This window comes from Triturus cristatus, chromosome 1_1, assembly GCF_964204655.1.
Source record: "Triturus cristatus chromosome 1_1, aTriCri1.1, whole genome shotgun sequence".
Lineage (NCBI taxonomy): Eukaryota > Metazoa > Chordata > Amphibia > Caudata > Salamandridae > Triturus > Triturus cristatus.
In genome coordinates this window covers 1,061,453,635-1,061,741,992 of record NC_140579.1, presented here as the reverse complement: position 1 = coordinate 1,061,741,992, position 288,358 = coordinate 1,061,453,635, and positions in this window count along the sequence as shown.

Genomic DNA, 288,358 nt, shown 5'->3' with positions numbered 1-288,358 from the left:
ACAGACACTCTCTCACAGACTCTCTCTCACAGACAGACTCTCACAGTCTATCACAAACACTCTCTCACAGACACTCTCTCACAGACACTCTCTCACAGACTCTCACACAGATACTCGCTCACAGACACTCTCTCACAGACTCACTCTCACAGACACTCTCTCATAGACACTCTCTCACAGACACTCTCTCACACTCTCACAGACTCTCACAGACACTCTCTTACAGACTCTTGCTCACAGACTCTCTCACAGACACTCTCACAGACTCCCTCTCACAGACTTTCTCTCACAGACTCTCTCTCACAGACACTCTCTCACAGACACTCTCACAGACACATTCTCACAGACACTCTCACAGACACTCTCTCAAAGATTCTCACAGACTCTCTCACACAGACACTCTCTCACATACACTCTCACAGACACTCTCACAGACACTCTCACAGATACTCTCACAGACACTCTCACACAGACACTCTCACAGACACTCTCACAGACTGTCTCTCACAGACTCTCTCTCACAGACACTCTCTCACAGACTTACTCTCACAGACTCTCTCTCACAGACACTCTCATAGACACTCTTACAGACACTCTCTCACAGACTCTCTCTCACAGACAGACTCTCACAGTCTATCACAAACACTCTCTCACAGACACTCTCTCACAGACACTCTCTCACAGACTCACTCTCACAGACACTCTCTCACAGACACTCTCTCACAGACTCACTCTCACAGACTCATTCTCACAGACACTCACAGACACTTTCAGACACTCACAGACACTCTCTCACAGACACTCTCTCACAGACACTCTCTCAAAGACTCACAGACACTCTCTCACAGACACTCTCTCACAGACACTCTCACAGACTCACTCTCACATACTCTCTCACAGACACTCTCTCACAGACACTCTCTCACAGACTCACTCTCACAGACTCACTCTCACAGACACTCTCACAGACACTTTCAGACACTCACAGACACTCTCTCATAGACACTCTCTCACATACACTCTCTCACAGACTCTCTCTCACAGACTCTCTCTCACAGACACTCTCATAGACACTTTCAGACACTCACAGACACTCTCTCACAGACACTCTCTCACAGACACTCTCTCACAGACTCACACTCACAGACACTCTCTCACAGACACTCTCTCACAGACACTCTCACAGACTCACTCTCACATACTCTCTCACAGACACTCTCTCACAGACACTCTCTCACAGACTCACTCTCACAGACTCACTCTCACAGACACTCTCACAGACACTTTCAGACACTCACAGACACTCTCTCATAGACACTCTCTCACATACACTCTCTCACAGACTCTCTCTCACAGACTCTCTCTCACAGACACTCTCATAGACACTCTCACAGATACTCTCTCACTGACACTCTCTCACAGACACAGACAGACTCTCACAGACACTATCACAGACACTTTCATACACTCACAGACACTCACACACAGACACTCTCTCACAGACACTCTCTCACAGACTCACTCTCACAGACTCACTCTCACAGACACTCTCTCACAGACTTTCTCTCACAGACTCTCTCTCACAGACACTCTCATAGACACTCTTACAGACACTCTCCCACAGACTCTCTCTCACAGACAGACTCTCACAGTCTATCACAAACACTCTCTCACAGACACTCTCTCACAGACACTCTCTCACAGACTCTCACACAGATACTCGCTCACAGACACTCTCTCACAGACTCACTCTCACAGACACTCTCTCATAGACACTCTCTCACAGACACTCTCTCACACTCTCACAGACTCTCACAGACACTCTCTTACAGACTCTCGCTCACAGACTCTCTCACAGACACTTTCACAGACTCCCTCTCACAGACTTTCTCTCACAGACTCTCTCTCACAGACACTATCTCACAGACACTCTCACAGACACACTCTCATAGACACTCTCAGACACTCTCTCAAAGATTCTCACAGACTCTCTCACACAGACACTCTCTCACATACACTCTCACAGACACTCTCACAGAGACTCTCACAGACACTCTCACACAGACACTCTCACAGACACTCTCACAGACTGTCTCTCACAGACTCTCTCTCACAGATGCTCTCTCACAGACTCTCGCTCACAGACACTCTCATAGACTATCACTGACACTCTCTCACAGAAACTCTCTCACACTCTCTCACAGACATTCTCTCACAGACTCTCACAGCCACTCTCTCACAGACTCTTGCTCACAGACACTCTCTCACAGACACTCTCTCACAGACACTCTCTCACAGACACTCTCTCACAGACACTCTCTCACAGATTCACTCTCACATACTCTCTCACAGACACTCTCTCACAGACTCACTCTCACAGACTCACTCTCACAGACTCACTCTCACAGACACTCTCACAGACACTTTCATACACTCACAGACACTCTCTCACAGACACTCTCTCACAGACACTCTCTCACAGACTCACTCTCACAGACTCTCTCTCACAGACTCACTCTCACAGATACTCTCACACACTCTCTCACAGACACTCTCACAGACACTCTCTCACAGAAACTCTCTCACACTCTCTCACAGACATTCTCTCACAGACTCTCACAGCCACTCTCTCACAGACTCTTGCTCACAGACTCTCTCTCATAGACACTCTCACAGACTTTCTCCCACAGACTCTCTCTCACAGACTCTCTCTCACAGACTCTCTCTCACAGACACTCTCTCACAGACACTCTCACAGACACACTCTCACAGACACTCTCAAAGACACTTTCTCACAGACTCTCTCACAGACTCTCACAGATACTCTCTCACAGACACAGACACTCTCACAGACCCTCACAGACTCTCTTTCACAGACACTATCACAGACACTCTCACAGACTCTTTCTCACAGACTATCACAGACACTCTCTCACAGTCTCCCACACACTCTCACATACTCTCTCACAGACTCTCTCAGACTCTCTCTCACAGACTCTCTCTCACAGACTCTCTCACACAGACACTCTCACAGTCACTTTCACACACTCACAGAGACACTCTCACAGACACTGTCACAGACTGTCTCTCACAGACTCTCTCTCACAGACACTCTCTCACAGACTTTCTCTCACAGACTCTCTCTCACAGACACTCTCATAGACACTCTTACAGACACTCTCTCACAGACTCTCTCTCACAGACAGACTCTCACAGTCTATCACAAACACTCTCTCACAGACACTCTCTCACAGACACTCTCTCACAGACTCTCACACAGATACTCGCTCACAGACACTCTCTCACAGACTCACTCTCACAGACACTCTCTCATAGACACTCTCTCACAGACACTCTCTCACACTCTCACAGACTCTCACAGACACTCTCTTACAGACTCTCGCTCACAGACTCTCTCACAGACACTCTCACAGACTCCCTCTCACAGACTTTCTCTCACAGACTCTCTCTCACAGACACTCTCTCACAGACACTCTCACAGACACACTCTCACAGACACTCTCACAGACACTCTCTCAAAGATTCTCACAGACTCTCTCACACAGACACTCTCTCACATACACTCTCACAGACACTCTCACAGACACTCTCACAGATACTCTCACAGACACTCTCACACAGACACTCTCACAGACACTCTCACAGACTGTCTCTCACAGACTCTCTCTCATAGACACTCTCTCACAGACTTACTCTCACAGACTCTCTCTCACAGACAGTCTCATAGACACTCTTACAGACACTCTCTCACAGACTCTCTCTCACAGACAGACTCTCACAGTCTATCACAAACACTCTCTCACAGACACTCTCTCACAGACACTCTCTCACAGACTCACTCTCACAGACACTCTCTCACAGACACTCTCTCACAGACTCACTCTCACAGACTCACTCTCACAGACACTCTCACAGACACTTTCAGACACAGACACTCTCTCACAGACACTCTCTCACAGACACTCTCTCATAGACTCACACTCACAGACACTCTCTCACAGACACTCTCTCACAGACACTCTCACAGACTCACTCTCACATACTCTCTCACAGACACTCTCTCACAGACACTCTCTCACAGACTAACTCTCACAGACTCACTCTCACAGACACTCTCACAGACACTTTCAGACACTCACATACACTCTCTCATAGACACTCTCTCATATACACTCTCTCACAGACTCTCTCTCACAGACTCTCTCTCACAGACACTCTCATAGACACTCTCACAGATACTCTCTCACTGACACTCTCTCACAGACACAGACAGACTCTCACAGACACTATCACAGACACTTTCATACACTCAGAGACACTCACTCACAGACACACTCTCACAGACACTCTCTCACAGACTCACTTTCACAGACTCACTCTCACAGACACTCTCACACACTCTCTCACAGACACTCTCACAGACAGTCTCTCACAGAAACTCTCTCACACTCTCTCACAGACATTCTCTCACAGACTCTCACAGCCACTCTCTCACAGACTCTTGCTCACAGACACTCTCTCACAGACACTCTCTCACAGTCTCTCTCTCACAGACACTCTCTCACCGACCCTCCTTCACAGACACTCACAGACAGACTCTCACATACTCTCACAGACACTCTCACAGATACTCTCACAGACTCTCTCTCACATACTCTCTCTCACAGATGCTCTCTCACAGACTCTCGCTCACAGACACTCTCACAGACTATCACTGACACTCTCTCACAGAAACTCTCTCACACTCTCTCACAGACATTCTCTCACAGACTCTCACAGCCACTCTCTCACAGACTCTTGCTCACAGACACTCTCTCACAGACACTCTCTCACAGACACTCTCTCACAGATTCACTCTCACATACTCTCTCACAGACACTCTCTCACAGACTCACTCTCACAGACACTCTCACAGACTCACTCTCACAGACTCACTCTCACAGACACTCTCACAGACACTTTCATACACTCACAGACACTCTCTCACAGACACTCTCTCACAGACACTCTCTCACAGACTCACTCTCACAGACTCTCTCTCACAGACTCACTCTCACAGATACTCTCACACACTCTCTCACAGACACTCTCACAGACAGTCTCTCACAGAAACTCTCTCACACTCTCTCACAGACATTCTCTCACAGACTCTCACAGCCACTCTCTCACAGACTCTTACTCACAGACTCTCTCTCATAGACACTCTCACAGACTTTCTCCCACAGACTCTCTCTTACAGACTCTCTCTCACAGACTCTCTCTCACAGACACTCTCTCACAGACACTCTCACAGACACACTCTCACAGACACTCTCAAAGACACTTTCTCACAGACTCTCTCACAGACTCTCACAGATACTCTCTCACAGACACAGACACTCTCACAGATCCTCACAGACTCTCTTTCACAGACACTATCACAGACACTCTCACAGACTCTCTCTCACAGACTATCACAGACACTCTCTCACAGTCTCCCACACACTCTCACATACTCTCTCACAGACTCTCTCAGACTCTCTCTCACAGACTCTCTCACACAGACACTCTCACAGTCACTTTCACACACTCACAGAGACACTCTCACAGACACTGTCACAGACTGTCTCTCACAGACACTCTCTCACAGACTCTCACACAGACACTCTCTCACTGACACTCTCTCACAGACTCAGTCTCACAGACACTCTCTCATAGACACTCTCTCACAGACACTCTCTCACACTCTCACAGACTCTCACAGACACTCTCTTACAGACTCTCGCTCACAGACTCTCTCACAGACACTCTCACAGACTCTCTCTCACAGACTCTCTCTCACAGACTCTCTCTCACAGACACTCTCTCACAGGCACTCTCACAGACACACTCTCACAGACACTCTCACTGACACTCTCTCAAAGATTCTCACAGACTCTCTCACACAGACACTCTCTCACAAACACTCTCACAGACACTCTCACAGACACTCTCACAGATACTCTCACAGACACTCTCTCACAGACTCTCTCAGACACTCTCACAGGCACTCTCTCACTCTCACAGACACTCTCTCACAGACACTCTCACAGACACACTCTCACAGACACTCTCAAAGTCACTTTCTCACAGACTCTCTCACAGACTCTCACAGATACTCTCTCACAGACACAGACACTCTCACAGACACTCACAGACTCTCTTTCACAGACACTATCACAGACACTCTCACAAACTCTCTCTCACAGACTATCACAGACACTCTCTCACAGTCTCCCACACACTCTCACATACTCTCTCACAGACTCTCTCAGACTCTCTCTCACAGACTCTCTCTCACAGACTCTCTCACACAGACACTCTCACAGTCACTTTCACACACTCACAGAGACACTCTCACAGACACTGTCACAGACTGTCTCTCACAGACTCTCTCTCACAGACACTCTCTCACAGACTTTCTCTCACAGACTCTCTCTCACAGACACTCTCATAGACACTCTTACAGACACTCTCTCACAGACTCTCTCTCACAGACAGACTCTCACAGTCTATCACAAACACTCTCTCACAGACACTCTCTCACAGACACTCTCTCACAGACTCTCACACAGATACTCGCTCACAGACACTCTCTCACAGACTCACTCTCACAGACACTCTCTCATAGACACTCTCTCACAGACACTCTCTCACACTCTCACAGACTCTCACAGACACTCTCTTACAGACTCTCGCTCACAGACTCTCTCACAGACACTCTCACAGACTCCCTCTCACAGACTTTCTCTCACAGACTCTCTCTCACAGACACTCTCTCACAGACACTCTCACAGACACACTCTCACAGACACTCTCACAGACACTCTCTCAAAGATTCTCACAGACTCTCTCACACAGACACTCTCTCACATACACTCTCACAGACACTCTCACAGACACTCTCACAGATACTCTCACAGACACTCTCACACAGACACTCTCACAGACACTCTCACAGACTGTCTCTCACAGACTCTCTCTCATAGACACTCTCTCACAGACTTACTCTCACAGACTCTCTCTCACAGACAGTCTCATAGACACTCTTACAGACACTCTCTCACAGACTCTCTCTCACAGACAGACTCTCACAGTCTATCACAAACACTCTCTCACAGACACTCTCTCACAGACACTCTCTCACAGACTCACTCTCACAGACACTCTCTCACAGACACTCTCTCACAGACTCACTCTCACAGACTCACTCTCACAGACACTCTCACAGACACTTTCAGACACAGACACTCTCTCACAGACACTCTCTCACAGACACTATCTCATAGACTCACACTCACAGACACTCTCTCACAGACACTCTCTCACAGACACTCTCACAGACTCACTCTCACATACTCTCTCACAGACACTCTCTCACAGACACTCTCTCACAGACTAACTCTCACAGACTCACTCTCACAGACACTCTCACAGACACTTTCAGACACTCACATACACTCTCTCATAGACACTCTCTCATATACACTCTCTCACAGACTCTCTCTCACAGACTCTCTCTCACAGACACTCTCATAGACACTCTCACAGATACTCTCTCACTGACACTCTCTCACAGACACAGACAGACTCTCACAGACACTATCACAGACACTTTCATACACTCACAGACACTCACTCACAGACACTCTCTCACAGACACTCTCTCACAGACTCACTTTCACAGACTCACTCTCACAGACACTCTCACACACTCTCTCACAGACACTCTCACAGACAGTCTCTCACAGAAACTCTCTCACACTCTCTCACAGACATTCTCTCACAGACTCTCACAGCCACTCTCTCACAGACTCTTGCTCACAGACACTCTCTCACAGACACTCTCTCACAGTCTCTCTCTCACAGACACTCTCTCACCGACCCTCCTTCACAGACACTCACAGACAGACTCTCACATACTCTCACAGACACTCTCACAGATACTCTCACAGACTCTCTCTCACATACTCTCTCTCACAGATGCTCTCTCACAGACTCTTGCTCACAGACACTCTCACAGACTATCACTGACACTCTCTCACAGAAACTCTCTCACACTCTCTCACAGACATTCTCTCACAGACTCTCACAGCCACTCTCTCACAGACTCTTGCTCACAGACACTCTCTCACAGACACTCTCTCACAGACACTCTCTCACAGATTCACTCTCACATACTCTCTCACAGACACTCTCTCACAGACTCACTCTCACAGACACTCTCACAGACTCACTCTCACAGACTCACTCTCACAGACACTCTCACAGACACTTTCATACACTCACAGACACTCTCTCACAGACACTCTCTCACAGACACTCTCTCACAGACTCACTCTCACAGACTCTCTCTCACAGACTCACTCTCACAGATACTCTCACACACTCTCTCACAGACACTCTCACAGACAGTCTCTCACAGAAACTCTCTCACACTCTCTCACAGACATTCTCTCACAGACTCTCACAGCCACTCTCTCACAGACTCTTACTCACAGACTCTCTCTCATAGACACTCTCACAGACTTTCTCCCACAGACTCTCTCTTACAGACTCTCTCTCACAGACTCTCTCTCACAGACACTCTCTCACAGACACTCTCACAGACACACTCTCACAGACACTCTCAAAGACACTTTCTCACAGACTCTCTCACAGACTCTCACAGATACTCTCTCACAGACACAGACACTCTCACAGATCCTCACAGACTCTCTTTCACAGACACTATCACAGACACTCTCACAGACTCTCTCTCACAGACTATCACAGACACTCTCTCACAGTCTCCCACACACTCTCACATACTCTCTCACAGACTCTCTCAGACTCTCTCACAGACTCTCTCACACAGACACTCTCACAGTCACTTTCACACACTCACAGAGACACTCTCACAGACACTGTCACAGACTGTCTCTCACAGACTCTCTCTCACAGACACTCTCATAGACACTCTTACAGACACTCTCTCACAGACTCTCTCTCACAGTCTATAACAAACACTCTCTCACAGACACTCTCTCACAGACACTCTCTCACAGACTCTCACACAGATACTCGCTTACAGACACTCTCTCACAGACTCACTCTCACAGACACTCTCTCATAGACACTCTCACACAGACACTCTCTCACACTCTCACAGACTCTCACAGACACTCTCTTACAGACTCTCGCTCACAGACTCTCTTACAGACACTCTCACAGACTCCCTCTCACAGACTTTCTCTCACAGACTCTCTCTCACAGACACTCTCTCACAGACACTCTCACAGACACACTCTCACAGACACTCTCACAGACACTCTCTCAAAGATTCTCACAGACTCTCTCACACAGACACTCTCTCACATACACTCTCACAGACACTCTCACAGACACTCTCACAGATACTCTCACAGACACTCTCAAACAGACACTCTCACAGACACTCTCACAGACTGTCTCTCACAGACTCTCTCTCACAGACACTCTCTCATAGACTTACTCTCACAGACTCTCTCTCACAGACACTCTCATAGACACTCTTACAGACACTTTCTCACAGACTCTCTCTCACAGACAGACTCTCACAGTCTATCACAAACACTCTCTCACAGACACTCTCTCACAGACACTCTCTCACAGACTCACTCTCACAGACACTCTCTCACAGACACTCTCTCACAGACTCACTCTCACAGACTCATTCTCACAGACACGTTCAGACACTCACAGACACTCTCTCACAGACACTCTTTCACAGACACTCTCTCAAAGACTCACACTCACAGACACTCTCTCACAGACACTCTCTCACAGACACTCTCACAGACTCACTCTCACATACTCTCTCACAGACACTCTCTCACAGACACTCTCTCACAGACTCACTCTCACAGACTCACTCTCACAGACACTCTCACAGACACTTTCAGACACTCACAGACACTCTCTCATAGACACTCTCTCACATACACTCTCTCACAGACTCTCTCTCACAGACTCTCTCTCACAGACACTCTCATAGACACTCTCACAGATACACTCTCACAAACTCTCTCTCACAGACTATCACAGACACTCTCTCACAGTCTCCCACACACTCTCACATACTCTCTCACAGACTCTCTCAGACTCTCTCTCACAGACTCTCTCTCACAGACTCTCTCACACAGACACTCTCACAGTCACTTTCACACACTCACAGAGACACTCTCACAGACACTGTCAAAGACTGTCTCTCACAGACTCTCTCTCACAGACACTCTCTCACAGACTTTCTCTCACAGACTCTCTCTCACAGACACTCTCATAGACACTCTTACAGACACTCTCTCACAGACTCTCTCTCACAGACAGACTCTCACAGTCTATCACAAACACTCTCTCACAGACACTCTCTCACAGACACTCTCTCACAGACTCACTCTCACAGACACTCTCTCACAGACACTCTCTCACAGACTCACTCTCACAGACTCACTCTCACAGACACTCTCACAGACACTTTCAGACACTCACAGACACTCTCTCACAGACACTCTCTCACAGACACTCTCTCATAGACTCACACTCACAGACACTCTCTCACAGACACTCTCTCAGAGACACTCTCACAGACTCACTCTCACATACTCTCTCACAGACACTCTCTCACAGACACTCTCTCACAGACTAACTCTCACAGACTCACTCTCACAGACACTCTCACAGACACTTTCAGACACTCACATACACTCTCTCATAGACACTCTCTCACAGACTCTCTCTCACAGACTCTCTCTCACAGACACTCTCATAGACACTCTCACAGATACTCTCTCACAGACACTCTCTCACAGACACTCTCTCACAGACTCTCACACAGATACTCGCTCACAGACACTCTCTCACAGACTCACTCTCACAGACACTCTCTCATAGACACTCTCTCACAGACACTCTCTCACACTCTCACAGACTCTCACAGACACTCTCTTATAGACTCTCGCTCACAGACTCTCTCACAGACACTCTCACAGACTCCCTCTCACAGACTTTCTCTCACAGACTCTCTCTCACAGACACTCTCTCACAGACACTCTCACAGACACACTCTCACAGACACTCTCACAGACACTCTCTCAAAGATTCTCACAGACTCTCTCACACAGACACTCTCTCACATACACTCTCACAGACACTCTCACAGACACTCTCACAGATACTCTCACAGACACTCTCACACAGACACTCTCACAGACACTCTCACAGACTGTCTCTCATAGACTCTCTCTCATAGACACTCTCTCACAGACTTACTCTCACAGACTCTCTCTCACAGACACTCTCATAGACACTCTTACAGACACTCTCTCACAGACTCTCTCTCACAGACAGACTCTCACAGTCTATCACAAACACTCTCTCACAGACACTCTCTCACAGACACTCTCTCACAGACTCACTCTCACAGACACTCTCTCACAGACACTCTCTCACAGACTCACTCTCACAGACTCACTCTCACAGACACTCTCACAGACACTTTTAGACACTCACAGACACTCTCTCACAGACACTCTCTCACAGACACTCTCTCATAGACTCACACTCACAGACACTCTCTCACAGACACTCTCTCACAGACACTCTCACAGACTCACTCTCACATACTCTCTCACAGACACTCTCTCACAGACACTCTCTCACAGACTAACTCTCACAGACTCACTCTCACAGACACTCTCACAGACACTTTCATACACTCACAGACACTCACTCACAGACACTCTCTCACAGACACTCTCTCACAGACTCACTTTCACAGACTCACTCTCACAGACACTCTCACACACTCTCTCACAGACACTCTCACAGACAGTCTCTCACAGAAACTCTCTCACACTCTCTCACAGACATTCTCTCACAGACTCTCACAGCCACTCTCTCACAGACTCTTGCTCACAGACACTCTCTCACAGACACTCTCTCACAGTCTCTCTCTCACAGACACTCTCTCACCGACCCTCCTTCACAGACACTCACAGACAGACTCTCACATACTCTCACAGACACTCTCACAGATACTCTCACAGACTCTCTCTCACATACTCTCTCTCACAGATGCTCTCTCACAGACTCTCGCTCACAGACACTCTCACAGACTATCACTGACACTCTCTCACAGAAACTCTCTCACACTCTCTCACAGACATTCTCTCACAGACTCTCACAGCCACTCTCTCACAGACTCTTGCTCACAGACACTCTCTCACAGACACTCTCTCACAGACACTCTCTCACAGATTCACTCTCACATACTCTCTCACAGACACTCTCTCACAGACTCACTCTCACAGACACTCTCACAGACTCACTCTCACAGACTCACTCTCACAGACACTCTCACAGACACTTTCATACACTCACAGACACTCTCTCACAGACACTCTCTCACAGACACTCTCTCACAGACTCACTCTCACAGACTCTCTCTCACAGACTCACTCTCACAGATACTCTCTCACACTCTCTCACAGACACTCTCACAGACAGTCTCTCACAGAAACTCTCTCACATTCTCTCACAGACATTCTCTCACAGACTCTCACAGCCACTCTCTCACAGACTCTTACTCACAGACTCTCTCTCATAGACACTCTCACAGACTTTCTCCCACAGACTCTCTCTCACAGACTCTCTCTCACAGACTCTCTCTCACAGACACTCTCTCACAGACACTCTCACAGACACACTCTCACAGACACTCTCAAAGACACTTTCTCACAGACTCTCTCACAGACTCTCACAGATACTCTCTCACAGACACAGACACTCTCACAGATCCTCACAGACTCTCTTTCACAGACACTATCACAGACACTCTCACAGACTCTCTCTCACAGACTATCACAGACACTCTCTCACAGTCTCCCACACACTCTCACATACTCTCTCACAGACTCTCTCAGACTCTCTCTCACAGACTCTCTCACACAGACACTCTCACAGTCACTTTCACACACTCACAGAGACACTCTCACAGACACTGTCACAGACTGTCTCTCACAGACTCTCTCTCACAGACACTCTCTCACAGACTTTCTCTCACAGACTCTCTCTCACAGACACTCTCATAGACACTCTTACAGACACTCTCTCACAGACTCTCTCTCACAGACAGACTCTCACAGTCTATCACAAACACTCTCTCACAGACACTCTCTCACAGACACTCTCTCACAGACTCTCACACAGATACTCGCTCACAGACACTCTCTCACAGACTCACTCTCACAGACACTCTCTCACAGACACTCTCTTACAGACTCTCGCTCACAGACTCTCTTACAGACACTCTCACAGACTCCCTCTCACAGACTTTCTCTCACAGACTCTCTCTCACAGACACTCTCTCACAGACACTCTCACAGACACACTCTCACAGACACTCTCACAGACACTCTCTCAAAGATTCTCACAGACTCTCTCACACAGACACTCTCTCACATACACTCTCACAGACACTCTCACAGACACTCTCACAGATACTCTCACAGACACTCTCAAACAGACACTCTCACAGACACTCTCACAGACTGTCTCTCACAGACTCTCTCTCACAGACACTCTCTCATAGACTTACTCTCACAGACTCTCTCTCACAGACACTCTCATAGACACTCTTACAGACACTCTCTCACAGACTCTCTCTCACAGACAGACTCTCACAGTCTATCACAAACACTCTCTCACAGACACTCTCTCACAGACACTCTCTCACAGACTCACTCTCACAGACACTCTCTCACAGACACTCTCTCACAGACTCACTCTCACAGACTCATTCTCACAGACACTCTCACAGACACTTTCAGACACTCACAGACACTCTCTCACAGACACTCTCTCAAAGACTCACACTCACAGACACTCTCTCACAGACACTCTCTCACAGACACTCTCACAGACTCACTCTCACATACTCTCTCACAGACACTCTCTCACAGACACTCTCTCACAGACTCACTCTCACAGACTCACTCTCACAGACACTCTCACAGACACTTTCAGACACTCACAGACACTCTCTCATAGACACTCTCTCATATACACTCTCTCACAGACTCTCTCTCACAGACTCTCTCTCACAGACACTCTCATAGACACTCTCACAGATACACTCTCACAAACTCTCTCTCACAGACTATCACAGACACTCTCTCACAGTCTCCCACACACTCTCACATACTCTCTCACAGACTCTCTCAGACTCTCTCTCACAGACTCTCTCTCACAGACTCTCTCACACAGACACTCTCACAGTCACTTTCACACACTCACAGAGACACTCTCACAGACACTGTCACAGACTGTCTCTCACAGACTCTCTCTCACAGACACTCTCTCACAGACTTTCTCTCACAGACTCTCTCTCACAGACACTCTCATAGACACTCTTACAGACACTCTCTCACAGACTCTCTCTCACAGACAGACTCTCACAGTCTATCACAAACACTCTCTCACAGACACTCTCTCACAGACACTCTCTCACAGACTCTCACACAGACACTCTCTCACTGACACTCTCTCACAGACTCACTCTCACAGACACTCTCTCATAGACACTCTCTCACAGACACTCTCTCACACTCTCACAGACTCTCACAGACACTCTCTTACAGACTCTCGCTCACAGACTCTCTCACAGACACTCTCACAGACTCTCTCTCACAGACTCTCTCTCACAGACTCTCTCTCACAGACACTCTCTCACAGGCACTCTCACAGACACACTCTCACAGACACTCTCACTGACACTCTCTCAAAGATTCTCACAGACTCTCTCACACAGACACTCTCTCACAAACACTCTCACAGACACTCTCACAGACACTCTCACAGATACTCTCACAGACACTCTCTCACAGACTCTCACAGACACTCTCACAGACACTCTCTCACTCTCACAGACACTCTCTCACAGACACTCTCACAGACACACTCTCACAGACACTCTCAAAGTCACTTTCTCACAGACTCTCTCACAGACTCTCACAGATACTCTCTCACAGACACAGACACTCTCACAGACACTCACAGACTCTCTTTCACAGACACTATCACAGACACTCTCACAAACTCTCTCTCACAGACTATCACAGACACTCTCTCACAGTCTCCCACACACTCTCACATACTCTCTCACAGACTCTCTCTCACAGACTCTCTCTCACAGACTCTCTCACACAGACACTCTCACAGTCACTTTCACACACTCACAGAGACACTCTCACAGACACTGTCACAGACTGTCTCTCACAGACTCTCTCTCACAGACACTCTCTCACAGACTTTCTCTCCCAGACTCTCTCTCACAGACACTCTCATAGACACTCTTACAGACACTCTCTCACAGACTCTCTCTCACAGACAGACTCTCACAGTCTATCACAAACACTCTCTCACAGACACTCTCTCACAGACACTCTCTCACAGACTCTCACACAGATACTCGCTCACAGACACTCTCTCACAGACTCACTCTCACAGACACTCTCTCATAGACACTCTCTCACAGACACTCTCTCACACTCTCACAGACTCTCACAGACACTCTCTTATAGACTCTCGCTCACAGACTCTCTCACAGACACTCTCACAGACTCCCTCTCACAGACTTTCTCTCACAGACTCTCTCTCACAGACACTCTCTCACAGACACTCTCACAGACACACTCTCACAGACACTCTCACAGACACTCTCTCAAAGATTCTCACAGACTCTCTCACACAGACACTCTCTCACATACACTCTCACAGACACTCTCACAGACACTCTCACAGATACTCTCCCAGACACTCTCACACAGACACTCTCACAGACACTCTCACAGACTGTCTCTCATAGACTCTCTCTCATAGACACTCTCTCACAGACTTACTCTCACAGACTCTCTCTCACAGACACTCTCATAGACACTCTTACAGACACTCTCTCACAGACTCTCTCTCACAGACAGACTCTCACAGTCTATCACAAACACTCTCTCACAGACACTCTCTCACAGACACTCTCTCACAGACTCACTCTCACAGACACTCTCTCACAGACACTCTCTCACAGACTCACTCTCACAGACTCACTCTCACAGACACTCTCACAGACACTTTTAGACACTCACAGACACTCTCTCACAGACACTCTCTCACAGACACTCTCTCATAGACTCACACTCACAGACACTCTCTCACAGACACTCTCTCACAGACACTCTCACAGACTCACTCTCACATACTCTCTCACAGACACTCTCTCACAGACACTCTCTCACAGACTAACTCTCACAGACTCACTCTCACAGACACTCTCACAGACACTTTCAGACACTCACATACACTCTCTCATAGACACTCTCTCACATACACTCTCTCACAGACTCTCTCTCACAGACTCTCTCTCACAGACACTCTCATAGACACTCTCACAGATACTCTCTCACTGACACTCTCTCACAGACACAGACAGACTCTCACAGATACTATCACAGACACTTTCATACACTCACAGACACTTACTCACAGACACTCTCTCACAGACACTCTCTCACAGACTCACTCTCACAGACTCACTCTCACAGACACTCTCACACACTCTCTCACAGACACTCTCACAGACAGTCTCTCACAGAAACTCTCTCACACTCTCTCACAGACATTCTCTCACAGACTCTCACAGCCACTCTCTCACAGACTCTTGCTCACAGACACTCTCTCACAGACACTCTCTCACAGTCTCTCTCTCACAGACACTCTCTCACTGACCCTCCTTCACAGACACTCACAGACAGACTCTCACATACTCTCACAGACACTCTCACAGATACTCTCACAGACTCTCTCTCACATACTCTCTCTCACAGATGCTCTCTCACAGACTCTCACTCACAGACACTCTCACAGACTATCACTGACACTCTCTCACAGAAACTCTCTCACACTCTCTCATAGACATTCTCTCACAGACTCTCACAGCCACTCTCTCACAGACTCTTGCTCACAGACACTCTCTCACAGACACTCTTTCACAGACACTCTCTCACAGATTCACTCTCACATACTCTCTCACAGACACTCTCTCACAGACTCACTCTCACAGACTCACTCTCACAGACTCACTCTCACAGACTCACTCTCACAGACACTCTCACAGACACTTTCATACACTCACAGACACTCTCTCACAGACACTCTCTCACAGACATTCTCTCACAGACTCACTCTCACAGACTCTCTCTCACAGACTCACTCTCACAGATACTCTCACACACTCTCTCACAGACACTCTCACAGACAGTCTCTCACAGAAACTCTCTCACACTCTCTCACAGACATTCTCTCACAGACTCTCACAGCCACTCTCTCACAGACTCTTACTCACAGACTCTCTCTCATAGACACTCTCACAGACTTTCTCCCACAGACTCTCTCTCACAGACTCTCTCTCACAGACTCTCTCTCACAGACACTCTCTCACAGACACTCTCACAGACACACTCTCACAGACACTCTCAAAGACACTTTCTCACAGACTCTCTCACAGACTCTCACAGATACTCTCTCACAGACACAGACACTCTCACAGATCCTCACAGACTCTCTTTCACAGACACTATCACAGACACTCTCACAGACTCTCTCTCACAGACTATCACAGACACTCTCACAGTCTCCCACACACTCTCACATACTCTCTCACAGACTCTCTCAGACTCTCTCTCACAGACTCTCTCTCACAGACTCTCTCACACAGACACTCTCACAGTCACTTTCACACACTCACAGAGACACTCTCACAGACACTGTCACAGACTGTCTCTCACAGACTCTCTCTCACAGACACTCTCTCACAGACTTTCTCTCACAGACTCTCTCTCACAGACACTCTCATAGACACTCTTACAGACACTCTCTCACAGACTCTCTCTCACAGACAGACTCTCACAGTCTCTCACAAACACTCTCTCACATACACTCTCTCACAGACTCTCTCTCACAGACTCTCTCTCACAGACACTCTCATAGACACTCTCACAGATACTCTCTCACTGACACTCTCTCACAGACACAGACAGACTCTCACAGACACTATCACAGACACTTTCATACACTCACAGACACTCACTCACAGACACTCTCTCACAGACACTCTCTCACAGACTCACTCTCACAGACTCACTCTCACAGACACTCTCACACACTCTCTCACAGACACTCTCACAGACAGTCTCTCACAGAAACTCTCTCACACTCTCTCACAGACATTCTCTCACAGACTCTCACAGCCACTCTCTCACAGACTCTTGCTCACAGACACTCTCTCACAGACACTCTCTCACAGTCTCTCTCTCACAGACACTCTCTCACCGACCCTCCTTCACAGACACTCACAGACAGACTCTCACATACTCTCACAGACACTCTCACAGATACTCTCACAGACTCTCTCTCACATACTCTCTCTCACAGATGCTCTCTCACAGACTCTCACTCACAGACACTCTCACAGACTATCACTGACACTCTCTCACAGAAACTCTCTCACACTCTCTCATAGACATTCTCTCACAGACTCTCACAGCCACTCTCTCACAGACTCTTGCTCACAGACACTCTCTCACAGACACTCTTTCACAGACACTCTCTCACAGATTCACTCTCACATACTCTCTCACAGACACTCTCTCACAGACTCACTCTCACAGACTCACTCTCACAGACTCACTCTCACAGACTCACTCTCACAGACACTCTCACAGACACTTTCATACACTCACAGACACTCTCTCACAGACACTCTCTCACAGACACTCTCTCACAGACTCACTCTCACAGACTCTCTCTCACAGACTCACTCTCACAGATACTCTCACACACTCTCTCACAGACACTCTCACAGACAGTCTCTCACAGAAACTCTCTCACACTCTCTCACAGACATTCTCTCACAGACTCTCACAGCCACTCTCTCACAGACTCTTACTCACAGACTCTCTCTCATAGACACTCTCACAGACTTTCTCCCACAGACTCTCTCTCACAGACTCTCTCTCACAGACTCTCTCTCACAGACACTCTCTCACAGACACTCTCACAGACACACTCTCACAGACACTCTCAAAGACACTTTCTCACAGACTCTCTCACAGACTCTCACAGATACTCTCTCACAGACACAGACACTCTCACAGATCCTCACAGACTCTCTTTCACAGACACTATCACAGACACTCTCACAGACTCTCTCTCACAGACTATCACAGACACTCTCACAGTCTCCCACACACTCTCACATACTCTCTCACAGACTCTCTCAGACTCTCTCTCACAGACTCTCTCTCACAGACTCTCTCACACAGACACTCTCACAGTCACTTTCACACACTCACAGAGACACTCTCACAGACACTGTCACAGACTGTCTCTCACAGACTCTCTCTCACAGACACTCTCTCACAGACTTTCTCTCACAGACTCTCTCTCACAGACACTCTCATAGACACTCTCACAGACACTCTCTCACAGACTCTCTCTCACAGACAGACTCTCGCAGTCTATCACAAACACTCTCTCACAGACACTCTCTCACAGACTCTCATACAGATACTCGCTCACAGACACTCTCTCACAGACTCACTCTCACAGACACTCTCTCATAGACACTCTCTCACAGACACTCTCTCACACTCTCACAGACTCTCACAGACACTCTCTTACAGACTCTCGCTCACAGACTCTCTTACAGACACTCTCACAGACTCCCTCTCACAGACTTTCTCTCACAGACTCACTCTCACAGACACTCTCTCACAGACTCTCTCACAGACACACTCTCACAGACACTCTCACAGACACTCTCTCAAAGATTCTCACAGACTCTCTCACACAGACACTCTCTCACATACACTCTCACAGACACTCTCACAGACACTCTCACAGATACTCTCACAGACACTCTCAAACAGACACTCTCACAGACACTCTCACAGACTGTCTCTCACAGACTCTCTCTCACAGACACTCTCTCACAGACTTACTCTCACAGACTCTCTCTCACAGACACTCTCATAGACACTCTTACAGACACTCTCTCACAGACTCTCTCTCACAGACAGACTCTCACAGTCTATCACAAACACTCTCTCACAGACACTCTCTCACAGACACTCTCTCACAGACTCACTCTCACAGACACTCTCTCACAGACACTCTCTCACAGACTCACTCTCACAGACTCACTCTCACAGACACTCTCACAGACACTTTCAGACACTCACAGACACTCTCTCACAGACACTCTCTCACAGACACTCTCTCACAGACTCACACTCACAGACACTCTCTCACAGACACTCTCTCACAGACACTCTCACAGACTCACTCTCACATACTCTCTCACAGACACTCTCTCACAGACACTCTCTCACAGACTCACTCTCACAGACTCACTCTCACAGACACTCTCACAGACACTTTCAGACACTCACAGACACTCTCTCATAGACACTCTCTCACATACACTCTCTCACAGACTCTCTCTCACAGACTCTCTCTCACAGACACTCTCATAGACACTCTCACAGATACTCTCTCACTGACACTCTCTCACAGACACAGACAGACTCTCACAGACACTATCACAGACACTTTCATACACTCACAGACACTCACTCACAGACACTCTCTCACAGACACTCTCTCACAGACTCACTCTCACAGACTCACTCTCACAGACACTCTCTCACAGACTTTCTCTCACAGACTCTCTCTCACAGACACTCTCATAGACACTCTTACAGACACTCTCCCACAGACTCTCTCTCACAGACAGACTCTCACAGTCTATCACAAACACTCTCTCACAGACACTCTCTCACAGACACTCTCTCACAGACTCTCACACAGATACTCGCTCACAGACACTCTCTCACAGACTCACTCTCACAGACACTCTCTCATAGACACTCTCTCACAGACACTCTCTCACACTCTCACAGACTCTCACAGACACTCTCTTACAGACTCTCGCTCACAGACTCTCTCACAGACACTCTCACAGACTCCCTCTCACAGACTTTCTCTCACAGACTCTCTCTCACAGACACTCTCTCACAGACACTCTCACAGACACACTCTCATAGACACTCTCACAGACACTCTCTCAAAGATTCTCACAGACTCTCTCACACAGACACTCTCTCACATACACTCTCACAGACACTCTCACAGAGACTCTCACAGACACTCTCACACAGACACTCTCACAGACACTCTCACAGACTGTCTCTCACAGACTCTCTCTCACAGACACTCTCTCACAGACTTACTCTCACAGACTCTCTCTCACAGACACTCTCATAGACACTCTTACAGACACTCTCTCACAGACTCTCTCTCACAGACAGACTCTCACAGTCTATCACAAACACTCTCTCACAGACACTCTCTCACAGACACTCTCTCACAGACTCACTCTCACAGACACTCTCTCACAGACACTCTCTCAAAGACTCACTCTCACAGACTCACTCTCACAGACACTCTCACAGACACTTTCAGACACTCACAGACACTCTCTCACAGACACTCTCTCACAGACACTCTCTCACAGACTCTCTCTCACAGACAGACTCTCACAGTCTATCACAAACACTCTCTCACAGACACTCTCTCACAGACACTCTCTCACAGACTCTCACACAGACACTCTCTCACTGACACTCTCTCACAGACTCACTCTCACAGACACTCTCTCATAGACACTCTCTCACAGATACTCTCTCACACTCTCACAGACTCTCACAGACACTCTCTTACAGACTCTCGCTCACAGACTCTCTCACAGACACTCTCACAGACTCTCTCTCACAGACTCTCTCTCACAGACTCTCTCTCACAGACACTCTCTCACAGGCACTCTCACAGACACACTCTCACAGACACTCTCACTGACACTCTCTCAAAGATTCTCACAGACTCTCTCACACAGACACTCTCTCACAAACACTCTCACAGAAACTCTCACAGACACTCTCACAGATACTCTCACAGACACTCTCTCACAGACTCTCACAGACACTATCACAGACACTCTCTCACTCTCACAGACACTCTCTCACAGACACTCTCACACACTCTCTCACAGACACTCTCACAGACAGTCTCTCACAGAAACTCTCTCACACTCTCTCACAGACATTCTCTCACAGACTCTCACAGCCACTCTCTCACAGACTCTTGCTCACAGACACTCTCTCACAGACACTCTCTCACAGTCTCTCTCTCACAGACACTCTCTCACCGACCCTCCTTCACAGACACTCACAGACAGACTCTCACATACTCTCACAGACACTCTCACAGATACTCTCACAGACTCTCTCTCACATACTCTCTCTCACAGATGCTCTCTCACAGACTCTCACTCACAGACACTCTCACAGACTATCACTGACACTCTCTCACAGAAACTCTCTCACACTCTCTCATAGACATTCTCTCACAGACTCTCACAGCCACTCTCTCACAGACTCTTGCTCACAGACACTCTCTCACAGACACTCTTTCACAGACACTCTCTCACAGATTCACTCTCACATACTCTCTCACAGACACTCTCTCACAGACTCACTCTCACAGACTCACTCTCACAGACTCACTCTCACAGACACTCTCACAGACACTTTCATACACTCACAGACACTCTCTCACAGACACTCTCTCACAGACACTCTCTCACAGACTCACTCTCACAGACTCTCTCTCACAGACTCACTCTCACAGATACTCTCACACACTCTCTCACAGACACTCTCACAGACAGTCTCTCACAGAAACTCTCTCACACTCTCTCACAGACATTCTCTCACAGACTCTCACAGCCACTCTCTCACAGACTCTTACTCACAGACTTTCTCTCATAGACACTCTCACAGACTTTCTCCCACAGACTCTCTCTCACAGACTCTCTCTCACAGACTCTCTCTCACAGACACTCTCTCACAGACACTATCACAGACACACTCTCACAGACTCTCTCTCACAGACTATCACAGACACTCTCACAGTCTCCCACACACTCTCACATACTCTCACAGACTCTCTCAGACTCTCTCTCACAGACTCTCTCTCACAGACTCTCTCACACAGACACTCTCACAGTCACTTTCACACACTCACAGAGACACTCTCACAGACACTGTCACAGACTGTCTCTCACAGACTCTCTCTCACAGACACTCTCTCACAGACTTTCTCTCACAGACTCTCTCTCACAGACACTCTCATAGACACTCTTACAGACACTCTCTCACAGACTCTCTCTCACAGACAGACTCTCACAGTCTATCACAAACACTCTCTCACAGACACTCTCTCACAGACTCTCACACAGATACTCGCTCACAGACACTCTCTCACAGACTCACTCTCACAGACACTCTCTCATAGACACTCTCTCACAGACACTCTCTCACACTCTCACAGACTCTCACAGACACTCTCTTACAGACTCTCGCTCACAGACTCTCTTACAGACACTCTCACAGACTCCCTCTCACAGACTTTCTCTCACAGACTCACTCTCACAGACACTCTCTCACAGACACTCTCACAGACACACTCTCACAGACACGCTCACAGACACTCTCTCAAAGATTCTCACAGACTCTCTCACACAGACACTCTCTCACATACACTCTCACAGACACTCTCACAGACACTCTCACAGATACTCTCACAGACACTCTCAAACAGACACTCTCACAGACACTCTCACAGACTGTCTCTCACAGACTCTCTCTCACAGACACTCTCTCACAGACTTACTCTCACAGACTCTCTCTCACAGACACTCTCATAGACACTCTTACAGACACTCTCTCACAGACTCTCTCTCACAGACAGACTCTCACAGTCTATCACAAACACTCTCTCACAGACACTCTCTCACAGACACTCTCTCACAGACTCACTCTCACAGACACTCTCTCACAGACACTCTCTCACAGACTCACTCTCACAGACTCACTCTCACAGACACTCTCACAGACACTTTCAGACACTCACAGACACTCTCTCACAGACACTCTCTCACAGACACTCTCTCACAGACTCACACTAACAGACACTCTCTCACAGACACTCTCTCACAGACACTCTCACAGACTCACTCTCACATACTCTCTCACAGACACTCTCTCACAGACACTCTCTCACAGACTCACTCTCACAGACTCACTCTCACAGACACTCTCACAGACACTTTCAGACACTCACAGACACTCTCTCATAGACACTCTCTCACATACACTCTCTCACAGACTCTCTCTCACAGACTCTCTCTCACAGACACTCTCATAGACACTCTCACAGATACTCTCTCACTGACACTCTCTCACAGACACAGACAGACTCTCACAGACACTATCACAGACACTTTCATACACTCACAGACACTCTCTCACAGACACTCTCTCACAGACTCACTCTCACAGACTCACTCTCACAGACAATCTCTCACAGACTTTCTCTCACAGACTCTCTCTCACAGACACTCTCATAGACACTCTTACAGACACTCTCCCACAGACTCTCTCTCACAGACAGACTCTCACAGTCTATCACAAACACTCTCTCACAGACACTCTCTCACAGACACTCTCTCACAGACTCTCACACAGATACTCGCTCACAGACACTCTCTCACAGACTCACTCTCACAGACACTCTCTCATAGACACTCTCTCACAGACACTCTCTCACACTCTCACAGACTCTCACAGACACTCTCTTACGGACTCTCGCTCACAGACTCTCTCACAGACACTCTCACAGACTCCCTCTCACAGACTTTCTCTCACAGACTCTCTCTCACAGACACTCTCTCACAGACACTCTCACAGACACACTCTCATAGACACTCTCACAGACACTCTCTCAAAGATTCTCACAGACTCTCTCACACAGACACTCTCTCACATACACTCTCACAGACACTCTCACAGAGACTCTCACAGACACTCTCACACAGACACTCTCACAGACACTCTCACAGACTGTCTCTCACAGACTCTCTCTCACAGACACTCTCTCACAGACTTACTCTCACAGACTCTCTCTCACAGACACTCTCATAGACACTCTTACAGACACTCTCTCACAGACTCTCTCTCACAGACAGACTCTCACAGTCTATCACAAACACTCTCTCACAGGCACTCTCTCACAGACACTCTCTCACAGACTCACTCTCACAGACACTCTCTCACAGACACTCTCTCAAAGACTCACTCTCACAGACTCACTCTCACAGACACTCTCACAGACACTTTCAGACACTCACAGACACTCTCTCACAGACACTCTCTCACAGACACTCTCTCACAGACTCTCTCTCACAGACAGACTCTCACAGTCTATCACAAACACTCTCTCACAGACACTCTCTCACAGACACTCTCTCACAGACTCTCACACAGACACTCTCTCACTGACACTCTCTCACAGACTCACTCTCACAGACACTCTCTCATAGACACTCTCTCACAGACACTCTCTCACACTCTCACAGACTCTCACAGACACTCTCTTACAGACTCTCGCTCACAGACTCTCTCACAGACACTCTCACAGACTCTCTCTCACAGACTCTCTCTCACAGACTCTCTCTCACAGACACTCTCTCACAGGCACTCTCACAGACACACTCTCACAGACACTCTCACTGACACTCTCTCAAAGATTCTCACAGACTCTCTCACACAGACACTCTCTCACAAACACTCTCACAGACACTCTCACAGACACTCTCACAGATACTCTCACAGACACTCTCTCACAGACTCTCACAGACACTATCACAGACACTCTCTCACTCTCACAGACACTCTCTCACAGACTCTCTCACAGACTCTCACAGATACTCTCTCACAGACACAGACACTCTCACAGACACTCACAGACTCTCTTTCACAGACACTATCACAGACACTCTCACAAACTCTCTCTCTCAGACTATCACAGACACTCTCTCACAGTCTCCCACACACTCTCACATACTCTCTCACAGCCTCTCTCAGACTCTCTCTCACAGACTCTCTCTCACAGACTCTCTCACACAGACACTCTCACAGTCACTTTCACACACTCACAGAGACACTCTCACAGACACTGTCACAGACTGTCTCTCACGGACTCTCTCTCACAGACACTCTCTCACAGACTTTCTCTCACAGACTCTCTCTCACAGACACTCTCATAGACACTCTTACAGACACTCTCTCACAGACTCTCTCTCACAGACAGACTCTCACAGTCTATCACAAACACTCTCTCACAGACACTCACAGACACTCTCTCACAGACTCTCACACAGATACTCGCTCACAGACACTCTCTCACAGACTCACTCTCACAGACACTCTCTCATAGACACTCTCTCACAGACACTCTCTCACACTCTCACAGACTCTCACAGACACTCTCTTACAGACTCTCGCTCACAGACTCTCTCACAGACACTCTCACAGACTCCCTCTCACAGACTTTCTCTCACAGACTCTCTCTCACAGACACTCTCTCACAGACACTCTCACAGACACACTCTCACAGACACTCTCACAGACACTCTCTCAAAGATTCTCACAGACTCTCTCACACAGACACTCTCTCACATACACTCTCACAGACACTCTCACAGACACTCTCACAGATACTCTCACAGACACTCTCACACAGACACTCTCACAGACTGTCTCTCACAGATTGACTCTCTCTCATAGACACTCTCTCACAGACTTACTCTCACAGACTCTCTCTCACAGACACTCTCATAGACACTCTTACAGACACTCTCTCACAGACTCTCTCTCACAGACAGACTCTCACAGTCTATCACAACCACTCTCTCACAGACACTCTCTCACAGACACTCTCTCACAGACTCACTCTCACAGACACTCTCTCACAGACACTCTCTCACAGACTCACTCTCACAGACTCACTCTCACAGACACTCTCACAGACACTTTCAGACACTCACAGACACTCTCTCACAGACACTCTCTCACAGACACTCTCTCATAGACTCACACTCACAGACACTCTCTCACAGACACTCTCTCACAGACACTCTCACAGACTCACTCTCACATACTCTCTCACAGACACTCTCTCACAGACACTCTCTCACAGACTAACTCTCACAGACTCACTCTCACAGACACTCTCACAGACACTTTCAGACACTCACATACACTCTCTCATAGACACTCTCTCACATACACTCTCTCACAGACTCTCTCTCACAGACTCTCTCTCACAGACACTCTCATAGACACTCTCACAGATACTCTCTCACTGACACTCTCTCACAGACACAGACAGACTCTCACAGACACTATCACAGACACTTTCAGACACTCACAGACACTCACTCACAGACACTCTCTCACAGACACTCTCTCACAGACTCACTCTCACAGACTCACTCTCACAGACACTCTCACACACTCTCTCACAGACACTCTCACAGACAGTCTCTCACAGAAACTCTCTCACACTCTCTCACAGACATTCTCTCACAGACTCTCACAGCCACTCTCTCACAGACTCTTGCTCACAGACACTCTCTCACAGACACTCTCTCACAGTCTCTCTCTCACAGACACTCTCTCACCGACCCTCCTTCACAGACACTCACAGACAGACTCTCACATACTCTCACAGACACTCTCACAGATACTCTCACAGACTCTCTCTCACATACTCTCTCTCACAGATGCTCTCTCACAGACTCTCGCTCACAGACACTCTCACAGACTATCACTGACACTCTCTCACAGAAACTCTCTCACACTCTCTCACAGACATTCTCTCACAGACTCTCACAGCCACTCTCTCACAGACTCTTGCTCACAGACACTCTCTCACAGACACTCTCTCACAGACACTCTCTCACAGATTCACTCTCACATACTCTCTCACAGACACTCTCTCACAGACTCACTCTCACAGACTCACTCTCACAGACTCACTCTCACAGACTCACTCTCACAGACACTCTCACAGACACTTTCATACACTCACAGACTCTCTCTCACAGACACTCTCTCACAGACACTCTATCACAGACTCACTCTCACAGACTCTCTCTCACAGACTCACTCTCACAGATACTCTCACACACTCTCTCACAGACACTCTCACAGACAGTCTCTCACAGAAACTCTCTCACACTCTCTCATAGACATTCTCTCACAGACTCTCACAGCCACTCTCTCACAGACTCTTACTCACAGACTCTCTCTCATAGACACTCTCACAGACTTTCTCCCACAGACTCTCTCTCACAGACTCTCTCTCACAGACACTCTCTCACAGACACTCTCACAGACACATTCTCACAGACACTCTCAAAGACACTTTCTCACAGACTCTCACAGATACTCTCTCACAGACACAGACACTCTCACAGATCCTCACAGACTCTCTTTCACAGACACTATCACAGACACTCTCACAGACTCTCTCTCACAGACTATCACAGACACTCTCTCACAGTCTCCCACACACTCTCACATACTCTCTCACAGACTCTCTCAGACTCTCTCTCACAGACTCTCTCTCACAGACTCTCTCACACAGACACTCTCACAGTCACTTTCACACACTCACAGAGACACTCTCACAGACACTGTCACAGACTGTCTCTCACAGACTCTCTCTCACAGACACTCTCTCACAGACTTTCTCTCACAGACTCTCTCTCACAGACACTCTCATAGACACTCTTACAGACACTCTCTCACAGACTCTCTCTCACAGACAGACTCTCACAGTCTATCACAAACACTCTCTCACAGACACTCTCTCACAGACACTCTCTCACAGACTCTCACACAGATACTCGCTCACAGACACTCTCTCACAGACTCACTCTCACAGACACTCTCTCATAGACACTCTCTCACACACACTCTCTCACACTATCACAGACTCTCACAGACACTCTCTTACAGACTCTCGCTCACAGACTCTCTCATAGACACTCTCACAGACTCCCTCTCACAGACTTTCTCTCACAGACTCTCTCTCACAGACACTCTCTCACAGACACTCTCACAGACACACTCTCACAGACACTCTCACAGACACTCTCTTAAAGATTTTCACAGACTCTCTCACACAGACACTCTCTCACATACACTCTCACAGACACTCTCACAGACACTCTCACAGATACTCTCACAGACACTCTCAAACAGACACTCTCACAGACACTCTCACAGACTGTCTCTCACAGACTCTCTCTCACAGACACTCTCTCACAGACTTACTCTCACAGACTCTCTCTCACAGACACTCTCATAGACACTCTTACAGACACTCTCTCACAGACTCTCTCTCACAGACAGACTCTCACAGTCTATCACAAACACTCTCTCACAGACACTCTCTCACAGACACTCTCTCACAGACTCACTCTCACAGACACTCTCTCACAGACACTCTCTCACAGACTCACTCTCACAGACTCATTCTCACAGACACTCTCACAGACACTTTCAGACACTCACAGACACTCTCTCACAGACACTCTCTCACAGACACTCTCTCAAAGACTCACACTCACAGACACTCTCTCACAGACACTCTCTCACAGACACTCTCACAGACTCACTCTCACATACTCTCTCACAGACACTCTCTCACAGACACTCTCTCACAGACTCACTCTCACAGACTCACTCTCACAGACACTCTCACAGACACTTTCAGACACTCACAGACACTCTCTCATAGACACTCTCTCACATACACTCTCTCACAGACTCTCTCTCACAGACTCTCTCTCACAGACACTCTCATAGACACTCTCACAGATACACTCTCACAAACTCTCTCTCACAGACTATCACAGACACTCTCTCACAGTCTCCCACACACTCTCACATACTCTCTCACAGACTCTCTCAGACTCTCTCTTACAGACACTCTCTCACAGACTCTCTCTCACAGACAGACTCTCACAGTCTATCACAAACACTCTCTCACAGACACTCTCTCACAGACACTCTCTCACAGACTCACTCTCACAGACACTCTCTCATAGACACTCTCTCACAGACTCACTCTCACAGACTCACTCTCACAGACACTCTCACAGACACTTTCAGACACTCACAGACACTCTCTCACAGACACTCTCTCACAGACACTCTCTCACAGACTCACACTCACAGACACTCTCTCACAGACACTCTCTCACAGACACTCTCACAGACTCACTCTCACATACTCTCTCACAGACACTCTCTCACAGACACTCTCTCACAGACTCACTCTCACAGACTCACTCTCACAGACACTCTCACAGACACTTTCAGACACTCACAGACACTCTCTCATAGACACTCTCTCACATACACTCTCTCACAGACTCTCTCTCACAGACTCTCTCTCACAGACACTCTCATAGACACTCTCACAGATACTCTCTCACTGACACTCTCTCACAGACACAGACAGACTCTCACAGACACTATCACAGACACTTTCATACACTCACAGACACTCACTCACAGACACTCTCTCACAGACACTCTCTCACAGACTCACTCTCACAGACTCACTCTCACAGAAACTCTCTCACAGACTTTCTCTCACAGACTCTCTCTCACAGACACTCTCATAGACACTCTTACAGACACTCTCTCACAGACACTCTCTCACAGACTCTCACACAGATACTCGCTCACAGACACTCTCTCACAGACTCACTCTCACAGACACTCTCTCATAGACACTCTCTCACAGACACTCTCTCACACTCTCACAGACTCTCACAGACACTCTCTTACAGACTCTCGCTCACAGACTCTCTCACAGACACTCTCACAGACTCCCTCTCACAGACTTTCTCTCACAGACTCTCTCTCACAGACACTCTCTCACAGACACTCTCACAGACACACTCTCATAGACACTCTCACAGACACTCTCTCAAAGATTCTCACAGACTCTCTCACACAGACACTCTCTCACATACACTCTCACAGACACTCTCACAGAGACTCTCACAGACACTCTCACACAGACACTCTCACAGACACTCTCACAGACTGTCTCTCACAGACTCTCTCTCACAGACACTCTCTCACAGACTTACTCTCACAGACTCTCTCTCACAGACACTCTCATAGACACTCTTACAGACACTCTCTCACAGACTCTCTCTCACAGACAGACTCTCACAGTCTATCACAAACACTCTCTCACAGACACTCTCTCACAGACACTCTCTCACAGACTCACTCTCACAGACACTCTCTCACAGACACTCTCTCAAAGACTCACTCTCACAGACTCACTCTCACAGACACTCTCACAGACACTTTCAGACACTCACAGACACTCTCTCACAGACACTCTCTCACAGACACTCTCTCACAGACTCTCTCTCACAGACAGACTCTCACAGTCTATCACAAACACTCTCTCACAGACACTCTCTCACAGACACTCTCTCACAGACTCTCACACAGACACTCTCTCACTGACACTCTCTCACAGACTCACTCTCACAGACACTCTCTCATAGACACTCTCTCACAGACACTCTCTCACACTCTCACAGACTCTCACAGACACTCTCTTACAGACTCTCGCTCACAGACTCTCTCACAGACACTCTCACAGACTCTCTCTCACAGACTCTCTCTCACAGACACTCTCTCACAGGCACTCTCACAGACACACTCTCACAGACACTCTCACTGACACTCTCTCAAAGATTCTCACAGACTCTCTCACACAGACACTCTCTCACAAACACTCTCACAGACACTCTCACAGACACTCTCTCACAGACTCTCACAGACACTATCACAGACACTCTCTCACTCTCACAGACACTCTCTCACAGACACTCTCACACACTCTCTCACAGACACTCTCACAGACAGTCTCTCACAGAAACTCTCTCACACTCTCTCACAGACATTCTCTCACAGACTCTCACAGCCACTCTCTCACAGACTCTTGCTCACAGACACTCTCTCACAGACACTCTCTCACAGACTCACTCTCACAGACTCACTCTCACAGACACTCTCACAGACACTTTCAGACACTCACAGACACTCTCTCACAGACACTCTCTCACAGACACTCTCTCACAGACTCACACTCACAGACACTCTCTCACAGACACTCTCTCACAGACACTCTCACAGACTCACTCTCACATACTCTCTCACAGACACTCTCTCACAGACACTCTCTCACAGACTCACTCTCACAGACTCACTCTCACAGACACTCTCACAGACACTTTCAGACACTCACAGACACTCTCTCATAGACACTCTCTCACATACACTCTCTCACAGACTCTCTCTCACAGACTCTCTCTCACAGACACTCTCATAGACACTCTCACAGATACTCTCTCACTGACACTCTCTCACAGACACAGACAGACTCTCACAGACACTATCACAGACACTTTCATACACTCACAGACACTCACTCACAGACACTCTCTCACAGACACTCTCTCACAGACTTACTCTCACAGACTCTCTCTCACAGACACTCTCATAGACACTCTTACAGACACTCTCTCACAGACTCTCTCTCACAGACAGACTCTCACAGTCTATCACAACCACTCTCTCACAGACACTCTCTCACAGACACTCTCTCACAGACTCACTCTCACAGACACTCTCTCACAGACACTCTCTCACAGACTCACTCTCACAGACTCACTCTCACAGACACTCTCACAGACACTTTCAGACACTCACAGACACTCTCTCACAGACACTCTCTCACAGACACTCTCTCATAGACTCACACTCACAGACACTCTCTCACAGACACTCTCTCACAGACACTCTCACAGACTCACTCTCACATACTCTCTCACAGACACTCTCTCACAGACACTCTCTCACAGACTAACTCTCACAGACTCACTCTCACAGACACTCTCACAGACACTTTCAGACACTCACATACACTCTCTCATAGACACTCTCTCACATACACTCTCTCACAGACTCTCTCTCACAGACTCTCTCTCACAGACACTCTCATAGACACTCTCACAGATACTCTCTCACTGACACTCTCTCACAGACACAGACAGACTCTCACAGACACTATCACAGACACTTTCAGACACTCACAGACACTCACTCACAGACACTCTCTCACAGACACTCTCTCACAGACTCACTCTCACAGACTCACTCTCACAGACACTCTCACACACTCTCTCACAGACACTCTCACAGACAGTCTCTCACAGAAACTCTCTCACACTCTCTCACAGACATTCTCTCACAGACTCTCACAGCCACTCTCTCACAGACTCTTGCTCACAGACACTCTCTCACAGACACTCTCTCACAGTCTCTCTCTCACAGACACTCTCTCACCGACCCTCCTTCACAGACACTCACAGACAGACTCTCACATACTCTCACAGACACTCTCACAGATACTCTCACAGACTCTCTCTCACATACTCTCTCTCACAGATGCTCTCTCACAGACTCTCGCTCACAGACACTCTCACAGACTATCACTGACACTCTCTCACAGAAACTCTCTCACACTCTCTCACAGACATTCTCTCACAGACTCTCACAGCCACTCTCTCACAGACTCTTGCTCACAGACACTCTCTCACAGACACTCTCTCACAGACACTCTCTCACAGATTCACTCTCACATACTCTCTCACAGACACTCTCTCACAGACTCACTCTCACAGACTCACTCTCACAGACTCACTCTCACAGACTCACTCTCACAGACACTCTCACAGACACTTTCATACACTCACAGACTCTCTCTCACAGACACTCTCTCACAGACACTCTATCACAGACTCACTCTCACAGACTCTCTCTCACAGACTCACTCTCACAGATACTCTCACACACTCTCTCACAGACACTCTCACAGACAGTCTCTCACAGAAACTCTCTCACACTCTCTCATAGACATTCTCTCACAGACTCTCACAGCCACTCTCTCACAGACTCTTACTCACAGACTCTCTCTCATAGACACTCTCACAGACTTTCTCCCACAGACTCTCTCTCACAGACTCTCTCTCACAGACACTCTCTCACAGACACTCTCACAGACACATTCTCACAGACACTCTCAAAGACACTTTCTCACAGACTCTCACAGATACTCTCTCACAGACACAGACACTCTCACAGATCCTCACAGACTCTCTTTCACAGACACTATCACAGACACTCTCACAGACTCTCTCTCACAGACTATCACAGACACTCTCTCACAGTCTCCCACACACTCTCACATACTCTCTCACAGACTCTCTCAGACTCTCTCTCACAGACTCTCTCTCACAGACTCTCTCACACAGACACTCTCACAGTCACTTTCACACACTCACAGAGACACTCTCACAGACACTGTCACAGACTGTCTCTCACAGACTCTCTCTCACAGACACTCTCTCACAGACTTTCTCTCACAGACTCTCTCTCACAGACACTCTCATAGACACTCTTACAGACACTCTCTCACAGACTCTCTCTCACAGACAGACTCTCACAGTCTATCACAAACACTCTCTCACAGACACTCTCTCACAGACACTCTCTCACAGACTCTCACACAGATACTCGCTCACAGACACTCTCTCACAGACTCACTCTCACAGACACTCTCTCATAGACACTCTCTCACACACACTCTCTCACACTATCACAGACTCTCACAGACACTCTCTTACAGACTCTCGCTCACAGACTCTCTCATAGACACTCTCACAGACTCCCTCTCACAGACTTTCTCTCACAGACTCTCTCTCACAGACACTCTCTCACAGACACTCTCACAGACACACTCTCACAGACACTCTCACAGACACTCTCTTAAAGATTTTCACAGACTCTCTCACACAGACACTCTCTCACATACACTCTCACAGACACTCTCACAGACACTCTCACAGATACTCTCACAGACACTCTCAAACAGACACTCTCACAGACACTCTCACAGACTGTCTCTCACAGACTCTCTCTCACAGACACTCTCTCACAGACTTACTCTCACAGACTCTCTCTCACAGACACTCTCATAGACACTCTTACAGACACTCTCTCACAGACTCTCTCTCACAGACAGACTCTCACAGTCTATCACAAACACTCTCTCACAGACACTCTCTCACAGACACTCTCTCACAGACTCACTCTCACAGACACTCTCTCACAGACACTCTCTCACAGACTCACTCTCACAGACTCATTCTCACAGACACTCTCACAGACACTTTCAGACACTCACAGACACTCTCTCACAGACACTCTCTCACAGACACTCTCTCAAAGACTCACACTCACAGACACTCTCTCACAGACACTCTCTCACAGACACTCTCACAGACTCACTCTCACATACTCTCTCACAGACACTCTCTCACAGACACTCTCTCACAGACTCACTCTCACAGACTCACTCTCACAGACACTCTCACAGACACTTTCAGACACTCACAGACACTCTCTCATAGACACTCTCTCACATACACTCTCTCACAGACTCTCTCTCACAGACTCTCTCTCACAGACACTCTCATAGACACTCTCACAGATACACTCTCACAAACTCTCTCTCACAGACTATCACAGACACTCTCTCACAGTCTCCCACACACTCTCACATACTCTCTCACAGACTCTCTCAGACTCTCTCTTACAGACACTCTCTCACAGACTCTCTCTCACAGACAGACTCTCACAGTCTATCACAAACACTCTCTCACAGACACTCTCTCACAGACACTCTCTCACAGACTCACTCTCACAGACACTCTCTCATAGACACTCTCTCACAGACTCACTCTCACAGACTCACTCTCACAGACACTCTCACAGACACTTTCAGACACTCACAGACACTCTCTCACAGACACTCTCTCACAGACACTCTCTCACAGACTCACACTCACAGACACTCTCTCACAGACACTCTCTCACAGACACTCTCACAGACTCACTCTCACATACTCTCTCACAGACACTCTCTCACAGACACTCTCTCACAGACTCACTCTCACAGACTCACTCTCACAGACACTCTCACAGACACTTTCAGACACTCACAGACACTCTCTCATAGACACTCTCTCACATACACTCTCTCACAGACTCTCTCTCACAGACTCTCTCTCACAGACACTCTCATAGACACTCTCACAGATACTCTCTCACTGACACTCTCTCACAGACACAGACAGACTCTCACAGACACTATCACAGACACTTTCATACACTCACAGACACTCACTCACAGACACTCTCTCACAGACACTCTCTCACAGACTCACTCTCACAGACTCACTCTCACAGAAACTCTCTCACAGACTTTCTCTCACAGACTCTCTCTCACAGACACTCTCATAGACACTCTTACAGACACTCTCTCACAGACACTCTCTCACAGACTCTCACACAGATACTCGCTCACAGACACTCTCTCACAGACTCACTCTCACAGACACTCTCTCATAGACACTCTCTCACAGACACTCTCTCACACTCTCACAGACTCTCACAGACACTCTCTTACAGACTCTCGCTCACAGACTCTCTCACAGACACTCTCACAGACTCCCTCTCACAGACTTTCTCTCACAGACTCTCTCTCACAGACACTCTCTCACAGACACTCTCACAGACACACTCTCATAGACACTCTCACAGACACTCTCTCAAAGATTCTCACAGACTCTCTCACACAGACACTCTCTCACATACACTCTCACAGACACTCTCACAGAGACTCTCACAGACACTCTCACACAGACACTCTCACAGACACTCTCACAGACTGTCTCTCACAGACTCTCTCTCACAGACACTCTCTCACAGACTTACTCTCACAGACTCTCTCTCACAGACACTCTCATAGACACTCTTACAGACACTCTCTCACAGACTCTCTCTCACAGACAGACTCTCACAGTCTATCACAAACACTCTCTCACAGACACTCTCTCACAGACACTCTCTCACAGACTCACTCTCACAGACACTCTCTCACAGACACTCTCTCAAAGACTCACTCTCACAGACTCACTCTCACAGACACTCTCACAGACACTTTCAGACACTCACAGACACTCTCTCACAGACACTCTCTCACAGACACTCTCTCACAGACTCTCTCTCACAGACAGACTCTCACAGTCTATCACAAACACTCTCTCACAGACACTCTCTCACAGACACTCTCTCACAGACTCTCACACAGACACTCTCTCACTGACACTCTCTCACAGACTCACTCTCACAGACACTCTCTCATAGACACTCTCTCACAGACACTCTCTCACACTCTCACAGACTCTCACAGACACTCTCTTACAGACTCTCGCTCACAGACTCTCTCACAGACACTCTCACAGACTCTCTCTCACAGACTCTCTCTCACAGACACTCTCTCACAGGCACTCTCACAGACACACTCTCACAGACACTCTCACTGACACTCTCTCAAAGATTCTCACAGACTCTCTCACACAGACACTCTCTCACAAACACTCTCACAGACACTCTCACAGACACTCTCACAGATACTCTCACAGACACTCTCTCACAGACTCTCACAGACACTATCACAGACACTCTCTCACTCTCACAGACACTCTCTCACAGACACTCTCACACACTCTCTCACAGACACTCTCACAGACAGTCTCTCACAGAAACTCTCTCACACTCTCTCACAGACATTCTCTCACAGACTCTCACAGCCACTCTCTCACAGACTCTTGCTCACAGACACTCTCTCACAGACACTCTCTCACAGACTCACTCTCACAGACTCACTCTCACAGACACTCTCACAGACACTTTCAGACACTCACAGACACTCTCTCACAGACACTCTCTCACAGACACTCTCTCACAGACTCACACTCACAGACACTCTCTCACAGACACTCTCTCACAGACACTCTCACAGACTCACTCTCACATACTCTCTCACAGACACTCTCTCACAGACACTCTCTCACAGACTCACTCTCACAGACTCACTCTCACAGACACTCTCACAGACACTTTCAGACACTCACAGACACTCTCTCATAGACACTCTCTCACATACACTCTCTCACAGACTCTCTCTCACAGACTCTCTCTCACAGACACTCTCATAGACACTCTCACAGATACTCTCTCACTGACACTCTCTCACAGACACAGACAGACTCTCACAGACACTATCACAGACACTTTCATACACTCACAGACACTCACTCACAGACACTCTCTCACAGACACTCTCTCACAGACTCACTCTCACAGACTCACTCTCACAGAAACTCTCTCACAGACTTTCTCTCACAGACTCTCTCTCACAGACACTCTCATAGACACTCTTACAGACACTCTCTCACAGACACTCTCTCACAGACTCTCACACAGATACTCGCTCACAGACACTCTCTCACAGACTCACTCTCACAGACACTCTCTCATAGACACTCTCTCACAGACACTCTCTCACACTCTCACAGACTCTCACAGACACTCTCTTACAGACTCTCGCTCACAGACTCTCTCACAGACACTCTCACAGACTCCCTCTCACAGACTTTCTCTCACAGACTCTCTCTCACAGACACTCTCTCACAGACACTCTCACAGACACACTCTCATAGACACTCTCACAGACACTCTCTCAAAGATTCTCACAGACTCTCTCACACAGACACTCTCTCACATACACTCTCACAGACACTCTCACAGAGACTCTCACAGACACTCTCACACAGACACTCTCACAGACACTCTCACAGACTGTCTCTCACAGACTCTCTCTCACAGACACTCTCTCACAGACTTACTCTCACAGACTCTCTCTCACAGACACTCTCATAGACACTCTTACAGACACTCTCTCACAGACTCTCTCTCACAGACAGACTCTCACAGTCTATCACAAACACTCTCTCACAGACACTCTCTCACAGACACTCTCTCACAGACTCACTCTCACAGACACTCTCTCACAGACACTCTCTCAAAGACTCACTCTCACAGACTCACTCTCACAGACACTCTCACAGACACTTTCAGACACTCACAGACACTCTCTCACAGACACTCTCTCACAGACACTCTCTCACAGACTCTCTCTCACAGACAGACTCTCACAGTCTATCACAAACACTCTCTCACAGACACTCTCTCACAGACACTCTCTCACAGACTCTCACACAGACACTCTCTCACTGACACTCTCTCACAGACTCACTCTCACAGACACTCTCTCATAGACACTCTCTCACAGACACTCTCTCACACTCTCACAGACTCTCACAGACACTCTCTTACAGACTCTCGCTCACAGACTCTCTCACAGACACTCTCACAGACTCTCTCTCACAGACTCTCTCTCACAGACACTCTCTCACAGGCACTCTCACAGACACACTCTCACAGACACTCTCACTGACACTCTCTCAAAGATTCTCACAGACTCTCTCACACAGACACTCTCTCACAAACACTCTCACAGACACTCTCACAGACACTCTCACAGATACTCTCACAGACACTCTCTCACAGACTCTCACAGACACTATCACAGACACTCTCTCACTCTCACAGACACTCTCTCACAGACACTCTCACACACTCTCTCACAGACACTCTCACAGACAGTCTCTCACAGAAACTCTCTCACACTCTCTCACAGACATTCTCTCACAGACTCTCACAGCCACTCTCTCACAGACTCTTGCTCACAGACACTCTCTCACAGACACTCTCTCACAGTCTCTCTCTCACAGACACTCTCTCACCGACCCTCCTTCACAGACACTCACAGACAGACTCTCACATACTCTCACAGACACTCTCACAGATACTCTCACAGACTCTCTCTCACATACTCTCTCTCACAGATGCTCTCTCACAGACTCTCACTCACAGACACTCTCACAGACTATCACTGACACTCTCTCACAGAAACTCTCTCACACTCTCTCATAGACATTCTCTCACAGACTCTCACAGCCACTCTCTCACAGACTCTTGCTCACAGACACTCTCTCACAGACACTCTTTCACAGACACTCTCTCACAGATTCACTCTCACATACTCTCTCACAGACACTCTCTCACAGACTCACTCTCACAGACTCACTCTCACAGACTCACTCTCACAGACTCACTCTCACAGACACTCTCACAGACACTTTCATACACTCACAGACACTCTCTCACAGACACTCTCTCACAGACACTCTCTCACAGACTCACTCTCACAGACTCTCTCTCACAGACTCACTCTCACAGATACTCTCACACACGCTCACACAGACACTCTCACAGACAGTCTCTCACAGAAACTCTCTCACACTCTCTCACAGACATTCTCTCACAGACTCTCACAGCCACTCTCTCACAGACTCTTACTCACAGACTCTCTCTCATAGACACTCTCACAGACTTTCTCCCACAGACTCTCTCTCACAGACTCTCTCTCACAGACTCTCTCTCACAGACACTCTCTCACAGACACTCTCACAGACACACTCTCACAGACACTCTCAAAGACACTTTCTCACAGACTCTCTCACAGACTCTCACAGATACTCTCTCACAGACACAGACACTCTCACAGATCCTCACAGACTCTCTTTCACAGACACTATCACAGACACTCTCACAGACTCTCTCTCACAGACTATCACAGACACTCTCACAGTCTCCCACACACTCTCACATACTCTCTCACAGACTCTCTCAGACTCTCTCTCACAGACTCACTCTCACAGACACTCTCTCATAGACACTCTCTCACAGACACTCTCTCACACTCTCACAGACTCTCACAGACACTCTCTTACAGACTCTCGCTCACAGACTCTCTTACAGACACTCTCACAGACTCCCTCTCACAGACTTTCTCTCACAGACTCACTCTCACAGACACTCTCTCACAGGCACTCTCACAGACACACTCTCACAGACACGCTCACAGACACTCTCTCAAAGATTCTCACAGACTCTCTCACACAGACACTCTCTCACATACACTCTCACATACACTCTCACAGACACTCTCACAGACACTCTCACAGATACTCTCACAGACACTCTCAAACAGACACTCTCACAGACACTCTCACAGACTGTCTCTCACAGACTCTCTCTCACAGACACTCTCTCACAGACTTACTCTCACAGACTCTCTCTCACAGACACTCTCATAGACACTCTTACAGACACTCTCTCACAGACTCTCTCTCACAGACAGACTCTCACAGTCTATCACAAACACTCTCTCACAGACACTCTCTCACAGACACTCTCTCACAGACTCACTCTCACAGACACTCTCTCACAGACACTCTCTCACAGACTCACTCTCACAGACTCACTCTCACAGACACTCTCACAGACACTTTCAGACACTCACAGACACTCTCTCACAGACACTCTCTCACAGACACTCTCTCACAGACTCACACTCACAGACACTCTCTCACAGACACTCTCTCACAGACACTCTCACAGACTCACTCTCACATACTCTCTCACAGACACTCTCTCACAGACACTCTCTCACAGACTCACTCTCACAGACTCACTCTCACAGACACTCTCACAGACACTTTCAGACACTCACAGACACTCTCTCATAGACACTCTCTCACATACACTCTCTCACAGACTCTCTCTCACAGACTCTCTCTCACAGACACTCTCATAGACACTCTCACAGATACTCTCTCACTGACACTCTCTCACAGACACAGACAGACTCTCACAGACACTATCACAGACACTTTCATACACTCACAGACACTCTCTCACAGACACTCTCTCACAGACTCACTCTCACAGACTCACTCTCACAGACACTCTCTCACAGACTTTCTCTCACAGACTCTCTCTCACAGACACTCTCATAGACACTCTTACAGACACTCTCCCACAGACTCTCTCTCACAGACAGACTCTCACAGTCTATCACAAACACTCTCTCACAGACACTCTCTCACAGACACTCTCTCACAGACTCTCACACAGATACTCGCTCACAGACACTCTCTCACAGACTCACTCTCACAGACACTCTCTCATAGACACTCTCTCACAGACACTCTCTCACACTCTCACAGACTCTCACAGACACTCTCTTACAGACTCTCGCTCACAGACTCTCTCACAGACACTCTCACAGACTCCCTCTCACAGACTTTCTCTCACAGACTCTCTCTCACAGACACTCTCTCACAGACACTCTCACAGACACACTCTCATAGACACTCTCACAGACACTCTCTCAAAGATTCTCACAGACTCTCTCACACAGACACTCTCTCACATACACTCTCACAGACACTCTCACAGAGACTCTCACAGACACTCTCACACAGACACTCTCACAGACACTCTCACAGACTGTCTCTCACAGACTCTCTCTCACAGACACTCTCTCACAGACTTACTCTCACAGACTCTCTCTCACAGACACTCTCATAGACACTCTTACCGACACTCTCTCACAGACTCTCTCTCACAGACAGACTCTCACAGTCTATCACAAACACTCTCTCACAGACACTCTCTCACAGACACTCTCTCACAGACTCACTCTCACAGACACTCTCTCACAGACACTCTCTCAAAGACTCACTCTCACAGACTCACTCTCACAGACACTCTCACAGACACTTTCAGACACTCACAGACACTCTCTCACAGACACTCTCTCACAGACACTCTCTCACAGACTCTCTCTCACAGACAGACTCTCACAGTCTATCACAAACACTCTCTCACAGACACTCTCTCACAGACACTCTCTCACAGACTCTCACACAGACACTCTCTCACTGACACTCTCTCACAGACTCACTCTCACAGACACTCTCTCATAGACACTCTCTCACAGACACTCTCTCACACTCTCACAGACTCTCACAGACACTCTCTTACAGACTCTCGCTCACAGACTCTCTCACAGACACTCTCACAGACTCTCTCTCACAGACTCTCTCTCACAGACTCTCTCTCACAGACACTCTCTCACAGGCACTCTCACAGACACACTCTCACAGACACTCTCACTGACACTCTCTCAAAGATTCTCACAGACTCTCTCACACAGACACTCTCTCACAAACACTCTCACAGACACTCTCACAGACACTCTCACAGATACTCTCACAGACACTCTCTCACAGACTCTCACAGACACTATCACAGACACTCTCTCACTCTCACAGACACTCTCTCACAGACACTCTCACAGACACACTCTCACAGACACTCTCAAAGTCACTTTCTCACAGACTCTCTCACAGACTCTCACAGATACTCTCTCACAGACACAGACACTCTCACAGACACTCACAGACTCTCTTTCACAGACACTATCACAGACACTCTCACAAACTCTCTCTCTCAGACTATCACAGACACTCTCTCACAGTCTCCCACACACTCTCACATACTCTCTCACAGCCTCTCTCAGACTCTCTCTCACAGACTCTCTCTCACAGACTCTCTCACACAGACACTCTCACAGTCACTTTCACACACTCACAGAGACACTCTCACAGACACTGTCACAGACTGTCTCTCACGGACTCTCTCTCACAGACACTCTCTCACAGACTTTCTCTCACAGACTCTCTCTCACAGACACTCTCATAGACACTCTTACAGACACTCTCTCACAGACTCTCTCTCACAGACAGACTCTCACAGTCTATCACAAACACTCTCTCACAGACACTCTCTCACAGACACTCTCTCACAGACTCTCACACAGATACTCGCTCACAGACACTCTCTCACAGACTCACTCTCACAGACACTCTCTCATAGACACTCTCTCACAGACACTCTCTCACACTCTCACAGACTCTCACAGACACTCTCTTACAGACTCTCGCTCACAGACTCTCTCACAGACACTCTCACAGACTCCCTCTCACAGACTTTCTCTCACAGACTCTCTCTCACAGACACTCTCTCACAGACACTCTCACAGACACACTCTCACAGACACTCTCACAGACACTCTCTCAAAGATTCTCACAGACTCTCTCACACAGACACTCTCTCACATACACTCTCACAGACACTCTCACAGACACTCTCACAGATACTCTCACAGACACTCTCACACAGACACTCTCACAGACTGTCTCTCACAGACTGACTCTCTCTCATAGACACTCTCTCACAGACTTACTCTCACAGACTCTCTCTCACAGACACTCTCATAGACACTCTTACAGACACTCTCTCACAGACTCTCTCTCACAGACAGACTCTCACAGTCTATCACAACCACTCTCTCACAGACACTCTCTCACAGACTCACTCTCACAGACACTCTCTCACAGACACTCTCTCACAGACTCACTCTCACAGACTCACTCTCACAGACACTCTCACAGACACTTTCAGACACTCACAGACACTCTCTCACAGACACTCTCTCACAGACACTCTCTCATAGACTCACACTCACAGACACTCTCTCACAGACACTCTCTCACAGACACTCTCACAGACTCACTCTCACATACTCTCTCACAGACACTCTCTCACAGACACTCTCTCACAGACTAACTCTCACAGACTCACTCTCACAGACACTCTCACAGACACTTTCAGACACTCACATACACTCTCTCATAGACACTCTCTCACATACACTCTCTCACAGACTCTCTCTCACAGACTCTCTCTCACAGACACTCTCATAGACACTCTCACAGATACTCTCTCACTGACACTCTCTCACAGACACAGACAGACTCTCACAGACACTATCACAGACACTTTCAGACACTCGCAGACACTCACTCACAGACACTCTCTCACAGACACTCTCTCACAGACTCACTCTCACAGACTCACTCTCACAGACACTCTCACACACTCTCTCACAGACACTCTCACAGACAGTCTCTCACAGAAACTCTCTCACACTCTCTCACAGACATTCTCTCACAGACTCTCACAGCCACTCTCTCACAGACTCTTACTCACAGACACTCTCTCACAGACACTCTCTCACAGTCTCTCTCTCACAGACACTCTCTCACCGACCCTCCTTCACAGACACTCACAGACAGACTCTCACATACTCTCACAGACACTCTCACAGATACTCTCACAGACTCTCTCTCACATACTCTCTCTCACAGATGCTCTCTCACAGACTCTCGCTCACACTCTCACAGACTATCACTGACACTCTCTCACAGAAACTCTCTCACACTCTCTCACAGACATTCTCTCACAGACTCTCACAGCCACTCTCTCACAGACTCTTGCTCACAGACACTCTCTCACAGACACTCTCTCACAGACACTCTCTCACAGATTCACTCTCACATACTCTCTCACAGACACTCTCTCACAGACTCACTCTCACAGACTCACTCTCACAGACTCACTCTCACAGACTCACTCTCACAGACACTCTCACAGACACTTTCATACACTCACAGACACTCTCTCACAGACACTCTCTCACAGACACTCTATCACAGACTCACTCTCACAGACTCTCTCTCACAGACTCACTCTCACAGATACTCTCACACACTCTCTCACAGACACTCTCACAGACAGTCTCTCACAGAAACTCTCTCACACTCTCTCACAGACATTCTCTCACAGACTCTCACAGCCACTCTCTCACAGACTCTTACTCACAGACTCTCTCTCATAGACACTCTCACAGACTTTCTCCCACAGACTCTCTCTCACAGACTCTCTCTCACAGACACTCTCTCACAGACACTCTCACAGACACATTCTCACAGACACTCTCAAAGACACTTTCTCACAGACTCTCACAGATACTCTCTCACAGACACAGACACTCTCACAGATCCTCACAGACTCTCTTTCACAGACACTATCACAGACACACTCACAGACTCTCTCTCACAGACTATCACAGACACTCTCTCACAGTCTCCCACACACTCTCACATACTCTCTCACAGACTCTCTCAGACTCTCTCTCACAGACTCTCTCTCACAGACTCTCACACACAGACACTCTCACAGTCACTTTCACACACTCACAGAGACACTCTCACAGACACTGTCACAGACTGTCTCTCACAGACTCTCTCTCACAGACACTCTCTCACAGACTTTCTCTCACAGACTCTCTCTCACAGACACTCTCATAGACACTCTTACAGACACTCTCTCACAGACTCTCTCTCACAGACAGACTCTCACAGTCTATCACAAACACTCTCTCACAGACACTCTCTCACAGACACTCTCTCACAGACTCTCACACAGATACTCGCTCACAGACACTCTCTCACAGACTCACTCTCACAGACACTCTCTCATAGACACTCTCTCACACACACTCTCTCACACTATCACAGACTCTCACAGACACTCTCTTACAGACTCTCACTCACAGACTCTCTCATAGACACTCTCACAGACTCCCTCTCACAGACTTTCTCTCACAGACTCTCTCTCACAGACACTCTCTCACAGACACTCTCACAGACACACTCTCACAGACACTCTCACAGACACTCTCTTAAAGATTTTCACAGACTCTCTCACACAGACACTCTCTCACATACACTCTCACAGACACTCTCACAGACACTCTCACAGATACTCTCACAGACACTCTCAAACAGACACTCTCACAGACACTCTCACAGACTGTCTCTCACAGACTCTCTCTCACAGACACTCTCTCACAGACTTACTCTCACAGACTCTCTCTCACAGACACTCTCATAGACACTCTTACAGACACTCTCTCACAGACTCTCTCTCACAGACAGACTCTCACAGTCTATCACAAACACTCTCTCACAGACACTCTCTCACAGACACTCTCTCAGAGACTCACTCTCACAGACACTCTCTCACAGACACTCTCTCACAGACTCACTCTCACAGACTCATTCTCACAGACACTCTCACAGACACTTTCAGACACTCACAGACACTCTCTCACAGACACTCTCTCACAGACACTCTCTCAAAGACTCAAACTCACAGACACTCTCTCACAGACACTCTCTCACAGACACTCTCACAGACTCACTCTCACATACTCTCTCACAGACACTCTCTCACAGACACTCTCTCACAGACTCACTCTCACAGACTCACTCTCACAGACACTCTCACAGACACTTTCAGACACTCACAGACACTCTCTCATAGACACTCTCTCACATACACTCTCTCACAGACTCTCTCTCACAGACTCTCTCTCACAGACACTCTCATAGACACTCTCACAGATACACTCTCACAAACTCTCTCTCACAGACTATCACAGACACTCTCTCACAGTCTCCCACACACTCTCACATACTCTCTCACAGACTCTCTCAGACTCTCTCTTACAGACACTCTCTCACTGACTCTCTCTCACAGACAGACTCTCACAGTCTATCACAAACACTCTCTCACAGACACTCTCTCACAGACACTCTCTCACAGACTCACTCTCACAGACACTCTCTCACAGACACTCTCTCACAGACTCACTCTCACAGACTCACTCTCACAGACACTCTCACAGACACTTTCAGACACTCACAGACACTCTCTCACAGACACTCTCTCACAGACACTCTCTCACAGACTCACACTCACAGACACTCTCTCACAGACACTCTCTCACAGACACTCTCACAGACTCACTCTCACATACTCTCTCACAGACACTCTCTCACAGACACTCTCTCACAGACTCACTCTCACAGACTCACTCTCACAGACACTCTCACAGACACTTTCAGACACTCACAGACACTCTCTCATAGACACTCTCTCACATACACTCTCTCACAGACTCTCTCTCACAGACTCTCTCTCACAGACACTCTCATAGACACTCTCACAGATACTCTCTCACTGACACTCTCTCACAGACACAGACAGACTCTCACAGACACTATCACAGACACTTTCATACACTCACAGACACTCACTCACAGACACTCTCTCACAGACACTCTCTCACAGACTCACTCTCACAGACTCACTCTCACAGAAACTCTCTCACAGACTTTCTCTCACAGACTCTCTCTCACAGACACTCTCATAGACACTCTTACAGACACTCTCTCACAGACACTCTCTCACAGACTCTCACACAGATACTCGCTCACAGACACTCTCTCACAGACTCACTCTCACAGACACTCTCTCATAGACACTCTCTCACAGACACTCTCTCACACTCTCACAGACTCTCACAGACACTCTCTTACAGACTCTCGCTCACAGACTCTCTCACAGACACTCTCACAGACTCCCTCTCACAGACTTTCTCTCACAGACTCTCTCTCACAGACACTCTCTCACAGACACTCTCACAGACACACTCTCATAGACACTCTCACAGACACTCTCTCAAAGATTCTCACAGACTCTCTCATACAGACACTCTCTCATATACACTCTCACAGACACTCTCACAGAGACTCTCACAGACACTCTCACACAGACACTCTCACAGACACTCTCACAGACTGTCTCTCACAGACTCTCTCTCACAGACACTCTCTCACAGACTTACTCTCACAGACTCTCTCTCACAGACACTCTCATAGACACTCTTACAGACACTCTCTCACAGACTCTCTCTCACAGACAGACTCTCACAGTCTATCACAAACACTCTCTCACAGACACTCTCTCACAGACACTCTCTCACAGACTCACTCTCACAGACACTCTCTCACAGACACTCTCTCAAAGACTCACTCTCACAGACTCACTCTCACAGACACTCTCACAGACACTTTCAGACACTCACAGACACTCTCTCACAGACACTCTCTCACAGACACTCTCTCACAGACTCTCTCTCACAGACAGACTCTCACAGTCTATCACAAACACTCTCTCACAGACACTCTCTCACAGACACTCTCTCACAGACTCTCACACAGACACTCTCTCACTGACACTCTCTCACAGACTCACTCTCACAGACACTCTCTCATAGACACTCTCTCACAGACACTCTCTCACACTCTCACAGACTCTCACAGACACTCTCTTACAGACTCTCGCTCACAGACTCTCTCACAGACACTCTCACAGACTCTCTCTCACAGACTCTCTCTCACAGACACTCTCTCACAGGCACTCTCACAGACACACTCTCACAGACACTCTCACTGACACTCTCTCAAAGATTCTCACAGACTCTCTCACACAGACACTCTCTCACAAACACTCTCACAGACACTCTCACAGACACTCTCACAGATACTCTCACAGACACTCTCTCACAGACTCTCACAGACACTATCACAGACACTCTCTCACTCTCACAGACACTCTCTCACAGACACTCTCACACACTCTCTCACAGACACTCTCACAGTCTCTCACAGAAACTCTCTCACACTCTCTCACAGACATTCTCTCACAGACTCTCACAGCCACTCTCTCACAGACTCTTGCTCACAGACACTCTCTCACAGACACTCTCTCACAGTCTCTCTCTCACAGACACTCTCTCACCGACCCTCCTTCACAGACACTCACAGACAGACTCTCACATACTCTCACAGACACTCTCACAGATACTCTCACAGACTCTCTCTCACATACTCTCTCTCACAGATGCTCTCTCACAGACTCTCACTCACAGACACTCTCACAGACTATCACTGACACTCTCTCACAGAAACTCTCTCACACTCTCTCATAGACATTCTCTCACAGACTCTCACAGCCACTCTCTCACAGACTCTTGCTCACAGACACTCTCTCACAGACACTCTTTCACAGACACTCTCTCACAGATTCACTCTCACATACTCTCTCACAGACACTCTCTCACAGACTCACTCTCACAGACTCACTCTCACAGACTCACTCTCACAGACTCACTCTCACAGACACTCTCACAGACACTTTCATACACTCACAGACACTCTCTCACAGACACTCTCTCACAGACACTCTCTCACAGACTCACTCTCACAGACTCTCTCTCACAGACTCACTCTCACAGATACTCTCACACACGCTCACACAGACACTCTCACAGACAGTCTCTCACAGAAACTCTCTCACACTCTCTCACAGACATTCTCTCACAGACTCTCACAGCCACTCTCTCACAGACTCTTACTCACAGACTCTCTCTCATAGACACTCTCACAGACTTTCTCCCACAGACTCTCTCTCACAGACTCTCTCTCACAGACTCTCTCTCACAGACACTCTCTCACAGACACTCTCACAGACACACTCTCACAGACACTCTCAAAGACACTTTCTCACAGACTCTCTCACAGACTCTCACAGATACTCTCTCACAGACACAGACACTCTCACAGATCCTCACAGACTCTCTTTCACAGACACTATCACAGACACTCTCACAGACTCTCTTTCACAGACTATCACAGACACTCTCACAGTCTCCCACACACTCTCACATACTCTCTCACAGACTCTCTCAGACTCTCTCTCACAGACTCTCTCTCACAGACTCTCTCACACAGACACTCTCACAGTCACTTTCACACACTCACAGAGACACTCTCACAGACACTGTCACAGACTGTCTCTCACAGACTCTCTCTCACAGACACTCTCTCACAGACTTTCTCTCACAGACTCTCTCTCACAGACACTCTCATAGACACTCTTACAGACACTCTCTCACAGACTCTCTCTCACAGACAGACTCTCACAGTCTATCACAAACACTCTCTCACAGACACTCTCTCACAGACTCTCACACAGATACTCGCTCACAGACACTCTCTCACAGACTCACTCTCACAGACACTCTCTCATAGACACTCTCTCACAGACACTCTCTCACACTCTCACAGACTCTCACAGACACTCTCTTACAGACTCTCGCTCACAGACTCTCTTACAGACACTCTCACAGACTCCCTCTCACAGACTTTCTCTCACAGACTCACTCTCACAGACACTCTCCCACAGACACTCTCACAGACACACTCTCACAGACACTCTCACAGACACTCTCTCAAAGATTCTCACAGACTCTCTCACACAGACACTCTCTCACATACACTCTCACAGACACTCTCACAGACACTCTCACAGATACTCTCACAGACACTCTCAAACAGACACTCTCACAGACACTCTCACAGACTGTCTCTCACAGACTCTCTCTCACAGACACTCTCTCACAGACTTACTCTCACAGACTCTCTCTCACAGACACTCTCATAGACACTCTTACAGACACTCTCTCACAGACTCTCTCTCACAGACAGACTCTCACAGTCTATCACAAACACTCTCTCACAGACACTCTCTCACAGACACTCTCTCACAGACTCACTCTCACAGACACTCTCTCACAGACACTCTCTCACAGACTCACTCTCACAGACTCACTCTCACAGACACTCTCACAGACACTTTCAGACACTCACAGACACTCTCTCACAGACACTCTCTCACAGACACTCTCTCACAGACTCACACTCACAGACACTCTCTCACAGACACTCTCTCACAGACACTCTCACAGACTCACTCTCACATACTCTCTCACAGACACTCTCTCACAGACACTCTCTCACAGACTCACTCTCACAGACTCACTCTCACAGACACTCTCACAGACACTTTCAGACACTCACAGACACTCTCTCATAGACACTCTCTCACATACACTCTCTCACAGACTCTCTCTCACAGACTCTCTCTCACAGACACTCTCATAGACACTCTCACAGATACTCTCTCACTGACACTCTCTCACAGACACAGACAGACTCTCACAGACACTATCACAGACACTTTCATACACTCACAGACACTCACTCACAGACACTCTCTCACAGACACTCTCTCACAGACTCACTCTCACAGACTCACTCTCACAGACACTCTCTCACAGACTTTCTCCCACAGACTCTCTCTCACAGACACTCTCATAGACACTCTTACAGACACTCTCCCACAGACTCTCTCTCACAGACAGACTCTCACAGTCTATCACAAACACTCTCTCACAGACACTCTCTCACAGACACTCTCTCACAGACTCTCACACAGATACTCGCTCACAGACACTCTCTCACAGACTCACTCTCACAGACACTCTCTCATAGACACTCTCTCACAGACACTCTCTCACACTCTCACAGACTCTCACAGACACTCTCTTACAGACTCTCGCTCACAGACTCTCTCACAGACACTCTCACAGACTCCCTCTCACAGACTTTCTCTCACAGACTCTCTCTCACAGACACTCTCTCACAGACACTCTCACAGACACACTCTCATAGACACTCTCACAGACACTCTCTCAAAGATTCTCACAGACTCTCTCACACAGACACTCTCTCACATACACTCTCACAGACACTCTCACAGAGACTCTCACAGACACTCTCACACAGACACTCTCACAGACACTCTCACAGACTGTCTCTCACAGACTCTCTCTCACAGACACTCTCTCACAGACTTACTCTCACAGACTCTCTCTCACAGACACTCTCATAGACACTCTTACAGACACTCTCTCACAGACTCTCTCTCACAGACAGACTCTCACAGTCTATCACAAACACTCTCTCACAGACACTCTCTCACAGACACTCTCTCACAGACTCACTTTCACAGACACTCTCTCACAGACACTCTCTCAAAGACTCACTCTCACAGACACTCTCACAGACACTTTCAGACACTCACAGACACTCTCTCACAGACACTCTCTCACAGACACTCTCTCACAGACTCTCTCTCACAGACAGACTCTCACAGTCTATCACAAACACTCTCTCACAGACACTCTCTCACAGACACTCTCTCACAGACTCTCACACAGACACTCTCTCACTGACACTCTCTCACAGACTCACTCTCACAGACACTCTCTCATAGACACTCTCTCACAGACACTCTCTCACACTCTCACAGACTCTCACAGACACTCTCTTACAGACTCTCGCTCACAGACTCTCTCACAGACACTCTCACAGACTCTCTCTCACAGACTCTCTCTCACAGACTCTCTCTCACAGACACTCTCTCACAGGCACTCTCACAGACACACTCTCACAGACACTCTCACTGACACTCTCTCAAAGATTCTCACAAACTCTCTAACACAGACACTCTCTCACAAACACTCTCACAGACACTCTCACAGACACTCTCACAGATACTCTCACAGACACTCTCTCACAGACTCTCACAGACACTATCACAGACACTCTCTCACTCTCACAGACACTCTCTCACAGACACTCTCACAGACACACTCTCACAGACACTCTCAAAGTCACTTTCTCACAGACTCTCTCACAGACTCTCACAGATACTCTCTCACAGACACAGACACTCTCACAGAAAATCACAGACTCTCTTTCACAGACACTATCACAGACACTCTCACAAACTCTCTCTCTCAGACTATCACAGACACTCTCTCACAGTCTCCCACACACTCTCACATACTCTCTCACAGCCTCTCTCAGACTCTCTCTCACAGACTGTCTCTCACAGACTCTCTCACACAGACACTCTCACAGTCACTTTCACACACTCACAGAGACACTCTCACAGACACTGTCACAGACTGTCTCTCACGGACTCTCTCTCACAGACACTCTCTCACAGACTTTCTCTCACAGACTCTCTCTCACAGACACTCTCATAGACACTCTTACAGACACTCTCTCACAGACTCTCTCTCACAGACAGACTCTCACAGTCTATCACAAACACTCTCTCACAGACACTCTCTCACAGACACTCTCTCACAGACTCTCACACAGATACTCACTCACAGACACTCTCTCATAGACTCACTCTCACAGACACTCTCTCATAGACACTCTCTCACAGACACTCTCTCACACTCTCACAGACTCTCACAGACACTCTCTTACAGACTCTCGCTCACAGACTCTCTCACAGACACTCTCACAGACTCCCTCTCACAGACTTTCTCTCACAGACTCTCTCTCACAGACACTCTCTCACAGACACTCTCACAGACACACTCTCACAGACACTCTCACAGACACTCTCTCAAAGATTCTCACAGACTCTCTCACACAGACACTCTCTCACATACACTCTCACAGACACTCTCACAGACACTCTCACAGATACTCTCACAGACACTCTCACACAGACACTCTCACAGACTGTCTCTCACAGACTCTCTCTCATAGACACTCTCTCACAGACTTACTCTCACAGACTCTCTCTCACAGACACTCTCATAGACACTCTTACAGACACTCTCTCACAGACTCTCTCTCACAGACAGACTCTCACAGTCTATCACAACCACTCTCTCACAGACACTCTCTCACAGACACTCTCTCACAGACTCACTCTCACAGACACTCTCTCACAGACACTTTCAGACACTCACAGACACTCTCTCACAGACACTCTCTCACAGACACTCTCTCATAGACTCACACTCACAGACACTCTCTCACAGACACTCTCTCACAGACACTCTCACAGACTCACTCTCACATACTCTCTCACAGACACTCTCTCACAGACACTCTCTCACAGACTAACTCTCACAGACTCACTCTCACAGACACTCTCACAGACACTTTCAGACACTCACATACACTCTCTCATAGACACTCTCTCACATACACTCTCTCACAGACTCTCTCTCACAGACTCTCTCTCACAGACACTCTCATAGACACTCTCACAGATACTCTCTCACTGACACTCTCTCACAGACACAGACAGACTCTCACAGACACTATCACAGACACTTTCAGACACTCACAGACACTCACTCACAGACACTCTCTCACAGACACTCTCTCACAGACTCACTCTCACAGACTCACTCTCACAGACACTCTCACACACTCTCTCACAGACACTCTCACAGACAGTCTCTCACAGAAACTCTCTCACACTCTCTCACAGACATTCTCTCACAGACTCTCACAGCCACTCTCTCACAGACTCTTGCTCACAGACACTCTCTCACAGACACTCTCTCACAGTCTCTCTCTCACAGACACTCTCTCACCGACCCTCCTTCACAGACACTCACAGACTCTCTCTCACATACTCTCTCTCACAGATGCTCTCTCACAGACTCTCGCTCACAGACACTCTCACAGACTATCACTGACACTCTCTCACAGAAACTCTCTCACACTCTCTCACAGACATTCTCTCACAGACTCTCACAGCCACTCTCTCACAGACTCTTGCTCACAGACACTCTCTCACAGACACTCTCTCACAGACACTCTCTCACAGATTCACTCTCACATACTCTCTCACAGACACTCTCTCACAGACTCACTCTCACAGACTCACTCTCACAGACTCACTCTCACAGACTCACTCTCACAGACTCACTCTCACAGACACTCTCACAGACACTTTCATACACTCACAGACACTCTCTCACAGACACTCTCTCACAGACACTCTCTCACAGACTCACTCTCACAGACTCTCTCTCACAGACTCACTCTCACAGATACTCTCACACACTCTCTCACAGACACTCTCACAGACAGTCTCTCACAGAAACTCTCTCACACTCTCTCACAGACATTCTCTCACAGACTCTCACAGCCACTCTCTCACAGACTCTTACTCACAGACTCTCTCTCATAGACACTCTCACGGACTTTCTCCCACAGACTCTCTCTCACAGACTCTCTCTCACAGACACTCTCTCACAGACACTCTCACAGACACATTCTCACAGACACTCTCAAAGACACTTTCTCACAGACTCTCACAGATACTCTCTCACAGACACAGACACTCTCACAGATCCTCACAGACTCTCTTTCACAGACACTATCACAGACACTCTCACAGACTCTCTCTCACAGACTATCACAGACACTCTCTCACAGTCTCCCACACACTCTCACATACTCTCTCACAGACTCTCTCAGACTCTCTCTCACAGACTCTCTCTCACAGACTCTCTCACACAGACACTCTCACAGTCACTTTCACACACTCACAGAGACACTCTCACAGACACTGTCACAGACTGTCTCTCACAGACTCTCTCTCACAGACACTCTCTCACAGACTTTCTCTCACAGACTCTCTCTCACAGACACTCTCATAGACACTCTTACAGACACTCTCTCACAGACTCTCTCTCACAGACAGACTCTCACAGTCTATCACAAACACTCTCTCACAGACACTCTCTCACAGACACTCTCTCACAGACTCTCACACAGATACTCGCTCACAGACACTCTCTCACAGACTCACTCTCACAGACACTCTCTCATAGACACTCTCTCACACACACTCTCTCACACTATCACAGACTCTCCCAGACACTCTCTTACAGACTCTCGCTCACAGACTCTCTCACAGACACTCTCACAGACTCCCTCTCACAGACTTTCTCTCACAGACTCTCTCTCACAGACACTCTCTCACAGACACTCTCACAGACACACTCTCACAGACACTCTCACAGACACTCTCTTAAAGATTTTCACAGACTCTCTCACACAGACACTCTCTCACATACACTCTCACAGACACTCTCACAGACACTCTCACAGATACTCTCACAGACACTCTCACAGACTGTCTCTCACAGACTCTCTCTCACAGACACTCTCTCACAGACTTACTCTCACAGACTCTCTCTCACAGACACTCTCATAGACACTCTTACAGACACTCTCTCACAGACTCTCTCTCACAGACAGACTCTCACAGTCTATCACAAACACTCTCTCACAGACACTCTCTCACAGACACTCTCTCACAGACTCACTCTCACAGACACTCTCTCACAGACACTCTCTCACAGACACTCTCTCACAGACTCACTCTCACAGACTCATTCTCACAGACACTCTCACAGACACTTTCAGACACTCACAGACACTCTCTCACAGACACTCTCTCACAGACACTCTCTCAAAGACTCACACTCACAGACACTCTCTCACAGACACTCTCTCACAGACACTCTCACAGACTCACTCTCACATACTCTCTCACAGACACTCTCTCACAGACACTCTCTCACAGACTCACTCTCACAGACTCACTCTCACAGACACTCTCACAGACACTTTCAGACACTCACAGATACTCTCTCATAGACACTCTCACATACACTCTCTCACAGACTCTCTCTCACAGACTCTCTCTCACAGACACTCTCATAGACACTCTCACAGATACACTCTCACAAACTCTCTCTCACAGACACTCTCTCACAGACTCTCACACAGACACTCTCTCACTGACACTCTCTCACAGACTCACTCTCACAGACACTCTCTCATAGACACTCTCTCACAGACACTCTCTCACAGTCTCCCACACACTCTCACATACTCTCTCACAGACTCTCTCAGACTCTCTCTCACAGACTCTCTCTCACAGACTCTCTCACACAGACACTCTCACAGTCACTTTCACACACTCACAGAGACACTCTCACAGACACTGTCACAGACTGTCTCTCACAGACTCTCTCTCACAGACACTCTCTCAAAGACTTTCTCTCACAGACTCTCTCTCACAGACACTCTCATAGACACTCTTACAGACACTCTCTCACAGACTCTCTCTCACAGACAGACTCTCACAGTCTATCACAAACACTCTCTCACAGACACTCTCTCACAGACACTCTCTCACAGACTCTCACACAGACACTCTCTCACTGACACTCTCTCACAGACTCACTCTCACAGACACTCTCTCATAGACACTCTCTCACAGACACTCTCTCACACTCTCACAGACTCTCACAGACACTCTCTTACAGACTCGCTCACAGACTCTCTCACAGACACTCTCACAGACTCTCTCTCACAGACTCTCTCTCACAGACTCTCTCTCACAGACACTCTCTCACAGGCACTCTCACAGACACACTCTCACAGACACTCTCACTGACACTCTCTCAAAGATTCTCACAGACTCTCTCACACAGACACTCTCTCACAAACACTCTCACAGACACTCTCACAGACACTCTCACAGATACTCTCACAGACACTCTCTCACAGACTCTCACAGACACTCTCACAGACACTCTCTCACTCTCACAGACACTCTCTCACAGACACTCTCACAGACACACCATCACAGACACTCTCAAAGTCACTCTCACACAGACACTCTCACAGACACTCTCACAGACTGTCTCTCACAGACTCTCTCTCACAGACACTCTCTCACAGACTTACTCTCACAGACTCTCTCTCACAGACACTCTCATAGACACTCTTACAGACACTCTCTCACAGACTCTCTCTCACAGACAGACTCTCACAGTCTATCACAAACACTCTCTCACAGACACTCTCTCACAGACACTCTCTCACAGACTCACTCTCACAGACACTCTCTCACAGACACTCTCTCACAGACTCACTCTCACAGACTCACTCTCACAGACACTCTCACAGACACTTTCAGACACTCACAGACACTCTCTCACAGACACTCTCTCACAGACACTCTCTCACAGACTCACACTCACAGACACTCTCTCACAGACACTCTCTCACAGACACTCTCACAGACTCACTCTCACATACTCTCTCACAGACACTCTCTCACAGACACTCTCTCACAGACTCACTCTCACAGACTCACTCTCACAGACACTCTCACAGACACTCTCAGACACTCACAGACACTCTCTCATAGACACTCTCTCACATACACTCTCTCACAGACTCTCTCTCACAGACTCTCTCTCACAGACACTCTCATAGACACTCTCACAGATACTCTATCACTGACACTCTCTCACAGACACAGACAGACTCTCACAGACACTATCACAGACACTTTCATACACTCACAGACACTCACTCACAGACACTCTCTCACAGACACTCTCTCACAGACTCACTCTCACAGACTCACTCTCACAGACACTCTCTCACAGACTTTCTCTCACAGACTCTCTCTCACAGACACTCTCATAGACACTCTTACAGACACTCTCCCACAGACTCTCTCTCACAGACAGACTCTCACAGTCTATCACAAACACTCTCTCACAGACACTCTCTCACAGACACTCTCTCACAGACTCTCACACAGATACTCGCTCACATACACTCTCTCACAGACTCACTCTCACAGACACTCTCTCATAGACACTCTCTCACAGACACTCTCTCACACTCTCACAGACTCTCACAGACACTCTCTTACAGACTCTCGCTCACAGACTCTCTCACAGACACTCTCACAGACTCCCTCTCACAGACTTTCTCTCACAGACTCTCTCTCACAGACACTCTCTCACAGACACTCTCACAGACACACTCTCATAGACACTCTCACAGACACTCTCTCAAAGATTCTCACAGACTCTCTCACACAGACACTCTCTCACATACACTCTCACAGACACTCTCACAGAGACTCTCACAGACACTCTCACAAAGACACTCTCACAGACACTCTCACAGACTGTCTCTCACAGACTCTCTCTCACAGACACTCTCTCACAGACTGACTCTCACAGACTCTCTCTCACAGACACTCTCATAGACACTCTTACAGACACTCTCTCACAGACTCTCTCTCACGGACAGACTCTCACAGTCTATCACAAACACTCTCTCACAGACACTCTCTCACAGACACTCTCTCACAGACTCACTCTCACAGACACTCTCTCACAGACACTCTCTCAAAGACTCACTCTCACAGACTCACTCTCACAGACACTCTCACAGACACTTTCAGACACTCACAGACACTCTCTCACAGACACTCTCTCACAGACACTCTCACAGACTCTCTCTCACAGACAGACTCTCACAGTCTATCACAAACACTCTCTCACAGACACTCTCTCACAGACACTCTCTCACAGACTCTCACACAGACACTCTCTCACTGACACTCTCTCACAGACTCACTCTCACAGACACTCTCTCATAGACACTCTCTCACAGACACTCTCTCACACTCTCACAGACTCTCACAGACACTCTCTTACAGACTCTCGCTCACAGACTCTCTCACAGACACTCTCACAGACTCTCTCTCACAGACTCTCTCTCACAGACTCTCTCTCACAGACACTCTCTCACAGGCACTCTCACAGACACACTCTCACAGACACTCTCACTGACACTCTCTCAAAGATTCTCACAGACTCTCTCACACAGACACTCTCTCACAAACACTCTCATAGACACTCTCACAGACACTCTCACAGATACTCTCACAGACACTCTCTCACAGACTCTCACAGACACTCTCACAGACACTCTCTCACTCTCACAGACACTCTCTCACAGACACTCTCACAGACACACTCTCACAGACACTCTCAAAGTCACTTTCTCACAGACTCTCTCACAGACTCTCACAGATACTCTCTCACAGACACAGACACTCTCACAGACACTCACAGACTCTCTTTCACAGACACTATCACAGACACTCTCACAAACTCTCTCTCACAGACTATCACAGACACTCTCTCACAGTCTCCCACACACTCTCACATACTCTCGCACAGACTCTCTCAGACTCTCTCTCACAGACTCTCTCTCACAGACTCTCTCACACAGACACTCTCACAGTCACTTTCACACACTCACAGAGACACTCTCACAGACACTGTCACAGACTGTCTCTCACAGACTCTCTCTCACAGACACTCTCTCACAGACTTTCTCTCACAGACTCTCTCTCACAGACACTCTCATAGACACTCTTACAGACACTCTCTCACAGACTCTCTCTCACAGACAGACTCTCACAGTCTATCACAAACACTCTCTCACAGACACTCTCTCACAGACACTCTCTCACAGACTCTCACACAGATACTCGCTCACAGACACTCTCTCACAGACTCACTCTCATAGACACTCTCTCATAGACACTCTCTCACAGACACTCTCTCACACTCTCACAGACTCTCACAGACACTCTCTTACAGACTCTCGCTCACAGACTCTCTCACAGACACTCTCACAGACTCCCTCACACAGACTTTCTCTCACAGACTCTCTCTCACAGACACTCTCTCACAGACACTCTCACAGACACACTCTCACAGACACTCTCACAGACACTCTCTCAAAGATTCTCACAGACTCTCTCACACAGACACTCTCTCACATACACTCTCACTGACACTCTCACAGACACTCTCACAGATACTCTCACAGACACTCTCACACAGACACTCTCACAGACACTCTCACAGACTGTCTCTCACAGACTCTCTCTCATAGACACTCTCTCACAGACTTACTCTCACAGACTCTCTCTCACAGACACTCTCATAGACACTCTTACAGACACTCTCTCACAGACTCTCTCTCACAGACAGACTCTCACAGTCTATCACAAACACTCTCTCACAGACACTCTCTCACAGACACTCTCTCACAGACTCTCACACAGACACTCTCTCACTGACACTCTCTCACAGACTCACTCTCACAGACACTCTCTCATAGACACTCTCTCACAGACACTCTCTCACACTCTCACAGACTCTCACAGACACTCTCTTACAGACTCTCGCTCACAGACTCTCTCACAGACACTCTCACAGACTCTCTCTCACAGACTCTCTCTCACAGACTCTCTCTCACAGACACTCTCTCACAGGCACTCTCACAGACACACTCTCACAGACACTCTCACTGACACTCTCTCAAAGATTCTCACAGACTCTCTCACACAGACACTCTCTCACAAACACTCTCACAGACACTCTCACAGACACTCTCACAGATACTCTCACAGACACTCTCTCACAGACTCTCACAGACACTCTCACAGACACTCTCTCACTCTCATAGACACTCTCTCACAGACACTCTCACAGACACACCATCACAGACACTCTCAAAGTCACTCTCACACAGACACTCTCACAGACACTCTCACAGACTGTCTCTCACAGACTCTCTCTCACAGACACTCTCTCACAGACTTACTCTCACAGACTCTCTCTCACAGACACTCTCATAGACACTCTTACAGACACTCTCTCACAGACTCTCTCTCACAGACAGACTCTCACAGTCTATCACAAACACTCTCTCACAGACACTCTCTCACAGACACTCTCTCACAGACTCACTCTAACAGACACTCTCTCACAGACACTCTCTCACAGACTCACTCTCACAGACTCACTCTCACAGACACTCTCACAGACACTTTCAGACACTCACAGACACTCTCTCACAGACACTCTCTCACAGACACTCTCTCACAGACTCACACTCACAGACACTCTCTCACAGACACTCTCTCACAGACACTCTCACAGACTCACTCTCACATACTCTCTCACAGACACTCTCTCACAGACACTCTCTCACAGACTCACTCTCACAGACTCACTCTCACAGACACTCTCACAGACACTTTCAGACACTCACAGACACTCTCTCATAGACACTCTCTCACATACACTCTCTCACAGACTCTCTCTCACAGACTCTCTCTCACAGACACTCTCATAGACACTCTCACAGATACTCTCTCACTGACACTCTCTCACAGACACAGACAGACTCTCACAGACACTATCACAGACACTTTCATACACTCACAGACACTCACAGACACTCTCTCACAGACACTCTCTCACAGACTCACTCTCACAGACTCACTCTCACAGACACTCTCTCACAGACTTTCTCTCACAGACTCTCTCTCACAGACACTCTCATAGACACTCTTACAGACACTCTCCCACAGACTCTCTCTCACAGACAGACTCTCACAGTCTATCACAAACACTCTCTCACAGACACTCTCTCACAGACACTCTCTCACAGACTCTCACACAGATACTCGCTCACAGACACTCTCTCACAGACTCACTCTCACAGACACTCTCTCATAGACACTCTCTCACAGACACTCTCTCACACTCTCACAGACTCTCACAGACACTCTCTTACAGACTCTCGCTCACAGACTCTCTCACAGACACTCTCACAGACTCCCTCTCACAGACTTTCTCTCACAGACTCTCTCTCACAGACACTCTCTCACAGACACTCTCACAGACACACTCTCATAGACACTCTCACAGACACTCTCTCAAAGATTCTCACAGACTCTCTCACACAGACACTCTCTCACATACACTCTCACAGACACTCTCACAGAGACTCTCACAGACACTCTCACAAAGACACTCTCACAGACACTCTCACAGACTGTCTCTCACAGACTCTCTCTCACAGACACTCTCTCACAGACTTACTCTCACAGACTCTCTCACAGACACTCTCATAGACACTCTTACAGACACTCTCTCACAGACTCTCTCTCACGGACAGACTCTCACAGTCTATCACAAACACTCTCTCACAGACACTCTCTCACAGACACTCTCTCACAGACTCACTCTCACAGACACTCTCTCACAGACACTCTCTCAAAGACTCACTCTCACAGACTCACTCTCACAGACACTCTCACAGACACTTTCAGACACTCACAGACACTCTCTCACAGACACTCTCTCACAGACACTCTCTCACAGACTCTCTCTCACAGACAGACTCTCACAGTCTATCACAAACACTCTCTCACAGACTCTCACACAAACACTCTCTCACTGACACTCTCTCACAGACTCACTCTCACAGACACTCTCTCATAGACACTCTCTCACAGACACGCTCTCACACTCTCACAGACTCTCACAGACACTCTCTTACAGACTCTCGCTCACAGACTCTCTCACAGACACTCTCACAGACTCTCTCTCACAGACTCTCTCTCACAGACTCTCTCTCACAGACACTCTCTCACAGGCACTCTCACAGACACACTCTCACAGACACTCTCACTGACACTCTCTCAAAGATTCTCACAGACTCTCTCACACAGACACTCTCTCACAAACACTCTCACAGACACTCTCACAGACACTCTCACAGATACTCTCACAGACACTCTCTCACAGACTCTCACAGACACTATCACAGACACTCTCTCACTCTCACAGACACTCTCTCACAGACACTCTCACAGACACACTCTCACAGACACTCTCAAAGTCACTTTCTCACAGACTCTCTCACAGACTCTCACAGATACTCTCTCACAGACACAGACACTCTCACAGACACTCACAGACTCTCTTTCACAGACACTATCACAGACACTCTCACAAACTCTCTCTCACAGACTATCACAGACACTCTCTCACAGTCTCCCACACACTCTCACATACTCTCTCACAGACTCTCTCAGACTCTCTCTCACAGACTCTCTCTCACAGACTCTCTCACACAGACACTCTCACAGTCACTTTCACACACTCACAGAGACACTCTCACAGACACTGTCACAGACTTTCTCTCACAGACTCTCTCTCACAGACACTCTCTCACAGACTTTCTCTCACAGACTCTCTCTCACAGACACTCTCATAGACACTCTTACAGACACTCTCTCATAGACTCTCTCTCACAGACAGACTCTCATAGTCTATCACAAACACTCTCACAGACACTCTCTCACAGACACTCTCTCACAGACTCTCACACAGATACTCGCTCACAGACACTCTCTCACAGACTCACTCTCACAGACACTCTCTCATAGACACTCTCTCACAGACACTCTCTCACACTCTCACAGACTCTCACAGACACTCTCTTACAGACTCTCGCTCACAGACTCTCTCACAGACACTCTCATAGACTCCCTCTCACAGACTTTCTCTCACAGACTCTCTCTCACAGACTCTCTCTCACAGACACTCTCTCACAGACACTCTCACAGACACACTCTCACAGACATTCTCACAGACACTCTCTCAAAGATTCTCACAGACTCTCTCACACAGACACTCTCTCACATACACTCTCACAGACACTCTCACACACTCTCACAGATACTCTCACAGACACTCTCACACAGACACTCTCACAGACATTCTCACAGACTGTCTCTCACAGACTCTCTCTCATAGACACTCTCTCACAGACTTACTCTCACTGACTCTCTCTCACAGACACTCTCATAGACACTCTTACAGACACTCTCTCACAGACTCTCTCTCACAGACAGACTCTCACAGTCTATCACAACCACTCTCTCCCAGACACTCTCTCACAGACACTCTCTCACAGACTCACTCTCACAGACACTCTCTCACAGACACTCTCTCACAGACTCACTCTCACAGACTCACTCTCACAGACACTCTCACAGACACTTTCAGACACTCACAGACACTCTCTCACAGACACTCTCTCACAGACACTCTCTCATAGACTCACACTCACAGACACTCTCTCACAGACACTCTCTCACAGACACTCTCACAGACTCACTCTCACATACTCTCTCACAGACACTCTCTCACAGACACTCTCTCACAGACTAACTCTCACAGACTCACTCTCACAGACACTCTCACAGACACTTTCAGACACTCACATACACTCTCTCATAGACACTCTCTCACATAAACTCTCTCACAGACTCTCTCTCACAGACTCTCTCTCACAGACACTCTCATAGACACTCTCACAGATACTCTCTCACTGACACTCTCTCACAGACACAGAAAGACTCTCACAGACACTATCACAGACACTTTCATACACTCACAGACACTCACTCACAGACACTCTCTCACAGACACTCTCTCACAGACTCACTCTCACAGACTCACTCTCACAGACACTCTCACACACTCTCTCACAGACACTCTCACAGACAGTCTCTCACAGAAACTCTCTCACACTCTCTCACAGACATTCTCTCACAGACTCTCACAGCCACTCTCTCACAGACTCTTGCTCACAGACACTCTCTCACAGACACTCTCTCACAGTCTCTCTCTCACAGACACTCTCTCACCGACCCTCCTTCACAGACACTCACAGACAGACTCTCACATACTCTCACAGACACTCTCACAGATACTCTCACAGACTCTCTCTCACATACTCTCTCTCACAGATGCTCTCTCACAGACTCTCGCTCACAGACACTCTCACAGACTATCACTGATAATCTCTCACAGAAACTCTCTCACACTCTCTCACAGACATTCTCTCACAGACTCTCACAGCCACTCTCTCACAGACTCTTGCTCACAGACACTCTCTCACAGACACTCTCTCACAGACACTCTCTCACAGATTCACTCTCACATACTCTCTCACAGACACTCTCTCACAGACTCACTCTCACAGACTCACTCTCACAGACTCACTCTCACAGACTCACTCTCACAGACACTCTCACAGACACTTTCATACACTCACAGACACTCTCTCACAGACACTCTCTCACAGACACTCTCTCACAGACTCACTCTCACAGACTCTCTCTCACAGACTCACTCTCACAGATACTCTCACACACTCTCTCACAGACACTCTCACAGACAGTCTCTCACAGAAACTCTCTCACACTCTCTCACAGACATTCTCTCACAGACTCTCACAGCCACTCTCTCACAGACTCTTACTCACAGACTCTCTCTCATAGACACTCTCACAGACTTTCTCCCACAGACTCTCTCTCACAGACTCTCTCTCACAGACTCTCTCTCACAGACACTCTCTCACAGACACTCTCACAGACACATTCTCACAGACACTCTCAAAGACACTTTCTCACAGACTCTCTCACAGACTCTCACAGATACTCTCACAGACACAGACACTCTCACAGATCCTCACAGACTCTCTTTCACAGACACTATCACAGACACTCTCACAGACTCTCTCTCACAGACTATCACAGACACTCTCTCACAGTCTCCCACACACTCTCACATACTCTCTCACAGACTCTCTCAGACTCTCTCTCACAGACTCTCTCTCACAGACTCTCTCACACAGACACTCTCACAGTCACTTTCACACACTCACAGAGACACTCTCACATACACTGTCACAGACTGTCTCTCACAGACTCTCTCTCACAGACACTCTCTCACAGACTTTCTCTCACAGACTCTCTCTCACAGACACTCTCATAGACACTCTTACAGACACTCTCTCACAGACTCTCTCTCACAGACAGACTCTCACAGTCTATCACAAACACTCTCTCACAGACACTCTCTCACAGACACTCTCTCACAGACTCTCACACAGATACTCGCTCACAGACACTCTCTCACAGACTCACTCTCACAGACACTCTCTCATAGACACTCTCTCACAGACACTCTCTCACACTATCACAGACTCTCACAGACACTCTCTTACAGACTCTCGCTCACAGACTCTCTCACAGACACTCTCACAGACTCCCTCTCACAGACTTTCTCTCACAGACTCTCTCTCACAGACACTCTCTCACAGACACTCTCACAGACACACTCTCACAGACACTCTCACAGACACTCTCTTACAGATTTTCACAGACTCTCTCACACAGACACTCTCTCACATACACTCTCACAGACACTCTCACAGATACTCTCACAGACACTCTCAAACAGACACTCTCACAGACACTCTCACAGACTGTCTCTCACAGACTCTCTCTCACAGACACTCTCTCACAGACTTACTCTCACAGACTCTCTCTCACAGACACTCTCATAGACACTCTTACAGACACTCTCTCACAGACTCTCTCTCACAGACAGACTCTCACAGTCTATCACAAACACTCTCTCACAGACACTCTCTCACAGACACTCTCTCACAGACTCACTCTCACAGACACTCTCTCACAGACACTCTCTCACAGACTCACTCTCACAGACTCATTCTCACAGACACTCTCACAGACACTTTCAGACACTCACAGACACTCTCTCACATACACTCTCTCACAGACACTCTCTCAAAGACTCACACTCACAGACACTCTCTCACAGACACTCTCTCACAGACACTCTCACAGACTCACTCTCACATACTCTCTCACCGACACTCTCTCACAGACACTCTCTCACAGACTCACTCTCACAGACTCACTCTCACAGACACTCTCACAGACACTTTCAGACACTCACAGACACTCTCTCATAGACACTCTCTCACATACACTCTCTCACAGACTCTCTCTCACAGACTCTCTCTCACAGACACTCTCATAGACACTCTCACAGATACACTCTCACAAACTCTCTCTCACAGACTATCACAGACACTCTCTCACAGTCTCCCACACACTCTCACATACTCTCTCACAGACTCTCTCAGACTCTCTCTCACAGACTCTCTCTCACAGACTCTCTCACACAGACACTCTCACAGTCACTTTCACACACTCACAGAGACACTCTCACAGACACTGTCACAGACTGTCTCTCACAGACTCTCTCTCACAGACACTCTCTCACAGACTTTCTCTCACAGACTCTCTCTCACAGACACTCTCATAGACACTCTTACAGACACTCTCTCACAGACTCTCTCTCACAGACAGACTCTCACAGTCTATCACAAACACTCTCTCACAGACACTCTCTCACAGACACTCTCTCACAGACTCTCACACAGACACTCTCTCACTGACACTCTCTCACAGACTCACTCTCACAGACACTCTCTCATAGACACTCTCTCACAGACACTCTCTCACACTCTCACAGACTCTCACAGACACTCTCTTACAGACTCTCGCTCACAGACTCTCTCACAGACACTCTCACAGACTCTCTCTCACAGACTCTCTCTCACAGACTCTCTCACAGACACTTTCTCACAGGCACTCTCACAGACACACTCTCACAGACACTCTCACTGACACTCTCTCAAAGATTCTCACAGACTCTCTCACACAGACACTCTCTCACAAACACTCTCACAGACACTCTCACAGACACTCTCACAGATACTCTCACAGACACTCTCTCACAGACTCTCACAGACACTCTCACAGACACTCTCTCACTCTCACAGACACTCTCTCACAGACACTCTCACAGACACACCATCACAGACACTCTCAAAGTCACTCTCACACAGACACTCTCAAAGACACTCTCACAGACTGTCTCTCACAGACTCTCTCTCACAGACACTCTCTCACAGACTTACTCTCACAGACTCTCTCTCACAGACACTCTCATAGACACTCTTACAGACACTCTCTCACAGACTCTCTCTCACAGACAGACTCTCACAGTCTATCACAAACACTCTCTCACAGACACTCTCTCACAGACACTCTCTCACAGACTCACTCTCACAGACACTCTCTCACAGACACTCTCTCACAGACTCACTCTCACAGACTCACTCTCACAGACACTCTCACAGACACTTTCAGACACTCACAGACACTCTCTCACAGACACTCTCTCACAGACACTCTCTCACAGACTCACACTCACAGACACTCTCTCACAGACACTCTCTCACAGACACTCTCACAGACTCACTCTCACATACTCTCTCACAGACACTCTCTCACAGACACTCTCTCACAGACTCACTCTCACAGACTCACTCTCACAGACACTCTCACAGACACTTTCAGACACTCACAGACACTCTCTCATAGACACTCTCTCACATACACTCTCTCACAGACTCTCTCTCACAGACACTCTCATAGACACTCTCACAGATACTCTCTCACTGACACTCTCTCACAGACACAGACAGACTCTCACAGACACTATCACAGACACTTTCATACACTCACAGACACTCACTCACAGACACTCTCTCACAGACACTCTCACACAGACTCACTCTCACAGACTCACTCTCACAGACACTCTCTCACAGACTTTCTCTCACAGACTCTCTCACAGACACTCTCATAGACACTCTTACAGACACTCTCCCACAGACTCTCTCTCACAGACAGACTCTCACAGTCTATCACAAACACTCTCTCACAGATACTCTCTCACAGACACTCTCTCACAGACTCTCACACAGATACTCGCTCACAGACACTCTCTCACAGACTCACTCTCACAGACACTCTCTCATAGACACTCTCTCACAGACACTCTCTCACACTCTCACAGACTCTCACAGACACTCTCTTACAGACTCTCGCTCACAGACTCTCTCACAGACACTCTCACAGACTCCCTCTCACAGACTTTCTCTCACAGACTCTCTCTCACAGACAATCTCTCACAGACACTCTCACAGACACACTCTCATAGACACTCTCACAGACACTCTCTCAAAGATTCTCACAGACTCTCTCACACAGACACTCTCTCACATACACTCTCACAGACACTCTCACAGAGACTCTCACAGACACTCTCACAAAGACACTCTCACAGACACTCTCACAGACTGTCTCTCACAGACTCTCTCTCACAGACACTCTCTCACAGACTTACTCTCACAGACTCTCTCTCACAAACACGCTCATAGACACTCTTACAGACACTCTCTCACAGACTCTCTCTCACGGACAGACTCTCACAGTCTATCACAAACACTCTCTCACAGACACTCTCTCACAGACACTCTCTCACAGACTCACTCTCACAGACACTCTCTCACAGACACTCTCTCAAAGACTCACTCTCACAGACTCACTCTCACAGACACTCTCACAGACACTTTCAGACACTCACAGACACTCTCTCACAGACACTCTCTCACAGACACTCTCTCACAGACTCTCTCTCACAGATAGACTCTCACAGTCTATCACAAACACTCTCTCACAGACACTCTCTCACAGACACTCTCTCACAGACTCTCACACAGACACTCTCTCACTGACACTCTCTCACAGACTCACTCTCACAGACACTCTCTCATAGACACTCTCTCACAGACACTCTCTCACACTCTCACAGACTCTCACAGACACTCTCTTACAGACTCTCGCTCACAGACTCTCTCACAGACTCACTCTCACAGACACTCTCACAGACACTTTCAGACACTCACAGACACTCTCTCATAGACACTCTCTCACATACACTCTCTCACAGACTCTCTCTCACAGACTCTCTCTCACAGACACTCTCATAGACACTCTCACAGATACTCTCTCACTGACACTCTCTCACAGACACAGACAGACTCTCACAGACACTATCACAGACACTTTCATACACTCACAGACACTCACTCACAGACACTCTCTCACAGACACTCTCTCACAGACTCACTCTCACAGACTCACTCTCACAGACACTCTCACACACTCTCTCACAGACACTCTCACAGACAGTCTCTCACAGAAACTCTCTCACACTCCCTCACAGACATTCTCTCACAGACTCTCACAGCCACTCTCTCACATACTCTTGCTCACAGACACTCTCTCACAGACACTCTCTCACAGTCTCTCTCTCACAGACACTCTCTCACAGACCCTCCTTCACAGACACTCACAGACAGACTCTCACATACTCTCACAGACACTCTCACAGATACTCTCACAGACTCTCTCTCACATACTCTCTCTCATAGATGCTCTCTCACAGACTCTCACTCACAGACACTCTCACAGACTATCACTGACACTCTCTCACAGAAACTCTCTCACACTCTCTCACAGACATTCTCTCACAGACTCTCACAGCCACTCTCTCACAGACTCACTCTCACAGACTTTCTCTCACAGACTCACTCTCACAGATACTCTCACACACTCTCTCACAGACACTCTCACAGACACTCTCTCACAGAAAATATTTCACACTCTCTCACAGACATTCTCTCACAGACTCTCACAGCCACTCTCTCACAGACTCTTGCTCACAGACTCTCTCTCATAGACACTCTCACAGACTTTCTCCCACAGACTCTCTCTCACAGACTCTCTCTCACAGACTCTCTCTCACAGACACTCTCTCACAGACACTCTCACAGACACACTCTCACAGACACTCTCAAAGACACTTTCTCACAGACTCTCTCACAGACTCTCACAGATACTCTCTCACAGACACTCTCACAGACCCTCACAGACTCTCTTTCACAGACACTATCACAGACACTCTCACAGACTCTCTCTCACAGACTATCACAGACACTCTCTCACAGTCTCCCACACACTTTCACATACTCTCTCACAGACTCTCTCAGACTCTCTCTCACAGACTCTCTCTCACAGACTCTCTCTCACAGACTCTCTCACACAGACACTCTCACAGTCACTTTCACACACTCACAGAGACACTCTCACAGACACTATCACAGACTGTCTCTCACAGACTCTCTCTCACAGACACACTCTCACAGACTTTCTCTCACAGACTCTCTCTCACAGACACTCTCATAGACACTCTTACAGACACTCTCACAGACTCTCTCTCACAGACAGACTCTCACAGTCTATCACAAACACTCTCTCACAGACACTCTCTCACAGACACTCTCTCACAGACTCTCACACAGACACTCTCTCACTGACACTCTCTCACAGACTCACTCTCACAGACATTCTCTCATAGACACTCTCTCACAGACACTCTCTCACACTCTCACAGACTCTCACAGACACTCTCTTACAGACTCTCGCTCACAGACTCTCTCACAGACACTCTCACAGACTCTCTCTCACAGACTCTCTCTCACAGACTCTCTCTCACAGACACTCTCTCACAGACACTCTCACAGACACACTCTCACAGACACTCTCACTGACACTCTCTCAAAGATTCTCACAGACTCTCTCACACAGACACTCTCTCACAAACACTCTCACAGACACTCTCACAGACACTCTCACAGATACTCTCACAGACACTCTCTCACAGACTCTTACAGACACTCTCACAGACACTCTCTCAATCTCACAGACACTCTCTCACAGACACTCTCACAGACACACTCTCACAGACACTCTCAAAGTCACTTTCTCACAGACTCTCTCACAGACTCTCACAGATACTCTCTCACAGACACAGACACTCTCACAGACACTCACAGACTCTCTTTCACAGACACTATCACAGACACTCTCACAGACTCTCTCTCACAAACTATCACAGACACTCTCTCACAGTCTCCCACACACTCTCACATACTCTCTCACAGACTCTCTCAGACTCTCTCTCACAGACTCTCTCTCACAGACTCTCTCACACAGACACTCTCACAGTCACTTTCACACACTCACAGAGACACTCTCACAGACACTGTCACAGACTGTCTCTCACAGACTCTCTCTCACAGACACTCTCTCATAGACTTTCTCTCACAGACTCTCTCTCACAGACACTCTCATAGACACTCTTACAGATACTCTCTCACAGACTCTCTCTCACAGACAGACTCTTACAGTCTATCACAAACACTCTCTCACAGACACTCTCTCACAGACACTCTCTCACAGACTCTCACACAGATACTCGCTCACAGACACTCTCTCACAGACTCACTCTCACAGACACTCTCTCATAGACACTCTCTCACAGACACTCTCTAACACTCTCATAGACTCTCACAGATACTCTCTTACAGACTCTCGCTCACAGACTCTCTCACAGACACTCTCACAGACTCCCTCTCACAGACTTTCTCTCACAGACTCTCTCTCACAGACACTCTCTCACAGACACTCTCACAGACACACTCTCACAGACACTCTCACAGACACTCTCTCAAAGATTCTCACAGACTCTCTCACACAGACACTCTCTCACATACACTCTCACAGACACTCTCACAGACACTCTCACAGATACTCTCACAGACACTCTCACACAGACACTCTCACAGACACTCTCACAGACTGTCTCTCACAGACTCTCTCTCACAGACACTCTCTCACAGACTTACTCTCACAGACTCTCTCTCACAGACACTCTCATAGACACTCTTACAGACACTCTTTCACAGACTCTCTCTCACAGACAGACTCTCACAGTCTATCACAAACACTCTCTCACAGACACTCTCTCACAGACACTCTCTCACAGACTCTCACACAGGCACTCTCTCACAGACACTCTCTCACAGACTCACTCTCACAGACACTCTCTCACAGACACTCTCTCACAGACTCTCTCACACAGACACTCTCTCACAAACATTCTCACAGACACTCTCACAGACACTCTCACAGATACTCTCACAGACACTCTCTCACAGACTCTCACAGACACTCTCACAGACACTCTCTCACTCTCACAGACACTCTCTCACAGACACTCTCACAGACACACTCTCGCAGACACTCTCAAAGTCACTTTCTCACAGACTCTCTCACAGACTCTCACAGATACTCTCTCACAGACACAGACACTCTCACAGACACTCACAGACTCTCTTTCACAGACACTATCACAGACACTCTCACAGACTCTCTCTCACAGACTATCACAGACACTCTCTCACAGACATTCTTTCTCAGACTCTCTCTCACAGATACTCTCTCACAGACACTCTCACAGACACACTCTCACAGACACTCTCACAGACACTCTCTCACAGACACTCTCTCAAAGATTCTCACAGACTCACTCTCACATACTCTCTCACAGACACTCTCTCACAGACACTCTCTCACAGACTCACTCTCACAGACTCACTCTCACAGACACTCTCACAGACACTTTCAGACACTCACAGACACTCTCTCATAGACACTCTCTCACATACACTCCCTCACAGACTCTCTCTCACAGACTCTCTCTCACAGACACTCTCATAGACACTCTCACAGATACTCTCTCACTGACACTCTCTCACAGACACAGACAGACTCTCACAGACACTATCACAGACACTTTCATACACTCACAGATACTCACTCACAGACACTCTCTCACAGACACTCTCTCACAGACTCACTCTCACAGACTCACTCTCACAGACACTCTCACACACTCTCTCACAGACACTCTCACAGACAGTCTCTCACAGAAACTCTCTCACACTCTCTCACAGACATTATCTCACAGACTCTCACAGCCACTCTCTCACAGACTCTTGCTCACAGACACTCTCTCACAGACACTCTCTCACAGACTCTCTCTCACAGACACTCTCTCACAGACCCTCCTTCACAGACACTCACAGACAGACTCTCACATACTCTCACAGACACTCTCACAGATACTCTCACAGACTCTCTCTCACATACTCTCTCTCACAGATGCTCTCTCACAGACTCTCGCTCACAGACACTCTCACAGACTATCACTGACACTCTCTCACAGAAACTCTCTCACACTCATTCTCTCACAGACTCTCACAGCCACTCTCTCACAGACTCTTGCTCACAGACACTCTCTCACAGACACTCTCTCACAGACACTCTGTCACAGATTCACTCTCACATACTCTCTCACAGACACTCTCTCACAGACTCACTCTCACAGACTCACTCTCACAGACTCACTCTCACAGACTCACTCTCACCGACACTCTCACAGACACTTTCATACACTCACAGACACTCTCTCACAGACACTCTCTCACATATACTCTCTCACAGACACTCTCTCACAGACTCACTCTCACAGACTTTCTCTCACAGACTCACTCTCACAGATACTCTCACACACTCTCTCACAGACACTCTCACAGACACTCTCTCACAGAAACTATTTCACACTCTCTCACAGACATTCTCTCACAGACTCTCACAGCCACTCTCTCACAGACTCTTGCTCACAGACTCTCTCTCATAGACACTCTCACAGACTTTCTCCCACAGACTCTCTCTCACAGACTCTCTCTCACAGACTCTCTCTCACAGACACTCTCTCACAGACACTCTCACAGACACACTCTCACAGACACTCTCAAAGACACTTTCTCACAGACTCTCTCACAGACTCTCACAGATACTCTCTCACAGACACAGACACTCTCACAGGCACTCACAGACTCTCTTTCACAGACACTATCACAGACACTCTCACAGACTCTCTCTCACAGACTATCACAGACACTCTCTCACAGTCTCCCACACACTCTCACATACTCTCTCACAGACTCTCTCAGACTCTCTCTCACAGACTCTCTCTCACAGACTCTCTCTCACAGACTCTCTCACACAGACACTCTCACAGTCACTTTCACACACTCACAGAGACACTCTCACAGACACTATCACAGACTGTCTCTCACAGACTCTCTCTCACAGACACACTCTCACAGACTTTCTCTCACAGACTCTCTTTCACAGACACTCTCATAGACACTCTTACAGACACTCTCACAGACTCTCTCTCACAGACAGACTCTCACAGTCTATCACAAACACTCTCTCACAGACACTCTCTCACAGACACTCTCTCACAGACTCTCACACAGACACTCTCTCACTGACACTCTCTCACAGACTCACTCTCACAGACACTCTCTCATAGACACTCTCTCACAGACACTCTCTCACACTCTCACAGACTCTCACAGACACTCTCTTACAGACTCTCGCTCACAGACTCTCTCACAGACACTCTCACAGACTCTCTCTCACAGACTCTCTCTCACAGACTCTCTCTCACAGACTCTCTCTCACAGACACTCTCTCACAGACACTCTCACAGACACACTCTCACAGACACTCTCACTGACACTCTCTCAAAGATTCTCACAGACTCTCTCACACAGACACTCTCTCACAAACACTCTCACAGACACTCTCACAGACACTCTCACAGATACTCTCACAGACACTCTCTCACAGACTCTCACAGACACTCTCACAGACACTCTCTCACTCTCACAGACACTCTCTCACAGACACTCTCACAGACACACTCTCACAGACACTCTCAAAGTCACTTTCTCACAGACTCTCTCACAGACTCTCACAGATACTCTCTCACAGACACAGACACTATCACAGACACTCTGACAGACTCTCTCTCACAGACTATCACAGACACTCTCTCACAGTCTCCCACACACTCTCACATACTCTCTCACAGACTCTCTCAGACTCTCTCTCACAGACTCTCTCTCACAGACTCTCTCACACAGACACTCTCACAGTCACTTTCACACACTCACAGAGACACTCTCACAGACACTGTCACAGACTGTCTCTCACAGACTCTCTCTCACAGACACTCTCTCATAGACTTTCTCTCACAGACTCTCTCTCACAGACACTCTCATAGACACTCTTACAGACACTCTCTCACAGACTCTCTCTCACAGACAGACTCTCACAGTCTATCACAAACACTCTCTCACAGACACTCTCTCACAGACACTCTCTCACAGACTCTCACACAGATACTCGCTCACAGACACTCTCTCACAGACTCACTCTCACAGACACTCTCTCATAGACACTCTCTCACAGACACTCTCTCACACTCTCACAGACTCTCACAGACACTCTCTTACAGACTCTCGCTCACAGACTCTCTCACAGACACTCTCACAGACTCCCTCTCACAGACTTTCTCTCACAGACTCTCTCTCACAGACACTCTCTAACAGACACTCTCACAGACACACTCTCACAGACACTCTCATAGACACTCTCTCAAAGATTCTCACAGACTCTCTCACACAGACACTCTCTCACATACACTCTCACAGACACTCTCACAGACACTCTCACAGATACTCTCACAGACACTCTCACACAGACACTCTCACAGACACTCTCACAGACTGTCTCTCACAGACTCTCTCTCACAGACACTCTCTCACAGACTTACTCTCACAGACTCTCTCTCACAGACACTCTCATAGACACTCTTACAGACACTCTTTCACAGACTCTCTCTCACAGACAGACTCTCACAGTCTATCACAAACACTCTCTCACAGACACTCTCTCACAGACACTCTCTCACAGACTCTCACACAGACACTCTCTCACAGACACTCTCTCACAGACTCACTCTCACAGACACTCTCTCACAGACACTCTCTCACAGACTCACTCTCACAGACTCACTCTCACAGACACTCTCACAGACACTTTCAGACACTCACAGACACTCTCTCACAGACACTCTCTCACAGACACTCTCTCACAGACACTCTCTCACAGACTCACACTCAGAGACACTCTCTCACTGACACTCTCTCACAGACACTCTCACAGACTCACTCTCACATACTCTCTCACAGACACTCTCTCACAGACACTCTCTCACAGACTCACTCTCACAGACTCACTCTCACAGACACTCTCACAGACACTTTCAGACACTCACAGACTCTCTCATAGACACTCTCTCACATACACTCTCTCACAGACTCTCTCTCACAGACTCTCTCTCACAGACACTCTCATAGACACTCTCACAGATACTCTCTCACTGACACTCTCTCACAGACACAGACAGACTCTCACAGACACTATCACAGACACTTTCATACACTCACAGACACTCACTCACAGACACTCTCTCACAGACACTCTCTCACAGACTCACTCTCACAGACTCACTCTCACAGACACTCTCACACACTCTCTCACAGACACTCTCACAGACAGTCTCTCACAGAAACTCTCTCACACTCTCTCACAGACATTCTCTCACAGACTCTCACAGCCACTCTCTCACATACTCTTGCTCACAGACACTCTCTCACAGACACTCTCTCACAGTCTCTCTCTCACAGACACTCTCTCACAGACCCTCCTTCACAGACACTCACAGACAGACTCTCACATACTCTCACAGACACTCTCACAGATACTCTCACAGACTCTCTCTCACATACTCTCTCTCATAGATGCTCTCTCACAGACTCTCGCTCACAGACACTCTCACAGACTATCACTGACACTCTCTCACAGAAACTCTCTCACACTCTCTCACAGACATTCTCTCACAGACTCTCACAGCCACTCTCTCACAGACTCACTCTCACAGACTTTCTCTCACAGACTCACTCTCACAGATACTCTCACACACTCTCTCACAGACACTCTCACAGACACTCTCACAGAAACTATTTCACACTCTCTCACAGACATTCTCTCACAGACTCTCACAGCCACTCTCTCACAGACTCTTGCTCACAGACTCTCTCTCATAGACACTCTCACAGACTTTCTCCCACAGACTCTCTCTCACAGACTCTCTCTCACAGACTCTCTCTCACAGACACTCTCTCACAGACACTCTCACAGACACACTCTCACAGACACTCTCAAAGACACTTTCTCACAGACTCTCTCACAGACTCTCACAGATACTCTCTCACAGACACTCTCACAGACCCTCACAGACTCTCTTTCACAGACACTATCACAGACACTCTCACAGACTCTCTCTCACAGACTATCACAGACACTCTCTCACAGTCTCCCACACACTTTCACATACTCTCTCACAGACTCTCTCAGACTCTCTCTCACAGACTCTCTCTCACAGACTCTCTCTCACAGACTCTCTCACACAGACACTCTCACAGTCACTTTCACACACTCACAGAGACACTCTCACAGACACTATCACAGACTGTCTCTCACAGACTCTCTCTCACAGACACACTCTCACAGACTTTCTCTCACAGACTCTCTCTCACAGACACTCTCATAGACACTCTTACAGACACTCTCACAGACTCTCTCTCACAGACAGACTCTCACAGTCTATCACAAACACTCTCTCACAGACACTCTCTCACAGACACTCTCTCACAGACTCTCACACAGACACTCTCTCACTGACACTCTCTCACAGACTCACTCTCACAGACATTCTCTCATAGACACTCTCTCACAGACACTCTATCACACTCTCACAGACTCTCACAGACACTCTCTTACAGACTCTCGCTCACAGACTCTCTCACAGACACTCTCACAGACTCTCTCTCACAGACTCTCTCTCACAGACTCTCTCTTACAGACACTCTCTCACAGACACTCTCACAGACACACTCTCACAGACACTCTCACTGACACTCTCTCAAAGATTCTCACAGACTCTCTCACACAGACACTCTCTCACAAACACTCTCACAGACACTCTCACAGACACTCTCACAGATACTCTCACAGACACTCTCTCACAGACTCTTACAGACACTCTCACAGACACTCTCTCAATCTCACAGACACTCTCTCACAGACACTCTCACAGACACACTCTCACAGACACTCTCAAAGTCACTTTCTCACAGACTCTCTCACAGACTCTCACAGATACTCTCTCACAGACACAGACACTCTCACAGACACTCACAGACTCTCTTTCACAGACACTATCACAGACACTCTCACAGACTCTCTCTCACAAACTATCACAGACACTCTCTCACAGTCTCCCACACACTCTCACATACTCTCTCACAGACTCTCTCAGACTCTCTCTCACAGACTCTCTCTCACAGACTCTCTCACACAGACACTCTCACAGTCACTTTCACACACTCACAGAGACACTCTCACAGACACTGTCACAGACTGTCTCTCACAGACTCTCTCTCACAGACACTCTCTCATAGACTTTCTCTCACAGACTCTCTCTCACAGACACTCTCATAGACACTCTTACAGATACTCTCTCACAGACTCTCTCTCACAGACAGACTCTCACAGTCTATCACAAACACTCTCTCACAGACACTCTCTCACAGACACTCTCTCACAGACTCTCACACAGATACTCGCTCACAGACACTCTCTCACAGACTCACTCTCACAGACACTCTCTCATAGACACTCTCTCACAGACACTCTCTAACACTCTCATAGACTCTCACAGATACTCTCTTACAGACTCTCGCTCACAGACTCTCTCACAGACACTCTCACAGACTCCCTCTCACAGACTTTCTCTCACAGACTCTCTCTCACAGACACTCTCTCACAGACACTCTCACAGACACACTCTCACAGACACTCTCACAGACACTCTCTCAAAGATTCTCACAGACTCTCTCACACAGACACTCTCTCACATACACTCTCACAGACACTCTCACAGACACTCTCACAGATACTCTCACAGACACTCTCACACAGACACTCTCACAGACACTCTCACAGACTGTCTCTCACAGACTCTCTCTCACAGACACTCTCTCACAGACTTACTCTCACAGACTCTCTCTCACAGACACTCTCATAGACACTCTTACAGACACTCTTTCACAGACTCTCTCTCACAGACAGACTCTCACAGTCTATCACAAACACTCTCTCACAGACACTCTCTCACAGACACTCTCTCACAGACTCTCACACAGACACTCTCTCACAGACACTCTCTCACAGACTCACTCTCACAGACACTCTCTCACAGACACTCTCTCACAGACTCTCTCACACAGACACTCTCTCACAAACATTCTCACAGACACTCTCACAGACACTCTCACAGATACTCTCACAGACACTCTCTCACAGACTCTCACAGACACTCTCACAGATACTCTCTCACTCTCACAGACACTCTCTCACAGACACTCTCACAGACACACTCTCGCAGACACTCTCAAAGTCACTTTCTCACAGACTCTCTCACAGACTCTCACAGATACTCTCTCACAGACACAGACACTCTCACAGACACTCACAGACTCTCTTTCACAGACACTATCACAGACACTCTCACAGACTCTCTCTCACAGACTATCACAGACACTCTCTCACAGACATTATTTCTCAGACTCTCTCTCACAGATACTCTCTCACAGACACTCTCACAGACACACTCTCACAGACACTCTCACAGACACTCTCTCACAGACACTCTCTCAAAGATTCTCACAGACTCACTCTCACATACTCTCTCACAGACACTCTCTCACAGACACTCTCTCACAGACTCACTCTCACAGACTCACTCTCACAGACACTCTCACAGACACTTTCAGACACTCACAGACACTCTCTCATAGACACTCTCTCACATACACTCCCTCACAGACTCTCTCTCACAGACTCTCTCTCACAGACACTCTCATAGACACTCTCACAGATACTCTCTCACTGACACTCTCTCACAGACACAGACAGACTCTCACAGACACTATCACAGACACTTTCATACACTCACAGACACTCACTCACAGACACTCTCTCACAGACACTCTCTCACAGACTCACTCTCACAGACTCACTCTCACAGACACTCTCACACACTCTCTCACAGACACTCTCACAGACAGTCTCTCACAGAAACTCTCTCACACTCTCTCACAGACATTATCTCACAGACTCTCACAGCCACTCTCTCACAGACTCTTGCTCACAGACACTCTCTCACAGACACTCTCTCACAGACTCTCTCTCACAGACACTCTCTCACAGACCCTCCTTCACAGACACTCACAGACAGACTCTCACATACTCTCACAGACACTCTCACAGATACTCTCACAGACTCTCTCTCACATACTCTCTCTCACAGATGCTCTCTCACAGACTCTCGCTCACAGACACTCTCACAGACTATCACTGACACTCTCTCACAGAAACTCTCTCACACTCATTCTCTCACAGACTCTCACAGCCACTCTCTCACAGACTCTTGCTCACAGACACTCTCTCACAGACACTCTCTCACAGACACTCTGTCACAGATTCACTCTCACATACTCTCTCACAGACACTCTCTCACAGACTCACTCTCACAGACTCACTCTCACAGACTCACTCTCACAGGCTCACTCTCACCGACACTCTCACAGACACTTTCATACACTCACAGACACTCTCTCACAGACACTCTCTCACATATACTCTCTCACAGACACTCTCTCACAGACTCACTCTCACAGACTTTCTCTCACAGACTCACTCTCACAGATACTCTCACACACTCTCTCACAGACACTCTCACAGACACTCTCTCACAGAAACTATTTCACACTCTCTCACAGACATTCTCTCACAGACTCTCACAGCCACTCTCTCACAGACTCTTGCTCACAGACTCTCTCTCATAGACACTCTCACAGACTTTCTCCCACAGACTCTCTCTCACAGACTCTCTCTCACAGACTCTCTCTCACAGACACTCTCTCACAGACACTCTCACAGACACACTCTCACAGACACTCTCAAAGACACTTTCTCACAGACTCTCTCACAGACTCTCACAGATACTCTCTCACAGACACAGACACTCTCACAGGCACTCACAGACTCTCTTTCACAGACACTATCACAGACACTCTCACAGACTCTCTCTCACAGACTATCACAGACACTCTCTCACAGTCTCCCACACACTCTCACATACTCTCTCACAGACTCTCTCAGACTCTCTCTCACAGACTCTCTCTCACAGACTCTCTCTCACAGACTCTCTCACACAGACACTCTCACAGTCACTTTCACACACTCACAGAGACACTCTCACAGACACTATCACAGACTGTCTCTCACAGACTCTCTCTCACAGACACACTCTCACAGACTTTCTCTCACAGACTCTCTTTCACAGACACTCTCATAGACACTCTTACAGACACTCTCACAGACTCTCTCTCACAGACAGACTCTCACAGTCTATCACAAACACTCTCTCACAGACACTCTCTCACAGACACTCTCTCACAGACTCTCACACAGACACTCTCTCACTGACACTCTCTCACAGACTCACTCTCACAGACACTCTCTCATAGACACTCTCTCACAGACACTCTCTCACACTCTCACAGACTCTCACAGACACTCTCTTACAGACTCTCGCTCACAGACTCTCTCACAGACACTCTCACAGACTCTCTCTCACAGACTCTCTCTCACAGACTCTCTCTCACAGACTCTCTCTCACAGACACTCTCTCACAGACACTCTCACAGACACACTCTCACAGACACTCTCACTGACACTCTCTCAAAGATTCTCACAGACTCTCTCACACAGACACTCTCTCACAAACACTCTCACAGACACTCTCACAGACACTCTCACAGATACTCTCACAGACACTCTCTCACAGACTCTCACAGACACTCTCACAGACACTCTCTCACTCTCACAGACACTCTCTCACAGACACTCTCACAGACACACTCTCACAGACACTCTCAAAGTCACTTTCTCACAGACTCTCTCACAGACTCTCACAGATACTCTCTCACAGACACAGACACTCTCACAGACACTCACAGACTCTCTTTCACAGACACTATCACAGACACTCTCACAGACTCTCTCTCACAGACTATCACAGACACTCTCTCACAGTCTCCCACACACTCTCACATACTCTCTCACAGACTCTCTCAGACTCTCTCTCACAGACTCTCTCTCACAGACTCTCTCACACAGACACTCTCACAGTCACTTTCACACACTCACAGAGACACTCTCACAGACACTGTCACAGACTGTCTCTCACAGACTCTCTCTCACAGACACTCTCTCATAGACTTTCTCTCACAGACTCTCTCTCACAGACACTCTCATAGACACTCTTACAGACACTCTCTCACAGACTCTCTCTCACAGACAGACTCTCACAGTCTATCACAAACACTCTCTCACAGACACTCTCTCACAGACACTCTCTCACAGACTCTCACACAGATACTCGCTCACAGACACTCTCTCACAGACTCACTCTCACAGACACTCTCTCATAGACACTCTCTCACAGACACTCTCTCACACTCTCACAGACTCTCACAGACACTCTCTTACAGACTCTCGCTCACAGACTCTCTCACAGACACTCTCACAGACTCCCTCTCACAGACTTTCTCTCACAGACTCTCTCTCACAGACACTCTCTAACAGACACTCTCACAGACACACTCTCACAGACACTCTCATAGACACTCTCTCAAAGATTCTCACAGACTCTCTCACACAGACACTCTCTCACATACACTCTCACAGACACTCTCACAGACACTCTCACAGATACTCTCACAGACACTCTCACACAGACACTCTCACAGACACTCTCACAGACTGTCTCTCACAGACTCTCTCTCACAGACACTCTCTCACAGACTTACTCTCACAGACTCTCTCTCACAGACACTCTCATAGACACTCTTACAGACACTCTTTCACAGACTCTCTCTCACAGACAGACTCTCACAGTCTATCACAAACACTCTCTCACAGACACTCTCTCACAGACACTCTCTCACAGACTCTCACACAGACACTCTCTCACAGACACTCTCTCACAGACTCACTCTCACAGACACTCTCTCACAGACACTCTCTCACAGACTCACTCTCACAGACTCACTCTCACAGACACTCTCACAGACACTTTCAGACACTCACAGACACTCTCTCACAGACACTCTCTCACAGACACTCTCTCACAGACACTCTCTCACAGACTCACACTCAGAGACACTCTCTCACTGACACTCTCTCACAGACACTCTCACAGACTCACTCTCACATACTCTCTCACAGACACTCTCTCACAGACACTCTCTCACAGACTCACTCTCACAGACTCACTCTCACAGACACTCTCACAGACACTTTCAGACACTCACAGACACTCTCTCATAGACACTCTCTCACATACACTCTCTCACAGACTCTCTCTCACAGACTCTCTCTCACAGACACTCTCATAGACACTCTCACAGATACTCTCTCACTGACACTCTCTCACAGACACAGACAGACTCTCACAGACACTATCACAGACACTTTCATACACTCACAGACACTCACTCACAGACACTCTCTCACAGACACTCTCTCACAGACTCACTCTCACAGACTCACTCTCACAGACACTCTCACACACTCTCTCACAGACACTCTCACAGACAGTCTCTCACAGAAACTCTCTCACACTCTCTCACAGACATTCTCTCACAGACTCTCACAGCCACTCTCTCACATACTCTTGCTCACAGACACTCTCTCACAGACACTCTCTCACAGTCTCTCTCTCACAGACACTCTCTCACAGACCCTCCTTCACAGACACTCACAGACAGACTCTCACATACTCTCACAGACACTCTCACAGATACTCTCACAGACTCTCTCTCACATACTCTCTCTCATAGATGCTCTCTCACAGACTCTCGCTCACAGACACTCTCACAGACTATTACTGACACTCTCTCACAGAAACTCTCTCACACTCTCTCACAGACATTCTCTCACAGACTCTCACAGCCACTCTCTCACAGACTCACTCTCACAGACTTTCTCTCACAGACTCACTCTCACAGATACTCTCACACACTCTCTCACAGACACTCTCACAGACACTCTCTCACAGAAACTATTTCACACTCTCTCACAGACATTCTCTCACAGACTCTCACAGCCACTCTCTCACAGACTCTTGCTCACAGACTCTCTCTCATAGACACTCTCACAGACTTTCTCCCACAGACTCTCTCTCACAGACTCTCTCTCACAGACTCTCTCTCACAGACACTCTCTCACAGACACTCTCACAGACACACTCTCACAGACACTCTCAAAGACACTTTCTCACAGACTCTCTCACAGACTCTCACAGATACTCTCTCACAGACACTCTCACAGACCCTCACAGACTCTCTTTCACAGACACTATCACAGACACTCTCACAGACTCTCTCTCACAGACTATCACAGACACTCTCTCACAGTCTCCCACACACTTTCACATACTCTCTCACAGACTCTCTCAGACTCTCTCTCACAGACTCTCTCTCACAGACTCTCTCTCACAGACTCTCTCACACAGACACTCTCACAGTCACTTTCACACACTCACAGAGACACTCTCACAGACACTATCACAGACTGTCTCTCACAGACTCTCTCTCACAGACACACTCTCACAGACTTTCTCTCACAGACTCTCTCTCACAGACACTCTCATAGACACTCTTACAGACACTCTCACAGACTCTCTCTCACAGACAGACTCTCACAGTCTATCACAAACACTCTCTCACAGACACTCTCTCACAGACACTCTCTCACAGACTCTCACACAGACACTCTCTCACTGACACTCTCTCACAGACTCACTCTCACAGACACTCTCTCATAGACACTCTCTCACAGACACTCTCTCACACTCTCACAGACTCTCACAGACACTCTCTTACAGACTCTCGCTCACAGACTCTCTCACAGACACTCTCACAGACTCTCTCTCACAGACTCTCTCTCACAGACTCTCTCTCACAGACACTCTCTCACAGACACTCTCACAGACACACTCTCACAGACACTCTCACTGACACTCTCTCAAAGATTCTCACAGACTCTCTCACACAGACACTCTCTCACAAACACTCTCACAGACACTCTCACAGACACTCTCACAGATACTCTCACAGACACTCTCTCACAGACTCTCACAGACACTCTCACAGACACTCTCTCAATCTCACAGACACTCTCTCACAGACACTCTCACAGACACACTCTCACAGACACTCTCAAAGTCACTTTCTCACAGACTCTCTCACAGACTCTCACAGATACTCTCTCACAGACACAGACACTCTCACAGACACTCACAGACTCTCTTTCACAGACACTATCACAGACACTCTCACAGACTCTCTCTCACAAACTATCACAGACACTCTCTCACAGTCTCCCACACACTCTCACATACTCTCTCACAGACTCTCTCAGACTCTCTCTCACAGACTCTCTCTCACAGACTCTCTCACAGTCACTTTCACACACTCACAGAGACACTCTCACAGACACTGTCACAGACTGTCTCTCACAGACTCTCTCTCACAGACACTCTCTCATAGACTTTCTCTCACAGACTCTCTCTCACAGACACTCTCATAGACACTCTTACAGATACTCTCTCACAGACTCTCTCTCACAGACAGACTCTCACAGTCTATCACAAACACTCTCTCACAGACACTCTCTCACAGACACTCTCTCACAGACTCTCACACAGATACTCGCTCACAGACACTCTCTCACAGACTCACTCTCACAGACACTCTCTCATAGACACTCTCTCACAGACACTCTCTAACACTCTCATAGACTCTCACAGATACTCTCTTACAGACTCTCGCTCACAGACTCTCTCACAGACACTCTCACAGACTCCCTCTCACAGACTTTCTCTCACAGACTCTCTCTCACAGACACTCTCTCACAGACACTCTCACAGACACACTCTCACAGACACTCTCACAGACACTCTCTCAAAGATTCTCACAGACTCTCTCACACAGACACTCTCTCACATACACTCTCACAGACACTCTCACAGACACTCTCACAGATACTCTCACAGACACTCTCACACAGACACTCTCACAGACACTCTCACAGACTGTCTCTCACAGACTCTCTCTCACAGACACTCTCTCACAGACTTACTCTCACAGACTCTCTCTCACAGACACTCTCATAGACACTCTTACAGACACTCTTTCACAGACTCTCTCTCACAGACAGACTCTCACAGTCTATCACAAACACTCTCTCACAGACACTCTCTCACAGACACTCTCTCACAGACTCTCACACAGACACTCTCTCACAGACACTCTCAAAGACTCACTCTCACAGACACTCTCTCACAGACACTCTCTCACAGACTCACTCTCACAGACTCACTCTCACAGACATTCTCACAGACACTTTCAGACACTCACAGACACTCTCTCACAGACACTCTCTCACAGACACTCTCTCACAGACTCACACTCAGAGACACTCTCTCACAGACACTCTCTCACAGACACTCTCACAGACTCACTCTCACATACTCTCTCACAGACACTCTCTCACAGACACTCTCTCACAGACTCACTCTCACAGACTCACTCTCACAGACACTCTCACAGACACTTTCAGACACTCACAGACACTCTCTCATAGACACTCTCTCACATACACTCTCTCACAGACTCTCTCTCACAGACTCTCTCTCACAGACACTCTCATAGACACTCTCACAGATACTCTCTCACTGACACTCTCTCACAGACACAGACAGACTCTCACAGACACTATCACAGACACTTTCATACACTCACAGACACTCACTCACAGACACTCTCTCACAGACACTCTCTCACAGACTCACTCTCACAGACTCACTCTCACAGACACTCTCACACACTCTCTCACAGACACACTCACAGACAGTCTCTCACAGAAACTCTCTCACACTCTCTCACAGACATTCTCTCACAGACTCTCACAGCCACTCTCTCACATACTCTTGCTCACAGACACTCTCTCACAGACACTCTCTCACAGTCTCTCTCTCACAGACACTCTCTCACAGACCCTCCTTCACAGACACTCACAGACAGACTCTCACATACTCTCATAGACACTCTCACAGATACTCTCACAGACTCTCTCTCACATACTCTCTCTCATAGATGCTCTCTCACAGACTCTCGCTCACAGACTCTCTCACAGACTCTCGCTCACAGACACTCTCACAGACTATCACTGACACTCTCTCACAGAAACTCTCTCACACTCTCTCACAGACATTCTCTCACAGACTCTCACAGCCACTCTCTCACAGACTCACTCTCACAGACTTTCTCTCACAGACTCACTCTCACAGATACTCTCACACACTCTCTCACAGACACTCTCACAGACACTCTCTCACAGAAACTATTTCACACTCTCTCACAGACATTCTCTCACAGACTCTCACAGCCACTCTCTCACAGACTCTTGCTCACAGACTCTCTCTCATAGACACTCTCACAGACTTTCTCCCATAGACTCTCTCTCACAGACTCTCTCTCACAGACCCTCACAGACTCTCTTTCACAGACACTATCACAGACACTCTCACAGACTCTCTCTCACAGACTATCACAGACACTCTCTCACAGTCTCCCACACACTCTCACAAACTCTCTCACAGACTCTCTCAGACTCTCTCTCACAGACTCTCTCTCAAAGACTCTCTCTCACAGACTCTCTCACACAGACACTCTCACAGTCACTTTCACACACTCACAGAGACACTCTCACAGACACTATCACAGACTGTCTCTCACAGACTCTCTATCACAGACACACTCGCACAGACTTTCTCTCACAGACTCTCTCTCACAGACACTCTCATAGACACTCTTACAGACACTCTCTCACAGACTCTCTCTCACAGACAGACTCTCACAGTCTATCACAAACACTCTCTCACAGACACTCTCTCACAGACACTCTCTCACAGACTCTCACACAGACACTCTCTCACTGACACTCTCTCACAGACTCACTCTCACAGACACTCTCTCATAGACACTTTCTCACAGACACTCTCTCACACTCTCACAGACTCTCACAGACACTCTCTTACAGACTCTCGCTCACAGACTCTCTCACAGACACTCTCACAGACACTCTCACAGACTCTCTCTCACAGACTCTCTCTCACAGACTCTCTCTCACAGACACTCTCTCACAGGCACTCTCACAGACACACTCTCACAGACACTCTCACTGACACTCTCTCAAAGATTCTCACAGACTCTCTCACACAGACACTCTCTCACAAACACTCTCACAGACACTCTCACAGACACTCTCACAGATACTCTCACAGACACTCTCTCACACACTCTCACAGACACTCTCACAGACACTCTCTCACTCTCACAGACACTCTCTCACAGACACTCTCACAGACACACTCTCACAGACACTCTCAAGGTCACTTTCTCACAGACTCTCTCACAGACTCTCACAGATACTCTCTCACAGACACAGACACTCTCACAGACACTCACAGACTCTCTTTCACAGACACTATCACAGACACTCTCACAGACTCTCTCTCACAGACTATCACAGACACTCTCTCACAGTCTCCCACACACTCTCACATACTCTCTCACAGACTCTCTCAGACTCTCTCTCACAGACTCTCTCTCACAGACTCTCTCACACAGACACTCTCACAGTCACTTTCACACACTCACAGAGACACTCTCACCGACACTGTCACAGACTGTCTCTCACAGACTCTCTCTCACAGACACTCTCTCACAGACTTTCTCTCACAGACTCTCTCTCACAGACACTCTCATAGACACTCTTACAGACACTCTCTCACAGACTCTCTCTCACAGACAGACTCTCACAGTCTATCACAAACACTCTCTCACAGACACTCTCTCACAGACACTCTCTCACAGACTCTCACACAGATACTCGCTCACAGACACTCTCTCACAGACTCACTCTCACAGACACTCTCTCATAGACACTCTCTCACAGACACTCTCTCACACTCTCACAGACTCTCACAGACACTCTCTTACAGACTCTCGCTCACAGACTCTCTCACAGACACTCTCACAGACTCCCTCTCACAGACTTTCTCTCACAGACTCTCTCTCACAGACACTCTCTCACAGACACTCTCACAGACACACTCTCACAGACACTCTCACAGACACTCTCTCAAAGATTCTCACAGACTCTCTCACACAGACACTCTCTCACATACACTCTCACAGACACTCTCGCAGACACTCTCACAGATACTCTCACAGACACTCTCACACAGACACTCTCACAGACACTCTCACAGACTGTCTCTCACAGACTCTCTCTCACAGACACTCTCTCACAGACTTACTCTCACAGACTCTCTCTCACAGACACTCTCATAGACACTCTTACAGACACTCTTTCACAGACTCTCTCTCACAGACAGACTCTCACAGTCTATCACAAACACTCTCTCACAGACACTCTCTCACAGACACTCTCTCACAGACTCTCACATAGACACTCTCTCACAGACACTCTCTCACAGACTCACTCTCACAGACACTCTCTCACAGACACTCTCTCACAGACTCACTCTCACAGACTCACTCTCACAGACACTCTCACAGACACTTTCAGACACTCACAGACACTCTCTCATAGACACTCTCTCACAGACACTCTCTCACAGACTCACACTCAGAGACACTCTCTCACAGACACTCTCTCACAGACACTCTCACAGACTCACTCTCACATACTCTCTCACAGACACTCTCTCACAGACACTCTCTCACAGACTCACTCTCACAGACTCACTCTCACAGACACTCTCACAGACACTTTCAGACACTCACAGACACTCTCTCATAGACACTCTCTCACATACACTCTCTCACAGACTCTCTCTCACAGACTCTCTCTCACAGACACTCTCATAGACACTCTCACAGATACTCTCTCACTGACACTCTCTCACAGACACAGACAGACTCTCACAGACACTATCACAGACACTTTCATACACTCACAGACACTCACTCACAGACACTCTCTCACATACTCTCACAGACACTCTCACAGATACTCTCACAGACTATCTCTCACATACTCTCTCTCACAGATGCTCTCTCACAGACTCTCGCTCACAGACACTCTCACAGACTATCACTGACACTCTCTCACAGAAACTCTCTCACACTCTCTCACAGACATTCTCTCACAGACTCTCACAGCCACTCTCTCACAGACTCTTGCTCACAGACACTCTCTCACAGACACTCTCTCACAGACACTCTCTCACAGATTCACTCTCACATACTCTCTCACAGACACTCTCTCACAGACTCACTCTCACAGACTCACTCTCACAGACTCACTCTCACAGACTCACTCTCACAGACACTCTCACAGACACTTTCATACACTCACAGACACTCTCTCACAGACACTCTCTCACAGACACTCTCTCACAGACACTCTCTCACAGACTCTCTCTCACAGACTCACTCTCACAGATACTCTCACACACTCTCTCACAGACACTCTCACAGACACTCTCTCACAGAAACTCTCTCACACTCTCTCACAGACATTCTCTCACAGACTCTCACAGCCACTCTCTCACAGACTCTTGCTCACAGACTCTCTCTCATAGACACTCTCACAGACTTTCTCCCACAGACTCTCTCTCACAGACTCTCTCTCACAGACTCTCTCTCACAGACACTCTCTCACAGACACTCTCACAGACACACTCTCACAGACACTCTCAAAGACACTTTCTCACAGACTCTCCCACAGACTCTCACAGATACTCTCTCACAGACACAGACACTCTCACAGACCCTCACAGACTCTCTTTCACAGACACTATCACAGACACTCTCACAGACTCTCTCTCACAGACTATCACAGACACTCTCTCACAGTCTCCCACACACTCTCACATACTCTCTCAGAGACTCTCTCAGACTCTCTCTCACAGACTCTCTCTCACAGACTCTCTCACACAGACACTCTCACAGTCACTTTCACACTCTCACAGAGACACTCTCACAGACACTGTCACAGACTGTCTCTCACAGACTCTCACAGACACTCTCTCACAGACTTTCTCTCACAGACTCTCTCTCACAGACACTCTCATAGACACTCTTACAGACACTCTCTCACAGACTCTCTCTCACAGACAGACTCTCACAGTCTATCACAAACACTCTCTCACAGACATTCTCTCACAGACACTCTCTCACAGACTCTCACACACACTCTCTCTCACAGACTCTCTCTCACAGACACTCTCTCACAGACACTCTCACAGACACACTCTCACAGACACTCTCACAGACACTCTCTCAAAGATTCTCACAGACTCTCTCACACAGACACTCTCTCACATACACTCTCACAGACACTCTCACAGACACTCTCACAGACACTCTCACAGATACTCTCACAGACACTCTCACAAAGACACCCTCACAGACACTCTCACAGACTGTCTCTCACAGACTCTCTCTCACAGACTCTCGCTCACAGACTCTCTCACAGACACTCTCACAGACTCTCTCTCACAGACTCTCTCTCACAGACACTCTCTCACAGACACTCTCTCACAGACACTCTCACAGACACACTCTCACAGACACTCTCACAGACTCTCTCTAACATACACTCTCTCAAAGATTCTCACAGACTCTCTCACAGACACTCTCTCACATACACTCTCACAGACACTCTCACAGACACTCTCACACACTCTCTCACAGACACTCTCACAGACACACTCTCACAGACACTCTCACAGACTCTCTCTCACAGACACTCTCTCAAAGATTCTCACAGACTCTCTCACAGACACTCTCTCACATACACTCTCACAGACACTCTCACAGACACTCTCACAGACACTCTCACACTCTCTCTCACACACTCTCTCACAGACACTCTGTCACAGACACACTCTCTCAGACTAACAGGATCTCAGACATGCTTTCACAGACTCTCACAGACACTCTCTCAGACTCACAGACTCTCACAGACACTCTCTCACAGACACTCTCACAGACACTCTCTCACAGACTCTCTCTCACAGACTCTTACTCTCAGACACGCTCTCACAGTCACTCTCTCATAGACACTCTCTCATAGACACTCTCTCACAGACACTCTCACATACACTCACAGACACTCTCCCACAGACTCTCACAGACACTCTCTCACAGACTCTCACAGACACTCTCTCAGACTCTCACAGACACTCTCTCACTCTCACAGACACTCTCTCACAGACAATCTCACAGACACTCTCACGGTCACTTTCTCACAGACTCTCACAGACACTCTCTCACAAACTCTCACAGACACTCTCTCAGATTCTCACAGACACTCTCTCAGACTCGCACAGACACTCTCTCACAGTCTCGCATACACTCTCTCACAGACACTTTCTCACAGACACTCTCTCACAGACTCACACACTCTCAGACACTCTCTCACAGACACTCTCTCACAGACACTCTCTCACAGACTCACTCTCACAGACTCACTTTCACAGACACTCTCAGACAGACTCTCACAGACTCTCACAAACACTCTCACAGACACTCTCACAGACTCTCTCTCACATACTCTCTCTCACATACTCTCTCTCACAGACTCTCTCTCACAGACTCTCACAGACACTCTCACAGACTATCACAGACACTCTCTCACAGACACTCTCTCACAGACACTCTCACAGACTCACTCTCACATACTCTCTCACAGACACTCTCTCACAGACACTCTCTCACAGACTCACTCTCACAGACTCACTCTCACAGACACTCTCACAGACACTTTCAGACACTCACAGACACTCTCTCACAGACACTCTCTCACAGACACTCTCTCATAGACTCACACTCACAGACACTCTCTCACAGGCACTCTCTCATAGACACTCTCACAGACTCACTCTCACATACTCTCTCACAGACAATCTCTCACAGACACTCTCTCACAGACTCACTCTCACAGACTCACTCTCACAGACACTCTCTCACAGGTACTCTCTCACAGACACTCTCACAGACTCACTCTCACATACTCTCTCACAGACACTCTCTCACAGACACTCTCTCACAGACTCACTCTCACAGACTCACTCTCACAGACACTCTTACAGACACTTTCAGACACTCACAGACACTCTCTCATAGACACTCTCTCACAGACACTCTCTCACAGACTCTCTCTCACAGACTCTCTCTCACAGACACTCTCATAGACACTCTCACAGATACTCTCTCACAGACACTCTCTAACAGACACAGACAGACTCTCACAGACACTATCACAGACACTAGCACAGTCACTCTCACAGACTCTCACAGACTCTCTCTCACAGACACTCTCACAGACTCTCTCACAGTCACTCTCACAGACACTCTCACAAACACTCTCTCACAGCCTATCTCACAGACACTCTCTCACAGCCTATCTCACAGACACTCTCTCATAGACACTCTCTCACAGACACTCTCTCACAGACTCTCTCTCACAGACTCTCTCTCACAGACACTCTCATAGACACTCTCACAGATACTCTCTCACTGGCACTCTCTCACAGACACAGACAGACTCTCACAGACACAATCACAGACACTATCACAGACACTCTCACAGACTCTCTCTCACAGACACTCTCACAGACTCTCTCACAGGCACTCTCACAGACACTCTCACAGACACTGTCTCACAGCCTATGTCACAGACACTCTCTCACAGACTCTCTCACAGACTTTCTCTCACAGACATAGACAGACTCTCACTGACACTCTCACAGACTCTCAGAGACACTCTCTCACACAGACTCTCTCTCACAGACTCTCTCTCACAGACAGACTCTAACAGTCTATCACAGACACTCTCTCACAGACACTCTCTCACAGACACTCTCTCACAGACTCTCACACAGATACTCTCTCACAGACACTCTCTCACAGACTCACTCTCACAGACACTCTCTCATAGACACTATCTCACAGACACTCTCTCACACTATCACAGACTCTCACAGACACTCTCTCACAGACTCTTGCTCACTAACTCTCTCACAGACACTCTCACAGACACTCTCACAGACTCTCTCTCACAGACATTCTCTCTCAGACTCTCTCTCACAGATACTCTCTCACAGACACTCTCACAGACACACTCTCACAGACACTCTCACAGACACTCTCTCACAGACACTCTCTCAAAGATTCTCACAGACTCACTCTCCCATACTCTCTCGCAGACACTCTCACACTCTCTCTCACACACTCTCTCACAGACACTCTCACAGACACACTCTCACAGACACTCTCACAGACTCTCTCTCACAGACACTCTCTCAAAGATTCTCACAGACTCTCTCACAGACACTCTCTCACATACACTCTCACAGACACTCTCACAGACACTCTCACAGACACTCTCACACTCTCTCTCACACACTCTCTCACAGACACTCTGTCACAGACACACTCTCTCAGACTAACAGGATCTCAGACATGCTTTCACAGACTCTCACAGACACTCTCTCAGACTCACAGACTCTCACAGACACTCTCTCACAGACACTCTCACAGACACTCTCTCACAGACTCTCTCTCACAGACTCTTACTCTCAGACATGCTCTCACAGTCACTCTCTCATAGACACTCTCTCATAGACACTCTCTCACAGACACTCTCACATACACTCACAGACACTCTCCCACAGACTCTCACAGACACTCTCTCACAGACTCTCACAGACACTCTCTCAGACTCTCACAGACACTCTCTCACTCTCACAGACACTCTCTCACAGACAATCTCACAGACACTCTCACAGTCACTTTCTCACAGACTCTCACAGACACTCTCTCACAAACTCTCACAGACACTCTCTCAGATTCTCACAGACACTCTCTCAGACTCTCACAGACACTCTCTCACAGTCTCGCATACACTCTCTCACAGACACTTTCTCACAGACACTCTCTCACAGACTCACACACTCTCAGACACTCTCTCACAGACACTCTCTCACAGACACTCTCTCACAGACTCACTCTCACAGACTCACTTTCACAGACACTCTCAGACAGACTCTCACAGACTCTCACAAACACTCTCACAGACACTCTCACAGACTCTCTCTCACATACTCTCTCTCACATACTCTCTCTCACAGACTCTCTCTCACAGACTCTCACAGACACTCTCACAGACTATCACAGACACTCTCTCACAGACACTCTCACAGACTCACTCTCACATACTCTCTCACAGACACTCTCTCACAGACACTCTCTCACAGACTCACTCTCACAGACTCACTCTCACAGACACTCTCACAGACACTTTCAGACACTCACAGACACTCTCTCACAGACACTCTCTCACAGACACTCTCTCATAGACTCACACTCACAGACACTCTCTCACAGGCACTCTCTCATAGACACTCTCACAGACTCACTCTCACATACTCTCTCACAGACAATCTCTCACAGACACTCTCTCACAGACTCACTCTCACAGACTCACTCTCACAGACACTCTCTCACAGGTACTCTCTCACAGACACTCTCACAGACTCACTCTCACATACTCTCTCACAGACACTCTCTCACAGACACTCTCTCACAGACTCACTCTCACAGACTCACTCTCACAGACACTCTTACAGACACTTTCAGACACTCACAGACACTCTCTCATAGACACTCTCTCACAGACACTCTCTCACAGACTCTCTCTCACAGACTCTCTCTCACAGACACTCTCATAGACACTCTCACAGATACTCTCTCACAGACACTCTCTAACAGACACAGACAGACTCTCACAGACACTATCACAGACACTATCACAGTCACTCTCACAGACTCTCACAGACTCTCTCTCACAGACACTCTCACAGACTCTCTCACAGTCACTCTCACAGACACTCTCACAAACACTCTCTCACAGCCTATCTCACAGACACTCTCTCACAGCCTATCTCACAGACACTCTCTCATAGACACTCTCTCACAGACACTCTCTCACAGACTCTCTCTCACAGACTCTCTCTCACAGACACTCTCATAGACACTCTCACAGATACTCTCTCACTGACACTCTCTCACAGACACAGACAGACTCTCACAGACACAATCACAGACACTATCACAGACACTCTCACAGACTCTCTCTCACAGACACTCTCACAGACTCTCTCACAGGCACTCTCACAGACACTCTCACAGACACTCTCTCACAGCCTATGTCACAGACACTCTCTCACAGAGTCTCTCACAGACTTTCTCTCACAGACACAGACAGACTCTCACTGACACTCTCACAGACTCTGAGACACTCTCTCACACAGACTCTCTCTCACAGACTCTCTCTCACAGACAGACTCTAACAGTCTATCACAGACACTCTCTCACAGACACTCTCTCACAGACACTCTCTCACAGACTCTCACACAGATACTCTCTCACAGACACTCTCTCACAGACTCACTCTCACAGACACTCTCTCATAGACACTATCTCACAGACACTCTCTCACACTATCACAGACTCTCACAGACACTCTCTCACAGACTCTTGCTCACTAACTCTCTCACAGACACTCTCACAGACTCTCTCTCACAGACATTCTCTCTCAGACTCTCTCTCACAGATACTCTCTCACAGACACTCTCACAGACACACTCTCACAATCACTCTCTCAAAGATTCTCACAGACTCACTCTCACATACTCTCTCGCAGACACTCTCTCACAGACACTCTCTCACAGACTCACTCTCACAGACTCACTCTCACAGACACTCTCACAGACACTTTCAGACACTCACAGACACTCTCTCATAGACACTCTCTCACATACACTCTCTCACAGACTCTCTCTCACAGACTCTCTCTCACAGACACTCTCATAGACACTCTCACAGATACTCTCTCACTGACACTCTCTCACAGACACAGACAGACTCTCACAGACACTATCACAGACACTTTCATACACTCACAGACACTCACTCACAGACACTCTCTCACAGACACTCTCTCACAGACTCACTCTCACAGACTCACTCTCACAGACACTCTCACACACTCTCTCACAGACACTCTCACAGACAGTCTCTCACAGAAACTCTCTCACACTCTCTCACAGACATTCTCTCACAGACTCTCACAGCCACTCTCTCACAGACTCTTGCTCACAGACACTCTCTCACAGACACTCTCTCACAGACTCTCTCTCACAGACACTCTCTCACAGACCCTCCTTCACAGACACTCACAGACAGACTCTCACATACTCTCACAGACACTCTCACAGATACTCTCACAGACTCTCTCTCACATACTCTCTCTCACAGATGCTCTCTCACAGACTCTCGCTCACAGACACTCTCATAGACACTCTTACAGACACTCTCTCACAGACTCTCTCTCACAGACAGACTCTCACAGTCTATCACAAACACTCTCTCACAGACACTCTCTCACAGACACTCTCTCACAGACTCTCACACACACTCTCTCTCACAGACTCTCTCTCACAGACACTCTCTCACAGACACTCTCACAGACACACTCTCACAGACACTCTCACAGACACTCTCTCAAAGATTCTCACAGACTCTCTCACACAGACACTCTCTTACATACACTCTCACAGACACTCTCACAGACACTCTCACAGATACTCTCACAGACACTCTCACAAAGACACCCTCACAGACACTCTCACAGACTGTCTCTCACAGACTCTCTCTCACAGACACTCTCTCACAGACTCTCACACAGACACTCTCTCACAGACACTCTCTCATAGACTCACTCTCACAGACACTCTCTCATAGACACTCTCTCACAGACACTCATTCACACTCTCACAGACTCTCACAGACACTCTCTCACAGACTCTCGCTCACAGACTCTCTCACTGACACTCTCACAGACTCTCTCTCACAGACTCTCTCTCACAGACACTCTCTCACAGACACTCTCTCACAGACACTCTCACAGACACACTCTCACAGACACTCTCACAGACTCTCTCTCACAGACACTCTCTCAAAGATTCTCACAGACTCTCTCACAGACACTCTCTCACATACACTCTCACAGACACTCTCACAGACACTCTCACACTCTCTCTCACACACTCTCTTAAAGACACTCTCACAGACACACTCTCACAGACACTCTCACAGACTCTCTCTCACAGACACTCTCTCAAAGATTCTCACAGACTCTCTCACAGACACTCTCTCACATACACTCTCACAGACACTCTCACAGACACTCTCACAGACACTCTCACGCTCTCTCTCACACACTCTCTCACAGACACTCTGTCACAGACACACTCTCTCAGACTAACAGGATCTCAGACATGCTTTCACAGACTCTCACAGACACTCTCTCAGACTCACAGACTCTCACAGACACTCTCTCACAGACACTCTCACAGACACTCTCTCACAGACTCTCTCTCACAGACTCTTACTCTCAGACACGCTCTCACAGTCACTCTCTCATAGACACTCTCTCATAGACACTCTCTCACAGACACTCTCACATACACTCACAGACACTCTCCCACAGACTCTCACAGACACTCTCTCACAGACTCTCACAGACACTCTCTCAGACTCTCACAGACACTCTCTCACTCTCACAGACACTCTCTCACAGACAATCTCACAGACACTCTCACAGTCACTTTCTCACAGACTCTCACAGACACTCTCTCACAAACTCTCACAGACACTCTCTCAGATTCTCACAGACACTCTCTCAGACTCGCACAGACACTCTCTCACAGTCTCGCATACACTCTCTCACAGACACTTTCTCACAGACACTCTCTCACAGACTCACACACTCTCAGACACTCTCTCACAGACACTCTCTCACAGACACTCTCTCACAGACTCACTCTCACAGACTCACTTTCACAGACACTCTCAGACAGACTCTCACAGACTCTCACAAACACTCTCACAGACACTCTCACAGACTCTCTCTCACATACTCTCTCTCACATACTCTCTCTCACAGACTCTCTCTCACAGACTCTCACAGACACTCTCACAGACTATCACAGACACTCTCTCACAGACACTCTCTCACAGACACTCTCACAGACTCACTCTCACATACTCTCTCACAGACACTCTCTCACAGACACTCTCTCACAGACTCACTCTCACAGACTCACTCTCACAGACACTCTCACAGACACTTTCAGACACTCACAGACACTCTCTCACAGACACTCTCTCACAGACACTCTCTCATAGACTCACACTCACAGACACTCTCTCACAGGCACTCTCTCATAGACACTCTCACAGACTCACTCTCACATACTCTCTCACAGACAATCTCTCACAGACACTCTCTCACAGACTCACTCTCACAGACTCACTCTCACAGACACTCTCTCATAGGTACTCTCTCACAGACACTCTCACAGACTCACTCTCACATACTCTCTCACAGACACTCTCTCACAGACACTCTCTCACAGACTCACTCTCACAGACTCACTCTCACAGACACTCTTACAGACACTTTCAGACACTCACAGACACTCTCTCATAGACACTCTCTCACAGACACTCTCTCACAGACTCTCTCTCACAGACTCTCTCTCACAGACACTCTCATAGACACTCTCACAGATACTCTCTCACAGACACTCTCTAACAGACACAGACAGACTCTCACAGACACTATCACAGACACTATCACAGTCACTCTCACAGACTCTTACTCTCAGACACGCTCTCACAGTCACTCTCTCATAGACACTCTCTCATAGACACTCTCTCACAGACACTCTCACATACACTCACAGACACTCTCCCACAGACTCTCACAGACACTCTCTCACAGACTCTCACAGACACTCTCTCAGACTCTCACAGACACTCTCTCACTCTCACAGACACTCTCTCACAGACAATCTCACAGACACTCTCACAGTCACTTTCTCACAGACTCTCACAGACACTCTCTCACAAACTCTCACAGACACTCTCTCAGATTCTCACAGACACTCTCTCAGACTCGCACAGACACTCTCTCACAGTCTCACATACACTCTCTCACAGACACTTTCTCACAGACACTCTCTCACAGACTCACACACTCTCAGACACTCTCTCACAGACACTCTCTCACAGACACTCTCTCACAGACTCACTCTCACAGACTCACTTTCACAGACACTCTCAGACAGACTCTCACAGACTCTCACAAACACTCTCACAGACACTCTCACAGACTCTCTCTCACATACTCTCTCTCACATACTCTCTCTCACAGACTCTCTCTCACAGACTCTCACAGACACTCTCACAGACTATCACAGACACTCTCTCACAGACACTCTCTCACAGACACTCTCACAGACTCACTCTCACATACTCTCTCACAGACACTCTCTCACAGACACTCTCTCACAGACTCACTCTCACAGACTCACTCTCACAGACACTCTCACAGACACTTTCAGACACTCACAGACACTCTCTCACAGACACTCTCTCACAGACACTCTCTCATAGACTCACACTCACAGACACTCTCTCACAGGCACTCTCTCATAGACACTCTCACAGACTCACTCTCACATACTCTCTCACAGACAATCTCTCACAGACACTCTCTCACAGACTCACTCTCACAGACTCACTCTCACAGACACTCTCTCACAGGTACTCTCTCACAGACACTCTCACAGACTCACTCTCACATACTCTCTCACAGACACTCTCTCACAGACACTCTCTCACAGACTCACTCTCACAGACTCACTCTCACAGACACTCTTACAGACACTTTCAGACACTCACAGACACTCTCTCATAGACACTCTCTCACAGACACTCTCTCACAGACTCTCTCTCACAGACTCTCTCTCACAGACACTCTCATAGACACTCTCACAGATACTCTCTCACAGACACTCTCTAACAGACACAGACAGACTCTCACAGACACTATCACAGACACTATCACAGTCACTCTCACAGACTCTCACAGACTCTCTCTCACAGACACTCTCACAGACTCTCTCACAGTCACTCTCACAGACACTCTCACAAACACTCTCTCACAGCCTATCTCACAGACACTCTCTCACAGCCTATCTCACAGACACTCTCTCATAGACACTCTCTCACAGACACTCTCTCACAGACTCTCTCTCACAGACTCTCTCTCACAGACACTCTCATAGACACTCTCACAGATACTCTCTCACTGACACTCTCTCACAGACACAGACAGACTCTCACAGACACAATCACAGACACTATCACAGACACTCTCACAGACTCTCTCTCACAGACACTCTCACAGACTCTCTCACAGGCACTCTCACAGACACTCTCACAGACACTCTCTCACAGCCTATCTCACAGACACTCTCTCACAGACTCTCTCACAGACTTTCTCTCACAGACACAGACAGACTCTCACAGACACACTCACAGACTCTCAGAGACACTCTCTCACACAGACTCTCTCTCTCACAGACTCTCTCTCACAGACAGACTCTAACAGTCTATCACAAACACTCTCTCACAGACACTCTCTCACAGACACTCTCTCACAGACTCTCACACAGATACTCTCTCACAGACACTCTCTCACAGACTCACTCTCACAGACACTCTCTCATAGACACTATCTCACAGACACTCTCTCACACTATCACAGACTCTCACAGACACTCTCTCACAGACTCTTGCTCACTAACTCTCTCACAGAAACTCTCACAGACTCTCTCTCACAGACATTCTCTCTCAGACTCTCTCTCACAGATACTCTCTCACAGACACTCTCACAGACACACTCTCACAGACTCACTCTCACAGACTCACTCTCACAGACACTCTCACAGACACTTTCAGACACTCACAGACACTCTCTCATAGACACTCTCTCACATACACTCTCTCACAGACTCTCTCTCACAGACTCTCTCTCACAGACACTCTCATAGACACTCTCACAGATACTCTCTCACTGACACTCTCTCACAGACACAGACAGACTCTCACAGACACTATCACAGACACTTTCATACACTCACAGACACTCACTCACAGACACTCTCTCACAGACACTCTCTCACAGACTCACTCTCACAGACTCACTCTCACAGACACTCTCACACACTCTCTCACAGACACTCTCACAGACAGTCTCTCACAGAAACTCTCTCACACTCTCTCACAGACATTCTCTCACAGACTCTCACAGCCACTCTCTCACAGACTCTTGCTCACAGACACTCTCTCACAGACACTCTCTCACAGACTCTCTCTCACAGACACTCTCTCACAGACCCTCCTTCACAGACACTCACAGACAGACTCTCACATACTCTCACAGACACTCTCACAGATACTCTCACTGACTCTCTCTCACATACTCTCTCACAGATGCTCTCTCACAGACTCTCGCTCACAGACACTCTCACAGACTATCACTGACACTCTCTCACAGAAACTCTCTCACACTCATTCTCTCACAGACTCTCACAGCCACTCTCTCACAGACTCTTGCTCACAGACACTCTCTCACAGACACTCTCTCACAGACACTCTGTCACAGATTCACTCTCACATACTCTCTCACAGACACTCTCTCACAGACTCACTCTCACAGACTCACTCTCACAGACTCACTCTCACAGACTCACTCTCACCGACACTCTCACAGACACTTTCATACACTCACAGACACTCTCTCACAGACACTCTCTCACATACACTCTCTCACAGACACTCTCTCACAGACTCACTCTCACAGACTTTCTCTCACAGACTCACTCTCACAGATACTCTCACACACTCTCTCACAGACACTCTCACAGACACTCTCTCACAGAAACTATTTCACACTCTCTCACAGACATTCTCTCACAGACTCTCACAGCCACTCTCTCACAGACTCTTGCTCACAGACTCTCTCATAGACACTCTCACAGACTTTCTCCCACAGACTCTCTCTCACAGACTCTCTCTCACAGACTCTCTCTCACAGACACTCTCTCACAGACACTCTAACAGACACACTCTCACAGACACTCTCAAAGACACTTTCTTACAGACTCTCTCACAGACTCTCACAGATACTCTCTCACAGACACAGACACTCTCACAGACCCTCACAGACTCTCTTTCACAGACACTATCACAGACACTCTCACAGACTCTCTCTCACAGACTATCACAGACACTCTCTCACAGTCTCCCACACACTCTCACATACTCTCTCACAGACTCTCTCAGACTCTCTCTCACAGACTCTCTCTCACAGACTCTCTCTCACAGACTCTCTCACACAGACACTCTCACAGTCACTTTCACACACTCACAGAAACACTCTCACAGACACTATCACAGACTGTCTCTCACAGACTCTCTCTCACAGACACACTCTCACAGACTTTCTCTCACAGACTCTCTCTCACAGACACTCTCATAGACACTCTTACAGACACTCTCTCACAGACTCTCTCTCACAGACAGACTCTCACAGTCTATCACACACACTCTCTCACAGACACTCTCTCACAGACACTCTCTCACAGACTCTCACACAGACACTCTCTCACTGACACTCTCTCATAGACTCACTCTCACAGACACTCTCTCATAGACACTCTCTCACAGACACTCTGTCACACTCTCACAGACTCTCACAGACACTCTCTTACAGACTCTCACTCACAGACTCTCTCACAGACACTCTCACAGACTCTCTCTCACAGACTCTCTCTCACAGACTCTCTCTCACAGACTCTCTCTCACAGACACTCTCTCACAGACACTCTCACAGACACACTCTCACAGACACTCTCACTGACACTCTCTCAAATATTCTCACAGACTCTCTCACACAGACACTCTCTCACATACACTCTCACAGACACTCTCACAGATACTCTCACAGACACTCTCACACAGACACTCTCACAGACACTCTCACAGACTGTCTCTCATAGACTCTCTCTCACAGACACTCTCTCACAGACTTACTCTCACAGACTCTCTCTCACAGACACTCTCATAGACACTCTTACAGACACTCTCTCACAGACTCTCTCTCACAAACAGACTCTCACAGTCTATCACAAACACTCTCTCACAGACACTCTCTCACAAACACTCTCTCACAGACTCTCACACAGATACTCTATCACAGACACTCTCTCACAGACTCACTCTCACAGACACTCTCTCATAGACACTCTCTCACAGACACTCTCTCACACTCTCACAGATTCTCACAGACACTCTCTTACAGACTCTCGCTCACAGACTCTCTCACAGACACTCTCACAGACTCCCTCTCACAGACTCTCTCTCACAGACTCTCTCTCACAGACACTCTCTCACAGACACTCTCACAGACACACTCTCACAGACACTCTCTCAAAGATTCTCACAGACTCTCTCACACAGACACTCTCTCACATACACTCTCACAGACACTCTCACAGACACTCTCACAGACACTCTCACAGACACTCTCACACTCTCTCTCACAGACTCTCTCACAGACACTCTGTCACAGACACACTTTCACAGACTAACAGACTCTCACAGACTCTCAGACATGCTTTCACAGACTCTCACAGACACTCTCTCAGACTCACAGACTCTCACAGACACTCTCTCACAGACACTCTCACAGACACTCTCTCACAGACTCTCTCTCACAGACTCTCACTCTCAGACACGCTCTCACAGTCACTCTCTCATAGACACTCTCTCATAGACACTCTCTCACAGACACTCTCACATACACTCACAGACACTCTCCCACAGACTCTCACAGACACTCTCTCACAGACTCTCACAGACACTCTCTCAGACTCTCACAGATACTCTCTCCCTCTCACAGACACTCTCTCACAGACACTCTCACAGATACTCTCACAGTCACTTTCTCACAGACTCTCACAGACACTCTCTCACAAACTCTCACAGACACTCTCTCAGATTCTCACAGACACTCTCTCAGACTCTCACAGACACTCTCTCACAGTCTCGCATACACTCTCTCACAGACACTTTCTCACAGACACTCTCTCACAGACTCTCACACTCTCAGACACTCTCTCACAGACACTCTCTCACAGACACTCTCTCACAGACACTCTCTCACAGACTCACTCTCACAGACTCACTTTCACAGACACTCTCAGACACACTCACAGACACTCTCTCACAGACTCTCTCTCACAGACACTCTCTCACAGACCCTCCTTCACAGACACTCACAGACAGACTCTCACAGACTCTCACAAACACTCTCACAGACACTCTCACAGACTCTCTCTCACATACTCTCTCTCACATACTCTCTCTCACAGACTCTCTCTCACAGACTCTCTCTCACAGACACTCTCACAGACTATCACAGACACTCTCTCACAGACACTCTCTCACAGACACTCTCACAGACTCACTCTCACATACTCTCTCACAGACACTCTCTCACAGACACTCTCTCACAGACTCACTCTCACAGACTCACTCTCACAGACACTCGCACAGACACTTTCAGACACTCACAGACACTCTCTCACAGACACTCTCTCACAGACACTCTCTCACAGACTCTTGCTCACAGACACTTTCTCACAGACACTCTCTCACAGACACTCTCTCATAGACTCACTCTCACATACTCTCTCACAGACACTCTCTCACAGACTCACTCTCACAGACTCACTCTCACAGACTCACTGATGAATAGAAGGCCCCAGCTAGGCCCGCAGGACACAAGGGTTCGCTCTCCTGCAAATGGAATCTACAAGGAAGTTGGCACGGAAACTGCAAAGTACAAAGACAAAGTTTATTAACCCTTAAGGGTGGTCCTACAATCCATACAACACCCTTCAGTATTGCATAGAGTAGCACAAAGAACTTGCGTACACGGTCCCCTTTTATACACAACAGAGGGGCTCATAAGTGGGTGGATACAACATGAGGCAAAGAATATTACCTTTTATGGTCACTTTCGATACAGAATCGATATATGGGCGGAGCTGACACACTCCTTGAGCCCGCGAAAACATGGTCAAGAAAGGACTAACTGATAACAGATGTGGTCAAGTCTGGGCATGCGCCAGACGGACAAAGGAGCTATTTATAGACTGTTACTAGGCAGATTGCAAGAGCAACTAACACGAAGATAGGACTCTTCTCGTGTTGAGCACGTGGAGACATGACAATACAAAATGGAGTCCAGACTTTAGTCAACATACGAAAGAGACTTGGTCCTAAAGGGGAATTCATGTCTTTAGTGAATGCTTAATTACATCGACGTTTCAATTTACAACAGACGACCCTTTCAGCATTTACTGAAGACATCCGGTTTGTTAGGATAATCATCGTATATGTCAATTGTCATCATTTCCTCTACTTCTTTAGCTAAATGTTTCTGATAAGTGACATTGGCAATAGCTTTCTTATCAGGAATACAGAATGATACACATAAGGAACAGAGCAAAGGACCACATTGGACACAAATGCAACAAGAAAACAGAACTGCTACAATAACACAGAGACCAGTTAAGACCTTCCACCCCCAAGCAGTGATCAATGCCCAAAACCATCCAGAAAAGGTCCAAGTGCCGTTTTCTGTATGGATTTCAGCTGCAATTTTGTTCAACCTGTTAATAGCATTATAAACTGACGGCGTGTGGTCAGGGATGAACACACAACAACTACTTCCGATAATTTTACAAGCTCCACCTCGGTCAGCTAACATAACATCTAACACCATGCGATTCTGCAATGCAACAATTCTAGTAATCTGTAATTCTTCCGTAAGATTCCCAAGAGCAGCAGCGGTCTGGTTTGTCACAGCCTCTACCACTCTTGTTAACCTTCGAACTTTCCTACTATTTAGGGCAGCTCCAACGAAGAAAAACAATCCTAAATTAAAATCAATATACTGCTGCAGACTAGTGTCAGTCTGATCCACATCATCAATTGATAGAGTACGTTTATACCTATTTACAGTCACATTATTTAACAACTTCAAATCCTTATGATAAGATGCAGGTGCTAAGAATACAGGGGGCAATAGGAATGCTACATAACATACTCCGGACCAACCGGCTGGCAAACGGTAATAACCTTTATTTCCACATACGAAATATGTATTATGGGATGCTAAGAAGGTACTGTTATTCAATCCGTCGATATTTAAAATAGTGATGCAATCACTAACACCAACAGGAATATAACCCACACTCTGGACACACAGGTCCGCTTGAGCTTGTGCCACTTGAATCACAAATCGGTCTTTCCCCACAGTGTCTCTGGTGTTCGTGAAAATATAAGGAATCGATTCATTGTCTGGTCGATACTCTTCCTATTCCCAAATTGTCCCATTCGCTTGCGGGTATCCATCTTTATCCTGATGACATTCCCTATTAAGTCTGAAGAGTAATCGTCCCACTGTAGGTTTCCGGGTGGTGAAAAGCAAAGTGTACCATGCTCTACAAGAGCCCTTATGAGAGAAAGGAAGAGGTATGAATGGCGTTCCTCCTTTCTTCTGATGAGCTGGCATCATACCGCATATCCAACAGTTCGTAGCATTCGTGGCAACGTGGGTATGATGCAACATCTGGATGAAAGTGTTATTCAAATAAGACTGACGATGCTTCAATTCTTGATACGGAAGGGTATAAAAGTAGTGCTCCTCAGGCACTGGAGTGGTCAACACAAGTAACTTTCGAGCAGGAGTCACATCCTCCACAAACCATGTGGTTATCCCAACAATAGCTACTGTGAGCATAAAACCTGTTGCACAAAGGATTTTCTTTTTCTCCATGTCAAAATAAAGAATCAATATCTTCCGGAAACTAAAAGGTTTGTCAGAACTCTTCCCCTTGGGCAGCGGTTGATTTCTTCACCAGCGGGCCAAGACGGGTGTCACTACACTAATGCAGGGCTGATCCCCCCCCCTTGCCTCATTGGCTCTCCGTTTCACTAACCCAAGGGCCGTTCTGACAACATGTCCTGATACTGAAGAATTCACTTCCTTGGTCTCAGATGATATCGCTTTCCTCCAGGAGTCGCGTGATCTGGAAAGAGCTCCTCAGTGTCGTTCGGTTCCACAGCACGGCCTTTCTCTGTGGTCAGAATCTCTCGTTGATCGGTCAATACAGCAGGCTCCACCAATCCGGGCGGTACTTTGCGACAGTGCAGGGAATGGATCCAATTCTTTCTGTTGGAAACCCGCACAGCCATCCTCGTTGCAAGTAGGACCTGCTCAGGACCAACCCATCTCGGCTCCAAGCTGTTCGTCCTTTCGAAAATCTTCACCATAACATAGTCTCCAGGCCGGAGACTATGTCCTTTGCCGGTGGACCGATCAGGGAGTGCCTCCCGGACCTGTTGATGAATAGAAACCAAATTATCCGTTAACTGTGCCAGATAATCATTCATCATTACACAAGGTACATCATACACAGCCTTAGGTCTTGGTAGACCCCAAATATTCATTGGGCGTCTGAAAATAATCTCATACGGGGTAAGACCGGTTCGAGAGTGCGGTATCGATCTAATTGACAATAATGCCAGTGGTAAAGCATCTGGCCAAGTCAAAGATGTCGACGCTTGGATTTTAGCGATCTTGAGCTTCAGTGTACCATTATACTTCTCGACTAGTCCTGCAGACTGAGGGTGAAACACTGCGTGGAACTTCTGGGTGATGCCCAGACCCTTCAGAACATACTTTATAACATCCGCTATAAAGTGGGGTCCGTTATCACTCCACAGAAGTCTACAAATGTTGTAATCTGTACAGGATGACACTTGTAGCCATGTTGTAGGTTTCAAAGTCTTCTTTATTAGTTCCAGTTCCAGGTAGCAACAGTCTAGGTTTAGCCATGTACCAGCTCATATCACGGCCCATGTAACAGCCTTATTTAAGCTCCATGTACAGCCCATATCACGGCCCCACCAGGAGCAGCCTGCCTAGCTGCTCAGCCCATCTCCAACTGTCATCACTCACCCACACAGGCACCCAGGCATACCATTCATCACAGTCACACCAACATTCCGTTACCATCTCTCACTCTGGCTGAGCAGCTAGGAAGACCTAGGCTAATTACTATAAAGTAAAACTCAGGATATAACAACAAACGCCATACAGAGGGAAGAACTCCTTCAACAGCATCTTGGCGGTAGTCATTGCAGTATTGTCTTTCGTAGGGTATGCCTCAACCCATTTGCTAAAGGCACAAACCACTACTAGAACATACTTCAAATTGTTACAGCGCTCAAGCTGGATATAATCCATCTGCAAAACCTCAAAGGGTGCAGTAGGTGTCACAAATCCTCCTGCTGGAGTTCGAGTACCCTTTCCTGGGTTGTACCTCAGGCAGATCATACAGGTCTGCACCACCCTCTTTGCCGTGCTAGCAATCTCTGGATGCTCCCAGACTTGGGTAAGCAATTTTACAATTGCGGAAGCTCCAACATGTGCTAGCCCATGTGCCATCTGAACCATAGGTTGTACAAAAGCCGTGGGTAACTTCCATCTATCCATCTGCTTATTTCTCCAGCAACCCTCATCATCCAATTCTCCCTCACTGGACCATTGCTCCCGTTCTTTATCAGAAGCAGTCCTCTGTATTTCTCGCACTTCTTCCTTCGCATCGTGCCATCTTTCTACCTGCGACTTCACTACATACATGGCAGTAGCACCGGGCTGCATCGCAGTCTCCCGTGCCACCCGGTCTGCTAACGCATTCCCTTCTCCAACTTTATCAACTACTTTCTTATGGGCACTACATTTAATGATAGCAATTTTCCTCGGATATGTCAATGCAGTCAAAAGGTTGTGAACTAACTCTCCATGCATTATTTGTACTCCATGCGACGTTAAAAACCCTCTCTCCTTCCAGAGCAGGCCGAAATCGTGCGCTACTCCGAAGGCATACCGGCTATCTGTATAAACATTCACACACAATCCTGTACTGAGCTCTGATGCTCGTGTTAATGCTATCAGTTCCGCTGCTTGAGCTGATTTCTGTGGTATGCGTGCTGTCTCCACTATTGTTTGCAGTGTGGTGATTGCATACGCTGCTGAAGTCGTACCATCTGGTAGCTTCAGGCATGATCCGTCCACCCACAGTTCTCCATCTACATCTGGAAAGGGCGTATCCTGGAGATCAATACGACCCTTTGTTTGTTCCTCAGTCACAAGAATACAATCATGTGCTTTCCGTACTTCAGACTGAGCCTCGGGGTATGGCAACAATGTGGCCGGATTTAACGTTACACACCTCTTTAACGTAATATGAGGAGCCAAAAGCGTCAGCTCATATCCCGTTAAACGGGCACTGGTCAAATGCTGCGTCTTTGTCTGATTAAGCAGGGCATCAACAGCATGGGGGACTAATACCAACAGCTTATGAGATAACACAATTCCCTCGCTTTGGCGTATTGACACAGCTGTCGCCGCAACCGAGCGAAAACAACCAGGCAATGCTCGGGCAACAGGATCAAGTACAGCCGAAAAATATGCACAAGGGCGCTGCGTATCGCCGTGCATCTGCACTAAAACTGATAATGCACATCCATCTTTCTCATGCACATACAGCGAAAAAGGTTTGGTATAATCAGGGGTCCCTAACACTGGTGCTGAACAAAGGGCCTGTCGTAATTGCTGAAAAGCAGCGTCACACTCATTTGACCAAGGAAGCGGAATAGGTGTGTCTTTTGTCAAAAGGGCTAATAATGGTTTGGCTATGTGTGAGAACCCTAATATCCATTGCCTACAAAAAGAAACAAGACCCAAAAATGCACGCACGCCCTTCTGCGTGGAAGGTACTGGCGTGTCCAAAATTACTTGGATACGATCTGGTGTAAGTGCACGCCCCTCCTTAGACAAAAGGTGACCCAAATAAGTCACCTTTGGTCTACAGAACTGCAATTTCTTCCGAGATACTTTGTGATTGTGGGATGCCAAAAAGGAAAGCAAGGACAACGTACTCTTCTCACACAGCTCCGGAGTGTCAGCCGCCAACAAGATGTCATCGACATATTGAATGAGGGCGACACCCTCGGGCAAAACAAAGGAGTCCAATTGTCTTTTCAAAGCTTGACTGTAAATGCTAGGGCTTTCTGTGTAGCCCTGAGGGACTCTACAAAATCGATAAGACCTATTATTCAGAGCGAAACCAAAAAGGTATCGGCTATCGGGATGAATAGGAATCGAAAAGAAAGCATTTTTCAAATCAATAACTGAAAACGTAGTCGCCGTAGGCGGGACCAAAGTACGCAACGTCGTGACATCAGAAACCACTGGATACTGAGGTATCACGATCTTGTTTACTTCTCTCAAATCAATTATAAACCGATAAACCTTGGCATCCGTATCCTTTTTCAAAATGGGTAGAATCGGGCTATTACAGACGTTGTAGGGAACTTCCTCCACTACTCCCACCTTAATCAAATCCTGCACAATCTGTGTAAGAGCTTCCTCCCCCTCCTGGGAAATACGATACTGTGGGAGGCGTGGTAACACCGCCCCCTCCTGGACACTAATGTGAACAGGCGGAATCACCATCTGTCCTACATCAGTATCCGAAGTGGCCCACAAAGTACGAGGAAGGGTCGCTAACACAGCATCCTCTACAACCACACACATCCGTTCAGACCGAGGGTGATTATCATTTAATATCACACGCACACCAGCGGGGGAGCAGCGGTTCGTAGCTCTGAAGTGCTTTAGCATATCAAGACCCATAATGTTGTCCGGCGTGTTCGGGGAAAGCAAAAACGGACAGGGTGCAGAAAAAGAATCAACCTGAAATGTGAGGGGCCGCGAAAGAGGGCTTCGGGAGAGTATACCATCAAACCCTACCAATGTAACCATTAAGCCAGATGGGGGAGCCCTCGGAACCAATTGTTTAGACAGCGCACTACGAGTCGCTCCTGTATCTACTAGGAACTGATCAGTAGAACCCAAAACCTCAGCTGATACATAAGGACCCTTCTGATCAACCGGCACCTCAACTGATTCTAACCCCCATCCAACGCATTCCTATGCATGCTGAGAATCATGGTACCCAGAGCGATCAATCCCTGACACTTGATACTGGTTGTGCCGATCAAAGACATTAGGTCTGTCTCGTTGCTGCCCGGCGGGATCAAAACGAGTGTGATCGTTAGAAGTCCCTCTAAAATTCGAGAAACCCCCTCTACCTCTCGGGCCACCCTGATTATGTCCCTGACGCGAAGCATGCAACGCCGGGCAATCTCTAGCCCAGTGTCCCGATTGCTTACAATACGCACATTGATTCCTATTCAAATCAGATCGGCCCGAGGGAGGACCATAAAATCCTCCCCTTCCTCTATTGACACCCCGACGGGGCGGACCATATACTTGCGCTAACATCACCTTTGTTTTTAAATCTTTCGATTTCTTCTCCTCCTGTCCCTTCGCTTCTTGCTCCTGACGCTCATAATACTGAGCTATAGTCAGGAGGGCTGTCGGGATCGCGGTGGACCAAGAACTTTCACTCGCTTTTAGGCGGGCTGCGATCGCCGGTAGTAAATTCGCCACATATTTATCAGCAAAGAGGTGTCGACCCGTATCATCCGTAAGTGACTGACCACTAAAATCATGAAACGTCTCCTCAAAGCTCGTAAAGAAATCTGCAACTGATTCATCGACTTTCTGCTTACACGAGGCTAACATATTCCAGTCAATCTTTTTAGGGGGGGATGATTGTCTTCAACTTAGTCAGAATAGCAGCGGGGAGATCTAAGATAATCTGAGGTGGTTTCTGCGCGGGTTTCCTCTCCCTATCCTCATCCTCAAGCTCAGACCACCGAGCCTTAAAAGCGGCAACATCGTCCACCTTCCACACAGATCGCCACATATCTGGTGGTAAAATAAGTCCAAAAAACAGATCTATATCTGCTAAGGTCATAGTACAAGAATTCAGGGCCCCCTCAACTTCTTCGTAGAAGGCCGCTGGATTCTTGCGGGGATCAGGCAATGCATTTTTTTATGCCATGACATCAGCCCTATGCCAAGGAGTATAAACCCAATTGTACACAAAATATCCCTTAGCATCGGCAGAGGTAATATCCAAACTAGTCCCCGCTTCTTTAGGAGGAACATACAAAGGTGCCGCCTCTCGCATTGGTTTAACATGCACTAGGTCGCTCTTATCTGACTGGGGGGGGAGACAGCTGCTGGTCGTCCGCCTGCAAGGTCAAGCTCTCTTCTTCCTTGTTCCGGCGCGCTTTTTCCCGCAGTTGAAGCATTTCATCCCGTAGCGCAAACAGACGTCGGACCGCATCAGGCACCTGGGAGGAAGAGAAAGTACCATTACGCAGTGCTCTAGAATCCGACACTATCTCCTGCGGCTCAAAAACAACAGAATATTTTCGAAAGGCAGCAACCACTTCATCAGAGAAAATGGCAGCAAAATACACTTTCTCCCTATCCTGCCATCCTTCCAGATCCGGTAACAGCTCTGAAAACGACAGCTTATTGGAAACTGCACGATAAGAAAGTTTCCGAAGCTCACCCGAGCGCTCAAGAGATAACATGGATCGCGTGTCTTTCTTATCTTTACCCGATCCAGAATCCTGAACTGTCGGAGCAGACGCACCTACATAAGGTGGCGGGGAACGATCTAATAGGAAAAAATCATCATCAAGATTAGTAAGGACAGGATAAAGAGGCTGCCGAACAGCATATTGACCCGACACTTGTAACCTACGCTCCTTCTCTTGTCTCTCCGCCTGTTCTCTTTCCTCCCGACGCTTCGCTTCCTGTGCTCGCACATGATCATTCTTCCGTTGCTCTTTATCAAACAGCGCTTTCTCACGTTTCTCTCGCTCACGCACTTCTTTCACCCATAACCGCACACATTCAAACATGTCTTGACGAGCACGCCGTTTACACATACACTGTTCCACGTACTCAATCTTGTGCATATCAAACGACCCATACAAAGGCCATCGCAACTCAGGATCCTTTCTGGTGTATTTCCTCCATACTGTGCTGTACATTATGGAAGAAAGACCATGCTTCACATACATATCCCTATTAGGAGTCCCCTCTGGGGGAGCTGGAGCAGATTCCTCGAGGTTTAACCGGTTTCCAAAGCAGCAGCACCACTTACGGAGTGCGCTAAAAGCAGGCATGTTCAAAAATAATGCAAAATATGCAGTATTATAAAAAAAAATGGCACTTAAACGTTGTGCCGTTCAAAGTTACACAGCTCTGGAGAAATATCTCCACATTACCTGCCTATATGTGTTGCAACGCATATATTCTCACAGTAATCAATACAAGATATGACCGGTCATCACAAATCAAACTCAAATAGCCAAACCAGGCTTCCAAAACTCGGAGCAAGTACCGTACAACGGTTCTTACCAATCAAGAGTCCAGATTCCAACTGCCAAGCTCCAAAATTCGCCCAAACGGCTGTCACGGCAGGACAGACAGAAGAGGTCTCAGTCGAGGACCGGCGCCACCCAGATGGTCAGCTCGGAAGGGAAGGAAGAAAACCTCGGGATGCCAGGACTAAAGCGCCTCTGGCAGTGATCACATCCCCGGCCAAATTCCTCGCCTTCGTCACGACCAATCCTTCGAGCATCCGAGTCGCCGATGAGCCCCACGTGACGGGCGCCAATTGATGAATAGAAGGCCCCAGCTAGGCCCGCAGGACACAAGGGTTCGCTCTCCTGCAAATGGAATCTACAAGGAAGTTGGCACGGAAACTGCAAAGTACAAAGACAAAGTTTATTAACCCTTAAGGGTGGTCCTACAATCCATACAACACCCTTCAGTATTGCATAGAGTAGCACAAAGAACTTGCGTACAGGGTCCCCTTTTATACACAACAGAGGGGCTCATAAGTGGGTGGATACAACATGAGGCAAAGAATATTACCTTTTATGGTCACTTTCGATACAGAATCGATATATGGGCGGAGCTGACACACTCCTTGAGCCCGCGAAAACATGGTCAAGAAAGGACTAACTGATAACAGATGTGGTCAAGTCTGGGCATGCGCCAGACGGACAAAGGAGCTATTTATAGACTGTTACTAGGCAGATTGCAAGAGCAACTAACACGAAGATAGGACTCTTCTCGTGTTGAGCACGTGGAGACATGACAATACAAAATGGAGTCCAGACGTTAGTCAACATACGAAAGAGACTTGGTCTTAAAGGGGAATTCATGTCTTTAGTGAATGCTTAATTACATCGACGTTTCAATTTACAACATCACTCTCACAGACACTCTCACAGACACTCTCACAGTCACTTTCTCACAGACTCTCACAGACACTCTCTCACAAACTCTCACAGACACTCTCTCAGATTCTCACAGACACTCTCTCAGACTCTCACAGACACTCTCTCATAGTCTCGCATACACTCTCTCACAGACACTTTCTCACAGACACTCTCTCACAGACTCTCACACTCTCAGACACTCTCTCACAGACACTCTCTCACAGATACTCTCTCACAGACTCACTCTCACAGACTCACTTTCACAGACACTCTCAGACACACTCACAGACACTCTCTCACAGACTCTCTCTCACAGACACTCTCTCACAGACCCTCCTTCACAGACACTCACAGACAGACTCTCACAGACTCTCACAAACACTCTCACAGACACTCTCACAGACTCTCTCTCACATACTCTCTCTCACATACTCTCTCTCACAGACTCTCTCTCACAGACTCTCTCTCACAGTCACTCTCACAGACTATCACAGACACTCTCTCACAGACACTCTCTCACAGACACTCTCACAGACTCACTCTCACATACTCTCTCACAGACACTCTCTCACAGATACTCTCTCACAGACTCACTCTCACAGACTCACTCTCACAGACACTCGCACAGACACTTTCAGACACTCACAGACACTTTCTCACAGACACTCTCTCACAGACACTCTCTCACAGACTCTTGCTCACAGACACTTTCTCACAGACACTCTCTCACAGACACTCTCTCATAGACTCACTCTCACAAACTCTCTCACAGACACTCTCTCACAGACTCACTCTCACAGACTCACTCTCACAGACTCACTCTCACAGACACTCTCACAGACACTTTCATACACTCACAGCCACTCTCTCACAGACACTCTCTCACAGACACTCTCTCACAGACACTCTCTCACAGACTCACTCTCACAGACACTCTCTCACAGACTCACTCTCACAGATACTCTCACACACTCTCTCACAGACACTCTCACAGACACTCTCTCACAGAAACTCTCTCACACTCTCTCACAGACATTCTCTCACAGACTCTCACAGCCACTCTCTCACAGACTCTTGCTCACAGACTCTCTCTCATAGACACTCTCACATACTTTCTCCCACAGACTCTCTCTCACAGACTCTCGCTCACAGACTCTCTCTCACAGACACTCTCTCACAGACACTCTCACAGACACACTCTCACAGACACTTTCAAAGACACTTTCTCACAGACTCTCTCACAGACTCTCACAGATACTCTCTCACAGACACAGACACTCTCACAGACCCTCACAGACTCTCTTTCACAGACACTATCACAGACACTCTCACAGACTCTCTCTCAGACTATCACAGACACTCTCTCACAGTCTCCCACACACTCTCACATACTCTCTCACAGACTCTCTCAGACTCTCTCTCACAGACTCTCTCTCACAGACTCTCTCACACAGACACTCTCACAGTCACTTTCACACACTCACAGAGATACTCTCACAGACACTGTCACAGACTGTCTCTCACAGACTCTCTCTCACAGACACTCTCTCACAGACTTTCTCTCACAGACTCTCTCTCACAGACACTCTCATAGACACTCTTACAGACACTCTCTCACAGACTCTCTCTCACAGACAGACTCTCACAGTCTATCACAAACACTCTCCCACAGACACTCTCTCACAGACACTCTCTCACAGACTCTCACACAGACACTCTCTCACTGACACTCTCTCACAAACACTCTCTCACAGACACTCTCTCACAGACACTCTCTCACAGACTCTCACACAGACACTCTCTCACAGACACTCTCTCACAGACTCACTCTCACAGACACTCTCTCATAGACACTCTCTCACAGACACTCTCTCACACTCTCACAGACTCTCACAGACACTCTCTTACAGACTCTCGCTCACAGACTCTCTCACAGACACTCTCACAAACTCCCTCTCACAGACTTTCTCTCACAGACTCTCTCTCACAGACACTCTCTCACAGACACTCTCACAGACACACTCTCACAGACACTCTCACAGACACTCTCTCAAAGATTCTCACAGACTCTCTCACACAGGCACTCTCTCACATACACTCTCACAGACACTCTCACAGACACTCTCACAGATACTCTCACAGACACTCTCACACAGACACTCTCACAGACACTCTCACAGACTGTCTCTCACAGACTCTCTCTCACAGACACTCTCTCACAGACTTTCTCTCACAGACTCTCTCACAGACACTCTCATAGACACTCTTACAGACACTCTCTCACAGACTCTCTCTCACAGACAGACTCTCACAGTCTATCACAAACACTCTCTCACAGACACTCTCTCACAGACACTCTCTCACAGACACTCTCTCACAGACACTCTCTCACAGACTCTCACACAGACACTCTCTCACAGACACTCTCTCACAGACTCACTCTCACAGACACTCTCTCACAGACACTCTCTCACAGACTCACTCTCACAGACTCACTCTCACAGACACTCTCACAGAATCTCTCTCACAGACTCTCTCTCACAGAACATTCCTCACAGGTACTCTCTCACAGATACTCTCACAGACACTCTCACAGACTCAGTCACAGACAGTGACAGACTCTCACAGACTCTCACAGACACTCTATCACAGACTCTCTCACAGACTCTCTCACAAATTCTCTCTCACAGACTCTCTCTCACAGACTCTCTCAAAGACTACCACAGACACTCTTTCACCGACACTCTCTCATAGACTCACTCTCATACTCTCTCACAGACACTCTCTCACAGATACTCTCTCACAGACACTCTCTCACAGACTCACTCTCACAGACATTCTCAGACACCAGCTCACTGACTCTCACAGACACTCTCTCACAGACACTCTCTCACAGACACTCTCTAAAAGACACTCTGTCACATACTCACTCTCACAGACTCACTCTCACAGACACTCTCAGACACTCTCACAGACACTCTCTCACAGACTCTCTCTCACAGACACTCTCTCACAGACACTCTCTCACAGACTCTCACAAACACTCTCTCACAGACACAGACATACTCTCACAGACTCTCACATACACTCTCACAGACTCTCACAGACTCTCTTTCACAGAATTTCTCTCACAGATACTCTCACAGACTCTCTCCCAGACTCTCTCTCACAGACACTCTCACAGACTCTCTCTCACAGACTATCACAGACACTCTCTCACACACTCTCCCACAGACTCCCAGATTCTCTAACAGACTCTCTTACAGACTCTCTCACACAGACACTCTCACATAGACACTCTCACAGACACTCTCACAGACTCTCACAGACTCTCTCTGACAGACACTCTCACAGACTCTCTCTCACAGACAATTCCTCACAGGCACTCTCTCACAGACACTCTCATAGACACTCTCTCACAGACTATCTCACAGACACTCTCTCACAGACTCTCTCTCACAGACACAGACTGACTCTCACTGACTCTCACAGACACTCTCTCACAGACTCTCTCACAGACTCTCTCTCACAGACTCTCTCACACAGACTCTCTCTCACAGACAGACTCTCACAGACTATCACATACACTCTCTAAGACACTCTCTCACAGACACTCTCTCACAGACACTCTCTCACAGACTCTCACACAGACACTCTTTCACAGACACTCTCTCACAGACACTCTCTCACAGGCTCAATCTCACAGATACTCTCTCACAGACACTCTCTCATAGACACTCTCACACACTCTCTCACAGACACTCTCTCACAGACACTCTCTCACAGACTCTCACACAGACACTCTCTCATAGACACTCTCTCACAGACACTCTCTCACAGGCTCACTCTCACAGATACTCTCTCACAGACACTCTCTCATAGACACTCTCACACACTCTCTCACAGACACTCTCTCACATCTCTCACAGACACTCTCTCAAAGATTCTCACAGACTTTCTCACAGACACTCTCTCACAGACACTCTCACAGACACTCTCACAGACTCTCACAGACTCTCTTTCACAAACTTTTTCTCACAGACACTCTCACAGACTCTCTCACAGACTCTCTCTCACAGACACTCACACAGACACTCTCACAGACACTCTCACAGACACTCTCAAAGACTCTCTCTCACAGACTATCACAGACACTCTCTCACAGACACTCTCTCACACACTCTCCCACATACTCTCTCACATACTCTCTCATAGACACTCTCACAGACTCTCAGATACTCTCACAGACTTTCTCTCACAGACTCTCTCTCACAGACACTCTCACACAGACACAGAAACTCTCACGGACTCTCTCTCACATACTCTCTCTCTCAGACACTCTCTCACAAACAATTCTTATAGGCACTCTCTCACAGACACTCTCTCACAGACACAGACAGACTCTCACAGACTCTCAAAGACACTCTCACAGACACTCTCACAGACTCTCTCTCACAGACTCTATCTCACAGACTCTCACAGACTCTTTCTCACAGACACTCTCTCACAGACTCTCTCTCACAGACTCTCTCACAGACAATTCCTTACAGGCACTCTCTCACAGACACTCTCTCACAAACACTCTTTCAAAGACTCTCTCACAGACACTCTCTCACAGACACTCTCTCACAGACTCTCATACTCTCACAGACACTCTCTAACAGACACTTTCTCACAGTCTCATACTCTCTCACAGACTCTCTCTCACAGACTCTTTCTCACAGACTCTCTCTCACAGACTCTCTCTCACAGACTCTCTCTCACTGACACTCTCTCACAGACTTACTCTCACAGGCACTCTCACAGACACTCTCAAAGACACTCTCATAGACACAGGCACTCTCATAGACACTCTCATTGACACACTCTTACAGACACACTCTCTCAAAGATTCTCACAGACACTCACAGACTCTCTCACAGACACTCACAGACTCTCTCTCACAGACACTCACAGACTCTCACAGACACTCTCTCACAGACTCTCACAGACACTCACAGACTCTCACTGACTCTCTCTCATCGACTCTCCCTCACAGACACTCTCAGACTCACTCTCTCAGACTCTCTCTCACAGACACTTTCACAGACTATCGCAGACACTCTCTCACAGAGTCACTGTCACAGACTCTCTCACAGATACTCTCTCACAGACACTCTCTAAAAGACACTCTGTCACATACTCACTCTCACAGACACTCTCAGACACTCTCACAGATACTCTCTCACAGACTCTCTCTCACAGACACTCTCTCACAGACCCTCCTTCACAGATACTCACAGATAGACTCTCACTGACTCTCACAGACACTCTCACAGACTCTCTCTCACAAACTCTCTCTCACAGACTCTCTCTCACAGACAGACTCTCACAGACTATCACAGATACTCTCTCAGACACTCTCTCACAGATTCTCACACAGACACTCTCTCACAGACACTCTCTCACAGACACTCTCACAGACTCTCTCTCACAGACTCTCTCACAGACAATTCCTCACAGACACTCCCTCACAGATACTCTCACAGACACTCTCACAGACACTCTCTCACAGACTATCTCACAGGCACTCTCTCACAGACTCTCTCACAGACTCTCTCTCACAGACAGAGACAGACTCTCACAGACTCTCACAGACACTCTCTCACAGACTCTCACATACTCTCTCACAGACTCTCTCTCACAGAATCTCTCTCACAGACTCACAGACACTCTCTCACAGACACTCTCTGACAGACACTCTTTCACAGACACTCTCACCCACTCTCATACAGACACTCTCACAGACACTCTCTTACAGACTATCTCTTACAGACACTCTCTCACAGACTCTCTCTCACAGACAATTCCTCACAGGCACTCTCTCACAGACACTCTCACAGACACTCTCTCATAGACTCTCTCACAGACTCTCACAGACACTCTCTCACAGACACAGACAGACTCTCACAGATACTCTCACAGACTCTCAGAGACTCTTTCACAGACTCTCTTTCACAGACTCTCTCCAACAGACTCTCTCTCACAGACAATTCCTCACAGGCACTCTCTCACAGACACTCTCACAAACACTCTCTCACAGACTATCTCACAGACACTCTCTCACAGACTCTCTCACAGACTCTCTCTCACAGTCACAGACTGACTCTCACCGATACTCTCACAGACTCTCACAGACACTCTCTCAGACTCTCTCACAGACTCTCTCTCACAGACACTCTCACAGACCGTCTCTCACAGACTATCACAGACACTCTCTCACACACTCTCCCACAGACTCCCAGATTCTCTCACAGACTCTCTCACAGACTCTATCTCACAGACTCTCTCACACAGACACTCTCTCACAGACAGACTCTCACAGACTATCACAGACACTCTCACAGACTCTCACAGACTCTCTTTCACAGACTCTCACAGACACTCTCACAGACTCTTTCTCACAGACTCTCTCTCACAGACTCTCTCACAGACACACTCACAGCCTCTCTCTCACAGACTATCACAGACACTCTCTCACACACTATCTCACAGACACTCCCACAGACTCTCTCTCGCAGACTCTCTCTCACAGACACTCTCACAGATACTCTCATAGACTCTCTCTCACAGACTATCACAGACACTCTCTCACACTCTCTCACACACTCTACCACATACTCTCTCACATACTCTCTCATAGACACTCTCTCACAGACTCTCAGATTCTCTCACAGACTCTCTCTCACAGACTCTCTCACACAGACACTCTCACACAGACAGACACTCTCACAGACTCTCTCTCACACACTCTCTCTCACAGACACTCTTTCACAGTCTCTCTCTCACACACTCTCTCTCATAGACAACTCCTTATAGGCACTCTCTCACAGACACTCTCTCACAGGCACTCTCTCACAGACTCTCATAGACTCTCAGAGACACTCTCACAGACACTCTCACAGACTCTCTCACAGACTCTCTCTCACAGACTCTCTCTCACAGACAGACTCTCACAGACTATCAAAGACACTCTCACAGGCACTCTCTCATAGACTCTCTCTCATAGATTCTCTCTCACAGACTCTCAGACTCTCACACAGACACTCTCACAGACACTATCTCTCAGACAGACTCTCTCTCACAGACAGACTCTCACAGACTATCATATACACTCTCTCACAGACACTCTCTCATAGACTCTCTCTCACAGATTCTCTCTCACAGACTCTCAGACTCTCTCACACAGACACTCTCACAGACACTCTCTCACAGACACTCTCTCACAGACTCTCTCTCACAAACACTCCCTCACAGACACAGACAGACTCTCACAGACTCTCACAGACACTCTTTCACAGACTCTCTCTCACAGACACTCTCACAGACTCTCTCACAGACTCTCTCTCATAGACACTCTCACAGACTCTCTCTCACAGACTATCACAGACACTCTCTCACACACTCTCTCACACACTCTCCCACAGACTCCCAGATTCTCTCACAGACTCTCTCACAGACTCTCTCACACAGACACTCTCACACAGACACTCTCACAGACACTCTTATAGACTCTCTCACAGACTCTCTCTTACAGACACTCTCTCACAGACTCTCTCTCACAGACAATTCCTCACAGGCACTCTCTCACAGACACTCTCACAGACACTCTCTCATAGACTCTCTCACAGACTCTCACAGACACTCTCTCACAGACACAGACAGACTCTCACAGACTCTCACAGATACTCTCACCGACTCTCACAGACTCGTTCACAGACTCTCTTTCACAGACACTCTCACAGACTTTCTCCAACAGACTCATTCTCACAGACAATTCCTCACAGGCACTCTCTCACAGACACTCTCACAAACACTCTCTCACAGACTATCTCACAGATACTCTCTCAAGGACTCTCTCACAGACTCCATCTCACAGTCACAGACTGACTCTCACCGATACTCTCACAGACTCTCACAGACACTCTCTCAGACTCTCTCACAGACTCTCTCTCACAGACACTCTCACAGACTGTCTCTCACAGACTATCACAGACACTCTCTCACACACTCTCTCACACACTCTCCCACAGACTCCCAGATTCTCTCACAGACTCTCTCACAGACTCTCTCTCACAGACTCTCTCACACAGACTCTCTCTCACAGACAGTCTCTCAAAGACTATCATATACATTCTCTCACAGACACTCTCTCACAGACACTCTCTCACAGACACTCTCTCACAGACACTCACAGACACTCTCTTACAGACAGTCTGTCAAAGATTCTCATAGACTTTCTCACAGACACTCTCTCACAGACACTCTCACAGACACTCTCACAGACTCTCACACACTCTCTTTCACAGACTTTCTCTCACAGACACTCTCACAGACTCTCTCTCACAGACTCTCTCTCACAGACACTCTCACAGACACTCTCACAGACACTCTCAAAGACTCTCTTTCACAGACTATCACAGACACTCTCTCACAGACACTCTCTCACACTCTCTCCCACATACTCTTTCACATACTCTCTCATAGACACTCTCACAGACTCTCAGATTCTTTCACAGACACTCTCACAGACTCTCTCTCACGGACTCTCTCTCACAGTCTCTCTCTCACAGACTCTTTCTCACAGACACTCTCTCACAGACTCTCTCTCACAGATTCTCTCACAGACAATTCCTTACAGGCACTCTCTCACAGACACTCTCTCACAAACACTCTTTCACAGACTTTCTCACATAATCTCTCTCACAGACTCTCTCTCACAGACAGACTCTCACAGACTATCACAGACGCTCTCTCTCAGACACTCTCTCACAGACACTCTCTCACAGACTCTCACATAGACACTCTCTCACAGACACTCTCACAGACACTCTCTAACAGACACTCTCACAGAATCTCTCTCACAGACTCTCTCTCACAGAACATTCCTCACAGGTACTCTCTCACAGATACTCTCACAGACACTCTCACAGACTCAGTCACAGACAGTGACAGACTCTCACAGACTCTCACAGACACTCTATCACAGACTCTCACAGACTCTCTCACAGACTCTCTCACAAATTCTCTCTCACAGACTCTCTCTCACAGACTCTCTCAAAGACTACCACAGACACTCTTTCACCGACACTCTCTCATAGACTCACTCTCATACTCTCTCACAGACACTCTCTCACAGATACTCTCTCACAGACACTCTCTCACAGACTCACTCTCACAGACATTCTCAGACACCAGCTCACTGACTCTCACAGACACTCTCTCACAGACACTCTCTCACAGACACTCTCTAAAAGACACTCTGTCACATACTCACTCTCACAGACTCACTCTCACAGACACTCTCAGACACTCTCACAGACACTCTCTCACAGACACAGACATACTCTCACAGACTCTCACATACACTCTCACAGACTCTCACAGACTCTCTTTCACAGAATTTCTCTCACAGATACTCTCACAGACTCTCTCCCAGACTCTCTCTCACAGACACTCTCACAGACTCTCTCTCACAGACTATCACAGACACTCTCTCACACACTCTCCCACAGACTCCCAGATTCTCTCACAGACTCTCTTACAGACTCTCTCACACAGACACTCTCACACAGACACTCTCATAGACACTCTCACAGACTCTCACAGACTCTCTCTGACAGACACTCTCACAGACTCTCTCTCACAGACAATTCCTCACAGGCACTCTCTCACAGACACTCTCACAGACACTTTCTCATAGACTCTCTCACAGACTCTCACAGACACTCTCTCACAGACTCAGACAGACTCTCACAGACTCTCACAGATACTCTCATAGACTCTCACAGACTCTTTCACAGACTCTCTTTCACAGACACTCTCACCGACTCTCTCCAACAGACTCTCTCTCACAGACAATTCCTCATAGGCACTTTCTCACAGACACTCTCTCACAGACTATCTCACAGACACTCTCTCACAGACTCTCTCTCACAGACACAGACTGACTCTCACCGACTCTCACAGACACTCTCTCACAGACTCTCTCACAGACTCTCTCACACAGACTCTCTCTCACAGACAGACTCTCACAGACTATCACATACACTCTCTAAGACACTCTCTCACAGACACTCTCTCACAGACACTCTCTCACAGACTCTCACACAGACACTCTTTCACAGACACTCTCTCACAGACACTCTCTCACAGGCTCAATCTCACAGATACTCTCTCACAGACACTCTCTCATAGACACTCTCACACACTCTCTCACAGACACTCTCTCACAGACACTCTCTCACAGACTCTCACACAGACACTCTCTCATAGACACTCTCTCACAGACACTCTCTCACAGGCTCACTCTCACAGATACTCTCTCACAGACACTCTCTCATAGACACTCTCACACACTCTCTCACAGACACTCTCTCACATCTCTCACAGACACTCTCTCAAAGATTCTCACAGACTTTCTCACAGACACTCTCTCACAGACACTCTCACAGACACTCTCACAGACTCTCACAGACTCTCTTTCACAAACTTTTTCTCACAGACACTCTCACAGACTCTCTCACAGACTCTCTCTCACAGACACTCACACAGACACTCTCACAGACACTCTCACAGACACTCTCAAAGACTCTCTCTCACAGACTATCACAGACACTCTCTCACAGACACTCTCTCACACACTCTCCCACATACTCTCTCACATACTCTCTCATAGACACTCTCACAGACTCTCAGATACTCTCACAGACTTTCTCTCACAGACTCTCTCTCACAGACACTCTCACACAGACACAGAAACTCTCATGGACTCTCTCTCACATACTCTCTCTCTCAGACACTCTCTCACAAACAATTCTTATAGGCACTCTCTCACAGACACTCTCTCACAGACACAGACAGACTCTCACAGACTCTCACAGACACTCTCACAGACACTCTCACAGACTCTCTCTCACAGACTCTATCTCACAGACTCTCTCTCACAGACTCTTTCTCACAGACACTCTCTCACAGACTCTCTCTCACAGACTCTCTCACAGACAATTCCTTACAGGCACTCTCTCACAGACACTCTCTCACAAACACTCTTTCAAAGACTCTCTCACAGACACTCTCTCACAGACACTCTCTCACAGACTCTCATACTCTCACAGACACTCTCTAACAGACACTTTCTCACAGACACAGACTGACTCTCACCGATTCTCACAGAAACTCTCTCACAGACTCTCTCACAGACTCTCTCTCACAGACTCTCTCACACAGACTCTCTCTCACAGACAGACTCTCACAGACTATCACATACACTCTCTAAGACACTCTCTCACAGACACTCTCTCACAGACACTCTCTCACAGACTCTCACACAGACACTCTTTCACAGACACTCTCTCACAGACACTCTCTCACAGGCTCAATCTCACAGATACTCTCTCACAGACACTCTCTCATAGACACTCTCACACACTCTCTCACAGACACTCTCTCACAGACACTCTCTCACAGACTCTCACACAGACACTCTCTCATAGACACTCTCTCACAGACACTCTCTCACAGGCTCACTCTCACAGATACTCTCTCACAGACACTCTCTCATAGACACTCTCACACACTCTCTCACAGACACTCTCTCACATCTCTCACAGACACTCTCTCAAAGATTCTCACAGACTTTCTCACAGACACTCTCTCACAGACACTCTCACAGACACTCTCACAGACTCTCACAGACTCTCTTTCACAAACTTTTTCTCACAGACACTCTCACAGACTCTCTCACAGACTCTCTCTCACAGACACTCACACAGACACTCTCACAGACACTCTCACAGACACTCTCAAAGACTCTCTCTCACAGACTATCACAGACACTCTCTCACAGACACTCTCTCACACACTCTCCCACATACTCTCTCACATACTCTCTCATAGACACTCTCACAGACTCTCAGATACTCTCACAGACTTTCTCTCACAGACTCTCTCTCACAGACACTCTCACACAGACACAGAAACTCTCACGGACTCTCTCTCACATACTCTCTCTCTCAGACACTCTCTCACAAACAATTCTTATAGGCACTCTCTCACAGACACTCTCTCACAGACACAGACAGACTCTCACAGACTCTCACAGACACTCTCACAGACACTCTCACAGACTCTCTCTCACAGACTCTATCTCACAGACTCTCTCTCACAGACTCTTTCTCACAGACACTCTCTCACAGACTCTCTCTCACAGACTCTCTCACAGACAATTCCTTACAGGCACTCTCTCACAGACACTCTCTCACAAACACTCTTTCAAAGACTCTCTCACAGACACTCTCTCACAGACACTCTCTCACAGACTCTCATACTCTCACAGACACTCTCTAACAGACACTTTCTCACAGACACAGACTGACTCTCACCGATTCTCACAGAAACTCTCTCACAGACTCTCTCACAGACTCTCTCTCACAGACTCTCTCACACAGACTCTCTCTCACAGACAGACTCTCACAGACTATCACATACACTCTCTAAGACACTCTCTCACAGACACTCTCTCACAGACACTCTCTCACAGACTCGCACACAGACACTCTTTCACAGACACTCTCTCACAGACACTCTCTCACAGGCTCAATCTCACAGATACTCTCTCACAGACACTCTCTCATAGACACTCTCACACACTCTCTCACAGACACTCTCTCACAGACACTCTCTCACAGACTCTCACACAGACATTCTCTCACAGACACTCTCTCACAGACACTCTCTCACAGGCTCACTCACAGATACTCTCTCACAGACACTCTCTCATAGACACTCTCATACACTCTCTCACAGACACTCTCTCACATCTCTCACAGACACTCTCTCAAAGATTCTCACAGACTTTCTCACAGACACTCTCTCACAGACACTCTCACAGACACTCTCACAGACTCTCACAGACTCTCTTTCACAAACTTTCTCTCACAGACACTCTCACAGACTCTCTCTCACAGACTCTCTCTCACAGACACTCACACAGACACTCTCACAGACACTCTCACAGACACTCTCAAAGACTCTCTCTCACAGACTATCACATACACTCTCTCACAGACACTCTCTCACACACTCTCCCACATACTCTCTCACATACTCTCTCATAGACACTCTCACAGACTCTCAGATTCTCTCACAGACTTTCTCTCACAGACTCTCTCTCACAGACACTCTCACACAGACACAGACACTCTCACGGACTCTCTCTCACATACTCTCTCTCTCAGACACTCTCTCACAAACAATTCTTATAGGCACTCTCTCACAGACACTCTCTCACAGACACAGACAGACTCTCACAGACTCTCAAAGACACTCTCACAGACACTCTCACAGACTCTCTCTCACAGACTCTATCTCACAGACTCTCTCTCACAGACTCTTTCTCACAGACACTCTCTCACAGACTCTCTCTCACAGACTCTCTCACAGACAATTCCTTACAGGCACTCTCTCACAGACACTCTCTCACAAACACTCTTTCAAAGACTCTCTCACAGACACTCTCTCACAGACACTCTCTCACAGACACTCTCTCACAGACTCTCATACTCTCACAGACACTCTCTAACAGACACTTTCTCACAGTCTCATACTCTCTCACAGACTCTCTCTCACAGACACTCTCTCACAGACTCTTTCTCACAGACTCTCTCTCACAGACTCTCTCTCACAGACTCTCTCTCACTGACACTCTCTCACAGACTTACTCTCACAGGCACTCTCACAGACACTCTCAAAGACACTCTCATAGACACAGGCACTCTCATAGACACTCTCATTGACACACTCTTACAGACACACTCTCTCAAAGATTCTCACAGACACTCACAGACTCTCTCACAGACACTCACAGACTCTCTCTCACAGACACTCACAGACAGACTCACAGACTCTCACAGACACTCTCTCACAGACTCTCACAGACACTCACAGACACTCACTGACTCTCTCTCATCGACTCTCCCTCACAGACACTCTCAGACTCACTCTCTCAGACTCTCTCTCACAGACACTTTCACAGACTATCGCAGACACTCTCTCACAGAGTCACTGTCACAGACTCTCTCACAGACACTCTCTCACAGACACTCTCTAAAAGACACTCTGTCACATACTCACTCTCACAGACTCACTCTCACAGACACTCTCAGACACTCTCACAGATACTCTCTCACAGACTCTCTCTCACACACTCTCCCACATACTCTCTCACATACTCTCTCATAGACACTCTCACAGACTCTCAGATTCTCTCACAGACTTTCTCTCACAGACTCTCTCTCATAGACACTCTCACACAGACACAGACACTCTCACGGACTCTCTCTCACATACTCTCTCTCTCAGACACTCTCTCACAAACAATTCTTATAGGCACTCTCTCACAGACACTCTCTCACAGACACAGACAGACTCTCACAGACTCTCAAAGACAGTCTCACAGACACTCTCACAGACTCTCTCTCACAGACTCTATCTCACAGACTCTCTCTCACAGACTCTTTCTCACAGACACTCTCTCACAGACTCTCTCTCACAGACTCTCTCACAGACAATTCCTTACAGGCACTCTCTCACAGACACTCTCTCACAAACACTCTTTCAAAGACTCTCTCACAGACACTCTCTCACAGACACTCTCTCACAGACTCTCATACTCTCACAGACACTCTCTAACAGACACTTTCTCACAGTCTCATACTCTCTCACAGACTCTCTCTCACAGACACTCTCTCACAGACTCTTTCTCACAGACTCTCTCTCACAGACTCTCTCTCACAGACTCTCTCTCACTGACACTCTCTCACAGACTTACTCTCACAGGCACTCTCACAGACACTCTCAAAGACACTCTCATAGACACAGGCACTCTCATAGACACTCTCATTGACACACTCTTACAGACACACTCTCTCAAAGATTCTCACAGACACTCACAGACTCTCTCACAGACACTCACAGACTCTCTCTCACAGACACTCACAGACAGACTCACAGACTCTCACAGACACTCTCTCACAGACTCTCACAGACACTCACAGATACTCACTGACTCTCTCTCATCGACTCTCCCTCACAGACACTCTCAGACTCACTCTCTCAGACTCTCTCTCACAGACACTTTCACAGACTATCGCAGACACTCTCTCACAGAGTCACTGTCACAGACTCTCTCACAGACACTCTCTCACAGACACTCTCTAAAAGACACTCTGTCACATACTCACTCTCACAGACTCACTCTCACAGACACTCTCAGACACTCTCACAGATACTCTCTCACAGACTCTCTCTCACAGACACTCTCTCACAGACCCTCCTTCACAGATACTCACAGATAGACTCTCACTGACTCTCACAGACACTCTCACTGACTCTCTCTCACAAACTCTCTCTCACAGACTCTCTCTCACAGACAGACTCTCACAGACTATCACAGATACTCTCTCAGACACTCTCTCACAGATTCTCACACAGACACTCTCTCACAGACACTCTCTCACAGACACTCTCACAGACTCTCTCTCACAGACTCTCTCTCACAGACAATTCCTCACAGATACTCCCTCACAGATACTCTCGCAGACACTCTCACAGACACTCTCTCACAGACTATCTCACAGGCACTCTCTCACAGACTCTCTCACAGACTCTCTCTCACAGACAGAGACAGACTCTCACAGACTCTCACAGACACTCTCTCACAGACTCTCACATACTCTCTCACAGACTCTCTCTCACAGAATCTCTCTCACAGACTCACAGACACTCTCTCACAGACACTCTCTGACAGACACTCTCTCACAGACACTCTCACCCACTCTCTCACAGACACTCTCACAGACACTCTCTCACAGACTATCTCTTACAGACACTCTCTCACAGACTCTCTCTCACAGACAATTCCTCACGGGCACTCTCTCACAGACACTCTCACAGACACTCTCTCATAGACTCTCTCACAGACTCTCACAGACACTCTCTCACAGACACAGACAGACTCTCACAGATACTCTCACAGACTCTCAGAGACTCTTTCACAGACTCTCTTTCACAGACTATCTCCAACAGACTCTCTCTCACAGACAATTCCTCACAGGCACTCTCTCACAGACACTCTCACAAACACTCTCTCACAGACTATCTCACAGACACTCTCTCACAGACTCTCTCACAGACTCTCTCTCACAGTCACAGACTGACTCTCACCGATACTCTCACAGACTCTCACAGACACTCTCTCAGACTCTCTCACAGACTCTCTCTCACAGACACTCTCACAGACCGTCTCTCACAGACTATCACAGACACTCTCTCACACACTCTCCCACAGACTCCCAGATTCTCTCACAGACTCTCTCACAGACTCTATCTCACAGACTCTCTCACACAGACACTCTCTCACAGACACAGACAGACTCTCACAGATACTCTCACAGACTCTCAGAGACTCTTTCACAGACTCTCTTTCACAGACTATCTCCAACAGACTCTCTCTCACAGACAATTCCTCACAGGCACTCTCTCACAGACACTCTCACAAACACTCTCTCACAGACTATCTCACAGACACTCTCTCACAGACTCTCTCACAGACTCTCTCTCACAGTCACAGACTGACTCTCACCGATACTCTCACAGACTCTCACAGACACTCTCTCAGACTCTCTCACAGACTCTCTCTCACAGACACTCTCACAGACCGTCTCTCACAGACTATCACAGACACTCTCTCACACACTCTCCCACAGACTCCCAGATTCTCTCACAGACTCTCTCACAGACTCTATCTCACAGACTCTCTCTCACAGACACTCTCACACAGACACAGAAACTCTCACGGACTCTCTCTCACATACTCTCTCTCTCAGACACTCTCTCACAAACAATTCTTATAGGCACTCTCTCACAGACACTCTCTCACAGACACAGACAGACTCTCACAGACTCTCACAGACACTCTCACAGACACTCTCACAGACTCTCTCTCACAGACTCTATCTCACAGACTCTCTCTCACAGACTCTTTCTCACAGACACTCTCTCACAGACTCTCTCTCACAGACTCTCTCACAGACAATTCCTTACAGGCACTCTCTCACAGACACTCTCTCACAAACACTCTTTCAAAGACTCTCTCACAGACACTCTCTCACAGACACTCTCTCACAGACTCTCATACTCTCACAGACACTCTCTAACAGACACTTTCTCACAGACACAGACTGACTCTCACCGATTCTCACAGAAACTCTCTCACAGACTCTCTCACAGACTCTCTCTCACAGACTCTCTCACACAGACTCTCTCTCACAGACAGACTCTCACAGACTATCACATACACTCTCTAAGACACTCTCTCACAGACACTCTCTCACAGACACTCTCTCACAGACTCTCACACAGACACTCTTTCACAGACACTCTCTCACAGACACTCTCTCACAGGCTCAATCTCACAGATACTCTCTCACAGACACTCTCTCATAGACACTCTCACACACTCTCTCACAGACACTCTCTCACAGACACTCTCTCACAGACTCTCACACAGACACTCTCTCATAGACACTCTCTCACAGACACTCTCTCACAGGCTCACTCTCACAGATACTCTCTCACAGACACTCTCTCATAGACACTCTCACACACTCTCTCACAGACACTCTCTCACATCTCTCACAGACACTCTCTCAAAGATTCTCACAGACTTTCTCACAGACACTCTCTCACAGACACTCTCACAGACACTCTCACAGACTCTCACAGACTCTCTTTCACAAACTTTTTCTCACAGACACTCTCACAGACTCTCTCACAGACTCTCTCTCACAGACACTCACACAGACACTCTCACAGACACTCTCACAGACACTCTCAAAGACTCTCTCTTACAGACTATCACAGACACTCTCTCACAGACACTCTCTCACACACTCTCCCACATACTCTCTCACATACTCTCTCATAGACACTCTCACAGACTCTCAGATACTCTCACAGACTTTCTCTCACAGACTCTCTCTCACAGACACTCTCACACAGACACAGAAACTCTCACGGACTCTCTCTCACATACTCTCTCTCTCAGACACTCTCTCACAAACAATTCTTATAGGCACTCTCTCACAGACACTCTCTCACAGACACAGACAGACTCTCACAGACTCTCACAGACACTCTCACAGACACTCTCACAGACTCTCTCTCACAGACTCTATCTCACAGACTCTCTCTCACAGACTCTTTCTCACAGACACTCTCTCACAGACTCTCTCTCACAGACTCTCTCACAGACAATTCCTTACAGGCACTCTCTCACAGACACTCTCTCACAAACACTCTTTCAAAGACTCTCTCACAGACACTCTCTCACAGACACTCTCTCACAGACTCTCATACTCTCACAGACACTCTCTAACAGACACTTTCTCACAGACACAGACTGACTCTCACCGATTCTCACAGAAACTCTCTCACAGACTCTCTCACAGACTCTCTCTCACAGACTCTCTCACACAGACTCTCTCTCACAGACAGACTCTCACAGACTATCACATACACTCTCTAAGACACTCTCTCACAGACACTCTCTCACAGACACTCTCTCACAGACTCGCACACAGACACTCTTTCACAGACACTCTCTCACAGACACTCTCTCACAGGCTCAATCTCACAGATACTCTCTCACAGACACTCTCTCATAGACACTCACACACTCTCTCACAGACACTCTCTCACAGACACTCTCTCACAGACTCTCACACAGACATTCTCTCACAGACACTCTCTCACAGACACTCTCTCACAGGCTCACTCTCACAGATACTCTCTCACAGACACTCTCTCATAGACACTCTCACACACTCTCTCACAGACACTCTCTCACATCTCTCACAGACACTCTCTCAAAGATTCTCACAGACTTTCTCACAGACACTCTCTCACAGACACTCTCACAGACACTCTCACAGACTCTCACAGACTCTCTTTCACAAACTTTCTCTCACAGACACTCTCACAGACTCTCTCTCACAGACTCTCTCTCACAGACACTCACACAGACACTCTCACAGACACTCTCACAGACACTCTCAAAGACTCTCTCTCACAGACTATCACATACACTCTCTCACAGACACTCTCTCACACACTCTCCCACATACTCTCTCACATACTCTCTCATAGACACTCTCACAGACTCTCAGATTCTCTCACAGACTTTCTCTCACAGACTCTCTCTCACAGACACTCTCACACAGACACAGACACTCTCACGGACTCTCTCTCACATACTCTCTCTCTCAGACACTCTCTCACAAACAATTCTTATAGGCACTCTCTCACAGACACTCTCTCACAGACACAGACAGACTCTCACAGACTCTCACAGACACTCTATCACAGACTCTCACAGACTCTCTCACAGACTCTCTCACAAATTCTCTCTCACAGACTCTCTCTCACAGACTCTCTCAAAGACTACCACAGACACTCTTTCACCGACACTCTCTCATAGACTCACTCTCATACTCTCTCACAGACACTCTCTCACAGATACTCTCTCACAGACACTCTCTCACAGACTCACTCTCACAAACATTCTCAGACACCAGCTCACTGACTCTCACAGACACTCTCTCACAGACACTCTCTCACAGACACTCTCTAAAAGACACTCTGTCACATACTCACTCTCACAGACTCACTCTCACAGACACTCTCAGACACTCTCACAGACACTCTCTCACAGACTCTCTCTCACAGACACTCTCTCACAGACACTCTCTCACAGACTCTCACAAACACTCTCTCACAGACACAGACATACTCTCACAGACTCTCACATACACTCTCACAGACTCTCACAGACTCTCTTTCACAGAATTTCTCTCACAGATACTCTCACAGACTCTCTCCCAGACTCTCTCTCACAGACACTCTCACAGACTCTCTCTCACAGACTATCACAGACACTCTCTCACACACTCTCCCACAGACTCCCAGATTCTCTCACAGACTCTCTTACAGACTCTCTCACACAGACACTCTCACACAGACACTCTCATAGACACTCTCACAGACTCTCACAGACTCTCTCTGACAGACACTCTCACAGACTCTCTCTCACAGACAATTCCTCACAGGCACTCTCTCACAGACACTCTCACAGACACTTTCTCATAGACTCTCTCACAGACTCTCACAGACACTCTCTCACAGACTCAGACAGACTCTCACAGACTCTCACAGATACTCTCATAGACTCTCACAGACTCTTTCACAGACTCTCTTTCACAGACACTCTCACAGACTCTCTCCAACAGACTCTCTCTCACAGACAATTCCTCACAGGCACTTTCTCACAGACACTCTCTCACAGACTATCTCACAGACACTCTCTCACAGACTCTCTCTCACAGACACAGACTGACTCTCACCGACTCTCACAGACACTCTCTCACAGACTCTCTCACAGACTCTCTCACACAGACTCTCTCTCACAGACAGACTCTCACAGACTATCACATACACTCTCTAAGACACTCTCTCACAGACACTCTCTCACAGACACTCTCTCACAGACTCTCACACAGACACTCTTTCACAGACACTCTCTCACAGACACTCTCTCACAGGCTCAATCTCACAGATACTCTCTCACAGACACTCTCTCATAGACACTCTCACACACTCTCTCACAGACACTCTCTCACAGACACTCTCTCACAGACTCTCACACAGACACTCTCTCATAGACACTCTCTCACAGACACTCTCTCACAGGCTCACTCTCACAGATACTCTCTCACAGACACTCTCTCATAGACACTCTCACACACTCTCTCACAGACACTCTCTCACATCTCTCACAGACACTCTCTCAAAGATTCTCACAGACTTTCTCACAGACACTCTCTCACAGACACTCTCACAGACACTCTCACAGACTCTCACAGACTCTCTTTCACAAACTTTTTCTCACAGACACTCTCACAGACTCTCTCACAGACTCTCTCTCACAGACACTCACACAGACACTCTCACAGACACTCTCACAGACACTCTCAAAGACTCTCTCTCACAGACTATCTCAGACACTCTCTCACAGACACTCTCTCACACACTCTCCCACATACTCTCTCACATACTCTCTCATAGACACTCTCACAGACTCTCAGATACTCTCACAGACTTTCTCTCACAGACTCTCTCTCACAGACACTCTCACACAGACACAGAAACTCTCACGGACTCTCTCTCACATACTCTCTCTCTCAGACACTCTCTCACAAACAATTCTTATAGGCACTCTCTCACAGACACTCTCTCACAGACACAGACAGACTCTCACAGACTCTCACAGACACTCTCACAGACACTCTCACAGACTCTCTCTCACAGACTCTATCTCACAGACTCTCTCTCACAGACTCTTTCTCACAGACACTCTCTCACAGACTCTCTCTCACAGACTCTCTCACAGACAATTCCTTACAGGCACTCTCTCACAGACACTCTCTCACAAACACTCTTTCAAAGACTCTCTCACAGACACTCTCTCACAGACACTCTCTCACAGACTCTCATACTCTCACAGACACTCTCTAACAGACACTTTCTCACAGACACAGACTGACTCTCACCGATTCTCACAGAAACTCTCTCACAGACTCTCTCACAGACTCTCTCTCACAGACTCTCTCACACAGACTCTCTCTCACAGACAGACTCTCACAGACTATCACATACACTCTCTAAGACACTCTCTCACAGACACTCTCTCACAGACACTCTCTCACAGACTCGCACACAGACACTCTTTCACAGACACTCTCTCACAGACACTCTCTCACAGGCTCAATCTCACAGATACTCTCTCACAGACACTCTCTCATAGACACTCACACACTCTCTCACAGACACTCTCTCACAGACACTCTCTCACAGACTCTCACACAGACATTCTCTCACAGACACTCTCTCACAGACACTCTCTCACAGGCTCACTCTCACAGATACTCTCTCACAGACACTCTCTCATAGACACTCTCACACACTCTCTCACAGACACTCTCTCACATCTCTCACAGACACTCTCTCAAAGATTCTCACAGACTTTCTCACAGACACTCTCTCACAGACACTCTCACAGACACTCTCACAGACTCTCACAGACTCTCTTTCACAAACTTTCTCTCACAGACACTCTCACAGACTCTCTCTCACAGACTCTCTCTCACAGACACTCACACAGACACTCTCACAGACACTCTCACAGACACTCTCAAAGACTCTCTCTCACAGACTATCACATACACTCTCTCACAGACACTCTCTCACACACTCTCCCACATACTCTCTCACATACTCTCTCATAGACACTCTCACAGACTCTCAGATTCTCTCACAGACTTTCTCTCACAGACTCTCTCTCACAGACACTCTCACACAGACACAGACACTCTCACGGACTCTCTCTCACATATTCTCTCTCTCAGACACTCTCTCACAAACAATTCTTATAGGCACTCTCTCACAGACACTCTCTCACAGACACAGACAGACTCTCACAGACTCTCAAAGACACTCTCACAGACACTCTCACAGACTCTCTCTCACAGACTCTATCTCACAGACTCTCTCTCACAGACTCTTTCTCACAGACACTCTCTCACAGACTCTCTCTCACAGACTCTCTCACAGACAATTCCTTACAGGCACTCTCTCACAGACACTCTCTCACAAACACTCTTTCAAAGACTCTCTCACAGACACTCTCTCACAGACACTCTCTCACAGACACTCTCTCACAGACTCTCATACTCTCACAGACACTCTCTAACAGACACTTTCTCACAGTCTCATACTCTCTCACAGACTCTCTCTCACAGACACTCTCTCACAGACTCTTTCTCACAGACTCTCTCTCACAGACTCTCTCTCACAGACTCTCTCTCACTGACACTCTCTCACAGACTTACTCTCACAGGCACTCTCACAGACACTCTCAAAGACACTCTCATAGACACAGGCACTCTCATAGACACTCTCATTGACACACTCTTACAGACACACTCTCTCAAAGATTCTCACAGACACTCACAGACTCTCTCACAGACACTCACAGACTCTCTCTCACAGACACTCACAGACAGACTCACAGACTCTCACAGACACTCTCTCACAGACTCTCACAGACACTCACAGACACTCACTGACTCTCTCTCATCGACTCTCCCTCACAGACACTCTCAGACTCACTCTCTCAGACTCTCTCTCACAGACACTTTCACAGACTATCGCAGACACTCTCTCACAGAGTCACTGTCACAGACTCTCTCACAGACACTCTCTCACAGACACTCTCTAAAAGACACTCTGTCACATACTCACTCTCACAGACTCACTCTCACAGACACTCTCAGACACTCTCACAGATACTCTCTCACAGACTCTCTCTCACACACTCTCCCACATACTCTCTCACATACTCTCTCATAGACACTCTCACAGACTCTCAGATTCTCTCACAGACTTTCTCTCACAGACTCTCTCTCATAGACACTCTCACACAGACACAGACACTCTCACGGACTCTCTCTCACATACTCTCTCTCTCAGACACTCTCTCACAAACAATTCTTATAGGCACTCTCTCACAGACACTCTCTCACAGACACAGACAGACTCTCACAGACTCTCAAAGACACTCTCACAGACACTCTCACAGACTCTCTCTCACAGACTCTATCTCACAGACTCTCTCTCACAGACTCTTTCTCACAGACACTCTCTCACAGACTCTCTCTCACAGACTCTCTCACAGACAATTCCTTACAGGCACTCTCTCACAGACACTCTCTCACAAACACTCTTTCAAAGACTCTCTCACAGACACTCTCTCACAGACACTCTCTCACAGACACTCTCTCACAGACTCTCATACTCTCACAGACACTCTCTAACAGACACTTTCTCACAGTCTCATACTCTCTCACAGACTCTCTCTCACAGACACTCTCTCACAGACTCTTTCTCACAGACTCTCTCTCACAGACTCTCTCTCACAGACTCTCTCTCACTGACACTCTCTCACAGACTTACTCTCACAGGCACTCTCACAGACACTCTCAAAGACACTCTCATAGACACAGGCACTCTCATAGACACTCTCATTGACACACTCTTACAGACACACTCTCTCAAAGATTCTCACAGACACTCACAGACTCTCTCACAGACACTCACAGACTCTCTCTCACAGACACTCACAGACAGACTCACAGACTCTCACAGACACTCTCTCACAGACTCTCACAGACACTCACAGACACTCACTGACTCTCTCTCATCGACTCTCCCTCACAGACACTCTCAGACTCACTCTCTCAGACTCTCTCTCACAGACACTTTCACAGACTATCGCAGACACTCTCTCACAGAGTCACTGTCACAGACTCTCTCACAGACACTCTCTCACAGACACTCTCTAAAAGACACTCTGTCACATACTCACTCTCACAGACTCACTCTCACAGACACTCTCAGACACTCTCACAGATACTCTCTCACAGACTCTCTCTCACAGACACTCTCTCACAGACCCTCCTTCACAGATACTCACAGATAGACTCTCACTGACTCTCACAGACACTCTCACTGACTCTCTCTCACAAACTCTCTCTCACAGACTCTCTCTCACAGACAGACTCTCACAGACTATCACAGATACTCTCTCAGACACTCTCTCACAGATTCTCACACAGACACTCTCTCACAGACACTCTCTCACAGACACTCTCACAGACTCTCTCTCACAGACTCTCTCTCACAGACAATTCCTCACAGATACTCCCTCACAGATACTCTCGCAGACACTCTCACAGACACTCTCTCACAGACTATCTCACAGGCACTCTCTCACAGACTCTCTCACAGACTCTCTCTCACAGACAGAGACAGACTCTCACAGACTCTCACAGACACTCTCTCACAGACTCTCACATACTCTCTCACAGACTCTCTCTCACAGAATCTCTCTCACAGACTCACAGACACTCTCTCACAGACACTCTCTGACAGACACTCTCTCACAGACACTCTCACCCACTCTCTCACAGACACTCTCACAGACACTCTCTCACAGACTATCTCTTACAGACACTCTCTCACAGACTCTCTCTCACAGACAATTCCTCACAGGCACTCTCTCACAGACACTCTCACAGACACTCTCTCATAGACTCTCTCACAGACTCTCACAGACACTCTCTCACAGACACAGACAGACTCTCACAGATACTCTCACAGACTCTCAGAGACTCTTTCACAGACTCTCTTTCACAGACTATCTCCAACAGACTCTCTCTCACAGACAATTCCTCACAGGCACTCTCTCACAGACACTCTCACAAACACTCTCTCACAGACTATCTCACAGACACTCTCTCACAGACTCTCTCACAGACTCTCTCTCACAGTCACAGACTGACTCTCACCGATACTCTCACAGACTCTCACAGACACTCTCTCAGACTCTCTCACAGACTCTCTCTCACAGACACTCTCACAGACCGTCTCTCACAGACTATCATAGACACTCTCTCACACACTCTCCCACAGACTCCCAGATTCTCTCACAGACTCTCTCACAGACTCTATCTCACAGACTCTCTCACACAGACACTCTCTCACAGACACAGACAGACTCTCACAGACTATCACAGACACTCTCACAGACTCTCACAGACTCTCTTTCACAGACTCTCACAGACACTCTCACAGACTCTGTCTCACAGACTCTCTCTCACAGACTCTCTCTCACAGACAAACTCACAGCCTCTCTCTCACAGACTATCACAGACACTCTCTCACACACTCTCTCACAGACACTCCCACAGACTCTCTCTCGCAGACTCTCTCTCACAGACACTCTCACAGATACTCTCATAGACTCTCTCTCACAGACTATCACAGACACTCTCTCACACTCTCTCACACACTCTACCACATACTCTCTCACATACTCTCTCATAGACACTCTCTCACAGACTCTCAGATTCTCTCACAGACTCTCTCTCACAGACTCTCTCACACAGACACTCTCACACAGACAGACACTCTCACAGACTCTCTCTCACACACTCTCTCTCACAGACACTCTTTCACAGTCTCTCTCTCACACACTCTCTCTCATAGACAACTCCTTATAGGCACTCTCTCACAGACACTCTCTCACAGGCACTCTCTCACAGACTCTCATAGACTCTCAGAGACACTCTCACAGACACTCTCACAGACTCTCTCACAGACTCTCTCTCACAGACAGACTCTCACAGACTATCAAAGACACTCTCACAGGCACTCTCTCATAGACTCTCTCTCATAGATTGTCTCTCACAGACTCTCAGACTCTCACACAGACACTCTCACAGACACTATCTCACAGACACTCTCTCACAGACTCTCTCTCACAAACACTCTCTCACAGACACAGACAGACTCTCACAGACACTCTTTCACAGACTCTCTCTCACAGACACTCTCACAGACTCTCTCACAGACTCTCTCTCATAGACACTCTCACAGACTCTCTCTCACAGACTATCACAGACACTCTCTCACACACTCTCTCACACACTCTCCCACAGACTCCCAGATTCTCTCACAGACTCTCTCACAGACTCTCTCACACAGACACTCTCACACAGACACTCTCACAGACACTCTTACAGACTCTCTCACAGACTCTCTCTCACAGACACTCTCACAGATACTCTCATAGACTCTCTCTCACAGACTATCACAGACACTCTCTCACACTCTCTCACACACTCTACCACATACTCTCTCACATACTCTCTCATAGACACTCTCTCACAGACTCTCAGATTCTCTCACAGACTCTCTCTCACAGACTCTCTCACACAGACACTCTCACACAGACAGACACTCTCACAGACTCTCTCTCACACACTCTCTCTCACAGACATTCTTTCACAGTCTCTCTCTCACGCACTCTCTCTCATAGACAACTCCTTATAGGCACTCTCTCACAGACACTCTCTCACAGGCACTCTCTCACAGACTCTCATAGACTCTCAGAGACACTCTCACAGACACTCTCACAGACTCTCTCACAGACTCTCTCTCACAGACTCTCTCTCACAGACAGACTCTCACAGACTATCAAAGACACTCTCACAGGCACTCTCTCATAGACTCTCTCTCATAGATTCTCTCTCACAGACTCTCAGACTCTCACACAGACACTCTCACAGACACTATCTCACAGACACTCTCTCACAGACTCTCTCTCACAGACTCTCTCTCACAGACAGACTCTCACAGACTATCACATACACTCTCTCACAGACACTCTCTCATAGACTCTCTCTCACAGATTCTCTCTCACAGACTCACAGACTCTCTCACACAGACACTCTCACACAGACAGACACTCTCACAGACTCTCTCTCACACACTCTCTCTCACAGACACTCTTTCACAGTCTCTCTCTCACACACTCTCTCTCATAGACAACTCCTTATAGGCACTCTCTCACAGACACTCTCTCACAGGCACTCTCTCACAGACTCTCATAGACTCTCAGAGACACTCTCACAGACACTCTCACAGACTCTCTCACAGACTCTCTCTCACAGACTCTCTCTCACAGACAGACTCTCACAGACTATCAAAGACACTCTCACAGGCACTCTCTCATAGACTCTCTCTCATAGATTCTCTCTCACAGACTCTCAGACTCTCACACAGACACTCTCACAGACACTATCTCACAGACACTCTCTCACAGACTCTCTCTCACAGACTCTCTCTCACAGACAGACTCTCACAGACTATCACATACACTCTCTCACAGACACTCTCTCATAGACTCTCTCTCACAGATTCTCTCTCACAGACACAGACAGACTCTCACAGACTCTCACAGACACTCTTTCACAGACTCTCTCTCGCAGACACTCTCACAGACTCTCTCACAGACTCTCTCTCATAGACACTCTCACAGACTCTCTCTCACAGACTATCACAGACACTCTCTCACACACTCTCTCACACAATCTCCCACAGACTCCCAGATTCTCTCACAGACTCTCTCACAGACTCTCTCACACAGACACTCTCACACAGACACTCTCACAGACACTCTTACAGACTCTCTCACAGACTCTCTCTTACAGACACTCTCTCACAGACTCTCTCTCACAGACAATTCCTCACAGGCACTCTCTCACAGACACTCTCACAGACACTCTCTCATAGACTCTCTCACAGACTCTCACAGACACTCTCTCACAGACACAGACAGACTCTCACAGACTCTCACAGATACTCTCACAGACTCTCACAGACTCGTTCACAGACTCTCTTTCACAGACACTCTCACAGACTTTCTCCAACAGACTCTTTCTCACAGACAATTCCTCACAGGCACTCTCTCACAGACACTCTCACAAACACTCTCTCACAGACTATCTCACAGACACTCTCTCAAGGACTCTCTCACAGACTCCATCTCACAGTCACAGACTGACTCTCACCGATACTCTCACGGACTCTCACAGACACTCTCTCAGACTCTCTCACAGACTCTCTCTCACAGACACTCTCACAGACTATCACAGACACTCTCTCACACACTCTCTCACACACTCTCCCACAGACTCCCAGATTCTCTCACAGACTCTCTCACAGACTCTCTCTCACAGACTCTCACACAGACTCTCTCTCACAGACAGACTCTCACAGACTATCATATACATTCTCTCACAGACACTCTCTCACAGACACTCACAGACACTCTCTTACAGACAGTCTGTCAAAGATTCTCACAGACTTTCTCACAGACACTCTTTCACAGACACTCTCACAGACACTCTCACAGACTCTCACACACTCTCTTTCACAGACTTTCTCTCACAGACACTCTCACAGACTCTCTCTCACAGACTCTCTCTCACAGACACTCTCACAGACACTCTCACAGACACTCTCAAAGACTCTCTTTCACAGACTATCACAGACACTCTCTCACATACACTCTCTCACAGACACTCTCTCACACACTCTCCCACATACTCTTTCACATACTCTCTCATAGACACTCTCACAGACTCTCAGATTCTCTCACAGACACTCTCACAGACTCTCTCTCACGGACTCTCTCTCACAGTCTCTCTCTCACAGACTCTTTCTCACAGACACTCTCTCACAGACTCTCTCTCACAGATTCTCTCACAGACAATTCCTTACAGGCACTCTCTCACAGACACTCTCTCACAAACACTCTTTCACAGACTCTCTCACATAATCTCTCTCACAGACTCTCTCTCACAGACAGACTCTCACAGACTATCACAGACACTCTCTCTCAGACACTCTCTCACAGACACTCTCTCACAGACTCTCACACAGACACTCTCTCACAGACACTCTCACAGACACTCTCTAACAGACACTCTCACAGAATCTCTCTCACAGACTCTCTCTCACAGAACATTCCTCACAGGTACTCTCTCACAGATACTCTCACAGACACTCTCACAGACTCAGTCACAGACAGTGACAGACTCTCACAGACTCTCACAGACACTCTATCACAGACTCTCACAGACTCTCTCACAGACTCTCTCACAAATTCTCTCTCACAGACTCTCTCTCACAGACTCTCTCAAAGACTACCACAGACACTCTTTCACCGACACTCTCTCATAGACTCACTCTCATACTCTCTCACAGACACTCTCTCACAGATACTCTCTCACAGACACTCTCTCACAGACTCACTCTCACAGACATTCTCAGACACCAGCTCACTGACTCTCACAGACACTCTCTCACAGACACTCTCTCACAGACACTCTCTAAAAGACACTCTGTCACATACTCACTCTCACAGACTCACTCTCACAGACACTCTCAGACACTCTCACAGACACTCTCTCACAGACACTCTCTCACAGACACTCTCTCGCAGACTCTCTTTCACAAACTTTTTCTCACAGACACTCTCACAGACTCTCTCACAGACTCTCTCTCACAGACACTCACACAGACACTCTCACAGACACTCTCACAGACACTCTCAAAGACTCTCACAGACTATCACAGACACTCTCTCACAGACACTCTCTCACACACTCTCCCACATACTCTCTCAAATACTCTCTCATAGACACTCTCACAGACTCTCAGATACTCTCACAGACTTTCTCTCACAGACTCTCTCTCAGAGACACTCTCACACAGACACAGAAACTCTCACGGACTCTCTCTCACATACTCTCTCTCTCAGACACTCTCTCACAAACAATTCTTATAGGCACTCTCTCACAGACACTCTCTCACAGACACAGACAGACTCTCACAGACTCTCACAGACACTCTCACAGACACTCTCACAGACTCTCTCTCACAGACTCTATCTCACAGACTCTCTCTCACAGACTCTTTCTCACAGACACTCTCTCACAGACTCTCTCTAACAGACTCTCTCACAGACAATTCCTTACAGGCACTCTCTCACAGACACTCTCTCACAAACACTCTTTCAAAGACTCTCTCACAGACACTCTCTCACAGACACTCTCTCACAGACTCTCATACTCTCACAGACACTCTCTAACAGACACTTTCTCACAGACACAGACTGACTCTCACCGATTCTCACAGAAACTCTCTCACAGACTCTCTCACAGACTCTCTCTCACAGACTCTCTCACACAGACTCTCTCTCTCACAGACAGACTCTCACAGACTATCACATACACTCTCTAAGACACTCTCTCACAGACACTCTCTCACAGACACTCTCTCACAGACTCGCACACAGACACTCTTTCACAGACACTCTCTCACAGACACTCTCTCACAGGCTCAATCTCACAGATACTCTCTTACAGACACTCTCTCATAGACACTCTCACACACTCTCTCACAGACACTCTCTCACAGACACTCTCTCACAGACTCTCACACAGACATTCTCTCACAGACACTCTCTCACAGACACTCTCTCACAGGCTCACTCTCACAGATACTCTCTCACAGACACTCTCTCATAGACACTCTCACACACTCTCTCACAGACACTCTCTCACATCTCTCACAGACACTCTCTCAAAGATTCTCACAGACTTTCTCACAGACACTCTCTCACAGACACTCTCACAGACACTCTCACAGACTCTCACAGACTCTCTTTCACAAACTTTCTCTCACAGACACTCTCACAGACTCTCTCTCACAGACTCTCTCTCACAGACACTCACACAGACACTCTCACAGACACTCTCACAGACACTCTCAAAGACTCTCTCTCACAGACTATCACATACACTCTCTCACAGACACTCTCTCACACACTCTCCCACATACTCTCTCACATACTCTCTCATAGACACTCTCACAGACTCTCAGATTCTCTCACAGACTTTCTCTCACAGACTCTCTCTCACAGACACTCTCACACAGACACAGACACTCTCACGGACTCTCTCTCACATACTCTCTCTCTCAGACACTCTCTCACAAACAATTCTTATAGGCACTCTCTCACAGACACTCTCTCACAGACACAGACAGACTCTCACAGACTCTCAAAGACACTCTCACAGACACTCTCACAGACTCTCTCTCACAGACTCTATCTCACAGACTCTCTCTCACAGACTCTTTCTCACAGACACTCTCTCACAGACTCTCTCTCACAGACTCTCTCACAGACAATTCCTTACAGGCACTCTCTCACAGACACTCTCTCACAAACACTCTTTCAAAGACTCTCTCACAGACACTCTCTCACAGACACTCTCTCACAGACACTCTCTCACAGACTCTCATACTCTCACAGACACTCTCTAACAGACACTTTCTCACAGTCTCATACTCTCTCACAGACTCTCTCTCACAGACACTCTCTCACAGACTCTTTCTCACAGACTCTCTCTCACAGACTCTCTCTCACAGACTCTCTCTCACTGACACTCTCTCACAGACTTACTCTCACAGGCACTCTCACAGACACTCTCAAAGACACTCTCATAGACACAGGCACTCTCATAGACACTCTCATTGACACACTCTTACAGACACACTCTCTCAAAGATTCTCACAGACACTCACAGACTCTCTCACAGACACTCACAGACTCTCTCTCACAGACACTCACAGACAGACTCACAGACTCTCACAGACACTCTCTCACAGACTCTCACAGACACTCACAGACTCTCACTGACTCTCTCTCATCGACTCTCCCTCACAGACACTCTCAGACTCACTCTCTCAGACTCTCTCTCACAGACACTTTCACAGACTATCGCAGGCACTCTCTCACAGAGTCACTGTCACAGACTCTCTCACAGACACTCTCTCACAGACACTCTCTAAAAGACACTCTGTCACATACTCACTCTCACAGACTCACTCTCACAGACACTCTCAGACACTCTCACAGATACTCTCTCACAGACTCTCTCTCACAGACACTCTCTCACAGACCCTCCTTCACAGATACTCACAGACAGACTCTCACTGACTCTCACAGACACTCTCACAGACTCTCTCTCACAAACTCTCTCTCACAGACTCTCTCTCACAGACAGACTCTCACAGACTATCACAGATACTCTCTCAGACACTCTCTCACAGATTCTCACACAGACACTCTCTCACAGACACTCTCTCACAGACACTCTCACAGACTCTCTCTCACAGACTCTCTCTCACAGACTCTCTCTCACAGACAATTCCTCACAGACACTCCCTCACAGATACTCTCGCAGACACTCTCACAGGCACTCTCTCACAGACTCTCTCACAGACTCTCTCTCACAGACAGAGACAGACTCTCACAGACTCTCACAGACACTCTCTCACAGACTCTCACATACTCTCTCACAGACTCTCTCTCACAGAATCTCTCTCACAGACTCACAGACACTCTCCCACAGACACTCTCTGACAGACACTCTCTCACAGACACTCTCACCCACTCTCTCACAGACACTCTCACAGACACTCTCTCACAGACTATCTCTTACAGACACTCTCTCACAGACTCTCTCTCACAGACAATTCCTCACAGGCACTCTCTCACAGACACTCTCACAGACACTCTCTCATAGACTCTCTCACAGACTCTCACAGACACTCTCTCACAGACACAGACAGACTCTCACAGATACTCTCACAGACTCTCAGAGACTCTTTCACAGACTCTCTTTCACAGACTCTCTCCAACAGACTCTCTCTCACAGACAATTCCTCATAGGCACTCTCTCACAGACACTCTCACAAACACTCTCTCACAGACTATCTCACAGACACTCTCTCACAGACTCTCTCACAGACTCTCTCTCACAGTCACAGACTGACTCTCACCGATACTCTCACAGACTCTCACAGACACTCTCTCAGACTCTCTCACAGACTCTCTCTCACAGACACTCTCACAGACCGTCTCTCACAGACTATCACAGACACTCTCTCACACACTCTCCCACAGACTCCCAGATTCTCTCACAGACTCTCTCACAGACTCTATCTCACAGACTCTCTCACACAGACACTCTCTCACAGACACAGACAGACTCTCACAGACTATCACAGACACTCTCACAGACTCTCACAGACTCTCTTTCACAGACTCTCACAGACACTCTCACAGACTCTGTCTCACAGACTCTCTCTCACAGACTCTCTCTCACAGACAAACTCACAGCCTCTCTCTCACAGACTATCACAGACACTCTCTCACACACTCTCTCACAGACACTCCCACAGACTCTCTCTCGCAGACTCTCTCTCACAGACACTCTCACAGATACTCTCATAGACTCTCTCTCACAGACTATCACAGACACTCTCTCACACTCTCTCACACACTCTACCACATACTCTCTCACATACTCTCTCATAGACACTCTCTCACAGACTCTCAGATTCTCTCACAGACTCTCTCTCACAGACTCTCTCACACAGACACTCTCACACAGACAGACACTCTCACAGACTCTCTCTCACACACTCTCTCTCACAGACACTCTTTCACAGTCTCTCTCTCACACACTCTCTCTCATAGACAACTCCTTATAGGCACTCTCTCACAGACACTCTCTCACAGGCACTCTCTCACAGACTCTCATAGACTCTCAGAGACACTCTCACAGACACTCTCACAGACTCTCTCACAGACTCTCTCTCACAGACTCTCTCTCACAGACAGACTCTCACAGACTATCAAAGACACTCTCACAGGCACTCTCTCATAGACTCTCTCTCATAGATTCTCTCTCACAGACTCTCAGACTCTCACACAGACACTCTCACAGACACTATCTCACAGACACTCTCTCACAGACTCTCTCTCACAGACTCTCTCTCACAGACAGACTCTCACAGACTATCACATACACTCTCTCACAGACACTCTCTCATAGACTCTCTCTCACAGATTCTCTCTCACAGACTCTCAGACTCTCTCACACAGACACTCTCACAGACACTCTCTCACAGACACTCTCTCACAGACTCTCTCTCACAAACACTCTCTCACAGACACAGACAGACTCTCACAGACTCTCACAGACACTCTTTCACAGACTCTCTCTCACAGACACTCTCACAGACTCTCTCACAGACTCTCTCTCATAGACACTCTCACAGACTCTCTCTCACAGACTATCACAGACACTCTCTCACACACTCTCTCACACACTCTCCCACAGACTCCCAGATTCTCTCACAGACTCTCTCACAGACTCTCTCACACAGACACTCTCACACAGACACTCTCACAGACACTCTTACAGACTCTCTCACAGACTCTCTCTCACAGACACTCTCACAGATACTCTCATAGACTCTCTCTCATAGACTATCACAGACACTCTCTTACACTCTCTCACACACTCTACCACATACTCTCTCACATACTCTCTCATAGACACTCTCTCACAGACTCTCAGATTCTCTCACAGACTCTCTCTCACAGACTCTCTCACACAGACACTCTCACACAGACAGACACTCTCACAGACTCTCTCTCACACACTCTCTCTCACAGACACTCTTTCACAGTCTCTCTCTTACACACTCTCTCTCATAGACAACTCCTTATAGGCACTCTCTCACAGACACTCTCTCACAGGCACTCTCTCACAGACTCTCATAGACTCTCAGAGACACTCTCACAGACACTCTCACAGACTCTCTCACAGACTCTCTCTCACAGACTCTCTCTCACAGACAGACTCTCACAGACTATCAAAGACACTCTCACAGGCACTCTCTCATAGACTCTCTCTCATAGATTCTCTCTCACAGACTCTCAGACTCTCACACAGACACTCTCACAGACACTATCTCACAGACACTCTCTCACAGACTCTCTCTCACAGACTCTCTCTCACAGACAGACTCTCACAGACTATCACATACACTCTCTCACAGACACTCTCTCATAGACTCTCTCTCACAGATTCTCTCTCACAGACTCTCAGACTCTCTCACACAGACACTCTCACAGACACTCTCTCACAGACACTCTCTCACAGACTCTCTCTCACAAACACTCTCTCACAGACACAGACAGACTCTCACAGACACTCTTTCACAGACTCTCTCTCACAGACACTCTCACAGACTCTCTCACAGACTCTCTCTCATAGACACTCTCACAGACTCTCTCTCACAGACTATCACAGACACTCTCTCACACACTCTCTCACACACTCTCCCACAGACTCCCAGATTCTCTCACAGACTCTCTCACAGACTCTCTCACACAGACACTCTCACACAGACACTCTCACAGACACTCTTACAGACTCTCTCACAGACTCTCTCTTACAGACACTCTCTCACAGACTCTCTCTCACAGACAATTCCTCACAGGCACTCTCTCACAGACACTCTCACAGACACTCTCTCATAGACTCTCTCACAGACTCTCACAGACACTCTCTCACAGACAGACTCTCACAGACTCTCACAGATACTCTCACAGACTCTCACAGACTCGTTCACAGACTCTCTTTCACAGACACTCTCACAGACTTTCTCCAACAGACTCTTTCTCACAGACAATTCCTCACAGGCACTCTCTCACAGACACTCTCACAAACACTCTCTCACAGACTATCTCACAGACACTCTCTCAAGGACTCTCTCACAGACTCCATCTCACAGTCACAGACTGACTCTCACCGATACTCTCACGGACTCTCACAGACACTCTCTCAGACTCTCTCACAGACTCTCTCTCACAGACACTCTCACAGACTGTCTCTCACAGACTATCACAGACACTCTCTCACACACTCTCTCACACACTCTCCCACAGACTCCCAGATTCTCTCACAGACTCTCTCACAGACTCTCTCTCACAGACTCTCACACAGACTCTCTCTCACAGACAGACTCTCACAGACTATCATATACATTCTCTCACAGACACTCTCTCACAGACACTTACAGACACTCTCTTACAGACAGTCTGTCAAAGATTCTCACAGACTTTCTCACAGACACTCTTTCACAGACACTCTCACAGACACTCTCACAGACTCTCACACACTCTCTTTCACGAACTTTCTCTCACAGACACTCTCACAGACTCTCTCTCACAGACTCTCTCTCACAGACACTCTCACAGACACTCTCACAGACACTCTCAAAGACTCTCTTTCACAGACTATCACAGACACTCTCTCACATACACTCTCTCACAGACACTCTCTCACACACTCTCCCACATACTCTTTCATAGACACTCTCACAGACTCTCAGATTCTCTCACAGACACTCTCACAGACTCTCTCTCACGGACTCTCTCTCACAGTCTCTCTCTCACAGACTCTTTCTCACAGACACTCTCTCACAGACTCTCTCTCACAGATTCTCTCACAGACAATTCCTTACAGGCACTCTCTCACAGACACTCTCTCACAAACACTCTTTCACAGACTCTCTCACATAATCTCTCTCACAGACTCTCTCTCACGGACAGACTCTCACAGACTATCACAGACACTCTCTCTCAGACACTCTCTCACAGACACTCTCTCACAGACTCTCACACAGACACTCTCTCACAGACACTCTCACAGACACTCTCTAACAGACACTCTCACAGAATCTCTCTCACAGACTCTCTCTCACAGAACATTCCTCACAGGTACTCTCTCACAGATACTCTCACAGACACTCTCACAGACTCAGTCACAGACAGTGACAGACTCTCACAGACTCTCACAGACACTCTATCACAGACTCTCACAGACTCTCTCACAGACTCTCTCACAAATTCTCTCTCACAGACTCTCTCTCACAGACTCTCTCAAAGACTACCACAGACACTCTTTCACCGACACTCTCTCATAGACTCACTCTCATACTCTCTCACAGACACTCTCTCACAGATACTCTCTCACAGACACTCTCTCACAGACTCACTCTCACAGACATTCTCAGACACCAGCTCACTGACTCTCACAGACACTCTCTCACAGACACTCTCTCACAGACACTCTCTAAAAGACACTCTGTCACATACTCACTCTCACAGACTCACTCTCACAGACACTCTCAGACACTCTCACAGACACTCTCTCACAGACTCTCTCTCACAGACACTCTCTCACAGACACTCTCTCACAGACTCTCACAAACACTCTCTCACAGACACAGACATACTCTCACAGACTCTCACATACACTCTCACAGACTCTCACAGACTCTCTTTCACAGAATTTCTCTCACAGATACTCTCACAGACTCTCTCCCAGACTCTCTCTCACAGACACTCTCACAGACTCTCTCTCACTGGCTATCACAGACACTCTCTCACACACTCTCCCACAGACTCCCAGATTCTCTCACAGACTCTCTTACAGACTCTCTCACACAGACACTCTCACAGACACTCTCACAGACTCTCACAGACTCTATCTTACAGACACTCTCACAGACTCTCTCACAGACAATTCCTCACAGGCACTCTCTCACAGACACTCTCACAGACACTCTCTCATAGACTCTCTCACAGACTCTCACAGACACTCTCTCACAGACACAGACAGACTCTCACAGATACTCTCACAGACTCTCAGAGACTCTTTCACAGACTCTCTTTCACAGACTCTCTCCAACAGACTCTCTCTCACAGACAATTCCTCACAGGCACTCTCTCACAGACACTCTCACAAACACTCTCTCACAGACTATCTCACAGACACTCTCTCACAGACTCTCTCACAGACTCTCTCTCACAGTCACAGACTGACTCTCACCGATACTCTCACAGACTCTCACAGACACTCTCTCAGACTCTCTCACAGACTCTCTCTCACAGACACTCTCACAGACCGTCTCTCACAGACTATCACAGACACTCTCTCACACACTCTCCCACAGACTCCCAGATTCTCTCACAGACTCTCTCACAGACTCTATCTCACAGACTCTCTCACATAGACACAGACACTCTCACGGACTCTCTCTCACATACTCTCTCTCTCAGACACTCTCTCACAAACAATTCTTATAGGCACTCTCTCACAGACACTCTCTCACAGACACAGACAGACTCTCACAGACTCTCACAGACACTCTCACAGACACTCTCACAGACTCTCTCTCACAGACTCTATCTCACAGACTCTCTCTCACAGACTCTTTCTCACAGACACTCTCTCACAGACTCTCTCTCACAGACTCTCTCACAGACAATTCCTTACAGGCACTCTCTCACAGACACTCTCTCACAAACACTCTTTCAAAGACTCTCTCACAGACACTCTCTCACAGACACTCTCTCACAGACTCTCATACTCTCACAGACACTCTCTAACAGACACTTTCTCACAGACACAGACTGACTCTCACCGATTCTCACAGAAACTCTCTCACAGACTCTCTCACAGACTCTCTCTCACAGACTCTCTCACACAGACTCTCTCTCACAGACAGACTCTCACAGACTATCACATACACTCTCTAAAACACTCTCTCACAGACACTCTCTCACAGACACTCTCTCACAGACTCTCACACAGACACTCTTTCACAGACACTCTCTCACAGACACTCTCTCACAGGCTCAATCTCACAGATACTCTCTCACAGACACTCTCTCATAGACACTCTCACACACTCTCTCACAGACACTCTCTCACAGACACTCTCTCACAGACTCTCACACAGACACTTTCTCATAGACACTCTCTCACAGACACTCTCTCACAGGCTCACTCTCACAGATACTCTCTCACAGACACTCTCTCATAGACACTCTCACACACTCTCTCACAGACACTCTCTCACATCTCTCACAGACACTCTCTCAAAGATTCTCACAGACTTTCTCACAGACACTCTCTCACAGACACTCTCACAGACACTCTCACAGACTCTCACAGACTCTCTTTCACAAACTTTCTCTCACAGACACTCTAACAGACTCTCACAGACTCTCTCTCACAGACACTCACACAGACACTCTCACAGACACTCTCACAGACAATCTCAAAGACTCTCTCTCACAGACTATCACAGACACTCTCTCACAGACACTCTCTCACACACTCTCCCACATACTCTCTCACATACTCTCTCATAGACACTCTCACAGACTCTCAGATTCTCTCACAGACTTTCTCTCACAGACTCTCTCTCACAGACACTCTCACACAGACACAGACACTCTCACGGACTCTCTCTCACATACTCTCTCTCTCAGACACTCTCTCACAAACAATTCTTATAGGCACTCTCTCACAGACACTCTCTCACAGACACAGACAGACTCTCACAGACTCTCACAGACACTCTCACAGACACTCTCACAGACTCTCTCTCACAGACTCTATCTCACAGACTCTCTCTCACAGACTCTTTCTCACAGACACTCTCTCACAGACTCTCTCTCACAGACTCTCTCACAGACAATTCCTTACAGGCACTCTCTCACAGACACTCTCTCACAAACACTCTTTCAAAGACTCTCTCACAGACACTCTCTGACAGACACTCTCTCACAGACTCTCATACTCTCACAGACACTCTCTAACAGACACTTTCTCACAGTCTCATACTCTCTCACAGACTCTCTCTCACAGACACTCTCTCACAGACTCTCTCTCACAGACTCTCTCTCACAGACTCTCTCTCACAGACTCTCTCTCACGGACACTCTCTCACAGACTTACTCTCACAGGCACTCTCACAGACACTCTCAAAGACACTCTCATAGACACAGGCACTCTCATAGATACTCTCATATACACACTCTCACAGACACACTCACTCAAAGATTCTCACAGACACTCACAGACTCTCTCACAGACACTCACAGACTCTCTCTCACAGACACTCACAGACAGACTCTCACAGACTCTCACAGACACTCTCTCACAGACTCTCACAGACACTCACAGACTCTCACTGACTCTCTCTCATCGACTCTCCCTCACAGACACTCTCAGACTCACTCTCTCAGACTCTCTCTCACAGATACTTTCACAGACTATCGCAGACACTCTCTCACAGAGTCACTGTCACAGACTCTCTCACAGACACTCTCTCACAGACACTCTCTAAAAGACACTCTGTCACATACTCACTCTCACAGACTCACTCTCACAGACACTCTCAGACACTCTCACAGATACTCTCTCACAGACTGTCTCTCACAGACACTCTCTCACAGACCCTCCTTCACTGACTCTCACAGACACTCTCACAGACTCTCTCTCACAAACTCTCTCTCATAGACTCTCTCTCGCAGACAGACTCTCACAGACTATCACAGATACTCTCTCAGACACTCTCTCACAGATTCTCAGACAGACACTCTCTCACAGACACTCTCACACAGACACTCTCACAGACTCTCTCTCACAGACTCTCTCTCACAGACAATTCCTCACAGGCACTCCCTCACAGATACTCTCTCAGACACTCTCACAGACACTCTCTCACAGACTATCTCACAGGCACTCTCTCACAGACTCTCTCACAGACTCTCTCTCACAGACAGAGACAGACTCTCACAGATTCTCACAGACACTCTCTCACAGACTCTCACAGACTCTCTCACAGACTCTCTCTCATAGAATCTCTCTCACAGACTCACAAACAATCACAGACACTCTCTCACAGACACTCTCTCACAGACACTCTCTCACAGACACTCTCACACACTCTCTCACAGACACTCTCACAGACACTGTCTCACAGACTATTTCTTACAGACACTCTCTCACAGACTCTCTCTCACAGACAATTCCTCACAGGCACTCTCTCACAGACACTCTCACAGACACTCTCTCATAGACTCTCTCACAGACTCTCACAGACACTCTCTCACAGACACAGACAGACTCTCACAGATACTCTCACAGACTCTCACACAGACACTCTTTCACAGACACTCTCTCACAGACACTCTCTCACAGGCTCAATCTCACAGATACTCTCTCACAGACACTCTCTCATAGACACTCTCACACACTCTCTCACAGACACTCTCTCACAGATACTCTCTCACAGACTCTCACACAGACACTCTCTCATAGACACTCTCTCACAGGATTGTATGACATAATTTCGAAAGACAAAAATTCGACCTACAAAAATATCGCAACAAAAATATCGTGGTCAAGAATATCGACATCCTATCTACAACATGGTAAGTACAAAAATATCGATAATTTAATATCGATGTCAAAAATATCGTAATTCAAAAATATCGTTTTTTTTTTAGTTTAAAAATATATGTAAAATAAACCAAATAATACTTATAAATCAAAGAAACATAATTAAATATATTGTATAATATGTAAAATTTATAACAAATATATATAATTAAATGAAACTTTAATTAAACATATATATAATATATAATATATACACTTACTTAATAATTACTTTTAATAATAATTTCTGTAACATATAAATTATTAAATATTTATTTAAATTACCAATACATCTATACACATAAAACAATAACATTAATAAATATTAAATAATTACATATAGCAAATAATAATCATTAATTTTAATTTGAATTTTTTTTATTATTAATTATATATTACAATAGCTAAAATATTACAAAACATATTTAATATCAGACACAATAAAACTACTAGTCCAACTTCAACAAAAACAACAGTAAGGAAAATGTTGGATAGCGTAGGGGTAAAAATATCTATTCCAACTCCCGAGAGTGCAACAGTAGGGAAAACATTGGATAGCGTAAGAGTAAAAATTACTATTCCAACTCCAAAGAGTGCAACAGTAGGGAAAGCGTTGGATAGCGTAGGGGTAAAAATTACTATTCCAACTCCAGAGAGTGCAATAGTAGGGAAAGTGTTGGATAGCGTAATGGTAAAAATTACTATTCCCACTCCAGAGAGTGCAATAGTAGGGAAAGTGTTGGATAGCGTAAGGGTAAAAATTACTATTCCCACTCCAGACAGTGCAACAGTAGGGAAAACGTTGGATAGCGTAGGGGTACAAATAACTATTCCAACTCCAAAGAGTGCAACAGTAGGGAAAACGTTGGATAGCGTAGGGGTAAAAATTACTATTCCAACTCCAGAGAGTGCAATAGTAGGGAAACTGTTGGATAGCGTAAGCATAAAATTTACTATTCCCACTCCAGAGAGTGCAATAGTAGGGAAAGTGTTGGATAGCGTAAGGGTAAAATTTACTATTCCCACTCCAGAGAGTGCAACAGTATAGAAAACGTTGGATAGCGTAGGGGTAAAAATAACTATTCCAACTCCAAAGAGTGCAACAGTAGGGAAAACATTGGATAGCGTAGGGGTAAAAATTACTATTCCAACTCCAGAGAGTGCAATAGTAGGGAAAGTGTTGGATAGCGTAAGGGTAAAAATTACTATTCCAACTCCAGAGAGTGCAATAGTAGGGAAAGTGTTGGATAGCGTAAGGGTAAAAATTACTATTCCAACTCCAGACAGTGCAACAGTAGGGAAAACGTTGGATAGCGTAGGGGTACAAATAACTATTCCAACTCCAAAGAGTGCAACAGTAGGGAAAACGTTGGATAGCGTAGGGGTAAAAATTACTATTCCAACTCCAGAGAGTGCAATAGTAGGGAAAGTGTTGGATAGCGTAAGCATAAAATTTACTATTCCCACTCCAGAGAGTGCAATAGTAGGGAAAGTGTTGGATAGCGTAAGGGTAAAATTTACTATTCCCACTCCAGAGAGTGCAACAGTATAGAAAACGTTGGATAGCGTAGGGGTAAAAATAACTATTCCAACTCCAAAGAGTGCAACAGTAGGGAAAACATTGGATAGCGTAGGGGTAAAAATTACTATTCCAACTCCAGAGAGTGCAATAGTAGGGAAAGTGTTGGATAGCGTAAGGGTAAAATTTACTATTCCCACTCCAGAGAATGCAATAGTAGGGAAAGTGTTGGATAGCGTAAGGGTAAAAATTACTATTCCAACTCCAGAGAGTGCAATAGTAGGGAAAGTGTTGGATAGCGTAAGGGTAAAATGCACTATTCCCACTCCAGACAGTGCAACAGTAGAGAAAAGGTTGGATAGCGTAGGGGTAAAAATTACTATTCCCACTCCAGATAGTAAAACAGTTGGGAAACCACTAGATAGCATAGTGATTCTATTAACATGATAACCAATTCAATAATTTCTTATAAAAAAATTGCATGTTAACAATGTTTTTTAAAAAAAAATATTATTAAATACCAATTATGTAAAATAAATATTTAAATAAATAAATTTAAATTACATCCCACACTATTCCCCCTTTAACACACAACACACTACACATAAAAATTCACATAATTAATTTAATTATCAATTAATCACTTAATAAAATTAAATCACCAATTAATTACTAATTAACAATTAATTAACTATAACAATAAAGAAATATTATTAATAAACTAATTATAATTTATATAATTAACCAAATAATAAAGTAATTTTACAATTAATAATTAATTAAAAATTAATTATTCTATTAATCAAATTAATTACCAATTATTAATTGATTACCAATTAATTAATCATAAATACCAATGAAACAATACATATTAATTCATTAATTATAATTACATTACTTCCCACCCTATTCCCCTATAAACCCACAACCCACTACACATAAAAATTCACATAATTAATTTAATTATCAATTAATCACTTAATAAAATTAAATCACCAATTAATTACTAATTAACAATTAAGTAATTAACAATAACAATAAATAAATATTAATAATAAACTAATTATTATGTATATAATTAACCAATTAATAAAATAATTGTACAATTAATAATTAATTAACAATTAATTAATCAATTAATTACCAATTATTAATTAATTACCAATTAATTATTCATAAATACCAATTAAACAATACATATTAATTCATTAATTATAATTAAATTACTTCCCACCCTATTCCCCTATAAACCCACAACCCGCTCTGATACTAAAACGCTAAATTAAATGTAAAATAATTATAAATCTCTAAACATTTATTTTTAAATGTATTAAAATACATTACAATAATCTTTAACATACAAATAAAATACATATTAAATGACATTACACTAAATAAATATCGATATTATTGACATCGAAATTTTTACTTACGATATTACTTACATCGATATTAATTACTTCGATATTATTAACTTCGATATTACTTACCTTGGGATCGATATTCTGTCCATCGATATTCTTGACTTCGATATTCTGTACCTACGATATTAAAAACACGATATTATTGTAGGTCGAAATTTAAAACTCGATATTTTGGCTAAACACCCTCTCACAGACACTCTCTCACAGGCTGACTCTCACAGATACTCTCTCACAGACACTCTCTCATAGACACTCTCACACACTCTCTCACAGACACTCTCTCACATCTCTCACAGACACTCTCTCAAAGATTCTCACAGACTTTCTCACAGATACTCTCTCACAGACACTCTCACAGACACTCTCACAGACTATCTTTCACAAACTTTCTCTCACAGACACTCTCACAGACTCTCTCTCACAGACTCTCTCTCACAGACACTCACACAGACACTCTCACAGACACTCTCACAGACACTCTCAAAGACTCTCTCTCACAGACTATCACAGACACTCTCTCACAGACACTCTCTCACACACTCTCCCACATACTCTCTCACATACTCTCTCATAGACACTCTCACAGACTCTCAGATTCTTTCACAGACTTTCTCTCACAGACTCTCTCTCACAGACACTCTCACACAGACACAGACACTCTCACGGACTCTCTCTCACATACTCTCTCTCTCAGACACTCTCTCACAAACAATTCTTATAGGCACTCTCTCACAGACACTCTCTCACAGACACAGACAGACTCTCACAGACTCTCACAGACACTCTCACAGACACTCTCACAGACTCTCTCTCACAGACTCTATCTCACAGACTCTCTCTCACAGACTCTTTCTCACAGACACTCTATCACAGACTCTCTCTCATAGACTCTCTCACAGACAATTCCTTACAGGCACTCTCTCACAGACACTCTCTCACAAACACTCTTTCAAAGACTCTCTCACAGACACTCTCTCACAGACACTCTCTCACAGACTCTCATACTCTCACAGACACTCTCTAACAGACACTTTCTCACAGTCTCATACTCTCTCACAGACTCTCTCACAGACACTCTCTCACAGACTCTCTCTCACAGACTCTCTCTCACAGACTCTCTCTCACTGAAACTCTCTCACAGACTTACTCTCACAGGCACTCTCACAGACACTCTCAAAGACACTCTCATAGACACAGGCACTCTCATAGACACTCTCATATACACACTCTCACAGACACACTCACTCAAAGATTCTCACAGACACTCACAGACTCTCTCACAGACACTCACAGACTCTCTCTCACAGACACTCACAGACAGACTCTCACAGACTCTCACAGACACTCTCTCACAGACACTCACAGACTCTCACTGACTCTCTCTCATCGACTCTCCCTCACAGACATTCTCAGACTCACTCTCTCAGACTCTCTCTCACAGACACTTTCACAGACTATCGCAGACACTCTCTCACAGAGTCACTGTCACAGACTCTCTCACAGACACTCTCTCACAGACACTCTCTAAAAGACACTCTCTCACATACTCACTCTCACAGACTCACTCTCACAGACACTCTCAGACACTCTCACAGATACTCTCTCACAGACTGTCTCTCACAGACACTCTCTCACAGACCCTCCTTCACTGACTCTCACAGACACTCTCACAGACTCTCTCTCACAAACTCTCTCTCATAGACTCTCTCTCGCAGACAGACTCTCACAGACTATCACAGATACTCTCTCAGACACTCTCTCACAGATTCTCACACAGACACTCTCTCACAGACACTCTCACACAGACACTCTCACAGACTCTCTCTCACAGACTCTCTCTCACAGACAATTCCTCACAGGCACTCCCTCACAGATACTCTCTCAGACACTCTCACAGACACTCTCTCACAGACTATCTCACAGGCACTCTCTCACAGACTCTCTCACAGACTCTCTCTCACAGACAGAGACAGACTCTCACAGATTCTCACAGACACTCTCTCACAGACTCTCACAGACTCTCTCACAGACTCTCTCTCATAGAATCTCTCTCACACACTCACAGACAATCACAGACACTCTCTCACAGACACTCTCTCACAGACACTCTCTCACAGACACTCTCTCACAGACACTCTCACACACTCTCTCACGGACACTCTCACAGACACTCTATCACAGACTATTTCTTACAGACACTCTCTCACAGACTCTCTCTCACAGACAATTCCTCACAGGCACTCTCTCACTGACACTCTCACAGACACTCTCTCATAGACTCTCTCACAGACTCTCACAGACACTCTCTCACAGACACAGACAGACTCTCACAGATACTCTCACAGACTCTCACACAGACACTCTTTCACAGACACTCTCTCACAGACACTCTCTCACAGGCTCAATCCCACAGATACTCTCTCACAGACACTCTCTCATAGACACTCTCACACACTCTCTCACAGACACTCTCTCACAGACACTCTCTCACAGACTCTCACACAGACACTCTCTCACAGACACTCTCTCACAGACACTCTCTCACAGGCTCACTCTCACAGATACTCTCTCACAGACACTCTCTCATAGACACTCTCACACACTCTCTCACAGACACTCTCTCACATCTCTCACAGACACTCTCTCAAAGATTCTCACAGACTTTCTCACAGACACTCTCTCACAGACACTCTCACAGACACTCTCACAGACTCTCACAGACTCTCTTTCACAAACTTTCTCTCACAGACACTCTCACAGACTCTCTCTCACAGACTCTCTCTCACAGACACTCACATAGACACTCTCACAGACACTCTCACAGACACTCTCAAAGACTCTCTCTCACAGACTATCACAGACACTCTCTCACAGACACTCTCTCACACACTCTCCCACATACTCTCTCACATACTCTCTCATAGACACTCTCACAGACTCTCAGATTCTCTCACAGACTTTCTCTCACAGACTCTCTCTCACAGACACTCTCACACAGACACAGACACTCTCACGGACTCTCTCTCACATACTCTCTCTTTCAGACACTCTCTCACAAACAATTCTTATAGGCACTCTCTCACAGACACTCTCTCACAGACACAGACAGACTCTCACAGACTCTCACACACTCTCACAGACACTCTCACAGACTCTCTCTCACAGACTCTATCTCACAGACTCTCTCTCACAGACTCTTTCTCACAGACACTCTCTCACAGACACTCTCAGACACTCTCACAGATACTCTCTCACAGACTGTCTCTCACAGACACTCTCTCACAGACCCTCCTTCACTGACTCTCACAGACACTCTCACAGACTCTCTCTCACAAACTCTCTCTCATAGACTCTCTCTCGCAGACAGACTCTCACAGACTATCACAGATACTCTCTCAGACACTCTCTCACAGATTCTCACACATACACTCTCTCACAGACACTCTCACACAGACACTCTCACAGACTCTCTCTCACAGACTCTCTCTCACAGACAATTCCTCACAGGCACTCCCTCACAGATACTCTCTCAGACACTCTCACAGACACTCTCTCACAGACTATCTCACAGGCACTCTCTCACAGACTCTCTCACAGACTCTCTCTCACAGACAGAGACAGACTCTCACAGATTCTCACAGACACTCTCTCACAGACTCTCACAGACTCTCTCTCATAGAATCTCTCTCACACACTCACAGACAATCACAGATACTCTCTCACAGACACTCTCTCACAGACACTCTCTCACAGACACTCTCTCACAGACACTCTCACACACTCTCTCACAGACACTCTCACAGACACTCTCTCACAGACTATTTCTTACAGACACTCTCTCACAGACTCTCTCTCACAGACAATTCCTCACAGGCACTCTCTCACAGACACTCTCACAGACACTCTCTCATAGACTCTCTCACAGACTCTCACAGACACTCTCTCACAGACACAGACAGACTCTCACAGATACTCTCACAGACTCTCACACAGACACTCTTTCACAGACACTCTCTCACAGACACTCTCTCACAGGCTCAATCTCACAGATACTCTCTCACAGACACTCTCTCATAGACACTCTCACACACTCTCACAGACACTCTCTCACAGACACTCTCTCACAGACTCTCACACAGACACTCTCTCACAGACACTCTCTCACAGACACTCTCTCACAGGCTCACTCTCACAGATACTCTCTCACAGACACTCTCTCATAGACACTCTCACACACTCTCTCACAGACACTCTCTCACATCTCTCACAGACACTCTCTCAAAGATTCTCACAGACTTTCTCACAGACACTCTCTCACAGACACTCTCACAGACACTCTCACAGACTCTCACAGACTCTCTTTCACAAACTTTCTCTCACAGACACTCTCACAGACTCTCTCTCACAGACTCTCTCTCACAGACACTCACATAGACACTCTCACAGACACTCTCACAGACACTCTCAAAGACTCTCTCTCACAGACTATCACAGACACTCTCTCACAGACACTCTCTCACACACTCTCCCACATACTCTCTCACATACTCTCTCATAGACACTCTCACAGACTCTCAGATTCTCTCACAGACTTTCTCTCACAGACTCTCTCTCACAGACACTCTCACACAGACACAGACACTCTCATGGACTCTCTCTCACATACTCTCTCTTTCAGACACTCTCTCACAAACAATTCTTATAGGCACTCTCTCACAGACACTCTCTCACAGACACAGACAGACTCTCACAGACTCTCACAGACACTCTCACAGACACTCTCACAGACTCTCTCTCACAGACTCTATCTCACAGACTCTCTCTCACAGACTCTTTCTCACAGACACTCTCTCACAGACTCTCTCTCACAGACTCTCTCACAGACAATTCCTTACAGGCACTCTCTCACAGACACTCTCTCACAAACACTCTTTCAAAGACTCTCTCACAGACACTCTCTCACAGACACTCTATCACAGACTCTCATACTCTCACAGACACTCTCTAACAGACACTTTCTCACAGTCTCATACTCTCTCACAGACTCTCTCACAGACACTCTCTCACAGACTCTCTCTCACAGACTCTCTCTCACAGACTCTCTCTCACAGACTCTCTCTCACTGACACTCTCTCACAGACTTACTCTCACAGGCACTCTCACAGACACTCTCAAAGACACTCTCATAGACACAGGCACTCTCATAGACACTCTCATAGACACACTCTCACAGACACACTCACTCAAAGATTCTCACAGACACTCACAGACTCTCTCACAGACACTCACAGACTCTCTCTCACAGACACTCACAGACAGACTCTCACAGACTCTCACAGACACTCTCTCACAGACTCTCACAGACACTCACAGACTCTCGCTGACTCTCTCTCATCGACTCGCCCTCACAGACACTCTCAGACTCACTCTCTCAGACTCTCCCTCACAGACACTTTCACAGACTATCGCAGACACTCTCTCACAGAGTCACTGTCACAGACTCCCTCACAGACACTCTCTCACAGACACTCTCTAAAAGACACTCTGTCACATACTCACTCTCACAGACTCACTCTCACAGACACTCTCAGACACTCTCACAGATACTCTCTCACAGACTCTCTCTCACAGACACTCTCTCACAGACGCTCCTTCACTGACTCTCACAGACACTCTCACAGACTCTCTCTCACAAACTCTCTCTCACAGACTCTCTCTCACAGACAGACTCTCACAGACTATCACAGATACTCTCTCAGACACTCTCTCACAGATTCTCACACAGACACTCTCTCACAGACACTCTCGCACAGACACTCTCACAGACTCTCTCTCACAGACTCTCTCTCACAGACAATTCCTCACAGGCACTCCCTCACAGATACTCTCACAGACACTCTCACAGACACTCTCTCACAGACTATCTCACAGGCACTCTCTCACAGACTCTCTCACAGACTCTCTCTCACAGACAGAGACAGACTCTCACAGATTCTCACAGACACTCTCTCACAGACTCTCACAGACTCTCTCACAGACTCTCTCTCACAGAATCTCTCTCACAGACTCACAGACAATCACAGACACTCTCTCACAGACACTCTCTCACAGACACTCTCTCACAGACACTCTCTCACAGATACTCTCACACACTCTCTCACAGACACTCTCACAGACACTCTCTCACAGACTATCTCTTACAGACACTCTCTCACAGACTTTCTCTCACAGACAATTCCTCACAGGCACTCTCTCACAGACACTCTCACAGACACTCTCTCATAGACTCTCTCACAGACTCTCACAGACACTCTCTCACAGACACAGACAGACTCTCACAGATACTCTCACAGACTCTCAGAGACTCTTTCACAGACTCTCTTTCACAGACTCTCTCCAACAGACTCTCTCTCACAGACAATTCCTCACAGGCACTCTCTCACAGACACTCTCACAAACACTCTCTCACAGACTATCTCACAGACACTCTCTCACAGACTCTCTCACAGACTCTCTCTCACAGTCACAGACTGACTCTCACCGATACTCTCACAGACTCTCACAGACACTCTCTCAGACTCTCTCACAGATTCTCTCTCACAGACACTCTCACAGACTGTCTCTCACAGACTATCACAGACACTCTCTCACACACTCTCTCCCACACTCTCCCACAGACTCCCAGATTCTCTCACAGACTCTCTCACAGACTCTCTCTCACAGACTCTCTCACACAGACACTCTCTCACAGACACAGACAGACTCTCACAGACTATCACAGACACTCTCACAGACTCTCATAGACTCTCTTTCACAGACTCTCACAGACACTCTCACAGACTCTGTCTCGCAGACTCTCTCTCACAGACTCTCTCTCACAGACACTCTCTCACACACTCTCTCACAGACACTCTCACAGACTCTCTCTCGCAGACTCTCTCTCACACACTCTCACAGATACTCTCATAGACTCTCTCTCACAGACTATCACAGACACTCTCTCACACTCTCTCACACACTCTCCCACATACTCTCTCACATACTCTCTCATAGACAGTCTCTCACAGAAACTCTCTCACACTCTCTCACAGACTCTCTCTCACAGACTCTCTCACACAGACACTCTCACACAGACAGACACTCTCACAGACTCTCTCTCACACACTCTCTCTCACAGACACTCTTTCACAGTCTCTCTCTCACAGACTCTCTCTCATAGACAACTCCTTATAGGCACTCTCTCACAGACACTCTCTCACAGGCACTCTCTCACAGACTCTCACAGACTCTCAGAGACACTCTCACAGACTCTCACAGACACTCTCTCACAGACACAGACAGACTCTCACAGATACTCTCACAGACTCTCACACAGACACTCTTTCACAGACACTCTCTCACAGACACTCTCTCACAGGCTCAATCTCACAGATACTCTCTCACAGACACTCTCTCATAGACACTCTCACACACTCTCTCACAGACACTCTCTCACAGACACTCTCTCACAGACTCTCACACAGACGCTCTCTCACAGACACTCTCTCACAGACACTCTCTCACAGGCTCACTCTCACAGATACTCTCTCACAGACACTCTCTCATAGACACTCTCACACACTCTCTCACAGACACTCTCTCACATCTCTCACAGACACTCTCTCAAAGATTCTCACAGACTTTCTCACAGACACTCTCTCACAGACACTCTCACAGACACTCTCACAGACTCTCACAGACTCTCTTTCACAAACTTTCTCTCACAGACACTCTCACAGACTCTCTCTCACAGACTCTCTCTCACAGACACTCACATAGACACTCTCACAGACACTCTCACAGACACTCTCAAAGACTCTCTCTCACAGACTATCACAGACACTCTCTCACAGACACTCTCTCACACACTCTCCCACATACTCTCTCACATACTCTCTCATAGACACTCTCACAGACTCTCAGATTCTCTCACAGACTTTCTCTCACAGACTCTCTCTCACAGACACTCTCACACAGACACAGACACTCTCATGGACTCTCTCTCACATACTCTCTCTTTCAGACACTCTCTCACAAACAATTCTTATAGGCACTCTCTCACAGACACTCTCTCACAGACACAGACAGACTCTCACAGACTCTCACAGACACTCTCACAGACACTCTCACAGACTCTCTCTCACAGACTCTATCTCACAGACTCTCTCTCACAGACTCTTTCTCACAGACACTCTCTCACAGACTCTCTCTCACAGACTCTCTCACAGACAATTCCTTACAGGCACTCTCTCACAGACACTCTCTCACAAACACTCTTTCAAAGACTCTCTCACAGACACTCTCTCACAGACACTCTATCACAGACTCTCATACTCTCACAGACACTCTCTAACAGACACTTTCTCACAGTCTCATACTCTCTCACAGACTCTCTCACAGACACTCTCTCACAGACTCTCTCTCACAGACTCTCTCTCACAGACTCTCTCTCACAGACTCTCTCTCACTGACACTCTCTCACAGACTTACTCTCACAGGCACTCTCACAGACACTCTCAAAGACACTCTCATAGACACAGGCACTCTCATAGACACTCTCATAGACACACTCTCACAGACACACTCACTCAAAGATTCTCACAGACACTCACAGACTCTCTCACAGACACTCACAGACTCTCTCTCACAGACACTCACAGACAGACTCTCACAGACTCTCACAGACACTCTCTCACAGACTCTCACAGACACTCACAGACTCTCGCTGACTCTCTCTCATCGACTCGCCCTCACAGACACTCTCAGACTCACTCTCTCAGACTCTCCCTCACAGACACTTTCACAGACTATCGCAGACACTCTCTCACAGAGTCACTGTCACAGACTCCCTCACAGACACTCTCTCACAGACACTCTCTAAAAGACACTCTGTCACATACTCACTCTCACAGACTCACTCTCACAGACACTCTCAGACACTCTCACAGATACTCTCTCACAGACTCTCTCTCACAGACACTCTCTCACAGACGCTCCTTCACTGACTCTCACAGACACTCTCACAGACTCTCTCTCACAAACTCTCTCTCACAGACTCTCTCTCACAGACAGACTCTCACAGACTATCACAGATACTCTCTCAGACACTCTCTCACAGATTCTCACACAGACACTCTCTCACAGACACTCTCGCACAGACACTCTCACAGACTCTCTCTCACAGACTCTCTCTCACAGACAATTCCTCACAGGCACTCCCTCACAGATACTCTCACAGACACTCTCACAGACACTCTCTCACAGACTATCTCACAGGCACTCTCTCACAGACTCTCTCACAGACTCTCTCTCACAGACAGAGACAGACTCTCACAGATTCTCACAGACACTCTCTCACAGACTCTCACAGACTCTCTCACAGACTCTCTCTCACAGAATCTCTCTCACAGACTCACAGACAATCACAGACACTCTCTCACAGACACTCTCTCACAGACACTCTCTCACAGACACTCTCTCACAGATACTCTCACACACTCTCTCACAGACACTCTCACAGACACTCTCTCACAGACTATCTCTTACAGACACTCTCTCACAGACTTTCTCTCACAGACAATTCCTCACAGGCACTCTCTCACAGACACTCTCACAGACACTCTCTCATAGACTCTCTCACAGACTCTCACAGACACTCTCTCACAGACACAGACAGACTCTCACAGATACTCTCACAGACTCTCAGAGACTCTTTCACAGACTCTCTTTCACAGACTCTCTCCAACAGACTCTCTCTCACAGACAATTCCTCACAGGCACTCTCTCACAGACACTCTCACAAACACTCTCTCACAGACTATCTCACAGACACTCTCTCACAGACTCTCTCACAGACTCTCTCTCACAGTCACAGACTGACTCTCACCGATACTCTCACAGACTCTCACAGACACTCTCTCAGACTCTCTCACAGATTCTCTCTCACAGACACTCTCACAGACTGTCTCTCACAGACTATCACAGACACTCTCTCACACACTCTCTCCCACACTCTCCCACAGACTCCCAGATTCTCTCACAGACTCTCTCACAGACTCTCTCTCACAGACTCTCTCACACAGACACTCTCTCACAGACACAGACAGACTCTCACAGACTATCACAGACACTCTCACAGACTCTCATAGACTCTCTTTCACAGACTCTCACAGACACTCTCACAGACTCTGTCTCGCAGACTCTCTCTCACAGACTCTCTCTCACAGACACTCTCTCACACACTCTCTCACAGACACTCTCACAGACTCTCTCTCGCAGACTCTCTCTCACACACTCTCACAGATACTCTCATAGACTCTCTCTCACAGACTATCACAGACACTCTCTCACACTCTCTCACACACTCTCCCACATACTCTCTCACATACTCTCTCATAGACAGTCTCTCACAGAAACTCTCTCACACTCTCTCACAGACTCTCTCTCACAGACTCTCTCACACAGACACTCTCACACAGACAGACACTCTCACAGACTCTCTCTCACACACTCTCTCTCACAGACACTCTTTCACAGTCTCTCTCTCACAGACTCTCTCTCATAGACAACTCCTTATAGGCACTCTCTCACAGACACTCTCTCACAGGCACTCTCTCACAGACTCTCACAGACTCTCAGAGACACTCTCACAGACACTCTCACAGACTCTCTCACAGACTCTCTCTCACAGACTCTCTCTCACAGACAGACTCTCACAGACTATCAAAGACACTCTCTCACAGGCACTCTCTCATAGACTCTCTCTCACATATTCTCTCTCACAGACTCTCAGACTCTCACACAGACACTCTCACAGACACTATCTCACAGACACTCTCTCACAGACTCTCTCACAGACTCTCTCTCACAGACAGACTCTCACAGACTATCACATACACTCTCTCACAGACACTCTCTCATAGACTCTCTCTCACAGATTCTCTCTCACAGACTCTCAGACTCTCTCACACAGACACTCTCAAAGACACTCTCTCACAGACACTCTCTCACAGACTCTCTCTCACAAACACTCTCTCACAGACACAGACAGACTCTCACAGACTCTCACAGACACTCTTTCACAGACTCTCTCTCACAGACACTCTCACAGACTATCTCACAGACTCTCTCTCACACACTCTCTCACACACTCTCCCACAGACTCCCAGATTCTCTCACAGACTCTCTCACAGACTCTCTCACACAGACACTCTCACACAGACACTCTGACAGACACTCTCACAGACTCTCTCACAGACTCTCTCTTACAGACACTCTCTCACAGACTCTCTCTCACAGACAATTCCTCACAGGCACTCTCTCACAGACACTCTCACAGACACTCTCTCATAGACTCTCTCACAGACTCTCACAGACACTCTCTCACAGACACAGACAGACTCTCACAGACTCTCACAGATACTCTCACAGACTCTCACAGACTCGTTCACAGACTCTCTTTAACCGACACTCTCACAGACTTTCTCCAACAGACTCTTTCTCACAGACAATTCCTCACAGGCACTCTCTCACAGACACTCTCACAAACACTCTCTCACAGACTATCTCACAGACACTCTCTCAAGGACTCTCTCACAGACTCCATCTCACAGTCACAGACTGACTCTCACCGATACTCTCACAGACTCTCACAGACACTCTCTCAGACTCTCTCACAGACTCTCTCTCACAGACACTCTCACAGACTGTCTCTCACAGACTATCACAGACATGCTCTCACACACTCTCTCACACACTCTCCCACAGACTCCCAGATTCTCTCATAGACTCTCTTTCACAGACACTCTCACACAGACTCTCTCTCACAGACAGACTCTCACAGACTATCATATACACTCTCTCACAGACACTCTCTCATAGACACTCACAGACACTCTCTTACAGACAGTCTCTCAAAGATTCTCACAGACTTTCTCACAGACACTCTCTCACAGACACTCTCACAGACACTCTCACAGACTCTCACACACTCTCTTTCACAAACTTTCTCTCACAGACACTCTCACAGACTCTCTCTCACAGACTCTCTCTCACAGACACTCTCACAGACACTCTCACAGACACTCTCAAAGACTCTCTCTCACAGACTATCACAGACACTCTCTCACAGACACTCTCTCACACACTCTCCCACATACTCTTTCACATACTCTCTCATAGACACTCTCACAGACTCTCAGATTCTCTCACAGACACTCTCACAGACTCTCTCTCATGGACTCTCTCTCACAGTCTCTCTCTCACAGACTCTTTCTCACAGACACTCTCTCACAGACTCTCTCTCACAGACTCTCTCTCACAGATTCTCTCACAGACAATTCCTTACAGGCACTCTCTCACAGACACTCTCACAAACACTCTTTCACAGACTCTCTCACATAATCTCTCCCACAGACTCTCTCTCACAGACAGACTCTCACAGACTATCACAGACACTCTCTCTCAGACACTCTCTCACAGACACTCTCTCACAGACTCTCACACAGACACTCTCTCACAGACACTCTCACAGACACTCTCTAACAGACACTCTCACAGAATCTCTCTCACAGACTCTCTCTCACAGAACATTCCTCACAGGCACTCTCTCACAGATACTCTCACAGACACTCTCACAGACTCAGTCACAGACAGTGACAGACTCTCACAGACTCTCACAGACACTCTATCACAGACTCTCACAGACTCTCTCACAGACTCTCTCTCACAGAATCTCTCTCACAGACTCAGATTATCACGGACACTCTCTCACAGACACTCTCTCACAGACACTCTCTCACAGACTCTCACACAGATACTCTCTCACAGACACTCTCTCACAGACACTCTCTCACAAACACTCTCACACACTCTCTCACAGACACTCTCACAGACACTCTCTCACAGACACTCTCTCACAGACACTCTCACAGACTCTCTCTCACAGACTATCACAGACACTCTCTCACACACTCTCTCACACACTCTCCCACAGACTCCCAGATTTTCTCACAGACTCTCTCACAGTCTCTCTCACACAGACACTGTCACACAGACACTCTCACAGACACTCTCACAGACTCTCTCACAGACTCTCTCTTACAGACACTCTCTCACAGACTCTCTCTCACAGACAATTCCTCACAGGCACTCTCTCACAGACATTCTCACAGACACTCTCTCATAGACTCTCTCACAGACTCTCACAGATACTCTCACAGACTCTCACAGACTCGTTCACAGACTCTCTTTCACAAACACTCTCACAGACTCTCTCCAACAGACTCTCTCTCACAGACAATTCCTCACAGGCACTCTCTCACAGACACTCTCACAAACACTCTCTCACAGACTATCTCACAGACACTGTCTCAAAGACTCTCTCACCGACTCTCTCACAGTCACAGACTGACTCTCACCGATACTCTCATAGACTCTCACAGACACTCTCTCAGACTCTCTCACACTCTCTCTCACAGAAACTCTCACAGACTGTCTCTCACAGACTATCACAGACACTCTCTCACACACTCTCTCACACACTCTCCCACAGACTCCCAGAATCTCTCACAGAGTCTCTCACAGACTCTCTCTCACAGACTCTCTCTCACAGACTCTCTCTCATAGACACTCTCACACACTCTCTCAAAGACACTCACAGACACTCTTTCACAGACACTCACTCAAAGATTCTCACAGACTTTCTCACAGACACTCTCTCACAGACACTCTCACAGACTCTCACACACTCTCTTTCACAGACTTTCACTCATAGACACTCTCACAGACTCTCAGATTCTCTCACAGACACTCTCACAGACTCTCTCTCACGGACTCTCTCTCACAGTCTCTCTCTCACAGACTCTTTCTCACAGACACTCTCTCACAGACTCTCTCTCACAGACTCTCTCTCACAGATTCTCTCACAGGCAATTCCTTACAGGCACTCTCTCACAGACACTCTCACAAACACTCTTTCACAGACTCTCTCACATAATCTCTCTCACAGACTCTCTCTCACAGACAGACTCTCACAGACTATCACAGACACTCTCTCTCAGACACTCTCTCACAGACACTCTCTCACAGACTCTCACACAGACACTCTCTCACAGACACTCTCACAGACACTCTCTAACAGACACTCTCACAGAATCTCTCTCACAGACTCTCTCTCACAGAACATTCCTCACAGGCACTCTCTCACAGATACTCTCACAGACACTCTCACAGACTCAGTCACAGACAGTGACAGACTCTCACAGACTCTCACAAACACTCTATCACAGACTCTCACAGACTCTCTCACAGACTCTCTCTCACAGAATCTCTCTCACAGACTCAGATTATCACAGACACTCTCTCACAGACACTCTCTCACAGATACTCTCTCACAGACTCTCACACAGACACTCTCTCACAGACACTCTCTCACAGACACTCTCTCACAAACACTCTCACACGCTCTCTCACAGACACTCTCACAGACACTCTCTCACAGACACTCTCTCACAGACACTCTCACAGACTCTCTCTCACAGACTATCACAGACACTCTCTCACACATTCTCTCACACACTCTCCCACAGACTCCCAGATTCTCTCACAGACTCTCTCACAGTCTCTCTCACACAGACACTGTCACACAGACACTCTCACAGACACTCTCACAGACTCTCTCACAGACTCTCTCTTACAGACACTCTCTCACAGACTCTCTCTCACAGATAATTCCTCACAGCCACTCTCTCACAGACACTCTCACAGACACTCTCTCATAGACTCTCTCACAGACTCTCACAGATACTCTCACAGACTCTCACAGACTCGTTCACAGACTCTCTTTCACAAACACTCTCACAGACTCTCTCCAACAGACTCTCTCTCACAGACAATTCCTCACAGGCACTCTCTCACAGACACTCTCACAAACACTCTCACAGACTATCTCACAGACACTCTCTCAAAGACTCTCTCACCGACTCTCTCTCACAGTCACAGACTGACTCTCACCGATACTCTCATAGACTCTCACAGACACTCTCTCAGACTCTCTCAGACTCTCTCTCACAGAAACTCTCACAGACTGTCTCTCACAGACTATCACAGACACTCTCTCACACACTCTCTCACACACTCTCCCACAGACTCCCAGATTCTCTCACAGAGTCTCTCACAGACTCTCTCTCACAGACTCTCTCACACAGACTCTCTCTCATAGACACTCTCACACACTCTCTCAAAGACACTCACAGACACTCTCTCACAGACACTCTCTCAAAGATTCTCACAGACTTTCTCACAGACACTCTCTCACAGACACTCTCACAGACTCTCACACACTCTCTTTCACAGACTTTCTCTCACAGACTCTCTCACAGACTCTCTCACACAGACTCTCTCTCACAGACAGACTCTCACAGACTATCATATACATTCTCTCACAGACACTCTCTCACAGACACTCTCTCACAGACACTCTCTCATAGACACTCTCACACACTCTCTCAAAGACACTCACAGACACTCTCTCACAGACACTCTCTCAAAGATTCTCACAGACTTTCTCACAGACACTCTCTCATAGACACTCTCACAGACTCTCACACACTCTCTTTCACAGACTTTCTCTCACAGACACTCTCACAGACTCTCTCACACAGACTCTCTCTCACAGACACTCTCACAGACACTCTCACAGACACTCTCAAAGACTCTCTCTCACAGACTATCACAGACACTCTCTCACAGACACTCTCTCACACACTCTCCCACATACTCTTTCACATACTCTCTCATAGACACTCTCACAGACTCTCAGATTCTCTCACAGACACTCTCACAGACTCTCTCTCACGGACTCTCTCTCACAGTCTATCTCTCACAGACTCTTTCTCACAGACACTCTCTCACAGACTCTCTCTCACAGATTCTCTCACAGACAATTCCTTACAGGCACTCTCTCACAGACACTCTCTCACAAACACTCTTTCACAGACTCTCTCACATACTCTCTCTCACAGACTCTCTCTCACAGACAGACTCTCACAGACTATCACAGACACTCTCTCTCAGACACTCTCTCACAGACACTCTCTCACAGACTCTCACACAGACACTCTCTCACAGACACTCTCACAGACACTCTCTAACAGACACTCTCACAGAATCTCTCTCACAGACTCTCTCTCACAGAACATTCCTCACAGGCACTCTCTCACAGATACTCTCACTGACACTCTCACAGACTCAGTCACAGACAGTGACAGACTCTCACACACTCTCACAGACACTATCACAGACTCTCACAGACTCTCTCACAGACTCTCTCTCACAGAATCTCTCTCACAGACTCAGATTATCACAGACACTCTCTCACAGACACTCTCTCACAGACACTCTCTCACAGACTATCACACAGACACTCTCTCACAGACACTCTCTCACAGACACTCTCTCACAAACACTCTCACACAGACACTCTCTCATAGACACTCTCACACACTCTCTCACAGACACTCACAGACACTCTCTTACAGACAGTCTCTCAAAGATTTTCACAGACTTTCTCACAGACACTCTCTCACAGACATTCTCACAGACACTCTCACAGACTCTCACACACTATCTTTCACAGACTTTCTCTCACAGACACTCTCACAGACTCTCTCTCACAGACTCTCTCTCACAGACACTCTCACAGACACTCTCACAGACACTCTCACAGACTCTCTCTCATAGACTATCACAGACACTCTCTCACAGACACTCTCTCACACACTCTCCCACATACTCTTTCACATACTCTCTCATAGACACTCTCACAGACTCTCAGATTCTCTCACATACACTCTCACAGACTCTCTCTCATGGACTCTCTCTCACAGTCTCTCTCTCACAGACTCTTTCTCACAGACACTCTCTCACAGACTCTCTCTCACAGACTCTCTCTCACAGATTCTCTCACAGACAATTCCTTACAGGCACTCTCTCACAGACACTCTCACAAACACTCTTTCACAGACTCTCTCACATAATCTCTCTCACAGACTCTCTCTCACAGACAGACTCTCACAGACTATCACAGACACTCTCTCTCAAACACTCTCTCACAGACACTCTCTCACAGACTCTCACACAGACACTCTCTCACAGACACTCTCACAGACACTCTTTAACAGACACTCTCACAGAATCTCTCTCACAGACTCTCTCTCACAGAACATTCCTCACAGGCACTCTCTCACAGATACTCTCACAGACACTCTCACAGACTCAGTCACAGGCAGTGACAGACTCTCACAGACTCTCACAGACACTCTATCACAGACTCTCACAGACTCTCTCACAGACTCTCTCTCACAGAATCTCTCTCACAGACTCAGATTATCACAGACACTCTCTCACAGACACTCTCTCACAGACACTCTCTCACAGACTCTCACACAGACACTCTCTCACAGACACTCTCTCACAGACACTCTCTCACAAACACTCTCATACACTCTCTCACAGACACTCTCACAGACACTCTCTCACAGACACTCTCTCACAGACACTCTCACAGACTCTCTCTCACAGACTATCACAGACACTCTCTCACACACTCTCTCACACACTCTCCCACAGACTCCCAGATTCTCTCACAGACTCTCTCACAGTCTCTCTCACACAGACACTGCCACACAGACACTCTCACAGACACTCTCACAGACTTTCTCACAGACTCTCTCTTACAGGCACTCTCTCACAGACTCTCTCTCACAGACAATTCCTCACAGGCACTCTCTCACAGACACTCTCACAGACACTCTCTCATAGACTCTCTCACAGACTTTTACAGACACTCTCTCACAGACACAGACAGACTCTCACAGACTCTCACAGATACTCTCACAGACTCTCACAGACTTGTTCACAGACTCTCTTTCACAGACACTCTCACAGACTCTCTCCAACAGACTCTCTCTCACAGACAATTCCTCACAGGCACTCTCTCACAGACACTCTCACAAACACTCTCTCACAGACTATCTCACAGACACTCTCTCAAAGACTCTCTCACAGACTCTCTCTCACAGTCACAGACTGACTCTCACCGATACTCTCACAGGCTCTCACAGACACTCTCTCAGACTCTCTCACAGACTCCCTCTCACAGACACTCTCACAGACTGTCTCTCACAGACTATCACAGACACTCTCTCACACACTATCTCACACACTCTCCCACAGACTCCCAGATTCTCTCACAGACTCTCTCACAGACTCTCTCTCACAGACTCTCTCACACAGACTCTCTCTCAAAGACAGACTCTCACAGACTATCATATACACTCTCTCACAGACACTCTCTCACAGACACTCTCTCACAGACACTCTCTCATAGACACTCTCACACACTCTCTCACAGACACTCACAGACACTCTCTCACAGACACTCTCTCAAAGATTCTCACAGACTTTCTCACAGACACTCTCTCACAGACACTCTCACAGACTCTCACACACTCTCTTTCACAGACTTTCTCTCACAGACACTCTCACCGACTCTCTCTCACAGACTCTCTCTCACAGACACTCTCACAGACACTCTCACAGACACTCTCAAAGACTCTCTCTCACAGACTATCACAGACACTCTCTCACAGACACTCTCTCACACACTCTCCCATATACTCTTTCACATACTCTCTCATAGACACTCTCACAGACTCTCAGATTCTCTCAAAGACACTCTCACAGACTCTCTCTCACGGACTCTCTCTCACAGTCTATCTCTCACAGACTCTTTCTCACAGACACTCTCTCACAGACTCTCTCTCACAGATTCTCTCACAGACAATTCCTTACAGGCACTCTCTCACAGACACTCTCTCACAAACACTCTTTCACAGACTCTCTCATATACTCTCTCTCACAGACTCTCTCTCACAGACAGACTCTCACAGACTATCACAGACACTCTCTCTCAGACACTCTCTCACAGACACTCTCTCACAGACTCTCACACAGACACTCTCTCACAGACACTCTCACAGACACTCTCTAACAGACACTCTCACAGACTCTCTCTCACAGACTCTCTCTCACAGAACATTCCTCACAGGCACTCTCTCACAGATACTCTCACAGACACTCTCACAGACACTCTCTCACAGACTATCTCACAGACACTCTCTCACAGACTCTCTCACAGACACTCTCTCACAGACTATCTCACAGACACTCTCTCACAGACTCTCTCACAGACAGTGACAGACTCTCACAGACTCTCACAGACACTCTATCACAGACTCTCTCTCACAGACACTCTCTCACAGACTCTCATACTCTCACAGACACTCTCTAACAGACACTTTCTCACAGTCTCATACTCTCTCACAGACTCTCTCTGTCAGACACTCTCTCACAGACTCTCTCTCACAGACTCTCTCTCACTGACACTTTCTCACAGACTTACTCTCACAGGCACTCTCAGAGACACTCTCAAAGACACTCTCATAGACACAGGCACTCTCATAGATACTCTCATAGACACACTCTCACAGACACTCTCTAAAAGACTCTGTCACATACTCACTCTCACAGACTCACTCTCACAGACACTCACAGACACTCTCACAGACACTCTCTCACAGACTCTCTCTCACAGACACTCACAGACAGACTCTCACAGACACTCTCTCACAGACTCTCACAGACACTCACAGACTCTCACTGACTCTCTCTCACCGACTCTCCCTCACAGACACTCTCAGACTCACTCTCTCAGACTCTCTCTCACAGACTCTTTCACAGACTATCATAGACACTCTCTCACAGAGTCACTGTCACAGCTCTCTCACAGACACTCTCTCACAGACACTCTCTAAAAGACACTCTGTCACATACTCCCTCTCACAGACTCACTCTCACAGGCACTCTCAGACACTCTCACAGACACTCTCTCACAGACCCTCCTTCACAGATACTCACAGACAGACTCTCACTGACTCTCACAGACACTCTCACAGACTCTCTCTCACAAACTCTCCCACACAGACTCTCTCTCACAGACAGACTCTCACAGACTATCACAGATACTCTCAGACACTCTCTCACAGACTCTCACACAGACACTCTCTCACAGACACTCTCTCACAGACACTCTCACAGACTCTCTCTCACAGACTCTCTCTCACAGACAATTCCTCACAGGCACTCTCTCACAGATACTCTCACAGACACTCTCACAGACACTCTCTCACAGACTATCTCACAGACACTCTCTCACAGACTCTCTCACAGACTCCCTCTCACAGACAGAGACAGACTCTCACAGACTCTCACAGACACTCTCTCACAGACTCTCACAGACTCTCACAGACACTCTCTCACAGACACTCTCACAAACTCTCTCACAGACTCTCTCTCACAGACTCTCTCATAGACTCTCTCTCACAGACACTCTCACAGACTCTCACAGACTCTTTCTCACAGACACTCTCTCATAGACACTCTCTCACAGACTCTCACAATCTCACAGTCACTCTCTCAGAGACACTCTCTCACACTCTCATACTCTCTCACAGACACTCTCTCACATACTCTCTCTCACAGACACTTTCACAGACACTCTCACAGACTCTCACAAACTATCTCTCACAGACTCTCTCTCACAGACACTCTCTCACAGACTATCTCACAGACACTCTCTCACAGACTCTCTCACAGACTCCCTCTCACAGACAGAGACAGACTCTCACAGACTCTCACAGACACTCTCTCACAGACTCTCACAGACTCTCACAGACACTCTCTCACAGACACTCTCACAAACTCTCTCACAGACTCTCTCTCACAGACTCTCTCATAGACTCTCTCTCACAGACACTCTCACAGACTCTCACAGACTCTTTCTCACAGACACTCTCTCATAGACACTCTCTCACAGACTCTCACAATCTCACAGTCACTCTCTCAGAGACACTCTCTCACACTCTAATACTCTCTCACAGACACTCTCTCACATACTCTCTCTCACAGACACTCTCACAGACACTCTCACAGACTCTCACAAACTATCTCTCACAGACTCTCTCTCACAGACACTCTCTCACAGACTCTCATACTCTCACAGACTCTCTCACAGACACTTTCTCACAGTCTTATACTCTCTCACAGACTCTCTCTCGCAGACACTCTCTCACAGACTCTCTCTCACAGACTCTCTCTCACTGACACTCTCTCACAGACTTACTCTCACAGGTACTCTCACAGACACTCTCAAAGACACTCTCATAGACACAGGCACTCTCATAGACACTCTCACAGACACTCTCTCTCAAAGACTCTCACAGACACTCACAGACTCTCTCACAGACACTCACAGACTCTCTCTCACAGACACTCACAGACAGACTCTCACAGACTCTCACAGACACTCTCTCACAGACTCTCACACAGACACTCTCTCACAGACACTCTCTCACAGACACTCTCACAGACTCTCTCTCACAGACAATTCCTCACAGGCACTCTCTCACAGATACTCTCACAGACACTCTCACAGACACTCTCTCACAGACTATCTCACAGACACTCTCTCACAGACTCTCTCACAGACTCCCTCTCACAGACAGAGACAGACTCTCACAGACACTCTCTCACAGACTCTCACAGACACTCTCTCACAGACACTCTCACAAACTCTCTCACAGACTCTCTCTCACAGACTCTCTCATAGACTCTCTCTCACAGACACTCTCACAGACTCTCACAGACTCTTTCTCACAGACACTCTCTCATAGACACTCTATCACAGACTCTCACAATCTCACAGTCACTCTCTCAGAGACACTCTCTCACACTCTCATACTCTCTCTCAGACACTCTCTCACATACTCTCTCTCACAGACACTCTCACAGACACTCTCACAGACTCTCACAAACTATCTCTCACAGACTCTCTCTCACAGACTCTCTCTCACAGACTCTCATACTCTCACAGACTCTCTCACAGACACTTTCTCACAGTCTTATACTCTCTCACACACTCTCTCTCACAGAAACTCTCTCACAGACTCTCTCTCACAGACTCTCTCTCACTGACACTCTCTCACAGACTTACTCTCACAGGCACTCTCACAGACACTCTCAAAGACACTCTCATAGACACATGCACTCTCATAGACACTCTCATAGACACACTCTCACAGACACTCTCTCTCAAAGACTCTCACAGACACTCACAGACTCTCTCACAGACACTCACAGACTCTCTCTCACAGACACTCACAGACAGACTCTCACAGACTCTCACAGACACTCTCTCACAGACTCTCACAGACACTCACAGACTCTCACTGACTCTCTCTCACCAAGTCTCTCTCACAGACTCTCACTGACTCTCTCTCACCAAGTCTCTCTCACAGACACTTTCACAGACTATCACAGACACTCTCTCACAGAGTCACTGTCACAGACTCTCTCACAGACACTCTCTCACAGACACTCTCTAAAAGACACTCTGTCACATAATCACTCTCACGGACTCACTCTCACAGACACTCTCAGACACTCTCATAGACACTCTCTCACAGACTCTTGCTCACAGACACTCTCTCACAGACCCTCCTTCACTGACTCTCACAGACACTCTCACAGACTCTCTCTCACAAACTCTCTCTCACAGACTCTCTCTCACAGACAGACTCTCACAGACTATCACAGATACTCTCTCAGACACTCTCTCACAGATTCTCACACAGACACTCTCTCACAGACACTCTCGCACAGACACTCTCACAGACTCAATCTCACAGACTCTCTCTCACAGACAATTCCTCACAGGCACTCCCTCACAGATACTCTCACAGACACTCTCACAGACACTCTCTCACAGACTATCTCACAGGCACTCTCTCACAGACTCTCTCACAGACTCTCTCTCACAGACAGAGACAGACTCTCACAGATTCTCACAGACACTCTCTCACAGACTCTCACAGACTCTCTCACAGACTCTCTCTCACAGAATCTCTCTCACAGACTCACAGACAATCACAGACACTCTCTCACAGACACTCTCTCACAGACACTCTCTCACAGACACTCTCACACACTCTCTCACAGACACTCTCACAGACACTCTCTCACAGACTATCTCTTACAGACACTCTCTCACAGACTCTCTCTCACAGACAATTCCTCACAGGCACTCTCTCACAGACACTCTCACAGACACTCTCTCATAGACTCTCTCACAGACTCTCACAGACACTCTCACAGACACAGACAGACTCTCACAGATACTCTCACAGACTCTCAGAGACTCTTTCACAGACTCTCTTTCACAGACTCTCTCCAACAGACTCTCTCTCACAGACAATTCCTCACAGGCACTCTCTCACAGACACTCTCACAAACACTCTCTCACAGACTATCTCACAGACACTCTCTCACAGACTCTCTCACAGACTCTCTCTCACAGTCACAGACTGACTCTCACCGATACTCTCACAGACTCTCACAGACACTCTCTCAGACTCTCTCACAGATTTTCTCTCACAGACACTCTCACAGACTGTCTCTCACAGACTATCACAGACACTCTCTCACACACTCTCTCCCACACTCTCCCACAGACTCCCAGATTCTCTCACAGACTCTCTCACAGACTCTCTCTCACAGACTCTCTCACACAGACACTCTCTCACAGACACAGACAGACTCTCACAGACTATCACAGACACTCTCACAGACTCTCACAGACTCTCTTTCACAGACTCTCACAGACACTCTCACAGACTCTGTCTCACAGACTCTCTCTCACAGACTCTCTCTCACAGACACTCTCTCACACACTCTCTCACAGACACTCTCACAGACTCTCTCTCGCAGACTCTCTCTCACACACTCTCACAGATACTCTCATAGACTCTCTCTCACAGACTATCACAGACACTCTCTCACACTCTCTCACACACTCTCCCACATACTCTCTCACATACTCTCTCATAGACACTCTCTCACAGACTCTCAGATTCTCTCACAGACTCTCTCTCACAGACTCTCTCACACAGACACTCTCACACAGACAGACACTCTCACAGACTCTCTCTCACACACTCTCTCTCACAGACACTCTTTCACAGTCTCTCTCTCACAGACTCTCTCATAGACAACTCCTTATAGGCACTCTCTCACAGACACTCTCTCACAGGCACTCTCTCACAGACTCTCACAGACTCTCAGAGACACTCTCACAGACACTCTCACAGACTCTCTCACAGACTCTCTCTCACAGACTCTCTCTCACAGACAGACTCTCACAGACTATCAAAGACACTCTCTCACAGGCACTCTCTCATAGACTCTCTCTCACAGATTCTCTCTCACAGACTCTCAGACTCTCACACAGACACTCTCACAGACACTATCTCACAGACACTCTCTCACAGACTCTCTCACAGACTCTCTCTCACAGACAGACTCTCACAGACTATCACATACACTCTCTCACAGACACTCTCTCATAGACTCTCTCTCACAGATTCTCTCTCACAGACTCTCAGACTCTTTCACACAGACACTCTCACAGACACTCTCTCACAGACACTCTCTCACAGACTCTCTCACAAACACTCTCTCACAGACACAGACAGACTCTCACAGACTCTCACAGACACTCTTTCACAGACTCTCTCTCACAGACACTCTCACAGACTCTCTCACAGACTCTCTCTCACACACTCTCTCACACACTCTCCCACAGACTCCCAGATTCTCTCACAGACTCTCTCACAGACTCTCTCACACAGACACTCTCACACAGACACTCTCACAGACACTCTCACAGACTCTCTCACAGACTCTCTCTTACAGACACTCTCTCACAGACTCTCTCTCACAGACAATTCCTCACAGGCACTCTCTCACAGACACTCTCACAGACACTCTCTCATAGACTCTCTCACAGACTCTCACAGACACTCTCTCACAGACACAGACAGACTCTCACAGACTCTCACAGACTCTCACAGACTCGTTCACAGACTCTCTTTCACCGACACTCTCACAGACTTTCTCCAACAGACTCTTTCTCACAGACAATTCCTCACAGGCACTCTCTCACAGACACTCTCACAAACACTCTCTCACAGACTATCTCACAGACACTCTCTCAAGGACTCTCTCACAGACTCCATCTCACAGTCACAGACTGACTCTCACCGATACTCTCACAGACTCTCACAGACACTCTCTCAGACTCTCTCACAGACTCTCTCTCACAGACACTCTCACAGACTGTCTCTCACAGACTATCACAGACACGCTCTCACACACTCTCTCACATACTCTCCCACAGACTCCCAGATTCTCTCACAGACTCTCTCTCACAGACTCTCTCACACAGACTCTCTCTCACAGACAGACTCTCACAGACTATCATATACACTCTCTCACAGACACTCTCTCACAGACACTCTCTCACAGACACTCACAGACACTCTCTCACAGACAGTCTCTCAAAGATTCCCACAGACTTTCTCACAGACACTCTCTCACAGACACTCTCACAGACACTCTCACAGACTCTCACACACTCTCTTTCACAGACTTTCTCTCACAGACACTCTCACATACTCTCTCTCACAGACTCTCTCTCACAGACACTCTCACAGACACTCTCACAGACACTCTCAAAGACTCTCTCTCACAGACTATCACAGACACTCTCTCACAGATACTCTCTCACACACTCTCCCACATTCTCTTTCACATACTCTCTCATAGACACTCTCACAGACTCTCAGATTCTCTCACAGACACTCTCACAGACTCTCTCTCACGGACTCTCTCTCACAGTCTCTCTCTCACAGACTCTTTCTCACAGACACTCTCTCACAGACTCTCTCTCACAGATTCTCTCACAGACAATTCCTTACAGGCACTCTCTCACAGACACTCTCTCATAGACACTCTCTCACAGACTCTCACAGACACTCTCTCAGACTCTCTCACAGATTCTCTCTCACAGACACTCTCACAGACTGTCTCTCACAGACTATCACAGACACTCTCTCACACACTCTCTCCCACACTCTCCCACAGACTCCGAGATTCTCTCACAGACTCTCTCACAGACTCTCTCACACAGACACTCTCTCACAAACACAGACAGACTCTCACAGACTATCACAGACACTCTCACAGACTCTCACAGACTCTCTTTCACAGACTCTCACAGACACTCTCACAGACTCTGTCTCACAGACTCTCTCTCACAGACTCTCTCTCACAGACACTCTCACAGACTCTCTCTCACAGACTATCACAGACACTCTCTCACACACTCTCTCACAGACACTCTCACAGACTCTCTCTCGCAGAATCTCTCTCACACACTCTCACAGATACTCTCATAGACTCTCTCTCACAGACTATCACAGACACTCTCTCACACTCTCTCACACACTCTCCCACATACTCTCTCACATACTCTCTCATAGACACTCTCTCACAGACTCTCAGATTCTCTCACAGACTCTCTCTCACAGACTCTCTCACACAGACACTCTCACACAGACAGACACTCTCACAGACTCTCTCTCACACACTCTCTCTCACAGACACTCTTTCACAGTCTCTCTCTCACAGACTCTCTCTCATAGACAACTCCTTATAGGCACTCTCTCATAGACACTCTCTCACAGGCACTCTCTCACAGACTCTCACAGACTCTCAGAGACACTCTCACAGACACTCTCACAGACTCTCTCACAGACTCTCTCTCACAGACTCTCTCTCACAGACAGACTCTCACAGACTATCAAAGACACTCTCTCACAGGCACTCTCTCATAGACTCTCTCTCACAGATTCTCTCTCACAGACTCTCAGACTCTCACACAGACACTCTCACAGACACTATCTCACAGACACTCTCTCACAGACTCTCTCTCACAGACTCTCTCTCACAGACAGACTCTCACAGACTATCACATACACTCTCTCACAGACACTCTCTCACAGACTCTCTTTCACAGATTCTCTCTCACAGACTCTCAGACTCTCTCACACAGACACTCTCACAGACACTCTCTCAAAGACACTCTTTCACATATTCTCTCTCACAAACACTCTCTCACAGTATCAGACAGACTCTCACAGACTCTCACAGACACTCTTTCACAGACTCTCTCTCATAGACACTCTCACAGACTCTCTCACAGACTCTCTCTCACACACTCTCTCACACACTCTCCCACAGACTCCCAGATTCTCTCACAGACTCTCTCACAGACTCTCTCACACAGACACTCTCACACAGACACTCTCACAGACACTCTCACAGACTCTCTCACAGACTCTCTCTTACAGACATTCTCTCACAGACTCTCTCTCACAGACAATTCCTCACAGGCACTCTCTCACAGACACTCTCACAGACACTCTCTCATAGACTCTCTCACAGACTCTCACAGACACTCTCTCACAGACACAGACAGACTCTCACAGACTCTCACAGATACTCTCACAGACTCTCAAAGACTCGTTCACAGACTCTCTTTCACAGACACTCTCACAGACTTTCTCCAACAGACTCTTTCTCACAGACAATTCCTCACAGGCACTCTCTCACAGACACTCTCACAAACACTCTCTCACAGACTATCTCACAGACACTCTCTCAAGGACTCTCTCACAGACTCCATCTCACAGTCACAGACTGACTCTCACCGATACTCTCATAGACTCTCACAGACACTCTCTCAGACTCTCTCACAGACTCTCTCTCACAGACACTCTCACAGACTGTCTCTCACAGACTATCACAGACACGCTCTCACACACTCTCCCACAGATTCCCAGATTCTCTCACAGACTCTCTCTCACAGACTCTCTCACACAGACACTCTCTCACAGACAGACTCTCACAGACTATCATATACACTCTCTCACAGACACTCTCTCACAGACACTCTCTCACAGACACTCTCTCACAGACACTCACAGACACTCTCTTACAGACAGTCTCTCAAAGATTCTCACAGACTTTCTCACAGACACTCTCTCACAGACACTCTCACAGACACTCTCACAGACTCTCACACACTCTCTTTCACAGACTTTCTCTCACAGACACTCTCACAGACTCTCTCTCACAGACTCTCTCTCACAGACACTCTCACAGACACTCTCACAGACACTCTCAAAGACTCTCTCTCACAGACTATCACAGACACTCTCTCACAGACACTCTCTCACACACTCTCCCACATTCTCTTTCACATACTCTCTCATAGACACTCTCACAGACTCTCAGATTCTCTCACAGACACTCTCACAGACTTTCTCTCACGGACTCTCTCTCACAGTCTCTCTCTCACAGACTCTTTCTCACAGACACTCTCTCACAGACTCTCTCTCACAGATTCTCTCACAGACAATTCCTTACAGGCACTCTCTCACAGACACTCTCTCACAAACACTCTTTCACAGACTCTCTCACATAATCTCTCTCACAGACTCTCTCTCACAGACAGACTCTCACAGACTATCACAGACACTCTCTCTCAGACACTCTCTCACAGACACTCTCTCACAGACTCTCACACAGACACTCTCTCACAGACACTCTCACAGACACTCTCTAACATACACTCTCACAGAATCTCTCTCACAGACTCTCTCTCACAAAACATTCCTCACAGGCACTCTCTTACAGATTCTCTCACAGACACTCTCACAGACTCAGTCACAGACAGTGACAGACTCTCACAGACACTCTATCACAGACTCTCACAGACTCTCTCACAGACTCTCTCTCACAGAATCTCTCTCACAGACTCAGATTATCACAGATACTCTCTCACAGACACTCTCTCACAGACACTCTCTCACAGACACTCTCTCACAGATACTCTCTCACAGACACTCTCTCACAAACACTCTCACACACTCTCTCACAGACACTCTCACAGACACTCTCTCACAGACACTCTCTCACAGACACTCTCACAGACTCTCTCTCACAGACTATCACAGACACTCTCTCACACACTCTCTCACACACTCTCCCACAGACTCCCAGATTCTCTCACAGACTCTCTCACAGTCTCTCTCACACAGACACTGTCACACAGACACTCTCACAGACACTCTCACAGACTCTCTCACAGACTCTCTCTTACAGACACTCTCTCACAGACTCTCTCTCACAGACAATTCCTCACAGGCACTCTCTCACAGACACTCTCACAGACACTCTCTCATAGACTCTATCACAGACTTTTACAGACACTCTCACACAGACACAGACAGACTCTCACAGACTCTCACAGATACTCTCACAGACTCTCACAGACTCGTTCACAGACTCTCTTTCATAGACACTCTCACAGACTCTCTCCAACAGACTCTCTCTCACAGACAATTCCTCACAGGCACTCTCTCACAGACACTCTCACAAATACTCTCTCACAGACTATCTCACAGACACTCTCTCAAAGACTCTCTCACCGACTCTCTCTCACAGTCACAGACTGACTCTCACCGATACTCTCACAGACTCTCACAGACACTCTCTCAGACTCTCTCACAGACTCTCTCTCACAGACACTCTCACAGACTGTCTCTCACAGACTATCACAGACACTCTCTCGTACACTCTCTCACACACTCGCCCATAGACTCCCAGATTCTCTCACAGACTCTCTCACAGACTCTCTCTCACAGACTCTCTCACACAGACTCTCTCTCAGAGACAGACTCTCACAGACTATCATATACACTCTCTCACAGACACTCTCTCACAGACACTCTCTCACAGACACTCTCTCATAGACACTCTCACACACTCTCTCACAGACACTCACAGACACTCTCTCACAGACACTCTCTCAAAGATTTTCACAGACTTTCTCACAGACACTCTCTCACAGACACTCTCACAGACTCTCACACACTCTCTTTCACAGACTTTCTCTCACAGACACTCTCACAGACTCTCTCTCACAGACTCTCTCTCACAGACACTCTCACAGACACTCTCAAAGACTCTCTCTCACAGACTATCACAGACACTCTCTCACAGACACTCTCTCATACACTCTCCCACATACTCTTTCACATACTCTCTCATAGACTCTCTCACAGACTCTCACAGACACTCTCACAGACACTCTCACAGACTCTCTCTCACAGACTCTATCTCACAGACTCTCTCTCACAGACTCTTTCTCACACACTCTCTCACAGACTCTCTCTCACAGACTCTCTCACAGACAATTCCTTACAGGCACTCTCTCACAGACACTCTCTCACAAACACTCTTTCACAGACTCTCTCACAGGCACTCTCTCACAGACACTCTCTCACAGACTCTCATACTCTCACAGACACTCTCTAACAGACACTTTCTCACAGTCTTATACTCTCTCACAGACTCTCTCTCACAGACACTCTCTCACAGACTCTCCCACAGACTCTCTCTCACAGACTCTCTCTCACTGACACTCTCTCACAGACTTACTCTCACAGGCACTCTCACAGACACTCTCAAAGACACTCTCATAGACACAGGCACTCTCATAGACACTCTCATAGACACACTCTCACAGACACACTCTCTCAAAGATTCTCACAGACACTCACAGACTCTCTCACAGACACTCACAGACTCTCTCTCACAGACACTCACAGACAGACTCTCACAGACTCTCACAGACACTCTCTCACAGACTCTCACAGACACTCACAGACTCTCACTGACTCTCTCTCATCGACTCTCCCTCACAGACACTCTCAGACTCACTCTCTCAGACTCTCTCTCACAGACACTTTCACAGACTATCACAGACACTCTCTCACAGAGTCACTGTCACAGACTCTCTCACAGACACTCTCTCCCAGACACTCTCTAAAAGACACTCTGTCACATACTCACTCTCACAGACTCACTCTCACAGACACTCTCAGACACTCTCACAGATACTCTCTCACAGACTCTCTCTCACAGACACTCTCGCACAGACCCTCCTTCACAGATACTCACAGACAGACTCTCACTGACTCTCACAGACACTCTCACAGACTCTCTCTCACAAACTCTCTCTCACAGACTCTCTCTCACAGACAGACTCTCACAGACTATCACAGATACTCTCTCAGACACTCTCTCACAGATTCTCACACAGACACTCTCTCACAGACACTCTCTCACAGACACTCTCACAGACTCTCTCTCACAGACTCTCTCTCACAGACAATTCCTCACAGGCACTCCCTCACAGATACTCTCACAGACACTCTCACAGACACTCTCTCACAGACTATCTCACAGGCACTCTCTCACAGACTCTCTCACAGACTCTCTCTCACAGACAGAGACAGACTCTCACAGACTCTCACAGACACTCTCTCACAGACTCTCACAGACTCTCTCACAGACTCTCTCTCACAGAATCTCTCTCCCAGACTCACAGACAATCACAGACACTCTCTCACAGACACTCTCTCACAGACACTCTCTCACAGACACTCTCACACACTCTCTCACAGACATTCTCACAGACACTCTCTCACAGACTATCTCTTACAGACACTCTCTCACAGACTCTCTCTCACAGACAATTCCTCACAGGCACTCTCTCACAGACACTCTCTCACAGACACTCTCACACACTCTCTCACAGACACTCTCACAGACACTCTCTCACAGACTATCTCTTACAGACACTCTCTCACAGACTCTCTCTCACAGACAATTCCTCACAGGCACTCTCTCACAGACACTTTCACAGACACTCTCTCATAGACTCTCTCACAGACTCTCACAGACACTCTCTCACAGACAAAGACAGACTCTCACAGATACTCTCACAGACTCTCAGAGACTCTTTCACAGACTCTCTTTCACAGACACTCTCACAGACTCTCTCCAATAGACTCTCTCTCACAGACAATTCCTCACAGGCACTCTCTCACAGACACTCTCACAAACACTCTCTCACAGATTATCTCACAGACACTCTCTCACAGACTCTCTCTCACAGTCACAGACTGACTCTCACCGATACTCTCACAGACTCTCACAGACACTCTCTCAGACTCTCTCACAGACTCTCTCTCACAGACACTCTCACAGACTGTCTCTCACAGACTATCACAGACACTCTCTCACACACTCTCTCACACACTCTCCCACAGACTCCCAGATTCTCTCACAGACTCTCTCACAGACTCTCTCACACAGACACTCTCTCACAGACACAGACAGACTCTCACAGACTATCACAGACACTCTCACAGACTCTCACAGACTCTCTTTCACAGACTCTCACAGACACTCTCACAGACTCTGTCTCACAGACTCTCTCTCACAGACTCTCTCTCACAGACACTCTCACAGACTCTCTCGCACAGACTATCACAGACACTCTCTCACACACTCTCTCACAGACACTCTCACAGACTCTCTCTCGCAGACTCTCTCTCACAGACACTCTCACAGATACTCTCATAGACTCTCACAGACTATCGCAGACACTCTCTCAGACTCTCTCACACACTCTCCCACATACTCTCTCACATACTCTCTCATAGACACTCTCTCACAGACTCTCAGATTCTCTCACAGACTCTCTCTCACAGACTCTCTCACACAGACACTCTCACACAGACAGACACTCTCACAGACTCTCTCTCACACACTCTCTCTCACAGACACTCTTTCACAGTCTCTCTCCCACAGACTCTCTCTGATAGACAACTCCTTATAGGCACTCTCTCACAGACACTCTCTCACAGGCACTCTCACAGACTCTCACAGACTCTCAGAGACACTCTCACAGACACTCTCACAGACTCTCTCACAGACTCTCTCTCACAGACTCTCTCTCACAGACAGACTCTCACAGATTATCAAAGACACTCTCTCACAGGCACTCTCTCATAGACTCTCTCTCACAGATTCTCTCTCACAGACTCTCAGACTCTCACACAGGCACTCTCACAGACACTCTCTCACAGACACTCTCTCACAGACTCTCTCTCACAGACTCTCTCTCACAGACAGACTCTCACAGACTATCACATACACTCTCTCACAGACACTCTCTCATAGACTCTCTCTCACAGATTCTCTCTCATAGACTCTCAGACTCTCTCACACAGACACTCTCACAGACACTCTCTCACAGACACTCTCTCACAGACTCTCTCTCACAAACACTCTCTCACAGACACAGACAGACTCTCACAGACTCTCACAGACACTCTTTCACAGACTCTCTCTCACATACACTCTCACAGACTCTCTCACAGACTCTCTCTCACAGACACTCTCATAGACTCTCTCTCACAGACTATCACAGACACTCTCTCACACACTCTCTCACACACTCTCCCACAGACTCCCAGATTCTCTCACAGACTCTCTCACAGACTCTCTCACACAGACACTCTCACACAGACACTCTCACAGACACTCTCACAGACTCTCTCACAGACTCTCTTACAGACACTCTCTCACAGACTCTCTCTCACAGACAATTCCTCACAGGCACTCTCTCACAGACACTCTCACAGACACTCTCTCATAGACTCTCTCACAGACTCTCTCTCAGACTCTCTCTCACAGACAGAGACAGACTCTCACAGACTCTCATAGACACTCACTCACAGACTCTCACAGACTCTCTCACAGACTTTCTCTCACAGAATCTCTCTCAAAGACTCACAGACAATCACAGACACTCTCTCACAGACACTCTCTCACAGACACTCTCTCAAAGACACTCTCTCACAGACACTCTCACACACTCTCTCACAGATACTCTCACAGACACTCTCTCACAGACACTCTCTCACAGAGACGCTCTCACACTCTCACAGACATTCTCTCACAAATACTCTCTAACAGAATCTCTCTCACAGACACTCTCACAGACTCTCTCTCACAGACTCTCTCTCACAGACACTCTCTCACAGATATTTTCTCACAGACACTCTCACAAACTCTCTCACAGACTCTCTCTCACAGACTCTCTCACAGACTCTCTCTCACAGACACTCTCTCACAGACACCCTCTCACAGACTCTCACAATCTCACAGACACTCTCTCACAGACACTCTTCACACTCTCACAGACTCTCACACAGACACTCTCTCACATACACTCTCTCACAGACACTCTCACAGACTCTCTCACACAGACAATTCCTCACAGGCACTCTCTCACAGATACTCTCACAGACACTCTCACAAACACTATCTCACAGACTATCTCACAGACACTCTCTCACAGACTCTCTCTCAGACTCTCTCTCACAGACAGAGACAGACTCTCACAGACTCTCACAGACACTCACTCACAGACTCTCACAGACTCTCTCACAGACTCTCTCTCACAGAATCTCTCTCAAAGACTCACAGACAATCACAGACACTCTCTCACAGACACTCTCTCACAGACACTCTCTCACAGACACTCTCTCAAAGACACTCTCTCACAGACACTCTCACACACTCTCTCACAGATACTCTCATAGACACTCTCTCACAGACACTCTCTCACAGACACTCTCTCACACTCTCACAGACATTCTCTCACAGACTCTCACAAATACTCTCTCACAGACTCTCTCTCACAGACACTCTCACAGACTCTCTCTCACAGACTCTCTCTCACAGACACTCTCTCACAGATATTTTCTCACAGACACTCTCACAAACTCTCTCACAGACTCTCTCTCACAGACTCTCTCACAGACTCTCTCTCACAGACACTCTCTCACAGACACCCTCTCACAGACTCTCACAATCTCACAGACACTCTCTCACAGACACTCTTCACACTCTCATACTCTCTCACAGACACTCTCTCACATACTATCTCTCACAGACACTCTCACAGACTCTCACAGACTATCTCTCACAGACACTCTCTCACAGACTCTCAAACTCTCACAGACACTCTCTCTTAGACACATTCTCACAGTCTCATACTCTCTCACAGACTCTCTCTCACAGACACTCTCTCACAGACTCTCTCTCAAAGACTCTCTCACTGACACTGTCTCACAGACTTACTCTCACAGGCACTCTCACAGACACGCTCAAAGACACTCTCATAGACACAGACACTCTCATAGACACTCTCATAGATACACTCTCACAGACACTCTCAGACACTCTCACAGACACTCTCTCACAGACTCTTTCTTACAGACACTCTCTCACAGACCCTCCATCACAGATACTCTCAGAAAGACTCTCACTGACTCTCACAGACACTCTCACAGACTCTCTCACAAATTCTCTCTCACAGACTCTCTCTCACAGACTCTCTCAAAGACTACCATAGACACTCTTTCACCGACACTCTCTCATAGACTCACTCTCATACTCTCTCACAGACACTCTCTCACAGATACTCTCTCACAGACACTCTCTCACAGACTCACTCTCACAGACATTCTCAGACACCTGCTCACTGAATCTCACAGACAATCTCTCACAGACTCTCTATCACAGACTCTCTCTCATAGACACTCCCATAGACTCTCACTGACTCTCTCTCACAGACACTCTCTCACAGACTCTCACAATCTCACAGATACTCTCTCACAGACACTCTCTCACACTCTCATACTCTCTCACAGACTCTTTCACAGACACTCTCTCACATACTCTCTCTCTCACAGACTATCTCTCACAGACACTCTCTGACAGACACTCTCTCACAGACTCTCATACTGTCACAGACACTCTCTCACATACACTTTCTCACAGTCCCATACTCTCTCACAGACTCTCTCTCACAGACACTCTCTCACAGATGCTCTCTCACCGACTCTCTCTCACTGACACTCTCTCACAGACTTACTCTCACAGGCACTCTCACATACACTCTCAAAGACACTCTCATAGACACAGGCACTCTCATAGACACTCTTATAGACACACTCTCACATACACTCTCTCTCAAAGACTCTCACAGATACTCACAGACTCTCTCACAGACACTCACAGACTCTCTCTCACAGACACTCACAGACAGACTCTCACAGACTCTCACAGACACTTCCTCACAGACACTCACAGACACTCACAGACTCTCACCGACTCTCTCTCACAGACACTCTTAGACTCACTCTCTCACTCTCTCTCACAGACACTTTCACAGACTATCATAGACACTCTCTCACAGAGTCACTGTCACAGACTCACTCTCACAGACACTCTCTAAAAGACACTCTGTCACATACTCACTCTCACAGATACTCTCAGACACTCTCACAGATACTCTCTCACAGACTCTCTGTCACAGATACTCTCCCACAGACACTCTCTCACAGACTCTCACAAACACTCTCTCACAGACACAGACATACTCTCACAGACTCTCACATACACTCTCACAGACTCTCTTTCACAGACTATCTCTCACAGACACTCTCACAGACTCTCTCCCAGACTCTCTCTCACAGACACTCTCACAGACTCTCTCTCACAGACTATCACAGACACTCTCTATTCACTCTCCCACAGACTCCCAGATTCTCTCACAGACTCTCTCACAGACTCTCTCACACAGACACTCTCACACAGACACTCTCACAGACACTCTCACAGACTCTCACAGACTCTCTCTTACAGACACTCTCTCACAGACTCTCTCTCACAGACAATTCCTCACAGGCACTCTCTCACAGACACTCTCACAGACACTTTCTCATAGACTCTCTCACAGACTCTCACAGACACTCTCTCACAGACACAGACAGACTCTCACAGACTCTTATAGATACTCTCACAGATTCTCTCACAGACTCTTTCACAGACTCTCTTTCACAGACACTCTCACAGACTCTCTCCAACAGACTCTCTCTCACAGACAATTCCTCACAGGCACTCTCTCACAGACACTCTCACAGACACTCTCTCACAGACTATCTCACAGACACTCTCTCACAGACTCTCTCTCACAGACACAGACCGACTCTCACCGACTCTCACAGACACTCTCTCACAGACTCTCACAGACTCTCTCTCACAGACAGACACTCACAGACTATCACATACACTCTCTCACAGACACTCTCTCACAGACACTCTCTCACAGACACTCTCTCACAGACTCTCACATAGACACTCTCTCACAGACACTCTCTCACAGACACTCTCTCACAGGCTCACTCTCACAGATGCTCTCTCACAGAGACTCTCTCATAGACACTCTCACACACTCTCTCACAGACACTCTCTCACAGACACTCTCTCAAAGATTCTCACAGACTTTCTCACAGACACTCTCTCACAGACACTCTCACAGACACTCTCACAGACTCTCACAGACTCTCTTTCACAGACTTTCTCTCACATACACTCTCACAGACTCTCTCTCACAGACTCTCTCTCACAGACACTCTCACAGACACTCTCACAGACACTCTCAAAGACTCTCTCTCACAGACTATCACAGACACTCTCTCACAGACACTCTCTCACACACTCTCCCACATACTCTCTCACATACTCTCTCATAGACACTCTCACAGACTCTCAGATTCTCTCACAGACTCTCTCTCACAGACTCTCTCTCACAGACACTCTCACACAGACACAGACACTCTCACGGACTCTCTCTCACATACTCTCTCTCTCAGACACTCTCTCACAGACTCTCTCTCACAGACTCTCCTTCACAAACAATTCCTTATAGGCCCTCTCTCACAGACACTCTCTCACAGACATAGACAGACTCTCACAGACTCTCACAGACTCTCACAGACACTCTCACAGACACTCTCACAGACTCTCTCTCACAGACTCTCTCTCACAGACTCTTTCTCACAGACACTCTCTCACAGACTCTCTCACAGACAATTCCTTACAGGAACTCTCTCACAGACACTCTCTCACAAACACTCTTTCACAGACTCTCTCACAGACACTCTCTCACAGACACTCTCTCACAGACTCTCATACTCTCATAGACACTCTCTAACAGACACTTTCTCACAGTCTCATACTCTCTCACAGACTCTCTCTCACAGACACTCTCTCACAGACTACTCTCTCTCACAGACTCTCTCACAGACACTCTCTCACAGACTTACTCTCACAGGCACTCTCACAGACACTCTCAAAGACACTCTCATAGACAGAGGCACTCTCATAGACACTCTCATAGACACACTCTCACAGACACACTCTCTCAAAGATTCTCACAGACACTCACAGACTCTCTCACAGACACTCACAGACTCTCACAGACACTCACAGACAGACTCTCACAGACACTCTCTCACAGACTCTCACAGACACTCACAGACTCTCACTGACTCTCTCTCATCGACTCTCCCTCACAGACACTCTCAGACTCACTCTCTCAGACTCTCTGTCATAGACACTTTAACAGACTATCACAGCCACTCTCTCACAGAGTCACTGTCACAGACTCTCTCGCAGACACTCTCTCACAGACACTCTCTAAAAGACACTCTGTCACATAATCACTCTCACGGACTCACTCTCACAGACACTCTCAGACACTCTCACAGACACTCTCTCACAGACTCTCGCTCACAGACACTCTCTCACAGACCCTCCTTCACAGATACTCACAGACAGACTCTCACTGACTCTCACAGACACTCTCTCAAACTCTCTCTCACAGACTCTCTCACAGACAGACTCTCACAGACTATCACAGACACTCTCTCTCAGACACTCTCTCACAGACACTCTCTCACAGACACTCTCTCATAGACACTCTCTCACAGACACTCTCACAGACTCTCTCTCACAGACTCTCTCTCACAGACTCTCTCTCACAGATAATTCCCCACAGGCACTCTCTCACAGATACTCTCACAGACACTCTCACAAACACTCTCTCACAGACTATCTCACAGACACTCTCTCACAGACTCTCTCACAGACTCTCTCTCACAGACAGAGACAGACTCTCACAGACTCTCACAGACACTCACTCACAGACTCTCACAGACTCTCTCACAGACTGTCTCTCACAGAATCTCTCTCAAAGACTCACAGACAATCACAGACACTCTCTCATAGACACTCTCTCATAGACACTCTCTCACAGACACTCTCTCACAGACACTCTCTCACAGACACTCTCTCACAGATACTCTCACAGACACTCTCTCACAGACACTCTCTCACAGACACTCTCTCACACTCTCACAGACATTCTCTCACAGACTCTCACAAATACTCTCTCACAGACTCTCTCTCACAGACACTCTCACAGACTCTCTCTCACAGACTCTCTCTCACAGATACTCTCTCACAGATATTTTCTCACAGACACTCTCACAAACTCTCGCACAGACTCTCTCTCACAGACTCTCTCACAGACTCTCTCTCACAGACACTCTCTCACAGACACCCTCTCACAGACTCTCACAATCTCACAGACACTCTCTCACAGACACTCTTCACACTCTCATACTCTCTCACAGACACTCTCTCACATACTATCTCTCACAGACACTCTCACAGACTCTCACAGACTCTCACAGACACTCTCTCACAGACTCTCATACTCTCACAGACACTCTCTCTTAGATACTTTCTCACAGTCTCATACTCTCTCACAGACTCTCTCTCACAGACACTCTCTCACAGACTCTCTCTCAAAGACTCTCTCTCACTGACACTGTCTCACAGACTTAGTCTCACAGGCACTCTAACAGACACTCTCAAAGACACTCTCATAGACACAGACACTCTCATAGACACTCTCATAGACACACTCTCACAGACACTCTCTCACAGACTCTTTCTCACAGACACTCTCTCACAGACCCTCCATCACAGATACTCTCAGACAGACTCTCACTGACTCTCACAGACACTCTCACAGACTCTCTCACAAATTCTCTCTCACAGACACTCTCTCACAGACTCTCTCTCACTGACACTCTCTCACAGGCACTCTCACAGACACTCTCACAGACACTCTCAAAGACACTCTCATAGACACAGGCACTCTCATAAAGACTCTCATAGACACACTCTCACATACACTCTCTCTCAAAGACTCTCACAGACACTCACAGACTCTCTCACAGACACTCACAGACTCTCTCTCACAGACACTCACAGACAGACTCTCACAGACTCTCACAGACACTCTCTCACAGACACTCACAGACACTCACAGACTCTCACCGACTCTCTCTCACAGACACTCTTAGACTCACTCTCTCACTCTCTCTCACAGACACTTTCACAGACTATCATAGACACTCTCTCACAGAGTCACTGTCACAGACTCTCTCTCACAGACACTCTCTAAAAGACACTCTGTCACATACTCACTCTCACATATACTCTCAGACACTCTCACAGACACTCTCTCACAGACTCTCTCTCACAAACACTCTCTCACAGACACTCTCTCACAGGCTCTCACAAACACTCTCTCACAGACACAGCCATACTCTCACAGACTCTCACATACACTCTCACAGACTCTCTTTCACAGACTCTCTCTCACAGACACTCTCAGAGACTCTCTCCCAGACTCTCTCTCACAGACATTCTCACAGACTCTCTCTCACAGACTATCACAGACACTCTCTCATACACTCTCCCACAGACTCCCAGATTCTCTCACAGACTCTCTCACAGACTCTCTCACACAGACACTCTCACACAGACACTCTCACAGACACTCTCACAGACTCTCACAGACTCTCTCTTACAGACACTCTCTCACAGACTCTCTCTCACAGACAATTCCTCACAGGCACTCTCTCACAGACACTCTCACAGACACTTTCTCATAGACTCTCTCACAGACTCTCACAGACACTCTCTCACAGACACAGAGAGACTCTCACAGACTCTCACAGATACTCTCACAGACTCTCATAGACTCTTTCACAGACTCTCTTTCACAGACACTCTCACAGACTCTCTCCAACAGACTCTCTCTCACAGACAATTCCTCACAGGCACTCTCTCACAGACACTCTCACAGACACTTTCTCACAGACTATCTCACAGACACTCTCTCACAGACTCTCTCTCACAGACACAGACCGACTCTCACCGACTCTCACAGACACTCTCTCACAGACTCTCTCACAGACTCTCTCTCACAGACTCTCTCACACAGACTCTCTTTCACAGACAGACACTCACAGACTATCACATACACTCTCTCACAGACACTCTCTCACAGATACTCTCTCATAGACACTCTCTCACAGACTCTCACACAGACACTCTCTAACAGACACTCTCTCACAGACACTCTCTCACAGGCTCACTCTCACAGATACTCTCTCACAGACACTCTCTCATAGACACTCTCACACACTCTCTCACAGACACACTCTCACAGACACTCTCTCAAAGATTCTCACAGACTTTCTCACGGACACTCTCTCACAGACACTCTCACAGACACTCTCACAGACTCTCACAGACTCTCTTTCACAGACTTTCTCTCACAGACACTCTCACAGACTCTCTCTCACAGACTCTCTCTCACAGACACTCTCACAGACACTCTCACAGACACTCTCAAAGACTCTCTCTCACAGACACTCAGAGACTCTCTCACAGACACTCACAGACAGACTCTCACAGACACTCTCTCACAGACTCTCACAGACACTCACAGACTCTCACTGACTCTCTCATCGATTCTCCCTCACAGACACTCTCAGACTCATTCTCTCAGACTATCTCTCACAGACACTTTCACAGACTATCACAGACACTCTCTCACAGAGTCACTGTCACAGACTCTCTCTCAGACACTCTCTCACAGACAATCTCTAAAAGACACTCTGTCACATACTCACTCTCACAGACTCACTCTCACAGACACTCTCAGACACTCTCACAGATACTCTCTCACAGACTCTCTCTCACAGACACTCTCTCAAAGACCCTCCTTCACAGATACTCACAGACAGACTCTCACTGACTCTCACAGACACTCTCACAGACTCTCTCTCACAAACTCTCTCTCACAGACTCTCTATCACAGACAGACTCTTACAGACTATCACAGATACTCTCTCAGACACTCTCTCACAGACTCTCACACAGACACTCTCTCACAGACACTCTCTCACAGACACTCTCACAGATTCTCTCTCACAGACTCTCTCTCACAGACAATTCCTCATAGGCACTCTCTCACAGAAACTCTCACAGACACTCTCTCACAGATTATCTCACAGACACTCTCTCACAGACTATCTCACAGACTCTCTCTCACAGACAGAGACAGACTCTCACAGCCTCTCACAGACACTCTCTCTCAGACTCTCACAGACTCTCACAGACTCTCTCTCACAGAATCTCTCTCACAGACACTCTCACACTCTCTCTCACATACTCTCTCACAGACACTCTCTCACAGACACTCTCTCACAGACTCACTCTCACAGACTCACTCTCACAGACACTTTCATACACTCACAGACACTCCCTCACAGACACTCTCTCACAGACTCACTCTCACAGACACTCTCTCACAGACACTCTCTCACAGACACTCTCTCACAGACACTCACAGTCTCCCACACACTCTCACATACTCTCTCACAGACATTCTCTCACAGACTCTCACACTCTCAGACACTCTCTCACTGACACTCTCTCACAGACACTCTCTTACAGACTCACTCTCACAGACTCACTCTCACAGACACTCTCAGACACACTAACAGACACTCTCTCAAACTCTCTCACAGACTCTCACAGACACTCTCTCACAGACTCTCTCTCACATACACTCTCTCACAGACCCTCCTTCACAGACACTCACAGACAGACTCTCACAGACTCTCACAGACACTCTCACAGACACTCTCACAGACTCTTTCTCACATACTCTCTCTCACAGACTCTATCTCACAGACAATCTCACAGACTATCACAGACACTCTCTCACAGACACTCTCTCACAGACACTCTCTCACAGACTCCCTCTCACATACTCTCTCACAGACACTCTCTCACAGACACTCTCTCACAGACTCACTCTCACAGACTCACTCTCACAGACTCACTCTCACAGACACTCTCACAGACACTTTCATACACTCACAGACACTCTCTCAAAGACACTCTCTCATAGACGCTCTCTCACAGACACTCTCTCACAGACTCACTCTCACAGACACTCTCACACACTCTCTCACAGACACTCTCACAGACACTCTCTCACAGAAACTCTCTCACAGACATTCTCTCAGAGAGTCTCACAGCCACTCTCTCACAGACTCTTGCTCACAGACTCTCTCTCACAGACACTCTCTCACAGACTCATTCTCACAGACACTCTCACACACTCTCTCACAGACACTCTCACAGACACTCTCTCACAGAAGCTCTCTCACACTCTCTCACAGACATTCTCTCACAGCCACTCTCTCACAGACTCTTGCTCACAGACTCTCTCTCATAGACACTCTCACAGACTTTCTCCCACAGACTCTCTCTCACAGACTCTCTCTCACAGACACTCTCAAAGACACTTTCTCACAGACTCTCTCACAGACTCTCACAGATACTCTCTCACAGACACAGACACTCTCACAGACCCTCACAGACTCTCTTTCACAGACACTCCCACAGATACTCTCACAGACTCTCTCTCACAGACTATCACAGACACTCTCTCACAGTCTCCCACTCACTCTCACATACTCTCTCACAGACTCTCTCAGACTCTCTCTCACAGACTCTCTCTCACAGACTCTCTCACACAGACACTCTCACAGTCACTTTCACACACTCACACAGACACTCTCATAGACACTCTCACAGACTCTCTCTCACAGACTGTCTCTCACAGACTCTCTCTCACAGACACTCTCTCACAGACTTTCTCTCACAGACTCTCTCTCACAGACTTTCTCATAGACACTCTTACATACACTCTCTCACAGACTCTCTCACACAGAAAGACTCTCACAGTCTATCACAAACACTCTCTCACAGACACTCTCTCACAGACACTCTATTACAGACACTCACACAGACACTCTCTCACACTCTCTCAGAGACTCTCACAGACACTCTCTCACAGACTCTCTCTCACAGACACTCTCTCACAGACCCTCCTTCACAGACACTCACAGACAGACTCTCAAATACTCTCACAGACACTCTCACAGACACTCTCACAGACTCTCTCTCACATACACTCTCTCACAGAGTCTCTCTCACAGACTCTCTCGACAGACACTCTCACAGACTATCACAGACACTCTCTCACAGACACTCTCTCACAGACACTCTCTCACAGACTCACTCTCACATACTCTCTCACAGACACTCTCTCACAGACACTCTCTCACAGACTCATGCTCACAGACTCACTCTCACAGACTCACTATCACAGACACTCTCACAGACACTTTCATACACTCACAGACACTCTCTCACAGGCACTCTCTCACAGACACTCTCTCACAGACACTCTCTCACAGACTCACTCTCACAGACTCTCTCTCACAGACTCACTCTCACAGACACTCTCACACACTTTCTCACAGACACTCTCACAGACACTCTCTCACAGAAACTCTCTCACACTCTCTCACAGACATTCTCTCATAGACTCTCACAGCCACTCTCTCACAGACTCTTGCTCACAGACTCTCTCTCATAGACACTCTCACAGACTTTCTCCCACAGACTCTCTCTCACAGACTCTCTCTCAAAGATACTTTCTCACAGACTCTCTCACAGACTCTCACAGATACTCTCTCATAGACACAGACACTCTCACAGACCCTCACAGGCTCTCTTTCACAGACACTCTCACAGACACTCTCACAGACTCTCTCTCACAGACTATCACAGACACTCTCTCACAGTCTCCCACACACTCTCACAAACTCTCTCACAGACTCTCTCAGACTCTCTCTCACAGACTCTCTCTCACAGACTCTCACACAGACACTCTCACAGTCACTTTCACACACTCACACAGACACTCTCACAGACACTCTCACAGACTGTCTCTCACAGACTCTCTCTCGCAGACACTCTCTCACAGACTTTCTCTCACAGACTCACACTCACAGACACTCTCTCACAGGCACTCTCTCACAGACACTCTCACAGACTCACTCTCACATACTCTCTCACAGACAATCTCTCACAGACACTCTCTCACAGACTCACTCTCACAGACACTCTCTCACAGGTACTCTCTCACAGACACTCTCACAGACTCACTCTCACATCCTCTCTCACAGACACTCTCTCACAGACACTCTCTCACAGACACTCTCACAGACTCACTCTCACAGACACTCTCACAGACACTTTCAGACACTCACAGACACTCTCTCATAGACACTCTCTCACAGACACTCTCTCACAGACTCTCTCTCACAGATACACTCTCTAACAGACACAGACAGACTCTCACAGACACTATCACAGACACTATCACAGTCACTCTCACAGACTCTCACAGACTCTCCCTCACAGACACTCTCACAGACTCTCTCACAGACACTCTCACAGACACTCTCACAAACACTCTCTCACAGCCTATCTCACAGACACTCTCTCACAGCCTATCTCACAGACACTCTCTCATAGACACTCTCTCACAGACACTCTCTCACAGACTCTCTCTCACAGACTCTCTCTCACAGACACTCTCATAGACACTCTCACAGATACTCTCTCACTGACACTCTCTCACAGACACAGACAGACTCTCACAGACACAATCACAGACACTATCACAGACACTCTCACAGACTCTCTCTCACAGACACTCTCACAGACTCTCTCACAGGCACTCTCACAGACACTCTCACAGACACTCTCTCACAGCCTATCTCACAGACACTCTCTCACAGACTCTCTCACAGACTTTCTCTCACAGACACAGACAGACTCTCACAGACACTCTCACAGACTCTCAGAGACACTCTCTCACACAGACTCTCTCTCACAGACTCTCTCTCACAGACATACTCTAACAGTCTATCACAGAAACTCTCTCACAGACACTCTCTCACAGACACTCTCTCACAGACTCTCACACAGATACTCTCTCACAGACACTCTCTCACAGACTCACTCTCGCAGATACTCTCTCATAGACACTATCTCACAGACACTCTCTCACACTATCACAGACTCTCACAGACACTCTCTCACAGACTCTTGCTCACAGACTCTCTCACAGACACTCTCACAGACTCTCTCTCACAGACATTCTCTCTCAGACTCTCTCTCACAGATACTCTCTCACAGACACTCTCACAGACACACTCTCACAGACACTCTCACAGACACTCTCTCACAGACACTCTCTCAAAGATTCTCACAGACTCACTCTCACATACTCTCTCACAGACACTCTCTCACAGACACTCTCTCACAGATTCACTCTCACAGACTCACTCTCACAGACATTCTCACAGACACTTTCAGACACTCACAGACACTCTCTCATAGACACTCTCTCACATACACTCTCTCACAGACTCTCTCTCACAGACTCTCTCTCACAGACACTCTCATAGACACTCTCACAGATACTCTCTCACTGACACTCTCTCACAGACACAGACAGACTCTCACAGACACTATCACAGACACTTTCATACACTCAAGGACACTCACTCACAGACACTCTCTCACAGACACTCTCTCACAGACTCACTCTCACAGACTCACTCTCACAGACACTCTCACACACTCTCTCACAGACACTCTCACAGACAGTCTCTCACAGAAACTCTCACACTCTCTCACAGACATTCTCTCACAGACTCTCACAGCCACTCTCTCACAGACTCTTGCTCACAGACACTCTCTCACAGACACTCTCTCACAGACTCTCTCTCACAGACACTCTCTCACAGACCCTCCTTCACAGACACTCACAGACAGACTCTCACATACTCTCACAGACACTCCCACAGATACTCTCACAGACTCTCTCTCACATACTCTCTCTCACAGATGCTCTCTCACAGACGCTCGCTCACAGACACTCTCACAGACTATCACTGACACTCTCTCACAGAAACTCTCTCACACTCATTCTCTCACACACTCTCACAGCCACTCTCTCACAGACTCTTGCTCACAGACACTCTCTCACAGACACTCTCTCACAGACACTCTTTCACAGATTCACTCTCACATACTCTCTCATAGACACTCTCTCACAGACTCACTCTCACAGACTCACTCTCACAGACTCACTCTCACAGACACTCTCACAGACACTTTCATACACTCACAGACACTCTCTCACAGACACTCTCTCACATACACTCTCTCACAGACACTCTCTCACAGACTCACTCTCACAGACTCTCTCTCACAGACTCACTCTCACAGATACTCTCACACACTCTCTCACAGACACTCTCACAGACACTCTCTCACAGAAACTATTTCACACTCTCTCACAGACATTCTCTCACAGACTCTCACAGCCTCTCTCTCACAGACTCTTGCTCACAGACTCTCTCTCATAGACACTCTCACAGACTTTCTCCCACAGACTCTCTCTCACAGACTCTCTCTCACAGACTCTCTCTCACAGACACTCTCTCACAGACACTCTCACAGACACACTCTCACAGACACTCTCAAAGACACTTTCTCACAGACTCTCTCACAGACTCTCACAGATACTCTATCACAGACACAGACACTCTCACAGACCCTCACAGACTCTCTTTCACAGACACTATCACAGACACTCTCACAGACTCTCTCTCACAGACTATCACAGACACTCTCTCACAGTCTCCCACACACTCTCACATACTCTCTCACAGACTCTCTCAGACTCTCTCTCACAGACTCTCTCTCACAGACTCTCACACAGACACTCTCACAGTCACTTTCACACACTCACACAGACACTCTCACAGACACTCTCACAGACTGTCTCTCACAGACTCTCTCTCAAAGACACTCTCTCACAGACTTTCTCTCACAGACTCTCTCTCACAGACACTCTCATAGACACTCTTACAGACACTCTCTCACAGACTCTCTCTCACAGACAGACTCTCACAGTCTATCACAAACACTCTCTCACAGACACTCTCTCACAGACACTCTCTCACAGACTCTCACACAGACACTCTCTCACACTCTCTCACAGACACTCTCTCACAGACTCTCTCTCACAGACACTCTCTCACAGACCCTCCTTCACAGACACTCACAGACAGACTCTCAAAGACTCTCACAGATACTCTCACAGACACTCTCACATACTCTCTCTTACATACTCTCTCTCACAGACTCTCTCTCACAGACTCTCTCTCACAGACACTCTCACAGACTATCACAGACACTCTCTCACAGACACTCTCTCACAGACTCACTCTCACATACTCCCTCACAGACACTCTCTCACAGACACTCTCTCACAGACTCACTCTCACAGACTCACTCTCACAGACTCACTATCACAGACACTCTCACAGACACTTTCATACACTCACAGACACTCTCTCACAGACACTCTCTCACAGACACTCTCTCACTGACACTCTCTCACAGACACTCTCTCACAGACTCACTCTCACAGACTCTCTCTCACAGACTCATTCTCACAGACACTCCCACACACTCTCTCACAGACACTCTCACAGACACTCTCTCACAGAAACTCTCTCACACTCTCTCACAGACATTCTCTCACAGACTCTCACAGCCACTCTCTCACAGACTCTTGCTCACAGACTCTCTCTCATAGACACTCTCACAGACTTTCTCCCGAGACTCTCTCTCACAGACTCTCTCTCAAAGACACTTTCTCACAGACTCTCTCACAGACTCTCACAGATACTCTCTCACAGACACAGACACTCTCACAGACCCTCACAGACTCTCTTTCACAGACACTCTCACAGACACTCTCACAGACTCTCTCTCACAGACTATCACAGACACTCTCTCACAGTCTCCCACACACTCTCACATACTCTCTCACAGACTCTCTCAGACTCTCTCTCACAGACTCTCGCTCACAGACTCTCACACAGACACTCTCACAGTCACTTTCACACACTCACACAGACACTCTCACAGACACTCTCACAGACTGTCTTTCACAGACTCTCTCTCACAGACACTCTCTCACAGACTTTCTCTCACAGACTCTCTCTCACAGACACTCTCATAGACACTCTTACAGACACTCTCTCACAGACTCTCTCTCACAGACAGACTCTCACAGTCTATCACAAACACTCTCTCACAGATACTCTCTCACAGACACTCTCTCACAGACTCTCACACAGACACTCTCTCACACTCTCTCATAGACACTCTCACAGACTTTCTCCCACAGACTCTCTCTCACAGACTCTCTCTCAAAGACACTTTCTCACAGACTCTCTCACAGACTCTCACAGATACTCTCTCATAGACACAGACACTCTCACAGACCCTCACAGACTCTTTCACAGACACTCTCACAGACACTCTCACAGACTCTCTCTCACAGACTATCACAGACACTCTCTCACAGTCTCCCACACACTCTCACATACTCTCTCACAGACTCTCTCAGACTCTCTCTCACAGACTCTCTCTCACAGACTCTCTCACACAGACACTCTCACAGTCACTTTCACACACTCACACATACACTCTCACAGACACTCTCACAGACTCTCTCTCACAGACACTCTCTCACAGACATTCTCTCACAGACTCTCTCTCACAGACACTCTCATAGACACTCTTACAGACACTCTCTCACAGACTCTCTCTCACAGACAGACTCTCACAGTCTATCACAAACACTCTCTCACAGATACTCTCTCACAGACACTCTCTCACAGACTCTCACACAGACACTCTCTCACACTCTCAAAGACACTCTCTCATAGACACTCTCTCACAGACACTCTCTCACAGACTCACTCTCACAGACTCTCTCTCACAGACTCACTCTCACAGACACTCTCACAGACTCTCTCTCACAGACACTCTCTCACAGACATTCTCTCACAGACTCTCTCTCACAGACACTCTCATAGACACTCTTACAGACACTCTCTCACAGACTCTCTCTCACAGACAGACTCTCACAGTCTATCACAAACACTCTCTCACAGACACTCTCTCACAGACACTCTCTCACAGACTCTCACACAGACACTCTCTCACACTCTCTCACAGACACTCTCTCACAGACTCTCTCTCACAGACACTCTCTCACAGACCCTCCTTCACAGACACTCACAGACAGACTCTCAAAGACTCTCACAGATACTCTCACAGACACTCTCACATACTCTCTCTTACATACTCTCTCTCACAGACTCTCTCTCACAGACTCTCTCTCACAGACACTCTCACAGACTATCACAGACACTCTCTCACAGACACTCTCTCACAGACTCACTCTCACATACTCCCTCACAGACACTCTCTCACAGACACTCTCTCACAGACTCACTCTCACAGACTCACTCTCACAGACTCACTATCACAGACACTCTCACAGACACTTTCATATACTCACAGACACTCTCTCACAGACACTCTCTCACAGACACTCTCTCACTGACACTCTCTCACAGACACTCTCTCACAGACTCACTCTCACAGACTCTCTCACAGACTCATTCTCACAGACACTCCCACACACTCTCTCACAGACACTCTCACAGACACTCTCTCACAGAAACTCTCTCACACTCTCTCACAGACATTCTCTCACAGACTCTCACAGCCACTCTCTCACAGACTCTTGCTCACAGACTCTCTCTCATAGACACTCTCACAGACTTTCTCCCACAGACTCTCTCTCACAGACACTCTCACAGACACACTCTCACAGACACTTTCAAAGACACTTTCTCACAGACTCTCTCACAGACTCTCACAGATACTCTCTCACAGACACAGACACTCTCACAGACCCTCACAGACTCTCTTTCACAGACACTATCACAGACACTCTCACAGACTCTCTCTCATTGACTATCACAGACACTCTCTCACGGTCTCCCACACACTCTCACATACTTTCTCACAGACTCTCTCAGACTCTCTCTCACAGACTCTCTCTCACAGACTCTCTCACACAGACACTCTCACAGTCACTTTCACACACTCACAGAGATACTCTCACAGACACTGTCACAGACTGTCTCTCACAGACTCTCTCTCACAGACACTCTCTCACAGACTTTCTCTCACAGACTCTCTCTCACAGACACTCTCATAGACACTCTTACAGACACTCTCTCACAGACTCTCTCTCACAGACACTCTCTCACAGACACTCTCACAGACACACTCTCACAGACACTCTCAAAGACACTTTCTCACAGACTCTCTCACAGACTCTCACAGATACTCTCTCACAGACACAGACACTCTCACAGACCCTCACAGACTCTGTTTTACAGACACTATCACAGACACTCCCACAGACTCTCTCTCACAGACTATCACAGACAATCTCTCACAGTCTCCCACACACTCTCACATACTCTCTCACAGACTATCCCAGTAGACTCTCTCTCACAGACTCTCTCTCAGACTCTCTCACACAGACACTCTCACAGTCACTTTCACACACTCACACAGACACTCTCACAGACACTCTCACATACTGTCTCTCACAGACTCTCTCTTACAGACACTCTCTCACAGACTCTCTCTCACAGACAGACTCTCACAGTCTATCAAAAATACTCTCTCACAGACACTCTCTCATAGACACTCTCTCATAGACTCTCACACAGACACTCTTCCACACTCTCTCACAGACTCTCACAGACACTCTCTCACAGACTCTCTCTCACAGACACTCTCTCACAGACCCTCCTTCACAGACACTCACAGACAGACTCTCAAAGACTCTCACAGACACTCTCACAGACACTCTCACAGACTCTCTCTCACATACTCTCTCTCACAGACTCTCTCTCACAGACTCTCTCTCACAGACACTCTCACAGACTATCACAAACACTCTCTCACAGACACTCTCTCACAGACACTCTCTCACAGACTCTCTCTCACATACTCTCTCACAGACACTCTCTCACAGACACTCTCTCACAGACTCACTCTCACAGACTCACTCTCACAGACTCACTGTCACAGACACTTTCATACACTCACAGACACTCTCTCACAGACACTCTCTCACAGACACTCTCTCACAGACACTCTCTCACAGACTCACTCTCACAGACTCTCTCTCACAGACTCACTCTCATAGACACTCTCACACACTCTCTCACAGACATTCTCTCAAAGACTCTCACAGCCACTCTCTCACAGACTCTTGCTCACAGACTCTCTCTCATAGACACTCTCAAAGACTTTCTCCCACAGACTCTCTCTCACAGACTCTCTCTCACAGACTCTCTCTCACAGACACTCTCTCACAGACACTCTCTCACAGACACTCACAGTCTCCCACACACTCTCACATACTCTCTCAGAGACACTCTCTCACAGACTCTCACACTCTCAGACACTCTCTCACTGACACTCTCTCACAGACACTCTCTTACAGACTCACTCTCACAGACACTCTCAGACACACTAACAGACACTCTCTCACACTCTCTCACAGACTCTCACAGACACTCTCTCACAGACTCTCTCTCACAGACACTCTCTCACAGACCCTCCTTCACAGACACTCACAGACAGACTCTCACAGACTCTCACAGACACTCTCACAGACACTCTCACAGACTCTTTCTCACATACTCTCTCTCAAAGACTCTCTCTCACAGACACTCTCACAGACTATCACAGACACTCTCTCACAGACACTCTCTCACAGACTCACTCTCACATACTCTCTCACAGACACTCTCTCACAGACACTCTCTCACAGACTTACTCTCACAGACTCACTTTCACAGACTCACTCTCACAGACACTCTCACAGACACTTTCATACACTCACAGAAACTCTCTCACAGACACTCTCTCACAGACACTCTCTCATAGACACTCTCTCACAGACTCACTCTAGCAGACTCTCTCTCACAGACTCACTCTCACAGACACTCTCACACACTCTCTCACAGACACTCTCACAGACACTCTCTCACAGAAACTCTCTCACACTCTCTCACAGACATTCTCTCACAGACTCTTGCTCACAGACTCTCTCTCATAGGCACTCTCACATACTTTCTCCCACAGTCTCTCTCTCACAGACATTCTCTCACAGACTCTCTCACAGACACTCTCTCACAGCCACTCTCACAGACACACTCTCACAGACACTCTCAAAGACACTTTCTCACAGACTCTCTCACAGACTCTCACAGATACTCTCTCACAGACACAGACACTCTCACAGACACTCACAGACTCTCTTTCACAGACACTATCACAGACACTCTCACAGACTCTCTCTTACAGACTATCACAGACACTCTCTCACAGTCTCCCACACACTCTCACATACTCTCTCACAGACTCTCTCAGACTCTCTCTCACAGACTCTCTCTCACAGACTCTCTCACACAGACACTCTCACAGTCACTTTCACACACTCACAGAGACACTGTCACAGACTGTCTCTCACAGACTCTCTCCCACAGACACTCTCTCACAGACTTTCTCTCACAGACTCTCTCTCACAGACACTCTCATAGACACTCTTACAGACACTCTCTCACAGACTCTCTCTCACAGACAGACTCTCACAGTCTATCACAAACACTCTCTCACAGACACTCTCTCACAGACACTCTCTCACAGACTCTCACACAGATACTCTCTCACAGACACTCTCTCACAGACTCACTCTCACAGACACTCTCTCATAGACACTCTCTCACAGAAACTCTCTCACACTCTCACAGACTCTCACAGACACTCTCTTACAGACTCTCGCTCACAGACTCTTTCACAGACACTCTCACAGACTCCCTCTCACAGACTTTCTCTCACAGACTCTCTCTCACAGACACTCTCTCACAGACACTCTCACAGACACACTCTCACAGACACTCTCACAGACACTCTCTCAAAGATTCTCACAGACTCTCTCACACAGACTTTCTCTCACAGACTCTCTCTCACAGACACTCTCACAGACACACTCTCACATACACTCTCACAGACACTCTCACAGACACTCTCACAGATACTCTCACAGACACTCTCACACAGACACTCTCACAGACTGTCTCTCACAGACTCTCTCTCACAGACACTCTCTCACAGACTTTCTCTCACAGACTCTCTCTCACAGACACTCTCATAGACACTCTTACAGACACTCTCTCACAGACTCTCTCTCACAGACAGACTCTCACAGTCTATCACAAACACTCTCTCACAGACACTCTCTCACAGACACTCTCTCACAGACTCTCACACAGACACTCTCTCATAGACACTCTCTCACAGACTCACTCTCACAGACACTCTCTCACAGACACTCTCCCACAGACTCACTCTCACAGACACTCTCACAGACTCACTCTCACATACTCTCTCACAGACACTCTCTCACAGACACTCTCTCACAGACTCACTCTCACAGACTCACTCTCACGACACTTTCACAGACACTTTCAGACACTCACAGACACTCTCTCATAGACACTCTCTCACATACACTCTCTCACAGACTCTCTCTCATGGACTCTCTCTCACAGACACTCTCATAGACACTCTCACAGATACTCTCTCACTGACACTCTCTCACAGACACAGACAGACTCTCACAGACACTATCACAGACACTTTCATACACTCACAGACACTCACTCACAGACACTCTCTCACAGACACTCTCTCACAGACTCACTCTCACAGACTCACTCTCACAGACACTCTCACACACTCTCTCACATACACTCTCACAGACAGTCTCTCACAGAAACTCTCTCACACTCTCTCACAGACATTCTCTCACAGACTCTCACAGCCACTCTCTCACAGACTCACTCTCACAGACTTTCTCTCACAGACTCACTCTCACAGATACTCTCACACACTCTCTCACAGACACTCTCACAGACACTCTCTCACAGACTCTCTCTTACAGACACTCTCTCACAGACCCTCCTTCACAGACACTCACAGACAGACTCTCACATACTCTCACAGACACTCTCACAGACACTCTCACAGACTCTCTCTCATATACTCTCTCTCACAGATGCTCTCTCACAGACTCTCGCTCACAGACACTCTCACAGACTATCACTGACACTCTCTCACAGAAACTCTCTCACACTCTCTCACAGACATTCTCTCACAGACTCTCACAGCCACTCTCTCACAGACTCTTGCTCACAGACACTCTCTCACAGACACTCTCTCACAGACACTCTCACATACTCTCTCACAGACACTCTCTCACAGACTCACTCTCACAGACTCACTCTCACAGACTCACTCTCACAGACACTCTCACAGACACTTTCATACACTCACAGACACTCTCTCACAGACACTCTCTCACAGTCTCCCACACACTCTCACATACTCTCTCACAGACTCTCTCAGACTATCTCTCACAGACTCTCTCTCACAGAAACTCTCTCACACTCTCTCACAGACATTCTCTCACAGACTCTCACAGCCACTCTCTCACAGACTCTTGCTCACAGACTCTCTCTCATAGACACTCTCACAGACTTTCTCCCACAGACTCTCTCTCACAGACTCTCTCTCACAGACTCTCTCTCACAGACACTCTCTCACAGACACTCTCTCACAGACACTCACAGTCTCCCACACACTCTCACATACTCTCTCACAGACACTCTCTCACAGACTCTCACACTCTCAGACACTCTCTCACTGACACTCTCTCACAGACACTCTCTCACAGACTCACTCTCATAGACACTCTCAGACACACTAACAGACACTCTCTCACACTCTCTCACAGACTCTCACAGACACTCTCTCACAGACTCTCTCTCACAGACACTCTCTCACTGACCCTCCTTCACAGACACTCACAGACAGACTCTCACAGACTCTCACAGACACTCTCACAGACACTCTCACAGACTCTTTCTCACATACTCTCTCTCAAAGACTCTCTCTCACAGACACTCTCACAGACTATCACAGACACTCTCTCACAGACACTCTCTCACAGACTCACTCTCACATACTCTCTCACAGACACTCTCTCACAGACACTCTCTCACAGACTTACTCTCACAGACTCACTTTCACAGACTCACTCTCACAGACACTCTCACAGACACTTTCATACACTCACAGAAACTCTCTCACAGACACTCTCTCACAGACACTCTCTCACAGACACTCTCTCACAGACTGACTCTAGCAGACTCTCTCTCACAGACTCACTCTCACAGACACTCTCACACACTCTCTCACAGACACTCTCACAGACACTCTCTCACAGAAACTCTCTCACACTCTCTCACAGACATTCTCTCACAGACTCTCACAGCCACTCTCTCACAGACTCTTGCTCACAGACTCTCTCTCATAGGCACTCTCACATACTTTCTCCCACAGTCTCTCTCTCACAGACATTCTCTCACAGACTCTCTCACAGACACTCTCTCACAGACACTCTCACAGACACACTCTCACAGACACTCTCAAAGACACTTTCTCACAGACTCTCTCACAGACTCTCACAGATACTCTCTCACAGACACAGACACTCTCACAGACACTCACAGACTCTCTTTCACAGACACTATCACAGACATTCTCACAGACTCTCTCTCACAGACTATCACAGACACTCTCTCACAGTCTCCCACACACTCTCACATACTCTCTCACAGACTCTCTCAGACTCTCTCTCACAGACTCTCTCTCACAGACTCTCTCACACAAACACTCTCACAGTCACTTTCACACACTCACAGAGACACTCTCACAGACACTGTCACAGACTGTCTCTCACAGACTCTCTCTCACAGACACTCTCTCACAGACTTTCTCAAACAGACTCTCTCTCACAGACACTCTCATAGACACTCTTACAGACACTCTCTCACAGACTCTCTCTTACAGACAGACTCTCACAGTCTATCACAAACACTCTCTCACAGACACTCTCTCACAGACACTCTCTCACAGACTCTCACACAGATACTCTCTCACAGACACTCTCTCACAGACTCACTCTCACAGACACTCTCTCATAGACACTCTCTCACAGACACTCTCTCACACTCTCACAGACTCTCACAGACACTCTCTTACAGACTCTCGCTCACAGACTCTTTCACAGACACTCTCACAGACTCCCTCTCACAGACTTTCTCTCACAGACTCTCTCTCACAGACACTCTCTCACAGACACTCTCACAGACACACTCTCACAGACACTCTCACAGACACTCTCTCAAAGATTCACACAGACTCTCTCACACAGACGTTCTCTCACAGACTCTCTCTCACAGACACTCTCTCACAGACTTTCTCTCACAGACTCTCTCTCACAGACACTCTCATAGACACTCTTACAGACACTCTCTCACAGACTCTCTCTCACAGACAGACTCTCACAGTCTATCACAAACACTCTCTCACAGACACTCTCTCACAGACTCTCACACAGACACTCTCTCACAGACACTCTCTCACAGACTCACTCTCACAGACACTCTCTCACAGACACTCTCCCACAGACTCACTCTCACAGACACTCTCACAGACTCACTCTCACATACTCTCTCACAGACACTCTCTCACAGACACTCTCTCACAGACTCACTCTCACAGACTCACTCTCACAGACACTTTCACAGACACTTTCAGACACTCACAGACACTCTCTCATAGACACTCTCTCACATACACTCTCTCACAGACTCTCTCTCACGGACTCTCTCTCACAGACACTCTCATAGACACTCTCACAGATACTCTCTCACTGACACTCTCTCACAGACACAGACAGACTCTCACAGACACTATCACAGACACTTTCATACACTCACAGACACTCACTCACAGACACTCTCTCACAGACACTCTCTCACAGACTCACTCTCACAGAATCACTCTCACAGACACTCTCACACACTCTCTCACAGACACTCTCACAGACAGTCTCTCACAGAAACTCTCTCACACTCTCTCACAGACATTCTCTCACAGACTCTCACAGCCACTCTCTCACAGACTCTTGCTCACAGACACTCTCTCACAGACACTCTCTCACAGACACTCTCTCACAGACTCACTCTAGCAGACTCTCTCTCACAGAATCACTCTCACAGACACTCTCACACACTCTCTCACAGACACTCTCACAGACACTCTCTCACAGAAACTCTCTCACACTCTCTCACAGACATTCTCTCAAAGACTCTCACAGCCACTCTCTCACAGACTCTTGCTCACAGACTCTCTCTCATAGGCACTCTCACATACTTTCTCCCACAGTCTCTCTCTCACAGACATTCTCTCACAGACTCTCTCACAGACACTCTCTCACAGACACTCTCACAGACACACTCTCACAGACACTCTCAAAGACACTTTCTCACAGACTCTCTCACAGACTCTCACAGATACTCTCTCACAGACACAGACACTCTCACAGACACTCACAGACTCTCTTTCACAGACACTATCACAGACATTCTCACAGACTCTCTCTCACAGACTATCACAGACACTCTCTCACAGTCTCCCACACACTCTCACATACTCTCTCACAGACTCTCTCAGACTCTCTCTCACAGACTCTCTCTCACAGACTCTCTCACACAAACACTCTCACAGTCACTTTCACACACTCACAGAGACACTCTCACAGACACTGTCACAGACTGTCTCTCACAGACTCTCTCTCACAGACACTCTCTCACAGACTTTCTCAAACAGACTCTCTCTCACAGACACTCTCATAGACACTCTTACAGACACTCTCTCACAGACTCTCTCTTACAGACAGACTCTCACAGTCTATCACAAACACTCTCTCACAGACACTCTCTCACAGACACTCTCTCACAGACTCTCACACAGATACTCTCTCACAGACACTCTCTCACAGACTCACTCTCACAGACACTCTCTCATAGACACTCTCTCACAGACACTCTCTCATACTCTCACAGACTCTCACAGACACTCTCTTACAGACTCTCGCTCACAGACTCTTTCACAGACACTCTCACAGACTCCCTCTCACAGACTTTCTCTCACAGACTCTCTCTCACAGACACTCTCTCACAGACACTCTCACAGACACACTCTCACAGACACTCTCACAGACACTCTCTCAAAGATTCTCACAGACTCTCTCACACAGACGTTCTCTCACAGACTCTCTCTCACAGACACTCTCTCGCAGACTTTCTCTCACAGACTCTCTCTCACAGACACTCTCATAGACACTCTTACAGACACTCTCTCACAGACTCTCTCTCACAGACAGACTCTCACAGTCTATCACAAACACTCTCTCACAGACACTCTCTCACAGACTCTCACACAGACACTCTCTCACAGACACTCTCTCACAGACTCACTCTCACAGACACTCTCTCACAGACACTCTCCCACAGACTCACTCTCACAGACACTCTCACAGACTCACTCTCACATACTCTCTCACAGACACTCTCTCACAGACACTCTCTCACAGACTCACTCTCACAGACTCACTCTCACAGACACTTTCACAGACACTTTCAGACACTCACAGACACTCTCTCATAGACACTCTCTCACATACACTCTCTCACAGACTCTCTCTCACGGACTCTCTCTCACAGACACTCTCATAGACACTCTCACAGATACTCTCTCACTGACACTCTCTCACAGACACAGACAGACTCTCACAGACACTATCACAGACACTTTCATACACTCACAGACACTCACTCACAGACACTCTCTCACAGACACTCTCTCACAGACTCACTCTCACAGACTCACTCTCACAGACACTCTCACACACTCTCTCACAGACACTCTCACAGACAGTCTCTCACAGAAACTCTCTCACACTCTCTCACAGACATTCTCTCACAGACTCTCACAGCCACTCTCTCACAGACTCTTGCTCACAGACACTCTCTCACAGACACTCTCTCACAGACACTCTCTCACAGACTCACTCTAGCAGACTCTCTCTCACAGACTCACTCTCACAGACACTCTCACACACTCTCTCACAGACACTCTCACAGACACTCTCTCACAGAAACTCTCTCACACTCTCTCACAGACATTCTCTCACAGACTCTCACAGCCACTCTCTCACAGACTCTTGCTCACAGACTCTCTCTCATAGGCACTCTCACATACTTTCTCCCACAGTCTCTCTCTCACAGACATTCTCTCACAGACTCTCTCACAGACACTCTCTCACAGACACTCTCACAGACACACTCTCACAGACACTCTCAAAGACACTTTCTCACAGACTCTCTCACAGACTCTCACAGATACTCTCTCACAGACACAGACACTCTCACAGACACTCACAGACTCTCTTTCACAGACACTATCACAGACACTCTCACAGACTCTCTCTCACAGACTATCACAGACACTCTTTCACAGTCTCCCACACACTCTCACATACTCTCTCACAGACACTCTCTCACAGACTCTCACACTCTCAGACACTCTCTCACTGACACTCTCTCACAGACACTCTCTCACAGACTCACTCTCACAGACACTCTCAGACACACTAACAGACACTCTCTCACACTCTCTCACAGACTCTCACAGACACTCTCTCACAGACTCTCTCTCACAGACACTCTCTCACTGACCCTCCTTCACAGACACTCACAGACAGACTCTCACAGACTCTCACAGACACTCTCACAGACACTCTCACAGACTCTTTCTCACATACTCTCTCTCAAAGACTCTCTCTCACAGACACTCTCACAGACTATCACAGACACTCTCTCACAGACACTCTCTCACAGACTCACTCTCACATACTCTCTCACAGACACTCTCTCACAGACACTCTCTCACAGACTTACTCTCACAGACTCACTTTCACTGACTCACTCTCACAGACACTCTCACAGACACTTTCATACACTCACAGAAACTCTCTCACAGACACTCTCTCACAGACACTCTCTCACAGACACTCTCTCACAGACTCACTCTAGCAGACTCTCTCTCACAGACTCACTCTCACAGACACTCTCACACACTCTCTCACAGACACTCTCACAGACACTCTCTCACAGAAACTCTCTCACACTCTCTCACAGACATTCTCTCACAGACTCTCACAGCCACTCTCTCACAGACTCTTGCTCACAGACTCTCTCTCATAGGCACTCTCACATACTTTCTCCCACAGTCTCTCTCTCACAGACATTCTCTCACAGACTCTCTCACAGACACTCTCTCACAGACACTCTCACAGACACACTCTCACAGACACTCTCAAAGACACTTTCTCACAGACTCTCTCACAGACTCTCACAGATACTCTCTCACAGACACAGACACTCTCACAGACACTCACAGACTCTCTTTCACAGACACTATCACAGACATTCTCACAGACTCTCTCTCACAGACTATCACAGACACTCTCTCACAGTCTCCCACACACTCTCACATACTCTCTCACAGACTCTCTCAGACTCTCTCTCACAGACTCTCTCTCACAGACTCTCTCACACAAACACTCTCACAGTCACTTTCACACACTCACAGAGACCCTCTCACAGACACTGTCACAGACTGTCTCTCACAGACTCTCTCTCACAGACACTCTCTCACAGACTTTCTCTCACAGACTCTCTCTCACAGACACTCTCATAGACACTCTTACAGACACTCTCTCACAGACTCTCTCTCACAGACTTTCTCTCACAGACTCTCTCTCACAGACACTCTCATAGACACTCTTACAGACACTCTCTCACAGACTCTCTCTCACAGACAGACTCTCACAGTCTATCACAAACACTCTCTCACAGACACTCTCTCACAGACTCTCACACAGACACTCTCTCACAGACACTCTCTCACAGACTCACTCTCACTGACACTCTCTCACAGACACTCTCCCACAGACTCACTCTCACAGACACTCTCACAGACTCACTCTCACATACTCTCTCACAGACACTCTCTCACAGACACTCTCTCACAGACTCACTCTCACAGACTCACTCTCACAGACACTTTCACAGACACTTTCAGACACTCACAGACACTCTCTCATAGACACTCTCTCACATACACTCTCTCACAGACTCTCTCTCACGGACTCTCTCTCACAGACACTCTCATAGACACTCTCACAGATACTCTCTCACTGACACTCTCTCACAGACACAGACAGACTCTCACAGACACTATCACAGACACTTTCATACACTCACAGACACTCACTCACAGACACTCTCTCACAGACACTCTCTCACAGACTCACTCTCACAGACTCACTCTCACAGACACTCTCACACACTCTCTCACAGACACTCTCACAGACAGTCTCTCACAGAAACTCTCTCACACTCTCTCACAGACATTCTCTCACAGACTCTCACAGCCACTCTCTCACAGACTCTTGCTCACAGACACTCTCTCACAGACACTCTCTCACAGACACTCTCTCACAGACTCACTCTAGCAGACTCTCTCTCACAGACTCACTCTCACAGACACTCTCACACACTCTCTCACAGACACTCTCACAGACACTCTCTCACAGAAACTCTCTCACACTCTCTCACAGACATTCTCTCACAGACTCTCACAGCCACTCTCTCACAGACTCTTGCTCACAGACTCTCTCTCATAGGCACTCTCACATACTTTCTCCCACAGTCTCTCTCTCACAGACATTCTCTCACAGACTCTCTCACAGACACTCTCTCACAGACACTCTCACAGACACACTCTCACAGACACTCTCAAAGACACTTTCTCACAGACTCTCTCACAGACTCTCACAGATACTCTCTCACAGACACAGACACTCTCACAGACACTCACAGACTCTCTTTCACAGACACTATCACAGACATTCTCACAGACTCTCTCTCACAGACTATCACAGACACTCTCTCACAGTCTCCCACACACTCTCACATACTCTCTCACAGACTCTCTCAGACTCTCTCTCACAGACTCTCTCTCACAGACTCTCTCACACAAACACTCTCACAGTCACTTTCACACACTCACAGAGACACTCTCACAGACACTGTCACAGACTGTCTCTCACAGACTCTCTCTCACAGACACTCTCTCACAGACTTTCTCTCACAGACTCTCTCTCACAGACACTCTCATAGACACTCTTACAGACACTCTCTCACAGACTCTCTCTCACAGACAGACTCTCACAGTCTATCACAAACACTCTCTCACAGACACTCTCTCACAGACACTCTCTCACAGACTCTCACACAGATACTCTCTCACAGACACTCTCTCACAGACTCACTCTCACAGACACTCTCTCATAGACACTCTCTCACAGACACTCTCTCACACTCTCACAGACTCTCACAGACACTCTCTTACAGACTCTCGCTCATAGACTCTTTCACAGACACTCTCACAGACTCCCTCTCACAGACTTTCTCTCACAGACTCTCTCTCACAGACACTCTCTCACAGACACTCTCACAGACACACTCTCACAGACACTCTCACAGACACTCTCTCAAAGATTCTCACAGACTCTCTCACACAGACTTTCTCTCACAGACTCTCTCTCACAGACACTCTCTCACAGACTTTCTCTCACAGACTCTCTCACAGACACTCTCATAGACACTCTTACAGACACTCTCTCACAGACTCTCTCTCACAGACAGACTCTCACAGTCTATCACAAACACTCTCTCACAGACACTCTCTCACAGACACTCTCTCACAGACTCTCACACAGACACTCTCTCACAGACACTCTCTCACAGACTCACTCTCACAGACACTCTCTCACAGACACTCTCCCACAGACTCACTCTCACAGACACTCTCACAGACTCACTCTCACATACTCTCTCACAGACACTCTCTCACAGACACTCTCTCACAGACTCACTCTCACAGACTCACTCTCACAGACACTTTCACAGACACTTTCAGACACTCACAGATACTCTCTCATAGACACTCTCTCACATACACTCTCTCACAGACTCTCTCTCACGGACTCTCTCTCACAGACACTCTCATAGACACTCTCACAGATACTCTCTCACTGACACTCTCTCACAGACACATACAGACTCTCACAGACACTATCACAGACACTTTCATACACTCACAGACACTCACTCACAGACACTCTCTCACAGACACTCTCTCACAGACTCACTCTCACAGACTCACTCTCACAGACACTCACACACTCTCTCACAGACACTCTCACAGACAGTCTCTCACAGAAACTCTCTCACACTCTCTCACAGACATTCTCTCACAGACTCTCACAGCCACTCTCTCACAGACTCTTGCTCACAGACACTCTCTCACAGACACTCTCTCACAGACTCTCTCTCACAGACACTCTCTCACAGACCCTCCTTCACGGACACTCACAGACAGACTCTCACATACTCTCACAGACACTCTCACAGACACTCTCACAGACACTCTCTCACAGACACTCTCTCACAGACTCACTCTCACAGACTCTCTCTCATAGACTCACTCTCACACACTCTCTCACAGACACTCTCACAGACACTCTCTCACAGAAACTCTCTCTCACTCTCTCACAGACACTCTCTCACAGACACTCTCCCACAGACTCACTCTCACAGACTCACTCTCACAGACACTCTCACAGACACTTTCAGACACTCACAGACACTCTCTCACAGACACTCTCTCATAGACACTCTCTCACAGACTCACACTCACAGACACTCTCTCATAGACACTCTCTCACAGACACTCTCTCACACTCTCACAGACTCTCACAGACACTCTCTTACAGACTCTTGCTCACAGACTCTTTCACAGACACTCTCACAGACTCCCTCTCACAGACTTTCTCTCACAGACTCTCTCTCACAGACAATCTCTCACAGACACTCTCACAGACACACTCTCACAGACACTCTCACAGACACTCTCTCAAAGATTCTCACAGACTCTCTCACACAGACGTTCTCTCACAGACTCTCTCTCACAGACACTCTCTCACAGACTTTCTCTCACAGACTCTCTCTCACAGACACTCTCATAGACACTCTTACAGACACTCTCTCACAGACTCTCTCTCACAGACAGACTCTCACAGTCTATCACAAACACTCTCTCACAGACACTCTCTCACAGACTCTCACACAGACACTCTCTCACAGACACTCTCTCACAGACTCACTCTCACAGACACTCTCTCACAGACACTCTCCCACAGACTCACTCTCACAGACACTCTCACAGACTCACTCTCACATACTCTCTCACAGACACTCTCTCACAGACACTCTCTCACAGACTCACTCTCACAGACTCACTCTCACAGACACTTTCACAGACACTTTCAGACACTCACAGACACTCTCTCATAGACACTCTCTCACATACACTCTCTCACAGACTCTCTCTCACGGACTCTCTCTCACAGACACTCTCATAGACACTCTCACAGATACTCTCTCACTGACACTCTCTCACAGACACAGACAGACTCTCACAGACACTATCACAGACACTTTCATACACTCACAGACACTCACTCACAGACACTCTCTCACAGACACTCTCTCACAGACTCACTCTCACAGACTCACTCTCACAGACACTCTCACACACTCTCTCACAGACACTCTCACAGACAGTCTCTCACAGAAACTCTCTCACACTCTCTCACAGACATTCTCTCACAGACTCTCACAGCCACTCTCTCACAGACTCTTGCTCACAGACACTCTCTCACAGACACTCTCTCACAGACACTCTCTCACAGACTCACTCTAGCAGACTCTCTCTCACAGACTCACTCTCACAGACACTCTCACACACTCTCTCACAGACACTCTCACAGACACTCTCTCACAGAAACTCTCTCACACTCTCTCACAGACATTCTCTCACAGACTCTCACAGCCACTCTCTCACAGACTCTTGCTCACAGACTCTCTCTCATAGGCACTCTCACATACTTTCTCCCACAGTCTCTCTCTCACAGACATTCTCTCACAGACTCTCTCACAGACACTCTCTCACAGACACTCTCACAGACACACTCTCACAGACACTCTCAAAGACACTTTCTCACAGACTCTCTCACAGACTCTCACAGATACTCTCTCACAGACACAGACACTCTCACAGACACTCACAGACTCTCTTTCACAGACACTATCACAGACATTCTCACAGACTCTCTCTCACAGACTATCACAGACACTCTCTCACAGTCTCCCACACACTCTCACATACTCTCTCACAGACTCTCTCAGACTCTCTCTCACAGACTCTCTCTCACAGACTCTCTCACACAAACACTCTCACAGTCACTTTCACACACTCACAGAGACACTCTCACAGACACTGTCACAGACTGTCTCTCACAGACTCTCTCTCACAGACACTCTCTCACAGACTTTCTCTCACAGACTCTCTCTCACAGACACTCTCATAGACACTCTTACAGACACTCTCTCACAGACTCTCTCTCACAGACTTTCTCTCACAGACTCTCTCTCACAGACACTCTCATAGACACTCTTACAGATACTCTCTCACAGACTCTCTCTCACAGACAGACTCTCACAGTCTATCACAAACACTCTCTCACAGACACTCTCTCACAGACTCTCACACAGACACTCTCTCACAGACACTCTCTCACAGACTCACTCTCACAGACACTCTCTCACAGACACTCTCCCACAGACTCACTCTCACAGACACTCTCACAGACTCACTCTCACATACTCTCTCACAGACACTCTCTCACAGACACTCTCTCACAGACTCACTCTCACAGACTCACTCTCACAGACACTTTCACAGACACTTTCAGACACTCACAGACACTCTCTCATAGACACTCTCTCACATACACTCTCTCACAGACTCTCTCTCACGGACTCTCTCTCACAGACACTCTCATAGACACTCTCACAGATACTCTCTCACTGACACTCTCTCACAGACACAGACAGACTCTCACAGACACTATCACAGACACTTTCATACACTCACAGACACTCACTCACAGACACTCTCTCACAGACACTCTCTCACAGACTCACTCTCACAGACTCACTCTCACAGACACTCTCACACACTCTCTCATAGACACTCTCACAGACAGTCTCTCACAGAAACTCTCTCACACTCTCTCACATTCTCTCACAGACTCTCACAGCCACTCTCTCACAGACTCTTGCTCACAGACACTCTCTCACAGACACTCTCTCACAGACACTCTCTCACAGACTCACTCTAGCAGACTCTCTCTCACAGACTCACTCTCACAGACACTCTCACACACTCTCTCACAGACACTCTCACAGACACTCTCTCACAGAAACTCTCTCACACTCTCTCACAGACATTCTCTCACAGACTCTCACAGCCACTCTCTCACAGACTCTTGCTCACAGACTCTCTCTCATAGGCACTCTCACATACTTTCTCCCACAGTCTCTCTCTCACAGACATTCTCTCACAGACTCTCTCACAGACACTCTCTCACAGACACTCTCACAGACACACTCTCACAGACACTCTCAAAGACACTTTCTCACAGACTCTCTCACAGACTCTCACAGATACTCTCTCACAGACACAGACACTCTCACAGACACTCACAGACTCTCTTTCACAGACACTATCACAGACATTCTCACAGACTCTCTCTCACAGACTATCACAGACACTCTCTCACAGTCTCCCACACACTCTCACATACTCTCTCACAGACTCTCTCAGACTCTCTCTCACAGACTCTCTCTCACAGACTCTCTCACACAAACACTCTCACAGTCACTTTCACACACTCACAGAGACACTCTCACAGACACTGTCACAGACTGTCTCTCACAGACTCTCTCTCACAGACACTCTCTCACAGACTTTCTCTCACAGACTCTCTCTCACAGACACTCTCATAGACACTCTTACAGACACTCTCTCACAGACTCTCTCTCACAGACAGACTCTCACAGTCTATCACAAACACTCTCTCACAGACACTCTCTCACAGACACTCTCTCACAGACTCTCACACAGATACTCTCTCACAGACACTCTCTCACAGACTCACTCTCACAGACACTCTCTCATAGACACTCTCTCACAGACACTCTCTCACACTCTCACAGACTCTCACAGACACTCTCTTACAGACTCTCGCTCATAGACTCTTTCACAGACACTCTCACAGACTCCCTCTCACAGACTTTCTCTCACAGACTCTCTCTCACAGACACTCTCTCACAGACACTCTCACAGACACACTCTCACAGACACTCTCACAGACACTCTCTCAAAGATTCTCACAGACTCTCTCACACAGACTTTCTCTCACAGACTCTCTCTCACAGACACTCTCTCACAGACTTTCTCTCACAGACTCTCTCACAGACACTCTCATAGACACTCTTACAGACACTCTCTCACAGACTCTCTCTCACAGACAGACTCTCACAGTCTATCACAAACACTCTCTCACAGACACTCTCTCACAGACACTCTCTCACAGACTCTCACACAGACACTCTCTCACAGACACTCTCTCACAGACTCACTCTCACAGACACTCTCTCACAGACACTCTCCCACAGACTCACTCTCACAGACACTCTCACAGACTCACTCTCACATACTCTCTCACAGACACTCTCTCACAGACACTCTCTCACAGACTCACTCTCACAGACTCACTCTCACAGACACTTTCACAGACACTTTCAGACACTCACAGATACTCTCTCATAGACACTCTCTCACATACACTCTCTCACAGACTCTCTCTCACGGACTCTCTCTCACAGACACTCTCATAGACACTCTCACAGATACTCTCTCACTGACACTCTCTCACAGACACAGACAGACTCTCACAGACACTATCACAGACACTTTCATACACTCACAGACACTCACTCACAGACACTCTCTCACAGACACTCTCTCACAGACTCACTCTCACAGACTCACTCTCACAGACACTCACACACTCTCTCACAGACACTCTCACAGACAGTCTCTCACAGAAACTCTCTCACACTCTCTCACAGACATTCTCTCACAGACTCTCACAGCCACTCTCTCACAGACTCTTGCTCACAGACACTCTCTCACAGACACTCTCTCACAGACTCTCTCTCACAGACACTCTCTCACAGACCCTCCTTCACAGACACTCACAGACAGACTCTCACATACTCTCACAGACACTCTCACAGACACTCTCACAGACTCTCTCTCACATACTCTCTCTCACAGATGCTCTCTCATAGACTCTCGCTCACAGACACTCTCACAGACTATCACTGACACTCTCTCACAGAAACTCTCTCACACTCTCTCACAGACATTCTCTCACAGACTCTCACAGCCACTCTCTCACAGACTCTTGCTCACAGACACTCTCTCACAGACACTCTCTCACAGACACTCTCTCACAGATTCACTCTCACATACTCTCTCACAGACACTCTCTCACAGACACTCTCTCACAGACTCACTATCACAGACTCACTCTCACAGACACTCTCACAGACACTTTCATACACTCACAGACACTCTCTCACAGACACTCTCTCACAGACACTCTCTCACAGACACTCTCTCACAGACTCACTCTCACAGACTCTCTCTCATAGACTCACTCTCACACACTCTCTCACAGACACTCTCACAGACACTCTCTCACAGAAACTCTCTCACACTCTCTCACAGACACTCTCTCACAGACACTCTCCCACAGACTCACTCTCACAGACTCACTCTCACAGACACTCTCACAGACACTTTCAGACACTCACAGACACTCTCTCACAGACACTCTCTCATAGACACTCTCTCACAGACTCACACTCACAGACACTCTCTCACAGACACTCTCTCACAGACACTCTCACAGACTCACTCTCACATACTCTCTCACAGACACTCTCTCACAGACACTCTCTCACAGACTCACTCTCACAGACTCACTCTCACAGACACTCTCACAGACACTTTCAGATACTCACAGACACTCTCTCATAGACACTCTCTCACATACACTCTCTCACAGACTTTCTCTCACAGACTCTCTCTCACAGACACTCTCATAGACACTCTCACAGATACTCTCTCACTGACACTCTCTCACAGACACAGACAGACTCTCACAGACACTATCACAGACACTTTCATACACTCACAGACACTCACTCACAGACACTCTCTCACAGACACTCTCTCACAGACTCACTCTCACAGACTCACTCTCAGAGACATTCTCACACACTCTCTCACAAACACTCTCACAGACAGTCTCTCACAGAAACTCTCTCACACTCTCTCACAGACATTCTCTCACAGACTCTCACAGCCACTCTCTCACAGACTCTTGCTCACAGACACTCTCTCACAGACACTCTCTCACAGACTCTCTCTCACAGACACTCTCTCACAGACCCTCCTTCACAGACACTCACAGAAAGACTCTCACATACTCTCACAGACACTCTCACAGATACTCTCACAGACTCTCTCTCACATACTCTCTCTCACAGATGCTCTCTCACAGACTCTCGCTCATACACTCTCTCACAGACACTCTCACAGACAGTCTCTCACAGAAACTCTCTCACACTCTCTCACAGACATTCTCTCACAGACTCTCACAGCCACTCTCTCACAGACTCTTGCTCACAGACACTCTCTCACAGACACTCTCTCACAGATTAACTCTCACATACTCTCTCACAGACACTCTCTCACAGACTCACTCTCACAGACTCACTCTCACAGACTCACTCTCACAGACTCACTCTCACAGATACTCTCACACACTCTCTCACAGACACTCTCACAGACACTCTCACAGAAACTCTCTCACACTCTCTCACAGACATTCTCTCACAGACTCTCACAGCCACTCTCTCACAGACTCTTGCTCACAGACTCTCTCTCATAGACACTCTCACAGACTTTCTCCCACAGACTCTCTCTCACAGACACTCTCTCACAGACACTCTCACAGATACTCTCACAGACACTCTCTCACAGACTCTCACAGACACTCTCACAGACACTCTCTCACTCTCACAGACACTCTCTCATAGACACTCTCACAGACACTCTCAAAGTCACTTTCTCACAGACTCTCACAGACTCTCTCTCACAGACACTCTCTCACAGACACTCTCACAGACATACTCTCACAGACACTCTCAAAGACACTTTCTCACAGACTCTCTCACAGACTCTCACAGATACTCTCTCACAGACACAGACACTCTCACAGACACTCACAGACTCTCTTTCACAGACACTATCACAGACACTCTCACAGACTCTCTCTCACAGACTATCACAGACACTCTTTCACAGTCTCCCACACACTCTCACATACTCTCTCACAGACTCTCTCAGACTCTCTCTCACAGACTCTCTCTCACAGACTCTCTCACACAGACACTCTCACAGTCACTTTCACACACTCACAGAAACACTCTCACAGACACTGTCACAGACTGTCTCTCACGGACTCTCTCTCACAGACACTCTCTCACAGACTTTCTCTCACAGACTCTCTCTCACAGACACTCTCATAGACACTCTTACAGACACTCTCTCACAGACTCTCTCTCACAGACAGACTCTCACAGTCTATCACAAACACTCTCTCACAGACACTCTCTCATAGACACTCTCTCACAGACTCTCACACAGATACTCTCTCACAGACACTCTCTCACAGACTCACTCTCACAGACACTCTCTCATAGACACTCTCTCACAGACACTCTCTCACACTCTCACAGACTCTCACAGACACTCTCTTACAGACTCTCGCTCACAGACTCTCTCACAGACACTCTCACAGACACACTCTCACAGACACTCTCACAGACACTCTCTCAAAGATTCTCACAGACTCTCTCACACAGACACTCTCTCACATACACTCTCACAGACACTCTCACAGACATTCTCATAGATACTCTCACAGACACTCTCACACAGACACTCTCACAGACACTCTCACAGACTGTCTCTCACAGACTCTCTCTCACAGACACTCTCTCACAGACTTTCTCTCACAGTCTCTCTCTCACAGACACTCTCATAGACACTCTTACAGACACTCTCTCACAGACAGACTCTCACAGTCTATCACAAACACTCTCTCACAGACACTCTCTCACAGACACTCTCTCATAGGCTCTCACACAGACACTCTCTCACAGACACTCTCTCACAGACTCACTCTCACAGACACTCTCTCACAGACACTCTCTCACAGACTCACTCTCACAGACTCACTCTCACAGACACTCTCACAGACACTTTCAGACACTCACAGACACTCTCTCACAGACACTCTCTCACAGACACTCTCTCACAGACTCACACTCACAGACACTCTCTCACAGACACTCTCTCACAGACACTCTCACAGACTCACTCTCACATACTCTCTCACAGACACTCTCTCACAGACACTCTCTCACAGACTCACTCTCACAGACTCACTCTCACAGACTCTCTCTCACAGACACTCTCATAGACACTCTCACAGATACTCTCTCACTGACACTCTCTCACAGACGCAGACAGACTCTCACAGACACTATCACAGACACTTTCATACACTCACAGACACTCACTCACAGACACTCTCTCACAGACACTCTCTCACAGACTCACTCTCACAGACTCACTCTCACACACTCTCTCACAGACACTCTCACTGACACTCTCTCACAGAAACTCTCTCACACTCTCTCACAGACATTCTCTCACAGACTCTCACAGCCACTCTCTCACAGACTCTTGCTCACAGACACTCTCTCACTGACACTCTCTCACAGACAATCTCTCACAGATTCACTCTCACATACTCTCTCACAGACACTCTCTCACAGACTCACTCTCACAGACTCACTCTCACAGACTCACTCTCACAGACTCACTCTCACAGATACTCTCACACACTCTCTCACAGACACTCTCACAGACACTCTCACAGAAACTCTCTCACACTCTCTCACAGACATTCTCCCACAGACTCTCACAGCCACTCTCTCACAGACTCTTGCTCACAGACTCTCTCTCATAGACACTCTCACAGACTTTCTCCCACAGACTCTCTCTCACAGACACTCTCTCACAGACACTCTCACAGATACTCTCACAGACACTCTCTCACAAACTCTCACAGACACTCTCACAGACACTCTCTCACTCTCACAGACACTCTCTCACAGACACTCTCACATACACTCTCACAGTCACTTTCTCACAGACTCTCACAGACTCTCTCTCACAGACACTCTCTCACAGACACTCTCACAGACACACTCTCACAGACACTCTCAAAGACACTTTCTCACAGACTCTCTCACAGACTCTCACAGATACTCTCTCACAGACACAGACACTCTCACAGACACTCACAGACTCTTTCACAGACACTATCACAGACACTCTCACAGACTCTCTCTCACAGACTATCACAGACACTCTTTCACAGTCTCCCACACACTCTCACATACTCTCTCACAGACTCTCTCAGACTCTCTCTCACAGACTCTCTCTCACAGACTCTCTCACACAGACACTCTCACAGTCACTTTCACACACTCACAGAGACACTCTCACAGACACTGTCACAGACTGTCTCTCACAGACTCTCTCTCACAGACACTCTCTCACAGACTTTCTCTCACAGACTCTCTCTCACAGACACTCTCATAGACACTCTTACAGACACTCTCTCACAGACTCTCTCTCACAGACAGACTCTCACAGTCTATCACAAACACTCTCTCACAGACACTCTCTCACAGACGCTCTCTCACAGACTCTCACACAGATACTCTCTCACAGACACTCTCTCACAGACTCACTCTCACAGACACTCTCTCATAGACACTCTCTCACAGACACTCTCTCACACTCTCACAGACTCTCACAGACACTCTCTTACAGACTCTCGCTCACAGACTCTTTCACAGACACTCTCACAGACTCCCTCTCACAGACTTTCTCTCACAGACTCTCTCTCACAGACACTCTCTCACAGACACTCTCACAGACACACTCTCACAGACACTCTCACAGACACTCTCTCAAAGATTCTCACAGACTCTCACACACAGACTTTCTCTCACAGACTCTCTCTCACAGACACTCTCACAGACACTCTCACAGACACACTCTCACATACACTCTCACAGACACTCTCACAGACACTCTCACAGATACTCTCACAGACACTCTCACACAGACACTCTCACAGACTGTCTCTCACAGACTCTCTCTCACAGACACTCTCTCACAGACTTTCTCTCACAGACTCTCTCTCACAGACACTCTCATAGACACTCTTACAGACACTCTCTCACAGACTCTCTCTCACAGACAGACACTCACAGTCTATCACAAACACTCTCTCACAGACACTCTCTCACAGACACTCTCTCACAGACTCTCACACAGACACTCTCTCACAGACACTCTCTCACAGACTCACTCTCACAGACACTCTCTCACAGACACTCTCCCACAGACTCACTCTCACAGACACTCTCACAGACTCACTCTCACATACTCTCTCACAGACACTCTCTCACAGACACTCTCTCACAGACTCACTCTCACAGACTCACTCTCACAGACACTTTCACAGACACTTTCAGACACTCACAGACACTCTCTCATAGACACTCTCTCACATACACTCTCTCACAGACTCTCTCTCACGGACTCTCTCTCACAGACACTCTCATAGACACTCTCACAGATACTCTCTCACTGACACTCTCTCACAGACACAGCCAGACTCTCACAGACACTATCACAGACACTTTCATACACTCACAGACACTCACTCACAGACACTCTCTCACAGACACTCTCTCACAGACTCACTCTCACAGACTCACTCTCACAGACACTCTCACACACTCTCTCACAGACACTCTCACAGACAGTCTCTCACAGAAACTCTCTCACACTCTCTCACAGACATTCTCTCACAGACTCTCACAGCCACTCTCTCACAGACTCTTGCTCACAGACACTCTCTCACAGACACTCTCTCACAGATTAACTCTCACATACTCTCTCACAGACACTCTCTCACAGACTCACTCTCACAGACTCACTCTCACAGACTCACTCTCACAGACTCACTCTCACAGATACTCTCACACACTCTCTCACAGACACTCTCACAGACACTCTCACAGAAACTCTCTCACACTCTCTCACAGACATTCTCTCACAGACTCTCACAGCCACTCTCTCACAGACTCTTGCTCACAGACTCTCTCTCATAGACACTCTCACAGACTTTCTCCCACAGACTCTCTCTCACAGATACTCTCACAGACACTCTCTCACAGACTCTCACAGACACTCTCACAGACACTCTCTCACTCTCACAGACACTCTCTCACAGACACTCTCACAGACACTCTCACAGTCACTTTCTCACAGACTCTCACAGACTCTCTCTCACAGACACTCTCTCACAGACACTCTCACAGACATACTCTCACAGACACTCTCAAAGACACTTTCTCACAGACTCTCTCACAGACTCTCACAGATACTCTCTCACAGACACAGACACTCTCACAGACACTCACAGACTCTCTTTCACAGACACTATCACAGACACTCTCACAGACTCTCTCTCACAGACTATCACAGACACTCTTTCACAGTCTCCCACACACTCTCACATACTCTCTCACAGACTCTCTCAGACTCTCTCTCACAGACTCTCTCTCACAGACTCTCTCACACAGACACTCTCACAGTCACTTTCACACACTCACAGAAACACTCTCACAGACACTGTCACAGACTGTCTCTCACGGACTCTCTCTCACAGACACTCTCTCACAGACTTTCTCTCACAGACTCTCTCTCACAGACACTCTCATAGACACTCTTACAGACACTCTCTCACAGACTCTCTCTCACAGACAGACTCTCACAGTCTATCACAAACACTCTCTCACAGACACTCTCTCATAGACACTCTCTCACAGACTCTCACACAGATACTCTCTCACAGACACTCTCTCACAGACTCACTCTCACAGACACTCTCTCATAGACACTCTCTCACAGACACTCTCTCACACTCTCACAGACTCTCACAGACACTCTCTTACAGACTCTCGCTCACAGACTCTCTCACAGACACTCTCACAGACACACTCTCACAGACACTCTCACAGACACTCTCTCAAAGATTCTCACAGACTCTCTCACACAGACACTCTCTCACATACACTCTCACAGACACTCTCACAGACATTCTCATAGATACTCTCACAGACACTCTCACACAGACACTCTCACAGACACTCTCACAGACTGTCTCTCACAGACTCTCTCTCACAGACACTCTCTCGCAGACTTTCTCTCACAGTCTCTCTCTCACAGACACTCTCATAGACACTCTTACAGACACTCTCTCACAGACAGACTCTCACAGTCTATCACAAACACTCTCTCACAGACACTCTCTCACAGACACTCTCTCACAGACACTCTCTCATAGGCTCTCACACAGACACTCTCTCACAGACACTCTCTCACAGACTCACTCTCACAGACACTCTCTCACAGACACTCTCTCACAGACTCACTCTCACAGACTCACTCTTACAGACACTCTCACAGACACTTTCAGACACTCACAGACACTCTCTCACAGACACTCTCTCACAGACACTCTCTCACAGACTCACACTCACAGACACTCTCTCACAGACACTCTCTCACAGACACTCTCACAGACTCACTCTCACATACTCTCTCACAGACACTCTCTCACAGACACTCTCTCACAGACTCACTCTCACAGACTCACTCTCACAGACACTCTCACAGACACTTTCAGATACTCACAGACACTCTCTCATAGACACTCTCTCACATACACTCTCTCACAGACTCTCTCTCACAGACACTCTCATAGACACTCTCACAGATACTCTCTCACTGACACTCTCTCACAGACGCAGACAGACTCTCACAGACACTATCACAGACACTTTCATACACTCACAGACACTCACTCACAGACACTCTCTCACAGACATTCTCTCACAGACTCACTCTCACAGACTCACTCTCACACACTCTCTCACAGACACTCTCACTGACACTCTCTCACAGAAACTCTCTCACACTCTCTCACAGACATTCTCTCACAGACTCTCACAGCCACTCTCTCACAGACTCTTGCTCACAGACACTCTCTCACTGACACTCTCTCACAGACACTCTCTCACAGATTCACTCTCACATACTCTCTCACAGACACTCTCTCACAGACTCACTCTCACAGACTCACTCTCACAGACTCACTCTCACAGACTCACTCTCACAGATACTCTCACACACTCTCTCACAGACACTCTCACAGACACTCTCACAGAAACTCTCTCACACTCTCTCACAGACATTCTCTCACAGACTCTCACAGCCACTCTCTCACAGACTCTTGCTCACAGACTCTCTCTCATAGACACTCTCACAGACTTTCTCCCACAGACTCTCTCTCACAGACACTCTCTCACAGACACTCTCACAGATACTCTCACAGACACTCTCTCACAAACTCTCACAGACACTCTCACAGACACTAACTCACTCTCACAGACACTCTCTCACAGACACTCTCACATACACTCTCACAGTCACTTTCTCACAGACTCTCACAGACTCTCTCTCACAGACACTCTCTCACAGACACTCTCACAGACACACTCTCACAGACACTCTCAAAGACACTTTCTCACAGACTCTCTCACAGACTCTCACAGATACTCTCTCACAGACACAGACACTCTCACAGACACTCACTTTCACAGACACTATCACAGACACTCTCACAGACTCTCTCTCACAGACTATCACAGACACTCTTTCACAGTCTCCCACACACTCTCACATACTCTCTCACAGACTCTCTCAGACTCTCTCTCACAGACTCTCTCTCACAGACTCTCTCACACAGACACTCTCACAGTCACTTTCACACACTCACAGAGACACTCTCACAGACACTGTCACAGACTGTCTCTCACAGACTCTCTCTCACAGACACTCTCTCACAGACTTTCTCTCACAGACTCTCTCTCACAGACACTCTCATAGACACTCTTACAGACACTCTCTCACAGACTCTCTCTCACAGACAGACTCTCACAGTCTATCACAAACACTCTCTCACAGACACTCTCTCACAGACACTCTCTCACAGACTCTCACACAGATACTCTCTCACAGACACTCTCTCACAGACTCACTCTCACAGACACTCTCTCATAGACACTCTCTCACAGACACTCTCTCACACTCTCACAGACTCTCACAGACACTCTCTTACAGACTCTCGCTCACAGACTCTTTCACAGACACTCTCACAGACTCCCTCTCACAGACTTTCTCTCACAGACTCTCTCTCACAGACACTCTCTCACAGACACTCTCACAGACACACTCTCACAGACACTCTCACAGACACTCTCTCAAAGATTCTCACAGACTCTCACACACAGACTTTCTCTCACAGACTCTCTCTCACAGACACTCTCACAGACACTCTCACAGACACACTCTCACATACACTCTCACAGACACTCTCACAGACACTCTCACAGATACTCTCACAGACACTCTCACACAGACACTCTCACAGACTGTCTCTCACAGACTCTCTCTCACAGACACTCTCTCACAGACTTTCTCTCACAGACTCTCTCTCACAGACACTCTCATAGACACTCTTACAGACACTCTCTCACAGACTCTCTCTCACAGACAGACACTCACAGTCTATCACAAACACTCTCTCACAGACACTCTCTCACAGACACTCTCTCACAGACTCTCACACAGACACTCTCTCACAGACACTCTCTCACAGACTCACTCTCACAGACACTCTCTCACAGACACTCTCCCACAGACTCACTCTCACAGACACTCTCACAGACTCACTCTCACATACTCTCTCACAGACACTCTCTCACAGACACTCTCTCACAGACTCACTCTCACAGACTCACTCTCACAGACACTTTCACAGACACTTTCAGACACTCACAGACACTCTCTCATAGACACTCTCTCACATACACTCTCTCACAGACTCTCTCTCACGGACTCTCTCTCACAGACACTCTCATAGACACTCTCACAGATACTCTCTCACTGACACTCTCTCACAGACACAGCCAGACTCTCACAGACACTATCACAGACACTTTCATACACTCACAGACACTCACTCACAGACACTCTCTCACAGACACTCTCTCACAGACTCACTCTCACAGACTCACTCTCACAGACACTCTCACACACTCTCTCACAGACACTCTCACAGACAGTCTCTCACAGAAACTCTCTCACACTCTCTCACAGACATTCTCTCACAGACTCTCACAGCCACTCTCTCACAGACTCTTGCTCACAGACACTCTCTCACAGACACTCTCTCACAGACTCTCTCTTACAGACACTCTCTCACAGACCCTCCTTCACAGACACTCACAGACAGACTCTCACATACTCTCACAGACACTCTCACAGACACTCTCACAGACTCTCTCTCACATACTCTCTCTCACAGATGCTCTCTCACAGACTCTCGCTCACAGACACTCTCACAATCACTGACACTCTCTCACAGAAACTCTCTCACACTCTCTCACAGACATTCTCTCACAGACTCTCACAGCCACTCTCTCACAGACTCTTGCTCACAGACACTCTCTCACAGACACTCTCTCACAGACACTCTCTCACAGATTCACTCTCACATACTCTCTCACAGACACTCTCTCACAGACTCACTCTCACAGACTCACTCTCACAGACTCACTCTCACAGACACTCTCACAGACACTTTCATACACTCACAGACACTCTCTCACAGACACTCTCTCACAGACACTCTCTCACAGACACTCTCTCACAGACTCACTCTCACAGACTCTCTCTCACAGACTCACTCTCACAGATACTCTCACACACTCTCTCACAGACACTCTCACAGACACTCTCTCACAGAAACTCTCTCACACTCTCTCACAGACACTCTCTCACAGACACTCTTCCACAGACTCACTCTCACAGACTCACTCTCACAGACACTCTCACAGACACTTTCAGACACTCACAGACACTCTCTCACAGACACTCTCTCATAGACACTCTCTCACAGACTCACACTCACAGACACTCTCTCACAGACACTCTCTCACAGACACTCTCACAGACTCACTCTCACATACTCTCTCACAGACACTCTCTCACAGACACTCTCTCACAGACTCACTCTCACAGACTCACTCTCACAGACACTCTCACAGACACTTTCAGATACTCACAGACACTCTCTCATAGACACTCTCTCACATACACTCTCTCACAGACTTTCTCTCACAGACTCTCTCTCACAGACACTCTCATAGACACTCTCACAGTTACTCTCTCACTGACACTCTCTCACAGACACAGACAGACTCTCACAGACACTATCACAGACACTTTCATACACTCACAGACACTCACTCACAGACACTCTCTCACAGACACTCTCTCACAGACTCACTCTCACAGACTCACTCTCAGAGACACTCTCACACACTCTCTCACAAACACTCTCACAGACAGTCTCTCACAGAAACTCTCTCAAACTCTCTCACAGACATTCTCTCACGGACTCTCACAGCCACTCTCTCACAGACTCTTGCTCACAGACACTCTCTCACAGACACTCTCTCACAGACTCTCTCTCACAGACACTCACAGACAGACTCTCACATACTCTCACAGACACTCTCACAGATACTCTCACAGACTCTCTCTCACATACTCTCTCTCACAGATGCTCTCTCACAGACTCTTGCTCACAGACACTCTCACAGACTATCACTGACACTCTCTCACAGAAACTCTCTTACACTCTCTCACAGACATTCTCTCACAGACTCTCACAGCCACTCTCTCACAGACTCTTGCTCACAGACACTCTCTCACAGACACTCTCTAACAGACACTCTCACAGATTCACTCTCACATACTCTCTCACAGACACTCTCTCACAGACTCACTCTCACAGACTCACTCTCACAGACTCACTCTCACAGACTCACTCTCACAGATACTCTCACACACTCTCTCACAGACACTCTCACAGACACTCTCACAGAAACTCTCTCACACTCTCTCACAGACATTCTCTCACAGACTCTCACAGCCACTCTCTCACAGACTCTTGCTCACAGACTCTCTCTCATAGACACTCTCACAGACTTTCTCCCACAGACTCTCTCTCACAGACTCTCTCTCACAGACTCTCTCTCACAGACACTCTCTCACAGACACTCTCACAGATACTCTCACAGACACTCTCTCACAGACTCTCACAGACACTCTCACAGACACTCTCTCACTCTCACAGACACTCTCTCACAGACTCTCACAGACACTCTCACAGTCACTTTCTCACAGACTCTCACAGACTCTCTCTCACAGACTCTCTCTCACAGACACTCTCTCACAGACACTCTCACAGACACACTCTCACAGACACTCTCAAAGATACTTTCTCACAGACTCTCTCACAGACTCTCACAGATACTCTCTCACAGACACTCTCACAGACACTCACAGACTCTCTTTCACAGACACTAACACAGACACTCTCACAGACTCTCTCTCACAGACTATCACAGACACTCTTTCACAGTCTCCCACACACTCTCACATACTCTCTCACAGACTCTCTCAGACTCTCTCTCACAGACTCTCTCTCACAGACTCTCTCACACAGACACTCTCACAGTCACTTTCACACACTCACAGAGACACTCTCACAGACACTGTCACAGACTGTCTCTCACAGACTCTCTCTCACAGACACTCTCTCACAGACTTTCTCTCACAGACTCTCTCTCACAGACACTCTCATAGACACTCTTATAGACACTCTCTCACAGACTCTCTCTCACAGACAGACTCTCACAGTCTATCACAAACACTCTCTCACAGACACTCTCTCACAGACACTCTCTCACAGACTCTCACACAGATACTCTCTCACAGCCACTCTCTCACAGACTCACTCTCACAGACACTCTCTCATAGACACTCTCTCACAGACACTCTCTCACACTCTCACAGACTCTCACAGACACTCTCTTACAGACTCTCGCTCACAGACTCTCTCACAGACACTCTCACAGACACACTCTCACAGACACTCTCACAGACACTCTCTCAAAGATTCTCACAGACTCTCTCACACAGACACTCTCTCACATACACTCTCACAGACACTCTCACAGACACTCTCATAGATACTCTCACAGACACTCTCACACAGACACTCTCACAGACACTCTCACAGACTGTCTCTCACAGACTCTCTCTCACAGACACTCTCTCACAGACTTTCTCTCACAGACTCTCTCTCACAGACACTCTCATAGACACTCTTACAGACACTCTCTCACAGACTCTCTCTCACAGACAGACTCTAACAGTCTATCACAAACATTCTCTCACAGACACTCTCTCACAGACACTCTCTCACAGGCTCTCACACAGACACTCTCTCACAGACACTCTCTCACAGACTCACTCTCACAGACACTCTCTCACAGACACTCTCTCACAGACTCACTCTCATAGACTCACTCTCACAGACACTCTCACAGACACTTTCAGACACTCACAGACACTCTCTCACAGACACTCTCTCACAGACACTCTCTCACAGACTCACACTCACAGACACTCTCTCACAGACACTCTCTCACAGACACTCTCACAGACTCACTCTCACATACTCTCTCACAGACACTCTCTCACAGACACTCTCTCACAGACTCACTCTCACAGACTCACTCTCACAGACACTCTCACAGACACTTTCAGATACTCACAGACACTCTATCATAGACACTCTCTCACATACACTCTCTCACAGACTCTCTCTCACAGACACTCTCATAGACACTCTCACAGATACTCTCTCACTGACACTCTCTCACAGACACAGACAGACTCTCACAGACACTATCACAGACACTTTCATACACTCACAGACACTCACTCACAGACACTCTCTCACAGACACTCTCTCACAGACTCACTCTCACAGACTCACTCTCACAGACACTCTCACACACTCTCTCACAGACACTCTCACAGACAGTCTCTCACAGAAACTCTCTCACACTCTCTCACAGACATTCTCTCACAGACTCTCACAGCCACTCTCTCACAGACTCTTGCTCACAGACACTCTCTCACAGACACTCTCTCACAGTCTCTCTCACAGACACTCTCTCACAGACCCTCCTTCACAGACACTCACAGACAGACTCTCACATACTCTCACAGACACTCTCACAGATACTCTCACAGACTCTCTCTCACATACTCTCTCTCACAGATGCTCTCTCACAGACTCTCGCTCACAGACACTCTCACAGACTATCACTGACACTCTCTCACAGAAACTCTCTCACACTCTCTCACAGACATTCTCTCACAGACTCTCACAGCCACTCTCTCACAGACTCTTGCTCACAGACACTCTCTCACAGACACTCTCTCACAGACACTCTCTCACAGATTCACTCTCACATACTCTCTCACAGACACTCTCTCACAGACTCACTCTCACAGACTCACTCTCACAGACTCACTCTCACAGACACTCTCACAGACACTTTCATACACTCATAGACACTCTCTCACAGACACTCTCTCACAGACACTCTCTTCCAGACACTCTCTCACAGACTCACTCTCACAGACTCTCTCTCACAGACTCACTCTCACAGATACTCTCACACACTCTCTCACAGACACTCTCACAGACACTCTCTCACAGAAACACTCTCACACTCTCTCACAGACATTCTCTCACAGACTCTCACAGCCACTCTCTCACAGACTCTTGCTCACAGACTCTCTCTCATAGACACTCTCACAGACTTTCTCCCACAGACTCTCTCTCACAGACTCTCTCTCACAGACACTCTCTCACAGACACTCTCTCACAGACACTCTCACAGACACACTCTCACAGACACTCTCGAAGACACTTTCTCACAGACTCTCTCACAGACTCTCACAGATACTCTCTCACAGACACACACTCTCACAGACCCTCACAGACTCTCTTTCATAGACACTATCACAGACACTCTCACAGACTCTCTCTCACAGACTATCACAGACACTCTCTCACAGTCTCCCACACACTCTCACATACTCTCTCACAGACTCTCCCAGACTCTCTCTCACAGACTCTCTCTCACAGAAACTCTCTCACACTCTCTCACAGACATTCTCTCACAGACTCTCACAGCCACTCTCTCACAGACTCTTGCTCACAGACTCTCTCTCATAGACACTCTCACAGACTTTCTCCCACAGACTCTCTCTCACAGACTCTCTCTCACAGACTCTCTCTCACAGACACTCTCTCACAGACACTCTCTCACAGACACTCACAGTCTCCCACACACTCTCACATACTCTCTCACAGACACTCTCTCACAGACTCTCACACTCTCAGACACTCTCTCATTGACACTCTCTCACAGACACTCTCTCACAGACTCACTCTCACAGACACTCTCAGACACACTAACAGACACTCTCTCACACTCTCTCACAGACTCTCACAGACACTCTCTCACAGACTCTCTCTCACAGACACTCTCTCACTGACCCTCCTTCACAGACACTCACAGACAGACTCTCACAGACTCTCACAGACACTCTCACAGACACTCTCACAGACTCTTTCTCACATACTCTCTCTCAAAGACTCTCTCTCACAGACACTCTCACAGACTATCACAGACACTCTCTCACAGACACTCTCTCACAGACTCACTCTCACATACTCTCTCACAGACACTCTCTCACAGACACTCTCTCACAGACTTACTCTCACAGACTCACTTTCACAGACTCACTCTCACAGACACTCTCACAGACACTTTCATACACTCACAGAAACTCTCTCACAGACACTCTCTCACAGACACTCTCTCACAGACTCACTCTAGCAGACTCTCTCTCACAGACTCACTCTCACAGACACTCTCACACACTCTCTCACAGACACTCTCACAGACACTCTCTCACAGAAACTCTCTCACACTCTCTCACAGACATTCTCTCACAGACTCTCACAGCCACTCTCTCACAGACACTCTCACAGACACACTCTCACAGACACTCTCAAAGACACTTTCTCACAGACTCTCTCACAGACTCTCACAGATACTCTCTCACAGACACAGACACTCTCACAGACACTCACAGACTCTCTTTCACAGACACTATCACAGACATTCTCACAGACTCTCTCTCACAGACTATCACAGACACTCTCTCACAGTCTCCCACACACTCTCACATACTCTCTCACAGACTCTCTCAGACTCTCTCTCACAGACTCTCTCTCACAGACTCTCTCACACAAACACTCTCACAGTCACTTTCACACACTCACAGAGACACTCTCACAGACACTGTCACAGACTGTCTCTCACAGACTGTCTCTCACAGACACTCTCTCACAGACTTTCTCTCACAGACTCTCTCTCACAGACACTCTCATAGACACTCTTACAGACACTCTCTCACAGACTCTCTCTCACAGACAGACTCTCACAGTCTATCACAAACACTCTCTCACAGACACTCTCTCACAGACACTCTCTCACAGACTCTCACACAGATACTCTCTCACAGACACTCTCTCACAGACTCACTCTCACAGACACTCTCTCATAGACACTCTCTCACAGACACTCTCTCACACTCTCACAGACTCTCACAGACTCTCTCAGACTCTCACAGACTCTCTCAGACTCTCTCTCACAGACTCTCTCTCACAGACTCTCTCACACAAACACTCTCACAGTCACTTTCACACACTCACAGAGACACTCTCACAGACACTGTCACAGACTGTCTCTCACAGACTGTCTCTCACAGACACTCTCTCACAGACTTTCTCTCACAGACTCTCTCTCACAGACACTCTCATAGACACTTACAGACACTCTCTCACAGACTCTCTCTCACAGACAGACTCTCACAGTCTATCACAAACACTCTCTCACAGACACTCTCTCACAGACACTCTCTCACAGACTCTCACACAGATACTCTCTCACAGACACTCTCTCACAGACTCACTCTCACAGACACTCTCTCATAGACACTCTCTCACAGACACTCTCTCACACTCTCACAGACTCTCACAGACACTCTCTTACAGACTCTCGCTCACAGACTCTTTCACAGACACTCTCACAGACTCCCTCTCACAGACTTTCTCTCACAGACTCTCTCTCACAAACACTCTCTCACAGACACTCTCACAGACACACTCTCACAGACACTCTCACAGACACTCTCTCAAAGATTCTCACAGACTCTCTCACACAGACTTTCTCTCACAGACTCTCTCTCACAGACACTCTCTCACAGACTTTCTCTCACAGACTCTCTCTCACAGACACTCTCATAGACACTCTTACAGACACTCTCTCACAGACTCTCTCTCACAGACAGACTCTCACAGTCTATTACAAACACTCTCTCACAGACACTCTCTCACAGACATTCTCTCACAGACTCTCACACAGACACTCTCTCACAGACACTCTCTCACAGACTCACTCTCACAGACACTCTCTCACAGACACTCTCCCACAGACTCACTCTCACACACTCTCACAGACTCACTCTCACATACTCTCTCACAGACACTCTCTCACAGACACTCTCTCACAGACTCACTCTCACAGACTCACTCTCACAGACACTTTCACAGACACTTTCAGACACTCACAGACACTCTCTCATAGACACTCTCTCACATACACTCTCTCACAGACTCTCTCTCACGGACTCTCTCTCACAGACACTCTCATAGACACTCTCACAGATACTCTCTCACTGACACTCTCTCACAGACACAGACAGACTCTCACAGACACTATCACAGACACTTTCATACACTCACAGACACTCACTCACAGACACTCTCTCACAGACACTCTCTCACAGACTCACTCTCACAGACTCACTCTCACAGACACTCTCACACACTCTCTCACAGACACTCTCACAGACAGTCTCTCACAGAAACTCTCTCACACTCTCTCACAGACATTCTCTCACAGACTCTCACAGCCACTCTCTCATAGACTCTTGCTCACAGACACTCTCTCACAGACACTCTCTCACAGACTCTCTCTCACAGACACTCTCTCACAGACCCTCCTTCACAGACAGACTCTCACATACTCTCACAGACACTCTCACAGACACTCTCACAGACTCTCTCTCACATACTCTCTCTCACAGATGCTCTCTCACAGACTCTCGCTCACAGACACTCTCACAGACTATCACTGACACTCTCTCACAGAAACTCTCTCACACTCTCTCACAGACATTCTCTCACAGACTCTCACAGCCACTCTCTCACAGACTCTTGCTCACAGACACTCTCTCACAGACACTCTCTCACAGACACTCTCTCACAGATTCACTCTCACATACTCTCTCACAGACACTCTCTCACAGACTCACTCTCACAGACTCACTATCACAGACTCACTCTCACAGACACTCTCACAGACACTTTCATACACTCACAGACACTCTCTCACAGACACTCTCTCACAGACACTCTCTCACAGACACTCTCTCACAGACTCACTCTCACAGACTCTCTCTCACAGACTCACTCTCACACACTCTCTCACAGACACTCTCACAGACACTCTCTCACAGAAACTCTCTCACACTCTCTCACAGACACTCTCTCACAGACACTCTCCCACAGACTCACTCTCACAGACTCACTCTCACAGACACTCTCACAGACACTTTCAGACACTCACAGACACTCTCTCACAGACACTCTCTCATAGACACTCTCTCACAGACTCACACTCACAGACACTCTCTCACAGACACTCTCTCACAGACACTCTCACAGACTCACTCTCACATACTCTCTCACAGACACTCTCTCACAGACACTCTCTCACAGACTCACTCTCACAGACTCACTCTCACAGACACTCTCACAGACACTTTCAGATACTCACAGACACTCTCTCATAGACACTCTCTCACATACACTCTCTCAGAGACTTTCTCTCACAGACTCTCTCTCACAGACACTCTCATAGACACTCTCACAGATACTCTCTCACTGACACTCTCTCACAGACACAGACAGACTCTCACAGACACTATCACAGACACGTTCATACACTCACAGACACTCACTCACAGACACTCTCTCACAGACACTCTCTCACAGACTCACTCTCACAGACTCACTCTCAGAGACACTCTCACACACTCTCTCACAAACACTCTCACATACAGTCTCTCACAGAAACTCTCTCACACTCTCTCACAAACATTCTCTCACGGACTCTCACAGCCACTCTCTCACAGACTCTTGCTCACAGACACTCTCTCACAGACACTCTCTCACAGACTCTCTCTCACAGACACTCTCTCACAGACCCTTCTTCACAGACACTCACAGACAGACTCTCACATACTCTCACAGACACTCTCACAGATACTCTCACAGACTCTCTCTCACAGATGCTCTCTCACAGACTCTCGCTCACAGACACTCTCACAGACTATCACTGACACTCTCTCACAGAAACTCTCTCACACTCTCTCACAGACATTCTCTCACAGACTCTCACAGCCACTCTCTCACAGACTCTTGCTCACAGACACTCTCTCACAGACACTCTCTCACAGACACTCTCACAGATTCACTCTCACATACTCTCTCACAGACACTCTCTCACAGACTCACTCTCACAGACTCACTCTCACAGACTCACTCTCACAGACTCACTCTCACAGATACTCTCACACACTCTCTCACAGACACTCTCACAGAAACTCTCTCACACTCTCTCACAGACATTCTCTCACAGACTCTCACAGCCACTCTCTCACAGACTCTTGCTCACAGACTCTCTCTCATAGACACTCTCACAGACTTTCTCCCACAGACTCTCTCTCACAGACACTCTCTCACAGACACTCTCACAGATACTCTCACAGACACTCTCTCACAGACTCTCACAGACACTCTCACAGACACTCTCTCACTCTCACAGACACTCTCTCACAGACACTCTCACAGACACTCTCACAGTCACTTTCTCACAGACTCTCACAGACTCTCTCTCACAGACACTCTCTCACAGACACTCTCACAGACACACTCTCACAGACACTCTCAAAGACACTTTCTCACAGACTCTCTCACAGACTCTCACAGATACTCTCTCACAGACACAGACACTCTCACAGACACTCACAGACTCTCTTTCACAGACACTATCACAGACACTCTCACAGACTCTCTCTCACAGACTATCACAGACACTCTTTCACAGTCTCCCACACACTCTCACATACTCTCTCACAGACTCTCTCAGACTCTCTCTCACAGACTCTCTCTCACAGACTCTCTCACACAGACACTCTCACAGTCACTTTCACACACTCACAGAGACACTCTCACAGACACTGTCACAGACTGTCTCTCACGGACTCTCTCTCACAGACACTCTCTCACAGACTTTCTCTCACAGACTCTCTCTCACAGACACTCTCATAGACACTCTTACAGACACTCTCTCACAGACTCTCTCTCACAGACAGACTCTCACAGTCTATCACAAACACTCTCTCACAGACACTCTCTCACAGACACTCTCTCACAGACTCTCACACAGATACTCTCTCACAGACACTCTCTCACAGACTCACTCTCACAGACACTCTCTCATAGACACTCTCTCACAGACACTCTCTCACACTCTCACAGACTCTCACAGACACTCTCTTACAGACTCTCGCTCACAGACTCTCTCACAGACACTCTCACAGACACACTCTCACAGACACTCTCACAGACACTCTCTCAAAGATTCTCACAGACTCTCTCACACAGACACTCTCTCACATACACTCTCACAGACACTCTCACAGACACTCTCATAGATACTCTCACAGACACTCTCACACAGACACTCTCACAGACACTCTCACAGACTGTCTCTCACAGACTCTCTCTCACAGACACTCTCTCACAGACTTTCTCTCACAGACTCTCTCTCACAGACACTCTCATAGACACTCTTACAGACACTCTCTCACAGACAGTCTCTCACAGTCTATCACAAACACTCTCTCACAGACACTCTCTCACAGACACTCTCTCATAGGCTCTCACACAGACACTCTCTCACAGACACTCTCTCACAGACTCACTCTCACAGACACTCTCTCACAGACACTCTCTCACAGACTCACTCTCACAGACTCACTCTCACAGACACTCTCACAGACACTTTCAGACACTCACAGACACTCTCTCACAGACACTCTCTCACAGACACTCTCTCACAGACTCACACTCACAGACACTCTCTCACAGACACTCTCTCACAGACACTCTCACAGACTCACTCTCACATACTCTCTCACAGACACTCTCTCACAGACACTCTCTCACAGACTCACTCTCACAGACTCACTCTCACAGACACTCTCACAGACACTTTCAGATACTCACAGACACTCTCTCATAGACACTCTCTCACATACACTCTCTCACAGACTCTCTCTCACAGACACTCTCATAGACACTCCCACAGATACTCTCTCACTGACACTCTCTCACAGACGCAGACATACTCTCACAGACACTATCACAGACACTTTCATACACTCACAGACACTCACTCACAGACACTCTCTCACAGACACTCTCTCACAGACACTCTCTCACAGACTCACTCTCACAGACTCACTCTCACAGACACTCTCACACACTCTCTCACAGACACTCTCACTGACACTCTCTCACAGAAACTCTCTCACACTCTCTCACAGACATTCTCTCACAGACTCTCACAGCCACTCTCTCACAGACTCTTGCTCACAGACACTCTCTCACAGACACTCTCTCACAGACACTCTCTCACAGATTCACTCTCACATACTCTCTCACAGACACTCTCTCACAGACTCACTCTCACAGACTCACTCTCACAGACTCACTCTCACAGACTCACTCTCACAGATACTCTCACACACTCTCTCACAGACACTCTCACAGACACTCTCACAGAAACTCTCTCACACTCTCTCACAGACATTCTCTCACAGACTCTCACAGCCACTCTCTCACAGACTCTTGCTCACAGACTCTCTCTCATAGACACTCTCACAGACTTTCTCCCACAGACTCTCTCTCACAGACAGTCTCTCACAGACACTCTCACAGATACTCTCACAGACACTCTCTCACAAACTCTCACAGACACTCTCACTGACACTCTCTCACTCTCACAGACACTCTCTCACAGACACTCTCACAGACACTCTCACAGTCACTTTCTCACAGACTCTCACAGACTCTCTCTCACAGACACTCTCTCACAGACACTCTCACAGACACACTCTCACAGACACTCTCAAAGACACTTTCTCACAGACTCTCTCACAGACTCTCACAGATACTCTCTCACAGACACAGACACTCTCACAGACACTCACAGACTCTTTCACAGACACTATCACAGACACTCTCACAGACTCTCTCTCACAGACTATCACAGACACTCTTTCACAGTCTCCCACACACTCTCACATACTCTCTCACAGACTCTCTCAGACTCTCTCTCACAGACTCTCTCTCACAGACTCTCTCACACAGACACTCTCACAGTCACTTTCACACACTCACAGAGACACTCTCACAGACACTGTCACAGACTGTCTCTCACAGACTCTCTCTCACAGACACTCTCTCACAGACTTTCTCTCACAGACTCTCTCTCACAGACACTCTCATAGACACTCTTACAGACACTCTCTCACAGACTCTCTCTCACAGACAGACTCTCACAGTCTATCACAAACACTCTCTCACAGACACTCTCTCACAGACACTCTCTCACAGACTCTCACACAGATACTCTCTCACAGACACTCTCTCACAGACTCACTCTCACAGACACTCTCTCATAGACACTCTCTCACAGACACTCTCACACACTCTCACAGACTCTCACAGACACTCTCTTACAGACTCTCGCTCACAGACTCTCTCACAGACACTCTCACAGACACACTCTCACAGACACTCTCACAGACACTCTCTCAAAGATTCTCACAGACTCTCTCACACAGACACTCTCTCACATACACTCTCACAGACACTCTCACAGACACTCTCATAGATACTCTCACAGACACTCTCACACAGACACTCTCACAGACACTCTCACAGACTGTCTCTCACAGACTCTCTCTCACAGACACTCTCTCACAGACTTTCTCTCACAGACACTCTCATAGACACTCTTACAGACACTCTCTCACAGACTCTCTCTCACAGACAGACTCTCACAGTCTATCACAAACACTCTCTCACAGACACTCTCTCACAGCCACTCTCTCACAGACTCTCACACAGATACTCTCTCACATACACTCTCTCATAGACTCTCACACAGACACTCTCTCACAGACACTCTCTCACAGACTCACTCTCACAGACACTCTCTCACAGACACTCTCTCACAGACTCACTCTCACAGACTCACTCTCACAGACACTCTCACAGACACTTTCAGACACTCACAGACACTCTCTCACAGACACTCTCTCACAGACACTCTCTCACAGACTCACACTCACAGACACTCTCTCACAGACACTCTCTCACAGACACTCTCACAGACTCACTCTCACATACTCTCTCACAGACACTCTCTCACAGACACTCTCTCACAGACTCACTCTCACAGACTCACTCTCACAGACACTCTCACAGACACTTTCAGATACTCACAGACACTCTCTCATAGACACTCTCTCACATACACTCTCTCACAGACTCTCTCTCACAGACACTCTCATAGACACTCTCACAGATACTCTCTCACTGACACTCTCTCACAGACACAGACAGACTCTCACAGACACTATCACAGACACTTTCATACACTCACAGACACTCATTCACAGACACTCTCTCACAGACACTCTCTCACAGACTCACTCTCACAGACTCACTCTCACAGACACTCTCACACACTCTCTCACAGACACTCTCACAGACAGTCTCTCACAGAAACTCTCTCACACTCTCTCACAGACATTCTCTCACAGACTCTCACAGCCACTCTCTCACAGACTCTTGCTCACAGACACTCTCTCACAGACACTCTCTCACAGTCTCTCTCTCACAGACACTCTCTCACAGACCCTCCTTCACAGACACTCACAGACAGACTCTCACATACTCTCACAGACACTCTCACAGATACTCTCACAGACTCTCTCTCACATACTCTCTCTCACAGATGCTCTCTCACAGACTCTCGCTCACAGACACTCTCACAGACTATCACTGACACTCTCTCACAGAAACTCTCTCACACTCTCTCACAGACATTCTCTCACAGACTCTCACAGCCACTCTCTCACAGACTCTTGCTCACAGACACTCTCTCACAGACACTCTCTCACAGACACTCTCTCACAGATTCACTCTCACATACTCTCTCACAGACACTCTCTCACAGACTCACTCTCACAGACTCACTCTCACAGACTCACTCTCACAGACTCACTCTCACAGACACTCTCACAGACACTTTCATACACTCATAGACACTCTCTCACAGACACTCTCTCACAGACACTCTCTCACAGACACTCTCTCACAGACTCACTCTCACAGACTCTCTCTCACAGACTCACTCTCACAGATACTCTCACACACTCTCTCACAGACACTCTCACAGACACTCTCTCACAGAAACACTCTCACACTCTCTCACAGACATTCTCTCACAGACTCTCACAGCCACTCTCTCACAGACTCTTGCTCACAGACTCTCTCTCATAGACACTCTCACAGACTTTCTCCCACAGACTCTCTCTCACAGACTCTCTCTCACAGACACTCTCTCACAGACACTCTCTCACAGACACTCTCACAGACACACTCTCACAGACACTCTCGAAGACACTTTCTCACAGACTCTCTCACAGACTCTCACAGATACTCTCTCACAGACACAGACACTCTCACAGACCCTCACAGACTCTCTTTCACAGACACTATCACAGACACTCTCACAGACTCTCTCTCACAGACTATCACAGACACTCTCTCACAGTCTCCCACACACTCTCACATACTCTCTCACAGACTCTCTCAGACTCTCTCTCACAGACTCTCTCTCACAGAAACTCTCTCACACTCTCTCACAGACATTCTCTCACAGACTCTCACAGCCACTCTCTCACAGACTCTTGCTCACAGACTCTCTCTCATAGACACTCTCACAGACTTTCTCCCACAGACTCTCTCTCACAGACTCTCTCTCACAGACTCTCTCTCACAGACACTCTCTCACAGACACTCTCACAGATACACTCACAGACACTCTCTCAGAGACTCTCACAGACACTCTCACAGACACTCTCTCACTCTCAGACACTCTCTCACAGACACTCTCACAGACACTCTCACAGTCACTTTCTCACAGACTCTCACAGACTCACAGACTCTCTCTCACAGATACTCTCTCACAGACACTCTCACAGACACACTCTCACAGACACTCTCAAAGACACTTTCTCACAGACTCTCTCACAGACTCTCACAGATACTCTCTCACAGACACAGACACTCTCACAGACACTCACAGACTCTCTTTCACAGACACTATCACAGACACTCTCACAGACTCTCTCTCACAGACTATCACAGACACTCTTTCACAGTCTCCCACACACTCTCACATACTCTCTCACAGACTCTCCCAGACTCTCTCTCACAGACTCTCTCTCACAGACTCTCTCACACAGACACTCTCACAGTCACTTTCACACACTCACAGAGACACTCTCACAGACACTGTCACAGACTGTCTCTCACAGACTCTCTCTCACAGACTCTCTCTCACAGACACTCTCTCACAGACTTTCTCTCACAGACTCTCTCTCACAGACACTCTCATAGACACTCTTACAGACACTCTCTCACAGACTCTCTCTCACAGACAGACTCTCACAGTCTATCACAAACACTCTCTCACAGACACTCTCTCACAGACTCTCACACAGATACTCTCTCACAGACACTCTCTCACAGACTCACTCTCACAGACACTCTCTCATAGACACTCTCTCACAGACACTCTCTCACACTCTCACAGACTCTCACAGACACTCTCTTATAGACTCTCGCTCACAGACTCTCTCACAGACACTTTCACCGACTCCCTCTCACAGACTTTCTCTCACAGACTCTCTCTCACAGACACTCTCTCACAGACACTCTCACAGACACACTCTCACAGACACTCTCACAGACACTCTCTCAAAGATTCTCACAGACTCTCTCACACAGACACTCTCTCACATACACTCTCACAGACACTCTCACAGACACTCTCACAGATACTCTCACAGATACTCTCACACAGACACTCTCACAGACACTCTCACAGACTGTCTCTCACAGACTCTCTCTCACAGACACTCTCTCACAGACTTTCTCTCACAGACTCTCTCTCACAGACACTCTCATAGACACTCTTACAGACATTCTCTCACAGACTCTCTCTCACAGACAGACTCTCACAGTCTATCACAAACACTCTTTCACAGACACTCTCTCACAGACACTCTCTCACAGGCTCTCACACAGACACTCTCTCACAGACATTCTCTCACAGACTCACTCTCACAGACACTCTCTCACAGACACTCTCTCACAGACTCACTCTCACAGACACTCTCACAGACACTTTCAGACACTCACAGACACTCTCTCACAGACACTCTCTCACAGACACTCTCTCACAGACTCACACTCACAGACACTCTCTCACAGACACTCTCTCACAGACACTCTCTCACAGACTCACTCTCACAGACACTCTCTCACAGACACTCTCTCACAGACTCACTCTCACAGACACTCTCACAGACACTTTCAGACACTCACAGACACTCTCTCACAGACACTCTCTCACAGACACTCTCTCACAGACTCACACTCACAGACACTCTCTCACAGACACTCTCTCACAGACACTCTCACAGTCACTTTCACACACTCACAGAGACACTCTCACAGACACTGTCACAGACTATCTCTCACAGACTCTCTCTCACAGACACTCTCTCACAGACTTTCTCTCACAGACTCTCTCTCACAGACACTCTCATAGACACTCTTACAGACACTCTCTCACAGACTCTCTCTCACAGACAGACTCTCACAGTCTATCACAAACACTCTCTCACAGACACTCTCTTACAGACACTCTCTCACAGACTCTCACACAGATACTCTCTCACAGACACTCTCTCACAGACTCACTCTCACAGACACTCTCTCAAAGACACTCTCTCACAGACACTCTCTCACACTCTCACAGACTCTCACAGATACTCTCTTACAGACTCTCACTCACAGACTCTCTCACAGACACTTTCACAGACTCCCTCTCACAGACTTTCTCTCACAGACTCTATCTCACAGACACTCTCTCACAGACACTCTCACAGACACACTCTCACAGACACTCTCACAGACACTCTCTCAAAGATTCTCACAGACTCTCTCACACAGACACTCTCTCACATACACTCTCACAGACACTCTCACAGACACTCTCACAGATACTCTCACAGACACTCTCACACAGACACTCTCACAGACACTCTCACAGACTGTCTCTCACAGACTCTCTCTCACAGACACTCTCTCACAGACTTTCTCTCACAGACTCTCTCTCACAGACACTCTCATAGACACTCTTACAGACATTCTCTCACAGACTCTCTCTCACAGACAGACTCTCACAGTCTATCACAAACACTCTCTCACAGACACTCTCTCACAGACACTCTCTCACAGGCCCTCACACAGACACTCTCTCACAGACACTCTCTCACAGACTCACTCTCACAGACACTCTCTCACAGACACTCTCTCACAGACTCACTCTCACAGACACTCTCACAGACACTTTCAGACACTCACAGACACTCTCTCACAGACACTCACTCACATACACTCTCTCACAGACTCACACTCACAGACACTCTCTCACAGACACTCTCTCACAGACACTCTCACAGTCACTTTCACACACTCACAGAGACACTCTCACAGACACTGTCACAGACTGTCTCTCACAGACTCTCTCTCACAGACACTCTCTCACAGACTTTCTCTCACAGACTCTCTCTCACAGACACTCTCATAGACACTCTTACAGACACTCTCTCACAGACTCTCTCTCACAGACAGACTCTCACAGTCTATCACAAACACTCTCTCACAGACACTCTCTCACAGACACTCTCTCACAGACTCTCACACAGATACTCTCTCACAGACACTCTCTCACAGACTCACTCTCACAGACACTCTCTCATAGACACTCTCTCACAGACACTCTCTCACACTCTCACAGACTCTCACAGACACTCTCTTACAGACTCTCGCTCACAGACTCTCTCACAGACACTTTTACCGACTCCCTCTCACAGACTTTCTCTCACAGACTCTCTCTCACAGACACTCTCTCACAGACACTCTCACAGACACACTCTCACAGACACTCTCACAGACACTCTCTCAAAGATTCTCACAGACTCTCTCACACAGACACTCTCTCACATACACTCTCACAGACACTCTCACAGACACTCTCACAGATACTCTCACAGACACTCTCACACAGACACTCTCACAGACACTCTCACAGACTGTCTCTCACAGACTCTCTCTCACAGACACTCTCTCACAGACTTTCTCTCACAGACTCTCTCTCACAGACACTCTCATAGACACTCTTACAGACATTCTCTCACAGACTCTCTCTCACAGACAGACTCTCACAGTCTATCACAAACACTCTCTCACAGACACTCTCTCACAGACACTCTCTCACAGGCTCTCACACAGACACTCTCTCACAGACACTCTCTCACAGACTCACTCTCACAGACACTCTCTCACAGACACTCTCTCACAGACTCACTCTCACAGACACTCTCACAGACACTTTCAGACACTCACAGACACTCTCTCACAGACACTCACTCACATACACTCTCTCACAGACTCACACTCACAGACACTCTCTCACAGACACTCTCTCACAGACACTCTCACAGTCACTTTCACACACTCACAGAGACACTCTCACAGACACTGTCACAGACTGTCTCTCACAGACTCTCTCTCACAGACACTCTCTCACAGACTTTCTCTCACAGACTCTCTCTCACAGACACTCTCATAGACACTCTTACAGACACTCTCTCACAGACTCTCTCTCACAGACAGACTCTCACAGTCTATCACAAACACTCTCTCACAGACACTCTCTCACAGACACTCTCTCACAGACTCTCACACAGATACTCTCTCACAGACACTCTCTCACAGACTCACTCTCACAGACACTCTCTCATAGACACTCTCTCACAGACATGCTCTCACACTCTCACAGACTCTCACAGACACTCTCTTACAGACTCTCACTCACAGACTCTCTCACAGACACTTTCACAGACTCACTCTCACAGACTCACTCTCACAGACACTCTCACAGACACTTTCAGACACTCACAGACACTCTCTCACAGACACTCTCTCACAGACTCACTCTCACAGACACTCTCTCAAAGACACTCTCTCACAGACACTCTCTCACACTCTCACAGACTCTCACAGATACTCTCTTACAGACTCTCACTCACAGACTCTCTCACAGACACTTTCACAGACTCCCTCTCACAGACTTTCTCTCACAGACTCTCTCTCACAGACACTCTCTCACAGACACTCTCACAGACACACTCTCACAGACACTCTCACAAACACTCTCTCAAAGATTCTCACAGACTCTCTCACACAGACACTCTCTCACATACACTCTCACAGACACTCTCACAGACACTCTCACAGATACTCTCACAGACACTCTCACACAGACACTCTCACAGACACTCTCACAGACTGTCTCTCACAGACTCTCTCTCACAGACACTCTCTCACAGACTTTCTCTCACAGACTCTCTCTCACAGACACTCTCATAGACACTCTTACAGACATTCTCTCACAGACTCTCTCTCACAGACAGACTCTCACAGTCTATCACAAACACTCTCTCACAGACACTCTCTCACAGACACTCTCTCACAGGCTCTCACACAGACACTCTCTCACAGACACTCTCTCACAGACTCACTCTCACAGACACTCTCTCACAGACACTCTCTCACAGACTCACTCTCACAGACACTCTCACAGACACTTTCAGACACTCACAGACACTCTCTCACAGACACTCTCTCACAGACACTCTCTCACAGACTCACACTCACAGACACTCTCTCACAGACACTCTCTCACAGACACTCTCACAGACTCACTCTCACATACTCTCTCACAGACACGCTCTCACAGACACTCTCTCACAGACTCACTCTCCCAGACTCACTCTCACAGACACTCTCACAGACACTTTCAGATACTCACAGACACTCTCTCATAGACACTCTCTCACATACACTCTCTCACAGACACTCTCCCACAGACTCACTCTCACAGACACTCTCACAGACTCACTCTCACATACTCTCTCACAGACACTCTCTCACAGACACTCTCTCACAGACTCACTCTCACAGACACTCTCACAGACACTTTCAGACACTCACAGACACTCTCTCACAGACACTCTCTCACAGACACCCTCTCACAGACTCACACTCACAGACACTCTCTCACAGACACTCTCTCACAGACACTCTCACAGACTCACTCTCACATACTCTCTCACAGACACGCTCTCACAGACACTCTCTCACAGACTCACTCTCCCAGACTCACTCTCACAGACACTCTCACAGACACTTTCAGATACTCACAGACACTCTCTCATAGACACTCTCTCACATACACTCTCTCACAGACACTCCCACAGACTCACTCTCACAGACACTCTCACAGACTCACTCTCACATACTCTCTCACAGACACTCTCTCACAGACACTCTCTCACAGACTCACTCTCACAGACTCACTCTCACAGACACTCTCACAGACACTTTCAGACACTCACAGACACTCTCTCATAGATACTCTCTCACATACACTCTCTCACAGACTCTCTCTCACGGACTCTCTCTCACAGACACTCTCATAGACACTCTCACAGATACTCTCTCACTGACACTCTCTCACAGACACAGACAGACTCTCACAGACACTATCACAGACACTTTCATACACTCACAGACACTCTCTCACAGACACTCTCTCACAGACTCACTCTCACAGACTCACTCTCACAGACACTCTCATACACTCTCTCACAGACACTCTCACAGACAGTCTCTCACAGAAACTCTCTCACACTCTCTCACAGACATTCTCTCACAGACTCTCACAGCCACTCTCTCACAGACTCTTGCTCACAGACACTCTCTCACAGACACTCTCTCACAGACTCTCTCTCACAGACACTCTCTCACAGATGCTCTCTCACAGACTCTCACTCACAGACACTCTCACAGACTATCACTGACACTCTCTCACAGAAACTCTCTCACACTCTCTCACATTCTCTCACAGACATTCTCTCACAGCCACTCTCTCACAGACTCTTGCTCACAGACACTCTCTCACAGACACTCTCTCACAGACACTCTCTCACAGATTCACTCTCACATACTCTCTCACAGACACTCTCTCACAGACTCACTCTCACAGACTCACTCTCACAGACTCACTCTCTCAGACTCACTCTCACATACTCTCTCACAGACACGCTCTCACAGACACTCTCTCACAGACTCACTCTCACAGACTCACTCTCACAGACACTCTCACAGACACTTTCAGATACTCACAGACACTCTCTCATAGACACTCTCTCACATACACTCTCTCACAGACACTCTCCCACAGACTCACTCTCACAGACACTCTCACAGACTCACTCTCACATACTCTCTCACAGACACTCTCTCACAGACACTCTCTCACAGACTCACTCTCACAGACTCACTCTCACAGACACTCTCACAGACACTTTCAGACACTCACAGACACTCTCTCATAGATACTCTCTCACATACACTCTCTCACAGACTCTCTCTCACGGACTCTCTCTCACAGACACTCTCATAGACACTCTCACAGATACTCTCTCACTGACACTCTCTCACAGACACAGACAGACTCTCACAGACACTATCACAGACACTTTCATACACTCACAGACACTCTCTCACAGACACTCTCTCACAGACTCACTCTCATAGACTCACTCTCACAGACACTCTCACACACTCTCTCACAGACACTCTCACAGACAGTCTCTCACAGAAACTCTCTCACACTCTCTCACAGACATTCTCTCACAGACTCTCACAGCCACTCTCTCACAGACTCTTGCTCACAGACACTCTCTCACAGACACTCTCTCACAGACTCTCTCTCACAGACACTCTCTCACAGATGCTCTCTCACAGACTCTCACTCACAGACACTTTCACAGACTATCACTGACACTCTCTCACAGAAACTCTCTCACACTCTCTCACAGACATTCTCTCACAGACATTCTCTCACAGCCACTCTCTCACAGACTCTTGCTCACAGACACTCTCTCACAGACGCAGACATACTCTCACAGACACTATCACAGACACTTTCATACACTCACAGACACTCACTCACAGACACTCTCTCACAGACACTCTCTCATAGACTCACTCTCACAGACTCACTCTCACAGACACTCTCACACACTCTCTCACAGACACTCTCACTGACACTCTCTCACAGAAACTCTCTCACACTCTCTCACAGACATTCTCTCACAGACTCTCACAGCCACTCTCTCACAGACTCTTGCTCACAGACACTCTCTCACAGACACTCTCTCACAGACACTCTCTCACAGATTCACTCTCACATACTCTCTCACAGACACTCTCTCACAGACTCACTCTCACAGACTCACTCTCACAGACTCACTCTCACAGACTCACTCTCACAGATACTCTCACACACTCTCTCACAGACACTCTCACAGACACTCTCACAGAAACTCTCTCACACTCTCTCACAGACATTCTCTCACAGACTCTCACAGCCACTCTCTCACAGACTCTTGCTCACAGACTCTCTCTCATAGACACTCTCACAGACTTTCTCCCACAGACTCTCTCTCACAGACACTCTCTCACAGACACTCTCACAGATACTCTCACAGACACTCTCTCACAAACTCTCACAGACACTCTCACTGACACTCTCTCACTCTCACAGACACTCTCTCACAGACACTCTCACAGACACTCTCACAGTCACTTTCTCACAGACTCTCACAGACTCTCTCTCACAGACACTCTCTCACAGACACTCTCACAGACACACTCTCACAGACACTCTCAAAGACACTTTCTCACAGACTCTCTCACAGACTCTCACAGATACTCTCTCACAGACACAGACACTCTCACAGACACTCACAGACTCTTTCACAGACACTATCACAGACACTCTCACAGACTCTCTCTCACAGACTATCACAGACACTCTTTCACAGTCTCCCACACACTCTCACATACTCTCTCACAGACTCTCTCAGACTCTCTCTCACAGACTCTCTCTCACAGACTCTCTCACACAGACACTCTCACAGTCACTTTCACACACTCACAGAGACACTCTCACAGACACTGTCACAGACTGTCTCTCACAGACTCTCTCTCACAGACACTCTCTCACAGACTTTCTCTCACAGACTCTCTCTCACAGACACTCTCATAGACACTCTTACAGACACTCTCTCACAGACTCTCTCTCACAGACAGACTCTCACAGTCTATCACAAACACTCTCTCACAGACACTCTCTCACAGACACTCTCTCACAGACTCTCACACAGATACTCTCTCACAGACACTCTCTCACAGACTCACTCTCACAGACACTCTCTCATAGACACTCTCTCACAGACACTCTCACACACTCTCACAGACTCTCACAGACACTCTCTTACAGACTCTCGCTCACAGACTCTCTCACAGACACTCTCACAGACACACTCTCACAGACACTCTCACAGACACTCTCTCAAAGATTCTCACAGACTCTCTCACACAGACACTCTCTCACATACACTCTCACAGACACTCTCACAGACACTCTCATAGATACTCTCACAGACACTCTCACACAGACACTCTCACAGACACTCTCACAGACTGTCTCTCACAGACTCTCTCTCACAGACACTCTCTCACAGACTTTCTCTCACAGACACTCTCATAGACACTCTTACAGACACTCTCTCACAGACTCTCTCTCACAGACAGACTCTCACAGTCTATCACAAACACTCTCTCACAGACACTCTCTCACAGCCACTCTCTCACAGACTCTCACACAGATACTCTCTCACATACACTCTCTCATAGACTCTCACACAGACACTCTCTCACAGACACTCTCTCACAGACTCACTCTCACAGACACTCTCTCACAGACACTCTCTCACAGACTCACTCTCACAGACTCACTCTCACAGACACTCTCACAGACACTTTCAGACACTCACAGACACTCTCTCACAGACACTCTCTCACAGACACTCTCTCACAGACTCACACTCACAGACACTCTCTCACAGACACTCTCTCACAGACACTCTCACAGACTCACTCTCACATACTCTCTCACAGACACTCTCTCACAGACACTCTCTCACAGACTCACTCTCACAGACTCACTCTCACAGACACTCTCACAGACACTTTCAGATACTCACAGACACTCTCTCATAGACACTCTCTCACATACACTCTCTCACAGACTCTCTCTCACAGACACTCTCATAGACACTCTCACAGATACTCTCTCACTGACACTCTCTCACAGACACAGACAGACTCTCACAGACACTATCACAGACACTTTCATACACTCACAGACACTCATTCACAGACACTCTCTCACAGACACTCTCTCACAGACTCACTCTCACAGACTCACTCTCACAGACACTCTCACACACTCTCTCACAGACACTCTCACAGACAGTCTCTCACAGAAACTCTCTCACACTCTCTCACAGACATTCTCTCACAGACTCTCACAGCCACTCTCTCACAGACTCTTGCTCACAGACACTCTCTCACAGACACTCTCTCACAGTCTCTCTCTCACAGACACTCTCTCACAGACCCTCCTTCACAGACACTCACAGACAGACTCTCACATACTCTCACAGACACTCTCACAGATACTCTCACAGACTCTCTCTCACATACTCTCTCTCACAGATGCTCTCTCACAGACTCTCGCTCACAGACACTCTCACAGACTATCACTGACACTCTCTCACAGAAACTCTCTCACACTCTCTCACAGACATTCTCTCACAGACTCTCACAGCCACTCTCTCACAGACTCTTGCTCACAGACACTCTCTCACAGACACTCTCTCACAGACACTCTCTCACAGATTCACTCTCACATACTCTCTCACAGACACTCTCTCACAGACTCACTCTCACAGACTCACTCTCACAGACTCACTCTCACAGACTCACTCTCACAGACACTCTCACAGACACTTTCATACACTCATAGACACTCTCTCACAGACACTCTCTCACAGACACTCTCTCACAGACACTCTCTCACAGACTCACTCTCACAGACTCTCTCTCACAGACTCACTCTCACAGATACTCTCACACACTCTCTCACAGACACTCTCACAGACACTCTCTCACAGAAACACTCTCACACTCTCTCACAGACATTCTCTCACAGACTCTCACAGCCACTCTCTCACAGACTCTTGCTCACAGACTCTCTCTCATAGACACTCTCACAGACTTTCTCCCACAGACTCTCTCTCACAGACTCTCTCTCACAGACACTCTCTCACAGACACTCTCTCACAGACACTCTCACAGACACACTCTCACAGACACTCTCGAAGACACTTTCTCACAGACTCTCTCACAGACTCTCACAGATACTCTCTCACAGACACAGACACTCTCACAGACCCTCACAGACTCTCTTTCACAGACACTATCACAGACACTCTCACAGACTCTCTCTCACAGACTATCACAGACACTCTCTCACAGTCTCCCACACACTCTCACATACTCTCTCACAGACTCTCTCAGACTCTCTCTCACAGACTCTCTCTCACAGAAACTCTCTCACACTCTCTCACAGACATTCTCTCACAGACTCTCACAGCCACTCTCTCACAGACTCTTGCTCACAGACTCTCTCTCATAGACACTCTCACAGACTTTCTCCCACAGACTCTCTCTCACAGACTCTCTCTCACAGACTCTCTCTCACAGACACTCTCTCACAGACACTCTCACAGATACACTCACAGACACTCTCTCAGAGACTCTCACAGACACTCTCACAGACACTCTCTCACTCTCAGACACTCTCTCACAGACACTCTCACAGACACTCTCACAGTCACTTTCTCACAGACTCTCACAGACTCACAGACTCTCTCTCACAGATACTCTCTCACAGACACTCTCACAGACACACTCTCACAGACACTCTCAAAGACACTTTCTCACAGACTCTCTCACAGACTCTCACAGATACTCTCTCACAGACACAGACACTCTCACAGACACTCACAGACTCTCTTTCACAGACACTATCACAGACACTCTCACAGACTCTCTCTCACAGACTATCACAGACACTCTTTCACAGTCTCCCACACACTCTCACATACTCTCTCACAGACTCTCCCAGACTCTCTCTCACAGACTCTCTCTCACAGACTCTCTCACACAGACACTCTCACAGTCACTTTCACACACTCACAGAGACACTCTCACAGACACTGTCACAGACTGTCTCTCACAGACTCTCTCTCACAGACTCTCTCTCACAGACACTCTCTCACAGACTTTCTCTCACAGACTCTCTCTCACAGACACTCTCATAGACACTCTTACAGACACTCTCTCACAGACTCTCTCTCACAGACAGACTCTCACAGTCTATCACAAACACTCTCTCACAGACACTCTCTCACAGACTCTCACACAGATACTCTCTCACAGACACTCTCTCACAGACTCACTCTCACAGACACTCTCTCATAGACACTCTCTCACAGACACTCTCTCACACTCTCACAGACTCTCACAGACACTCTCTTATAGACTCTCGCTCACAGACTCTCTCACAGACACTTTCACCGACTCCCTCTCACAGACTTTCTCTCACAGACTCTCTCTCACAGACACTCTCTCACAGACACTCTCACAGACACACTCTCACAGACACTCTCACAGACACTCTCTCAAAGATTCTCACAGACTCTCTCACACAGACACTCTCTCACATACACTCTCACAGACACTCTCACAGACACTCTCACAGATACTCTCACAGATACTCTCACACAGACACTCTCACAGACACTCTCACAGACTGTCTCTCACAGACTCTCTCTCACAGACACTCTCTCACAGACTTTCTCTCACAGACTCTCTCTCACAGACACTCTCATAGACACTCTTACAGACATTCTCTCACAGACTCTCTCTCACAGACAGACTCTCACAGTCTATCACAAACACTCTTTCACAGACACTCTCTCACAGACACTCTCTCACAGGCTCTCACACAGACACTCTCTCACAGACATTCTCTCACAGACTCACTCTCACAGACACTCTCTCACAGACACTCTCTCACAGACTCACTCTCACAGACACTCTCACAGACACTTTCAGACACTCACAGACACTCTCTCACAGACACTCTCTCACAGACACTCTCTCACAGACTCACACTCACAGACACTCTCTCACAGACACTCTCTCACAGACACTCTCTCACAGACTCACTCTCACAGACACTCTCTCACAGACACTCTCTCACAGACTCACTCTCACAGACACTCTCACAGACACTTTCAGACACTCACAGACACTCTCTCACAGACACTCTCTCACAGACACTCTCTCACAGACTCACACTCACAGACACTCTCTCACAGACACTCTCTCACAGACACTCTCACAGTCACTTTCACACACTCACAGAGACACTCTCACAGACACTGTCACAGACTATCTCTCACAGACTCTCTCTCACAGACACTCTCTCACAGACTTTCTCTCACAGACTCTCTCTCACAGACACTCTCATAGACACTCTTACAGACACTCTCTCACAGACTCTCTCTCACAGACAGACTCTCACAGTCTATCACAAACACTCTCTCACAGACACTCTCTTACAGACACTCTCTCACAGACTCTCACACAGATACTCTCTCACAGACACTCTCTCACAGACTCACTCTCACAGACACTCTCTCAAAGACACTCTCTCACAGACACTCTCTCACACTCTCACAGACTCTCACAGATACTCTCTTACAGACTCTCACTCACAGACTCTCTCACAGACACTTTCACAGACTCCCTCTCACAGACTTTCTCTCACAGACTCTATCTCACAGACACTCTCTCACAGACACTCTCACAGACACACTCTCACAGACACTCTCACAGACACTCTCTCAAAGATTCTCACAGACTCTCTCACACAGACACTCTCTCACATACACTCTCACAGACACTCTCACAGACACTCTCACAGATACTCTCACAGACACTCTCACACAGACACTCTCACAGACACTCTCACAGACTGTCTCTCACAGACTCTCTCTCACAGACACTCTCTCACAGACTTTCTCTCACAGACTCTCTCTCACAGACACTCTCATAGACACTCTTACAGACATTCTCTCACAGACTCTCTCTCACAGACAGACTCTCACAGTCTATCACAAACACTCTCTCACAGACACTCTCTCACAGACACTCTCTCACAGGCCCTCACACAGACACTCTCTCACAGACACTCTCTCACAGACTCACTCTCACAGACACTCTCTCACAGACACTCTCTCACAGACTCACTCTCACAGACACTCTCACAGACACTTTCAGACACTCACAGACACTCTCTCACAGACACTCACTCACATACACTCTCTCACAGACTCACACTCACAGACACTCTCTCACAGACACTCTCTCACAGACACTCTCACAGTCACTTTCACACACTCACAGAGACACTCTCACAGACACTGTCACAGACTGTCTCTCACAGACTCTCTCTCACAGACACTCTCTCACAGACTTTCTCTCACAGACTCTCTCTCACAGACACTCTCATAGACACTCTTACAGACACTCTCTCACAGACTCTCTCTCACAGACAGACTCTCACAGTCTATCACAAACACTCTCTCACAGACACTCTCTCACAGACACTCTCTCACAGACTCTCACACAGATACTCTCTCACAGACACTCTCTCACAGACTCACTCTCACAGACACTCTCTCATAGACACTCTCTCACAGACACTCTCTCACACTCTCACAGACTCTCACAGACACTCTCTTACAGACTCTCGCTCACAGACTCTCTCACAGACACTTTTACCGACTCCCTCTCACAGACTTTCTCTCACAGACTCTCTCTCACAGACACTCTCTCACAGACACTCTCACAGACACACTCTCACAGACACTCTCACAGACACTCTCTCAAAGATTCTCACAGACTCTCTCACACAGACACTCTCTCACATACACTCTCACAGACACTCTCACAGACACTCTCACAGATACTCTCACAGACACTCTCACACAGACACTCTCACAGACACTCTCACAGACTGTCTCTCACAGACTCTCTCTCACAGACACTCTCTCACAGACTTTCTCTCACAGACTCTCTCTCACAGACACTCTCATAGACACTCTTACAGACATTCTCTCACAGACTCTCTCTCACAGACAGACTCTCACAGTCTATCACAAACACTCTCTCACAGACACTCTCTCACAGACACTCTCTCACAGGCTCTCACACAGACACTCTCTCACAGACACTCTCTCACAGACTCACTCTCACAGACACTCTCTCACAGACACTCTCTCACAGACTCACTCTCACAGACACTCTCACAGACACTTTCAGACACTCACAGACACTCTCTCACAGACACTCACTCACATACACTCTCTCACAGACTCACACTCACAGACACTCTCTCACAGACACTCTCTCACAGACACTCTCACAGTCACTTTCACACACTCACAGAGACACTCTCACAGACACTGTCACAGACTGTCTCTCACAGACTCTCTCTCACAGACACTCTCTCACAGACTTTCTCTCACAGACTCTCTCTCACAGACACTCTCATAGACACTCTTACAGACACTCTCTCACAGACTCTCTCTCACAGACAGACTCTCACAGTCTATCACAAACACTCTCTCACAGACACTCTCTCACAGACACTCTCTCACAGACTCTCACACAGATACTCTCTCACAGACACTCTCTCACAGACTCACTCTCACAGACACTCTCTCATAGACACTCTCTCACAGACATGCTCTCACACTCTCACAGACTCTCACAGACACTCTCTTACAGACTCTCACTCACAGACTCTCTCACAGACACTTTCACAGACTCACTCTCACAGACTCACTCTCACAGACACTCTCACAGACACTTTCAGACACTCACAGACACTCTCTCACAGACACTCTCTCACAGACTCACTCTCACAGACACTCTCTCAAAGACACTCTCTCACAGACACTCTCTCACACTCTCACAGACTCTCACAGATACTCTCTTACAGACTCTCACTCACAGACTCTCTCACAGACACTTTCACAGACTCCCTCTCACAGACTTTCTCTCACAGACTCTCTCTCACAGACACTCTCTCACAGACACTCTCACAGACACACTCTCACAGACACTCTCACAAACACTCTCTCAAAGATTCTCACAGACTCTCTCACACAGACACTCTCTCACATACACTCTCACAGACACTCTCACAGACACTCTCACAGATACTCTCACAGACACTCTCACACAGACACTCTCACAGACACTCTCACAGACTGTCTCTCACAGACTCTCTCTCACAGACACTCTCTCACAGACTTTCTCTCACAGACTCTCTCTCACAGACACTCTCATAGACACTCTTACAGACATTCTCTCACAGACTCTCTCTCACAGACAGACTCTCACAGTCTATCACAAACACTCTCTCACAGACACTCTCTCACAGACACTCTCTCACAGGCTCTCACACAGACACTCTCTCACAGACACTCTCTCACAGACTCACTCTCACAGACACTCTCTCACAGACACTCTCTCACAGACTCACTCTCACAGACACTCTCACAGACACTTTCAGACACTCACAGACACTCTCTCACAGACACTCTCTCACAGACACTCTCTCACAGACTCACACTCACAGACACTCTCTCACAGACACTCTCTCACAGACACTCTCACAGACTCACTCTCACATACTCTCTCACAGACACGCTCTCACAGACACTCTCTCACAGACTCACTCTCCCAGACTCACTCTCACAGACACTCTCACAGACACTTTCAGATACTCACAGACACTCTCTCATAGACACTCTCTCACATACACTCTCTCACAGACACTCTCCCACAGACTCACTCTCACAGACACTCTCACAGACTCACTCTCACATACTCTCTCACAGACACTCTCTCACAGACACTCTCTCACAGACTCACTCTCACAGACACTCTCACAGACACTTTCAGACACTCACAGACACTCTCTCACAGACACTCTCTCACAGACACCCTCTCACAGACTCACACTCACAGACACTCTCTCACAGACACTCTCTCACAGACACTCTCACAGACTCACTCTCACATACTCTCTCACAGACACGCTCTCACAGACACTCTCTCACAGACTCACTCTCCCAGACTCACTCTCACAGACACTCTCACAGACACTTTCAGATACTCACAGACACTCTCTCATAGACACTCTCTCACATACACTCTCTCACAGACACTCCCACAGACTCACTCTCACAGACACTCTCACAGACTCACTCTCACATACTCTCTCACAGACACTCTCTCACAGACACTCTCTCACAGACTCACTCTCACAGACTCACTCTCACAGACACTCTCACAGACACTTTCAGACACTCACAGACACTCTCTCATAGATACTCTCTCACATACACTCTCTCACAGACTCTCTCTCACGGACTCTCTCTCACAGACACTCTCATAGACACTCTCACAGATACTCTCTCACTGACACTCTCTCACAGACACAGACAGACTCTCACAGACACTATCACAGACACTTTCATACACTCACAGACACTCTCTCACAGACACTCTCTCACAGACTCACTCTCACAGACTCACTCTCACAGACACTCTCATACACTCTCTCACAGACACTCTCACAGACAGTCTCTCACAGAAACTCTCTCACACTCTCTCACAGACATTCTCTCACAGACTCTCACAGCCACTCTCTCACAGACTCTTGCTCACAGACACTCTCTCACAGACACTCTCTCACAGACTCTCTCTCACAGACACTCTCTCACAGATGCTCTCTCACAGACTCTCACTCACAGACACTCTCACAGACTATCACTGACACTCTCTCACAGAAACTCTCTCACACTCTCTCACATTCTCTCACAGACATTCTCTCACAGCCACTCTCTCACAGACTCTTGCTCACAGACACTCTCTCACAGACACTCTCTCACAGACACTCTCTCACAGATTCACTCTCACATACTCTCTCACAGACACTCTCTCACAGACTCACTCTCACAGACTCACTCTCACAGACTCACTCTCTCAGACTCACTCTCACATACTCTCTCACAGACACGCTCTCACAGACACTCTCTCACAGACTCACTCTCACAGACTCACTCTCACAGACACTCTCACAGACACTTTCAGATACTCACAGACACTCTCTCATAGACACTCTCTCACATACACTCTCTCACAGACACTCTCCCACAGACTCACTCTCACAGACACTCTCACAGACTCACTCTCACATACTCTCTCACAGACACTCTCTCACAGACACTCTCTCACAGACTCACTCTCACAGACTCACTCTCACAGACACTCTCACAGACACTTTCAGACACTCACAGACACTCTCTCATAGATACTCTCTCACATACACTCTCTCACAGACTCTCTCTCACGGACTCTCTCTCACAGACACTCTCATAGACACTCTCACAGATACTCTCTCACTGACACTCTCTCACAGACACAGACAGACTCTCACAGACACTATCACAGACACTTTCATACACTCACAGACACTCTCTCACAGACACTCTCTCACAGACTCACTCTCATAGACTCACTCTCACAGACACTCTCACACACTCTCTCACAGACACTCTCACAGACAGTCTCTCACAGAAACTCTCTCACACTCTCTCACAGACATTCTCTCACAGACTCTCACAGCCACTCTCTCACAGACTCTTGCTCACAGACACTCTCTCACAGACACTCTCTCACAGACTCTCTCTCACAGACACTCTCTCACAGATGCTCTCTCACAGACTCTCACTCACAGACACTTTCACAGACTATCACTGACACTCTCTCACAGAAACTCTCTCACACTCTCTCACAGACATTCTCTCACAGACATTCTCTCACAGCCACTCTCTCACAGACTCTTGCTCACAGACACTCTCTCACAGACGCAGACATACTCTCACAGACACTATCACAGACACTTTCATACACTCACAGACACTCACTCACAGACACTCTCTCACAGACACTCTCTCATAGACTCACTCTCACAGACTCACTCTCACAGACACTCTCACACACTCTCTCACAGACACTCTCACTGACACTCTCTCACAGAAACTCTCTCACACTCTCTCACAGACATTCTCTCACAGACTCTCACAGCCACTCTCTCACAGACTCTTGCTCACAGACACTCTCTCACAGACACTCTCTCACAGACACTCTCTCACAGATTCACTCTCACATACTCTCTCACAGACACTCTCTCACAGACTCACTCTCACAGACTCACTCTCACAGACTCACTCTCACAGACTCACTCTCACAGATACTCTCACACACTCTCTCACAGACACTCTCACAGACACTCTCACAGAAACTCTCTCACACTCTCTCACAGACATTCTCTCACAGACTCTCACAGCCACTCTCTCACAGACTCTTGCTCACAGACTCTCTCTCATAGACACTCTCACAGACTTTCTCCCACAGACTCTCTCTCACAGACACTCTCTCACAGACACTCTCACAGATACTCTCACAGACACTCTCTCACAAACTCTCACAGACACTCTCACTGACACTCTCTCACTCTCACAGACACTCTCTCACAGACACTCTCACAGACACTCTCACAGTCACTTTCTCACAGACTCTCACAGACTCTCTCTCACAGACACTCTCTCACAGACACTCTCACAGACACACTCTCCCAGACACTCTCAAAGACACTTTCTCACAGACTCTCTCACAGACTCTCACAGATACTCTCTCACAGACACAGACACTCTCACAGACACTCACAGACTCTTTCACAGACACTATCACAGACACTCTCACAGACTCTCTCTCACAGACTATCACAGACACTCTTTCACAGTCTCCCACACACTCTCACATACTCTCTCACAGACTCTCTCAGACTCTCTCTCACAGACTCTCTCTCACAGACTCTCTCACACAGACACTCTCACAGTCACTTTCACACACTCACAGAGACACTCTCACAGACACTGTCACAGACTGTCTCTCACAGACTCTCTCTCACAGACACTCTCTCACAGACTTTCTCTCACAGACTCTCTCTCACAGACACTCTCATAGACACTCTTACAGACACTCTCTCACAGACTCTCTCTCACAGACAGACTCTCACAGTCTATCACAAACACTCTCTCACAGACACTCTCTCACAGACACTCTCTCACAGACTCTCACACAGATACTCTCTCACAGACACTCTCTCACAGACTCACTCTCACAGACACTCTCTCATAGACACTCTCTCACAGACACTCTCACACACTCTCACAGACTCTCACAGACACTCTCTTACAGACTCTCGCTCACAGACTCTCTCACAGACACTCTCACAGACACACTCTCACAGACACTCTCACAGACACTCTCTCAAAGATTCTCACAGACTCTCTCACACAGACACTCTCTCACATACACTCTCACAGACACTCTCACAGACACTCTCATAGATACTCTCACAGACACTCTCACACAGACACTCTCACAGACACTCTCACAGACTGTCTCTCACAGACTCTCTCTCACAGACACTCTCTCACAGACTTTCTCTCACAGACTCTCTCTCACAGACACTCTCATAGACACTCTTACAGACACTCTCTCACAGACTCTCTCTCACAGACAGACTCTCACAGTCTATCACAAACACTCTCTCACAGACACTCTCTCACAGCCACTCTCTCACAGACTCTCACACAGATACTCTCTCACATACACTTTCTCATAGACTCTCACACAGACACTCTCTCACAGACACTCTCTCACAGACTCACTCTCACAGACACTCTCTCACAGACACTCTCTCACAGACTCACTCTCACAGACTCACTCTCACAGACACTCTCACAGACACTTTCAGACACTCACAGACACTCTCTCACAGACACTCTCTCACAGACACTCTCTCACAGACTCACACTCACAGACACTCTCTCACAGACACTCTCTCACAGACACTCTCACAGACTCACTCTCACATACTCTCTCACAGACACTCTCTCACAGACACTCTCTCACAGACTCACTCTCACAGACTCACTCTCACAGACACTCTCACAGACACTTTCAGATACTCACAGACACTCTCTCATAGACACTCTCTCACATACACTCTCTCACAGACTCTCTCTCACAGACACTCTCATAGACACTCTCACAGATACTCTCTCACTGACACTCTCTCACAGACACAGACAGACTCTCACAGACACTATCACAGACACTTTCATACACTCACAGACACTCACTCACAGACACTCTCTCACAGACACTCTCTCACAGACTCACTCTCACAGACTCACTCTCACAGACACTCTCACACACTCTCTCACAGACACTCTCACAGACAGTCTCTCACAGAAACTCTCTCACACTCTCTCACAGACATTCTCTCACAGACTCTCACAGCCACTCTCTCACAGACTCTTGCTCACAGACACTCTCTCACAGACACTCTCTCACAGTCTCTCTCTCACAGACACTCTCTCACAGACCCTCCTTCACAGACACTCACAGACAGACTCTCACATACTCTCACAGACACTCTCACAGATACTCTCACAGACTCTCTCTCACATACTCTCTCTCACAGATGCTCTCTCACAGACTCTCGCTCACAGACACTCTCACAGACTATCACTGACACTCTCTCACAGAAACTCTCTCACACTCTCTCACAGACATTCTCTCACAGACTCTCACAGCCACTCTCTCACAGACTCTTGCTCACAGACACTCTCTCACAGACACTCTCTCACAGACACTCTCTCACAGATTCACTCTCACATACTCTCTCACAGACACTCTCTCACAGACTCACTCTCACAGACTCACTCTCACAGACTCACTCTCACAGACTCACTCTCACAGACACTCTCACAGACACTTTCATACACTCATAGACACTCTCTCACAGACACTCTCTCACAGACACTCTCTCACAGACACTCTCTCACAGACTCACTCTCACAGACTCTCTCTCACAGACTCACTCTCACAGATACTCTCACACACTCTCTCACAGACACTCTCACAGACACTCTCTCACAGAAACACTCTCACACTCTCTCACAGACATTCTCTCACAGACTCTCACAGCCACTCTCTCACAGACTCTTGCTCACAGACTCTCTCTCATAGACACTCTCACAGACTTTCTCCCACAGACTCTCTCTCACAGACTCTCTCTCACAGACACTCTCTCACAGACACTCTCTCACAGACACTCTCACAGACACACTCTCACAGACACTCTCGAAGACACTTTCTCACAGACTCTCTCACAGACTCTCACAGATACTCTCTCACAGACACAGACACTCTCACAGACCCTCACAGACTCTCTTTCACAGACACTATCACAGACACTCTCACAGACTCTCTCTCACAGACTATCACAGACACTCTCTCACAGTCTCCCACACACTCTCACATACTCTCTCACAGACTCTCTCAGACTCTCTCTCACAGACTCTCTCTCACAGAAACTCTCTCACACTCTCTCACAGACATTCTCTCACAGACTCTCACAGCCACTCTCTCACAGACTCTTGCTCACAGACTCTCTCTCATAGACACTCTCACAGACTTTCTCCCACAGACTCTCTCTCACAGACTCTCTCTCACAGACTCTCTCTCACAGACACTCTCTCACAGACACTCTCACAGATACACTCACAGACACTCTCTCAGAGACTCTCACAGACACTCTCACAGACACTCTCTCACTCTCAGACACTCTCTCACAGACACTCTCACAGACACTCTCACAGTCACTTTCTCACAGACTCTCACAGACTCACAGACTCTTTCTCACAGATACTCTCTCACAGACACTCTCACAGACACACTCTCACAGACACTCTCAAAGACACTTTCTCACAGACTCTCTCACAGACTCTCACAGATACTCTCTCACAGACACAGACACTCTCACAGACACTCACAGACTCTCTTTCACAGACACTATCACAGACACTCTCACAGACTCTCTCTCACAGACTATCACAGACACTCTTTCACAGTCTCCCACACACTCTCACATACTCTCTCACAGACTCTCCCAGACTCTCTCTCACAGACTCTCTCTCACAGACTCTCTCACACAGACACTCTCACAGTCACTTTCACACACTCACAGAGACACTCTCACAGACACTGTCACAGACTGTCTCTCACAGACTCTCTCTCACAGACTCTCTCTCACAGACACTCTCTCACAGACTTTCTCTCACAGACTCTCTCTCACAGACACTCTCATAGACACTCTTACAGACACTCTCTCACAGACTCTCTCTCACAGACAGACTCTCACAGTCTATCACAAACACTCTCTCACAGACACTCTCTCACAGACTCTCACACAGATACTCTCTCACAGACACTCTCTCACAGACTCACTCTCACAGACACTCTCTCATAGACACTCTCTCACAGACACTCTCTCACACTCTCACAGACTCTCACAGACACTCTCTTATAGACTCTCGCTCACAGACTCTCTCACAGACACTTTCACCGACTCCCTCTCACAGACTTTCTCTCACAGACTCTCTCTCACAGACACTCTCTCACAGACACTCTCACAGACACACTCTCACAGACACTCTCACAGACACTCTCTCAAAGATTCTCACAGACTCTCTCACACAGACACTCTCTCACATACACTCTCACAGACACTCTCACAGACACTCTCACAGATACTCTCACAGATACTCTCACACAGACACTCTCACAGACACTCTCACAGACTGTCTCTCACAGACTCTCTCTCACAGACACTCTCTCACAGACTTTCTCTCACAGACTCTCTCTCACAGACACTCTCATAGACACTCTTACAGACATTCTCTCACAGACTCTCTCTCACAGACAGACTCTCACAGTCTATCACAAACACTCTTTCACAGACACTCTCTCACAGACACTCTCTCACAGGCTCTCACACAGACACTCTCTCACAGACATTCTCTCACAGACTCACTCTCACAGACACTCTCTCACAGACACTCTCTCACAGACTCACTCTCACAGACACTCTCACAGACACTTTCAGACACTCACAGACACTCTCTCACAGACACTCTCTCACAGACACTCTCTCACAGACTCACACTCACAGACACTCTCTCACAGACACTCTCTCACAGACACTCTCTCACAGACTCACTCTCACAGACACTCTCTCACAGACACTCTCTCACAGACTCACTCTCACAGACACTCTCACAGACACTTTCAGACACTCACAGACACTCTCTCACAGACACTCTCTCACAGACACTCTCTCACAGACTCACACTCACAGACACTCTCTCACAGACACTCTCTCACAGACACTCTCACAGTCACTTTCACACACTCACAGAGACACTCTCACAGACACTGTCACAGACTATCTCTCACAGACTCTCTCTCACAGACACTCTCTCACAGACTTTCTCTCACAGACTCTCTCTCACAGACACTCTCATAGACACTCTTACAGACACTCTCTCACAGACTCTCTCTCACAGACAGACTCTCACAGTCTATCACAAACACTCTCTCACAGACACTCTCTTACAGACACTCTCTCACAGACTCTCACACAGATACTCTCTCACAGACACTCTCTCACAGACTCACTCTCACAGACACTCTCTCAAAGACACTCTCTCACAGACACTCTCTCACACTCTCACAGACTCTCACAGATACTCTCTTACAGACTCTCACTCACAGACTCTCTCACAGACACTTTCACAGACTCCCTCTCACAGACTTTCTCTCACAGACTCTCTCTCACAGACACTCTCTCACAGACACTCTCACAGACACACTCTCACAGACACTCTCACAAACACTCTCTCAAAGATTCTCACAGACTCTCTCACACAGACACTCTCTCACATACACTCTCACAGACACTCTCACAGACACTCTCACAGATACTCTCACAGACACTCTCACACAGACACTCTCACAGACACTCTCACAGACTGTCTCTCACAGACTCTCTCTCACAGACACTCTCTCACAGACTTTCTCTCACAGACTCTCTCTCACAGACACTCTCATAGACACTCTTACAGACATTCTCTCACAGACTCTCTCTCACAGACAGACTCTCACAGTCTATCACAAACACTCTCTCACAGACACTCTCTCACAGACACTCTCTCACAGGCTCTCACACAGACACTCTCTCACAGACACTCTCTCACAGACTCACTCTCACAGACACTCTCTCACAGACACTCTCTCACAGACTCACTCTCACAGACACTCTCACAGACACTTTCAGACACTCACAGACACTCTCTCACAGACACTCTCTCACAGACACTCTCTCACAGACTCACACTCACAGACACTCTCTCACAGACACTCTCTCACAGACACTCTCACAGACTCACTCTCACATACTCTCTCACAGACACGCTCTCACAGACACTCTCTCACAGACTCACTCTCCCAGACTCACTCTCACAGACACTCTCACAGACACTTTCAGATACTCACAGACACTCTCTCATAGACACTCTCTCACATACACTCTCTCACAGACACTCTCCCACAGACTCACTCTCACAGACACTCTCACAGACTCACTCTCACATACTCTCTCACAGACACTCTCTCACAGACACTCTCTCACAGACTCACTCTCACAGACACTCTCACAGACACTTTCAGACACTCACAGACACTCTCTCACAGACACTCTCTCACAGACACCCTCTCACAGACTCACACTCACAGACACTCTCTCACAGACACTCTCTCACAGACACTCTCACAGACTCACTCTCACATACTCTCTCACAGACACGCTCTCACAGACACTCTCTCACAGACTCACTCTCCCAGACTCACTCTCACAGACACTCTCACAGACACTTTCAGATACTCACAGACACTCTCTCATAGACACTCTCTCACATACACTCTCTCACAGACACTCCCACAGACTCACTCTCACAGACACTCTCACAGACTCACTCTCACATACTCTCTCACAGACACTCTCTCACAGACACTCTCTCACAGACTCACTCTCACAGACTCACTCTCACAGACACTCTCACAGACACTTTCAGACACTCACAGACACTCTCTCATAGATACTCTCTCACATACACTCTCTCACAGACTCTCTCTCACGGACTCTCTCTCACAGACACTCTCATAGACACTCTCACAGATACTCTCTCACTGACACTCTCTCACAGACACAGACAGACTCTCACAGACACTATCACAGACACTTTCATACACTCACAGACACTCTCTCACAGACACTCTCTCACAGACTCACTCTCACAGACTCACTCTCACAGACACTCTCATACACTCTCTCACAGACACTCTCACAGACAGTCTCTCACAGAAACTCTCTCACACTCTCTCACAGACATTCTCTCACAGACTCTCACAGCCACTCTCTCACAGACTCTTGCTCACAGACACTCTCTCACAGACACTCTCTCACAGACTCTCTCTCACAGACACTCTCTCACAGATGCTCTCTCACAGACTCTCACTCACAGACACTCTCACAGACTATCACTGACACTCTCTCACAGAAACTCTCTCACACTCTCTCACAGACATTCTCTCACAGACATTCTCTCACAGCCACTCTCTCACAGACTCTTGCTCACAGACACTCTCTCACAGACACTCTCTCACAGACACTCTCTCACAGATTCACTCTCACATACTCTCTCACAGACACTCTCTCACAGACTCACTCTCACAGACTCACTCTCACAGACTCACTCTCTCAGACTCACTCTCACATACTCTCTCACAGACACGCTCTCACAGACACTCTCTCACAGACTCACTCTCACAGACTCACTCTCACAGACACTCTCACAGACACTTTCAGATACTCACAGACACTCTCTCATAGACACTCTCTCACATACACTCTCTCACAGACACTCTCCCACAGACTCACTCTCACAGACACTCTCACAGACTCACTCTCACATACTCTCTCACAGACACTCTCTCACAGACACTCTCTCACAGACTCACTCTCACAGACTCACTCTCACAGACACTCTCACAGACACTTTCAGACACTCACAGACACTCTCTCATAGATACTCTCTCACATACACTCTCTCACAGACTCTCTCTCACGGACTCTCTCTCACAGACACTCTCATAGACACTCTCACAGATACTCTCTCACTGACACTCTCTCACAGACACAGACAGACTCTCACAGACACTATCACAGACACTTTCATACACTCACAGACACTCTCTCACAGACACTCTCTCACAGACTCACTCTCATAGACTCACTCTCACAGACACTCTCACACACTCTCTCACAGACACTCTCACAGACAGTCTCTCACAGAAACTCTCTCACACTCTCTCACAGACATTCTCTCACAGACTCTCACAGCCACTCTCTCACAGACTCTTGCTCACAGACACTCTCTCACAGACACTCTCTCACAGACTCTCTCTCACAGACACTCTCTCACAGATGCTCTCTCACAGACTCTCACTCACAGACACTTTCACAGACTATCACTGACACTCTCTCACAGAAACTCTCTCACACTCTCTCACAGACATTCTCTCACAGACATTCTCTCACAGCCACTCTCTCACAGACTCTTGCTCACAGACACTCTCTCACAGACACTCTCTCACAGACACTCTCTCACAGATTCACTCTCACATACTCTCTCACAGACACTCTCTCACAGACTCACTCTCACAGACTCACTCTCACAGACTCACTCTCACAGACACTCTCACAGACACTTTCATACACTCACAGACACTCTCTCACAGACACTCTCTCACAGACACTCTCTCACAGACTCACTCTCACAGACTCTCTCTCACAGACTCACTCTCACAGATACTCTCACACACTCTCTCACAGACACTCTCACAGACACTCTCTCACAGAAACTCTCTCGCACTCTCTCACAGACACTCTCTCACAGACACTCTCCCACAGACTCACTCTCACAGACTCACTCTCACAGACACTCTCACAGACACTCTCAGACACTCACAGACACTCTCTCACAGACACTCTCTCACAGACTCACTCTCACAGACTCACTCTCACAGACACTCTCACAGACACTTTCAGACACTCACAGACACTCTCACAGACACTCTCTCACAGACACTCTCTCATAGACTCACACTCACAGACACTCTCTCACAGACACTCTCTCACAGACACTCTCACAGACTCACTCTCACATACTCTCTCACAGACACTCTCTCACAGACACTCTCTCACAGACTCACTCTCACAGACTCACTCTCACAGACACTCTCACAGACACTTTCAGACACTCACAGACACTCTCTCATAGACACTCTCTCACATACACTCTCTCACAGACTTTCTCTCACAGACTCTCTCTCACAGACACTCTCATAGACACTCTCACAGATACTCTCTCACTGACACTCTCTCACAGACACAGACAGACTCTCACAGACACTATCACAGACACTTTCATACACCCACAGACACTCACTCACAGACACTCTCTCACAGACACTCTCTCACAGACTCACTCTCACAGACTCACTCTCACAGACACTCTCACACACTCTCTCACAGACACTCTCACAGACAGTCTCTCACAGAAACTCTCTCACACTCTCTCACAGACATTCTCTCACGGACTCTCACAGCCACTCTCTCACAGACTCTTGCTCACAGACACTCTCTCACAGACACTCTCTCACAGACTCTCTCTCACAGACACTCTCTCACAGACCCTCCTTCACAGACACTCACAGACAGACTCTCATATACTCTCACAGACACTCTCACAGATACTCTCACAGACTCTCTCTCACATACTCTCTCTCACAAATGCTCTCTCACAGACTCTCGCTCACAGACACTCTCACAGACTATCACTGACACTCTCTCACAGAAACTCTCTCACACTCTCTCACAGACATTCTCTCACAGACTCTCACAGCCACTCTCTCACAGACTCTTGCTCACAGACACTCTCTCACAGACACTCTCTCACAGACACTCTCTCACAGATTCACTCTCACATACTCTCTCACAGACACTCTCTCACAGACTCACTCTCACAGACTCACTCTCACAGACTCACTCTCACAGACACTCTCACAGACACTTTCATATACTCACAGACACTCTCTCACAGACACTCTCTCACATACACTCTCTCACAGACACTCTCTCACAGACTCACTCTCACAGACTCTCTCTCACAGACTCACTCTCACAGATACTCTCACACACTCTCTCACAGACACTCTCACAGACACTCTCTCACAGAAACTCTCTCACACTCTCTCACAGACATTCTCTCACAGACTCTCACAGCCACTCTCTCACAGACTCTTGCTCACAGACTCTCTCTCATAGACACTCTCACAGACTTTCTCCCACAGACTCTCTCTCACAGACTCTCTCTCACAGACTCTCTCTCACAGACACTCTCTCACAGACACTCTCACAGATACTCTCACAGACACTCTCTCACAGACTCTCACAGACACTCTCACAGACACTCTCTCACAGACACTCTCTCACAGACACTCTCACAGACACTCTCACAGTCACTTTCTCACAGACTCTCACAGACTCTCTCTCACAGACTCTCTCTCACAGACACTCTCTCACAGACACTCTCATAGACACACTCTCACAGACACTCTCAAAGACACTTTCTCACAGACTCTCTCACAGACTCTCACAGATACTCTCTCACAGACACAGACACTCTCACAGACACTCACAGACTCTCTTTCACAGACACTATCACAGACACTCTCACAGACTCTCTCTCACAGACTATCACAGACACTCTTTCACAGTCTCCCACACACTCTCACATACTCTCTCACAGACTCTCTCAGACTCTCTCTCACAGACTCTCTCTCACAGACTCTCTCACACAGACACTCTCACAGTCACTTTCACACACTCACAGAGACACTCTCACAGACACTGTCACAGACTGTCTCTCACAGACTCTCTCTCACAGACACTCTCTCACAGACTTTCTCTCACAGACTCTCTCTCACAGACACTCTCATAGACACTCTTATAGACACTCTCTCACAGACTCTCTCTCACAGACAGACTCTCACAGTCTATCACAAACACTCTCTCATAGACATTCTCTCACAGACACTCTCTCACAGACTCTCACACAGATACTCTCTCACAGACACTCTCTCACAGACTCACTCTCACAGACACTCTCTCATAGACACTCTCTCACAGACACTCTCTCACACTCTCACAGACTCTCACAGACACTCTCTTACAGACTCTCGCTCACAGACTCTCTCACAGACACTCTCACAGACTCCCTCTCACAGACTTTCTCTCACAGACTCTCTCTCACAGACACTCTCTCACAGACACTCTCACAGACACACTCTCACAGACACTCTCACAGACACTCTCTCAAAGATTCTCACAGACTCTCTCACACAGACACTCTCTCACATACACTCTCACAGACACTCTCACAGACACTCTCACAGATACTCTCACAGACACTCTCACACAGACACTCTCACAGACACTCTCACAGACTGTCTCTCACAGACTCTTTCTCACATACACTCTCTCACAGACTTTCTCTCACAGACTCTCTCTCACAGACACTCTCATAGACACTCTTACAGACACTCTCTCACAGACTCTCTCTCACAGATAGACTCTCACAGTCTATCACAAACACTCTCTCACAGACACTCTCTCACAGACACTCTCTCACAGGCTCTCACACAGACACTCTCTCACAGACTCACTCTCACAGACACTCTCTCACAGACACTCTCTCACAGACTCACTCTCACAGACTCACTCTCACAGACACTCTCACAGACACTTTCAGACACTCACAGACACTCTCTCACAGACACTCTCTCACAGACACTCTCTCACAGACTCACACTCACAGACACTCTCTCACAGACACTCTCTCACAGACACTCTCACAGACTCACTCTCACAGACTCTTGCTCACAGACACTCTCTCACAGACACTCTCTCACAGTCTCTCTCTCACAGACACTCTCTCACAGACCCTCCTTCACAGACACTTACAGACAGATTCTCACATACTCTCACAGACACTCTCACAGATACTCTCACAGACTCTCTCTCACATACTCTCTCTCACAGATGCTCTCTCACAGACTCTCGCTCACAGACACTCTCACAGACTATCACTGACACTCTCTCACAGAAACTCTCTCACACTCTCTCACAGACATTCTCTCACAGACTCTCACAGCCACTCTCTCACAGACTCTTGCTCACAGACACTCTCTCACAGACACTCTCTCACAGACACTCTCTCACAGATTCACTCTCACATACTCTCTCACAGACACTCTCTCACAGACTCACTCTCACAGACTCACTCTCACAGACTCACTCTCACAGACTCACTCTCACAGACACTCTCACAGACACTTTCATACACTCATAGACACTCTCTCACAGACACTCTCTCACAGACACTCTCTCACAGACACTCTCTCACAGACTCACTCTCACAGACTCTCTCTCACAGACTCACTCTCACAGATGCTCTCACACACTCTCTCACAGACACTCTCACAGACACTCTCTCACAGAAACACTCTCACACTCTCTCACAGACATTCTCTCACAGACTCTCACAGCCACTCTCACAGACTCTTGCTCACAGACTCTCTCTCATAGACACTCTCACAGACTTTCCCTCACAGACTCTCTCTTACAGACTCTCTCTCACAGACACTCTCTCACAGACACTCTCTCACAGACACTCTCACAGACACATTCTCACAGACACTCTCGAAGACACTTTCTCACAGACTCTCTCACAGACTCTCACAGATACTCTCTCACAGACACAGACACTCTCACAGACCCTCACAGACTCTCTTTCACAGACACTATCACAGACACTCTCACAGACTCTCTCTCACAGACTATCACAGACACTCTCTCACAGTCTCCCA